At 43.1% G+C, this 288,358-nt stretch overlaps 2 protein-coding genes across 2 annotated transcripts; one reads left to right on the forward strand and one right to left on the reverse strand.

Annotated features, from left to right (window-relative positions):
* The first annotated feature begins 44,512 nt into the window (after positions 1 to 44,512).
* Positions 44,513 to 134,486, forward strand: LOC146350217 (parapinopsin-like). Its single transcript, XM_084841793.1, has 5 exons — positions 44,513 to 44,700; positions 51,658 to 52,377; positions 68,836 to 69,161; positions 101,668 to 101,901; positions 132,844 to 134,486. Exons 2-5 carry the CDS (start codon positions 52,044 to 52,046, stop codon positions 133,075 to 133,077), a joined length of 1,128 nt encoding a protein of 375 aa, XP_084697919.1. The 5' UTR covers positions 44,513 to 44,700; positions 51,658 to 52,043; the 3' UTR covers positions 133,078 to 134,486.
* ST6GAL2 (ST6 beta-galactoside alpha-2,6-sialyltransferase 2) lies at positions 129,978 to 206,029 on the reverse strand. The gene is made up of 6 exons (XM_084841791.1): positions 205,984 to 206,029; positions 165,280 to 166,275; positions 155,126 to 155,223; positions 151,651 to 151,752; positions 148,420 to 148,594; positions 129,978 to 130,246 (listed from the first exon to the last, which is right to left on the reverse strand). The coding sequence occupies exons 2-6, from the start codon at positions 166,223 to 166,225 to the stop codon at positions 129,978 to 129,980; spliced, it is 1,590 nt and encodes a 529-aa protein (XP_084697917.1). The 5' UTR covers positions 166,226 to 166,275; positions 205,984 to 206,029.
* Positions 206,030 to 288,358: the final 82,329 nt, after the last annotated feature.

Genomic DNA, 288,358 nt, shown 5'->3' on the forward strand with positions numbered 1-288,358 from the left:
TTTCAAGAAAATTGGAGATATCAAGGGAACGTTTTGTTAGGGATGGTGGAGAATTCCGCCACGGATTTCAGTGAGGCCGAATGCACTGGCATTTGGCCCCCCGAAATCTGTGGCGGGATCATCTGCCACCCCCCCACCCTCCCGCGGATCCTCCTCCGGACGAGACTTACCTGGGGCGGATGTTCTGGACGGCGGTGGTGGCTCCAGCGGCAGCGGCTGGTCTTCCAACCAGCTGCTGCCGCTGCCATTTGCAGTCTGGTCTTTTCTTGTTTTTTACCCAGATGTGATAGGCTACGTAAAGACTTACGTAGCCTATCACATCTGGGTAAAAAAAAAATGCGTACGCAAATGGCGACGGCTACGGCGGCCGCCATTTGCGTTCCTTATTTTTCGCCATTTTAGTCTACGTCAATATTTACGTAGACTATTACGGTGAAAATAAAGGGGAACGCAAATAGCGTAGGGGGCGCTATTTGCATTCCTTTTTGATTCGCTCTTTTAGCCTACGTAAATATTTACATAGGCTAAAATGGCGAATCAAAAAGGAATGCAAATAGCACCCCCTACGCTATTTGCGTTCCCCTATATCTTTGCCGTAATAGTCTATGTAAATATTTACATAGACTAAAACGGCGAAAAATAAGGAACGCAAATGGCGGCTGCCGTAGCCGCTGCCATTTGCGTATGTTTTTGGTTTGTTGTTTTTTTAACCCAGACGTGATAGGCTACGTAAGTATTTACGCAGCCTATCACGGTTGAATACAGGGATGCAAACAGCGGTGGCTATGGCAGCCGCCATTTGCATCCCTGCTACCCAGCGGCCGGATGTCCGGCTGCTGGCGAAGCTGGCCGGCGGCTCCGTGGAATCCCCGCGGAGCGGAGCCGGCTGCGCAGGACTTTCGTACATCCCTACGTTTTGTGCAAAGATGGACATGATAAAGCACAAAGAAGGCAGGGACCTAACAGAAGCAGATGAGACTAAGAAGAGATTGCAAGAATACACAGAAAAACTATACAGGAAAAATCTTAATGTCCCTGATAGCCATGATAGTGCAGTCACTGAACATGAGCCGGACATCCTAGAGAGTGAAGTCAAGTGGGCCTTAGGAAGCATTACTAACAACAAAACTAGCGGAGATGACAGTATTCCAGGTGAGCTGTTTAAGATCCTAAAAGATGATGCTGTTAAAGCGCTGCACTCAATATGCCAACACATTTGGAACACTCAACAGTGGCCACAAGACTGGAAAAGGTCAGTTTACATTCCAATTCCAAAGAAGGGCAATGCCAAAGAGTGTTCAAACTACCGTACAATTGCGCTCATTTCACATGCCAGCAAGGTTATGCTCAAAATCCTACAAGCTAGGCTTCAGCAGTATGTGAACCGAGAACTACCGGAAGTACAAGCTGGGTTTCGAAGAGGCAGAGGAACTAGAGATCAAATCACCAACATTCGCTGGATCATTGAGAAAGCAAGAGAATTCCAGAAAAATGTCTATTTCTGCTTCATTGACTACGCTAAAGCCTTTGATTGTGTGGATCACAACAAACTGTGGCAAATTCTTAAAGAGATGGGAGTACCAGACCACCTTACCTGTCTCCTGAGAAACCTGTACGAGGGTCAAGAAGCAACAGTAAGAACCGGACATGGAACAACCGATTGGTTCGAAATTGGGAAAGGCTGTATATAGTTGACCTGCTTATTTAACTTATATGCAGAGTACATCATGAGAAACGCCGGGTTGGATGAATCACAGGTCGGAATTAAGATTGCCAGGAGAATTATCAACAACCTCAGAAAGCAAAGAGGATCTAAACAGCCTCTTGTTGAGGGTGAAAGTGGAGAGTGCAAAAGCTGGTTTGAAACGCAACATTAAAAAAATGAAGATCATGGCATCTGGCCCCATCATTTCCTGGCATATAGAAGGGGAAGAAATGGAAGCAGTGACAGATGTTATTTTCTTGGGCTCCAAGATCACCGCAGATGGTGACTCTAGCCATGAAATTAAAAGACGCTTGCTCCTTGGGAGGAAAGCTATGGCAAACCTAGACAGCACAGTAAGAAGCAGAGACATCACCTTGCCGACAAAGGTCCATATAGTCAAAGCTATGGTTTTCCCAGTAGTAATGTATGGCTGTGAGAGCTGGACTATAAGGAAGGCTGAGCGCCGAAGAATTGATGCCTTCAAACTGTGGTGCTGGAGAAGACTCTTACGAGTCCCCTGGACTGCAAGGAGGTCAAATCAGTCCATCCTAAAGGAAATCAACCCTGAGTGCTCATTGGAAGGACAGATACTGAAGCTAAAGCTCCAATATTTTGGCCACCTAATGTGAAGAGAAAACTCCCTGGAAAAGACCCTGATGCTGGGAAAGACTGAAGGCAAAAGGAGAAGGGAGCGGCAGAGGATGAGATGGCTAGATAGCATCACCGATGCAATGAATATGAACTTGAGCACACTCTGGGAGAGAGCGGAGGACAGGAAGGCCTGGCATGCTATGGTCCATGGGGTCACGAAAAATCGGACACGACTTAACGACTGAACAGCAAGAACAAATGTGGGCTAGTAAACATTTTTGTGGGTAAGCAATTGTCATAGTCTTATTTGCAAGGCTGGGTTAAATTTATATTAGGTTGCTTCAGCTGAGTTCAGCTGAGGCATTGCTTTGCTGCAATTAGCTGAAATAGAATTAAAGTGGAAGTTCTACGCATCTCTTAATATAGTGCTATATTATCCAGCAGTGCCCTTCTCTATGGCCAATATCCTTCCTTAATATTTACTTATAGGTCCTGATTTATTGGTGCCTGTTTGGCATGGCTAGCAGATTAATTAGTTCCTGTTTCATATGTGTTAAATTATTCATTTCCTTTCATTATTTTTTTTAATAGTGAAACAGTGCTATTTTTCCATAAAAGAAAGAAATGGGAAAAACAGTGGAAGAAAACCACTAATTTAGCCCTCCCTCAGCAAGGAACAGGAGTTGATTAAGGGGCAATTAATATCTTAGACCTACCAATACTGTACAGTGTGGAAGAACTACACAGAACTTATGATGCTATGTGGTTAAAAGTAAAATAAAATAATAACTATTCATATGCAGAGTGAGCATTGCATCGTTTTTCATTAAGTTTAAGAAAAATATAATAATATGGGAAGGCCCTTAAGATTACATCTTGTCTTTAATTTGAGAGTTTAATCTAGATCTTAAGTAGCTTCAAGCAGGAATGTATATTTTTGCTTATATAACTCCAGAAAATGTCAATAATGCTCTATAAATCAATATAGCTTCTTATTTCTAGGCAGTGTTGGATGATACTAATTATTTAGATCCAGTTTCCAATGTAGATTCAGGCCTGGTTTAGAGATGGGAACAGTTTTTGTTGTCCTGGTTGATGACTTTTGACAGGTAATGGATGGGAGAAGTGCAACCCTACTGATTCTCCTGGACCTCTCAACAGCATTTGATCCTGGATGGCCTATTTAGGTTGGTCTTTGGAGGCATGGTGTTACAATGGTTCTGGTGCTTCACGGAGGAGTGGCCTTAGGGCCAAACTAAATGTTCATTTAATCTCCCCTATGTGGAACAGAAACCAATTAATCCCCTAGGTTTGTCTCCCCGACTCTCCTTCAAGCACGCACAGCACCGATTCAGATTGGGAGAGAAGGGTTCCCCCCCATTTTTGTCCCCAAATTCCATCCTCCACTGGGGGTTGCATTAAAAAAAGAAAAGAAGTCTTTATTGGAACCAAGGACCAATGTTTGGACAGTATAAGGCAATTTCGTGTATTTAGTTGTTGTTGTTGTTCAGTCGTTCAGTCGTGTCCGACTCTTCATGACTCCATGGACCATACCACGCCAGGCCTTCCTGTCCTCCGCTCTCTCCCGGAGTGTGCTCAAGTTCATATTCATTGCATCGGTGATGCTATCTAGCCATCTCATCCTCTGTCGTCCCCTTAGTACCACACATCATTTGTTTGCCTTCTTTCTTCTTAAGCAGAGAATGCAGGGAACTTTGCCAGCCTGTTACATCACTGGAAATATAACAATGATGTGGGACCATCTGATCTGGTACAGAACCCAAAATGTGAATACAAAAGAATGAGCAAACAAACTCATTTGAATAGTTTTGCCTCGTCTAACAGAGTTTGTCATGAAAGACAGCCGTGCTAAAAATTAGACTTTAATATCTGAACCATCAATGCACATTAAGGTAAATTGATTTTGATTACGTTGTGCTAAGAGAAAGTCTCTCATCAGGCTGTAGTTTGACATAATGTGATAGAGCATGACAAGCCCCACAGTGAATGATAAAGCACAATGTCTCTAAAGCACCACGGCTGAGATAAATATCTGCTGGGGACGATTTTCTTGTTTGCATATTTCTTTGATTGACGCATCTGCTGTAGGGGAACTAGCCTTGATATTGTTTTCCAAAACACCCAGGATATTTCTAAGTAGAAAATCCTCAACAATATTGCTCAGATAAACATACTTACATGTGCAAACAACATTTCCATTGACTATGAACGTGTGTGTGTGTGTGACAACATTGCCTACCCTAACATGCACTCATCCATGTTTCTACACTGAAGCCATGTGCATACAAGTGATATGTACATGGGATATGTCATATTCTCCAGCTCATTGTTCCTGTTTAAAGGTGGCAACCCTTTCCCTGGGGCCCAAGATAAGTTATCCCACCCCATGATAGCTTGCCCACTTGTATTGTCCTACCAAATGGTACGGAGGATTCTATGTGGCTTCCAGCCAAGATATGTAATAAAATGATCATTAGAACACAAGAAGAGCCCTGCTGGATCAGGCCAAGGGTCCATCTAGTCCAGCATTCTGTTCACACAGAGGCCAACCATCTGTTGACAGGAAACCCACAAGCAGGACACAAGTGCAACAACACCCTCCTGCCCATGTTCCCCAGGAACTGGTGTACATATCAGAATCTGTATGGATTCTATTACTCAAAATATTCTGTCAAAAGTACATGCAGGAGTACAATAGATAGATACATCTATGTATCTTTGCTTGCTGCCTGTAAACACCCCCCCCCCATCTCCTGGTATCCTGCCTTGCGTCGGCCTGCACTGATTGCAGAGTGAGTGGGAACACCTGCCAAAGTTTTCTCCAGCCAACCAGAGCAAAGTGCTATCTCTGAGCCTTGAGATCTCCAGGCATTGTGGAGACTTAAAATCTGCCCTGCTACAAGGTGGCGGGCCACCACCGAAGGGGGCACGCTGCTTTGGTTTGCCCCTTCGGTTTGCCATGAGGGTGAGGGTGTCTTCCATCTTCTCTTCCTTTTGGATCACTTACATCCTGGTCATCTATTGATTGCCTGTACTGTGTGAAGTGAGGTGTGTGAAGTGAGGTGTCCCTGAGTGAGAGCAGGGACCCTCTGCCAACAGCAGTTCTTCTTCTGTTATTGTTGCCCACCCTGGGTGAGAGACAGGGGATAGAGGCTTCATATCCCACAACTACTTCTCTGCCCAGGGTGGGAGCCTGTGGTAGCTTGAAGTGGAGCTTATCCTGGGTGAGAGCCAGGGGGTGCGGGGGAGAACTGCTTTGCTGCCTTCCAGGTGAGATAGAATGAGCATGAACCAATGGAAGATGGTTACATGGCTAGGAAATAGCACTGTACTTGTTCTCTGCTTTATTTGGTTGAGTAACAAGCCTGATGTCCTAACTGTGACCAGTGGCTGGTTACAACCACAATTACAAACTGTGACTGTGTTAGTTTGGTTGGGAGTGATTATTGGATGAGTGGAGTGTATGAGTTGACTGGTTGATTGTATATTTGAATGGTGGGTGGCTGTGGAGAGTGTGTGGGTATTTTACGGTGGTAAGGATGTGCCTAGGAGACTCTAATGTGGGGACCCATGGAGGAGGCACCACTATTCCAGTGACTTGGGGCAGAAGGAGATACAGTAGGAGGAGAGGCTTGGGACATCAAAGTAGAATGGGGCACAGGTGTTTATACACTGTTCCCCTTCTACCCCCCTCCTCTAGCTCTCATGTAGCTGGTAGCTCTTCCACTATGCCCTCCTGTCTTGGGGTGTTGCTATTTAATGCCGGATCGATCTGCAATAAGACTGCACTCATTCACGATTTAATCGTGGATGAAAGGGCCGACCTGGCACGTATCACTGAGACTTGGGTGGGTGAGCTGGGTGGAGTCAGCCTGACTCAGCTCTGCCTGCCTGGGTACTCAGGGCAGCACCAACATAGGCTGGAGGGCGGGGGGGGGGGAGTTGCCGTGGTTCATAGAACTTCCATCTCTATCACCAGGAGACCACTCCACCTTGCAATGGGCCTTGAGGGGTTGCGCCTGGTGTTGGGCCATGGAGACAGATCGGGGATGCTGCTGGTGTACAACCCACCCTGCTGCCCAGCATCCTCCCTGACTGAGCTGGCGGAGGCAGTTGCAAGTGTGTTGTTGGAGGAACCCAGGACGGTGGTTCTGGGTGACTTCAACTTCCATGCTGAAGTTGTCTCTGGAGTTCCAGCTCAGGACTTCATGGCTTCCATGACAACCATGGAGCTGTCTCAGTATGTCATAGGCCCAACACATGAAGCAGGGCACACCCTTGATTTGGTTTTTGCTCCAAGTTGTGAGATGGGTAGTCTGAAGATTGGGGGGCTCCAAGTAACCCCATTGTCATGGTCAGACCATGTCCTGGTGAGATTTGAACTTATGGCATTACTCTCCTCCCGTGGGGGTGGGGGCCTATTCGGATGGTCTGCCCTAGGAGACTGATGGAATCCAATGGATTTCTGAATGCTCTTGGGGATTTTCCAGTGGAGAGAGCTGGTGATCCAGCCGAGACCCTAGCCTCATTGTGGAACAGTGAGATGCGGAGGGCCATCGATATGATCACACCTGAGTGCCCTCTCTGTCACTGTGGAGCCCGTTCTGCTCCCTGGTATACTGGGGAGCTGCGGTCAGTGAAACAGGCTGGACGACGGCTGGAGCGCAAATGGCGCAAGACCCGAAGTGAAGACGACCGAGCACGCTCTAGAGTGCATAATCGTGCCTATTGTGTGGCAGTGCAGGCAGCAAAGAAGGTTTATTTTGCTGCCTCCATTGCGTCCTCAAGTAGCTGTCCAGCAGAGCTCTTCCGGGTGGTCCGGCGGTTGTTAACATCTTCCCCAGTAAATGGGGCCCTGGCCCCATTGAGGACCCGCTGTGACCTTTTTGTATCGCACTTTGAGGACAAAATTGCTTGTCTCTGCAGCAACCTTGATGCTGTTGTTAGTGCAGTACCAGTCGAGGTGTCTGATGCCACCATCTGCCCGATTTTGTGGGATCAGTTCCAGTTGTTATGGCCTGATGATGTGGACAAGATGCTTGCAATAATGTGACCGACCACGTGCCCTCTTGATCCCTGTCCCTCCTGGCTAATAAAAGCTAGCCGAAGGGGTATGACTGGGTGGGTCCAGGGAGTGATAAATGCTTCCCTACGGGAAGGGATGGTCCCTGCTGTCCTTAAGGAGGCAGTAGTGCAGCCACTCCTGAAGAATCCCACCCTGGACCCAACGGTATTAGGCAACTATTGCTCAGTCGCAAATACCCCTTTTCTAGGAAAGGTACTTGAGAGGGTTGTGGTGAACCAATTGCAGGCACTCTTGGAGGATACTGATTATCTAGACCCATTTCAGTCTGGGTTTCATTCTGGTTATGGGACTGAATCAGCCTTGGTCGCCCTGATGGATGACCTTCATCAAGAGAGGGACAGGGGGAGTGCAACCCTGTTAATTCTGCTCGATCTCTCATCAGCTTTTGATACCACTGACCATGATATCCTCCTAGTTCGACTCCGTGGGATGGGTATTGGAGGCACTGTGCTACAGTGGTTCCGTCCTACCTACAGGACCGATTTCAGAGAGTAACATTGGGTGACTATTCCTCGGCCCCTTGGCGATTGAGCTATGGGGTGTGCTGCAGGGTACCATCCTGTCCCCAATGTTGTTTAACATCTATATGAAGCTGCTGGGATCGGTCATTAGGGGATTTGGAGCTAAATGCCATCAGTATGCTGATGACAAGCAGCTCTATCTCCCTGTGACATCTGAATCAGGAGAGGCTGTGCAAGTCCTGAATCAGTGCCTAGACTCAGTGATGGGCTGGATGAGGGCCAATAAACTGAAGCTGAATCCTGGCAAGACGGAAGCCCTGTGGGTGAGTGGTTCTCAGGTCCGGGAGATAGGCTCATGGCCTGTTCTGGATGGGGTTGCACTCCCTCTGAAAGATCAGGTCCATAGTCTGGGGGTACTCCTAGATCCATCATTGTCGCTGGAGGCCCAAGTGGTTGCGGCAGCTCAGAGTGCCTTTTACCAGCTTCGGCTGGTTCGCCAGCTACGGCCTCTCCTGGACAGGTATAGCTTGACCACGGTGGTACAGGCATTAGTAACCTCAAGACTGGATTACTGCAATGCGCTCTATGTGGGGTTGCCCTTAAGGCTGGTCTGGAAGCTGGAGCTAGTGCAGAATACAGCAGCTCGGCTGTTGTCGGGAGCTGCCCCTTTTCAGCGTGTAACTCCTTTGCTGAGGGAACTGCACTGGCTGCCTATTCGCTACCGGGCCAGGTTTAAGGTATTAGTACTAGTGTACAAAGCCCTAAACAATTTGGGACCAGGATACCTGAGAGAGCGCCTCCTTCCCTACCGACCTGCCCGGTCACTGAGGTCATCAGAGGGCATGTTCCTGGTGGTTCCACATGGATCTATGGCCCGGTTGGAGTCCACCAGGAGAAGAGCCTTCAGTGTAGTGGCCCCCTTCCTGTGGAATTCCCTGCCTTTAGAGGTCAGGCAGGCGCCAACACTGTGTTCTTTCCGGAGCCTCCAGAAGACGTTGTTCTTTCAAGAGGCCTTCCTTGCATGACCAGCCGTGAATTGTTGAATTCCACTTCGTTGGGATTTATCTTTTAAAAAATGTTTTAACTTTTTTAACTCTTTTAAACATTGTTTTATTCTTATGTTGTTCACTGCTCCAAAATCTTCTGATGAGGAGTGGTATATAAATATTGTAAATAAATAAATAAAATAAAGTAAATAAAGTAAATAAACCATGCTCTTCCTTCTGCTTCCAAGATTTAGATTATTTTTAAGATTCCAAGAAATAAGGACCCATGATGATTAATTAGGGAATAAGGTAAGGGGGCAATAAGAACAGAAAGGGAAAGTGTTTTTCAATGCATGACCACTGGGAGTCCTGATAGGCCCTTCTCCAGTCTCAGAATACTTAAATGTGTTCCTGCTTACATGAGGACTAGAAGCTTGTTTTCAAAAAAGAGTGCTTCCAGATGGAGGACTCCTAACGCTACCAATTAAAAGGCACTGTATAGTTATTCTGTCATTTTATCCATAACATATTTTCTGCAGTAACAGAAAAGACAAAAGAAGCAGTGGAAAAACATGGGAGGGTTACGAGCAGAAGACAACATCTTTTGGACCCATCATAAAATTTGTGAATGAAAATTCTGTGATGGCGTGATAGAAGCCTTGTCTGGGAGCACTCTGACATGTGACATGTCCTGTGCAAACTGGTTTTAGGGGATGCTATCAATAAAAACATGGACACAGCCCTTACTAGTATACTACTATACTGTGTTACTCATAAGTGTTTTTTTCGAGGAATATTACCTTTTTAAACATAAAAAATAAAAGCCCATGCTGTATTTTACGGAATCAAAAATATGGTGGACAAGAATTTCAGCCTAGATTTTCAGACGCATAAACATACCTAAGACAGAGAGTTAAGACCAAAGATAGGTAGGTGAAGGAAAGCAGCACTCATGCTGGAACTCAAGTGAGACAGCTTAAGCACTGGTGGCTTTCCTTGAAAACACAAAGATGCCAAGTTAGAAGAGATATAATGCCTCTCCTCTTCTAGTTAAATCATAACTACACAGAAGGCTATTTTGCTCTCCCACACTGCACAGTGCTGATAGGTCTAAGCCTCAACTTGTCTGGATGAAAGAAATAAGTCTTTAGAAGAATGTCCAAGGTTTATTTCAATAGAGGGATTTGTTAGAAGAGGATCTGGTTTATGAGCTTCAAGTCCTTTTAGGCAATGGATCCTTGCATCATTAATGTCAGCATGCGCTAAAGAGAATCTGAGCATTCCCCAGCTGTGCCATCTGTGCCAGTGGTGTTTGTATTATGTCGCTTTATATTATCGCGGGCAACGTACAATGGGAACCAGATCAAGATGTGTCTTAGCAAAAGAATTCACAGCTAAGGAAGGGCTCCTGAACCCGTCCAACTGGAATGCTTTAAAGGGCAGTTAAAATTAAAATAACTTAACACCTCTTTATTCATCCGTTCATTCATTTGTTCATTCAGATCAATACTGGCAACGGATATTATTAAAGGATGTTTTAAAAAGCTGGACAATTGATGTTAGCCAATAATTTTCTTAATGACTAAAATGAATACAATATTTAAAACAAGTCATGCTTTTTTAAGAGGATGTTCAATGATGTTAAGAATCTTTTGATCATATTAATCAGCACTGCAGTCTTGCTCACATTTAGGCTTTTTAGAGGCTGGAATTTAAACAGTCTAACTGTGCTCTTCTCTAGTCTCTGAAACAGAATGCACAAATGTGCTCCTGCTTACATGAGAACTACAAGTCTGCTTTAAAAAGAAGAGGGCTTCCAGATTGAGGGCACCTAGCGCAGTGGGCTGCAGTCCATGAAAACTTATGCCAGAATAAATGTGTTAGTCTTTAAGGTGCCACAAGACTCTGTTGTTTCTGCACAAGATTACATCCCAGACGATTTGTGGTTTGAAAAAATAATTTTAAAGACATACTTAGATTTACAGCAAAAACATTAGCAGCTTTCCCCAACTTGGTGCCCTCTGGTTTTTTTGGACTTCAACTCCCATCAAGCCCATCCAGCATGGCCAATGGTTAGGAAAGCTGGGCATTGCAGTCCAAAACATCTGGAGAACACCAGGTTTGGGAAGGCTGTCATAACCTTTCGCACCTGACAAATACATTTCAATTAACCAATGTATTGGTAAGAAACTGATCGATTTTTATTTGGATCTGAAATTCTGGAGGGAAGATACTTGAAGATGTTTGATGTGTCACTAAAATAGTATGCCTTGATGGTGTTCAAATATTTCAAGACTGTAGTGCTATGAATTGTTCTTCCTCTACTTTTGGGGATAAAGTTCCCACACTTCAAAAGATTGGCTAAGCAACCAGCTTTTAAAGTTTGGATTTAAGCAACAGGCTTATTACAATTTCTAGAAGTCTAATTATTCCAAACTGAAAATGAAATGTTACATAATGTAATACTACTTTGTTGTTGTTGTTGTTCAGTCATTCAGTCGTGTCCGACTCTTCGTGACCCCATGGACCATAGCATGCCAGGCCTTCCTGTCCTGCGCTCTCTCTCAGAGCGTGCTCAAATCCATATTCATTGCATCGGTGATGCTATCTAGCCATCTCATCATCTGCCGTCCCCTTCTCCTTTTGCCTTCAGTCTTGCCCAGCATCAGGGTCTTTTCCAGGGAGTTTTCTCTTCGCATTAGGTGGCCAAAATATTGGAGCTTCAGCTTCAGTATCTGTCCTTCCAATGAGCACTCAGGGTTGATTTCCTTTAGGATGGACTGATTTGACCTCCTTGCAGTCCAGGGGACTCGTAAGCGTCTTCTCCAGCACCACAGTTCAAAAGCATCAATTCTTCAGCGCTCAGCCTTCCTTATAGTCCAGCTCTCACAGCTATTCGTTGCTATTGGGAAAACCATAGCTTTGATTATACAAACCTTTGTCAGCAAGGTGATGTCTCTGCTTCTTACTATGCTGTCTAGGTTTGCCATAGCTTTCCTCCCAAGGAGCAAGTGTCTTTTAATTTCATGGCTAGAGTCACTGTCTGCAGTGATCTTGGAGCCCAAGAAAATAACATCTGTCACTGCTTCCATTTCTTCCCCTTCTATATGCCAGGAAGTGATGGGGCCAGATGCCATGATCTTCGTTTTTTTAATGTTGAGTTTCAAACCAGCTTTTGCACTCTCCACTTTCACCCTCAACAAGAGGCTCTTTAGATCACTTTCTGCCATTAGGGTGGTATCGTCTGCGTATCTGAGGTTGTTGATAATTCTCCCAGCAATCTTAATTCCGACCTGTGATTCATCCAACCCGGCATTTCTCATGATGTACTCTGCATATAAGTTAAATAAGCAGGGCGACAATATGCAGCCTTGTCGTACTCCTTTCCCAATTTTGAACCACTCGGTTATTCCATGTCTGGTTCTTACTGTTGCTTCTTGACCCTCGTACAGGTTTCTCAGGAGACAGGTAAGGTGGTCTGGTACTCCCATCTCTTTCAGAATTTGCCACAGTTTGTTGTGATCCACACAATCAAAGGCTTTAGCGTAGTCAATGAAGCAGAAATAGACGTTTTTCTGGAATTCTCTTGCTTTCTCCATGATGCAGCGAATGTTGGCGATTTGATCTCTAGTTCCTCTGCCTCTTCTAAACCCAGCTTGTACTTCCGGTAGTTCTCGGTTCGCATACTGCTGAAGCCTAGCTTGTAGGATTTTGAGCATCACCTTGCTGGCATGTGAAATGAGCGCAATTGTACGGTAGTTTGAACACTCTTTGGCATTGCCCTTCTTTGGAATTGGAATGTAAACTGACCTTTTCCAGTCTTGTGGCCATTGTTGAGTGTTCCAAATGTGTTGGCATATTGAGTGCAGCACTTTAACAGCATCATCTTTTAGGATCTTAAATAGCTCAGCTGGAATACTGTCTTCTCCGCCAGCTTTGTTGTTACTAATGCTTCCTAAGGCCCACTTGACTTCACTCTCTAGGATGTCCGGCTCAAGTTCAGTGACCTCATTATCATGGCTATCAGGGACATTCAGATCTTTCCTGTATAGTTCTTCTGTGTATTCTTTCCACCTCTTCTTAATCTCATCTGCTTCTGTTAGGTCCCTGTCTTCTTTGTCCTTTATCATGCCCATCTTTGCACAAAACGTTCCCTTGAGATCTCTAGTCTTTCCCATTCTGTTGTTTTCCTCGATTTCTTTGCATTGTTCATTTAAGAAGGCCTTCTTGTCTCTGCTTGCTATTCTCTGGAAATCTGCATTCAGTTGGTTATATCTTCCCCTTTCTCTCTTGCTTTTCGCTTCCCTTCTTTCCTCAGCTACTTGTAAAGCCTCCTCAGACAGCCACTTTGCTTTCTTGCATTTCTTTTTCTTTGGGATGGATTTCGTTGCTGCCTCCTGAACAATATTACAGACCTCTGTCCATAGTTCCTCAGGCACTCTGTCTATCAGGTCTAATCCCTGAAATCTATTCCTCACCTCCACTGTATATTCATAAGGGATATGATTTAGGTCATACCTGAATGGTTTAGTGGTTTTCCCTACGTTCTTCAATTTAAGCCAAAATTTTGCAATAAGAAGCTCATGATCTGAGCCACAGTCAGGTCCAGGTCTTGTTTTGACTGACTGTATGGAGCTTCTCCATCTTTGGCTGCAAAGGACATAATCAATCTGATTTCGATATTGACCATCTAATGATGTCTATGTGTAGAGTCACCTCTTGTGCTGTTGGAAAAGAGTGTTTGCTATGATCAGCGTGTTCTCTTGGCAAAACTCTATTAGCCTTTGTCCTGCTTCATTTTGTACACCAAGGCCATGCTTGCTTGTTATCCCGGTGATTTCTTGACTTCCTGCTTTAGCACTCCAATCCCCTATGATGAAGAGGACATCTTTTTTTGTTGTTAGTTCTAGAAGGTGTTGTAGGTCTATCAACCGATCAACCTCAGCTTCTTCGTCCTCAGTGGTTGGGGCATAGACTTGAATTACTGTGATGTTGAATGGTTTGCCTTGGATTCGTACTGAGATCATTCTATCGTTTCTGAGATTGTACCCCAGTACTGCTTTTCCCACCCTTTTGTTGACTATGAGTGCTACTCCATTTCTTCTAAGGGATTCTTGCCCACAGTAGTAGATATGATGGTCACCTGAATTAAATTCGCCCATGCCTGTCCATTTTAGTTCGCTGATTCCCAAGATGTCGATGTTCAGTCTTGCCATCTCATGTTTTACCACCTCCAGCTTACCTTGAGTCATTGACCCTACATTCCAGGTTCCTAAACAATATTGTTCTTTACAGCATCGGACTTTCTTTTCACCGCCAGACACATCCACAGCTGAGTGTCCTCTCGGCTTTGGCCCAGCCACTTCACTTTTTCTGGCGCTACTTGGAAATTCCCTCTGCTCTTCCGCAGTAGTATATTGGACACCTTCCGACCTGAGGGTCTCATCTTCCGGCGTCATCTCTTTTAGCCTTGTGATACGTTCCATGGGGTTTTCTTGGCAAGAATACTGGAGTGGGTTGCCATTTCCTTTTTCAGTGGACCGCATTTTGTCAGAACTCTCTGCCATGACCTGTCCGTCTTGGGTGGCCCTGCATGGCATAGCTTATGGCTTCACTGAGTTACGCAAGCCCCTTCGCCACAACAAGGCAGTGATCCATGAAGGGGATATTACTTTAGTAATGGCCAATATATTATATCACCCTTCCTAATTTGGTGCCCTCCAGATTTGTTGGCCTACAGCTCCTAGTGTCTCCCAGCCAGCATTGCTGGAAGTTGCAGTCCTAACACATCTGGAGGGCAACAGGTTGGGGAAGGCTGTATTATAAGATGCCTACTCTGAGCCTCTATATCTTTGCACCCAGGCTAGGTGTTCCTATGCCCCTTCCCAATAAAGCAACAGCTTCTGGGGATCTCTCATCCAGGAACTGGCTAGGACAGGATCTACTTGGCTTCAGAAACAAGAGTTATTTCCAGTGCCTTCAGACCACCCTTAGTCTACCATATGAGAGACCAGGCCACTGATATTAAGAAATGAAATCTTTTTTTCTAATTAAAATGAGAGGAAATCCAAAGCTCACACCATTTACATGGGAAATATGGGCTAAGAGGGATGTCAAATTGGATTGGCAGTCTTTATACTAGCTTTCTCCAACCTGGTGCCTTCCAAATGCTTTGACTCTCATCAGCCCCAGTCAGCATGGCCAATGGTCAGGAATCCTGTGAGTAATAGCCCAAAACATCTGGAGGGCTCCAGTTGGGGAAGACTACTTTATACTAGGGATGGTGGAGAAATCAGCCATGGACTCCAATGAGGCCAGATTCTTTAGAATCCGGTCCCCCCAAAGTCCATGGCAGAATGGACTACACCTCCCACCCACCCCCAAAATCTCCCTGGGACAGACCCTACCTGGCGGTGGCTGGTCCGGGTCCATCGTTTTCGTTCCGCAGCCATCTGCTGCTGGGATGCGGAACAAAATGGCATCCAGCATAGGGGATGCCATTTGCGTCCCTGCCCTTGCCTGTGATAGGCTATGTAAATATTTACGTAGCCAATCACGGCAAAAGGCAGGGACGCAAATGGTGTCCCCTACGCTGGACGCCATTTGCAGCCGCAGCCTGGCAGTGGACAGAACTCCGGCTGCAGGTGGCCCCGGCTGGCAGCTCCGCGGACTCACCGTGGAGCGGAACTGGCTGGGAAGGATTCCTGGGGGAGGGATGGATCGCCTCCCCTCCCAGCGGACCCCGGAGCAGAATGATAAGTGGGGTTCGTACACCCCTACTTTATACTATAATATAATGAACAAAAAAATTATGTCTGATCATACTATAATTATCAAAAATTATATATCTGATAATTTCAATAATTATCCTAGCCCAGTGGGCTTGAATTCCATTTTGGAGAAGGTGTCAGGGGCTGCATTCCAATGGTGGGCCAAAGACAAAAGGGGCAGGGCCAAAAATACCAGCATATTTTAGCTTAAAGCTCTTACTGCAAGTAAGAGCTTTTATACGAGAGACATTTATTGTGCACTCGTGATTCCTTACTCATGGTCATTTATGGGTTCTTTAGATAACAACATGGTCCTCCAGTTTCTGTAGAGCACTTTCCTGGGGGGGGGGGTTAGAGCTGGAAAAATGGGCTATTATTTCTGAAAGTGAAAGAAAAGGAAGTTTCTTACTTATGAATTTGCACTATTCCTCTATAGCACAGCGCCACCTAGAGGTTATGTAGCAGAAAAGCAGAAAAGGAAAAGCGATTTGTGTAGAGCTTGGATCTCAATTCTGCAACGAAACTGAAAGTAGATACAGTGAATAACAGCCTTGTGTAGAAAAGAGTGCTTTAGGAAAGGCATTTCAACCTTTTAGAATGGGGTAAAAAAACTAGTGCTGTGACAGAACCCTACCCGCCCTTTTGCAACCTGTTCATTTCCCTGCAAAAGAGGCAGTTGTTTTTCTGCCTCTTTTGTTGGGATGTTGAGAATTTCAGAGAAATTTCCCTGGGTACAGGGCTTCAGCGCTTACCTCGCTGTAAGGAGGTGGCATAGCTGGTTCCTATGTGCTCTTTCTTTTACCACCTCTCCCACATCCTGGTTCTGTCCTCACATCCTCTCTGGCTGCTTGAGCGGCTGGGAAAGCCCCCCAGAGGACTTAGCCAGGACTCCTTCCCTTGGGCTTCCCTGTGCTGCTGTCTGCTCAGTGCCTGAAAGCTAAGAGAGAAGTTGTTGTTGTTGTTATTAAAAGGACTTTTAAGAACAAAGCAAAACCAAAATGCTTCTCTCAGCTTGCCGATGCCTCTGACACCTCCAGCAGCAGGAGCAGCCTTTCTAGCTGGGGTCAGGTTGGGGCCCTGTCCTCCCTGGCCAGGTAGAAAGAGCCATGTAGAGGAACAGGGTCCTCTGTGAGCCCTGCATGTCATGCAGGGCTCACAGCTGGATGGTCTCTGGCACCTAATTACTCTTCTTCCCTTCTTATGTATTGATTTTTTAAACTGGGATGAGAAAATTTACACAACATCATATTATGATCTTTGGATGATCTCAGTGAAGGTATTATTTTGCTGTCACTGAAAATGAACCTTCATGGCAATCTGATTTTGAATAAGTGTGGTATCAGAACACCCATTCATCATTTCAGTAGCAATTAAGAGGTTCCTGGTTCTAGATCTACATTCAGATCCTGAAGAAAAACAGCTAAAACAATGTTAAAAACCTAGTTTCCCCCCAAAATTATTTTTGTTGTATTTATTTATTTATTTATTACATTTCTATACTGCCCAACAGCTAAAGGTCTCTGTGTGGTTCACAAAAATTGAAACTCCAAAATACAACAGTATATGATAAAACATAATATAAACTTATAAAAGTTTAAAACAATAAAACCAGAATCAAAATATCAGCAGATGGGAAGATCTAAAAATTAGAGAAGTAATGTTTGTACACAGTACCTCGAAGGTATCATAGCCTTGGTATGATTCATTGCAATGTGGTGATACATAGAAAGATTCCAGATGAGCTTCGAAGTATGGCTTTTATTGTTGACCCAGCTTTGCCCTCTTAGTTTGTGTCAGAATTATAAAATAAGTCAAGGTTCCCAGGAAATATAAATGAGTGGTAAAGCTGCATGAACCATGTTGATCACTCCTGCTACATCCACTTCAGCTACTTTGTTGATAACAGAAGCAGAACGACATGACAGACTGGAAACATTGAAATCTTCTCTTACTATCCCCTGTGTAAGATTATATGTTATTATATTAATGCCACTCTTTTAACTAAAAATCTACCATGATGAGATTAGCAGCGCAATCCTATGTAAGCACTGACACTGGTTAGCATAAGTATTCACCAGGGTTATACAGAATGTGTACTCAGGATCAGAAATCCAGACTACAAAAGGGAAAAGCTCAAACTGATTAGAAATATAATGTATTGGCCCACAAAGCTACACATACACAAAAACAAAGGTGTCAACTGTTAAAAAAATTCCTAAATCCATATTAGTGTATTATAACACCAACCACAAGTCACCAAAATTTGATTTTTGAGGTCTCCAGATCTCTTCATCAGGCAAGATGTTACAAAAAGCGGGTTTGGCAGGAGCAGGGAGAGAATGGAGAGGAAAATGTATCTCTCTAAAATTATTTCTAGGCTGCCTTTAAGGGTGGACCCCTCTCAAGATGGCAGGAACCTGCTCATGGTAGCCTGAAAAATTGAGACGTGATACAAGGCAGCCTGAAAAACTGACCAGATGGTGAAGTCATGGAGAGAAAAACTGAGAAGGTGGCCTGAAAACCTGACCTGATGGTGAAACCATGGTGTCTGCATGTTCACGGTCCTAAGATGAAGTGGGGGAGGAGGGGTTAGGCTCTGCAGGTCATGTGATGGGTACAAGGTTGGAGCTGCCCCTGCCCCTAGGGTAGCTGGGAACAAGAAAGGGAAAATGTTGGGTTCCCCATTTTGGAAATATAAAATCCATCTGTTACTCAGATGTGTTTCTTCTTTACAATGCATTGGCCCACAAGGCTACCATGAAATACAATTCAATACATTTCTGAATACAATACCCAATACATTTTCCCCAAGGCCCTAAGCACAACCGTGGATAGTTCCCAAACAATGCTCAATGCAACCTAACTCACTGCAACCTAACTTAGCACAGGGGGATGGACAGTCCTCTGATTTTCATGTGGAATATCTTCCATTCAGTTGAAGGCAAGACTTCTCTGATGGAACAGGCAGGCTGTTCTGGAGTCAGTGGACCAAGGAAGCTTTCTTTCAAATCTGAATGCCACCTTGTCTTAAATCAACACATCCGAAGCTAATTGTGTTAGACAGTTCTTGCCTAGACATATCTGTTAGGTGTTCTTTTTTATACTATCTTCAGCAAAGCCAGAATACAGAATATAGCCATTATACAGAAATGCAAGCCACTGTCTATACTATGTTGCAATACTGAAGTCACCCAAATAATGTAGTGATGTCAGGAAACTAATCCATTGGTTTCAGCAAGCCAGTATAGTAAGCCCAGCTCAACAGTATATGAACCCTAATGAACAGGGCTGTGCATCACTTCCGTTCCGAATACCAAAGTAAATCAGGGGTGCCTTGATGAGATCCAAAGTGGAGCAGAACATCACCGAGGCAATCCAAAATGAAGTGGGTCACCACCGAAACACCTCAGTCTGCCTTGGAGATTTGGAGCTATTCTGATGCCTTCTGAAGCCCAGACAGCCTGTCTCCAAATGTATCAACTTGTGAAAGATCAGGAAGGGGGAGAAGAAGAGGAGGAGGTGGGGAAGGGGGGAAGAGGAGGAGGGAGTGAGCTTTGGCAAATGGCAACTCTAGTTGTCAAATTGGTCTGAACTTAACCCAGCAGTCTCCAATCAGTGACAGTGCTGGAGGAAGGGGGAAATACTGTATACAGTCAGGGCCAGAAATATTGGAACAAGGATAACTGTTTTGGCAGTTGGCCTCTGTACACCACCACATTGAAGTTGAAAGGAAACACACCCAGATGGGAGCGAAGTCAGGACTTTCAGCTGTAATTCAAGGGGTGTGACAAAAGTGGGGCACTAACCATTCAGGAAGTACAGCCAGTGGCAGACACACACCCTCATTATTGGTGGCTCATAAGTAATGGAACGAATGGCTGACAAGCAGCTGCATGGCCAGGTGTGGCCTGTTTCCTGGGTACCCCATGACCAATCAAGCAGATAAAAGGCCTGGAGGTGGTTCTGAGTGTTACATTTGCATTTGGTAGCTGTTCACTGGAACTCCCAACATGAGGTCCAAAGAGGTGTCCATGCAAGTGAAGGAGGCCATCATTAGGCTGAGGAAACAAAATAAACCCATCAGAGAGATAGCAAAAACATTGGGAGTGGCCAACACAACAGTTTGGAACATCCTGAAAAAGAAGGAATTAACTGGCAAGCTCAGCAACAGCAAAAGGCCTGGCAGACCACGGAAGACAACTAAAGTGGATGACTGCAGAATTCTGCTCAAGGTGAAGAGGAACCCTTTCATAACATCTAGCCAGGTAAAGAACGCTCTTGAGGAGGTAGGCATGTCACTGTCAACATCTACAGTCAAGAGACGGCTTTAAGAATGTAAATACAGAGGCTTCACAACAAGGTGCAAACCACTGGGAACGCTCAAGAACCAAAAGGCCAGATTAGCCTTTGCCAGAGCAAACACCTAAAAAAGCCTGCCCAGTTCTGGAATAAGATTCTTTGGACTGATGAAACCAAGATTACCTTGTACCAGAATGATGGGAAGAGAAAAGTATGGAGAAGGAAAGGAACAGCTCATAATCCAAAGCATACCACATCATCTGTCAAACATGGTGGAGGCAGTGTTATGGCATGGGCATGTATGGCTGCCAATGGAACCGGGTCACTGGTGTTTACTGATGACCTGAGTGCTGACAAAAGTGGCAGGATGAATTCTGAAGTGTATAGGGTTATACTTTCTGCTCAGATTCAGCCGAATGCTGCCAAACTGATAGGATGCCGCTTCATATTGCAGATGGATAATGATCCAAAACATACAGCAAAAGCTACCCAAGAGTTTCTCAAGGCAAAGAAGTGGGATGTTCTTCAATGGCCAAGTCAGTCACCTGTTCTCAACCCAATAGAGCATGCTTTTCACTTAATGAAGACAAGACTGAAGGCAGAAAGACCCACAAACAAGCAGCAGCTGAAGGCAGCTGCAGGAAAGGCCTGACAAAGCATCTCGAGGGAGGAAACTCTGCATTTGGTCATGTCCATGGGTTCCAGACTTCAGGCAGTCACTGAGTGCAAAGGATTTTCATCCAGGTATTAAAGGTGATCCTTCAGTTTGAAATGATGTTGGTTTGTTCCATTACTTATGAGCCCCCAACGATGGGTGTGTGTGTATGCCACTGGCAGTACTTATGAATGGTTAGTGCCCCACTTTTGTCAAACCCCTTGAATTACAGCTGAAAATCTTGACTTCGCTCTGAACTGGGTGTGTTTCCTTTCAACTTCAGTATGGTCGTGTACTAGGGATGTACGAAAATCACTTACCTTTCGGGGATTCGGGTGGGAACTTTTAAAAAAGGAAATTCTCAAGGCACAATCACAAACAATTCCAACAAGAAGAAAAGGTGGAAGACAACAGAAGAAGCCAATGTGGCTTCACAAAAAGCTTAGGGATGACCTGAAAACAAAAAAGGACACATATAGGAAGTGGAAAGAAGGCCAAGTAACAAAGGAAGAGTACAGGCAGGTAGCACAGAATTGCAGGGATGGCGTCAGGAAGGCTAAAGCGGAGAACGAGGTGAGGTTAGCGAGGGATGCTAAAAACAACAAAAAGGCTTTCTTCAGCTACGTGCATAGTAAAAGGCAGAGGAAAGAAATGGTTGTTCAGCTATTAAATAAGGAGGGCAAAATGATAACAGAGGACAAAGAAAAGGCAGAGGTGCTCAATTCCTACTTTGGCTCAGTCTTCTCCCAAAAGAGGGTTTATGACCCCCCTGGCAAAGGCGAAGTACAGGCTGAAGGGGCAGGATTGCAGCTTGAGATCGACAGGCATATGGTCAAGGAACACCTCATTACTTTGAATGAGTTCAAATCTCCAGGGCCAGATGAACTGCATCCTAGAGTCATAAAGGAACTGGCAGAAGAACTCTCAGAACCGCTGTCTATTCTCTTTGAGAAATCATGGAGGACCGGGGAAGTGCCAGATGACTGGAGGAGGGCTAACGTTGTCCCTATCTTCAAAAAGGGTAAAAAGGAGGAACCTGGGAACTACAGACCAGTCAGTCTGACATCAATCCCTGGGAAAATTCTGGAGCAGATCATAAAGCAATCCATCTGGAAGCACCTTGACAACAATGCCGTGATTACTCGAAGCCAACATGGATTTGTCAAAAACAAGTCCTGCCAGACAAATCTGATTTCATTTTTTGATCAAGTCACCTCCCTTGTAGACCGTGGGAATGCTGTAGACATCATATACCTCGACTTCAGCAAAGCTTTCGACAAAGTGCCCCATGATATCCTGATGAGCAAACTAGCTCGAAGTGGGCTAGATGAAACAACGATCCGGTGGATCCACAGTTGGCTACAGAATCGGACTCAAAGAGTGCTTATCAATGGGACCTTCTCAAGCTGGGGAGAGGTAACGAGTGGGGTACCGCAGGGCTCAGTCCTGGGCCCAGTGCTCTTCAATATTTTTATTAATGACTTGGAGGAGGAGGTGCAGGGAATGCTGATCAAATTTGCAGATGACACAAAATTGGGAGGGATAGCTAATACGTTGGAAGACAGAAACAAAATTCAAAGTGATCTGGATAGACTGGAGTGCTGGGCAGAAAACAACAGAATGGCATTTAATAGGGACAAATGCCAAGTTCTGCACCTAGGAAAAAGAAACCAAATGCACAGTTACAAGATGGGGGATACGTGGCTCAACCACACTACGAGCGAGAAGGATCTTGGAATTGTCATCGATCACAAGCTGAATATGAGCCAACAATGTGATGTGGCTGCAAAAAAGGCAAATGCTATTTTGGGCTGCATTCATAGAAGCATCGCTTCCAAATCCCGGGAAGTACTAGTTCCCCTCTACTCAGCACTGGTTAGGCCTCATCTGGAGTACTGTGTCCAGTTCTGGGCACCACACTTTAAGAAGGATGCAGACAAGCTGGAGAGGGTTCAAAGGAGGGCAACAAAGATGATCAGGGGACTGGAAACAAAGCCCTATGAAGAGAGACTGAAAGAACTGGGCATGTTTAGCCTTGAGAAGAGAAGACTGAGGGGAGATATGATAGCGCTCTTCAAGTACTTGAAAGGTTGTCACAGAGAAGAAGGCCAGGATCTCTTCTTGATCATCCCAGAGTGCAGGACACGGAATAATGGGCTCAAGTTACAGGAAGCCAGATTCCGACTGAACATCAGGAAAAACTTCCTGAGTGTCAGAGCAATACGGCAATGGAACCAATTACCTGGGGAGGTGGTGGGCTCTCCCACACTGGAGGCCTTCAAGACGAGGCTGGACAGCCATTTGTCAGGGATGCTCTGACTTGGATTCCTGCATTGAGCAGGGGGTTGGACTCGATGGCCTTGTAGGCCCCTTCCAACCCTACTATTCTATGATTCTATGATTCTATGATTCTATGATTATGCTGATGGTGGGAGGGAGGCGCTCCGTTCCTCCCCCCCCGGAATCCTGGCTGGCCAGCTGTGTTCCGCAGCGATTCTGCGGAGCTGCCGGCCGGCTCCGCCAGCAGCTGGACATCCGGCCTCTGGCTAGCAGGGATGCAAATGGCGGCAGCTGTAGCCACCGCCGTTTGCGTCCCTGCAGTCAGCCGTGATAGGCTACGTAAATGTGATCCATTCCTCCCCCCTGGAATCCTCCAGGGCTGCTCCACATCTGGAAGATTTCGTGGAGCTGCACTTCTTCTCCGCGATGCTGGCAATATGGTAATGGTGTCCGCCATAACCGTATTCCTTGGGTTAAGACAGCTGCAAATGGCATAGTGGATGCCACTTGCAGCTGTAAGGTGCTGGATTTTACGTAAATAGAGACGTAAATGGCTGCAGTGCAATTAGGGTAAACTCAGGGCTTTACAGCTGCAAGTGGCATCCAATACACCATTTGTGTCTGTGTTAAAAACATAGATGCAAATGGCATCTTGGACGCCACTTGTGGCCATAAAGCCCTGAGTTTACCCTAACTGCAGCCGTTTACGGCTCTATTTACGTAAAAAACCAGTGCTTTACAGCTGCAAGTGGCATCCACTATGCCATTTGTGGCTGCATTAACCCAAGGAATATGGTAATAGCAGATGCCATTACCATTTTGCAAATGCCGCAGAGCTGGAGTGCCGTTCCACAGGGAATCCTCTGGACTCGGAAGTAAGTGGGGCTATTCTGCCGTGGATTCCAAAGATTCCGGCCTCATTGTAGTCCGCGGTGGATTTCTTCAACATCCCTATACTTTAGTAGTTTAGTTTCCTCCTTTCCTTTCCTTGTTCTTTGGCTCCCTGCCCCCCACCCTTCTGAATATTCAACCATTCTTATTAGTTCTTTCTTTCTTTCTTTCTTTCTTTCTTTCTTTCTTTCTTTCCTTCTAGATTCTTTATAAAAAAATACAAGAACAAATTAAAAAGTAGTTTCCTTTCCTTTCCTTGTTCTTTGGCTCACTCTCCCCCTCCCCTGCCATTCTCAAGTCAACTCTTTATCTGTAGTTTTCCAGCCAGATCCATATATATGGATCTTTGCTTTGAGAGTTTTTGTTGAAAAAGCGCGCAGCCCTCCTGCCAGCCTGTTTAGATCCTGAGGTGAAGCTGAATAGGAAAGAGGAGATGGGTTATTTGCACTTCAAAGAAACCTAGAACAGAGATTAGGGATAGTGACTTCCTCCTAATCACTGCTTAAACACCTAACGTCTCTGATGGTTTTCCCTTTATGACCTTTGGTTTTGAGTTTCTGAGAACAGCACATTTTATCTGTGCCTAGCACAAAAACTACTGAGCCAACTGTCTGTCATTTGGCAGGTAGAATCCCCTCCATGGCGGCTAACAGTTCTCCAAATTTCACGCATTTATCGTGAAAACTGAAAAAGATATGGCCGTTTCTGTTTTCCAATGCAAGTCAATGGGAAAAGTCAAATCTGAATAATTCGGATATCTGAATCTCACTTCAGATCTGAAGAAAAGCAGATTGGGTCTGAATCGGTCCAAAGCGAAGTGGGGTTGCTTCAAAAGGTCTGAAGCAGCAAAGCAGGGGGTTCTGTGTGCAGCCCTACTAATGAATGAGTTCACAAAAGTTCAACAACATGTCCTGTGACAACAAGGATGTTTAGCTCTCAAGTAACATATTAAGCCACTTCTAGCCCCTTAGCAATGTCTTCTTCCACTTCCCCACTCATGACTATGGGTGTAATTATGATTAGCCTTAGAAAAGGTGCATTATCTTGCATTTGTCATCTGTGCATTATCTGTGGCCTAGTTAGAAGGAACTGAAAAGAAAACAACTTGTAAAAAATATAGTTGAAAAGCTGTAATAATGTTTTATTTATTTATTTATTAAATTTATTAATCGCCCATCTGACTGGTCACCCAGCCACTCTGGGCGATGTACAACACACCATAAAACAATTTAAAACAATAAAATTTTACCATAAAATACATTTTTTTTTTAAAATACCCTAACCCACCCCAAATGCCTGCCTGAACAACCACGTTTTTAATGCACGACAGAAGCTCATTAAAGAGGGACTCTTTAAATGTAACTCTTAATAATTAGCAGCAGGATTTTTAAAGGGAAATATTTTGCTTGAACTGTCATGTCATGGAAAGCTTTGGTTCCAGAATGTGTAAGGTCAAATAGAGGACTATCCTCTGTAAAACACACATGGCCAACCTATCACTGTGGTTGGAAGCAAAGACTTCAATAATTAAAAAGACTAGCAGCAAAATCCAGTGTAACCTCAGTAGCACCCTGGTTTTAAAAAGTGCTTTTGGAAGGAGGACACCTATGACATACATATTTCCATAATTTATATGTTTACAGGTTAATCCAATATAGGGGCTCGTCCACTGGTTTTAATGGGTTTGGGGTTGCCTAATTCTACATACGATTGGGGTGCTAATTTGCTTTTAGTTCTAGTAAGTCTGAAAAAAAAGTTGACCTTAAGTTTTATGTTAACTCCCCCCCGCCCCGCCCGCTTATTCTTTTGTTAACTCCCCAGGTGAAAGAGTAGAATTTGCCCTTCTGCTTCTTCCAGTCATTCGTTCCCCACTGGGCTAAGAGATTATAGTTGAACATTGCATTTAACAATAAATGTGTTAAATAAAAAGAGGCATAGTGGCTACTGTGAGAAATGCACTTATGCCACAATTGTACTTAATGCTAGTGCTTTTAGCAGCAATCCATAATCTGCAGCTTGCTTTTCACTTGGAATTCTGCAGTGATCTAGCCATGAAGCCATGTGCACAGCATATAATATAACGATTTATTGTGAATAATTGCAGTTTTATTATGATGTTAGGGGCCAATTTACAAATTGGAAGCCCATTTTTCTATTGTGTGGCCCTTGAGGATCTGCATAAAGATTAACTTCTGCTCTTGTTGCGTTAGTTCATCTCAAGTTGTATCCAAAATTATGAGAATCAGTTCTCATAATTTTGTGGAAGAACAATGCCACTTGACCCAGCGGTAAACATGGCCAGAGTTGCCAGGGGGTGGGCGGGGGGCTCCTTTGCCTTGAACAGCTTCATGAGTGGAACATATTGGTGGATATGACGTATATTATCTGTCAGCCACTCAACCAGACTGTCAGAACTGTTTTACCAATTGTTTTGCTGATAAGAAATGGTTCTTTTTGGATATTCGGAGGCAATGAACACACCAATGGGTGAAGGAAAGAAGTATATTTAGCTAAAATAGACTAGTAAAGCAAGAAAAAGCAAGACAATACATTCAAAGCATAAAGCATATATTCCTTCAGTCAGCAGGAACCCTGTACTCTTATCTTAAGAGCAGCAAATGAAACAAGAGCAGTGACGAACAACTCCAGTGGCCTGGGCCATAGGATCTGTTTGGCTTAGCCCATGGTGAAGTTCTGAATTGGGAAGGTCCCAGGGAATCATATATAATCTCCCTTTGATCCCTCCCAATCTGGACATGGTCCTATTACTTCATACATCCTGCAGGGGAAAAACACTTGCTCTGATAATGAGCAGGCTATCAGCCCAGCATTCTCAGCCACTCTAGTCAACAAGTAGCCAACCTTGAGGTCCTGTCAGAAGTTTATCTACGTTCTGTTGTATAGGGCATCTGGGAACTAATGAAGAAGCTTTTTACTCCATAAATAGGCCCAAATGGCACTCTAGATGTGGGCAAGAGAACTGGTGCACCACTAACTCCTTAAAATACAATGATCTTCTACATTTCCAGTACACAACCCCTCCAGCAATTCTAGCTAACAACTACAAAAACAGACTTTTGACCCCAGCACAATGTGATATAGGAGACAGAGTGCTCAACTTAGACCAGGCTACAAGTTCTGAATGCTCAACGAACTATGACGTTTGGTGGGTAACCTTGGAATGTCATCTTCTCTCAGCCAAAGCTACCACGTATGATTTTGTTCTGGAAATAAAATGGGATAAACCCAGGCATATTGCATTTGTTTTGACTGTCTATATTTTTAAAAAAAGTTTTCAGAATTCCTAGTTTCTCAAGGGCTACAGTGCTAAGCACACTCACTAGGAAGTAAGTTCCAACTTAGCAAGGTTTGCTTCTGAGTAGACATTCATAGGATCATGCTATTTCTCATCTCTCAATTTGGGCTAACATATGACCTTTACCGAAAAAACCCGAAACATTGGTAATCTATTCCCAGAGTTAACCCAACAATAAAATCCTTAGGGCTCCTTCACACCGAGCTTTTATCCTATGATTGAGATTGCTCCTCCACGGAAGTTTGCGTGCTCTTTACATGACGCAGTGACCCTGCCGTGACCCTCCTGCACTAAATGCCCTTTGTTCCATTTTTAAATAGATTACAGATAATGAGCTATCAAATTACCCCTTTGTGTTCCGCTTCAGTTTCCTCCATTAAAAGAATAAAAGCGGAAAGAAGAGGAGCGAGATCAATGAAAGATAATTGAAGACTCAGATATGGGGAGAAAGAGGGGGAAGGGGAGGAGGGGAGAAGGAGGGGGAAGGGGATGTGGGGAAAAGGAGTTCATGTAAAGGCAGTCAGTTGTGATCCTGCATTTAAAACGGGAGCAGAAAGGCCCATTTTAAATGTGGGATTTTAGGCTGGTGTAGAAATGCCCATAGTCATTACAACAAGATTCTATGCCCTAGGTTTTGATATCCACCCTAAAGAGAAGTTCTGTGAAATCTGAAGGCTTCCATACCACATTATGAACATTGGTTGGCCTAATAAAGGTGCTGTTTTACTGTCTCAGGCCGGATCTACACAACAATGGAATGAGAAGCGCATCAGGGTATGATCTGGGTTTTCATGAAATCAGCTTTGGTTCATCAGGGACACACGAAGCAAAAAAAGCAGAGTATACAGCACCAAAAAACACTTTCCCAGTCACACAGGGCTTGAAACTTTGGGGTTCAGTGGGTGGAGTCTGGGAGGAGAACTGAATATCATCAACCAGGGAAGTGCTGCTCAGCAAATGAGAGAGCCTTGTGCCCCACCCCTAGGTCCCCCAGCTCTTATGAATCAGAGAGCAAGTAAAACCAATTATGTAATGAGCCTGCCTTGCCCATTCATCAGACTGCTAGACCTCCCTGTCAAAATGGCGATTTACTTCAACGAGACTAACTAGCCTGCCTTGCTCATGCATAAAAGTGCCACAGCACTATTCCTCCCCGTCAGAATGGCAAATTACTTCAGTGGGACTTGCCACCCTTCTGTAGGTGGAAGGGGGATGGCATCTTCCTCCTCCCCCACCCAATTTATGAATGGAGCAAAGAATGGAGCTGCTACTTCAGTCCCCAACCCCACCAACCCTGTTGGCTCTCACTTTCTCCCTCCCTCCCTGGCTTGCATATTATTCCAGAAAGGCAGGCTGTTTGTTGTGAATGAGTGAAGAGGCTACAGCGGGAAGTGGGAAAGGAAGCTTCCAAAAGCCCCTAAAATGGGGAAAAAATGGGTGTGTGTGGAAGGGAATGGGGGGCAAGGGTGACCCCCCTTGACCATGTCACTGCCAAGTCAGAGAGGCACACTTAGGATTTAATACAGGGGGGGCACACAGCAGCAGGACCACTTGGGAACCACTTGAACTTAAAAGAACCAGAGTAAAGAGTTTCTGAAAATGCGGCTTTTCAGGATGGAAGGTGCGGGATGGCTGTGGATTGAAAATAACGTCATGTGACTTGAACCACCTCAAAGTGTTTCCACTCCACACTAAATTGACAGTGAAGATGGCCCCTCAGTGAATTATGCTCTTATGGGCCAACAAAACTACTGGGTATTTTTAAAAACAAAAACATTAGATGACATAAACCTGTGAAAATTGGTCTAGCTTCTTCAAATGAAAGAATTTTGAAACATAAATTTCTGTATACATAAGATCCGACCGTCCATTTAAGTTCCATTTCTTTTCAGTTTTGCTAATAAGCTGTTACAAAATACATAGAATTGCTCTGTTGGCTGGCAGACCTGGAGAAATAAGGCAAACAAACTAACTTATTTCCAGTTCAATAGATTCCAATATCAGCACAGTTGTAGTGTGGAAAAACTGTATGTTAATTTTGTTCATAGCTTCATGCTGATTACTGTGCTGGAGGCACAAAGCTAATGTGCTTGCTTGCCCCATGGTCATGGTGTTTCATTATCTGATATCCATCTAAAAGAGCTTCCATATCTTAATGTGGTATGGATATTCCCCAGAATCCAGTTCCATTATGCTTTATAATTAATGTTTTAGGATGCCAAAATAGCTAAAAGTCAAATAATTGGTGAAGAGGGCGATTGGGAATTCATGCCTATTGTCTTCATTGGAAAATCAATACCCTAGTTTTAAAAAAGAGGATATTTTATCTTCCTCTAGATTTTTCTGTTTATCATTGTATTGTATTAGGAATCACGTTTGTATATTTATTAGGATACCAGAGGAATGGGGTGGGGGGAAAGTATCACTTGCTGATGAGAACATAGTAGAAGAGAGCCTTCTCTCTCTCTTTCTCTCTCTCTCTCTCTCTCTCTGTGTTAGGGATATATTTTTGACTACAAAAAAGTAAGACAAACAAAGAAACACCACTTTATTTAACTTTTGAACATTTTATGCCAAAACTGATTTGAAGATGTAATTCCTAAGAATTAAAAATCATGCCAGATTTTGTTATGAATGGCCATGCAATTTTGGAGAGATGCAGTTGCTTTGCTTCTAATTGATCAGATTGATGTAAGTGTTCCAGGCCTCGGTATATTCAGAGATATCAACCTGGTTCACACAACATGGTAAGCCACCGTGGGTTAATTCCCATGGGCTGTTTTAGGGTTGTGAGTGGTTTGTTAACCATTCTAACAAAGCACCCTCGCCAGGTTCGCACGACAGGTTCACATGACTTGACAAGCTGCGGCACATGCCTGTTATAGCCTGAATATGCAAAATGGCGTCTGGCCTATGTTGCAGAGCCCTGCAGATGAATTAACCCATGGTGGCTTGTCATGTGGTATGAAGAGACTCATTCTGACTTTAAACAGATTAACAGCTATATTACAGCTAATAGACCATGATAGACCTATGCACCATCAAGAACCTTTCAAAAAAGGCACCTGAGAAAGCTATCACCATAAATCACTTGTTGTGGCAGTGAATAAGGACATTATTTGTTATGTGAAGAAGTTATTCTTTTGTCTTCTGGAGTCTTCTGCCAATCAGTTCTATTGGGTGATCTCAAATTCTAGCATTATGGGAGAGGGAGAAAAATTTCTTCTTTTCCACACCTCTCAGGGCCCAGCTGGGTCAGGCCACAAGAGAAGCAGGCTTCAGAGGGAGCCAGTAGACAGTGCAGTGGGCTGAACAGCATAAGCCAGAACAGCGAAAGTCAAGTTCTGTAAATAGCAACAGATGATCAGAAAGGCCAGCAGTGGGTAACATTGTCTAAGGCTGCAATCCTATGCACAATTATTCAGGAGTGTGTCCCATTAAACTCCATGGGACTTGCTTCCCAGTAGACATGTGTAGGATTGCACTGCAAGGCAGGTGAGTGAGAAGGAATACTTATGGGACACACCAGCATGGAAGCTAGATAAAGACCTAGTTCACACATAATGCTAACCCATGGTTTGTTGCTGTACCCAGGGTTTGTGTGGCAGATAATCGAACAAACCAGTCGATGCCTGGGTTTTCTCAATCCCTGGGTTGTGGGTTGTTTGTTTCCCTCCTACTTCACCCACTCCTTCCCTGAATCTCAAATGCCTTTGCAGCACTGTAGTACTGCATATAAAGTGCTGGGGTTTTAAAACCACTCTTGCCTGCTGCCTCTGTACCCTGGTGAAACAACCCATGAATAACCCACAGTTCTGGGTCCACAAGTAATGACAACCCATGGTTTAAACAGCAGAGTTCACAACCCAACAACAAACCATGGGTTCCCCTTCTGGGTTGTTTGTGGTAACAAATTTTATTTTATAAAATTTAAAGAAGATTTTATCATCTCTCTTCGGTCCAAACTACGTAGGGAGACATTTTTCTTTCATAATACTAGAACCTGGGGTCATCCCATGAAGCTGAATGGTGGGAGATTCAGGACAGATAAAACACAGCAGCACATAGTGAAATTACGGAATTCACTTCTGCAAGATATAGTGATGGCCACCAGTTTGGATGGCTTTAAAAGAGGGTTAGACAAATTCCTGGAGGAGAAGGCTATCAATAGTCATGATGGCTCTCTGCTACCTCCAGGATCAGAGGCAGTATGCCTATGTACACCAGTTACTGGGGAACATGAGCGGGAAGGTGCTGTTGCACTCATATCCTTCTTGTGGGCTTATCCTACTGTTTTGCCACTGTGTTAACAGAATGCTGGACTACATGGACCCTTGGTCTTATTTAGCGGGGGCTTCTTATAATCTTAAGTACCCTTATATAGCACTGCTGTGCTGCATCAGGCAATGGTCAGACAGGCTGGTGGCTGCTAATCCAATAGCTGGTGAAGCATCTGTGGCAGTAAATCACACAAGTGCCTCTCCCCCTCCTTAGCAGTAAAATACAATAATAATGTATTAAATACCTGACAATTTCCAGCCCTTTCATGTCACTTGAAAGTTGTTGCCTGGGGTGGCTGCTCCACTCTGCCTAATGGTAGGACTGACCCTGTTTGGAATTAAATTCTGGCACTAGCACAAGAACACAAGCTCTGTATTTAATCTAGTGCTGCCTCTTCCCACCAAAGCCCAACCCCAGGATCATAGGAAGGTGCCTCATACCAAGTCAGACCATTGTTCCATCTAACCCAGTATTGTTGACACTGACTGGCAGCAGTTCTTTGGGCTTTCAGGCAGGATTTTTTCCAGCCCTATCTGGAGATGCTGGGGATCGAACCTGGAACCTTCTGCTTGCAAAGCATATGCTCTACCACTGAGCCACAGCCTCCACAGCCAGCAGAGAACTCCATCACAGGATCAGGTTATAAAGATGCTACCAACAATATAATCAAGCCAACAATATTTTTAAGATATATAATTTGGAGCTCAAATGAATCACTAAACTGAAAACATAGCCTCTGCAACAAACTTAACTCCCTACAGGTGAAGATATAGTGTTATGGACCCCAATCTCATGCTTCTTACAGGCATAGTAGCTCCCCCATATACAATGTTTTATCCATCCATTTGAGCAGAGAAAGCAGATCCATGTGCACATTCTGTTACATGCAGAAATCGTCTCCCTCTGATGGAGGGGAAAGTTCCAAATGGAACAAATTGGAACCAAATGAGAGCAAATTGCAGGCATAGGGCGGGAGAAAGATTTAAATTGGGACTGTAGTTGGGCATACGGGGATGAAGTCCCCCTATGCCTATCTGCCATGTTGTGGGGGTCCTGACCAGTGGGGGCTGGTGGCTCTGATTTTGGTGAGGTTGTAAGTAAATCCATTCTGGGTTTCAGTCAGAACCAGCCAGAACTCTAAAGGAGCTATCCAAGGTTCTGAACCCTATCCCCAAAATAGGTTCAGCACCTTAGATAGCTCCTTTAGAGTTCTGGGTGGTTCTAACTGAAACCCAGAATGGATTCACAGTCCCACTAAAATCAGTGCTACCAGCCTCTACTGGGCCTGATCCAGATCAGGCAGCTCACACTGGCTATTTCTGAAACAACAATTGTGCACTCACATGTAATTTGACCTTTTCAAAGTGCATGCAAGTACCCTGGATTAGCATTCTATGTATTTAAAGCTGCAATCCTATACACACTTTCCTGAGAGTAAGTGCCATTGAACTCAATCGGTCTTCTTTCTTATTAGACAAGTATAGAATTGCACTGTTCAGTGCTAAGCAGTGGGGAAACATATGTGCATTGCTATATAACTTTCAACATCAGTTATTGTTACGTTATCCTTCTGCCTGATGCCAAACTGTATATACTGAAAATGTGTCCAGTAAAACACATTTTACATCTCTCATTTTCCATGACAACAACTAACTGTACTAAAACCCAAACATTAGCAGCCAGTACATTCCAGAGGTTATTGATCAAACATGAGCATTCCCTTTGTTCAGTGTAGACTACAATGGAATGTACATTTCTAGCTCTGATTAGAGATAAAAGCACCTTGGATTAAAAGCTAATATCTTCTCCAGGAATTAATGTTTCCTTCAAAGGGGGAAAAAATTGCTCTGGACTTTCTTCTAAGACTTGTTACATTTTTTGTTGTGACAGCAAGTGACTCACCATCTTCCTAAGACTGCTGCTTTTCCATGCCTATAGAAAGATAGATGTGTACTTCTGAATAATTTCAAGTTCAGTGTCACATAGGGACAACAAACAGTATGACTCTGTCAGTATGACTCTGTGAGAAGCATCTACTGATGCTGAAAATCAAGGGTGTAATGCTGCTATTACTGAAAGGTGGTTTCACACACAAGTTGCAATGTTGGTTAAACTCACCCAAACATCAACCATGACCAAAAAACCCAAACAAACTGACAAGTGCCTCAACCATTTTATGATATAAAGTTCAATAGGCTTGATAGTCAAACAGATAAAACAAATTATAGGCATTTACTTACAGTTTGTATACATTCACAGTTTTAATAAAATAAACTAGGGTTATAGGATTTTCTTGAATGATCAACCCCACCAGTAATTTAATTTGTCAGTTGTCAGTTGTATCTGTTCTCGTTTATAACTGGAAACTATCTATCTATCTATCTATCTATCTATCTATCTATCTATCTATCTATCTATCTATCTCTGATCAAGGCAGTCAGGGATTAGGACATGTTGTGTGTACCTGGCCATTGTGGGTTAATCAATGGTTAAACAAACCACACTTAACCCAACTACTAATCTAGGGTTAAGTGTGGGTTGTTTAACTTTCGATTAACTCATGATGGTGGGTTCGTGTGGCACACTGCAATCCTCGACCGCCTCAATCAAAGGCTACATATTTAAAACAGTGGCCTCAGGCACCCTGCACGTGCTGGGGCTAATTGTGGGTTAATTAGCCCATGATAACCTACCTTGTCATGTGAACCAGGTCTTTGAATTGTTTAACAGTAGCAACCAAGGGTCCCCTTCTTCTAAATTAGGCTATTAGAATCTCTGATATGTAGTAACTCAGTTGTAGATTTGTACTTATATATGGAAGTCAACCCTGTGTATGGCTCATGGGGTTCAGTAGGTAACCACTGCTGCCTTCTGAGCCTTCTTTTTACATCTTGCTTCACTCATCCCCCAGCCACTATTTTGGACCTGGCTCCAGTTGGTGGATCTTCAGCTTCTAGTAACCTCCCCACCCCAAAACATATCCTGGAAGTTTGAAGTCTGCCCACATATAGTCTAGATCAGGGGTGGACAACTCATGGCTCTCCAGATGTTTTGGCATATAACTCCCATCAGCCCTAGCCAGCATAGCCAATAGCGAAGGATCATGGGAACTGTAAGCCAAAAATCTGGAGGTCCTCAAGTTGCCCAGCCCTGTTCTAGATCTCTTCAGATGTGAAAGCAAGAGGCAGTGGGGTTGCACCTTTCAATGATAGCCATCTCACTCTTTTCCTCAGCATAGAGGCAAGCAGGTCAAAGCAAATACATACATACATACAATGTGTGTTAAGGTGCAATATAAAAAAAATAAACATTTGGAAACAAAGATGGTTCACCCATTGATTCTCAGAACTGGCACCAATTCCACAGACAAGTTTAAGGAAAAGAAGAAGAAATAACTACATTAAAAAATAGTGGGGAAGAAAAAATGGTGAGGTAAGTTGCTGGTGCTTTTTCTTTTGTTATCATTTTGTTATTTATTTCATTTATACAATTTTTTAGTCACCTTCTCTACTTGAAGTTACTCAAGCCCACAAATATCATTCAACCTGCAATCTAATTTACAGTAAAAACCATACAGAGACCAATCTTTTAGATAGTTTGGTATGTGTTTTGCTCCTGAGTGGCCAACCAGAGGAGTGCTTAGTCAGTATGTTAAATTCCTTAAAAATTATACTAAAAGTTCATGAAAATGGGTCTAGTGTGGTGGTGGTGGGGAGTTGTGTTTCTCTTTGACAAGGATATCATGGGTGCTAGAAAATTGGTGCCCACCATTCTTCTTCACCCACATTCTAGACCACAGTCATTATCACAGAGGTGGGGAACCATAGGCCCAAGGGCCAAATCCAGCCCTCCAGGGTGCCCCAGATGGCCACACCCCCTTCCCCTGGGCCTACCCCATGATAGCAGACCATTTGGTAGTTTCTTGACTTGAAATGCTTCTCCTAAGTCTTAGTTACTGGCAGTGAGAAATATAAGCTACAATATGCTGGGATTTTAAAAATATTTTTGGCTTCACTCTTTTTGCCTTTGGGTCTACGCACTTTGCCTTCAGCCCCTGCTCACCACAACAACAGCCCCCCACCTGCGCAACCTGCTCCAAAACTGAACTTGGCCCTCAGGCTGAAAGAGGTTTTCCACCCTGCACTATCATATTATCAGGCATGTTCATTCAGGGGAAATTTGATTTGTCCAGTAACAAAATATTGTAGCTTGGGTTCTGAGGAAATGGGATTTCCGCACAACAGGTGTGATGGCTCAGGTAAGGACATTTGGATCCTGAGTATACATCAATTTCTCCTATAATAAAATTGCATGACAAGGCCCTCAGAGTGTTGTACATGCTAACAGATGTATTTATCAAGCAGCTAAATTAATCACCAAAGCTCAATCTAACACCCTCCAACTGTTGTGCTAATCTTCACCCACAAAATACAAATCCAGAAATCAGATGCAATTAAACTTTTCAGCTCAGTTTTAAAATTGAACTGCAACATTTTCCTGTGGGACTTCCAAAATAACATAGCCAGAGGGAACGAAAGCAGCTGCTATTTTTTGCAAAGGAAATGTTTGCATTTCTGTCTTATAACTTACAGTTATATCTTCTATCCTAAATTTATAAGATACATTATATCAGTAACATAAAAACATGTTGTACACGGTGAGATTTAAAACTTGGGCCACTGTGAAAATGTATATTTAGATGAGATGAACACAGTGGGAGTTACTTTTGAACAGACATGTACAGAATTGCACTGCTACTTGGGAATAAGCCCCATTCAAGTCAGTGCGATTTACAAACAAGCATCCATAGGATTCAGTTGCATGCCTGCTTACTTATGTGTGTCTGTGATCCAAACTGGCTATGAGAATTTATTTTGAGGAGAGTGGATTGCTGTCTGGCATACCATCCCCCAACGTGCTGTGGAAAGCGTTATGGAAGCATATCACATGGGTATATCTATAATTAATAATCCGGATGACAATTCACTTAACATGACTCTTCTATCTGGGTTCAAAAACAAAGCAGCTCCCCTCCTCCCACTACACTGTCATGTCATTTTGTTTTGCTCTGTGCTACTTGCCTTATAAACAGTGTACATCAGGAATGGGAAGAAGATAGATGGGGATCTGCTGGTGTATCTCTGGGAAATTTGCAGCAGTAGATCAGCAAAGATCTCTCCAGCTCTCATAACAGCAGCAATTTTTTAAAGTCTAGACTAGATGGTTAGAATCTCTGATCTGTACTAACTGATACGCAGATTTGTATTTGGATATGTGGGTCATCCCAGAGTGGTCATTCTCATGGTGTTCAGTAGGTAATTGGCTCTACCCTCTGAAGTACTATTTTGCATCTGGCTCAAGTAGATAGACCTCAGGAATTGCTCTAGTAAAAAAACAACATAGATCCAGCAAGCCTAAAGTCTGACCTCCCCTAGTTGTAGTTCAGCACTAAACTCACTTGCCTCAGGTGATGCAGCATTTAGAACCATTCAGGTCATGTGAGGCAAGCAGATAACAACCTTACAAAGATTAAAAGATGGGATCCCAGAGAGTATACCAGAGGGGGCCAACTTATCGCCCCTAGACAGTGGCTGAAGAGCCATAGGATAGTTCGGATTCCTCAATCTGAGGTCGGAGAAAGTGCTCCGACCTTGGAGGGGGGAATAAGAGATCTGACCCTCTCCCAGCTGGCACAGAAAGAACTGTGTCACCTGGCCTCCAAGGTTGGGAACTTGACCTCAGAGAGGGGGGGCAAGGAGAGGAGGTGTCAGGATTCCCTTAGCCCCCACTTTACTTCAATGCCCAAACATACAGAGACGAGAGGCTTCAGTCTACAGCACTACTTCACAGGGTCATACAGATGCAAATCCTCAGAGGCTCTGTCTACAAAGGAATGCCTTCAGGGGATTCAAATGGAATTTACGGGAGTTGCCTGCCATTTGAAGAGGGAGGTGGTCTGGCTAGCCTAACTTAAGGTGGAGGCAGGTCCCTCTATTGTTGTGAGGCCTCTAAGCACAGCTTTTCATGTAAGGCCAATTGGGTAGACTGTCTAAGTTCTGCCCCTGCCTTCTCTCTCTTTGCTCTGCACCTGCGTCTGGCATCTATTAGCTCATCCTCCCCAAACCCCGCCTCCTCCTGTTCCCTGCCTCTCACAGGGGGCAGGGGGTGAGGAGGGACCCTCATGATCAGCCATCTGGACATTTGTAATCTGAGAAGCAGGCCTATTCATATCTGGACTGGACTGGGAAAACACCTCCCCCATGTCTGATGGTTCTCCTTCAGAATCTGAACTGCTATTCATTTGCTTGAGTGAAGCAAGATGCAAAATGAAGGCTCAGAAGGCAGCAATGATTACCTACTGAACTGAGCTCAGAAACACCGCTGACAGGAGGAGATTGGAGAGGCCAGGATATGAGCTATCCTGCAGCCTCTCCAGCCTCCTTCTCCCCCACCCCCTGAAATGCCTTTGCTAGATGGGCCAAAAAACCAGTCTAGCAAAAAATGCAAGGCAGGAGAACGGGGAGGCGAAGATCACACCCATCGTTCCTCCCACCCTGCATAGGATGATCACAAGTTTCCAAGTTCAGAGGCTTACAATCATTGAGGACACAACCTATAGGATTGTGTCCTTAATTCCTTTGATAATACTGTGGAAGACAGACACACATATACTGAGCACCTGTACCAGTATTTTGCTCTCTGTGAGATAAGAAGTTTTTACGTTGCAGAAGAATATGCTGTGGGAGGCAGGGATGAGACAATACACTGCCTTCTTCACTGTTTTTCATACCCAGAGGAGGCCTGCACCAAAACCTTAGCTGAAATGGTGCTTTCACGCTAGTTTTATAGTGTTCTATCCAATGTTAGTACCATGTAGAGCAGACCCATTGTTAGACTAAGTTAGACTGATGTTGGATACAACCCATCAAGTGCAATTGCCATCTATTTGTGTGTCTAAAGCCCTTGTTCTGATCAGTGAAAAATACACAGTGATAGCAACAAAGTGTAGAAAGTCTTTTTAGAAACATAACCAATCACTGTGTAAAGATTTTCAGAGGAGTAGCTGTGTTATCTGTTGCCTCAAAGCCTACAGAGAGTCTTGTGGCACCTTAAAGACTAACCAGTTTATTCTGGCAGTGTCCACAAAAGCGAATGTCAGAAGAAACTGGTTAGTCTTTAAGGTACCACAGGACTCTCTGTAGGTTTTGCTGCAACAGACTAACATAGCTACTCCTCTGAAAACCTTTTACACAGTGATTGGTTATGTTTCTAAAAAGAGGGGCATAGAAGCTCAAGTTTGCCCTATAGTCCTCACATTTCAGATGTCTACTCTGCTACAGGAACATTTGAACCCATTCCCCTGGAGACTGCCAAGCATTTTAGATTTCATAAATGGAAGGAAAGGGAGACTGTCATGGCATATGGAGCTGCACTCTAAAGATTGGTGGAAAGACATTGCAGTTTGGGAGACTTTTAAGAGGGCAGGACATACCCTGGACTGTTTTTTGCTGTTGGGTGGATGAGGGATGATCTGGTTTGGGGATGGGGGGGAGTCAACAACCCCCTTGTCATGGTCAGATCATTTCCTTGTGAAGTTTGGATTGGCAGTAGCAGATCCTCCCTGCAGGGGTGGGGAACCAATTAAGATGGTCCGCCCCCAGAGACTTATGGAATCCAATGGATTCCTGAATGCTCTGAGGGATTTTCAAGGTGATAGGGCTGGTGATCGGTCGAGGCTTTGGTCTCACTATGGAATGGTGAGATGGGAAGGGCCATCGATACAATCGCCTCCAAGTGCCCACTCCGGTGCTATGGAGCCCATAATTCACTTTGGTTTACAGAAGATCTACGGGCAATGAAACAGGCCGGACGACAGCTAGAGTGCAGGTGGCGCAGGTCTCAGAGCGAGTATGATCGACCATTAGCAAAGACTCTTCGTTGTGCCTATTATGCGGCAGAGAGGATGGCAAAAAAATCTTACTATACTTCTATTATTTCATCCTCGAAATGTCGCCCAGCAGAATTGTTAGTGGCGACAGTGTTGGACTGGGAGCCGGGAGATCCAGGTTCTAGTCCCCACTTGGCCATGGAAGCTCACTGGGTGACTTTGGGCCAGTCACAGACTCTCAGCCCAACCCACCTCACAGGGTTGTTGTTGTGAGGATAAAATGGAGGAGGAGGACTTTGTACGCCGCCTTGGGTTCCTTAAGGAGGAAAAAAGGTGGGATATAAATGTAATAAATAAATAAATAAATAAGTAGTGAAGAGCCTGTTGGGATCTTGCTCAGGCTCAGAGAAACTGGGATTGGAACCCTCGGTCATCTGCTGTGATAAGTTTGCTAGGCACTTTGAGGAGAAAGTCGCTCATATTCACTCAGAACTTGACTCAGAACTTGACAGTTATCACAGAGTCTGGGGAGGTGTCCAGTGTTCTGTCTGGTTGTGTTTCCTGGGATCGGTTTCAGCCTGATGATATGGACAAGATACTTGAATCAGTCTGGCCCACCACATGTAAGCTTGACCCTTGCCCATCTTGGCTTATATGATCTAGCAGGGGTGGATTGGCTGGGTGGGTCCAGGGAGTGGTAAATGCTTCGCTCTGTCAGGGGGTGGTTCCTGCTGCCTTGAAAGAGGCTGTAATGCGCCCCCTCCTGAAGAGGCCCTCCCTGGACCCAGAGGTGTGTGAAAACTATCGCCCCATTGCCAATATCCCCTTTTTGGGCAAGGTGCTTGATCGTGTGGTGGCTGGGCAGCTTCAGACGTTCTTGGAGGACACTGATTACCTGGACCCATTTCAGTCTGGTTTCAAGCCAGGTTACAGCACTGAAATAGGCTTGGTTGCTCTGACTGACGACCTACTCCTGGTAAAAGACAAGAGGAATGCTACCCTGTTGATCCTCCTGGATCTCTCAGCGACTTTTGACACCATTGGTCATGGAGCCTTACTGGATCGGCTCTGTGGGATGGGAGTTGGGGGCACTGTGCTACAGTGGTTCTGCTCCTACCTGCAGGGCCTATTCCAGAGAGTGGTATTGGGGGATTCCTGTTCTACCCCATGGCTGTTGGGTGCCACAGAGTTCTATTCTATCCCCCATGCTGTTCAACATTTATATGAAGCCATTCAGCTCTATTTTTTCTTGTCATCAGAGTCGGCTGAGGTGGTGAAGGTGCTGGACCAGTGCCTGGAAGCTATAATGGGCTGGATGAGGGTCAATAAACTGGAGCCAAATCCTGATAAGATGGAAGCTCTGTGGATTGGTGGTTCCCGAATCTGGGAATTGGGTAAGTGACCTGTCCTGGACGGGGTTGCACTTCACCTGAAGGAGCAGGTGCTTGGGAATACTCCTAGATCCATCGCTGTCACTGGAGCCCCAGGTGGACTCTGTGGCCCGGAGTACTTGGGGCCAGCTTTGGCTGATCTGCCAGCTACAGCCTTTCCTGGACAGGGATAACCTAGCCACAGTAGTACATGCGCTGGTAACTTCCCAATTAGGCTACTGCAGTGCAATTTATGTGGGGCTGCCCTTGAAGATGACTCGGAAGTTGCAGCTACTGCAAAATGTAGCAGCTAGACTGCTGACCGGAACACTTCATAAAAACCATATAACACCGGTTTTAAAGGAATTGCACTGGCTGCCGATACGCTTCTGGTCGGAATTCAAGGTTTTGGAGATGACATTTAAAGCCCTAAGTGGCTTGGGACCTCAATATTTGAGGGAGGGCCTCTCCCTATACATGCTTGCCTGAGAACTGAGATCTGTTGGGGGCCCCCTCCTCTGCATCCCACCAGAACAAGACATACACTATGGTGGGAAGTGGGAGAGGGCCTTCTCTGCTGTGGCACCCCAGTTGTGGAAAGCCTCCCCTTGGAGGCCTGATTGGTGCAGACATTGGTCTCATTTCGGCGCCAAGTAAAACATGGCTTTTTACTGAAGGCTTTGAGGGCTAAATGCATTCTCTAGCACATTGTTTTGACTGTTTTATTGTTTTATATTTTAACTGGTATTAGCTTGTTCAATAGTTTAATATGTTTTTAGGTGTTTAAATTATTTATTGTTTTATACTGTTTAAATTGATTTTATCTGTACGCTGCCCTGAGATCTTAATGATAATAGGGTGGATAGAAATGTTTTAATAAATAAAAATAAATGAAATAATTAAAATAAGATCATTTGTAGCAGTTACTTTTTTTGTACCTCATAATAGCAACAAATATTAGGTGCGTTTGAAGAATAATGATGTGTGATCTGAAATACAGGAAGGCACTAACCACGTTGTCATTCCTAAATGGCATTCCCTGATGCTGCATGAATACATTCACATGTGCACCAAAACAGTGCAAGAGAGGGTGTTTCCAAATGAACGGCTCCAAGCGTTAACAATCAAAAGACATTTGCTACAAAGCTATTCCACCTTTCCCTGCTTAATGAATTTTCTTTGGGTTTTTTTTAAAAAAGAAAAGACAGAAGAGGTAGTGGGAAAACTTGGATGGCTGCAAATGGAAAACAATATTGTTTAAAACCCCTGTAAAATTCCATGAACAATTGCATAATAAAAGCCATGTCTGGAAGCACCCAGACATGGGTTTGCACAACATGACCACTGATCATGGGTGGCAAACCGTGGTGGGTTGTTGTGTTGTGCAAACCTGGACCAATCCCCACAGGGTGGCTTGTGTGTGGACGACAAGCCACCCTAATAACCCAAGGCTTGTTTTTGGAACCACTTGGTAAGAATGGCAGAAACCCCTGCTGCTCTTGCCAAGTGATCTCACCCATGAGCAAATGACAGCCCCTCCAGTGGTGTCCAAGCAGTACTTTGGAGGGGCTCTTACTCATTCACTTATTGCTTTTTATAAGTTTTTCCCAGCGACATTTGTGCAAATGGGGGCCAAAGATTATTTTTAAATTATTTTTTCAATTCCAGGAATGTGAGCAAATGTCATTATTTTTTTAAAAAAATGGTCAGATTTTTGTGCAACTCTGTCCAAAATAGATAGGCTCACCTTGTCTGGTACCTTGCAAATTTCAGCTGTCAAATATACAAGGTAACTAACAGCATAACATTGTATATATGCTGAATAATAATATCTGGCCAGGAACATAGTGTGGAGGTGGGGTGGCAGCTCCCTCCCTGCCTTTCCTAAATGTCACTTTTTCTCCATTTACTCCTCATCCCCCCCCCAATCCCGACTTGCCCCCTTTTTCTGTTTCCTTTCTTTTTCCATCTTCCCCAGTATATCCCTTCAGCTCCGCGGCTGCTTGTCTGTCTGAACAGAGAAGAGGGCGAGGAGGATTTTTAGGCCAGAGAAATGCCCAAGCTTCTTTCTTTAGCCCCTGCCCGGGTGGGATTTTGGAAGGGAAGAAAGCGGCTGCGTGGGAAGGATTAACCCACCCACCCCCTACTTGTGAAAGGTGTCCCCGATCCCGATCGCCCGGCGCGCTTACATTAACAGCACAAAAACGAAAGTTAGGATCAGCGGCACGCCAGGCATTGAGCGTTCATTAGCCCACAGGAGGGGCGAGGCGAGGCTGCCCAAATCCGCCTTTCTCCATCTGTGGAGTAGTTGCGCTGGGCGAACGCCGCGGCTGCGGGACTCGAGTGCCGGCACTCGCCTTGCGGCTGCCTCTGCCAATCCTGTATCACGGGAAAGGGGTCTATTTCCAAGCAGGATTGCCTAGTTAATCGGCCGCCGTTGATGTCTGCCGCTAGAAACGGGCTGGCTACTCCGTGGGGTTTGCTTCCCCTGCCTCCCTTCCAGCGGCCGTTTTGGACAGAGCCGTTTAGCTAGTGCGCCCCTCTCCCCAGCCTCCGCATACAAGCACAGATCTACATCTGACATTACAGATCAGGAATCCCGACACCAATCTCTGAACCTGCAGAAAGGCAACAAACTAATACTCATAGTTAACAGGTGAGGGGCACGGAGGCTAATCGAACAAATACAGCCAGGCAGATCATTTTTTTATTTACTTAAAAATGCAGTTTTACTTTTATTTATTTTTTAAAGCATTGGGAGTTAAATCACTCACAGAGCTAGAGGTAGATCCCAATTTAACTTCTGCCTGCCCCTATGCTACTACATGCCGGGGGAGCCATCTTTTGGAGGATGCCAGATAAATTGCAAGATGCAAGCAAGAGAGGAGAGAGCCAGGGAAGGGGGCAGAAGTCTCTACTGGGGCCCTGGGGACTAGCAACAAGAGGCCTGCAGGCAAGATCTGGCCAGGGGAAGGGCACCAGTTGGCTCTTGGAAGCATCTGCCTGCCATTTAAAATTAAACGGTGGCGGCAGCATAATTCCCCACTTGCCCTCTGACCAAGGAACCTTTCCCGCATAACCCTTGATGGGTAAGAGAAACGGCTCTTGTGAAGGGGCAACAATTCTCATACATGTCCAGAGGCATAAACCGCTTTAAAAATGTGCACATCCTTGTTGTTCAGTCGTGTCCGACTCTTCGTGACCTCATGGGCCATAGCACGCCAGGCCTTCCTGTCCTCCGCTCTCTCCTGGAGTGTGCTCAAGTTCATATTCATTGCACCGGTGATGCTATCCAGCCATCTCATCCTCTGCCGTCCCCTTCTCCTTTTGGCCTCAGTCTTGCCCAGCATCAGGGTCTTTTCCAGGGAGTGCATATCCTATATACTAAAAGCAAATTCCTTCTCCGAGCACCTCTCATTTATGTAGCCGAAATGGCGCCGTCCTAACTCGAGAGGCAAGTATCAGAAGGCTCGGGAAACCCCCAAGGCTTGCAGACGTACTAAACACCTTTTTTGGGGGGGGACGGACGGGGACCCGAACAGCCTAATGAGAAGTGAGAACTGAGCATGTTCAGCGGGTGCGGAACGCTGCCTGTTGGAGGGGGCGGTGGTGGAGGAGGGGAGCAGGAGAACGGAACGTCCCGCAGCAGGGTACGGCTGGCAGGCTGGCGCCGTGGCGCGCGAAGGAGAGCTCCACGCGTTGCCCGCCGCCCTCGTACACAGCCGAGAGAAGCGCCTTCGCGCTTCAAACCAGTGCCGAGGTTCAGGCTTCCCGCCCTTCCGAGTCCCGCAGGGACCCCCCCGCGCAGGTTGCAACCACCCGCCTGCGAGCCCGCCTCGGCTGAGAGCGGCAGCGTCGCTTCGGGCAGCCAGGAGACCCCGCCTCCAAACGGCGTCCCCCAATCGGCGGAGAAGGGGGAGGCGGGGTGAAGCGCGCGGAGCTGAGTGGGCGCTGAGGAGGGGTCTGAAGGCGGGGTGGCGGCGCCTGGTCAGCAAAAGGGGGGACGCCTGGGAGGCCTTCTCGAGTCCCGAAATGTTCACCTCAGGAGGAGCAACCGGAGCCCAGCTAGGAGCGAGGCGGGGAGAAGCCCAAGGAAGCGGGTAAGAAAGAGAAAGACTTTCTGATAAGTTTGTCTTCAGAGCGACCTCACTCTCCTCTTCCTCCGTCTCTTGCACGCACCCGGCGGGAACCGTAGCGCGCCCTCGGGGCTTCTTCTGCAGCCCCACCAGGTGCTCTCCGAATGTTTTGGACTTCAGCTCCCGTCAGCCCTCTCTAGCGTGGCCAATTGTGGCCCAACGCATCTGGCGGGCACCCGGTTGGGGAAGGCTAACGCTACACAATTCACTGGCGTCCAGCTGTGGAGCGGGAGGGGCCCTTGTGCGCCACGCCCCAATCTGAGCGGGTCACGCGAGCGGTGCTGCCCCGGGTCGCTCTCTTTCTCTCTCTCTCGCTCTCTTTTAAAGAGGGAGGGAGACAAAAAGAGGCAGAGAGAACATCTGATTTCGGTGGGGCAGTCAACCAGCCAGAACTCTAAAGGATCTATCCAAGGTGCTGGACATATTTGGGGGTAGGGTTCAGCACCTTGGATAGCTCATTTAGAGTTCTGGCTCGTTCTGACTGAAGCCCAGATTGGATTTACAGCCCCACCGAATTCGGAGCCACCAGCCTCCACTGCTCTGGACACTTCTCAAGGGGAGACCACGTGCCAAATTATAAGCTTGAAAGGCACTCCTGGGCATGTGCAGAGGCCCTTCTGGAGGAGGAGATTCATGAATCTTCCCGCTCCGCTTTCTCTGGACAGGTGCAGAGTGGAAAAGTGGCTCTGGCAGATTGGAGAGCGAGTGAGGGCGCAAATATCCTACGGCTGCTGCTGAGAGCTCAGCTCCTTTCAAATGTTTAAGTGCCAGCCTCTCCTCTGGTGGAGGATTAGGCCTGGGATCTCCCCTGGCAGAAGCTTACAGCTTGCTCATCCAGTGCCTTGAATCTAATGCTAAAATCAGCAGTGAAGGGGGTGGGATGTAGCAACAGTTTCTTCCTGGATTCTCAGCATGGTGTGATGAATCTTTTTTCGCGTCCCCTGAGGAACATTGGTAAGATTTGGAGAATGTTCATGCTGGAAGAGGCACCGGAGGCAGCTAGTCTTAACTATGTGCAGAAGAGGATGTGTCGTTTTCCAGATGTGGCTAATCCACATGCTGTGTTTCACAGACACAGGTACAAAGTTATCTGTGTGAAGATGAAAAACAACAAAGAATCTTGTGGCACCTGAAAGGCTAACACATTTATTCTGGCATAAGTGTTTGTGGACACTGTCCACAAAAGTGTGTGCTAGAATTAATATGTTAGTCTTTCAGGTGCCACAAGACTGTTGTGTTTGCTGTGACAGAGTAACACAGCTACCGCTCTGGAACTTGTGAAGAAGATGCAACATGTTTGATGCTGCTGGTGGTATCAGGTTTGACAGAGAAAACCTTGACTAAAGTTCACAAGAGTATTGGGTAGCAAATGGAATGCACAAGCCACTTGTGTATGTATTTGCATGTGTGAGTGCCATTCCAGCCCTGAAACCAGAATGTGTGAATGAGGTCTAAGAATAGAGGACTGATTTAAAACAACAACAACAGACATTTCCCAATCCAACTGGATTAGAATTGCAAAAGGGTTGGGAAATGTCTGTTGTTGTTTTAAATCAGTTTGTTTCTCATGATTCTGATTAAATCATGAACCCACAAAAAATATAATTTTTAAGCACAAGAAACTTTAGAAGGGGACAAGTAGTCCTTCCCAAAGTTGCCTTTCTGTAGAAACAGTGGTTGTCTGGGATTTATTATATACATTTGTGTAGTTAGGCCCTTAACATTCTTGGGATTTCTCATAGAGTAGATTTGCTGTGCATTCAGATATGTCCCATTTATATGCATATGCATGTTTGAGGAGCTTAATGTAGAAGGTGTCTGTAAAGCTGAAAGATAGTTAATTTGTAGAAAAGCTCTTGATAAAAATGCAAGTGTTGTGCTAGGAACTACCTCAAATAATAAATGTGTTTTTCCTCATTGTTGCTCAGCGCTTGAACTTTGTTTTTGTGATTTGCACTCCAAGCTGCACTAAACTTGCCAGATTCACCTAGATTTGACCTGGAAACTTTGGGTTTTCTGCTGTTTTTTCCACTGTGAAAATTTCTAGAAGGGGAACACAGCTAAGGTTTGGGTTTCATGATACCTTGAAATTCTATCCTAGTTTTAATAGTTATTTGCCTTTTAAATCAAACAGGCAAAACCAAAACAATCCTTCTTCTCACACCTTCTTGGTACTGACTTTAACTTTTGAGATTGCTGCTCAAGGAACTATTCTGCAAGTTTGGCATATCCCATAATAATGTACCTTTGAATACCTCTAAAGAGCCATTTTAAAAATAAGATACTTAAAATTCAAATTTTAGAATGCTACTGGATAATTCAATATAGATAAATTTTACCTGAATTCGATGAGTAAATACAGAGGATGTTTAATAGTCTGCTAAATTGAAATATTCTAAATTGGAGGGTAGTATATGCTGATTCTATAGTTGTAACTGAATCTTGAGTACTTTTTTCCAATAAGGTTCTAGATGCAAAAATACGTAATTATCCATTGTTACTGCATAATTCACTGATAACTCAAACTTTCATTTATGTAGTGTGTACAATATTCATTATATAGAAGGAAAGCAATTTAGTTTTAAAAAGCTAAATCAACACATATAATTAAAAGTAATGTTAAAAAGTTTGTTTTACAAGATACCATTTCCACTTGAAGTTGTGGAAGTCTTGTTTGTGTTTTGCGATGCTAGAGCAGAGTGAACTGAGAAGCATATGGTATAAATTATCTAAGAGCAGTATCTCATGTTATGCAGCAAACATGATTGCTGTGTGTGGACTGCTATTATACTTATGGTTCCTGTATCAATACAGCTGACACGTATGTGTGTCTTGGAACCAATTGTCCTAAACTGAAGGGTTAATTACATAATTATCTGTTCCAATGAAATCAGTTTGAATGTAAAATTGCATAGCGTGGCTGGATTGTGGCTCAAAACAAACACATTCAGCTATGCCAGTACAATTGGTATTACAAAAGAAATAAAGTCAGTAAAGCCATTGTGATGGCTTACTGAGTGATGATGATATATTGGGCCAGTTTGCATGATCAAATAAGGCGCATGCAGGTGGCTATTTTGAATATTCAAGCCGTGACCACAGCTTGTTGTGTCTTCTGAACCTGGCAGGAGTAGCTTGGGTGAGGGTTAAACAATGCTTGCATAACCCATGACTTATTTTAAGGTTATGCGAGGGTTGTTTAACCCTTGCACTAGCCACCCCTGCTGGGTTCCAGTTCCATGACAAGCTGTGGTTGCAGCTTGAAATTCAAGAGCCAGATGGCACGCACTGCAACCTACCTGCAGTGATTGTGCGAACCAGGTCATCATCTTAACAATTAGAAACAATGGCCTGGTTTACATGCAACAGCCACCCAGGTTTTTAAAACCTGGGTTGTTATGAACAAGCCAGTGTGTTAGTAGTCCCTGCTGCTTGATAGCTCCTGCTTGGCTCCTCCTGCCAGCAGGAGCAGCTAAATAACCTGGGCATGGTCTGTGCTTGGGTTGTTTAGCATGATGTCTGAACCCAGAACTTTGAGATGTCTGTCCCCTGACAAGCCAGAGTTGGAGCATCCCTGCATTGTTTAGCCACTCCCACTGGCAGGAGGAGCCAGCAGAAGTGATCAAGCCATGGGGATTGAACCACAGGTTCTTGGGTGGGGGGTTGGTTTTTTTAAACCCTGGGTTGTTGTCTGTGAATCAGCCCATTAGGAATGTAGACAACTTAGAATGATGAGATGATTTCCTAATGTAAAGAGCAGCTATACAATACAATAGTATCACAAAGTACAAGAAAAATACACCATCTTAACAACCTTTTCAGTACAGTGCAAAATGCAACACTGCTTTGCAGAGTGGTTTTCAGTACAGTTTGTTCTGATGCCATACTCTTTTCAGGTAGTACTTTTCTGAGGATTACTAGTTAAGCACAGTGCAGGTGGTAAATAAATTTTTTATTATCCAGAAGGAAAAGTAGGACAAAAACGTTATCCTAGAAGCATATCATTTATAAAATGTCAAACTTTTTATTCCACTCTTTTTAGCTCAGTAATGGATTTCATAAATGGAAAAAGGAGAACTCTTTAAACTTCTAAAGGACCAAGAAGTTATATTTAGAATAAGACTGGAGGAAGTTAATTATATATGTTTAGAGTTACTATGTTTTATTAAGTGTTTGTTTTGCTTTGTTTCCACCCTTTGTGTTGATTACTCAGCAAATATAATTAAGATAAGGGGGATACAGAACAAGCTAGGTTCACTTAGGACCCATTGGAATTAGTGGGACTTGAAAAATTAGTCATGACTAAATTTTCACATTGATTTTAATGGTTTCTAAATGTAACTAATTTGCTCCGGATCCAGCTCAAGGGATGTATGTGTATGCCATATGAAAAACAAAGTATTGGGCAGTGCTTGTGTTGTTTATAATATCATCATGTTTATAATAAATGTCTTGTGACCTTATGACTAAGAGATGTCAAGCTGATGTCATGTTTGTATTCTACAAACATGACATTGTGTTTGTAGAATTTAATTTATAACTCTTCATCTAGAGCAGGGGTGGCTGAGCTTTTTGTCAAGTCAAGTCCAATGAATCATTTAGCGCCACTTTAGCAAGCATTGTAGTACATATGCAGTATCTCCCCCAGGCTCTGTGCCTTGGGGTGGTTTTGCCTTTGCTCTGCTGAACCCAAGTAGCAATGTAATATGGAGGACGCAGGCAGTAATATCTGTCTGACCCTTTCTACCATAGTTAATGCTCCCTGGCCTTCATGATCCTTTCCAAGAATGATTGTGGATACCTGCTGCTTGTAACAGCATGTGCTGTAGGTTGGCCACTCATGATGGCTATGTGCTACCTCCAGTACCAGAGGCAGTGAGCCTCTCTACACCAGTTGCTGGGGAACATGGGTGGGAGGGTGCTGTTGCACTTGTGTCCTGCTTGTGTGTTCCTGGTTGACAGCTGGTTGGCCACTGTGTGAACAGAATGCTGGACTAGATGGTCTGATCCAGCATGGCTCTTCTTATGGTCTTATGTACTACAGGAAGAGGAATGGACTCCTGGGTCCTGGCCCCATACTACTTATTGATTTTAGCTGAATTCATACCTAGCCCTAGCCTGATTTCTCAGGGCACCTTGTATCATTAATGTTTATGTTTTCTGTAGTAGTCATCTGAGGATGGCTTCAGTTGTGCCTTTATTCTCAGACAGGTCCTTTGGATTCTCACCATAGTGGGAACTAGACAAAAGTTGGGGAGCTATTTGTCTGAGGTCCCTCACAAGTAGCACCTATGCACCTGACCACATCATTCATGTTGGTGGTTGGTCCGTGGTACCTACCTGGTTATGCTATAATCCCACACAGTCCTGAATCCCCATCTCTCATGGGCTGGGGTAAAATTTCTTCATGAAGCTTAAAATGGTGGTAGGCAAGATTATGAGCATGCAGGGTCTGTGCAGAGTTCACCTAAGGAAAAACATATCTTGGCAGTTCCGTATTATCTCTCCAGTTGCTATTTCTTATGTCATGGAGTTAAGTGAAAAACCCATTGGCCTGGGTCACAAGGGTTTGTTTAAACCCTAGTAGTCATGAAAGAGTGGCAATGAGTGAGTGTGATGGCTCCTGGCTCCCCATCTGCTGCCACTGCACTAAACAATCCAGGGACACTCTGTCCTTAGGCTGTTTGTCCTGCTGTCCAAACTCAGAATTGTGGGTTGCTGAGGGAGGAACAACCCAGACTTGTAACCCAAGAACAAACCATGGGTTACAAGTCTGAGTTATTCCTTCCCCAACAACCTACAATTCTGGGTCTGGACATCACGATAAACAGCCCAGGGATGGAGTGTCCCTAAGTTGTTTAGCTCTGCCTTGCTGCAGCGGGAGTGATTAGGCAGTGAGAACTAGCATGCTCCTGCTTTGTTCACTTTGTTCCTGCTTGGTTTAACAAACCAAGAGTTGTTGGTTGCGACGTGTGAACTGGATCATTGTTTGCGTGTGATTACTTCTTTGATCTGATAAATCACTACTGAGGAATCCTATTAATTTGTCAAATGGTCCTGCATCACCTGGACAAATAGTGTCTCCACACCAGGGATAAGCAACCGGTGCCCTTCATATGTTCTGGACTACAACTCCCATAATCCCTTACCATTGGTCATTCTGGTTGGGCTGATGGGAGGATGCCAGGTTGCCTATCCCTGCTCTACACTAATAGATCCATTCTGCAAACTTCCTGCTTTATGAGCCCTTCATTTGCCCACCTTGCTCAGTGTTTTATAACCTTCCCCAATGTGGTGCCCTCAACATGTCTTGGACAATAACTCTCATCATTCCTGACTGTTGCCCATGCTGTCTTAAGCTGATGGGAATTGTAGTCCAAAACATCTGGAAGGCACCATGTTAGGGAATGCTCTCACTGACTGGCAGCAGATCTCTAGGGATTCAGGAAGGAAAGGGCCATTATCCATCCCTACCTGGAGATTCCAGGGACTGAACTTGGGCCCTTTGAGAAGCACGTGCTCTATCACTGAGCTACTGTCCTTTCCCAAGCTATGGCTCTCGTATCATGTACTCTTTCCCTTCCACAGTTCTGGAAGAGCAAGTGGTATCACAAGCTCGAGCTGAGTAAAATATTTCCAAAACATGTATCAAGATCTTTGACAATATGCATCTGCTTTAAATTATTGCTGCATGGTCTGATGCTCAACCAGTGAAGGCTATACATTGAACTATGTGACTGAATGAAAATAAGCTGACCAGAGTAACTTAAATGAATAGAAATGGCATCTTCCATGAAACTATTCACTCTGTGGAGAAATGAAGGGATGGTAGGAAAAATAGGCTGGTAGCAAATAATGTAATGCCTTTAGGTAAAATTATGGCCTTGACTTTAATACTTGTTTTTCACTCCTTATATGCAGGATGCAAGAAGCAGCATGAGAAGCAGCAGCAGTGCATTCAGAAAATGCGTTTTGGAGCGGGAAGAAAAAAAGACTCACCCACTGCTCTTCAGTACTGAAAAAAAAATATTTGGTCTACCAAGGGCATGCTGAAGTGATTCTTGTTTTAATTAAGTTGTGCTTCAGATTTCCAGGATCTTCTGTTCAATACAGATACTAGGTTGCAGGGACAAAAAAGCAATGTAGTGTGTTTTTGGACTGTGCAGCGCAAAACCTGCCATTAATAGTCCATATGTGAGGACTGGCATACTAAGGAAGCCAGCAAAACTTGGTAATGGGAAGATGGTGATCCTCAAAAGGGAGCAGATCTGGAAATAAGATTCTTCAATATTATCTCATCTTTTACGATGTCTGAAATTAATGCCAACTCGACATTCAACCTAAGCACATCTACAGATGAGCCAAGAACTGGGCTCTCTAGAACGGGGCACACCATTGTGGCAGTTTTTCTTGGACTTATATTACTTTTTGGGTTCCTGAATAACTTGATTGTCCTCATTCTGTTCTGCAAGTTTAAAATCCTGCGCAACCCTGTGAACATGCTGCTGCTGAACATCAGTGCCAGTGACATGCTGGTCTGCATCTCTGGTACCATATTCAGTTTTGTATCCAACATCTACGGCAAATGGATTGGAGGGGAGCATGGCTGCAGGTGGTATGGCTTCGTCAATTCCTGTTTTGGTAAGAATTCAAAAATTTAAATTTAGTTGCTTTAGGAATACTTATACTGGAATAAGCTTCATGAAATATCATTAAATATTATACTTTTCTAAGTTAGTTAGATGTTTATAGTTTGACCTCACCCAATAAGCTCTGAACTTTATCAGGCATAATTGTCCTGAGCATCGCTGTAGGGCTGAACTATGTGTTCCGTTGCAGACTTGGGTCTGGGAAATGTTATTCCTCCTGCTGGAGTGTACTTTTTTGTGCTGCAGGGGAAAGCAGCTGGGGTAGTGGGTAGGAGGAAGGGAGTTTTGGATGGAGAAAGGATTAAGCGCTTGCCTTCAGCCTGCCCAGCATAATTGCTGTGTTGTTGTGCAATCACAATCCAAGGCTGCTTTCAGGTGGCATAGATCAACCTAAGTTACTTCTGAGGCCTTGGATTGTTTCATTGAGATGCAAAGGGTTGCTCTCTGGCCAGTTTAATGTAAATAATGATATATCAAAATGGCAGCAGAAGGCAGATGCAGGGGAAAAAAATGTTCTGCAAAACTGTATTTCCTCATCTTCCTCTGCTGTCAAATCAGCACTTAGATTCTGCCCCTGAACATGAACAGCACCAAATCAGTCCTTTTGCAACCCTGTGGGGCCTCATATTAGGCCAGACTGAGCCTAATTAAATGCTGTAAATAGTCAAAGAATGAATCTAAATGTTTTGGGGTTTGTTAGCAGCTGGGTATTCATGAAAGCATCTCAAATGATTTTGATTTGTGGTGACGTCTCATGAAATGCATGCATACATTAATTCATTCCATTCAAAGACATTTGCTTGTCGAGAAGCATGGAGTGGTTGTTTGACCACCCCTGGTAAGTTGCCCAGTGAAACAAATACTTGGAACCAGTTGTAGCCATTTCACATTAATCAAAGAACAAGTGATGCTAAGCAAGAAACCTGGTCAACCGAAGTTTAGCTAGAATATTTCCAGTTATCACAAAATCAACCCAAGTAAGCAGTCCTTGTACTAAACATGGAAGTATTCTAGGCCAATTTCAACATGCCTGAAGGCAACTCTTGTTTGAACAAATAGTACAGCTCTTAAGTCAAGTTGGGTATTCACACCACTCTTTCCAAAGAGTTTGCGGATCTAAAGCATAAGCCTAATGCATCTTTAATTGGAACTCACATTTTCAGTGGGGCTTAACTTCATAGTAAATGTGTTTAGGTAGGATTTCCACCCTAATCCAGGACACTGTACCTATCAGATGTGCATATCACACTCACCTGCCTCTTGTGCACTTACATAAGCAAACAAGGCCACACACACAAGAGTCCTTTCCTGTCCTCCTTGGTGATTCTGCCCTTCTTACTGTGCAGACTACCAGTAAAAAACAAAGGCACTTTTGGGAATGTGATTTTTTCTTTCCCTATTAGTACAATAAAAGGAATGTTCAGATTCTAACATTGGGAGCTGGTTGAAATTATCCACCCATACCTGCTCTCAAATGATTCCACTAAAGCAGTCTCCTTAATTTATCTGGTTTCTTGTCTTACAGCATACATAGTCTAATGAGTCAGCCCTTTGCCCCTTGTTAATCAAACTGTATACTTAAAGAACTTTGCTTGAGTCTTAAGAGCATTTCTTCACATGAGACTAAAAGTGTCTCTCTCTTCATCTGCTTTGTAATGGAAGTGTAAAGTTTACATTGGTGAGAATGTTTATTTGCAATACAAGTACCTCTGCTGTATTTTCTTTTCCACAATCTGACATTGAGTCTCTCTTGGGCTATTTATCTCAATGGCAATTTAAGCCTTGTGTGTGAAAAGAATTTGAGATTAGCATGAGATAATTCTGTGACACCGGAGACTAACTTTTGCCAAGTGCTATTTAGCAAATACATTCAAAAACTGAATTAGTATTGGCATGCTCCAAACTTTTAAGAAATAAGTTTTGATTAATAAACTTGACAAATTTTGCTGATCATATATTGGCCAGCATATTTTCTCCTGCCTTCAGCACTTGTATAGTTTTACCTTTTTGCGTTAAGTAATACCACAGAAGTTATTCTGGGTTTAGGTAAAGCGAGGTAATTACAACTTTGCATATCTATCAACTGTTTCAATTTAAAGCACTGAACAACCTGTAATTCAATCCTTAATTTTCCTTTGAAACATTTATGAAAGTGACTCAGTACAGAAAAATATTCTTTCTGTAAGAAATGCTGAGGGAATTTGCTGTTATGATCTGTAATTAACAGCAGCAAACCAGTCTTGCTATGACTAAGGAAAACAAAAACAAAAAAACTAATATTGGACTGTTTATACATTGGCACATCAACATCGATATCAGGCAGCTGCAAATGAATACTCATTAATCTGCTTCTTGAATTAACTTTTTAACCACACATAGAATCATAGGGTTGGAAGGGGCCTACAAGACCATCGAGTCCAACCCCCTGCTCATTGCAGGAAGTCTGATTCCCAAGCAGTCTCCCATCCAGGTACTAACCAGGGCTGACCCTGCTTTGCTTACGAGATCAGACAAGATCAAGCACATCCAGCCCTTGTCTCAGTACATTTGCACTGTAAATAAAATAATTTTAATAGCGTATTCACTCCTTTGCATTATTACAGTATATTTTCATTGGTCTCCAATAGAAATAATACAACATGGAGAATCTTGTTCTTAGCTTTAGATTGCAATCCAAATAGCTTTTCTGGTTTCCTTTGATTTTTTTCTGATAAAAGTAGAGAAACAAAATGTAATTATTGCCTGAAAATGTATAACTTGTGACCTAGTAATGTACTAGCAATACAGCATGCTACAATGAATGGTCATTTACATGTAATAAGTAATGAAGGGCACAATGCTATGCATGTTTAGACAGAAAATTTAATGAGCTTCCGCCACACATTAAAAACGTGGTTGTTCAGGCAGGCATTTGGGGTGGATTAGGGTATTTTTAGAAATATGATGTTTTTAATGTAGAATTTTATTGTTTTAAACTGTTTTTATTATTGTACATCACCCAGAGTGGCTGAGTGACCAGCCAGATGGGCGATTAATAAATTTAATAAATTAAATAAATAAATGGCCTACAACTCCCAGCGTGCCCCAGCCAGGATTGCTGGCTGGGGCATGCTGGGAGTTGTAGGCCTTTTCTCTGTCTAAACATGCATAGAATTGCACCCTTCGACGACAAAAAGAAACAAAACAGAAAAAAAGGGTTGGGTTAATGAAGTGCTAGACACACATAAAATGATTGAGTATAGATGGGATAATTCTAATGTGCTTTTAATAAAGAGAAAACAAATCTAAACACAACTAATGTTACTTTAGTAGAGGAGAATTGATAAAAATCTATCTGGATGTTTGTATTTCCACTTCAGGAAGTCTTAATGCTGTAGGGCTTAAGTGGGGCTTAACTTGTCGCAGGTAGCAGACTTTGTGCACCTGCTAACAAAGTGATTTGGAACAACATGGACCATAAATATAACCTGAATGTTGTTCACTAAAATAATTGTAGATGAATACGTTTCAAGTACAAATCTACCCTTTCACTGTGAACTGGACTCTTATGTTGTCTATTTTTAATTTCAGACTCTTTGTGCCTGGCCTATTTAATCAGACATTGTGACATTATGACACATAAGACTTGCCTAAACCTGAGATGATAAAGGGCCTTGCGTCTATCCCTTCAACTCCAGAAACATATTCCTTCATTTGAAAGTAGGTCACCATAGTTTTAGTGAAATCTACTTCTTAGTGTTGTGCTACTTTAAAGGCTGAATATGTATACAGCTGTTTGCCTTAGATTTAAAATAAAAATCCAAGCACCTGTTCAGAGTCTTGGCAAGTATACAAAGATAATGTACAAAAATGTAATTCTGGAATTACAAAGAGGGACCAACCCCCCCAGTTTTTAAAACATAAGAAATGCAGGCACTGCTGTACCCAGGGGATATATCTACATCACAGACGTATACTGATTTTATAGTCATTCTCTCTTCCTGAGGAACCATGAGAACTATAGTTCTTTAAGGAAAGTTAGGAATCTTTCAGAATTCACAGCACCCTTACCAAATGACAAGGGTTCTTTGGAGAAGCCATGATAGCTAAACTGCTATATAACCAGTGTAAGTTTGTTGTGTGGGTATGGTCTTTATCACAATTTTTTGTGTTGTTTATCATCTTCACTTTAGGCCTGGTCATCTCTTTGCCTCTCACTACATCTCATTGCTCATCTTCACAAGTGTCAGGGGTGCCTCTGAGCATAGGCAGTGGCAGAGTAGCTCAGACTCTGAAGAGGAACTGCAAAACGTGGGGGAGGAATTTTCCCAGACTCTTCTAGACAGGGAGAGACAGACTCCTCAGATTTCAATAGTCCACCTGGACAGAGAGGGCCTCTCTTCACACACCCCTGTGAGAGATAGCGAATAGGGAGAGGTGGGGCTTGGAGAGCCTGAATTCTTGGATGCCAGGCACAGGCGCAGAGCCAAGAGAGGGATGGCAGGGGCGGAGCTTAGGCGATCTGCCCGATTGGCCCGGCGGGAACAGTTATGCGTAGAGACCTCACAAGATAGAGGGAGATTCCCCCCCCCCTTAAGTTAGGAAAACGTGCCCGCCTTTTCTCTAACGGTGGGCAAGCTGTCAGGTTTCCCTTTTGCCCTGCTGTAAACGTTTTCTGAAGCTTACAGCAGGGGCAGAAAGGGAAACCTGACAACAAGCGTGTTGTAGTTTCCTCATCTCTGTGCAAATTAATCTGCTATAATTCCCTTGCGTACTGATGAAATATTTTCTGGGGGCAGTGGAATACATTCCCCATTTAGCATTTCAGTTGCTCAAGCCTTTATCTTGGTCTGGCACGGTGTGAATTCTTTACACAAAATGGAGGCAGTAGGATCCTATCCTTGCCTTGTGGGAAAAACCATTTTGCTCCCTTTGCCCTATATAAATGTGTATGTGTTCAAGCACATATCCCGCAAAGACAGCAATTGAAAGTAAAGCTTCTTGAATGTTTAACTTGTGTCCTTTTAATATATCTAGTCCTAAATAACCTGAACCAGCATTTATGCCTGTGTGTATCATTTATAGTTAATGCTCTGAAGTAGGGCTAAACTTGTAGCAGGTAGGAGATGTCATGTACCTACTAGGAAGTGATTTAGATCACTATGTATATACACCGTAAATCATGTGACAGGGCATTGCTCTGGGGAAGCAGCAGCCTTTTTGTGTTTATAATTTTTAAAGTGAACATATGAAGCTGCCATAGTATTACTATTAATGTTTCCATAATTCTATCCCACCTTCCTAGAAACACTATCACCAAGATGGCTTACACATATTTAAGATACGTTTAGGCTGTGATTAGGGTCAGACCTTCACAGAACAGCTTCCAAAATATAAAAATACGATCAACGCTCAAAAATTTAACCACAAAACTCCATAAAACAATGGTGGAATTAACAATAAAATAACAATGAAATCAGCAGTATCAATAACAATAACATACAGTACAGCAGAATAACACAATATATAAACCCAATAAAATAGTTTTTTAAAACCTATTTTTAAAGCAAACCAGTGGTCAAGCAAACCAGCAGTGTCTTTTTTTTAAAGAAAAGGTGATTCTAAAACAAATAACAATTGAAGTACTTAAAACACAGTCATGACAATATATCCTAAAAAACAGTAATCAACAAAAGCCAATTATCTAAATCAATATAGATGAAGTAATACCATTTATACTGAGGCCTACCACATATTGCACATACTAGATACTCTGATTTGCAGTGGCTCTCGGGAGTCTTGGGCTGGAGGCCTCTTCCAGTTCTACTGCATTTAATTGGAAAAAGCCAATTAGAGGGATATTTAATTGGAAAAGCCAGGGATTGCTCCATATTCCTGGTCTTCCACAGTAGCAGTTACTGAATTATTTCCTTGTTTCCTTTTTAATGCACCTTTGGTTTAGCACACCTTTGGATGGTGTGTGCTTCCTTCTTTCACGCTAAAGAACATTTCTCTGCTGTTATTTAAAAATCAAAAAGGCCAGGTAAAGATGCTGTTCCTCGTATAGAGACCACTTCACCACCAAGGCCGTCAGTTCCCTGAGAGCCTTGTGCAGGAATGAAATATTGCAACACTTACTGATGTCTGTTAGTCATGTTTTAGTGCCAAGAGTAAAAACTGGTCTCTTTTTTTTTAATGATCTGGAAATCATCTGAACAATATATATTAATTGACGGTTGATTGAACCTGTCCCTGTTAAATTGATACTGATCATATTACGATTTTGAACGAGTTCATGAGTCATGACTATCCAGGTTTTTTTTTTAAACCCTCAGTAATCGTGATTCGTAAATGAGCAGGCGCAAGTGAGTAGGCGCAAGTGAGTATGCTGGCTCCTGGCTGCCCTGTTGCCCCTGCTGAGCTAATCTATGGGTGTAATCATGGGTTCCAACTTTGGGTTGTCTCTTCCCCCACCCCCAACCATGATTCTGTGTTCAGATGTCATGATAAACAACCCAGGCATGGAACATCCCAGGGTGGTTTAACTCCTTCTGTTTGCAGTGGGAGTGATCACGTGGCCAGGCATGCTTGCTTGCTGTTGCTTGCTCATGCCTACCCAGGTTCTTTTTTTTAAAACCCTGACTAGTGGTCATGACATGCAAACGGAGCCTTTATGTTTAAATGTCAGCTAGCAGCCCAGTGCTTTCAGGGCTTTGACACTCAGATCCTTCAGTGTGACTATGAACCACTAATCCCATTTTACTAAATAAGATTGTAAAAGTGTTTTACAGATGGGAAAATTAATTCTATAGTGGAAATTTGTAAGAAGAGATTAGTTCTCTTCTAACCTTTTCTTTGCCTTCTGCTAATTAATTTATTTCCTTAAAAGACAGTCAATGTAGGCCAAAGTCTTTTCCTTCCCTAATGGGAGTTTGTACTGCAGGACCCATGCCTATACTAGTTTTTGTTTGTCTGTTTATTTTTACTGCCAATGTTAAGGTATCTGCGGCTTTCTTCACATGGAGCTTTTATCCTGCGATTGAGATTGCTCCTTCACAGAAGTTTGTGGGCTCTTTACATGATGCCATTAACCTCCAAGGCATCTCCTGCACTAAATGCCCTTTGTTCCATTTTTAAATAGATCACAAATAATGAGCTATCAAATTACTCTGTTTGGTTCCACTTGAGTTGCCTCCATGAAAAGAGTAAAAGTGGCAAGAAGAGGAGCGAGGTCAATGAAAGATAATGGAAGACTCAGATATGGGGAGAAGGAGGGGAAAAGGGCTGGGGAGAAAGGAGTGATCCTGCATTTAAAATGGAAGCAGAAAGCCCCATTTTAAATGCAGGATTTTAGGCTGGTGTAGGGATGCCCTGTCAGTGATAAGGTCTTATTTGTACTCAAAACATCTAAGCTTGTTCAGTGTGATACCTCAGTATGCTGTCCAATAAAAAATACGTTCGGTTGGAAATTTTACAGAATGGAGGCTATGATTATATCATCACTTCTGAGTAGAATCAAGTGTGTCTTTGTTCCATCCATTATTGGTTGTTTCTTTTCTCTTGCCCTTTCCCACTTGGATGATATCAGAATACTGATATATTGATTGGGAGGGATGACTGAAAAACCAAACTGCTATATACTTTGAGAGTCTACTTTTATTATCAAAACCCAATATACGGGCACACAAAAAGAGATTTTTTCATTAGATACAAGAACACAGGAAGGAACAGGTGATGGAGGGGAAATGATATGTAAGCAACAACAGTGTAACACCACACAAAACACAATAGGGATTATTTCATTCAGCGTGAAAACCGGTCATATCTGGGTCATCACGACCTCACATGTTTGGATCCTGTAAGCGTCTTTAGCCCCCAGTAAAGCAAATGTAACAATGAACAAAATGTCCCTGGCTTTATAGGACATTGGGCTTTATTAAAGCAAAGGTTAGCCATCTGTAGTGTTTAAGAAGCTTTCATTCCCCGACTAGTTTAAGCTTCCATATTTCCAAAGTGACTGCTCTTGGCATTGTCCTTCTCCTGCACCTATATGTCTCTAGTCATCATTCTAATCTAAATTATCTTTTATGGCCAGTAGGTTTTCTCATTAACAAAGAATTATTTAAGACAGATGAAGACAACAACTGGTGGGAGTTCACTCACAGATTTTTACACTTCCATTTTTAATGAAAGAAAATATAAAAACCTTACAGGGAAAAGGTACCTTTTCATGCTTGAACTCATAACATTTAAGAAACCCAGATATTAAATAATAATGGGGCTTGACCTGCAGCATGTGCAGAAAATCTCCAACAGCTTTAGTTTGGCATTATTATGCATTTTACCATATGGCTGGGATGCATATTGAGTTCATACTTTTGAACTCAGACTCCAGTAATTTCATTTGGTTTATTTAGAAGGTGTTGCTAATGAATCTGTACATGGAAGAGGGGGAAAAGTGGTTGGTGCTGTTCAGGTAGGGTACATTTCAAGTATGAAAAGTATCTTTTGGAGAAGCTGCCATCACTGGGGAAAAGGCTTGCCTGCTGTTGCCGCCGCCGCCGCTTCAGCCGCCGCCACTACCACTACCACCACCAGGCCTTCCCTGGGGACTTCTGCCTGGCAGACCGCCAGTCCCTGCAGGACCAGGCCCCAAGGTACCGAGCCAGCTGTGCTGCTTCCACCTGCCCTTCCTGGAGGGGCTACATAAGCTGGCTGGCTGAGGTGGCCTGGGAGAGCCAGGGCCTGCAGGAGAAGCTGCCACCATTGGGGAAGAGGTGGGCCTGCTGCCGCCGCCGCACTGCTGCTGCCGCCACCACCACCACCACCACCACTATCACTATCACTACTGTGGACTCCTGCCTGGCATTATTTTTAAGTGGATTTTTTTATTGTTGTTGTTTTTTTGTTTTTGTTTTTTTTAATTTCTGGGGGATTCTGTTGTGTTTTTAGGGGTGGGCAGCCTGCCTGATAGGCGGGAGCAAGGGGGCATGTGTCCACCTGATGGAGGCAGTGGGGGGAGTGTTGGGGGCCAGAACATACTGAGGCTGGGCGGCAGGCGCTGGCGGAGCGCTAGGGGCAGGCCATGCCAGGTAAGGGGAACAAGGGAGAGATGTGTAGTATCTGTCCCCTGCTCCGGGCCTGTCCAGAGCCAAAGGATGGCTGGGGCGGACGTGACCACATCTTCTGGCCTTCGTTTGCTGCTCTGCAATGCCAGGTCTGTTACCCAGAAAACCTCCCTCATCCATGACATGATCCTGGGTGAGGGTGCAGACCTGGCATGTATTACGGAGACCTGGCTGGCTGAGGCTGTTGCTCCAACCCTTGCAGCCATGTGTCCAGCTGGATTTTCGTATGCACAGCATCCAAGGGCTGGGGATCGGGGAGGGGGCTGTTATCTACCGAGAGTCCTTGGTCTTCGCCAGACCCCCTCTCTGGGAGACCAAGGTTGCCGAGTGCATGTACTGGAGGTTGGGCCTGAAGGGCAGTCTGGGGATTCTGCTCATGTACCGTCCACCCCACTGCACGACTGACTCCCTGGCCGAGGTGCTTGAGGTGGTCTCTGATGTGTGTGTACAGTCCCCTAACTTATTGGTGTGGGGGACTTCAACATACATTCAGAGGCCATCCTCACAGGAGCACCTCGGGACTTCATGGAGACCATGGCTTCCTGCGAGCTGCACCATATTCTAACTGGGCCCACCCATGTAGCCGGTCATGCACTAGACCTTGTGTTTGTTTCTGGAGAAGCAGGGAGTGATCTGGAAGTCAGGGGTATATCCACCACCCCTTTGTCAGTGTCAGACAACTGACACTGACGTTATCTGGTGACGTTAGACTTCTCAGTTCCACAACCCCTCCACAGGGGTGGAGGACCCATTAAAATGGTCTGCCCCAGGCGTCTTATGGATCCGAATGGATTCCTGAATGCGCTTGGGGATTCTCTGGAGCATGCCAACGGCCACTCGGTCAAGACCCTGGTGGGTGGCTGGAATGCCGCAATCACTGGGGCATTAGATCAGGTGGCTCCGAAACGCCCTCTCCCCCTGAACAGGGCTCGGACTGCACCATGGTTCAATCCGCGGTTACGAGCTCTGAAACAGGAGGTGAGACGGCTAGAGCGCCAGTGGCGGAAGTCTCGCTCCAAAGACGATCAGACATGGGCTAGAGCTGTATCTTCAGCCTATCACATGGTGGTGAAGGCAGCAGAAAAGGAATATTATGCTGCCTCTATCGCGTTGGCAGAGTGCTGTCCCAGGAGGCTGTTCCAAGTGGTCCGGAGCCTGGTTGTTCCTGTGGCTCCGGAACCACTGGAGCATTCTAAGGCCTCCTGTGAGGCCTTGGCAAGGCACTTTGCAGATAAAATTGATCAGATTAGGAGTGTTACTCCGCACGCTGTGGATACAGTTAGTGAGCAAGAGGCGGCCTGTGGCAAACCTGTTTTGTGGGATCGGTTCCGGCTTCTTCCTTCTGATGAAGTGGACAAGGTGCTTTCATCTGTAAGGCCAACCACCTACTTACTTGATCCTTGCCCATCATGGCTCATTATGGGCTGCAGAGAGAGACTGGGTGAGGGGATCAGGGCGGTGGTGAACGCCTCCCTTGAGGAGGGAGTGATGCCATCAGCCCTCAAGGAGGCAGTGATAAGACCACTCTTAAAGAAGCCCTCCTTGGATCCCCAAGTTCTGAACAACTTTCTCCCAGTCTCAGATCTGCCATTTTTGAGCAAGGTGATTGAGCGGGTGGTAGCGATGCAGTTGAAGGCACACTTGGAAGAAACTGTCTAGACCCATTTCAGTCGGGCTGCAGGCTTAGGCATGGGACAGAAATGGCCTTGGTCGCCTTGGTGGATGATATGAGGAGGGCTATGGATAGGGGTGAATGCTCCTTCCTTGTTCTCCTCAACCTCTCAGCGGCTTTTGATACCGTTGACCACGGTATCCTTCTGGACTGCCTGGAGGGGTTGGGCATTGGAGACACCATATTGCGGTGGTTCCGGTCCTTCCTCTCCGGCAGGTACCAGAGGGTAGCACTGGGAGAGGAGGTTTCGGACCTGTGGCCACTCACTTGTGGGGTGCCACAGGGTTCCATCCTCTCCCCGATGCTATTTAACATCTATGTGAAGCTGCTGGGGGCTATCATCAGGAGGTTTGGGGTGCGGTGTCATCAATATGCGGATGACACGCAGCTCTACCTCTCATTCAAATCTTCACCAAGGTTGGCTGTAGAATCCCTGTCCAAATGTCTGGAGACGGTGAGTGGCTGGATGGGGAGGAATAAGCTGAAGCTGAACCCTTGCAAGACTGAGGTACTTTTGGTGGGAGACAAGAGGAGGCTGGGGGATGTTGACCTGGTGTTGAATGGGGTACAGCTACCCTTGAAAGACCAGGTCCGCAGCCTGGGGGTCATTTTGGACTCCCAGCTGTCCATGGAGGTTCAGGTGTCAGCTGTGAGCCGGACAGCATTGTATCAACTCCATCTGATATGGTGGCTGCACCCCTTCCTTCCCAACCATCTGCTCCCATTGGTAGTACATGCCCTGGTCTCCTCTTGTTTAGACTAGTGTAATGTGCTCTACGTGGGATTACCCTTGAAGAACGTTCGGAAGCTGCAGCTGGTACAGAATGCAGCGGCTCGCCTGATTAAAGGCAACCGCCGGTGAGATCACATCACTCCAGTGCTGAAGGAGTTGCACTGGTTACCAGTTGTTTTCCAGGCCAAATTCAAGGTGTTGGTTTTGACCTTTAAAACCCTATATGGTTCCGGCCCAGCCTGTCTTAAGGAGCACCTCCAGCAACACCAGACAGGCCGCTTAACAAGATCAGCCTCGGATGGCCTTCTCTCTGTCCCATCAGCCAGGACAGCTAGACTGGTGGGGATGAGGGAGAGGGCCTTTTCTGTGGTGGCCCCCACTCTGTGGAACTCCCTCCCTAGGGAACTCCGCCATGCCCGCTCTTTAATGAGCTTCCGCCATGCATTAAAAATGTGGTTGTTCAGGCAGGCATTTGGGGTGGGCTAGGGTATTTTAGAAAACGTTTTTATTGTAGAATTTTATTGTTTTAAACTGTTTTATTATATGCTGTACAGCCTTGAGCAAATTTTGTACAGCCTTGAGCAAAAGGTGCCTTGAGCAAATTTTGGAAGGGCTGGGTAAAATCTGTTTTGTTATTTAACTAAACTAAATTTGTTATTTAACAATAACTAAAATCGGTCATTTATTGCAGGCAACATTGGAGTCATTAAAAGAGAAGGCTACAAATACTAGGAAGTCCCCGGCTTGCCTCTTCCATGAACTTACTAGATAGCCTTAGACTTAAGCTACAGTGAGGGGCTAGCTCAGTGGTAGAACACATACCTTGCATGCAGAAGGTCCCAGGTTCCATCCCCGGTATCTCCAGGTAGATAAACACCAGCCTGAAACCCTGGAGAGGCAGTGCTGCCAGTCAGTATTGACAATACAGGGCAAGATGGACCCCTGGTCTGACTTTGGTATAAGGCTGTTTCTTATGTTCCATTCCCTTTCAGCCCCCCCCCCCCATTGTTGTTCAGCCGTTCAGTCGTGTCCGACTCTTCGTGACCCCATGGACCATAGCACGCCAGGCCTTCCTGTCCTGCGCTGTCTCCCGGAGCGTGTGCTGAAGTCCATCCCCGTCCCCCAGGGGATGATAATACTGACATTCCCTACAGGGTTATTGTAAGATGACAGCTAGAGCATGCATGTGAAGCACTTTGGATGCTTGAAAGCACTATACAAATATTAAATAGTATTGTTGCTTTTCTAGATGGAATTCATCATGTAACTCTAGCACCTGGATGAACTCACCACTGAATCAGGATGATATTCTTTCTCTCTGAAAGGGTTGGGCTATTAATTTATCAGCATACATTTTAGAAATGCTTTCCTTTGTTCGCTGCTGCTGCTGCTTCTTCTTCTTCTTCTTCTTCTTCTTCTTCACACAGAGAATTAGTTTCACTTGTTTACGTTACTGTTTTCCTAAATATCAAATGGGACAAATTGGAGTGGGATGAAAATGCCTTTGAAACTGGAGCACCGTTAAATGATCTGTGAATCAATAAATGAGCATTTATTGATTCACAACGCACAATTACATACTTAAATAATCCATCGCAAACCCTGCTAGCTATCAAGTGCTTCTTGTCTTTTCTGCCTTTAAAATAAATCTTTTCACTATGTACCACCAATTTTTTTTAAATTGATTTAATTGATTTTTCAATTCAATTGATTTAATTGGTTTTTTTATCAGCTGGGTAGAAATGCTGATGTTGCTATTTGTTTACCTATTTCAATACAATAAAGATTCCTTTTAATTTAGTGGATTAATAATTAGTTTCCTAGTAGACTGAAGCCCTCTTTAGTCATTCAGTACATGAGAATGAACTAGCTAGCTCCGCCTCTGACACACTCCTGCACACAGATTTATCTGTCCTTGTGGAGGGAGCCCTATGCATCTAATTGTGCATTGGCTGGGGCAAGACATGACTGGCGTGTGCATCGGTTTCAAACAGGTGGAGCTAGCTGGCTCATCCTCGGAAACCCCTTTATGAATTAATTACCAAATGCCTGAAGAGGGCTTTCACTTCAACTTCTTATTACTACATGCAGATTCAACCAAGATACTGCACCTGGAGGATGTTTAAAGCAAGCAAGAAACCGCCACAGACAAAGTAACACCTGCATGATAGAATATAGTCTCTGCCTCACATGTTGGATGAGTTATATTGCTGGGGTGGGAGATGAGGCATAGGAGCTTGACTAAGGCCACGTAGTGAGTTTGTGACACAGGCAAGATCTGAATGAGGGACCTCCCTGTATGTGTGAAGCTAGCATCTGGGAGAGAAGGCTAGGTTAGAACCTATTGCTTAACAACGCTAGTAGTGTATGTTCAGGGATTTTTTTTAATTTAGACATTTGATTCCTCACTGCAATCTGCAGTAGTACAGCCTAGCAACAACAACAACATAATAATAATTAAAGTATTACCCCAATTGCACATTTTTGAGGCACCATTTTTTTTAAAGCTGTGGAACAAGTGACGGTCCTTCCAAAGTGCCTTTTTGGCACCAGTGGAAGCACAGTCACTGGCGAGATTGTAAAGAGTGAGCGGCACCAGCCTTTTTTAGGAAGCAATCTGAAGGACACTTTCCTTGAAGTAAATCCTACTAAACACAATGGGACCTACTTCTGAGTAAACATGCTTAGGATTAAGCTGTTAGTGCTATATTCCAGACAGAGGGCTCCTAGCGTTGCCAGTCAAAATACCTTGTGCAGCTATTCTGCCTTTTCCTCCTTAATCGATTATTTGTGAAAATAAAAAAGATAGAGCAGTGAGAAAACATGGGAGGGTTCCAAGTGGAAGATGATGGCATCTGGGTCCCCCATAACATTCCTTGAATGAGGCAGGGCTCTTGCACAATAAAAGCCTCATCTGGATGCACCCTTAGCCACCTGAGATTTTTTAAAAATATTCTTAATATGAGATTTCATTTATGGGTTAATTATGTATTATGTAATTTGATTGAATATGGTTATGATTTAATATGAGATTTTAAAATATTCTTTTAATATTGTTAAGAGGTGCACATTCTAGAATCCTACTCTGACAGAGAACACAGTTGTTTTGGAATTATATGTATCCTAGATGGCATTGTGAAGGGAGAAGCATAATGAGCCATGCCAGTGAAACCCAGTAAGAAGGCACAAAGGTGAAAATGTTCCTTACCAAGAAGTAGACACAATGACATAATAAGAGTCTGCCATATACTGGTTTTACTAATTATTAGTTTTAGTATTATGGTTTTTGAAATGTATCATTATATTGTATATTTGTTGGAAACTGAGTTGGGAGGAGTTTTCATCCTAAAAGGCAGCCTACAAATATTTCAGATAAATAAATAAGAAAATAGACTTCTTATATCCTAAAGAATAAAGTTTATAGTCATAGGGTGTTCCACTAATATAGACTGAATAAAGGCTTAAACCCTATATAGTCTAATATAGCCTATAAAGCCTATATAGGCTAATATAGGCTAATATTAGCCTAATATAGGCTGAAACCCTATGTAGAATATAGGTTGTTCCACTAATGTCTATAGGAAGGAACCATCTGGGTTTGGTGAATGATATGATTCCTATCTTCCTCAGCATCACCCAACCCCCAGAGAAGGATGGTGCAGGCATGGGAAGGAACCATAACTTCTGTAGTCTATATTGTCCTGAAAACTTCAGGCACATTGGGGTTGGCATGGTTGGGCACCTGCTGAGGTCCACGGTCTTGCTGCCATGAGCCCCCTGGCACGTCCTCACAATTGCCACCTATGCACTCACCCGTCCGTTCTCTCTCGTTGAGAGGAGAGTGAGCCAATGATGGCGTTGAGAAGGGTGAGGAGCAACCGCTGCTGTCTGCTTGCTTGCTTCCTCACCTGCTAGCTTTTTCACTGGCAAGCAAGCAGGCAATGGTAGTGAAAGGAAGCAACAGGTTACCGCCCAGGATGTTCAGCTTTTAATACATACACTCAAGGCGTAGTGGTGTAGTCCAAAACATTTGGAGGGTTCCAGTTGGGGAAGGCTGCCTTCCTCCTACCACATCAATGGTGTAGTGGAGCCAGCGCTCACCAGGGCGGGGGGGGGGGCAGCACTGGCACTCTTTTATTAGTAGGGACACAGTTATCATCTGCCACCCCACCACCCCTCAGAATCCAATCTTCCCTCTGAGCTTAGCTGCAATTCTCAGGGTAGCTGGGGCAGAGATGAATTCTACCCACAACAATATAGTGCTCCCTGTTCCAATGCAAAGTATTTTGGGGCGTCTTCATTGGGCAATTACGACCCATCAGCTTTACAAAAGACCTGTTGCTGGTGGAGATAAAACTACTAAAACTGGTTTGTTGATGTGGATCAACACAACTGCCTGCAATTCTGGACTCTCCTTGGGGTTGTGGCTATGGAGAAGTGTCATGATGAACACCGGCACTTCAAGTTTTACCACTACTAAGCACTGGTATGACGGGGAGGGGTGGAATACAGTTTTCTCCTCCTGTTACTCATTTATAAGGGATTTTGTCCTTGGTCATGATGAAAGAAGAGATAATTGTTTCCAAGCAGTCATCATGACTTAACATGAATTAATTAAAATGCAACTTTGGGGACTTTACTGTCCCCAGAGTGAATGCATTTCCATTGAGACAGATTCTACAAGTTTTAAGGATTTGCTTTTAATGAGAATTCTGCTCAGATTGCTAAAAACCTTAAAAGCAGATCACTCAAAATAATAAATGAATGATACACTATTTGGTTCAAGTGGAGATTTCAAAGCAGAGACTGGCAGATAGCATTTTCCTTGACATTCTAATCATGCAGGCAATTGTATTTTCCTTCCTGCCCTTCAAGTCTTTTGCTTTGTGAAATAACACAGACCAACTCTCAAACTGTTTGCTTTTTTGCTTGTTGCAGGCATTGTATCCCTGATCTCGCTGGCCATTCTGTCTTATGAACGTTACAGCACCCTCAGCCTTGCAAAGAAACATGGCTCTGACTATCAGAAGGCTCTGCTAGGAGTTGGTGGCTCCTGGCTCTATTCTCTGATTTGGACAGTTCCACCGCTTATTGGCTGGAGCAGCTATGGGCTTGAGGGGGCAGGTACCAGCTGTTCAGTCCGATGGACCTCTGAATCACCAGAGTCAGTGTCCTATATCATCTGCCTCTTCATATTCTGCTTAGTCATCCCAGTAGTGGTCATGATATGCTGCTATGCACGCCTCTTTTATGCTGTCAAACAGGTAAGTGTATCTTAGGCTAAATCAGCTATTTATGCTATTGCTGGGAAAAGCTGGGTTTCAGATCCTTGTCCTCTGTTATGCATATGTTTAAAATGAATTATGGTGGGCTTTCAAAGAGGATAGTTTTCTCTCCTTTCATTCTAAGGTAGCCTTCCCCAGCTGGTACCCTCCAAATATTTTGGATTTCAATTCCCATCAGCCCCAGACAGCATAGCCAAATGTCAGTAATATTGGGTATTGTAGTCCAAAAGACCTGGAGGTATCACGTTGGGGAACACTGTTCTAAGGTCTTAATCCTGTGCACTTCTGACTTGAGAGTAAGTCCCACTCTACATAGTGACCTTTCCTTTTATTTCATGGGTGGGGAACCTGTGGCCCTCCTGATTTTGGACTACAGTTCCCATGATTTCTGACCATTTGCCATGTGGTCTAGGGCTGAGGGGAGTTGGAGTGCAACAGGTTCCCTATCCCCTGCATTATATATTTCTTACACTTATAGTCTTCCCTCTTCCAAAGAACAGAGTACTTTCCATATTGTTCTCTGGCAGTCTCTGATGCTGGAAGCATCCAGGGCCAGACCTGCTTCGTTTCAGCAGCACAGACTATTCTCTGGGTTTACTTTTTCTGAGTAAATATGCAGGGGGTCAAGCTATATATTTTAACTGAATATATCTAACTTTTCTAAGAAGAAGCACTGGATGATTTGATGTAATACCATATCTCCTTGGTATAGCCCATACAGTGAAATGAACCACTTGGCACCTTCATAAAGTTACAGAACCGGTATCTTTTTGAGAGTTCAATGACCTACTAATTATTTTTATTTATTACGTTTCTGTACCACCTGGAGCTGAAACTGTACTAAGAACTTATTGTTTAAAAAAAAATGCTTGGGAGTGAACATTCTATTGTTTTTCTTTTCTTTTCTGTACCAACAGCAACTAAATTTGAATGCATCAGATCATGCTATAGTAATAGTTCCTTCATACTATTACACTTTATTCCGATGGCAGACAGACACTGGTGGATTTCAGCCATTTGTTTGTATAATTACCATATTTACTTACCTTGTGAGTCAGGAGTGGGCAATTTGTTGCCCTCCAGCTTTTTTGATCTACAGTTCCTATCATACCTCAGTTGGCTACGCTGGCAAGGGCTGATGGGAGTTGTAGGCCAAAACACCCCGAGGGCCACAAGTTTCCCATGACTGTTGTAAGTAGGAGCACATTGTCTGAGTCTGTATAGAGACACCAGAAAATATTTCTTATTTACGTTATTTAAAACCCATGTAGAACAATTTTTCTAAATAGCTCAAACTATTTGTAAAAGGCCACACCAACTATTATAAACAAATAAAACAATACAAATAAAATCATAAAAATAAAATAAACTACAAATAATACAATATTACACAAAAAGGCCAAGATCAACCAAATGCCATCTGAAAAAGGAAAGACTTTGCCTTTCTGAAACTCTGTCAAGGATGGAGATTTCCTAACTTTTCAAGAAGGTATCAGAGTTCTTGAGTTAGGACCTTAAAGATCCTGCTTCTACTCATTACTATCCTAACCTGACCAGTGCCTGCTGACTAGAATTCCACACTGCTGGTGAGCTCATATGGGGAGAGGAAATCTTTAAGAGATGAAGGTCCCAAGCTGTGATGAACTGATAATGGAATCAGTCAAGTTTTGAGTATTTTTGTGGATCTGATGAATTGGCTTAATGTTTGTGCCTAATTTGTTTGTGGTAATTAATTTATTCTGTCAGTAGAAAGTGACTTTAGAGCTGAATTAAGGATTGTTTCACAAACTGAATGATAGACTTCCCTGAAAAACAAACTGATTTATTAGGATCATATTAGTCTCTATAGCCTAATAATTAATAATTGAAATGTATGTCTAACAGCAGAGTTAATTATAAAGGAACTGAATTATATTGAATGAAGAAGTTAATTAGTGACTTAATTGTTGATGTAATTTTGAATACCTTGAAACAGCATCTAACTGATATGTTTTAAGGAGAATTGAATTATGGATTTATTTTTACTAATTTTAGTATTAATTGCTGTATTAGATTCATAGAAACAAAAAACCAAATATATTAAGAGATACTGTGTGTATGGATGAGCAGCAAACTGGAAAAATAAGCTCGAAAAGAGATGAGAGACTTGATAAAGAGGAGTAATATTCAGGGAAAGGAATATGAATTGGAAAATTAGCTTCAGGAAAGAGACAAAGCAAAGCAATGAGTTGGTGGACACATTTGGAGTTTTGAGAGAGTGTCACCGGTGCTCTCACAAAATGGTTGTCATGTGGGGGGGACTTCCCATTCATAAAAAGGCTGCCATGATGGTTATGGCCAGTCACAAAATTACCATCTGCCAGAAGGCAAACTGGTGAGGCTAAAAGAAAAGTAACCTTTCCAAGAGCAAGGCAGAGGTGGGGGTCTGAGCTCCAAAACACAAAACTACTCTTTTGAACCCACAGTTTTCTGTTCTAATGCTCATTCAACAGAAGCCAAACTGGTGAGGCACAGGGCCAAACTAGAAATTCTTTAAATCATGCATAGCAGAGCTTTTAAGCTTTCTGCCCTCTTGTTTTCATGTTGAAATCTCCCCCCCCCCGGGGGGGGTGTTAAAAAAAGAGAAAAAATGTTTTCATAGATTCTAATGGGGATGGCTTTTCTTTCTTTAACACTGTGGGGGGTGAGTGTGTGTGGAATTTTGGCACAAAAAAGGAAGGGGGGAACGCTTAAGTGCCCCCCTCCTGAATCACCATGGTCCCAGTCTGAATCAGGCCCATGAGCATTTACTTAGAGGTAAGTAAGCCAGTCAGTAAACCATTCTGTGTGACTGGCAGAAAGTGTAGTTTGCTCCACCAAGACAAGTAGTCTGGCCAAAAAACTGAGTTCAAGGCCATGGTGGGATCTGAGCCACAAATGCCAAATCACACATTTGTCCCTCAAGGGACAGAACAAAAAATACATTTACAGGTTGCAAACTGGTGATGCTGAGAGGAACACAAACAGAGAGGTAAAACACCCACCCGCATCCACACCAAAAAACAAAACAAAGGCAAAGCACCCACATAAAAACAACACACATAAAACCTAGGGTAAACCACATCCAAACAAATCAGCCAGCTAACACACACACACAGAGGCAAAACACATCTGGCAGAGCACCCCGTCTCTCCACCCCCTAGGATGCTGTCTGCCCACCTTCTCTAGGCTGCTTCAGACACCCCCTACCACCCCAGCTTGCCTTTTTCTTTTGTTCTGGGCCATTTTTCTTTTCTGAGAATGCCTCAGAGGCATTTATCTTGGAAATAAAGATGGTGTTAGAAGGCTCCTTCACACCAAGCTTTTATCCTGCGATTGAGATTGCTCCTTCATGGAAGTTTGTGGGCTCTTTACATGACACCGTTAACCTCCAAGGCGTCTCCTACACTAAATGCCGTTTGTCTCATTTTTAAATAGATCACAGATAATGAGCTATCAAATTCACAGGTTCCTCTGTGAAAAGAGTAAAAGTGGCAAGAAGAGAAGCGAGGTCAATGGAAGTCTCAGATACGAAGGAGGGGGAAGGGGGTGGGGGAGAAGGAAGCATGTGAAAAAGGGAGTCGCTGTGATCCTGCATTTAAAACAGAAGCAGAAAGCCCCGTTTTAAATGTAGGATTTTAGGCTGGTGTAGAGATGCCCAGAGTCTGGTTCTTCACTTTGTAGTATGACAACCTCTTAGTTAAAAAATAAAATAAAATCTAATAATAATAATAATAATGATTAATGATGATGATACAGGTTAGGGGCCCAGTGGGCCCACAGACACAACATTGAAAATGCCAGCAATAAAGGGAAGGATTAGTTCACTAAGTTAGGGCACAATCCTATCCTGATGCTTGTAAGCTTCCAAACCTGGAGGCTTATGGCCATCCAATGCAAAGCAGGCGGAACAACAGAGGTGATCACCTCCGTGCTCCTCCCACTCTGTATTTTTTCTAGATGGGCTTTTTCATCTATCTAGCTGAGGTACTGTGGAGGGAGAGGGAAGGAGGCTGGAGAGGCCTGGAGATACTTTGTAAGCTTGTCTCTCCAGCCCCCTCCCCTCCCTTCCCACGGAAACGTCCCCTTTCCGAGGTTGCTTTTGAAACTTCGGAGAGGTGCTTGGTGCAATTCTTTTCATGCTGGCTGCAAGGGAGAGGGGGTGAGGAGTGCGGATTCCTGGATCCAAGTGCTGTCTCCAACCTCGGATGCAGGAATCCGAAATATCCTATGGCCCCCCAGATGCCTATGGGCCCATAGAATTGCTCCCTTAAATGATTAAAGGGTATGAAACATTACAACAGACAGAGTTCAAACTACAAGCTATAGACGAAAAGTGTGAAAAGTTGACAAAGGAGGAAAAAACACAAAACCAATGCCTGAAAGGATGATGGAATTGTGACATTAAGCGCAAGGATAAAGGAACTGGGTTATGAATAAGAAAATACTTATTAAATTGAGGGGACTACCAAAGGAAGCAGAAAAACAGAACTTGGATATTTTGAATATCTTCTTTAATTATTTTTGAACTTGAAGGAAGGTTGTGCAGTTGATATTGAGTTGGGAAATTAATAAAAGTGAAAGCTAGCAAGAGACATTTTTGTGAAGTTCATCAGTGTTTGAGTGAAGGAAGCAATTTTAAAGAAAAGTGAGAAATGGAACCCTTTAGTAATTACCAGGTTAACGGGTTTTAAAATCTGGCCTGCCTAGACCTTCCAGCTCTCTTCTCCTCACATGGTGAGAACATCATCTAAAATGAAATTAGATGTTTTGAGGGTATGAATGAAGGGACAGACTGCAGCTTCTGCAGTCAAAAAGAAAAGAGAAATAAGTATAATTCAGAATGAAAAATGTCATATTGCTGTGGAAAGTTGTAAGACAGAAATTGGATATATTTATACCAAATGTGGTCTGAAAAGAGTTTTAACATAAGATGTGGAAGCATACAGAAAATTTCAGTGATGTGGGTATAACTGTAGCAGGCAATTGTAGCAGGCAACTGGTAGATGTCTGATGACATTTTAATCCAGCAGTTAGGGGACTGTACATCTTATTCACAACCATGTGATACATGTTTAAGAATTATTACTTTGTTGTATCACTGTTTATTTCTAAGACCATAAAATGGACATATATTAAACCATACATTTATGTAGATGATGTCCTGGTCCATTAAAAAGTAACTGACTGGTTCACCTCAAAAATTTAGCTATTGGCATTTAAATGGTTTCTGCTGAAAGACTCAGTGTTGAAAGATTTATTTATTACATTTCTCTATTGCCCAACAGCTGAGGTTCCTTGTGTAGTTCACAACAATTAAACCCATAAAATTTTATCATGACAGTCATAAATATATTTCAGTCTAAACACCTGTGATATGTTCAAAGAATATATGGAAGGTACAAAAGGCAGTTGTGTGAGGGTATTTTTTGGAGCTTGACTCATATCTGAAGAAGCAAAGAAATATGTAGTGAGTTTAATTGTTGGTGTCTTATAAATTGAACAATTACACAATTTAACAGGGTGGCAAATAGTTTATAATAAACTGACAAATTTAAGACAATAACATATGATAAATATCGTTGAGATAGAAAGGTCATTCAGTAAGATGAAGTAGAGGAAGTTGAGTTATACTTGGAAATAAACCATGTAGATGTCTAGTTTGCTTGGGAAGGGGAATTGGGAGAAGAAGGCTTGATAAACCAGGAGATACCAAAATCCCTGGCCATTGGTAAGAGTTCTAGTTCAACAGCATCTGGAGATAGGAGAACCCAGGAAGGACGGATTGATAAATCAGAAGTTCTGTGCAAGGCTCTTAGCTGGTTCATTATCTAATCTTACACACACACACTTACTACTGGGTTGGATCAAGAGTTGCACAGAGTGGAATTCCATGAACTGGATGATCCCCTTGGAGAAAGGGGATGGGGAAGCTGCGTCCTGATTCCCTCCGCCAACAGGAGCTGCCCTGAGAACTCTGCATCCAACCTACTGTATTTGCTAATGAAGCTCATTCATTTCTTTTGTTAAACTTAAATAAGCTGGAGAAGGAGATCTGCTTCAATTCTTTTCCTCAAGAGATACTGAAGTTCCGTTCAAGCTTTAATTTTAAACTTTAATCCTTTCAAGCAAGGATTACCAGGAAAATCAGGCTTAAGAAATTAGGCAAAAGAATTACTCCTGGGTTAGTGTATTAAACACCTGAGTTAATTAATTATCCCAGGTGTTTCTTCTGAACAAACATGCATAGGATCAGGCTATTAGATTTCTTGGAACATGACAGTTTAAGGAAGGCTGTTCAGATATAAGCAACCTTTGAACATTGTGGTGCATATCCAATAACAGCAATGTTGCCAGACTGTGTTTATGTGCTGCTTTCAAGTCATTTGTTGGATCCAGCATTCAAACAGATTGTGAACCAGTGGCCCTAATTATTCAGATATAAATTTTTAATCTAACAATCTGTTTGTTTATATCTAAACTTTTATAAATATTTCAGTCAAACAGATATACATAACTATAATAATAAAAGTTGAAGTGTGTCTGTCTGTCTGTCTTGGTCATAGTGCCAAGACCATGAAAAAGTAATTTAAACATGTCAGTTAGGGATGTCTGAAAATTTCATTTCAGTCCACAAATCAGCTGAACCTGCCCCGTTCACAATCCTGAACGCAAACATGAATGGGAGCGTAGTTTTTGAAAAAATGTTTACAGATTCCTGAATTTGAAATTGTGTTAGAAAAATGTGCCTTTCTGGGAAAATGTGTACTTTGAAATGCACATTAAAAATGCATTTTTACACTTTATTCAATGGGGGGAGGGAGTGCACACTTCTGAAAAACACACAGAGAAATTAGCACTTCCCATTTGAAATGTGCACTCATCCTGCTCAAATGAACTGAAAACAGGTCACAAATGAAAACAAGACTGAGCTGAACTGAGCTTCGAAGTGAAGTTCAGAGAATTTTGGCAGGTTCAAACATCCTAGTAGGGAGTGTCAGTGTATTTGACACTACAATACCATATTCAGTCAGTAGATGGGAGATGCCCCTAACCAGTCCATAGCTTTGCAGACAGCTATGTAACTTTGCTTGAAGGCTTCATTATATCAAACTAAGGTTTATTCCAACCTATGCAAAGCCAGGTCCATTGGTTAGTAACAAAAAACTTCTAATTCTAAACTAATTGTTAGTTAGAGTGCACTCATATATAATGAACTCAGGTTCCTACAAACAGTAGGTGTAAATAGCTCTATATATTTGGGGAGGTCTTATAAGGAAACTTGTTCACTCGAGATTCAGTAAATACAGCCCATGTTGTAGTTAACTAATGAATGAAACTGAAAATTGCAATATCATCAATTACTTTGATTTGGTTCCTTAGCTGACAAGTAAGTCCCAGATTTTCCCCCCATAAACTTTAGGTGTAGTACCTTTGGAATCTTGCTTTATATACAGTTGAACTGGGTGAATTGAACATACTTAAAATTTTAGATTTAAATGCTGTCCTATCCTGAACATTCAGGACAAGGTAAATGTATTTAAATATAAAATATCTAACAATATTACTTAAAACAGAATTTTAGGGTAGTATTCTATTGTGCCCATTGTCAGAAAGGAACTCTGCTGACCTGTCCCGATCTGGAAATGAGCATTTCTGTTCATTCCTAGGATTATTTTTAAAAGCACAAAAATAGTTGCTTCTGTAAGCATAACAGAACCAGCAAAAGTGGAATGGCCCTGTTGGATACTGCCCTAGGTGTAAACAGACACTAAGACTGAGGCTCAAGATTTTTCTGAAATGGGTCTCAGGGTGCAGTCCTATTCACACTTACCTTGGATTAACCTTGCTGAACGAAATATAACTTACTTCTGAGTAGTCATGCAGAGGATAGCACTGTCAGACTTGCGTCAGACTACAATATATATTTAAGAATGTTGCTAGGGAAAACGTAATGCAGGAAATTGCCCTCTGATTTAGAGACATGTGTGAAAGCAAATTGCCATTCTGTTCTATTACATGATTGTTAACTTTTAATTGTAAAACATGTTCCAGCGTGAAGCTGACAAGATACATTCAAATCCATAGACACTTGGATTTATACCAGTGAAGACTGGAAGATTTTCAATTTAATGCTGGAAGTCACAGAAAATATTTTGCATAATCAAGCAAAGCAAACAAAACCTATAGACACTCATCTGTATTTTAGGCTATAATTATATCCAGACATCACCATAATATTTTGTAGCTTATTAATGTTTGCTCAGGGGTGTACACTAATAAGAAAAGTAGAAGCATCTCCAGCCATGCATGCTGTGGAGCCATTAAGCATGGCAGCTTACAGAGGCAGGGTATTTCCTTACCAAGGGAGGTCTGCCCCATGTCTGAATCTGAGAAGTGCATCTCAGAACCCTCCACAGTGCACGAGAGTACCTGTTGGCTATTCTACTACATTTACAGAAGCAGGAGGCTTCAAAGTTGTGTTAGAGCCAACACTTGAGGAATAGGACATGGCCCCTTTAAGCACGAACAATTCCTTAGAGGGGGCAGGACGTGAAATGCTAGCCTGACTGGAGAACTGTGTGAGCTGATTTCAGAGCATTGGTAGAGCAACATTCCAAGTTTGCTGCTCTAGGTTCCTTCTATCCAGCCATATGGTCTTTATCTCCAATGAACTAACCTGTACTCCTGTTGAATCTAGCCAGTTCCCAGCCTGGAAGAGGATGCTTACTCACCACCTATCTTGGAAATGCTCCAGTGGCCTTTGAAGAAAGAAAGTGATGAACAGCAAGAAGGACAATCCATTTACCTACCTCCACTCCCTGCAGTAATGCTGCCATATGTAGAAGGTTTTTTGTGCCATATGGAGAAAATTTTGCTGATTTTCTGAAGATCTGTTTACTTTGTTAAAAGTTGTGTGCTCCCAATGTTCAGTGGTAGAATCCAAATGCATTATAGTATTTCTCCTCCTCCTCCTCCTCTTCCTCTTCTTTTTAAAAAATTGATGAACAGCAGCTAAGCTTCCTTATGCAGGAAGCTCTCTCTCCCCTCCTCCCTCCCCCCAAATACACACACATCAACTCCGGGCTGGATATTGTTTTGTGTTTTTGGAATTGGAAGCTGGTGGACTATCATGCAAAGGATAAAATTTGGATTGGGCATGCATTTATTGATTGTCTGGATAAGCCTTCCATTTTTATACTGTAGTGGGATTGAAATCTCCTTGATTTCAATAAGACTTTTTCTCAGTCCAAGACCCAAGGGTCCAATCTTAGTAAGGTGCTAAGTACTTGAGCAATCAGGATCAGCCTTTGCATGAGAATTTTAAAATTAGGACTATGAGTCATGCTACAAGATAATGTATTGGATTCCAGGAGCTGACTCCTAGAAGATTCCTGTCACAGCAAAAGCTATTACCCGGATGGCTTCAAGGATTAAATATTTGCCCAGTAGAACCATACACTATTCATAAAGTACTTTAACATTTCAAAGATGAGATTGTAGGACATTAGGATCTGCTGCAATCAGACTGAACCTGCTTTTGTTCATGTAGTTTGCAACTTGCACATGTCTCTCTCTCGCTCTCGCTCTCTTTAAAAATCCATACAGTAAAGAGCATTTGTCTAAATGCTTCCAGGAGATTATAGCTTTTATGTCAAATCTTTCCTAAAGTGAAATCTTATCCATTTATTACAAGATCATGTATTACTTATGGAGTCCTGTCAACAATATCAACATTCTTAATAATCAGAGTTTGTGGTGGACTCAAGGAGGCTTGGACAGTTAATAAGGGGAAGTACAAAGTACTTCTGGGTCTGCCCAGCAGAGTATTTCATTAGGCCAGAGGCATAGAACCATTTGCCAGTACCATTCTGATCACAGTAAGTGAGAAGGTGGGGTGATACTCTAGGGTAAAGGTTTGGAATGGAATTTAAAAGAATAAAATAAACCAAATTTGCTTCATTTTACCTTTGTTTCAATTATATTTGTTTCATTTTATCTTCATTTTAATCACCTTAGGGCGCAGTCCTTTGAACTCGGAGGTGACCACCTATCCAATGCAGGGCAGGAGCAGCATGGAGGGGATCTCCCCCTCTGTGCTTCAGCCACCCTGCATTCGCAGCTAGACAGCTGATTTCAGCTGTCTTGCCATGGGAAGTCAGAGCGGGGTGGGGGCTGTTGCTGGATGATGCATAGGAAGCGTCAGAAAGGCACTTCCGCCCTCCCCACCCCGGCCTGCCCCCAGGAACCCCCCATGTTTGCTGCTCCGTGCTGCTCTTACGAGCATGGAGCATGGTCCTGATCCGTGCTGCCTATGAGGCAGCATGAGTGGAGTTCGGTTCTCAGGGAACCGACCTATCCTATGGCCGTCTAGCTGCTGACTAGCAGCCATGGGAGAGCGCCCTTACTTTTTCTTCTACCCTTGTTTTAATTTTTCTCTTGATTTCAGTGAACACCCACACTGTCTTCTACTGCCTGTAGCATGGCTGTTTTGTATCCAACAGCATCATCATGCCTGCCAAATTTCAGACTCATAGGACAAAATGCAGGTGAAACCAAAAATGAATCTAAAAAATGAAAACAAATGTGTCAACATTTGTCTTTCACATTCATTTTTCTGTGTTTTTTTTCATTTGTTCTACATTAAAAAGAATATAAAACAAATGAGGATGCATTCATTTTACTTTTCATTTGTTTTAAAACTAATGCACTCCCCTATGGGAAAGGAAATGAAGTAGCTCCATATTCTCTACAAGCTTGGTTTCCTTGTGTGAAGCAACATGCAATTCCACAAGAAATGAAAAGTGTCAGACAGCTTTCCCTGCTTCTTTTTTAGTTGGCTTGGAGGTTCTCATTGTTAAATTTGGGCCTGCTTCAGGGACTAGTCACATGGTCATTTCAGAACCTGCCTTTTGGAAAATCCTCACTAATATTGACTCCCAGGAAGAGAAAACATGCATGGGATATGGCTCTTGGCATAGAATTGATATTTTGCTTTTTGAGATTTGTAGAGGGTTTTCAAAAGCCAAATCTTGCATGTACAGGTTGATGTACACAACTAACTTGGTAAGCAAACCTGAAGAGGTGATGTGAGCAGCAGCGTTTATAATTTTGGGATAGCCATGAAATGTGGGTTGATTTGGAGTGTGTAGAACAGTAGACAGACAAGGCAGAGTCAGGATTGGAAACACCATACAGCAGTGATAGACAGAAGGTAGCTCTGGATCTACTGGTTTACCTCTGGGTGCTATGCAATAGATCAGGAAGGATTTCTGGCCTCTAAATGTTTAACAATAGCAGCAACAAAATGACACCACCCATCTGAAATTATACTACTGAAATTAAGAAAGCTTGGGATGGAGTGGCTTTTATGTGAAAAGATTGTGAGTTCAGTTCAGTTCTATTTATTTATTACAGCTATCTATATCCCACCATTCAGGATACAAATCCTTCCAAGGCAGCTTACAAATATGATAAAGTTACATTAATTTCATTCATTTATTTATTTTATTAGTAATACTTATATACCACTTACTATAATACAATCCCTGAGCAGTTTATAAAACCACATTTTTTTTTTTTTAAAGACAACTCATAAAGATCCCCCCTACAGGGCAGTTGATGGTTGAAGGCCTTGTGGGGAAAGGGAGGGAAGGTCCAGCTAGAGCAGGATCTGAGCTGGTCTTTTCCAGCTGGCCTTCCTCTCTTACCTGGAATCCTTCCCATGGGGCAATGGAGGGTAGAAGTCCCGGGAGGCAGGGCTGGCTCAAGATATTTTGCTGCCTGAGGCAAAGAACGAGGTGGTGCCCTGTCCCATTCCAAGCACAAAAGCAGACTGGAATGGCATTAAATCCTTCTTCAACACAGTGGTGGGACAATGTTCTCCAGTTTCCACTGCACCTGAAGGCATCAGGCTAGCTTAGGGGACAGAGGGCAGGCCTTGGTGGCCCACAGTTCTCTCCTCCATCACCTTGCTGCAGCCTCCCAGCAACTGCTGCCTGAAGTGATTGCCTCACTCTGCCTAATGGTTGGGCTGACCTTGCTGAGGGGTGGGAGGGTTCCTTCAGTAGAAGTAGATTCTGAGGTGGTCTTTGCTAGGCTCCCTCCCTCTCTGGTACTCCAAACAAATTCCTAGTCCAAGAAGTCTTTAGTTCGAAGTGTATGTCTTTTGCATTAGGCTCCGGTTGTTGGATCCCAGCATTCTAGTAGAAAATAAAGTAGATCCCACAAGATTGAAGTCTGCCCTCTGCTGACCTACAGGACCAAGGACAGCTCTTAGGTCTGTTAACAGATGTCATCTCTGGTCACATAGGGTCATCCACATTTAGAGCTAAATGTGGATGTGGTACCTTTTGACTTTGGTTGTAGCGCATCTTGTCAGATTTGCTGCAATGATGCAAATGCACACATCTGTTCCAGAAGGGGTTTATTTTATTGAGCACACAGGAATCAAAAATATACACAATAACTACTTTGGGAATCAGCTGTTTGGTAATAGGCACTATATGGACTCCAGTATGGATTTAATAAGGGCCGCAGTGGCTTAGTGGTTAAGACGCTGAACTGCAGACTGGAAGGTCGGCAGGTCAGCAGTTCGAGACCCGAATGCTGCGTGACGGAGTGAGCTCCCGTCTTCAGTCCCAGCTTGTGCCAACCTAGCAGTTCGAAAGCAAGAAATTGCAAGTAGATAAATAGGTACCGCTTTGGCGGGAAAGGTAACAGCGTTCCGTGCACCTCGGTGTTCAGTCATGCCGGCCACATGACCACGGAAGCATCTTCGGACAGCGCTGGCTCTTCGGCTTAGAAACGGGGATGAGCACCGCACCCTAGAGTCGGACACGACTGGTTGGGGACACTTTTACCTTTACCTTTTATGGATTTAATCCATTCATATATCACAAACAAACCTAACCATACTAAGCATACAAGACAGAAAACAAAATGAATACTGTAGGCGTTCTTGTACAGGGTTCGAATGGTTCAAAAATGAACACAAAGGCCTGCTTGGTGTCTAAACCAAGGGTGCTGTGCATAGAAGACATGCATGGTGTTCAATGTCTGAATGGGATGGACTATGGTTCTGGGGAAATCGTAGAAGCTTGGGCTAAGCAAATTGGGGTCCTTAAGCTTATGGGGAAGGGAGAGAACTTCAGACTTGAGAGAGAAGTTTTGCAGTGGTTTGTGTGAGGCACATGCGTAGCCCAGGGGCTTGCCAGCATACTGTGTGTAACTTCTCAACACACACAAGCACATGATAGAGCGCTAAACTAAACGTTCTTATACTTTACTCCACAGTCAGTGTGCATGGCCCCAATTTGGATTGGGATGATGGTTTTTAAAGCTTCCCCCGCAGCCATTTTAGTCCACCCATTTAATTTCAGGACAAAAACAGGTGGAGGGAAGCTTACCTCACCAACCACTTGGAGTGCTGTGGTCCTGATCTGAATCAGGGCCACACACACTTATTCTGGAATAAAGAAACCAATCACACATAGCTCAGTTCAGGTATGTGTGATTACAAGTACGTTTAGTTTGTCCCAGAGAAAGCAGGTGCAAGAGTGGAGGCTACAACTTCTGGAAAAGAACTCCAGAAGACAGAATAGGGCTTGAAATATACCTATCCGGGGATCCCAGTGGATCCATCCTGAAGATGGAGATAGGGAGTAGAGAAAGTTCTGAAATGGCTCTGAGCAAGGCTCCTAGCAGCTGTGTGCCAGGTTTTCCACTTCAGCAGAAGCAGTGTTCAGGCTACCAGAACTGGGTGTTCTGGGAGGAAAGGGTGGTGAAGCTTTCTGGCGAACCCTTAGGTTTTGTGGCTTGCTAGGCGATTTCAACAAAGTGAATTCAGCAAGGAGGTGAGGGTCCAAGATCAGGAAACATCATAACACTGAGACCTTGAAGTCCAGGCTTCTTATAGTGTTTCAGCAATGAGTACAGAGAGATGAAAGGTCTGCGTCTGACTTGGACCAAGCAGACAAAGGTGGGGGAGATGATGTTGGTCAGGGTGGACTCAGGATGGGCTAAATCTAATCAAGGCATTACCTTTCTGAGACTGCAGTGCTTCAGGATGGGGAACCTCCAGTGACCACCATGCTTATCACTAATTATGCAACACCTTGGAGGTGTGTGACTCTGCCTGGATTATATTCATGCCTAGTTTCTGATTACTGTGTCTAATTGAATCGTGAGGCACTTAGCTTGAAGTGGCTTAATTGAATCACATTACTAAATCTTGGCCTGAGTATGTGACTAGATGCCAATGATCTCATGGCACAATTGCTTGGCTTTGGCCTCTTTTCCTATTCCAACTGGAGAAGCCCCCTTCAGGCTTGCCTTTACTCTGGATGCTTGACTGTGCTTCTTAAAGTGACAGCACCATGTTATGCAAGATACTGGGGCAGAGTATCTTCCAGGTCTTCATGCCAAGCAGCCTGGTAACAGGTTGCAAATTGCCTCAGCAAGGTGCTGAGGCCTTCTGATGTCTAATAGAGGCCCATGATGGAATAAGTAGTCTGGGGTGTCCAGGATGCTCCCACTCAGGTGGTGGGAATCACTTATACAGAGTCCTTTTTCTCACAGCATTGTGTTTTCTTCATTGTGCTGAGGAATTTTGAGCAGAGGGGGCTTCAAAAGGCACACCTCTTTTTGAGCTAGCCCCAGACCCTCAGCCTGCCCTGGAGCAGCACTTACAGCTTAGAGCCAGACAGGTGCCTGTCTGTGAGGCCTCCTATCAAGTACTCCTCCTCTGTAAATTTAAGGGAACTTTTGATGGTGAAGGCAGGGATGGGAATGGCATGGGAGGAAGACTGAGGTAAAACCATTTGTGTTTTTCAGAGTGTTACTTTTAAACGCTCAAAACACCCTCATGGTTTTCAAGCATGCCAAAGGCACACTCAAAAAGCATAAGAGTGCAATTCCACAAGGCCCCTCTGTCCTTCCTGATCCCAGCAGGAGAAACAACAGATGCCTTTGTGCCTCCTGTGCCTCCCAAAAAAGCATTTAATGTTAGATAGGCCTCTGAGCCTATCTAATGCACATACTTACCTTGAGCAAGGATGGAAGCTGAAAGGTCTGTGGTTCCAGTGGATCCACGGCCTTTCCTCTCCCATCCTTACTTTGCCTCACGCTCCCTGTCCTCCCTTCATGTCCTCTGCTAAGGTTGCAACTCCAGCCTCAGGAGAGGAGCTGCTGCAGAGCTTTCTGCAGTGGTTGGGAGGGGCTGGGTGGGTAGGTGGGTGAAATACCCACTCAGTTCCCCCCACAATGTCATTGCTATGCTATGGGGGGGGAGGAGAATACCCAACATCCCATGGCTCCTCAGATGCTGCCTAGGGGCCAGAGGATTGACCTGACTGGTTTTAGCAGCAAGGGAGGGGCTGGATTTACAGAGATTCATAGAGTTGTAAATGACGTTGGAGGTTGCCTTATCCAACCCCCTGCTCAACACAGGATCTGCACTGCATCATGCATGGTGCAGCTACAGCATTCCTGAGAAATGGCCATCCAGCCTTTGCTTAAATACCTCCAGTGAAGGAGCCCACCACCTCCTGAGGCAGTCCGGTACACTGTTGAACAGCTCATACTGTTATAAAGTTTCCCCAAATATTTAGCCAAAATCTGCTTCCCTGTTGTTTCCACCCACTGGTTCTAGTTTGAAGCAACAGAAAACAAATCTGCTCCATCATCTGCAAGACAGCCCTTCAGATATTTGAGGACGGCTATCATGTCTCCACTTGAACCTTCTCTTCTTTAGACTTCAGACTAGGAAGGTTTCTAAGTGGTAGCTTATTATTCTCTGTGCAATGAAAAATCATCTTTAATGAGACTGTTAACTCCAGACTCAGCCATGAGGTTCACTATGGCCCATATAAAGTAACTAAGTCAAAGCAAATAAATCAAGATCTGCTTATCTGTCTAGTTTTTCTTCCGGACATACATCGATGTTGGGAGTTAAAGTAGATTATATAAAAAGGTTTGATCATGTTAAAGTACTTACGATAAATATGCTGGTAATAATCTTGGAAAACATAGAAGAAACCTGACCTGTATCATTTCCCCCTCAAATACTGAAACAATATTTATTTATAATTATTTATATCCACCTTTCCTCTTTGGAGTTCAAGGTGGCACATGTAGGGCTCTAAATCAGTCCCCACGCAGGCACTGCCAAGACCCAGACCTGGTTAGCTAATTAGCTTCAGTAAGCTTGATGTGTCATGTGCTTCCAGGCTTTGTGCTTTTGGAAGCTGTGCCTTGTTCCTGTGCCTGCCTTATCCATTCGCTTGGCCTGTCTGTCAAGAATTGATCCCTGCAACTTTGCTAGACCATGAGTTTGCCCAATCCCTCAGCCTCTTCCCATGGGACCTGTATCCCTTGGAGGTTCCAGTTCTTCAAGAATCAATACCTGTATCAATCAGTACATGACATGTGATGAAAGCTAATTTTTAATTACAGCAACTTTCCAAAAACATAGGCGGCCATCCACTCCTTTCATACATGGTACATAGAAAAATAGGACCTAGTTCCTTCCAGTTGTGTTGGACTGCAACTCCTACAATCCCCAGCCAACATGGTCATTGGCCATGCTGGCTGGGGATGATGGGTGTTGTAGTCTAAAACATCTGGAGGATTGGATTTATTCTTAATCCAGGACACAAGAAGAGAAATGAAAGCTCAGATATTTAAATGTGCTTCAGAAGGCTAAAAGCATCACATCCTACATAGAAAAACTCCCTCCAAAATTAGAGATAACGTGTAGTGAAAATAAGCTAGATTCCATCACTTACAATGCATCTCTTATGTGTTATACACAAGAGAGAGTCTAATATGCACTAAACATAATTTAGCAAATCTTTCAACTGAATGAATAAAACCATGGCTCTGAATATCCTGCCACTTTATTATTTCATCAGATTTTATCCAGACTTGAGACATGGTATACAAGATGAGGTCCTAATTTTGTAAAGTAGTACGGTGCCTTCAGAGTCCCTAAACTGAATGGGGAGTGATTGTAATGGGGGGATTCTTTGTGAACCCACAGAAAATCAATTTTCCATTTTGATAGAGGAATTTTACTTTGATAATTCCACTGGATGATAGCCATATCTTTTGGTAAATGACATGCTACTACTTAGAGCTTTGACTAGGGAGCCATCTGAGACGAGTTGCACAAACTTTTTTCTTCTTCCAATATACTTTCAAGAACTATTTCCAGGAAATTACCCTAGATCAGAGTAATTTTGGTGAGGTATCACCTTAAGTTCTAGCTGAGGCTAGCGAGGGATGCTAAAAGCAGCAAAAAGTCTTTCTTCAGCTACGTGCATAGTAAAAGACAGAGACAAGAAATGGTGGTTCAGCTATTAAATAAGGATGGCAAAATGATAACAGATGACAAAGAAAAGGCAGAGGTGCTCAATTCCTACTTTGGCTCAGTCTTCTCCCAAAAGTGGGTCTATGACCCCCCTGGCAAAGGTGAAGTACAGGCTGAAGGGGCAGGATTGCAGCTTGAGATCGATGGGCATATGGTCAAGGAACACCTAATTACTTTGAATGAGTTCAAATCTCCAGGGCCAGATGAACTGCATCCTAGAGTAATAAAGGAACTTGGCAGAAGAGCTGTCAGAACCACTGTCTATTATCTTTGAGAAACCTTGGAGGACGGGTGAAGTACCAGATGACTGGAGGAGGGCTCATGTTGTCCCTATCTTCAAAAAGGGTAGAAAGGAGGAACCTGGGAACTACAGACCTGTCAGTCCGACATCAATCCCTGGGAAAATTCTGGAGCAGATGATAAAGCAATTTCTCTGTAAGCACCATGAAAACAATGCAGTGATTACTCGAAGCCAACATGGATTTGTCAAGAACAAATCCTGCCAGACAAATTAGGTCTCAGTTTTTGATCAAGTCACCTCCCTTGTGGACTGTGGGAATGCTGTAGACATAGTATACCTCGACTTCAGCAAAGCTTTTGACAAAGTGCCCCATGATATCCTGATGAGCAAACTAGCTCAAAGTGGGCTAGATGAAACAACGATCTGGTGGATCCAAAGTTGGCTACAGAATTGGACTCAGAAGAGGGATCTTCTCAATGGGATCTTCTGAAACTGGGGAGAGGTAACGAGCAGGGTACCACAGGGCTCAGTCCTGGGCCCAGTGCTCTTCAACATTGTTATTAATGACTTGGAGGAGGAGGTGCAGGGAATGCTGATCAAATTTGCAGATGACACAAAATTGGGTGGGATAGCTAATACTTTGGAAGACAGAAACAAAATTCAAAGTGATCTTGATAGACTGGAGCGCTGGGCAGAAAACAAGAGAATGACATTTAATAGGGATAAATGCCAAGTTCTGCACCTAGGAAAAAGAAACCCAGTTACAAGATGGGGGTTACGTGGCTCAAGAACGCTACAAGTGAGAAGGATCTTGGACTTGTTGTAGATCACAAGCTGAATATGAGCCAACAATGTGATGTGGCTGCAAAAAAGGCCAATGCTCTTTTGGGCTGCATTAATAGAAGCATGGCTTCCAAATCCTGGGAAGTACTAGTTCCCCTCTACTCAGCACTGGTTAGAGCTCATCTGGAGTACTGTGTCCAGTTCTGGGCACCACGTTTTAAGAAGGATGCAGACAAGCTGGAGAGGGTTCAGAGGAAGGCAACGAAGATGATCAGGGACTGGAAACAAAACCCTATGAGGAGAGACTGAAAGAACTGGGCATGTTTAGCCTTGAGACAAGAAGACTGAGGGGAGATAGGATAGCACTGTTCAAGTATTTGAAAGGTTGTCACAGAGAGGAAGGCCAGGATCTCTTCTTTGTCTTCCCAGAGTGCAGGACATGGAATAATGGGCTCATGTTACAGGAAGCCAGATTCCGGCTGAACATCAGGAAAAACTTCCTGACTGTTAGAGCAATATGACAATGGAACCAATTCCCTAGGGAGGCAGTGGGCTCTCCCACACTGGAGGCATTCAAGACGAGGCCGGACAGCCATCTGTCAGGGATGCTCTGACTTGGATTCCTGCATTGAGCAGGGGGTTGGACTCGATGGCCTTCCAACCCTACTATTCTATGATACTCTACCCATTTCGAGTGACCACATGAACAGCAGTTGGTTTTATAACAGAAGGAGTAGATAGGCACCTGAGTTATGGGAAAGTTATTGTTTTCATCTTTGATTACTTCTTTAAATGTATAGAAGAAAGAGAAAGCATATCAGCTATCACCAAGTACAATATACTAGTTCATACGGGTGCCTCCTTAGCAGGATCAGAACCTCCAGGAGATACAGTTCCTGCATGAATAGGCCAGTGGGTTGGGCAATCTTATGGTCCAGCAAAGTTGCTGGCATCATTTCCTGACAGTCAGCTAAAACAAATGAGTAATGCAGGCACAGGAGGTATGCATAGAGGTGTCAAAGGCTTGGCAGGTAGCGTGATAGGAAGCTGGCATAGCTTGGCCACAGTGTAGGCTCCAGAAGCTTGGCCACAGTGTAGGCTCCAGAAGCAACTCATGGGGTGTGTTCTGTCCACAGTCAGAAGCTGTAGGCAGGAAGGAGAAGCTATAGGGATGGGGTGAATTGGGATGAATCATACAGAAAAGGAAGGAGCATGGTGAATGGTTATTGGGGGAAGGGGCAGTATTTGGGTCCAGCAGGCATACACACCATAAGAGTGAAGTGGTTACTAAAACTGCAACCCACTAATCTGGGAGTAGGTCCTATTGAGCTCAATAGAATTTAAATCTAAATAGACCTGTATAGGATTGTACTGTTAGGGAGCAAGGCTCTTTTCCAGGAGAACCCAGTTTTAAAGCTCCCTGCCACTCACCTTCCAGAGAGCCCAGAGAAAAATAATTCAAGCTGCTGACATGCAACTAGGCTGTCAAAAGCAAAACAGACTTGGTTCAAAAGAGTACTGTTTACCCTTCCATTCACAGCCCCTCCCTTATCTTTGAGCTATATCATATAGTCCTTCTGTACCACAAAACAAAATATGAATTTGTTTCATAAAGCTTGCTTGCAACAGGTTTTGAGGTGACAAGAATGTTGGGTAGGTGGATAGATGAATCGGTGGATGGAGTTGCTGAGTATGGGAAATAAAAGGTCGTAGTGCTGAATATGTATGGGTATAGTATTTTTTTTATACAGTCAGTAAAAACAAGACCTGGAGCTGACTGTGGCTGAGATCAGCTAGCGGAGATGACAGTCTTCCAGCTGAGCTATTTAAAATCCTAAAAGATGATGCTATTAAAGTGCTGCACTCAATATGCCAACAAATTTGGAACACTCAACAGTGGCCGCAAGACTGGAAAAGGTCAGTTTACATTCCAATTCCAAAGAAGGGCAATGCCAAAGAGTGTTCAAACTACCACACAATTGCGCTCATTTCACATGCCAACAAGGTGATGCTCAAAATCCTACAAGCTAGGCTTCAGCAGTATGCGAACCAAGAACTACCGGAAGTACAAGCTGGGTTTCGAAGAGGCAGAGGAACTAGAGATCAAATCACCAACTTTCGCTGGATCATGGAGAAAGCAAGAGAATTCCAGAAAAACGTCTATTTCTGCTTCATTGACTACACTAAAGCCTTTGATTGTGTGGATCACAACAAACTCTGGCAAATTCTTAAAGTGATGGGAGTACCAGACCACCTTACCTGTCTCCTGAGAAACCTGTACGAGGGTCAAGAAGCAACAGTAAGAACCAGACATGGAACAACCGATTGGTTCAAAATTGGGACAGGAGTACGACAAGGCTGCATATTGTCACCCTGCTTATTTAACTTATATGCAGAGTACATCATGAGAAACGCTGGGTTGGATGAATCACAGGTCGGAATTAAGATTGCCGGGAGAATTATCAACAACCTCCGATATGCAGACGATACCACCCTAATGGCAGAAAGCAAAGAGGATCTCAAGAGCCTCTTGCTGAGGGTGAAAGAGGAGAGTGCAAAAGCTGGTTTGAAACTCAACATTAAAAAAACGAAGATCATGGCATCTGGCCCCATCACTTCCTGGCTTATAGAAGGGGAAGAAATGGAAGCTGTGACAGATTTTACTTTCTTGGGCTCCAAGATCACCGCAGAGGGTGACTGTAGCCATGAAATTAAAAGACGCTTGCTCCTTGGGAGGAAAGCTATGGCAAACCTAGACAGCATAGTAAGAAGCAGAGACATCACCTTGCCGACAAAGGTCCGTCTAATCAAAGCTATGGTTTTCCCAGTAGTAATGTATGGCTGTGAGAGAAGGACTCTAAGGAAGGCTGAGCGCCGAAGAATTGATGCTTTCGAACTGTGGTGCTGGAGAAGACTCTTACGAGTCCCTTGGACTGCAGGGAGGTCAGATCAGTCCATCCTAAAGGAAATCAACCCTGAGTGCTCATTGGAAGGACAGATACTGAAGCTGAAGCTCAAATATTTTGGCCACCTAATGCGAAGAGAAAACTCTCTGGAAAAGACCCTGATGCTGGGAAGGACTGAAGGCAAAAGGAGAAGGGGACAGCAGAGAATGAAATGGCTAGATAGCATCACGGATGCAATGAATATGAACTTGAGCACGCTCCGGGAGAGAGCGCAGGACAGGAAGGCCTGGTGTGCTATGGTCCATGGGGTCACGAAGAGTCGGACATGACTGAACGACTGAACAACAACAACAATAGTATTTTTGTCAGGGAGCAGATGTGCTAGGCCAGCATGCTTATCTTCCCCCACCCACACAGAATGGCAATGTTGTTATTGATCACTGCATTGGTCTGCATTGATTGGTCCAGACTGGAGGCTGAGCAAATAAGGGTGCGATCCTATGCATGTTTAGACAGAAAAAAGTCCATACAATTCCCAGCATTCCCCAGCCAGCCATGCTGGCTGGGGCATGCTGGAAATTGTAGAACTTTTTTCTGTCTAAACATACGTAGGATTATGCCCTAAGACACTGTTCCCTGGGGGTGGGGGACTCTGCACTGGATCCTAGCTTTTTTTGTGTATTTCTTTCTTAACTTCTGGCCAAGTGTTAAAGGGACTGTGGCCACATATCCTGTGTGGTTATGTCCTAAGTGACCTGCTGATTAATCCCAGTTGATTAAAAAAAGAAGCCCAGATCCTTTCCTTAGCATTACGTTTGTGCTAGCTGCAATCTGGCACTAGAAACGCAATATCCTTTGTCCACATGGAGGGACTATATTAATATAACAATATAGTTCCATGGTGCTTTTAAAAAATAGGTTGGTATATGTGTGCTGTGGCACTGGAGGGGGAAACTGAACAGCTTTCAGGGAGCTACATTAAAAAGGAGGTGAAACATATTCACAATATGGCCACAGATTGCTGCAGGAAATGAGAGATTTGCTGATGTTTGCATATTAATTTTGTAAAGGGATACCTAAGCACTCCTGCACCTGAATGGTACACTAGGGCATGCTCAGCACTTCCATAGTTTTTTCTTAAATATTGAAGTGCTTTTACGTTTTTCACAAAATGTCACAGGCATGGGTGTGTGTGCCTATCAACAGATGTGTGTGCCACTTGTATGATCACATTCTACATGGTATTGAATTAAGCTGCTAGCTTAGAGGAAAACTGGCAGTGCAATATCTCTGCAAAAGAAGCATTGCATGAAGGAAGATGTAACAGTTGAATAGCCAGTGCAGTCCTCGTTTTGCACTAAACTCTGCTAATCTGGAAAGGGCCTTAAAGTCAATTTCACAAGATGCCAGTTTTATATACAAAGCCACTTTTCTTAGTGCTGCCAAATTAAGCCTGAAGCAGAGGTGGGAACTTTCCAGGGATTGAGGAGCCACAATGTCTCCCCAGAACCCACCAGGGGCCAGACTCTGCCCCCACTGCCACCAGATTTGTTGCCACAGCAGTGGCAGCAGCCAAAATTGTGGCGATTTTATGGTGAAACAAGGTGTGTGGGGAACACGATTCTGTTTGCAAAGAAGGCACATGCTCCTCACCATGATTTTTGCCGGCAATACTGCAAAACTGATGGGGGTCAGCAGGTAATGCAGCTGCTTTCTCTTTAGATGGTTGTTGTGGCAGCATGACACTGGTGGTGGTGGCAGGAGAAAACAGTGTGTGTGCAAAAATGGCCATGGGGGCTGCATGTGGCCCATAGGCTGCATGTTGCCAACCCTTAGCCTAAAGCGTGTTGGGGAGCCTTTATGGCTGAAACTGCCAATCTAGATCTGAGTTTATACACATTCATACTGTGTTTGGCTTATGGGAGTCCTTCCTTTATCTTCCCATTACTATAAAATGCGGAGGAACAGCTATTTAATCTGTGTTCACATGATGTATATAGTTTCAGTTTGTGCTCTAGTCATGGTCTCATTAGATATACAGGGACATTTGATATATCTTGTTTTTGTAATTGCTTAATATGAAGTGAAGAGCTCAGGTTTCAGCTTGGTCCCATGTGTAGCATGTTTAGTATGTTCAGTCACACTTTGTGTCAAGTTCAGAGAATTCAGCCTCTCCAATAATCTTGCTATCACAGTTATTTTTTGCTGCAAAGTACTCTGTAAGGGGAATGTATAAGCTACATGTCCAGGGCTTTAAAACCTGCAGACCCTTGACATGTTGGGATCCTGCATCCTTACTGCTGCTGACTTTCAAGTGAAAGCTGAAAACAATTCACAGTTTTGATGGGAACCTTTTTGGCAGTGCCAAACAGCTCCCATTTCTGGTGATTCTTCAGCACTCCTTGCAAAAATGTTCAGTTATTTGTTTACTTTTCCTTCACTTACCTTCTGTGACACCATCGTGTTGTCAATTGACTGGCTACATAGCATAGTGCCGCCATCCATTGATTGCATGATCTGTGATTGTGGGGTGGGGATCATCCATGTGACACTAATCCATGAATGAAGCAGCAACAGCTAGAGTAAACAGTGGTGCTGAATTGGATTGGGAGAAGGTGGATATTGGCACTGGAGAATAATAGTTATGCAGCTCTGCTTTCAACCGTTACACTTCCTAAAAAGTTGCCCTAAAATGCACATGTGGCCTTTATGCAGGCCTCAACATAGTCTATGAAAGTGGAGATGATCTGCAAAATTTGGTAATGGGCAATGCATTCAGGACCCTGAAAACTGAAAAGCAGAGCTAGACATGACAGCCAGACACCTTCAAATGCAGATTGTATGACCATATAAAACAGCGCCCAGGGGTGTGTGTGTGTGTGTGTTTGCAAGTGGAATAACAACAGGCAGGAGGAGGATGCTGAGCTCTTACTTTTCCTGCTGCTTTCATCCCTATGAGCATCCCCCCCCCCCAACAATGCTTCTCCTAGCTGGATTTTGAGACTAGAAATAAGTCTGGGAAGACTATCGTCTTGAAAGGTGACTACGAAATGGATTAAACAACAACAACTAGGGAAAATGGCCCCTTCTCTCATTTTTCAGATGTTTGGCAATGACCCCCATCTTAAACTTCCATGTTTCTAGATCTTATTGTTGTAACGATAGGCTTCAGCATGAATGGGGAAAGCCTGCTGAATATTCCAGAGAAGCAACTGAATGGGGGTTATAGCAGTAACAGGGGATGTGGCATTGGTGCTCTGCATAGGTTCTTGCCCCTTCCTGTGATTAGCTGAAGCAGAGCATTTTTCTAATTTATATAAGACAAAGAATTAAGCTTTTCTTGCACAGAATTGTGGGTTTTAATTTTTTTTTTTTTTTTAGCTTGGAGTACATATAGCACATAGGAGCTATTTGGGCCATTTATTCATCATCTGTTCATCATTGATACATCATTGATAGTACACTTCTCTAAGAAGTAATTCATATTTTTTTAAAAATGGTGTGGTAGCCAGATGTACTGGGCAGGTTGAATAGCTTCCAGAAGTCTAAAAGGGTTTCCAGAGGGGTAGCTGTGTTAGAAAAGAAAAACTACCTTCTTGGCGTTACTCATTTTATGTTCCTTGGAAACTCGTAGTAGTTTCTCCATCTGTCAAAAAGAATCTAGGGATGCCTTGCTGGAGGCACATGCTTCGATGCATCTGGGAAGCCTTTGGTTTCCTTAGAGGGAAAAGTTGAATCCAGATATTGAAGGAAACACCACAGAACTGCATCAGTTTAAATGTGAAGTATCTGGCATGCTCTACCTTGGCAACCAGTCCTTGCTGGAATGAGAGACTTGTAAAGAATGCCAGTGTTTCCTGAGGTGGATGGATGAATGTGTTGTGACAGGATCCTCAGCCCTGGGACATTCTGATAGTTTGTGTCTCCCTGAGGATGTGTGCATATAGTTTATTTGGGGGTTAAATGGATTTTTGTTTTGCTTCAGGCAAATTAAATATTCTGGGTGGGTCTAATGGGAATTGTGCCTTAGCAATGAACTCTTGCAAGTTCTGGGTCTGAAGGAGTAAGCTGCACTGCTTGTAACTTCACTGCTGATTCTTGAACATGCACAAGTGGCTCAGCTGTTGAACTGAGGCCAAATATAAAGACTCATTTCTTCTCTGCTCCTAGCTCCTAGGATTTGTCAAGCACAACTGGCTGGATGGACCCACGGCTTGACTCAGTATAAGGTGGCTTCCTATGTTCCATCATATATTCTAAAAGCACACTCAGGTGCTGAGTGATGAGGGCTATGAGGCCAAAACAGAGCCACAGAAAAATCAAAGGGAAGCCCAAGGTTTCCAGAAGTAGTAAAAATATTTCAGAAAATAAATCCAGGGAAGGGCGGGGGGGGGGGGGGGGCAAAAGACAACAACCTCAAAACACCCCAGTGGGGACTGAGCATACTCAATTGCCTGAATGTTCAGTGGGGAAAAGACAGGAAACCATGGGAGAGCAGACGGCATTGCTGGCTGCCTGGCTGGAACCCTGAACAGGAGCACGCCATCTTGTTGTAAGTCCCACTTGCTCATCATCTTTTTGGAAGATTATGGTCCATTCTGAAAGTCACATAGAGGCATCCTTTGTGCCCACAAACATGAACAGAAGTTGTCTGATAAGGAAGTTTTGATTGCTCTGGGCAACAGGCATTGCAGCATTCCAAGCAATAGAGAATACATTTCGGAAATAAAACAACGAACACCATACTAGCCAAATATATTGATCAAATGAGAGGGTCACCACGACAAATGAAAACATTGCCATGGCAGTTTTTGTTCAGATTCTTGAAGCTTCCAAGATGTGAAGGGAAACTCTGTGGATTGCATAAGCATCTGTATCAGACAGTAGATAGTTTAACGTTTTTGAAACCGAACTTGACTGTAAGTGGGCTAAAATGTCGCCAGCGAATTGAGAATGTACTACTGAATAAAAAGAGCAGAATAGCATACAGTATGAAAGGTCTTCCTTCTCAGAAGCTCCACAAATATAAATTTGCTGTGCCAATGGGATCTGGATATCTGCTATTGATCGTAGCATTTGACATGGTTTGAAAATGAATAGCTATCTTATACATACATTAATTCTGAGATGGTCCAAGATTCTGTGTTCATCCCTTCTTCCCTCTTCCCCTTTTGATACTGGCATACATGCCCCAGTCAGCCCAACACAAGAGCTTTCTGGGCCGTCTGTGTGACATGTGAAAGTGCTTGCCTTGTGATAATTAGGGGTGAATAGTATGTTGGGAAAGACTGCAGGAGGGGCCATAGCTTAGTATTAGAGCACATGCTTTGCATGCAGAAGGTTCCAGGTTCAATCTCTGGTGTCTCTAGCCAGGGCTGGAAAAATTCCTGCGTGAAACCCTGGAGAGCCGCTGCCAGTCAGTGTCATCAATACTGGGCTAGATGAACCTATCTATTTATTATTAGCATGTATATTCTGTCTTATCTGCTAAGAAACCAGAAGTATAAGGCAGCTTCCTATGTTCCTATGTGGAGAGCTCAGGAGATGCCAGGCATGAAACCTAAAACCAGGAATGTGTGATGCTGTAAGCCACCAGGCCGGAGTGTTTCCTGGCTGGTGGAGTGTTTCTAGGTTCTGGGTTGACTTTATCCATCAGAACCTGCCATAGGCTCCTCCTGACTTAGAAGAACTATTAAGCAGTGGTGCAATAGGGCAGGGTCAAGCTGAAATGCAGCTTTGGGCCTTTTATTTTTTCAGAGCAGGAGTGGTGATGTTATCTGTCAGAGCTGGGCCATCCTTGCTCTGGCAAGGGAATGAAGTGATAAAGAGGGCATCAAGTTTTATTGTTGGTTGTGGCAGGTTAGCGTAGAGCAGGCATGTAGAACTACTTTTGGGTGGGGAGGTGGATGACCCACCAGGTAGGGCTAGGAAAGAATCCTACTTGAAACCCTGGAGAGACATGCCAGTCAGTGTTGACAATACTGGGCTAGGTGGACCAACGGTCTGACTCAGAGGGCCTGTTTGCATGATCAAATAAGTCACCATGGCTTATTTAAGCCATGGTGGACTGCAGTGCATGCCAGCATATGCAGGCAGCCATTATGAATATTCAAGCTGTGGCCATGGTGTGTCATCTGAACCCAGGTAGCTGGGGTTGTGCAAGGCCTGTTCTAGGGTTATCTGAGGGTTGTTTAGCCCTCATACACCCCCCCCCCCCACACACACACATCTGGGTTTGGACAACACAACAAGCCACAGCTTGAATATTCAAAAGGCACCCAGCATGCACCAGACATGCTGCAGCTCACCGTGGCTTAAACAAATCACAGTGGATCACCATGATTGTACAAACCAGGGCATTATAAGGCAACTTCCTGTGTTCCTGTGCTCTTGGCATGCATGTTTTTGGGGAAACTATTACTTCCAGCTATTCAAAATCCAGTCACAGTGCTTAGTGAGAAACAATTGCAACTGTTCAGAAGCCTCCACAGTTGTCTGACTCCATGTGTGAAGAATTGAAAGTTCATCTGTGTCTTACACCTAGAGTTAAATTGTTTGTTAAATTGTTTGAATGAGAGAGCTCTACCTCTCATTCAAATCTTCACCAAGGTTGGCCATAGAATCCCTGTCCAAATGTCTGGAGACGGTGAGTGGCTGGATGGGGAGGAATAAGCTGAAGCTGAACCCTGACAAGACCGAGGTACTTTTGGTGGGAGACAAGAGGAGTCTGGGGGATGTTGACCTGGTGCTGAATGGGGTACGGCTACCCTTGAAAGACCAAGTCCGCAGCCTGGGGGTCATTTTGGACTCACAGCTGTCCATGGAGGCTCAGGTATCAGCTGTGAGCCGGACAGCGCTGTATCAACTCCATCTGATACAGCGGCTGCGCCGCTTCCTTCCCGACCATCTGCTCCCATCGGTAGTACATGCCCTGGTCTCCTCTCGTTTAGACTACTGTAATGCTCTCTACGTGGGGTTACCCTTGAAGAACGTTCGGAAGCTGCAGCTGGTACAGAACGCGGCGGCTCACCTGATTAAAGGCAACTGCCGGCGAGATCACATCACTCCAGTGCTGAAGGAGTTGCACTGGTTACCAGTTGTTTTCCGGGCCAAATTCAAGGTGTTGGTTTTGACCTTTAAAACCCTATATGGTTCCGGCCCAGCCTATCTTAAGGAGCGCCTCCAGCGCACCAGACAGGCCGCTTAACAAGATCAGCCTCAGATGGCCTTCTCTCTGTCACATCAGCCAGGACAGCTAGACTGATGGGGACGAGGGAGAGGGCCTTTTCTGTGGTGGCCCCCACTCTGTGGAACTCCCTCCTTAGGGAACTCCGTCATGCCCCCTCTTTAATGAGCTTCCATTGTGCATTAAAAATGTGGGTGTTCAGGCAGGCATTTGGGATGGGTTAGGGTATTTTAGAAAATGTTTTTATTGTAGAATTTTATTGTTTTAAACTGTTTTATTGTATGTTGTACATCGCCCAGAGTGGCTGGGTGACCATCCAGATGGGCGATTAATAAATTTAATAATAAATAGAAAATAAATTTGTGCATGCACATATGATTTCAACACTATAGCTCTGCTGTTCATTATGTTGCATGCAAATGTGCTCCCAACATTCCTGGACTACCTGACCTGTAACTGCTTCATCAGCAGAGAGCTCTGCGGGGAAATCTAAAATGTTCAGTATTTAGTTTGGGCTCTGCTCTCTCTCTCTCTCTCTCTCTCTCTCTCTCTTTTTTTCCTTTTTACTTGGAAGTAAGTCCCTCTATAGGCCAGTTTCATGGGACTTTCTTTCACATAAGTCTAAGGTTATGACCTTACAGACTATCCTGAGATCAATGGGGCTTCCTGTCCCTGTACATAGGATTGCTGAAGCCTGTTTAGCACATGGCAGCAAATCACTGTGGCTGGGTAAGAGATGGAGTCTTGGAGCTTCATGCCCTATTGCTTTCTGAAAGTGATGTCCCAGAGTTACAGACTAGACTCTAGTTTAGACTCAGTTTGATAACCTGCCTGGCTTGATATAAAGTGTGCATGTATGGGTTGTCCTACCACATGTGAACACAGTAAAGTATAGCTGCCTTGATTATTTTACAGAAAGCAGTATATAAATATCAGAAATAAATAAATAAATAAATATTGAGAACAGCAGTACTAAATATCTGTTCTGTGAAAACAAAAGCATGCGCACTGTGCTACCATGTAGTGATCCACTCTTTAGTAAGAGGCACATGGTGGTACAATTGGTGCAATTGGCAAGACTGCACACATGTACTTTAGCCTCCATCAGCCTCTACCTGGGTGGGCTGAACAGAACTCTGCACATGTTTAGAAGCATTATGACTGAGGTGTTAGAATTTTGGAAACTTGGATTTGGTAGTCCTGTGGAATGGATATTGGTTCTAAGCATGGACAGAGTGCCTTTTGTTGACCAAATAATCATGAGGACTAGGGATCTGGGTGTTCGGATTAGAAGACTTAACCTTCTACAATGCTTTGAGTTCCAGAGCCCTTTATTGTAAGCACTTCCCATACATCAGCCCATTTTTTCAGTTTCTAACTCTCACATCTACACTGTGGTGGGAACTTTGTAATGCCTTATCCACCTTGTTTATTACATCTCAGGCATTTCAAATGGGTAAGCTCATTATGACAGCATTCATGTTTTGCATTATTCAGGTCTGTCCGCAAACTGAAATATACATTACGTTGAAGGATTATAATAGGAATTTTTCCATAGGCAAATACAGTGTAGTGTTTTAAAGTGACCTAGTGATGTATGCTATATTAAATTGCCAAGCAGTTTAAAAATATTTTTATAAAGACTAAGACAAAAGGACATATACAGTATCCACTTGTTAAATCAATAGAAAATGCAGATTTGTCTCCTTTCTTTTTCACAATGAATACCTGGAAGAAAATTTGAAGAATTTGTTTATGTGATCCAGAGGTTCTGATTCCTATCTCATTTTGAAATGACTCGCCCAATACCTTTTCACATAATAATGTGCTCATCAGTGTGATTGTAACAAGCATCTTGATAGCCAACCATTTTTTTTTTCACTAACGAGCTGTGAAGTCCAGTCATAGCATGATACCGCATCAACAATAATATATAAGCATTGATCAACATAGGGTTTGGAAAAGCTACTCTGGGGCTTATTTTTAATTGGAATCCATTATGAAACCTGTTTTTTTATATAGAAGGTCTTTCATGTATGGCCCTCAGAATGGTGATTTGTTTCCTCTTCCTGCAGGCTCCATGAAAAATTATATGATACAAATAATACTAACACAAGTAGGTACCTCATTACTCTAAATGTCTAATGAAAAAAAATCTACAGTTAGGCAAGTTGCAGAACCAACTTACATAGATTGCCAACCAACTTTGCTAACGGTTCCATAATTCCAAAAGGTTTAATGAATAAATGGAGTAAAAATTTCTGTTTGAAACGGAGAGAAAAGATGCTGAATTCCAATTGGAACCACCTTAATTCTTTTATTCATGTGTGTCCATTTTTCTCCCTTTTTTTCTTTATTTCCCCCCTCTTTCTCCTTTCTTCTCTTAAATGAATAAAATGGTGCTGTGGTGCCTCTGGTATGACCCTACTTAGGTTGGAGTGTGACCCAATTAAAAGGTAAAGCAGATGGAAAATTACAGGAGCTTTGGAAGACAGTAGGTTACGTTTTTGTAGTATTTCATCTGTGGCAAATTGATTGCCATCTATCCTTATACTGTAGTAAAGGGATACTATGGTTTCAACCTGCGAAATTAGTGCTTCTATGCACTACCACTGTCAGAGCTGAAAATCATACATTTAGGTAATTCAGATTTTAAAAGTACACACAATATGCTATTAGTACATATTTTAAAACTGGAATAAAATGTTTTAACTGAGGACCATATCAAATACAGAATGCAGATGTATTTCCAAAGTAAAATACCAAGTATATTTATTCAATAAAGTGTCAGTAATTCTGGAACTTGCATGGTGTAATTTAAATGGTCCTGGGCAACTTAAAAGTACAAGTACCTTGGGTTACATGGTGGCATACTAGATTCAGAAGACTCTGCTTAAGTTTAAGAAACCATCGTATATGGCCATTTTCCCCCCTGAATTTCCAACCATCTCTTGGTATGATTTAAAATTCAAGACCTGTCTATATTATTGTTAATCACTTGAAGGCAGGAGTGGGGGGAGAGAATGCCAAAATCAAGATCACATCTTTTCTTTCATCAATTCTGGTGGTGGATGCAGGCTAACCGGTGGCAGATCTTTAAAGGGATATAAGTCCTAGACTCTCTCTCTGTGTTGGGAGTCCTACCAATGCATCAGGAGGCAAATTTCAAAAGTTGAAGCTGCAATCCTGCATACAGGCTGCCTGCATCCTATTGAAGTCAGTGGCATTTAAGCAACACAAAAATGTGCAGGATTGATGTTTTGCCTTAACTGACTAACCATAATAATTGTCTAAACACTTTAGCAACCAGGTTTAAAATATATGCTTGAAACATATAATAATGTTTAATCTTTTATGTATATTTTTGAGACATTGACAGCTTTCTTCAACAAATGGTCTATGAATACTCCATGAAAGCAATACTTGATTTGAAAGAACATTGACCTGCAATGTTCCTGCATTGAGCAGGGGGTTGGACTCGATGGCCTTGCAGGCCCCTTCCAACCCTACTATTCTATGATTCTATGGGGGCCGCGGTGGCTTAGTGGTTAAGACGCTGAACTGCAGACTGGAAGGTCGGCAGGTCAGCAGTTCGAGACCCGAGCGCCGTGTGACGGAGTGAGCTCCCGTCTTCAGTCCCAGCTTTTGCCAACCTAGCAGTTCGAAAGCAAGAAATTGTAAGTAGATAAATAGGTACCGCCTCGGCGGGAAAGGTAACAGCGTTCCGTGCACCTCGGTGTTCAGTCATGCCGGCCACATGACCACGGAAGCGTCTTCGGACAGCGCTGGCTCTTCGGCTTAGAAACGGGGATGAGCACCGCACCCTAGAGTCGGACATGACTGGTTGGGGACACCTTTACCTTATGATTCTATGACCTGACCATTTAAACTGCTATTGAGTACATACAGTTCTTTTCTTAAAAAAAAAAACACAAGCATTTTAATTTCTTAATAATAAGATGTTATGTAATGTTTACCAGGTTGGGAAAATCCGGAAGACTTCTGCCCGTAAACGAGAATTCCATGTACTCTTCATGGTGATCACAACTGTCATCTGTTATCTGATTTGTTGGATGCCCTATGGCGTTATAGCACTCCTTGAAACATTTGGTAGGCCAGGCTTGGTGTCTCCAGTAGCAAGTGTCATACCATCCATCCTGGCAAAAAGCAGTACCGTATACAATCCAATCATCTATATACTTATGAATAAGCAGGTGAGAACTTCAATTAAAATGAACTGTTCACTACTGTTTTATATGAACTGAAAATGACTTATATGCTGTCACAACAACCTTCCACCCAAATGAATCACATGCCTTTGTTGGATAACTAATCTGTTTTGTTTCCTGCAGAATGGACAACTGGATGGATTTATTTAAAGGGAGAAAAAACAAAACCTTTTTATTGTTTTCCTAGATGTATGGATGCAAGATGTATGAGGGATGAGAGTGTGGGAGCATATCCTGGCCAACATAAGGTTTGCAATCTCAGTTTGACCCTGTGGGGCTGTTTGCATGACACGAAAGTCCATCAGGGGTTAAATGAGGGTGCAGTGCATGTGCGTCATGCCATTTTGAATATCCAACTCTTGTTCGAGGGTTGTTGTGTTGTGTGAACCCAGTGAGTGTAAGTTATGCAAGGATTAAATATACACTTTAGTCTGTTTTAGGGTTCTTTAAGTCTTGCACAACCCTTGCTTGCCAAGTTCTCATGATAACCCTCGAATAGGGGTTGGATATGCAATGTGGTCCCTGTGGGCACCACGGCTTGTGGTGGGGTAAATAACCCATGACAAGCCATGGCATCTAGTCCAAACCTGGCCACTGTGTTTAGGAGAAGCAGTGGTGTTTGTTCAAGTGTTCTATTCCCTTCACTTCTCAATAGATATCCCCTTGGGCATAGTAGAGGAGGATTCTTGGAATTGATGTGAGGGGCCTGTGCAGGGCAGGGTACCCACTAAGTTTGGCATGGCAGCTAACAGTTTTGGAATCATGGGATAGAAAGCCAAACTTGAACCATGGGTCTCTAGCCCATTTTAAATAGGGACAATTTGCCTCAATCTTTGTTGATGTGCTACAATAGTTCTCATATATTTCAGCGCTTGGTGGCTGAAGAGTTACAAATTCAAATAATTAACAAAGCAGGAAATTAAAAAACAAAAAAAAAAGATCATGTGTTGACGTAAATCAATAGGCGTTAACACTGATTTGGAAAGATCATGTCCATTGATTTAAATGGCATGTTCTTAGGATCACAGGTTTACGCTATGACTGCAGTCACCTAAAGTTACTTAATTGGAAGTAAATCCTATTAAAATAAATTTAAAATGGAATGTGAAAGCTCACTTCAAGAAGACAAAGTTCTTCAAAGATATTCTCTATGGTCTTACCCAGCTTTATGAATAGATTTATGATCTGTGATCCTTGATGGGAGAAAAGGGTCATCATAAATCATGTCATTAAAGAACCCAAGGGAAAACATAGACAGTGTCTGGGTTCACACAACACAATAACCCACACTCAGGGGTTGTGTATATGTTGAATGTGGGTTGTCATTGAACCGTAGGTTATCATGTTGTCTGAACCCAGCTGCACTAATAAACCATGGTTTGTTAACCACAAACAACCCACAGTTGTTTAATAACAATAAACCAACAATCAACCATGGGTTCTCTTTGTGGATTGTTCGTGGTTAACAAACCATGGTTTGTTAGCGCAGCTGGGTTCAGACAAGTAGATAACTCATGTTTCAGCAACAACCCATGGTTCAATGACAACCCACACTTAACCCATACTCAACCCTTGCGTGTGGGTTATCTATCATGTTGTGTGAACCCAGAGCCTGGCTTACTCTTCCATTTCTTTGTAAACAGAAACTTCTTCCTGTTGAGTTTCAGACCTACTGACTGAGCAAAAACTCCCATAAGGTGAAGTTGTAGCTTCTCACACTAATACATTAAGATATCACAAAAATGTCAGACTCTGAATCAGATTTGTAGTGTATGTTGTGCTGGTTCTCTGAATCACTTGTTTTCACAGCACAGGGGATTCTACAATGCGAAATTCATCTTTGCAGTTGCTGCCTGCACTGAATTTGAGAAACTTTGAATAATGCCTTTCAGAGACTCAGGCTTGTTTCACAGAATAACACAGAGGTCTCTCATGTCGATTTCTCTGCCCAAGATAAGTCAGGTGTGACATGAGCTGATGCCTCCACAATATGCCAGTAATACCTGGCTCAGAATTTTCTTTTATCAGACTCTGATATTCTTGTGAAGCACAGAGCAGCAGAGCAACCTAGAGCAAAAGGCTTCAGTCTAATTTATTATTTACACAGTATGCAACGTATACATGCTTTTAAACAAGGAAAATTAGGTGCTCCAGCATGTCCTGTTGTTAAACAGGCAACGTGGCAAAGTTGTCAGTGGAAAAGTGAAGTCCCCTGGATGGTGTCGTCTTGTGTCAAACCGTTAACTTCCTTATGTGAATGCCCCTTCAAAGCACTTAATGGATTTCAGTTGCATTAAGCTACTGACCAGAAAAGGGATCTTGGAGTTGTGGTGGATAGCTTAACGAAAATGTTGACCTAGTGTGAAAAAAGGCATATTCCATATTGGGGATCATTAGGAAAGGAACTGAAAATAAAACTGTCAATTTCATAATGCCAGTATGTAAATCTATGGTGCAGCTACATTTGGAATACTGTGTGCAATTCTGGCCACTGCACCTCAAAAAGGATATTGGAGAACTGGAAAAGGTGCAGAAAAGGGAAACCAAGGGGCTGCAGGAACTCTCCTGTGAAGACAGGCTGCAATGTTTGGGGCTATTTATCCAAAAGGCAAGTAAGGGAAGATGTGATAAATGTGTATAGAATTATGCATGGTGTAGAGAGAATGATTGCTCCGTTACTGCTGGTGCGCAAATTTCCCCTCCATTTAGTTCCCAGCTGTTAAATTTGTGTATATTTCCTTTCCATTTACTTCCCAGCCCTAAAATTTTCACAGATATTCCTGACAATTACAAAACCTCCAACCTTAGATGATGGCAGAATGGGATGGAGCAAATGGGCCACCAGCACCACCAGCACTTATACCTGACTCCCCCACAGTGGGGCCCCATTTACTCTGTCCCATGGAGCTGCCCGCTCCGTTTTTAAAAGAACTCTCAGGAACTGCAGGGACCGCAGCAGTAACTGCTCTGACAAGGTGATGCAAAAATGGGCGGGAGGTAATATTTCCCTTTTATGGAATAGCTGGCAAGTCGGGAAAGTGTTGAAAAGGTGGAAGACACTGAGAAGTGTCAGTTCGACACTTAAAAGTGAGAGGATCACAGTGCGCCTAAAGGATATTGTCCCTCCTCCTTTTGGTGCACTTACTCCTTTGGCTCTCCCCCACAACACACACACATTTTTGGTGCTTCTGAACTGAGCTACTGGGTCCCAGCTTTTTCTTACTATTATTTCTTCCCTGGTTCTTCACAACTGTGTGCAAATTAGCCTATATACAACCTTGTCTTGACAATTTCCTTGTATGTTACCTACTCCGCTTCACTTCTCCCCTTGACAGCTGAAATATACAAGGACATTAATCAGGCAAGATTTCACAGATCAGACAGCTGTAAGTGCTCACTTGCGCAAGACTGACGACGACCACGACAACAACAACAATTATCAAATTACCACCCGAATTGAACAATTTTGAGGCACTGTTTGTTTTTTAAAATCGGAGAATGGAAAAGGGGTAACGGTTGGAGCTGGGAGGAGGCCAGGGCAAGGAGACAAGATGGGTTCTGCTGCAAAGGTCCCTGAAATATGTGCTGGAACCAGGGGACTTAGGGGAAGGGAGGGGGAGAACAAACGACAGCAAGCCCGATCATCTATCAGGTGCACTGTGGATTGTTCCACGAACAACCAACCCACCGTGGCTTGTTTTCAGGGTGGCATATCATGACAACGCCCTGCCCCAGTATGTAGTGATGGCCACCAACTTGGATGGCTTTACAAAGTGATCTGGCCGGTTGGGTAGCTGGGCCTGAGGAGCTGTCTGTCAAGAGGGAACCCTCACCTCTATCAGGGAGAGGAGGGGAGGAAGCACTGCCTCACTTGACAGTTGTGGCTTGTCAGAGACAGAGAAGGTGATGGATTTGATCTAGGCCTGTCATTGCTCCACATATATGTAGTTGTACTACTCTCTAAATGAACATAGAGTTAGGGAAGCTAGGGATTGTAGCAGGTTTGTTTCTTTTTTTCCTGAGTATATCTTCTCTATGTTGATCCTTGGTTTCCATCTGTCAACCCTGACTTTTTCTTATGAATAAATAAGCCTATTCAGTAAATCCTGTGGTGTGGTTTTAGAAATACCCTTCCTCACAGGCCTCCTAACAATGCCTTATCTGTGACCCTGCTTACTGTGTCCAGATCTATAGACTGAGGATGCTCCTGGCCTGGCACACATGAAGTCATGGCAGTGATACTATCTGAGCAGATCTTGGGTATAATTAGTTATTTATTAATATTGGAGAGCCTTCTAAGGCATAGGGAGATGGTACGTGTCACAAGGTGAGTAGACAAATTCATGGAGGAAAAGACTATCAATGACTACTACTTGGGATGGCTATATATTACCTCTAGTATCAGAGGTACTATGCCTCTCAATACCAGTTGCTGGGGAACATGAACAGGAGGGTGCTATTGCCCTGGTATCCTTCTTGTGGGCTTCCCATAGGCATTTGGTTAGCCAGCATGGGAATAGATTACTGGGCTAGCTGGGTCTTTGATCAGATCCAGCACAGCTTTTTTTTAGGTCCTTAAGCTGCTCATGTTGGAATCCAGAATCCTAGAGAAGACAGCTATAGGACAAAACAGTCAATTCTAAGAGTAGACCAGTTGGCAGCAAAACACTTACATAAGAGTGGTGGGAAATTGCTGGGCATAGTGGCCACCTGAAAGGAAAGTGGACTGTACTCATGACCTTTCACAACCTGAACACAGCCCTCAAGGCATGTATGGTTGTCCACTATAAATCTTCTGTTTTTGCTTTATTCCTTGGATTGGAGAAGCGGGCGCGAATGTGTGTATGTCTAGCACTTGGAGGGTCTGCGTATGCACAAAGATGCTGGGATGCGTTCAGGGTGAAATGCTGATCCTTTATTTTTTTCAAAATTCCATAACTTCATTTCTAAAATACAAATGTTAACATGTAATGAGAGTCTGTGGGACTCCTATAACAACATGCTGCCTCCTGCCTCACAGCTGATTTGGAATTTGAGAGGGAGGGAAATAACTGCTGCATTGTTGAGAGGAGGAGGAGGAGGAGGAGGAGGAGGAGAGTCTGTGGGAGCTGAAGTCATGATCTGTTGTGAGTGGGGAGGCAGGGCCTTGCAGCCCCCTCCCTCCATTCCTCCACCTGATGCCACCTGGTTTGCCATTTCAGTGCCGCTCCTGCCCCAATCCTATGCATGTTTAGATAGAAAAGACTTGAAGCACCCATCCGTCCAGTCATATTAGCCCAGGGCATGCTGGGAGTTGTAGGACTTTTTCCTGTCTAAACATAGGATTGCTCCCTAAGTGCCTTTTCTTTGGATAGAGTCCAGTACATTGGGGATGTATTTCCTTTTCCTCTAGCAATACAGAAAGACTGAGATGCTTCATAAGACAATGCCTTATCAGGGCAATGTGGGGCATCTTTTCTGGTCCCAGGCACTCCATCCTTCCCATCTGGATTTGCGCCTGAAAGACCAAGGGCTCCTTCACACTGGGCTTTTATCTTGTGATTGAGATTGCTCCTTCACAGAAGTTTGCAAGCTCTTTACATGACACAGCGATCATCCCTGGCATCTCCTGCACTAAATGCCCTTTGTTCTGTTTTTAAATAGATCGCAGATAATGAGCTATCAAATCTGTTGTGTTTCACTTGAGTTCGCTCAGTCAAAAGAGTTAAAATGGCAAGAAGAGAAGCGAGATCAGTGAAAGATAATGGAAGACTCAGCTACAGGATAGAAGGAGGGGTAAAGGGGTGGGGGGAAAGCATTTAAAATGGAAGCAGAAAGCCCTGTTTTAAATGCAGGATTTTAGGCTGGTGTAGAGATGCCCTAAGAAGAAGTGTGAGTGCATGAGGGTTAAATTATAAGCAAGCACAATTTGTGACATTGCACAACAACATCACTGATCATGAGGCACATCTGTTAAGGTATCAGCCTTAGCTTCCAGTTTCCTGGCTTTTTAGAATTTGGACTGACATCAGATAGCTTTAACTCTAGCCTTTTAAGCCAACAAGTTTTTTTTGATAACTGAATATTACACCTGTATTAAAAGAACAGCACTGATTGCCTATTAGTTACTGACCCATGTTCAAGGTTTTGTTGTTGACATACAAAGCCCTAAATGACTTGGGACCAGAATATGTAGCTGACCATCTTCCCTTATATATACGGGGTCATACGAACCAGTTGACCCCTGAGGCCTTCTGAGGAGGCCTCACTGGTCGTTCTGGCCAGTGGAATGTTGCCAGGTAATGGTGCGTAACTGGGTCTTCTCAGTAGTGGCATCACCCTTTGGAACACGCTCCCACATGTGGTCAAGAGGCCAAAAACCATGGCAAGTTTTAAATGCCTCTTGAAAACACACCTGATCTGGTGTGGAGAGAAGAGAGCTGGTCAGCTGAGCAACCTGTGTGGGGGATGGGTTAACTCTTTCCTCCCACCAGCCTGATAGAAGTTCATTCTTCCTCCACGCTTAGGAAAGCAGCAAAGCGAAGTGATCTTCATCAGGACTGCTGAGGGAGAGGGAAGAAAGGAAGGCTTCAACTTGTGAGTGTGTGAGTGGGGGAAGTGAATGGATGTTTGTGTGTGTGGCAGTGTGTGTGTGTGGGGGGAAATGAGTGGGTCTCTACCCCTGGGGGTAGAGAGATTGTATGTAAGCGGGAAGGCAGATGGACCTGCCCTCACCTTGCTGGGCCTGCCCATATGGCCCCTGACAGATTACAACTGGGGGAATGTGGCCCTTACTGTTACCCATTCCTGTCTTCAAGCAGTGTAATCTGGAAATCTGGAGGTGGTGGAAGGGAGGGGTTTACACATTTTTAGCAATGCGGGTCTGGACAGAGACAGGCTAAAAGTAAAGCCTGTAACGTAAAGGTGGCAATCCAGGCAGTGTCCTCAGTGTTCTCAGTTAAACACATTAGAGGGAGTTAAACATTAGGGTCACAGGGCTAGAATTCCAAAATGTGGGGAAAGAATTCCTGAAAGTTACATATAGCTATTATTGATGCTTGCACAGGTTGATCTGCATTTTCGTTGGTGACAAAAAGAAAGATGGGTCTTGCTAAGAAGTATTCTTGAGCCAAACAGGAAAGCTGTGTGACACCATGAAATGTCAAATTTGAGAATGTACTGTTTTTTTACTGTTAATGCAGGCAGAATCTAACATAGCAATAGTAGTCTGCAGTCTTATTTAATGGCAGGATGGAGAGAAATTATCCAGGTTATTCATTGTTTTCAAATTCAGAAAAGCTCTAAATTTAGATGAAAAGATCAAGTAGAATGTTTGTTTTTGTTTTTCCTACTTTAGCTTGCAAATATATTTCAAAAATAGGATATAGTCTTTCAGTAGGTGTCAGTAATAGTAATGCCATATACACATCCATTGTTCTGTCTGAGTGAGTAAATCAAAGAAAATAATGTTTCAGTACCTTATATATTATTTACAGAAATGTCTACTGTGATCTCATCTCTTTTTATTATTTAATACTAACGTAGTCTTTGTGTGCACAATAATTTACAATAATAAGCAGAGACAATCTTCCACCAAGAGGAAGACAACTGGTAAGGGTTGGTGGGGAAAAGTTAGAGTAAGGACACAGTAGAAGTTGGTTACCTAATTTAACTCCTCTCTTTTTTTCTGCTTCTGTCTGTTTTAGCTACAGGGTTCCCCATTTTTAATGTAAAGGGGCTATATGTATTTATATACAGGTATGGATGAACACATTTGCTCCAGTCCATCCAGGCAGCTAGGTACTATGTGTGGGCTCCCTTGCTGGACTGGGCATACTGGTTGTACATAACTGACATGAATCATCTGACACTAGGACCCAGTTCTTGTGATTGCAGTTCTCCCGATGAGCTGTGGTGTGTGCCCGGTGACATTTTGTATATGCAACCCCGCTTGGAGATTGCCATGTCGTGCGAACTCAGACCCCAAGGGTTCTTTGAGGGTTAAACAACCTTCAAATTGAAGGTTACGTGAGGGTTGTTTAACCCTCAAATAACCCTCAGTGTTTGGGTCTGCATGACACGGCAACCCCCAAGTGGGGATTGCATATTCAAAATGTCACCTGCATACACCATAGCATGTCACACGAACCAGCCGGAGGGATGTGCATTGATGTTAAAAATGAATGAAAAATTAGCCAAATATGCCCAGTTCATTTTACATTCATTTTAGTGTAAAACAAATGTAAACGTAACAGTAATGTGAGAAACAAATATGTGTACATTCTTTTTCACATTCCACATTTGTTTTTTGTTATTCGTCTTTGTTTTGTCCCATTTGCCAGGATGATGCTTTGAGGGAGTACTAGAACGCCTGCAGTTTTTATGCCATTTGGACAGTAAAAAAATGATCAAAATCAAATGCTATAGAAGACAGGATGGTTATTCTTTGAAATCAATGGAAACATTAAAACAGAGGTAAAATGAAATAAAATATAATTAAAATGAAGGTAAAATGAAACAAATTCAGTTAAAACCAAGGTAAAATGAAATGATAGTGGCTTTAAAAATGAAACATTTTTCCCTATTGCACACATGTACAGTTCTTCTATGTGCTGCAGAGTGTACAGGGAGTATACTTTTCCATTAGTATTTCCATACTTGTCAGATTGAACATACCAGACCATTCTCTTGGGCTGCTCATGCATGGTTGAATGCAACTATATGTGGACCACAGACAACTAGTCCTATTCGGTCTTAAGATCATCAGCGGATGAATTAACAACTGTGGATCACAGTAAGATGACTGTAGCAGGGACTGAGGTTGACTGATGATGTCGGTATTGACAGTACAAAGAAAATGCTGAATGAGAGTGTTTTATTTACACCTTGGGCATCTCTACACCAGCCTAAAATCCTGCATTTAAAACGCGGCTTTCTGCTTCCATTTTAAATGCAGGATCACAACTGACTGCCTTTACATGGACTTCCTTTCCCCCCTCCCCTTCCTCCCTCCTTCCCTCTTTTGACAGAGGGAACTGAAGCAGAACACAACGGGGTAATCTGATAGCTCATTATCTGTGATCTATTTAAAAACAGAACAAAGGGCATTTAGCGCAGGAGGGTCATCATGGCAGGGTTATGGCATCATGTAAAGAGCCTGCAAACTTCCGTGAAGGAGCAATCTCAGGATAAAAGCCTGGTGTGAAGGAGTCCCTTATGACTGGAAGCAGTGCACAAGGAAAGATTTCATGCTGCCACCTGGTGTTTAAAATGTTGGGGACATACTGCCAAAACAATTGATACAGGCAGAATGTAGGTGACCTAATTCAAATTGAATAGAAGGACTGTAAATATGATACTGGGCAAAATGAATAAAAGAAAGTCTTTGTGCAGTGCTCCTAAAGGAGGTGGTGGAAGGGAGGGGTTTACACATTTTTAGCAATGCGGGTCTGGACAGAGACAGGCTAAAAGTAAAGCCTGTAACGTAAAGGTGGCAATCCAGGCAGTGTCCTCAGTGTTCTCAGTTAAACACATTAGAGGGAGTTAAACATTAGGGTCACAGGGCTAGAATTCCAAAATGTGGGGAAAGAATTCCTGAAAGTTACATATAGCTATTATTGATGCTTGCACAGGTTGATCTGCATTTTCGTTGGTGACAAAAAGAAAGATGGGTCTTGCTAAGAAGTATTCTTGAGCCAAACAGGAAAGCTGTGTGACACCATGAAATGTCAAATTTGAGAATGTTCTGTTGATAAGGTTGAAGATATGTTTCCGCATTACCAGCGTATAAAACCATCTTCATACAAATTCATTCATTCATTCATTCATAAATCATCTATTTTTTTCCTGCCAAAGTCTTGGGGCCAAACTAATATTACATAATTCACAAAAGAAAAAGCATACTTAAACTGGCCATTTTTATTTGGAAGAAAAGCAGCTGTGGGACTCCAGTCCTGAAGGTTAGGGGCAAATAGAAGTTGAGGACAGGGTATGATTTTCAGCAGGAAACCTGAGGGAGGGGTCCTGATCCAGGTCGTAAGCATGTTCCAGATTGGCACCTCACAGCTTCTTTCCCTTCAAAATGAAAGTGGCCAGTTTAAGCATAAGCATAATAATACGTTTCTCTAGCTAGCATAATAATGACATGTGGGGGGAGCAAAGATAACCTACATTAGATGGACCATCAAAATTAAAAGGTGGAAACAATGCAAGATGTTTCCAAAAGTAAATATAGCCCTGAAGGAGCTGATGCTACCAATTTGCTGCTCCAGTTCCATCATTAGATAATTCCTAATGCCTCAGTAATGAGTTGGTAGAAAACTAAATCTGTGTCAGGAGCACCCCTGCTGCCTTCTGAAATCCTCAAGTAGCCAGAACCAACATGCAGACAAAAGGGCTCTTTTCCAAGGCTTTATTTCCATTCAACCTAATGATGCTTACAGATGCTAATTGCCTGAGACTAAGTGGAAAACTCAAAGAAGCAGCCTACCAGGGGATTCTAAGCATTAGGAAGTCAGTTGGTCTCCATTTGGAGAAAAGCACGGCAACTCTCTGAACTTAAGGAGTAGGAGGGGAGAGTCCCCCCCTTTCCCATGGGGCATCGGGGTGCAGCTGTTGTTGTTGCGCCAAGTGGGCTGAGCGCCTCCTCTCGGTGCCCACAACCTCTTGCTTGTCTCTGCGCCTGCGCCTCATGTCTAGAAGCTCAAGTTGTCCCTCCCTCTCCATGCCAGGGTCACTGTCGCTCCCAGGAATGTGAGCGGGGGGAGCCCTCTCCCTCCAGCTGCGCCTCTGAAAAACAAGCGGGTTCCTCTCCCACGGATTGTATCTGTTTCTCAGAATCAGAGCTGCTTTGGGACTCTATGGGCTCAGATCCAACCCTGACAATCTGAGGGACTATGTATTTATACTCTTTACCTGTCAGAATGCTTTTGTGGTGGCACAGTGGCCTAAAAAATATACCTAAAGGCATTTTGGCCACTATAGAGCCAGTTGCCTCAGTGCATCCCTACGTGAACAATATTATAGCGGGACTAGTTGCATATTACAGTAGGACCAGTGGGCTCCCATGAACATCACCAAGGGGAAGAGCCTCTCTTTTCTCCCTCTGCCCACTTCATCCTTACACTTTGTTCCTTGAGGGGTTTGGGAAGGCAAGGGAGAAGCAAAGGGAAAGGAGAACCTGCCTCCATGCTCAGCCAGGAATGTCTCAAGCGGAGAGTGTTTGTGGTGGGCTCCTCTGTGTGTGCGGTCTCCATGAAGGGAGCACAGAGTGAGCCACCAAAACCTGTTACTACTGCCATTTGCCCCGGGAAGTCCCCAGACTATATTGGGTTGATTGTGGTGATGTAGGTGGCTGCAGCACTTGCCTTCTGTTTGGGTGGCATGGTTGGCTGTTCTTATTGTAGCTGTCCATGAGTCCCAAGGAATATAAGTGTGGGGAGAAGGGGAGTGGGAGACAGGCTGCTGCTCTTGCTCTTTCCCAGCAATCCAAATAATCCCTCCATTCCCAGGTAGCCAAAGGCCACATTGACATGATACATGCCCCATGGCCATGGGTCACATGTGAATTTCTCTAACTTGGGTATTCCTAACTAATTTGATTGCTTGTGTCAGGAGACTGAGGAGCAGACGTATTTTTTTCCTGTAAAGTAACTGTTAGTTTTTAAAACATTTAGGTAAATTCCGTAGACATGATAGATGGAGCCATTGACCTGCCAAAACTGGCACAGCTGCTCTTATTGTGCTACACAAGTATAAACTCATGACCATCCCACACTCCATCTTGTTCAGTACCCTTGCTGTTTAATGTGGAAAGACAATGTGCATAACCAACTCATTTGGAACTTGCTAAATGGTAGCAAGCCTCTGAGTACTTTTGCAATGATTCTAATAAAAGAATACACTTGAAAATGGTGACATCAGAACTGAAAATGTAAGAGGATTTTACAAGGAAATGTCTGTGGTCAGGACCCAAAAGGATTCTAGTCTTTTGTTCCTCCAAGAAAATCAAAGTGGAAATCTTTCAAAAGCACTTTCTGGGGAGTAAAATATTATGTCAGAAACAATGCTCAGAAATTTCATCTGCTCAACGCTTTATGGAACTAGATGGAAATGACACATTATTCATACTGGGCTCTAATAGAAGTTTCAATTACTCTAATTGTGGCTATTTTTAGATACCCAGTAAAGTTGTAAATGTGATGGGTTTTAATTGTCTGTAGAATTAACTCTTTAAAAAGTTGGACATTTCACATTTAAATGTTGCTATTCTCATTGATGCCTGTCTTTGTAATTTAAAATTATGTTATTTTCATTTTTTTGTGTAAAGTGACAGCCTGTGGCTAAGTTACTATTTAATAACCCAATTAACTGCTTTCTACAGCCTAGAGGCTTTATGCCTCTTTTCTCACACACTTATAATTTTATCCATTTCCCATCTCCAAGAATGTGTAAAACATCTTTGGAAAGTACTGTAAGTGCCATAAAAACACTCAGCTGTGTATAACAACTAAAAAGCACATACAGGATGGTTGAACTTGTTACATCTCTCCTACACATACTTTTATTTTGGATTACACAGTTAAGGAGAGTCACATTCTAGCAGTTCAAATTGAATCTCAAGGTAAGAGCTAAGCTAAAAAGCATGAAGGCTTTACAGACTTTTAGGAGTTTGTGCCTGTTTATCTTCCAAAGTCATGCTAACTTGATATCAACTGAAAATATATATATTTCTAGCCAAACATGGCCTCTGAAGCAGCTCACTATCACTGATAAAGCAAAAAAATAAATAGAATATATCTCCAGAGGTTAACAGTGTTAGTATGTTGCAGCAAAAACAACACAAGAGTCTTGTGGCACCTTAAATACTAAAACATTTAGTATGGCATACAGCTTATTCCATAATACATGTGTTCAACTTTAAGGTGTCACAAGGCTCTTTGTTGTTTTAAAATATATATCTATAAATATGACATCTGTATCTTTAGAAGTATAACACTTTTAACACAATAAGAATCCACTAATCAAGCAGTCAGTAAAATAGGAAGAACAAAGCAAACACAAAAAGGCCACAGTATAAAAATAAGAAGGAAGCTTTGCGAGGTTGTGTCATGGGGTAGCATTCCACAGACCAAGGTGGGCAAGGCTACGCAGAGACCAATTCCTTACTCTCTCCCTCTCCCTCCGGACCTCTCCCCTGTTGTCTCACTCTGCTACTCATGGGAAGAGAGGCTCAGTGGTGCAGCTAGGGCTGAGCCTCAGTGCTGAAATCCGGGGCCCTGCACACCAGCCCCCCCCATAACCACGCAGAGAGTGGCAGGTGAGGGGGAGCAGTGGAAAACAGGCCCAGTGCCAGGACCTGTGCCAGCCAGAGCATTCCAGGAGCCCACTAGGATGGACACTGAGCACATCACCCTTTGTTCTTATTTTTAAAAACATGTTATAGTTAGGGCATGGCCAGCCAGGCATGTACATGATGTTCATTTCATTCTTTTTTACTTTTAAAATATTTTTAGTTTTCTTTAACAAAATGGTGCTTATTCCCAGGTAAATGTGCAGAAGCAAACTCCATTTTATACCTGTAGTCATGGTTATATGTGTTATGGTATAAGGGATCTTAAAATGTAAAAGTCCACGTTCTCAGAGCCACTCTGGGAGATGTACAACAATACAACAATCAAAAACAGTAAAATTAAGCATTAAAACATCATGTTCTAAAAATACCCTAACCCACCCCAAATACCTGCCTGAACAAGTTTTCAGTGCATGGCTGAAGCTCATTAAAGAGGGGCATGGCAGGGTTCTCTAGGGAGGGAGTTCCACAGAGTGGGGGCCACCACAGAGAAGACCCTCTCCCTCATCCTCACCAGCCTAGCTGTACTGGCTGATGGGACAGAGAGAAGGCCATCCGAAGCTGATCTTGTTAAGCGGCCTGTCTGGTGCTGCTGGAGGTGCTTATTGAGATAGGCTGGGCTGGAACCGTGTGTGTGTGTGTGTGTGTGTGTGTGTGTGTGTGTGTGTCTGTCTCTCTATCTCTCTATCTATCTATCTGGGTTGGCATCCAGGTGTTTGTTTTTTTGGCTTGAACATATCAGGAATGTAGGCCATTTGTAAAGCGTGGGACAGTGATGTGTAGGGGGAAGAGAAATGTTAGTTGTGTGCTTTACAACTGAAGTAATATGTGTGGCTGTGTAAAATGCCCCCCCCCCCCATTAATTCCAGGATCTAACATCACCTAGCTGCACCACTGGTGGGAACATTGCACCAGGTTTTTATGATAGGACAAGTGGAAGCTGCACCAAACGTTGCAGTGCGTCTCCACCTCCTAACAGTTGCTGTTCAGGGTTCGAGCCAGCCATGCCATTTCCAGCATACTGCATTCCATCTCCTCCTCTTACACAGCCCCCAGACAAATGGTTCCTAGCACTAGCAATCAAGGGACAGTATGAAGCTAGTCTGTCTTTCCCTCCTGAATGGATTTTTTGCTGCAGTAAGAAAAAAAACCATGAAAGTGGCGGGAAAACAGGGGAGGGTTACAAATGGAAGATGATGCCCTCTGGGCCCTTGGTAAAAGTCCATGAACGAGGCAGGGCAGTTCCCCGACAAAAGCATCATCTAGAAGCAACCTAAAACAAACCAACAGTAAAAACAGCAGATCTTTGCTGAGATTCAGTGACATCATAGAAAAGTCATAACCCTTCCAGCTTATGCAGAAGTTAAAATGTTCTCACACAGGCTGCCTTCTGAAAAAAAGATGAAAGGTCGGGGAGAAACCTGTCACAAAGTCAAGAGAGAGCAGCATGGTCAGACAGGGAGTCTGAGTACTGGAGAGCTGCATGGGAGAGCAACCAGGATGTAGACCATCTAAAGATCCCATAGGCAGGTAGCTAAATGAAGGCAGGAAAGTACACAATGAATGAAGAAACAGGAAACCAATAGACTAAAAATGAATGAGGTATGAATGAGGTGGATATGGCTTTTATGGGATTATAATATTTATAATGGGTAGTTTTAATCTAGTGATTCAACCTGAGAGTTGATAAGAATCTATTGTGCTATTACTGCATTATGTGATTTGCATGTATTAATGTTTGTATTTTGTGTATACTTTTTCTTGTTTGGTAATGCATTTTTGTGGGAAGAGCAATCCTAAGAAGGTGAGGGGAGAATCCATGGTGAACACCATTGCTGGCGCAATGCAGCCAGGAAGTATGGGATGGGTATTTTAAAAATTCTGCATGCAAATTTTGGGGGTTTTGTTTCCCTCCTACTGACAGCAGTGGAAGGGAAGTGAACTACAGCAGCTTTGGGGCTGGTAAAGTTCTTGGGTCTTTTGCAGTGTGCGTGTAAGGGTAATGAGTGGGCTTTGGAGCCTGCAAATCCAAGGCCACTCCTGACACTTCCATGGAATGCCCCATTTTTATATTTTGAGAAATAAGGGATCAACCATTTTTGTTCCTAGGGGACTGCTTGCAACCTGAAATCTGCATAGCACCTAGTAGAGCCTAATCTAATAATCTGCTACTTCCTCAAATATTCCATTTTAAGACTGTGATTAAATGCAACATCAGCCAGCTGCTTTCTAGACCGTTAAAGAGTTCTGGAGAACCTGAAAGCTTGCTCATTATTTTGTGACATTTTGGTTGGCCTAATAAAGGTGTTGCCATACTATGTATTTCAGAATTTTTTTTTCATGAATCTAGACTTTCCCAGTCTACCTATGGACTCTCCACATTCCATTTGAAGTCTGTGAAAGGTTTACTGCATTCTTTTCAGGAAAGATGTCAACTCCACTCAGGAATCTCTTGGCCATTTGTTATGGAGAGCTATGAGCTACTAAAAGTGCTATCCTGTACACATCTACTCAGAAGTAAGTGCCATTGATTTCAGTGGGGTTTACTCACAGGTAAGTGGGTATAGTATTGCAGCGTTAGGAACTCCATTCTCCCACTGGTTTTAAATATGCTGAGATCTGCTTCCTTCTAAAAGGAATCCTTGCCCTTTATCACCTAGTTTCTAAGCGGCCCATTTTTTTGAGAGTCTCAAGATAGTTGTTTAGGAGAAAGCATTTTTTAAAAAAAGATTGGAAACTCTACTTCTCTACTTTCTCTTCTGGAAACAATGGAATTAATGAATTTTTCTGAAATTGTTCATCAAATGCTGTTGTTAATAAATGTGCCTCCATTTGAAGTTGAATGTCGAAATGATGACTTATAGATTGGCATGTCAGTCTATATCTATTAATCACATTTCATTTGACTAAGTGATTCTGACATACTGATGTTGGAAAAGGAGCAAGGTAAAGTGTTCACTTTCAAGCTGTATATAATTCTGAGTTTCATAAGTCTTTGCGTCTGCCAGCCATTACTTATAGACATTTTTCAGGAAAACTTTGCTTTAGTTAGGATGACCTTCTGCTCTTGTTGTCTGTGCTTTTATGCACAGTTATTTTCAAAATTACTTTGAGGTACTATGTGTTGTATACACAGTGTATACAAATGGGGTGAACATTAGGCCTAGCTGAAGGGGTAGGATTATCTAGTTAACAACTGATATATTCACTGTTACGGTGCTTGTAGTTTTGTAAGCCACCTTGAGTGTATCTCAGTATAGAAGGGCAGGTTACACATTATAGAAACAAATAGAAATACTACTTTTATAGCCCATTTCTGAAGTTATCCTTGACTATATAGAAAATTGTGTTGCTCTAAAACAGACTTCCTCAACCTGGTGCTCTCCAGATGTGTGAACTACAACTCTCATCTGGGAGCTGCAGTCCAACCTTTTTGGACAGCACCAGGTTGAGGAACAGAGTGCAAATACAACATTGCTGTGAGACGGCTGTCATGTCCTCTCTACAACATCAGAAGTAAAAATTCAGTACATTTCTTTTGGTAAGAACCTATTCTGATAAAGTTGTTTCAAATCATACAGGATCATGAAAAGATTCAACCAGTGATTCATTTCTAAACTGAGACATGTTGGGCTCAAGTCTGTGTGCAAGTCGCATCTTCTGACATAGGAAACATTTCCCCTTAATGTACAATTGCTACAAGAGTAACGGCTAAGCCATGTCCAGATGGAAAGATCTGATCATTCCATCAGTTGGCAAGACAGATAGCTGTCTATCCCTGTGACCAGTGATGTAGTCAGGTCATTTTAGGGAGCAATCCTATGGCCACTAGACACTGTCTAGAGGGCCATAGGATATGCTGTTTTCCGGGAACCAACCTCGGAGCCCATGCTGTGAGGTCGGTTCCCGGAAATCTGACTTCCCTGCTTATCCGCGCTGCATTGGAGGCAGCACGGAGAAGTCCCATCCTCTGTGCTCGGAAGATGAGTGCGGAGCGACTGAAAAGGGGCAGGGCTGGGGGGGCGTTCTGGGGCGGGGAGAGCGGAGCTGCACTTACGACACATCCTGTGTTGTACGGCAGCTTCCTGTCCTGGTCAGGCCCCCGACTGCTAGACAGCAGAAAACGGCTGTCTAGTGAAAAAGAGCAAGGCAGGAGAGGCACGGAGGGAACGATTCCCCCGTGCTTCTCCTGCCTTGCTTAGGATAGGCGGTCTCCTCCAAGTTCAGAGGCGGCCACCTATCTAGCTAGGATTGCACCCTTAGACTCTGGAGTTAAAGGAACTAGTGGGCGGGGGAGGAGCTCTTTACATAGTAATGTGTATTAGTTCAGTTACTTCAAAATATGATAAGCTAGCCCTGCTGCGTTTGCTCTCCCAACCCCACCCCACCCCACCGCTCATTCTGCTGAGTCATTCTGCAAAACCATACTATGGTTTTGAAAGGTCAAGGAATGCAGGTAATCAGAGTCTAATTATTACCTTTCAGCCAAGAAACCTATATTATGTATATATGTGGGACATGTCATGTCATGCCATGATTGCTTGATGGTTGCTCATAATGTTCTTCTCAAAAATTATGTTCTTCTCTTTAAAAACTAAATATCATGGATTAGCAACTATTCACTCTGGGAAATATCTATATTATTATATCTGTTTCCAAAGGTCTAGCCTTGTTGCAGCAAAAACAATGAAGAGTCTTGTGGCATCTTAAAAACTAACAAAGGGCAATATTTTGAAACCACCTTCCAGTGTGATATATGCCTTCATCTACTAACAGTGCCCTTCTGCATAGAAACAGACCAGTCTCTGTGCAAAACAATTAATGGACACAAATCAGACGTCAGAAAGGGCAATATGTAGAAACCAGGGGGAGAACATTTCAACCTCACAGGACACTCTACTGCTTAAAGTAGTCATTCTCAAACAAAGGGACTTCAAAGGAAACTCCAGCGTGAAAACATTGAATTACAATTTACAGGGAATGCAGCTCTTTTGCCTGTGGTTTGAATCAAGATTGTGGGTTTTTATCCTACTACATGTGTTAATTAGCTCACCAGTGCCAGGGTGTTTGTGTTATCACCAACACTTCTTTGTTAGTGGTCACTATAACTCTTTTGCTTTTGTCATTGTTATTTTTGTATTTCATTTCCCTGTGACCTCACTCCTCTCTGTCCTCACCCCCAAGCCCTGTGTATGTGCGTGCCAATGTAGGATTACACTTCGTGCGTCTGTTGAAGTGGACTCTAGTCCACGAAAGCTTACACCACAATAAATGTGTTAGTACTTAAGGTACCGCAAAAGCCCTTATGCAGTGATATGACTCTTTTCAACGGCTTTGACTGTAGAGTTCTTGACATGTAGAATTGCTTCCACATCATTGCTTGTGTTTTATCGTGGACCTCTATGCGTCATATGGCTCAGATATGCTTTTAAGACACACTCTGACCATGGCAGGTGCCAGTGATTTGGTTGGCAGAGCTGGCTACTTGATTGGTCCCTGACTGATCAAGAGCTGGTACAGCTGTCTGTGTTCTCACTTTGCACACTGCATCTCACATTGCCGGGCCCCATGCTGCACAAGAGTGTGTCCTAGAATTTTTTTCCCACTCCATTTGTGCACCTCCTCTTCTCTGCCCCTCACTGGGCACATATTGTCACCCATCAAGTCACTTAAGGGGGCCTATCCTAAAGTCACCCCACAAAACCCTGGCTCCAACTCTGTTAGAATACCTCCATGTACATGTATCCTCTTCCAAAAATAACTGAGCTCTTCTTCCCATTTTTGAGGATTAGATGCTGAAATGTCTTCAGAAAAGGAATGAGAAGCATTTGCTTCTAAAAGTAAAGAGGCATTCTGAAGGAGGATATTGATGAAGGTAATGGCTGAGGTCTGCATATAGCAAATTTTTAAAGCAAGCATTTAATCCAAAACAGGAACAGCTGAGTTATTATGGGAGGGTCAGAAAGGCAAAGAAAATGAAATACACAGAATATTTAGATTTTAATATGCAGATACTCTGATGGATCTGGATTTCTGTAATCAAAATTGTGAAGGGAAACAACAAAGGGACCTTAAATCTTTTAATACTGAGAATATTCCTTAATATTTATTAAATCAGAAAGCCAACATTAAGTCTTCTGGTACTGTGAATCAAGCTGAAAATCGCTCAGGTGCCCAAATCTGTAGGAACATGCAAAGAAAAGCAAAAGGAAAGAAAGGGTAATAACCACTGGCAAAAACAAACATTCATTGTTTTTGATACACTATTCTAATTCTGTACTTTGGGGAGGGGTTGACAGGGGGGTCACATTTTTAGCATTTAATAGGATCTTTTTCTTCCCTCCTTCAGACTCTTGGTATTTTCTACCTTTCAGTTACTCTGTGGCCTGGTACAGTCATAATGACTCTTGATTTGAGCTCTCCCTTTCCTATGCAAATCCCCCCTCCCTATGGGCAGTTTTTTCCACCCTGAAGTGAACACTTAGGATGGGCTGTAGTTAAGGAGAGGCTGCAGCTGAGTAGTAGAGCACCTACTTTGCATTCAGAAGGCTCCATTTTCAGTATCTGGCACATCCAGGTAGGGCTGGAAAAATTCCTTCCTGAAACCCTGGAAAGCTGCTGCCAGTCGGTGTTGAGAGTACAGGGCTAGATGGACAAATAGTTTGACTCAGTGGGCCTGTTCTCATGATCACAGAAGGGGAAATAAAGTATAGTGGCTTATTTCCCCTGCTGCATGTGCCAGGGGATTAGCGTAATTAACCCTAGCAGCATGCTTTCCCATGTCATGGGAACCTGGCCAGGGTGGCTTCGTGCTGTGGCTAACAAGCCACCCCAGAATCCTAAAACAGCCCATGGGTTCTGGCGGCTTGTTAACCATGGCAACAGGCTACCTTTGGCAGGTTCTCATGGCATGGCAAGCTGCACTGGTGAGGGTAATTATGCAAATCCCCCCAGCACACAGGTCGTGTGCTGGGGAAAATGAGCCACTGTGGCTTATTTCCCCGTCTATGATCGTGTGAACTTGGGCACTATAAGGCAGGTTACTACGTTCTGAACCATGTTTCTAAGGTTTGCCTCAGTTTTCAGTTTATCTTTTTTTCCCTTTCTCCTTTTTTTTTTTTACAGGTTACCAATGGGCACCAGTGCATATGCACATCGATTAAATCAGTGCAGAAAAGAATCTTGATGTCATCACATGATTTTGTCTGTGCGCACATGCTGTGCCTTAATGCACTTATGCACTGGTGCACATCAGTAACCTATACAGAGTTTGGGGGGGGGCGGGTAGGATGGGACTGAAAACTGCAGCAAATTGTGCATCTGTTATGGTCTACAGATGGTTCAATAGGGCCTGGACCACTGTGATATGGATACACAGCTGCATCAGCTATGCTGTTTGGAAGCCTCCTCAACTCACTCTCTCTCTCTCTCTCTCACACACACACACACACACACACCTTCCTTGCTGGTTCTGTGCCCTACCGGTGGATTTTTTAAAAACCTGAGTATGTCTTAGGAGCTGCAAATCTTTTGCCCCCCGTTTTTACTTTCATACAATTAGATCCGAGTGAGAAATCGTGGATCACTTCTCGTGGGGTCACTGACCAAATGTAATGAACTCATGGTTTGGAGACCTGTTTTTAAAGTATACCAGTGCTTCCATTCAGGGTGCAAACTCAAACTCAGAGGCTTATGATTATCCTAGGCAGAGAGGGAGGCACCTCGTACCTCCTGTGCTGCATTTTAGCTAGACGGGCGATTTCGCCGGTCTAGCAGAGGCTTCAGGGAGGGAAGTGATAGGAAAAGGCATAAGCCAGCTGCCCCCACCTCTTTGCCCCCACCTCCTTTCCTCTGTCTCTGTGCTCTGTTTACTGAGTGTGGCGGGACAGCAGGCGTGGTTCTCTCCACACTGACTACACACGGGAGGGAGCGGGGAGCGTGGCTTCCTTGCTCTGAGCTCATAGCCTTGTCTTTGAGTGCGAAGCCAGGAATCTGAAAAATCCCATGTCCCCCAGACGCTACCTAGGGGACATAGGATTGTTTGACTTAATTGCATGACTTAATTGCAATACCTGTTTTGTGACATATGCAACTTTACCCCTGCAAGGAAATAATGAGAACAGATCAGGGCTTTTAATCAAATAAAAAAAAAACTTTATTTACAAGAAAAATCTGTACACTGTGCATACATAAAAATATATAAAACCAAAATAGAAAATACAAAAGTGTTAAAATGTATACAAACACTGTTTAAAAATGTGACTCCTGGAAAATCTCAAGCTTTCATTTCTTGTAGAGTGCACATTCACTTAAAAAATCATCATACAAAATAATTCTCAAGGCTATTAAAAAGTACACAGTCTTCTATTTGAATAGCTCAGCAACTACGGATTGAGATGATATGTATGAATATACAGTGTGTGCACAGATGATCATTCAAGAACAATGATTCAAACTTTGGGTTGCATCCAGTGTTGCGCAAGGCAGATTCATGCAACCAGTTTTCCTTTTCCCTCCTTCCCTTCCCCCCAAAGGCTTTCAGGGTGTGCAGGGAGGCTACTGAACATAGTGGGCACTATCTTATAGGGCTACAGTGGGAGAAGGAAATCTCAGAAAATTGGATAGAGGAATCTTGCACTACTCACACAAAGTTCCCAATTTGGGTGATTACTCCCTCCCACTGCAGCCCCATAAGAGACAGCCCACAATGTTTAGTAGGAGGGAAAGTCTGGTTGCACAAAGCTGCCTTCTACTCACACAATGTTGGATACAATCCCATGCCATCATGTTAAAGAGCAGAAATCTATGATATTAATAATGCATTTTACTTAAATAAGCCTTCAAAAGATATGAGGTACTTAAAATCTAAGCAGTTAAATCAGGTGTCCTCTTTGCACAGAAGGTAGCAGTATTGTGGAAATATCTACCTCTCTGTGGACATTTTAAAAAATGGTTGAAATTTTCACATAATGTGCTGTAGCCAATGCTGTCACAGTGATAGCACTAATAACGTTACACTAGCAAAAACCACTGGTAGTGCAACCTCATTAGCACTTGCCAGGCAAAGGGAAAAAGTGGAGATTTGCCACCAGCAAAATTGGTGGCAAACCTCACTGCAGAAATTCGGTGGCAAATCACTGCTTCCCCCTTTGCCTGGCAAGCGCTAATGATGATGCGCTAGTGTTGGTTTATGTGAATGCACCATCATTAGCTCTAATCTTGTGACAGCATAAAACCAACCTATTTTATCTCCAGATTGCAGAGTACAAGGAAGAGAAAAACAGAACGTGGCTTATTTTTTAAAAAAGACAATGCACTTGATATTCAGTTCAGTTTTATATTAAGTTGCCAAAGTGGCTTTGAAATCCACAAGAGAAAAAAAAGTGAAACTCCATTCATAACCTTTTCTGTGCTCAGTTTAAGCTCAAGTAAAACAACAATGTTACACATACATGTGCGTGCGTGCGTGCATGTGTGTGTTTGAACTGGTTAAAAATTATGGGTTGCAGTCAACTCAAAACAAGGAACTCGTGAATTAGCAAATTTAACATTCAGTTTGTGGATAGAAAAGCCTTGTTGAACAGAATTCATTCAAAGTATCTCCTAGCCAGTTTTTTTTCTCAAGTGCTAAGAATCATTTAAAGCCTGAATAATATTTTTAAAAACATCCATTTATATTTTAATGAGTGTTTTTTTTTAGCAAGTGTGGAGCTTTCTGCAGCTTTATTACTAACACTTCAGATATTTTGCATGATGTGCGCAACACCAATAAGTGTTTCCTCTCTGACTTAAGGATCACATAATCTTAGGGCTGACTTGACAACACTAGCATGGCACAATTTAACTATGTTGCTGAGCGAGGAGGACAAGTATGTCCCTTCTTGGCTGCTGGCTTCCACAAAAAAGAAAATGTAGCAACTTTAATCCTGTTTACTACTGATGCCCTTAAAAACTCGACCAGCTTGCTTTGTCCCCTTTCATTATTTCCTCCATCACTAGACTAGAACAGAGTGAGCAAGAATTACAATCCTCACTTCATAGACTTCATATCTCAGTCCTAAACCTGGTAATAAGTGACACTGATTTCAACAGAGTCCAGATAAGTGTGCAGGGGTAGGCAAACTTTTTGGGCCATGGGCCCCTTTGGCAATTTGAGAAACTATCCTGGACACCACCACAAAATGGCTGCCATGGGAGGCATGGCAAAGGATGAGTAACCTGCCCAAAATACTTAAGTACAAGGCAGAAGTGGGGGTCTAGCTCCAACACACTAAACAACTTCTTTGAACCCACAGTTTTCTGCACCAACAGAAACCTGTTTTACAGCAATCCCAGCTGTTGATTAAAATGTGTTAATTATAGAAAAGTGGGAGGGGTAGGGCACCTTGGTGGGTGCCCAGAAAGGTGCCCATGGATTCATTTATTTATTTGATTTATACCCTGCCTTTCTACCAAAAAATGGCACTCAAGGTGGGCACACACCATGTTGCGTACCCCTGCTCTAGGGTGTATATTCAATCACTTGGTAGAAATTATTTCTTTCTAAACCCTTTTAACTACCTCTTTATATTCACAGTTAGAATGATTAAAAAACCAGGTCAGATGTAATGATAAAACCAGCCTCCCCCAACCTGGCATCCTCCAGATATGTTGGACTACATTGCACATCATCCCCAGCAAATAAGTCCACGAGCTGGGGATAATGGGGCTGCTTCTGCAGATTCAGAGCATACACACAACCTTGTGTACGAACTCGCCGTAGGTGGGAAAGAAAACCAGAGATGACTATCAATGCCTCCAAGTCACAGATGAAAACAGAAGGGATACAAGAGAGGAATGTTTTGTTTTTGTGTAGGAACAAAAATATTTGTGCAACAGTTTAGAGAAATTCCCTGTAACAAACATAAGAACACCTCAACCATCTGAAGGCATTATGCATAAAAACTGAGAGCACCACGTAAAAAAAATTCACAGTGAAAAGCATAGAACATAATAGATAATAGTAACAGAAACCAAGTATGTTTATGCAAGCTGTTGAGTGCAACGTTTCATCTGTACAGCCATCAGTGCAGAGAAAGTGTGAGGCTTTAAACATCTTTATGCCAATCAAAAGTCACCTCTTCCACCAACCCTTGCTTTTTTATGTAGCTTGGTTTTTAACTAGCAAATAAAGCAAAGGCTTAGACAGGCTTCATACTTTTTTAAAAAGTGAGATTTCTCACTGACTTCAAGTAGGGGTTACAGACATTTATACAATATTTATAATTAGATTGATTGACTTAGGCTGAAAATGCAATATAATAGGATGGACTAAAAACATACAAAATTCTATTTAGCATGTAATACACTCATTTATTGTCTTAAACGGAATAGTTTGAACTTTCAGTATGCTATCATTGATTCTGCTAATGCTTTCTTTTACTTGTGACATCTCTCTTTTTAAATTTTTTTTCTAACAAAAGGAGTAACCAGAGAAAATGGTAGAAGAATAGGGTAGCATAGGTAGTAGCCCTCTGCTGTTTTTCCCTCTTCTCCTCCCCTCCCCATTTTACATTGGAGTAAAATGCACTGGAGTTTTTCATCTGTTGATTTTTACAAACCAATACTGTCAGAAAAAGAACCAAGAATAATTTTTTTAAGTTTATAGTCCAAAACCTGCTGAAGTCAGTGGAATAAACCAACAGCCACAGCTTAAATTGCTGAGGTGCTTGTGCTGCAACACTTAAAGAGAAGGGAAGGCAGGCTTTGATAAAGGATGACTCAGGTTCTGTGGCATCCACAGTTTGTGCTAGTCCATGTTTTGGAGAAGTGTAGCTCTACTAAGGATCAAAACAGATGTGACTTTAAAGATGTAGCAAGCATCTTTTTAACTCTAGAGTAAGTAGTACAGGGCCCCCAATCTGGATTTGGACCCTAGCATAGGGGGATTGAATGTTCCACCCCCAATAAGGTCCCAATCCATATTGTCTCCCCCATGCCTGCAATTTCATTGCCAAATAGCGATCCATAAAACCAAATGATTTGGGTCTAAGTCACCATGAGTAAAGTGCCTTATTCATGGTGTGCTGCCACATAAGAAACAATATCTGTTAAAATGTATTTATGTTTCAGCTAATTACTGTTAAGAACACAGCAGACGGGTATACAGATATGCATGGATGCAAACTCTCTAAAGCAAGTTAGTGAAAATATTCGGGGGCTCACCTAAACAATCAGATATGCATATTGCCGTTTCCTTCCCTAGAATACAACGGGGTGCAAGTTTATATATCTCTGTTAATGCATAGCGCTTTTCCCAAGAGAAAGAAGAGTTTGCATTTGGCACTGGCCAATCTTATTCACCTTGACCTAAGTTAAATTCCAGGATTTTTAATCATGGGGAAATGATTGGATTTGTAATAATGAGAGATTGGAAATGAACATCAGCTGAGATGGCTTTAAAAACAGATTAGGTAAGTCCACAGATAATAGATCTGCACAGTTAGACACAGTAGCACAGTGGAGCTGCCATGTCCAGAGGTAGCATATGTCCAATGTCTAGATGGCTGGGGACAAACAGAGAGAGGCCATCACCTTTGTGTCCTGCTTGCAAACTTCCCAAAGCCATCTAGTTGGCCACTATTTGAATCAGGATGCAGGAGTAGATGGACCTTCGGTTTGATCCAGCAAGACAACTGACATCCAGAAGTAGAATCAGGATCCTTGATCTCCTGCTAGGATTTTGAGGAACAGATAGGAATGCTTATATGGAGAAGCAGCACTTGAATATTCCTGGATTAATGTACAGGAATATTATCTGCTCATCAACAAGAAACCTTGGGCAGGAATGATGGGAGTTGTAGTCCAAAACATCTGGATGGCCATAGGTTGCCCAGTCCTGCTATAAATACTGTCATGGCAATAGCTATTCAGAAGACTGCAAGTCCCAATAGCCACTACAGCATCCTGACGCTTTCACTGAACAGTGCTGGATCTGGTCCCTGTGGCAGTCTGGGCAAAATAAAACAGTGGCTGAAGAAAGAGGTCTGTGAGCTCTGCTTCTGCACCACCATAAGTGGCGGTGGTGGGGTGGATAAGAAATGACCTTCAGGTGGTCACCGCCTGAAGTTAATCTGTGAAGTGCTTCCCCTGCTTGGAAACTTGATTACTTCCCCTTTGATCCAGTTAAGAGTATCGCAGTGCCCAAGAACAGGGGTGGGCTTGACAGAGACATTGCAGGCATGCATGGGCCCTTCTGTTCCCTGTGACAGCCTGAGGGGGGGCCCTGTGTGCACATCTGTGTGCATGCACCAAGGGGCGCAAGGAAGGAACCGTTATGCCCTTTGCTGATTCCCCTGGGCACTGCACTCATGGAGGACCAGATAGAACCCAAAGGCAAGACACATATTAATTTAAAAGCTTGCTCTTTGTTTTTGGTTTTAAAAAAGCAACAAGAAGAGTCCTTGCGTCTGTGACAGAGACGAGTCAGAATGGGTTCCAATGATACATCCAGGGAACGGCTTGAGGGGAAAAACAACCACCCCTAATGAGAACAGTATTCACATGCATTTTTGGAGCTGAAAATCCTTGCAAGATCATAGCTCTCTTTCCTTGGAAAAGACAAAACTGCAACGTGCAGTTGCTTGAAATGTTCACAGGAACCAAGACCTTGCATGAGTTCATGACTCCCACATAGCACTGCTCATGACAGAGGACTGTTCACATGAGCAGTTTATTTAGGACCAAGTTGGTCCTGGCTGATCGTTGGAAATAACTCTCAGACAATCAGTGTTCTTCACTTGAGGATTGCAATTATCCCATGATAACCTGATAACTTGAAGCTTTCATGACATGGTGGGCTTAACACCAGGTAGGGTTTCTTTCATCCCTAACAGCAGCAGCTGTCACTCTGGGGGAAGTCTGCCATTTAGTAAATTTATCATGATATGAGTTAGTAAAAGGCCAGAATCAACCCACAAGCCTGCATACATGAATGTCTGGCTCAATATGTCTGGCCAGCATAAATCTTCCAACCTCCCTAGACACTGGTGCCAACATGCTGCACAAAGACAAATTTTAATATGCTATTTTCTGAAGCAGCCAAGGAAATTGTCTTCTCCTCATCCTTGCCTGTACATAATATCAATTTATGTATCAAACCAAATATGCACAGTCTTTATGCACATTAAAACAGACTAGCACAAACATTTTAAGTTTAGGATGCCAAGCTCTGCCACCAGGATAGCTTAAATAAAATGATGTTAAATTAAAAGAATATGGCTCATTATATTCAGTAAACATTCAGTACTGATATATACTGTTTACATGAGGGAAGGGAGAGAAATCTTAAGATGCTGTGAACTTTTCCATTGTTTGTTTTTATGTTGCTGTAAGGATTCCTTCACTAGGTCAGACTTAGCTATTAAAATGCTTTGTCTAAGGGACCGCAATCCGGCACATGTGGTATAAACATTTGATGTTTTCTGGCAGACCCCACATACATCTACTCACTATAGTTTGCCTTCAATGTATTTTGCATCTTTCAAAAGCTAAGCCTTAAAAAAACCCACTATCTGCAAAGCAACAATAAATACTCAGGCCTCAGAAGCAACAACTTCCCTCATGCCTGCTACTTAGTTACAGTTTATAGACTCAAGACTAGGTTGGTCTAGGATCCACATTTCAAGTATTTCTGTTGTTTATTAGTACGACAGTAGCACCTTATTGCACATTGTTCTAGAAAGATTCTCTCTTATGTATATGGGAATCGATGCTGTCCAGGGCATTTCACTGACCTGAACCCTGGCAAAATCACTTTTCCTTTTCTGTACAAATCATCCTGGAAGCCTTTGTTCATTCGCTGCACCAACAATTTCTCATAAAGCAGTGGGTGGTAAGCCCCCAAGGTACAAGCTGCATCATAGTAGAGTTCATGATAATGGCAAAGATCAGTTTGTCGGACTGAAGGAATGTATTCATAGACGTGCACTTCGCTGCACATTGACATCATGATGAGGATTCCTAAAAATGGAAGCATAGATAGTATGCAAATGCAAATGCAGTATCAGAATCAAATACTTTTTTCCTTTTAACTGTTTCATGTACAAAAGTCATGTCAAGCTTTATTTGCTAAAAAAATAATTGGTCATCTCAAACATGTGGGGGAAAAATAATTTTATACACAGATCTGGTGACCATATACAAAAAAGAAAAGAAGGTAACATTACAGTATATCATAGCCAATCACCAGCACACATACTACATGTCGAGGTACAAGTTTAAGCCTAATCCTTCTGGCGGCCAGGACAAACATAGCAATTTTGTGTGTTAAATATTTATCCCATCAGATTCCAAATAAATGAATTTCTTGTCACAATTTAAGAATAAAATACTTAGAAAACTTTTCAGTCAACTGTTTAACTTCCTGGAAGGGTATAGTGCTCTCCTTTTGTACTACATTGCTTATAACCTATAGTAGACAAAGCACCGCTTATAATAAACTTATAGTAAACAAAGTATAGGTTATCGCAAGTGTAGGTAACCTGGTGCTCTCAAGATGTTTAGGACTACAGTTCTTCTTATCTCTAATCATTGGCCATGCTGGCTGGGACTTAAGGGAGTTGTAGTCCAAAACATCTGGATACTAACCAGGTTGCCCATCCCTGAGTTATAGTAACTGATAGTAGACAAAACTTGGCTATAATTTATCGGAGAGAATGGATACATATCTGCTTATGTTCCTCCTCTCTTATATACTTTTTAAGATGAGTGTACCTGTATTATACCCATAAACACTATTACTGTCAAATGATTTTCTGCTCATGAAGTCCCAGAACATTAAATGGCACTTACTCAAGTATGTCTGTATAGAGTTGACAAAAAGCACTCTTCAAACAAATCTGTATTGAATTCATGGAACTAGTTGACCATACTTGTATTCCCTGACCATCTCCTGTACACGAGGTGTTAGACGAATTCTTGGGAGGATAATTCAAATTCCTGGAGGATAACACTATCAATGGTCACTAGTCTTGATGGATATATGCTACCTCTAGTATCAGAGCCCATATGCTGGGGAACATGAACAGGAGGGTGCTGTTGCACTCCTGTCTTACTTGTGGGCTGTATCTGGTTGGCCACTGTGTGAACGGAATGCAGGATGGGTTGGACCCTTGGTTTGATCCAGCAGGGCTCTTCTTATGTTCTTATAGTGTATGGGGGGCCTGGTTTTGCAGATGGCTGAGGAAGGAAGAGACAAATTGGTGAGTTGTAGCTCCCCGTGAACATTGACTCAGTACTGCCTGGGAGGCAGGTTTGGGATTGACTATTAAAGCTCAAAGGCCAGGGGAAGCCCCACTTGGAACACTTCACTCTCAGAGTGGCACCAATCCACCTTGTTGATTCTGCAGTGGATGAATAGCTGGTTGCCATTAAGGCCAATTATTATTTTTTCCCCTTGGCAAAGAACAAACAATTTTTCACCTACTCTGTGCTGCTTTGCCAAAGGCAATCCATTGTGTAACTGTTACTTTTTGGTCACAGCAGAAAGAGACACTGCAGGTTAGAGGAGATAAAGGGGCATAAAGAACACTAGTGAGCAGCCTGAGGTATCATTTGTAGGGTTAAAAAGGTACTGGCCTGGAGACAAGGACAGGAACTTCCTTGCCTACCCAGGAGGTTCCTTGACTAAATTAGAGCTAGCTGGCTGAGTATTACAAAAGCAGTGCTTCTGAGAGAGGTATGTAGAACAAAAAGGATACCATAACAGGTTCCCAGGTGGTGCTTTAACTGGCTGATCTATCTTGGGGTGACAATGCTTCAGAACCAGGCCATATTTCCCACCAAGGCTATAGATTGGCTAATGTGAAGATGACTTCATAAGTTGCGTGACTAGGGTGCAACTTGGTAGTCAGGAAGGCATTTGATGTATTTGGAGTTCCCAAGCATTGCACATTGCAGAAGATCAACTCCTTTGGTTAAGTTACAGTAGAGGACACTCAGGTTAATGAACTTCAGTTACAGCAAAGGCAGATAGCCTAGCACACTGTCATCAAGATCCTCTTGCTCCTAGCTGCCAAGAGCTTCCTGACCATGCAGGCTTCCCTTATGTTGGGCAAGGTGATAGGGTCATGCCAACACAAATCCAAAATGCACCTGTAGAAAAGCCATAATGGCTGGGCTTCTACCCAAGACACGTTTGTAGCTTTTAAAGCTTCTGGTGCTCTGTGGGACTCAGTCTCCTCCACTTCTGGAGTGCCTGGATCTCATCACATGGGAAAGTCCTAAGCTTCACATTCACAAACCAGCTCTGTGGCGGACGTTTGCATTTACACTCTTTTACATTCAAGTTGACCTGTCATTCATAGATTTAAAAAAGTAAGAAACTGAAGGGAAAATGTTTAACATGTAATGTACTAGCTCATTCCAAGAGAATAATAACACGGATTTTCTAATAATAAATGGGGTGGCGGTAGTTATGAAAGTAGCAAGATTTTTGCAAAATATCTGAATCCTAGATAACGTTCATAGATGCATTAAACTTTATTTGTTAGCCATTCATATCTGGAAAACTATTGTTTAGCAAAATGAAACTGGTTATTTTTTGTTTTGTTTTTCAGTTCTATAAATGCTTTCTTGTGCTTTTCCACTGCCAACCTCCTTCAGCTGCTGATGGAGAAACGATATGCCAGTCAAAGGTCATGGCTATCCAGCTAAACCAGAAAGCAGAAAGTGGAGTTATCTGCAACAGTCAAGTACTTCCACAAACGGATGAAAGAATGGTCTGCCTTCTGAGCATAGATCCAGTTTCAAAGAGCACACCACAGCTGTCCAAGGAGAATTCTCTCTTGTGAATGAGTACAAGCTGATGCCTATACAATTATATCATGTACGTTATGGTTTTATTACCAATTTCCTTTCCCTAAGGAATTGGTTGTGTGCTGAACAGAAACAAAACAAAATGTGTTGCTATTACTATTATGTTATAATAGCACTGGGGGGGAAACCTAGAAGCAGCTTGTCTTCTAAATACATAAGGGAATAACAGAGGGCTGCTTCCAGTTTAACAGTAGATACCTTTATAACCATTCTACCAAAGTTAGCAAGATATTAGCCCCCCTGACTGCATTAAACCAGGATTTCCTCCTAGATTGTTGTAACTTGATCTGTGCAGATTACTAGAATAATTTTCAGGTTTGTACTGAGTCACAAGTTTCTGCTGTTTTAATAGGAGAGTTATAAACATTCCCTGGCTCACACATCCTCTGGTTCAGCATGTGGACTAGTAATAAACATTTTCAGACAGCAATTCAGTTTCTCAAAAGTCACAACAGAAAATTAGTTGTATACTCCCCTCTCAAGTATAGGTGACAGTTGCATCTTTTCAGACAGAGATGCTGTTCTGCCCCAAAATCTATTTGTGGGTTGTAGCACAGCTATCTAACGATGGGGCTGTTTTCTTCCCTGGGGCAGCTGACTATCAGTTTTGCAGCCCTGCCCTTGAGCAGACCTGCACAACATACTGGCTAGCTTTGTGAATTCAGTCCATTAGCTACCTATTGTTACTTCATCTAAAATATTTTATTTGCTGCTTGTCCATCAAAATCTTCAAAGTGGTTTACAATAAAAATGGTTGCCTATAACCAGGCAGGCAATGCAGTTGGTTCATAAAGCTGCTCAGAAACCACCATACATGGCTGTCAGGCTGCATTTGGTAGGGCACATGTACAGGCTTACACTAGAGAATCCACACAATGTCCATGTTCAGACAATCATATCTCGGCTTAAAAATAAAGGAGCTTTTTTACTATCTTGCCTGGTTCTTGTGAAGAACTTGAAAGCTGGCACAGAAACTTGTGACTGTTAGTTGGCCTTAAATTAATGTGGTCCTTGGCGTGAACTGTCTGTACTAAATTCAGAGCATCTATCTCCCTGTTGTACAGAGCTAACAAAAGACCATTCCAAGGTTTATATTTGCTGTTGTCTTTTTTGTTTCATCCGATACCTGAGCATCCTAACCCTTTACAAAAAGACTGCAAGAGCTTTGAATGCCTTTTGTCACAACCAATGAAACTTTTTACAGATATGTAATGTGACCTCCTAGAATACAAATCTATCTCCCTTTTCACAGGTATTACAACTCCAGGAATATTCCAAACTCACACTGTAGAGGTGCTTTCATATATGGTGCTACAAAGTGCTTTTGAGCTTCTCTCTTGCTTTTGGTGTCAGATATGAATGTTGTTAATAAAGGACAGAATCCGGAAGAAAAAACAAATGTACATCCCAGCCAATTCAGGTTTCATATCAATGTTAGGAGCTTATTTAAGACAATCCAATTTAAGCCCCACCCATGAAAACCAGCTAATTATGTAATTGTAATTCTCTGTAACAGGATACTCTGAAAATTCATCACCCATGGTTCATATTGTAAAAACTCAACATATGACATGAGACACAAATTACTGTGGACATTCTCTACTGCAAACACAAACACACATACACTTATCTATCATCTATGAAACGTATTAATTCAGAAATCCAAGAGTCATGTGGAAATGTTGCCACCCGTTTCACTGCTGTTTTATTGTTTACTAAAAATTACAAATCCATCCAGAATGTTTTGGATTAACTTCATTGCATGTAAAGGCTATGCATGATGAAGGCGTAAGTTCTGCCTTCCCGCCCATTAGGGTCACCTGTCCCTTCTGGGTCTGATGAATGTCTCTGTGTGTGGACATTTGCATAGGGACTGCAGGAGTAAAATTTAACACATGTACATGGATTGGATTTTCCATGTGTAGCCCCTATGCAAAAGCTACATCTATGGGTGATTGTCCAGTAAGACCAGAGGTGAAGCAAGCGTTCCTGGTGGGTAAGCAAGGAAGATGCTATCTTGCACCTCCACCGTGCATAACGTCTGTTCCATGAAGCTTGTTCAAGCTGCCCTCCAGGGTTTTAACTGAATGTTACCCTAGGCAGCATTTAATATCTGTGTTCATAAAGTGAGATTTATATTTATTTATGAAAACAGGACAGAATCTGGGATGTTGGTGTAATCAGCATTCTGCTTTTCTGAGAACTGGTCTCGGCATTATGCCAAATGTTGCAGGGATAGTGGTTTGGGCCCAAGCTAAGTTAGTCCTGCATTAGTAGTCCCACTGAAATTAGTCATGACTAACTTAAGTCCCATTTATTTCAACAGGACTAAAGTGTGACTAGCTTAGTTGGGATCCAAACCATTGTCTTCAGTTTAACATACTTAACTCCTTCATGCACATTAGCTCCTGTTGTCTTCACACAGAAAGGAGTTTATAAAGTGCAGAGGGCACCTCTCTTTAAAGAATACCAACAAGTAAGATGGGACCGTTTTATTAATGCTTGAAGCATCAGGTTGCATCTCATGAAATGCTTAAAACAAAATATAGCTGCTTAAAGCAGGACATGAGCACAATAGCCCTCTCCCCGAAACCACCTGTGTTCAGAGGCCTGCTGCCTCTGATACTGGAGGGTAATATATGGGAGCCATTGACAGCCTTATCTTTCATGCCTGCTACTGTTTTGTAAAGTTCAACAAATGCCTAAGATGCCACTGTTTCATGACTTTAAAGACATAGCTAGCAGCTATGGCATTTTTCTTTTACTACTGGGGGTGTTCTCATTTCTTATTGGGACACCCCTACCTACACACACACACACACACACACACATAGCTTTAATCCTTCCCTCTGCAGTTGATAATCCCACCCACTCACGGCTATTGGGCTGAGTGAAAAAAAACCCACTGGTACTAATTGGGTCTTTTTTTTTTTTTTTTTGGTAAACCCTGTAGCTGCGGGGCGGGGGGGAGGAATTGGTAAAATTGTAGTGGAGGGCAAGATTAAACTTTCCATCTTCAATTGTCATACTTGGGGCAATAAAAATCAATAGTAAAAAAAAAAAAAGTGGAGAGGAGATGGAATTGCTACGTCTGTGGGCTTCATAGCATGGTGCTTTTATCCTGCAATAGAGATTGCTCCTTCACGGAAGTTTGCAGGCTCTTTACTTGATGCCGTGACCCTCCTGCACTACATGCTCTTTGTTCTGTTTTTAAATTGATCACGGATAATGAGCTATCAAACTACCCCATTATGTTCCGCTCCAGTTTCCTCTGTGAAAAAATTTAAAGCGGCAAAAAGAGGAGCGAGATCAATGAAAGATAATGGAAGACCCAGATATGGGGAGAAGGAGGGGGAAGGGGAAAGGAAGCGCGTGTAAAGGGAATCAGTGTGCCAGTGTGGTGAGAGCCAGTGTGGTGTAGTGGCAAGAGTGTTGGACTAGGAGCTGGGAGATCTGGGTTCTAGTCCCCACTCGGCCATGGAAGCTCACTGGGTGACTTTGGGCCAGTCACACACTCTCAGCCTAACCCACCTCACAGGGTTGTTGTTGTGAGGATAAAATGGAGAGGAGGATGATAATGTAAGCCGCCTTGGGTTCCTTGCAAGAGGAAAAAAGGCGGGGTATAAATGCAATAAATAAATAAATAAATAAATCAGTTGTGATCCTGCATTTAAAACAGAAGCAGAAAGCCCTGTTTTAAACGCAGGATTTTAGGCTGGTGTAGAAATGCCCTGCAAAGCAACATGTAGTTTGACTCTGACTTTTAAGAGCTGGCAATGCTACTGACATCACAGATAGTGTGCACACCATTGGATGAACACATTTTACACATCCTAGGTGCTGGATGCAAGGGTTTCTCCGACAGCAGCCTTTTATGGTAGTTGTGAAGCATATCCTAATTGGCTTCTCTAGGTCAGTGTGACTGGCCCTAACATAGACTCTCACACACTGCGATGATTGGTCACACATTACAGAAGGATTTTCTCCACCAAAAAAATTGGATGTCAGCCAGGGCTGCACCAAAAACAATGAAATGTTTAGCCACGCTTACTGATTCAAGACATCCCATCATGCATTTTCCCATCCTTCCACATCATTGGCTGCTATGGGCAGAGGTGTGCGTAATGTTGCAACATAGGCAAGTGTGTCAAAATGGTATAAACTGAGGGAGGAGAACGTGACACAGGGCTATCATGAGGTCTAGTCCCATTCTTTGATTGACTGCATTGATTACTTTGGGGGAGTGAGCACCTAGGATCAGTCCCCTATGTTTCAAAGAGGCAACTTGCAAAGCTGTGAACTTGTGGTGCAAAAACAGTAGACATCCATCTCAGATGCTGACAGCATCTCACAGAGGAGAGGCCAGTGTGGGCATGGAAATGGAAATGAACCTTCTGCACAAGAAGTACTTTTCTAGACTGGTCCAGACTATTTTTTTTCTATAGAAGCTTTTGCATTCTCTACCATAGATAAAAATACACGAAGTCATAACACAACAAATTAAATTTACCTCCTTTTTGGAACTCAGCTATGAATTTAGGAATTCTCAGGTATGGTTCAAAATCAGCTTAATTGGCACAGATCAAACTCCTGGAATGTTGCAATATGTGTTGGAAACATTTTATCAGTATTTAAAAGATGTTACAATTCTTGCATGAACTTATATTAAGGATTTGTTAAAAAAAAAGAAGATATACATTTAATTTGTCCTTGGCAATTTTTAATTGCTCAAGAGCTTTTCAACTTCCAGCATGCATCTTTGTGCAGTGCAATTACGCTTTGTAATTGGCAAACTAATTTAAAAGTCATTTTTGGAAGCCTGGAAGTACACAAAATGTAATTTTGTTTACCTTATTGTTACAATTATTCAGTATTAATTCAGCTGAATCAAATAATACATTTCAAGAACTGATCAGGATTCAAGATCAGTGTCTAATTTAGTTAAAACTCCATAGTAAAAAGTTATTTAAAGTTCAGAATGACACATTTTCCAGAAGTGAAGAGCACTCACCATTACTAACTTTAGTTCAAAAATATGAAGTAGCCATACCATGTCAAAACAAACAGGTACCTAGCATTTGCTTTCAATGTGCCATAATAAAAGTGAAGCGGCTGGGCTAAAGCCGAAAGGACACTCAGCTGTGGATGTGTCTGGTGGTGAAAAGAAAATCCGATGCTGTAAAGAACAATATTGTTTAGGAACCTGGAATGTCAGATCAATGAATCAAGGTAAGCTAGAGGTGGTCAAACATGAGATGGCAAGATTGAACATTGACATCTTGGGAATCAGCGAACTAAAATGGACAAGCATGGGTGAATTTAATTCAGGTGACCATCATATCTACTACTGTGGGCAAGAATCCCTTAGAAGAAATGGAGTAGCACTCATAGTCAACAAAAGGGTGGGAAAAGCAGTACTGGGGTACAATCTTAAAAACGATAGAATGATCTCAGTACGAATCCAAGGCAAACCATTCAACATCACAGTAATTCAAGTCTATGCCCCAACCACTGATGCCGAAGAAGCTGAGATTGATTGGTTCTATGAAGACCTACAACACCTTCTAGAACTAACACCAAAAAAAGATGTCTTTTTCATCATAGGGGATTGGAATGCTAAGTCAAGGAAGTCAAGAAATCACCGGGATAACAGGCAGGCATGGCCTTGGTGCACAAAATGAAGCAGGACAAAAGCTAATAGAGTTTTGCCAGGGGAACACGCTGATCATAGCAAACACTCTTTTCCAACAGCACAAGAGGCGACTCTACACATGGACATCACCAGATGGTCAATATCGAAATCAGATTGATTATGTCCTTTGCAGTCAAAGATGGAGAAGCTCTATACAGTCAGTCAAAACAAGACCTGGAGCTGACTGTGGCTCAGATCATGAGCTTCTTGTTGCAAAATTTCAGCTTAAATTGAAGAACGTAGGGAAAACCACTAAACCATTCAGGTATGACCTAAATCATATCCCTTATGAATATACAGTGGAGGTGAAGAATAGATTTAAGGGATTAGACCTGATAGACAGGAGTGCCTGAGGAACTATGGACGGAGGCCCTTAACATTGTTCAGGAGGCAGCAACTCAATCCATCCCAAAGAAAAAGAAATGCAAGAAAGCCAAGTGGCTGTCTGATGAGGCTTTACAAGTAGCTGAAGAAAGAAGGGAAGTGAAAAGCAAGGGAGAAAGAGGAAGATATATCCAACTGAATGCAGAGTTCCAGAGAATAGCAAGGAGAGACAAGAAGGCCTTCTTAAATGAACAATGCAAAGAAATCGAGGAAAACAACAGAATGGGAAAGACTAGAGATCTCTTCAAGAAAATTGGAGATCTCAAGGGAACGTTTTGTGCATGATAAAGGACAAAGGCAGGGACCTAACAGAAGCAGATGAGATTAAGAAGAGGTGGCAAGAATACACAGAAGAACTATACAGGAAAGATCTTAATGTCCCTGATAGCCATGATAGTGCAGCCACTGAACTTGAGCCGGACATCCTAGAGAGTGAAGTCAAGTGGGCCTTAGGAAGCATTACTAACAACAAAGCTAGCGGAGATGACAGTATTCCAGCTGAGCTATTAAAATCCTAAAAAATGATGCTGTTAAAGTGCTGCATTCAACATGCCAACAAATTTGGAACACTCAACAGTGGCCACAAGACTGGAAAACGTCAGTTTACATTCCAATTCCAAAGAAGGGCAAAGCCAAAGAGTGTTCAAACTACCGCACAATTGAGCTCATTTCACATGCCAGCAAGGTTATGCTCAAAATCCTACAAGCTAGGCTTCAGCAGTATGTGAACCGAGAACTACCGGAAGTACAAGCTGGGTTTCGAAGAGGCAGAGGAACTAGAGATCAAATCGCCAACATTCGCTGCATCATGGAGAAAGCAAGAGAATTCCAGAAAAATGTCTATTTCTGCTTCATTGACTACGCTAAAGCCTTTGATTGTGTGGATCACAACAAACTGTGGCAAATTCTTAAAGTGATGGGAGTACCAGACCACCTTACCTGTCTCCTGAGAAACCTGTACGAGGGTCAAGAAGCAACAGTAAGAACCAGACATGGAACAACCGATTGGTTCAAAATTGGGAAAGGAGTACGACAAGGCTGCATATTGTCACCCTGCTTATTTAACTTATATGCAGAGTACATCATGAGAAACGCCAGGTTGGATGAATCAGAGGTCGGAATTAAGATTGCCGGGAGAATTATCAACAACCTCCAATATGCGGACGATACCACCCTAATGGCAGAAAGCGAAGAGGATCTAAAGAGCCTCTTGTTGAGGGTGAAAGAGGAGAGTGCAAAAGCTGGTTTGAAACTCAACAGTAAAAAAACGAAGATCATGGCATCTGGCCCCATCACTTCCTGGCATATAGAAGGGGAAGAAATGGAAGCAGTGACAGATTTTACTTTCTTAGGCTCCAAGATCACCACAGACGATGACTGTAGCCATGAAATTAAAAGACGCTTGCTCCTTGGGAGGAAAGCTATGGCCAACCTAGACAGCATAGTAAGAAGCAGAGACATCACCTTGCCGACAAAGGTCCGTCTAATCAAAGCTATGGTTTTCCCAGTAGTAATGTATGGCTGTGAGAGCTGGAAGGCTGAGCACCAAAGAATTGATGCTTTCGAACTGTGGTGCTGGAGAAGACTCTTACGAGTCCCCTGGACTGCAAGGAGGTCAAATCAGTCAGTTCTAAAGGAAATCAACCCTGAGTGCTCATTGGAAGGACAGATACTGAAGCTGAAGCTCAAATATTTTGGCCACCTAATGCAAAGAGAAAACTCTCTGGAAAAGACCCTGATGCTGGGAAAGACTGAAGGCAAAAGGAGAAGGGTACGACAGAGGATGAGATGGCTAGATAGCATCACCGATGCAACGAATATGAACTTGAGCACACTCTGGGAGACAGTGCAGGACAGGAAGGCCTGGCGTGCTATGGTCCATGGGGTCACGAAGAGTCGGACACGACTGAACGACTGAACAACAACAACAACAATATAGAAATCCTGTAACTTGACATTGATAGTGCCAGTGTTTCACATCAAGCTCACATAACTTTTTCAAAAATGCTGTTTAGCCCCAAGAGCTAGACATTCTGGCTGCACTCCAGGGGGTTGCATGCTCACCAGAAGGCGCTCTGTCCTGTGCTGAGCTCACAGAGTCACCTCTTCCCCCCAGTTTTGACCTGCCGTGTTTTAGCTGATCTCCACCTTCTGAAATGAACACCTGGGACCAAGGGCAGCAGCTCCGCCTACCCCTACCTAACAATGACTGGTACAGTCAAGAACATTGTTGATGCAATTCTGGGTGCTAGATTTGAGGCTGACCTCTCCCTCTGCAGTAGTCTGATTTACTGGTGGAAGATCTAATCGATACGCAGAAATTTGATTTCATTTATGGATTGGTTTCTGTGTTGAGTAGATAGTTTCCATGACAGACAAAATAATTATAAGTGAAGGATTATTCCCATACTTTGATCTCCTTAGTCCAAAGCATAGTGGCCCATGGAAAATAGAATCTGCTAAGGCAGCCTTGATAAGACATGCCTAGTAGGCTTGTGCACCTTATGAAAGATTGCCACATTTTTGCTTTCCTATAAATTAAGGAGTTCATCCCCATTCTGAGGGGGAATAACCCTCGAACAAGTGATACATGCCCATGTATGGCCATTAGCTGGAACAGCTGTAGCATAAGTCTGCCTTACCTGGAACAGATGGCTGGATTTAAAGGATCAGGATATCACATGAGAAACCAAAAGCATTATTCTGTTCTGAGCACCATGTAGCAGCCTGATCAGAGAAGCTCCCCAATATGGAATAGTTTCTCATTTACTTAAATGGAGGAAACCGATCCACGTGCACAGCCTTCTGTATGGACAGATCTGCTTTCTCCATTGAAATATAAGGGTCAGTCCAGAAGCTGTGGACTGAACCTTTATAGTGAAGTAAAAGAAGTGCCCACGGTCTCAAAACATTTACTAATCCTCAGTCTAAGACTGGCATGTTTTATTTCAATGAATGTTAATGTTTTGATTCTATACCAGATTTCCAGATGTTTTTGACTCTAACTCCCATCAGCCACAGCCAGCATAGCCAATGGTCAGGGATAATGGAATTGGGAGCCCAAAGCACCCAGAGAGCACCAGGTGGGGGGTGGCTCTTCTATATAGTGGTTGCAGGTCAAAAGCATCCTTTCGGTGATGCTTGGTACAGATATGTGCTGGTAACATGTTTATACTATAAACAGAGGTTTTAAATGTGTTGGTAACATATGCAAAGGTCTCTGAAACAAGATAAGTAAAAATAAGCCCATTATACAGGTGCTCCAATGCACAGAACAGTACTTGGATGCAAACATGATATTCTAAACATGCTGTGGCTGTGTCTTCCTCTGCTTTCAGCCAAGAATACTTCCTTGGATTTCATTACCTAACTGATGGAAGCAGTTAGGTAATGAAGCACTGAACTTCCATTGGTAGCTTTTTCAGATCTCAATAGTTTTGGAGCTTATTTGGAGCATCTCTATAGGTTTCCAGCTGAAGACAACCACGAAATATGTATGTATATATGCGTGTTCATGTGTATGGGTGTATACAAGCTTATTATCACCATCTGTAGTTTGGTTCCCATTACACTGATGGAAACAGTTTGCAATTTAAGTCCATTATATGCATAGTAGATTAATGTTTATACACCTAACTAAATATGCCACTTGACTTCAACTCTATTTCCAGCATGGCTTGTTATTCTGAAGATACTGCCTACACCTGCGCCTCATCAACAAGTGTTTGAATCTATTTTTATATCTCTCTTTCGGGAAAAATATACAGTAGTTTGACGACACAGCACTTTTGTCATCACCTTGCTTGTTCTGTCATGCTGATTTATGTATACAAATATATATATATATATATATATATATATATATATCGCGCTATTGAGAAGCCCAGCTGTATTTTTGCTATGTCATGTTACCTCTGGAACCCTGAAATAGGAATCTTCATATTCAATAAAGTATTTAGAGGTTAGTTTGTAACTATTCTGTTTTCCTAAATTGCCTTCAAATCCTGGTAAGGCTAATTGTCCATCACCTCTTGCAAGTGCTGGCAAGTATTACAGTAATTTACGAGGACTGACATTGGGTCTAATCAGCTACTGGCATACTATAAATCAAATAGAGAGTTTAATATTTGGGGCTTGATGGAAATGTGAGCCTGGAAGATTTTTCTATGGATGTGAGAAGGGCCCATAATGAAAAGTTCTTGAAATGAGATGCAGGTTCCTCCCTCATGCTTAAGCAAACCTGATATTTATTTTAAAAAGCACCCTGCAGGGAATCAGAGGTAAGGTAGCTAATGATAGAAAGGATGATAAACAGCAAAAGATACAAGACTGAAAAAGTGACATCACTACAACATTTATTAGCTAGTGTGTTTGGCACACAACACACACAACCTAGTGACATGAAAGCAAGTTCGCACATTTATGTGTTCACCACTCACTGACTCATCATGATGACTTGGAATGAGCCTTCACAAATCAACCACAACAGACAGAACTTTTGTATCACTCTTATGTCAAAAACCAAAACTTTTAAGTTATGAGGAATCAAAGGATGGTTGTACAATTCTCAATGGTCAGTGAGTAAAAAGATGCTGATAAAAAATATTTGGGCTTTGCACTTGCATTAACAACAAAACTGAAAAATGGGAAATGTAGACTTCTTTCAAACACACAAAAATATGCACACCTGAGCAAATTTGGATAAATAAGCATGAGGGTGAAAGAGGAAAACCACCTATGAACAGTGTTGCTGCATGACGAGCCACTGGCAGTGCCTTTCAGAATGAAAAATTAGACGGTACGGTAGAATTATTTTGGAGGGTTTCACAGAGTAAGGCTGTGCTAAGAACCTCTGTGGCTATATTAGGATGCATCTGTGCATGATGTTGTTTGGAAATCCGATAACACATCAGTTCTTCACAGTCTGCACTGCAGCTGCTCAGTGTCTACCCATGTGCACTGGGAAGCGAGGAGTGTACAGAGACAAGAGTTCTTACACCACATTGCTCCTCATTCCTACCTCCTTAGCCATCTGAAAAGACTACCTTCAAAATGTATCACTTTTGGATTATGCACATTCTCCAAGGAGATGAGAGTGACATATATGGACTTATCTCATTTTATCTTCACAAATAGCCTGTGAGATAGCATGGCTGAATGGGAATTTGAACCCAGGTTTCCACATCCAAATACTTTAGCACTTTACCACACAATGGAATCATAAACTTTTAAAGGGGGAATCATCTGGCTGTGAGAGCTGGACTATAAGGAAGGCTGAGCGCTGAAGAATTGATGCTTTCGAACTGTGGTGCTGAAGAAGACTCTTACGAGTCCCCTGGACTGCAAGGAGGTCAAATCAATCCATCCTAAAGGAAATCAACCCTGAGTGCTCATTGAAAGGACAGATACTGAAGCTGAAGCACAAATATTTTGGCCACCTAATGTGAAGAGAAAACTCCCTGGAAAAGACCCTGATGCTGGGAAAGACTGAAGGCAAAAGGAGAAGGGGACGGCAGAGGATGAGATGGCTAGATAGCATCACTGATGCAATGGATATGAACTTGAGCACACTCCGGGAGAGAGCGGAGGACAGGAAGGCCTGGCATGCTATGGTCCATGGGGTCACGAAGAGTCGGACATGACTGAACGACTGAACAACAACAACAACAACAACATCTCCTAAAAGTTACAAATGAGCACTAACCTTCTGTCTTATTACTCCCTACCTTCCCTGCTGAAGAGGAAGGAAGAGGAGTCAGAAAGCTCTGCACTGCATCTGGTGCTTTTTAACATGTTTGTAAATTATCTGGAGTTAGGGGAGAGGCAGTGGGGTGGCCATGTTTGTGGATGACACCAAATTGCTCAGGGTGGTAAAAACAAAAACGGGTTTGTGAAGAGAAAAGGAATAAAAAATAAAACTGCCAATATCGTGATGCCTTTATGCAAATATATACTGCAACCACTCTTGGAATACTGTGTCCAGTTCTGATCACTGCACCTCAAAAGTGGAAAAAGTGGAGAAGAGGGCAACTGAACCAACTCCTCATGAGTTGCTCCCTATGAGGAAAGTTTACAACATTTGGGGCTTTCTAGGTTAGACAAAAAGCACGTAAAGGGGGAACAACGGACATGATAGAGGTATATAAAATTATATATGATGCTTTCTCTAAAACCTAAATTCAAGTTTTTTAATGGCCCCTGGGACTCTGCCTAGGGAGCATAGAACTGTTCTCTTAGACAGCTTTAAAGGGGACTGGACAAATCCATGGAGAATAAATGTCTATCAATTGCTACAAGTCATATGTGCTTCCAGGTTCAGAGGCAGCCTGCCTCAAATACCAGTTTTTGGGGAACAACAGCATGAGAGAGCTATTGCTCTCATGTCCTGCTTGTGGGCTTACTAGAGGCATCTGGTTGGCCGCTATTTTTTATTTAAAATTATTTTTAGGCTGCTCTTAAGGGTAAAACCCACTATTGTAAATAGAATGCTGGACTGGAAAGGCCTTTGGTCTGATCCAGCAGGACTCTTCTTGTGTTCTTAAACCCAGATGTTGCTTTACTGGGGGGCTGGAGAAAGAGAATGGGTATGTGGCCACCTGCCAATATCCAAATATCTTTGGTTTTGGCCTTGGGAGCTATTCACCTCTAATAAGTTAGAAACACTAAAAATATAGGACAGTTTCACCCAAATCCTAAAGATATTAGTAGGACCTGCTTTCAATTACTGAGTGCAGGAACTGGATGTTAGCATTTCTGGTCCTGACTAGAGAAGAACAGGCTTAATGCTCACAAAGCTTTGCACTCTAAATCATAGTTGTGAGTGAACCTATATACTATCCAGTGAATCAGGATGAAGACTTTGAATGTGGATATTTATTTGGTAAAAACAGCACCCACGAGTACTATGATTTTTTTTATACAATAGGTCAATTTTAAGCTGATTTGAGGTCAATTTTAATATCTTTTTCCATATGTATCCTTGAAAATAAATGTCCATCACGTTATGACAGTCCTCATTTACTTTATTAATGCTGAATTTTGCAACTGACAATATTTAATCCATAAATGCAAGATTTTAGTATTGCAAATAACCCAGCAGTATCTTCCAATTTATATCCCTTGACATTCACAACATCTATTCTTCTAGGCTGTCAGCATTGGCTCAAATCAGCTGTCTTCTATAAGACTGGATGATGGATAACCACTCTGAAAAACCCATCTCATAAACATTTATGTTGACTGATTGCACCATATGCTCATTTATTTTTTGCCCTCTGTACCCATCTCTCAAACAAACAGTTATACAATTTCCAGTTTTGAGTACATTACATGGCTATCTGGTTGTTGATTTGGTATATGTTTCACATTCGGTAGTGACATGTGCATAAGATGTGAGTTGTGTGTGCTTTCATTTTATTTTTGCTACATCCAATTCTTGCATTGATTTCCTTTTTATATTCAAGTGGAATATAAAACTCCCCATCTAGCTAGGGGACCATGTACTCACAGATGGGGAATTAGGCATGAAACAGCAATTGGATGCTCATCTCCTTGTCTAATACAGCAGCCTAAGGAGAACCAGTGTGGTGTAGTGGCTAGAGTGCTGGACTGGGAATCAGGAGAGCCGGGTTCTAGTCCCCACTCAGCCATGGAGGCTCACTGGATGACTTTGGGCCAGTCACAGACTCTCAGCCCAGCCCCCCTCACAGGGTTGCTGTTGTGAGGATAAAATGGAGAGGAGAATTATGTATGTCACCTTGGGTTCCTTGAGGAAGAAAAAAAAGCAGGATATAAATGTAATAAATAAATAAATAAGTAAGTAAGTAAGTAAGTTAGAAATTCTAAATACTATCACTCAGCTGTTCACAATAGTGAGTGGAGACAACAGGATCTAGTCCACCCATTCATCTGTTCAGCTGCTCTTTGCTGAACAGGTGATGAACAGGATTCAGCATGTCCATTTGGTGTTATGTATGCTCAGCTCTGGTTGCTGCAAGTATGTAGATTTGGATCAGGACCAGAGAATATAAAGAGCAATTCGCAGTTCAGCCCTGAGTACTATGAAAGTGAAAATGGAGGTAAAATACTACACTGGCCACAGTTGGATGTAAAAATAATGAACCTAATCTCTCCCCAACTCATGCAGTCCATCCCTCCCCTCTCCTCTGGTGCAGCAGCAAGAAGGATATCAGAAACGTACACTTTTGTTTTGGATTAACTGCAGTTTAGCATGTTGTCTGAACTCTAAACTATGGTTTGACTATGGTTTGTTAAAATAAACCAGCTTCATAACCCATGGTTTGAAGCTGGCTTCTTTCAAACAAATTGTTAAGATTAACCATAATTTATTGGGTTCAGGCAACAAGACAAACCATGGTTAATCAAAAATGGAAGCGAAAGCTTCTGAACTACTTGTAGTCATACTAGAAAAAGGGAGATGGGTCACTCATGAGCCTGTGGCTTGCACAGGCTTGTTCCCATCACAATAAGCAATAGTTTATAATGATGTCCGAACACAGCCATTATGTGCTCTCATTATAATTTGCATATGAACTTTTTGTTCTTCTGGATTGTGACCTACATATTTAAAATGCCCTGTGTGCATAATGTGTTGCCCAATGGTATTATATTGCACACAACACCATTCAAAATGTCATCTTGGTGTACTGACACATTCCACCTAACCTTGAGTTCCGGTGTAGGTAACTAGGCCCCTAGTTGAGTAATGTAGGATAATGCACATGCCCCTGTAATTAGTGCTTTGCATTCTGGACTTAGACTAAGAAATGGGGGGGGGAGAGAGAGAGTTTTTGAGGCAGCAGTAAAACACACATAGTGCAATGAAATTTGTTTTATAACTACATGGAGTTTGGGCTCAGCTTTAAAAAGAACACATTCGTGTAATATTGGTCACAGTGGTAACCATGGATGTGACTTGGGTAAAATAATGGCTTCTTGTCTACCATTTATATAGTTTCTGGAATACCCTTCAGTGATTACCTGTTTTATACCTAGCTTTATTTCCCACAAATCCTATGCTATACTATCCTGGAAAGTTAATAAAATTTGTGCATTTGGTAACAAATACAGCATCTACCTTTTGAAAGCATGCTTTCCATCAATTTCCTCTAAATTAATTGTATTATCAGCACAGTTAAGTAACACATGCTAGACTTTGACATAGGTAGTGAAATAATTACTCTTCAGACACCTCTAATGATCTACTAATAGACACACCTACCAATGAAACCTGAAGAAGGAGGGTTGGGTTGTATCTTTTCCTTAGTGTTCTCCTGAATGATATCCCAGAGTTGCCATATAAACTTTGGATGGAGAATGTAAAATGGCTGTTTTGGATTCTTCCTGCGATGCTGTACATAGGGAGTAAACAAGTTGTAGTCTGGCTTCTTATACCACTGGTAGGGGAAATAAAAACAGACCTTTTTGTGGAGTGCTCAACACATACCAAATTAAATCAAACGCATCACATTGGCATATCTCTGTGGACATAAATACACACTGTCATGGCATGGAAGCAAGGAGAACTTGATTTCTGAAACTTTTATTTGAAAATGAATCTCTCCATTAGGATGCACTGATGTCAGACACAGTAGAATAACTGGCAGACATTTTTAAATACCTACTAAATAAACGTAATATACATCATTGTATAATCTTCAAAAAGTATTTAAATGCTGAAGAACTGATCTACAAATCCTGTGTGAAACTGTCCAGGATAAATAGGCTGGGAGAATAGTCAGTTCTCAGAATGACACAAACTTGTCATTCTGTATGTCTACACTATACGGCATTTTGGGATGGAGGAATCTGTCCATTTTCATTTCACTCAGTTTCTCATTTTTCCAATCTTAAGTTCATTTTGTCCATTTCACATCCGTTTGAGACCTGTTTTTAAAATGTCGGCATTAAAATGTGTATGCATTTCCATGTGCATGTGTTCTAATATCAGGACTTTTGTCTAATATATGCATTTCTGCAAGCAATTTTCTCTAATACAATCCATGTTTGTGCATTATTTTCACTAATATACACATTTGTGTGCACTTTCCCCTAATATATAAATTCTGTATGCATTTTTTGATGGGAGAATTGCATTGCAAAATTCAGAAAAGTGCAAATACTGAATATACCCATGTTGGGGAAGTGCAAATTAGCTCCCCATCAGAATGCAAACAGAACAAATGTCTCCCCCATCAATAATGGAGCATGAAACGAATTATGTCAGATGGTGAGAATGCTGGCAATTAACTCCCTAGAGTGGGATTGTACCTACTGTGGACAGAACTATACTATGCGTAATCCACGCTCCAGGTACAGGATTTACTGTTAGCTATCAACTAAGCTATGCTGTGTACATCAGACTGAAGACTATACTAGGCTTGCAAGCGGAGTGGTGACTAGGAATGGGTGAAAAATTTCTTTGGTTTGCATTCAAAGCCAACTTCTCAAATTCACACTGCCCAAACATGAACCAAAATGCAGTTTGCCATCTGTACATTTTCAAAGTTTGCAATGCAGTTTGCAATAATAATAATAATAATAATAATAATAATAATAAACATACATTTGAAACAGCATGAACAAAAATGTGTATATTTCAAAAACTGTTTACAAAAATGCTTATATTAGGAAAAATGCAAAAAATGCTTGGAAAGTGCATACATTCTGAAAGGTGTGAATAAAAATGTGTACATTTTGAAAATGTGTATTTTTAAAAGATGCACAAGAAAATATGTACACATTTATATGCAAACTAAAAAACAATTGCAATTCAATTCAGAATCGGGACAGAATAAACTTGGTTTTGGAAAAAGGAGAACCTGAGCAAAATCAGGCTTGACTGATTTGTCCATTCCTAGTACTGAAGCGTTCAGGGATTGCAGTACAAGTTAGTAGTACAGCAGTAATATGATATTTTACTCCCTGGTGGTGCAGGAACCCTACCTCCTTCTATAAAAGCATTCTATGTAGGGGTGGGTCCAAAAGTACAAGAAAACTACTCCAAATTTATTTGCATATTTACAAGTCCTGCAATTATTTGTAGTTTGCCAAATGTTCATAAATTACACTTGTTGCAGTATGTGGGCTGATTAAATGAACTTGTAATGTTTGAGTTGTAGAGGGCAAAGTAGGGAGAGAATCACAAATGGGGAGGCGTTTAGATCAGGATGATGGAGTTAGCAAAGACCTGTGGGGATAAGAAGACAGAAAGACCCCCAAAAGTGCAAGACTAAGAAACAAAGAAAAAATATTGGCTGCTGGAAATGTGACCAGTTCCTGCTCTTCAATTTCTGTTCAACTTTACATTAACCCAAACATTTTTATCTGTAATCATGAGGGCTAGAATTTCTTAGTGCCAGACTTCCATTTATTGTTAAACTGGCCACAGCAACATGTAAAACCATCTGCTAATGTATGATAGAAGTGCCCTCTAGTGCCAAGAGATGAACATACATTTAATAATGCTGGCCAATGATATTTTTAAATTTCTGCTTTCCCCATGTTTTAGCACTTGAGAGAGCTCCAAAAAATTGTAACCTGAATTCAACAGTGTAGAAAATCCACGATTTTCCATAAAAACCCACCATGCAAATCTACCATTTCCAGCTCTGGGAGTACCTTTACGTGAGACACATGGGGGAGAAATACTGCTTTTCAATACTTTTAAAAATTGGTTCTAAGCTACAAAATGCTTTAACTCTTAAAGTGCTTCTAGAATCCTTCCCTTCCCACAGGAACATAGGAAGCTGCCTTATACTGAGTCAGACCTTTGGTCCATCTAGCTCAGTATTGTCAACACTGACTGGCAGCGGCTCTCTAGGGTTTCAGAAAAACTTCTTTCCTTGGCCCAACTGGAGATACTGGGGATTGAACCTGGGACCTTCTGCATGCAAAGCAGGTGCTCTATGACTGAGCTATGGCCCCTCCTCACTGTACTGCTGCTTCAGCACCACCATGCCAACTGCTGCCAGGCTGCTGGGAGGGCTTAGCATCCTCCACCACCCAACAACCCCAACCAGTATTGCTGCTTTCACAGCACCATTAGGAGTGCGGAAGCATCTGTGGTGTGTGTGTGGAATTCGGTGGCAGTCTGGGAGTGAATGGGGGTCACGCAACACATGTCCAGGGGCCGCATGTCACCCATGGTCCAGGTTGTGCACCACTGTTCTAGATGTAGAGTTTACAAGTGTCAGGCATGCTGAAATTACATGAGGACTGAGCCAATTCATGTGTTAACTGTTGCTGGTCTAAACCAGCCAGAGCAGTGCCAAACCAATGTACTGGCAGGGCTGGCTTCTCCTATATGGAACTTCCTGGCTTATGCTAAATGGCTGGGGAAACTTTGGCTTGGAAGAACTTTCAGTTTGGAAAGAAGGCACGAAGAGGATATTGAACCTACTTTGTTTTAAATAATGAGTGGTGTTAAAACATATCCTGGGCGGTGACTTACCACATTCAAATTTGCAGAATAGGGAGCAGGATCCCAAGCGACTAGAATAACATCTTTATATAAGGAGTTCTCAATGAAGTGATGGCTAGGATTGGTAAGTATCTGTGAAATACAAAAAAAAAAAAAAAACCAATAACCCCACACCCCTGTAAGATTTTTAAAAAGGTGAAAAAGCAGTATTGCATCTAAAAATACTTTTTTATTTTAAAATGAAAAATCAAGATATGCATGGAGTTCTAAGATGTCCTGGCAAAGGTTTAAGTTGCTAGGTCAACCTGTTGGAAAAAACAGCATCTTCTCAGCAGCCAAACTGCAATATTAAGAGAGCAATCCTATGCATGTTCACATAGAAACAAGTCCTACAATGCCCAGCATTCTCCAGCCAGGGAATGCTAGAGATGGTAGGATTTTTTTTCTGTCTAAAGGTGTACAGTTTTGTATCCTTAGTCAGAAGCAAAGCAGTTAAGCTGGTGTCACGGATGCCTCTTAAGTGGTATGTGTGATGGTATTGTGATCACTACATATCCCATAACTGGTGCCACATTGGAATTTCTATTGCCCCACCACTATACCAAGCCTTTCCCCATCTTTTCCCCATAGAGGCTCTCCCACTGCAAGCAATGGAACTTAAAGCCCAATCCAAACACATTAGGCATTAAGCACCACTGAATTCACTAGAACCAGTTGGTTACCCACGAACACAGTTTGCAAAGAAAAATCAAACCTAACTAAAGGTTTAACTTAACAAATTGGGTGTATTGAAACATTCAAAGTGTTATATCTTTTATCTTTACTAAATGTCCTTAAATACAATGTTCTTGGTGTAAACTCCAGGGCGGCCACTGTAAGATCCTCGCTGTGGTCCATTGAGAACTTGAATCTTGAGACTTGCCACTGAGAGCATATGACTCATAGAACTCTTCATGATTTGTTTACAGGCTGAATGTTACTGGCATATCATTGTACTTTGGCTTGCACCTCTGTTTATAAAGGTATACAGAGACTTTTTTGTGTTGATATTTCATTTAGGTCAAATTTGCAATTAATTATGTTTGTCTAATTATATTTGACACTTCTTTGATATTAAAAATAAAATGTTATAGTACATTGTTATAGAAGATAGCCTAATTCTTAAAAAAAAAAGCTATGTGGACATAAACTCTTGCCTTTGAATTACACTGAAAACCATTGTTATTCATGGAATCTGTGTGTCAAGAGCTTTCCAATGAAGTATGTTTCATGAGAATCAGTCAATAGGAAGGCAGTCAAAACGGGATGACCAAGTAATGCCCAACTTTGAATTATACATATAAGATTGTTATAGAAAATAGCTTAATTCTTTTTAAAAAAAAGCTTTCTAGACATAAATAAACAGCTGACTTTGAATCATAGTGAAAACCGTTGTTATTTGTGGAATCAGCATGTCAAGAGCTTTCCAATGACGTGTATTTCATGAGAATTGGTCAACGGGATGGCAGTCAAAAAGGGATGACCAACTAACTCCCGACTTTGGATTATATATATAAGTTAAGAAGATTTAGTTTTGAGTCAGACTTCTCAAAATGCTTAATTTTGGCTGCATCATGCTATCAGTTTTGTTCTACTGAAGTTAATCTGCATTAGATGAATGAACAAGCCAAAAAGTCAATGTAGATTATGTTACTTTTTAAAGGATCGTATTACATTTTTATATTACCTCCCCTTAGGTACAAATCAGTGGTACATTATTTTGCATATTGCCCATGAAACATTTTTGGTATAATGGTAGTGTTATGCCTTAATTTTATAAAATCTGCTTCCAACAGTACTGGAAGAATGAGTTTTCCTGCCGACAAACACAAACATCTCTTTTAACAAGGCAAGCTGTATAGGGAAGGAGTTACATTGTTTTACAGTTGATTGAATGCCTCACTCCATTACACCATAGTAGAAGTAGGCACCTGGAAGCTTGGGAACTCAGCCCAGCCTGCCTCAAAGGCTTTTAATCTGTTCTGCCAACCTGCACAGGATTCATTTGGTACCCTAATTCAGAGAAATCCCATGCAGGCTTCCATGTGTGTAAAGCAAAGCAGCTGCATGCATTTCCACATGCACAGGGATCCTGTAGGGCAGGGTTGGGGAACCCATGGTTCCCCAGATGTTGTTCAATTGCAACTACCATCCAGGGGGGCTGGGGCTGATGGGAACTGGAATCCAGCAACATCTGGGCAGCTGCAGGTTCTCTAGCCCTGTTACAGAGATTGGCATTCATGAAATATCTACTCTATTGAGCATCACATCCCCCCCCCCCACACACACACACATATCCAGAAGAAAATTATTGGACTGACAGACTGTGAGACACAGGTTGATTTATTATTAGCTGCAATTCACAGATAGGGAAACTGAAAAACAAAATGCCAACAAACAAGCTTTCCTTTTGAAGAGAAGCCATAATATGATCACCACAAGAGGGCACTGCTGATTTACAAAAAGTGTTCATCCAGTTTAGTTCGTTCATGGAACTTTTAGGTAGACTATACCACCTATATTTGCTCCAGTCTCCACACCTTGATTTGTTTGCATTAGCATTTAACATGTTTATCTTGGTTGTTTTCCCCACTGTGTAACAGAACTGTACAGTTTAAGATACATTTTTTAAAGGATGAGGAATGCCATAGGCCAATGAAGGCAGTGTGGAAAGGGAGAGAAACAGAAGACATAGGGACAGGCATACCTGTTCCATCTCCCACAAGCCCCCTTTGTATGTAATCCCTGGGAAACACTGTCCAGACATTCTAGCCACAATGTCACAAGGGCTAGAATTGTTAATTAAAATGAAGAGTTCAGAGAAAACCAAATGTTTTGCCAGTAGCTGCATGGGATGGCTGATGCTTACTGGCGAGCCAGAAGCAAGCAGCCATTTTGGGTTAATAAATAAAATCTGGATTTCTCTGAAGTTAACAGGAGCTGGCCAATAGCTACTGAGTCAAATGTTTGGTTTTAAGTTAATGTTACGTATCGTAAAATAAAAATAATAAAATAGAGTTCAGTAAGTTCCTTAGCGAAGACTCTTACAAGTCCCCTGGACTGCAAAGAGGTCAAATCAGTCAATCCTAAAGGAAATCCACACTGAGTGCTCATTGCACTCAGATACTGAGTGGAAGGACAGATACTGAAGCTGAAGCTCAAATATTTTGGCCACCTGATGCGAACAGAAAAGTCACTGGAAAAGACCCTGATGCTGGGAAAGATTGAGGGCAAAAGGAGAAGGGGACGGCAGAGGATGAGATGGCTAGATAGCATCACCGATGCAATGGATATGAACTTGAGCACACTCCGGGAGAGAGTGGAGGATAGGAAGGCCTGGCATGCTATGGTCCATGGGGTCACAAAGAGCTGGACACAACTTAACGACTGAACAACAACAACAAGTTCCTTAGCATTAACAGAAACATCACAATCGACTAGAAAATAATACATTCAAGTGACTTACTTGGGAATTAATGATGCGCATGGTGGTTTTATTTCCAACGTCTTTTTCATACCCTCGTGTTGGAGCAGAATTGAATCGCAGAACTGCATCATGGGAATCTGAAGCCAGAGAAGAGCTACATTTAATTGTGTTTCTGTGCAGTGTGCAATCATGTGCATGTTAACTTGGATGTAAGTCTCACTGTTTTCAATGAGGATTATTCTCTAGTAAGTGTGTTTACAATTGCAGCCTTAATCTTGTTACTTGAATGGTGGTAACATACCCAGTCATTAATACAATATAAATATTCTCTGTCCATTGTGTGCTACTGCACTGTTCAGACAGTCGGAGAATGAGTTCAGCTGGGGGAGGCAAACATATGCCCTCCATATGTTTTAGATTAAAACTCCAAGAATCCTTGACAATTGGCCATGCTGGCTGTGGCTTATGGGAGTTGTAGTTCAAAACATTTGGAAGGCACCAGTTTGCCTACCCCTAATTTAAGCAGAGGCCTGTGTAAAGGAAGTTTGATAAGCTTTCAGAATTAAGGTCAGCAGTTCATGCAAACAGAGCATTGTTCTACTGTGATTTAGAACAGTCCCATGTATGCAAAGATTATAAATGGCAACTATTGAAGAATGATCATCATTCTGCCTTGCTTCCTTATTTGATGGTTTTAAGAGTATCTCTCTTAACTGCTGGTAGCCTTTACATCTCCAGTAAAAATAAAAATAAAAATTACACACACCTTTTTAAATGGCTTTGGCATTAATTTTAGCTTTAGTATTATATTCAGCTTCAGATTTATGATGTGAACATTTGAGAAATGATACTATAAAATGACTACATATTCCTCATATTATGAACAAAGCATGACCTAAAATAGTCTTATAAAAATGCTATGTTGGTTGAAGTAGTTCACTTTTATATTCAGTATCTGGGTCCTCATGAAAGTATCCAAAGTTTCCACATGTATCCTTTTTAAAGATCTCTATAAACCTTAAAACGTCAAAAACAAACAGCATTTCTAGCAGAGAAACAGAAGGGGGCACCCAAAGTCTACCAATACAATTGAAAATCAATCATATAACCAGTGAGTTTTTCTTCACTTCCATAGTCAACCTGCTCACCAGGCCATGTTCTTTTGCAGAATTACACACATGAGCTGACCTTGCCTAGAGCGGCCATTTACGCAATAGCAAAAATGATGACACTAATTTGCATATGCTAATTTATATGCATAGATGCTATTTAGAAATACTTACTGTGATTTATATATAAATACAATCCATCTCACCACAGTGAGGAAGACTGTGACCTGGTGACCTGTGTCCCTGCTCAGTCTGCTGTCCAGGTGCTGTTGATGGGCAGCTTCAAGGCCCGGCTCGCCTTTCTGATGGTTCTTTCATTTTAAACTGGACTTGGACTGGACAGCCCTTCAAAAAGAGGATTGTCCTCTGACAATCCTTCAAATAGAGGACTGTGATCTGCAAAGTAGGACACATGGCCACTCTAGCCTTGCAACATGATGTAGAACTTCATACTAAAACTATGACTGTCATCCCCATGAGGTTTTATATACGATATAAAGCAGGATGGCTGAAGTGGGCAATAAACAGAAAAAGAAGATGAGCAGAATTAAAGTAAGCATGTGTGCAGGCAGGCAAAAAAAAATTTAAGCTGCCCTTTTTCTTCTGCCAGTTTCCCTCTCTCAGTGACCAAGGGATGGAGTGGTGGAAGGAGTGCAGTGTCCCCAAGTAGGAATCCCCGTGGGATCATAGCCTGGGCCAGCAAAGGAAGGAAAAGAGTAGTTTCTTTTGTCTATGAAAGAACAATAAGCATGGCAGAAGCGAATCCAGGTAGCTGCAAGGGTGGGAGAAGCAGCAGGCATTATGATTATCTCAGAAGAAGAAATCAAAGCCAGACATTTTAGCTATAATTTGGGATTGCTGAGATAAGTGTACAAGATAAGTTCATTGAACACTTGGAATGTGCCATATAAAAGCTCTATTATCATTATCATTAATATTAAAAATATTATTGCTGCTGCTATCATCACCATCACCATCAACCTAGAGACACGAAGGGAAACACTTTAGAGCAATTCTTCCCTATAAGAGTGGGAAACAATGAGTGAAACATTGGGCTCTGACATTTTAGAACTTTAAAAAAGAAGCTGCAGCAGGAGAAAGCAAGGCTCTTGCTTTCTACTGCTGAATGAAAGCCAAGGCTCTGCCAAAACAGAACAAGTGAGCAGAACAGATCAGGCTGCCATGAGGTGAATGCGAGGGAGTGCATTCTCATACTGCCCTATAAATTGTTTGCAAAGTCGCGATGGCTTCACATTTACACCCATTTTGCTTCTTGTGAAGGCAGCCATTTGACTGCTGGCAGCTCTCCTTCCATCCAGAACCCTCCCCGCCCCCCCCAGCTATATGGAGAGAGAGGAAATTCATTGGGAAGGGATGCATTTGCTATAAGAGGATGGCTTGGGATAGAACGTCACTCGTGAGTGGGAGTTAGTCAGTTAGGAGCAGTAAGACACAAGGAAAAACCTGGGATACGCACTTCCAATCATGCCTTTTTATTCTGGATTAAATCAATGCTAGGAACTTTTCTACATGAGGAATTTATTGCGAGCCCATAATTTCCTATTCATAGTTGTTTATGGGTTCTTCAGAAGATATCATGACCTTCTAGTTTCACATGTTTGTAAACAGCACTTTTGGTGAAGTTTTTTAGAGTGGGCAAAATGCAGTATTTATTTGTAAAAGCGAAAGAAACCACTTTTTCCACTTGTGTATTTGCACTACACTACTATACCACAGTGCCACCTAGAGGTCATGTAGTGGAAAAGCAGGAAAGGAAATGCTCTGCATATAGTGCTCAATTCTGTGATGAAACTGAAAGTAGATGCAGCTGATTGACAGCCTCATGTAGGAAAGCTCTAGGCATCACCCCCATGCTCTCCCCTCTCAGTCAACAGAGCAGTTATGTCTGACTATTGAACATGTGAACTTGCACTGAAAAGGTGTGGAAGGGGTGGGGTAAAGTAAGAGAGTCTGTGGTTGTGTATACAAGTAGGTGCTTAAAGCTATTTTGTTGGTGGGGGAAACTAAGTTGCTAGGGGGGAAAGGGGGGCAGTCTGAGGAGCTGAAATTGTGGGATGGATAGGGTGTCTCAACTACAGTATGATGAACAGACTGAGAAAGAAGGTAAGAGTGAGCCATTCGAAGCCTGGGTCAGGCAGGGGAAGGCAGCCAGAACATCCAACAGAGGCAGGTGGGCCAACTTACCACCTTCTTGGCCCTGCCTGGGACTGTGTAGCTGCCCATGAGAAGCTACCCCCCTGGCTGGAGCTGAAGAGGGAAAGGAAAAACTCCCCTGGGCTGATTATGGCTGATTCAAGCCGGCTGGGCTCAAGCTCCCTGGGAAGACTCTTATCTGCCCAGCTCTGATGGCGGCAGCGACACCGAAGACGGGGGAGCCCCTTTGGGTGGAGATGGTTCAGGGGGAGCCGCAAGGGCAAGGGCCACCCCCTAACACTGGGTTGACTGGTTCTTGTAGCTTCTATGTCTGGGTGTTGGTTGTTGTTTCGTGTCTGTTTTGCTAGGATCCTGTGATGTGCCTGGGTGAGAGGACATATGGCCAAGTCGGAGTACTTGAGGAGGCCCCAATTAGTGTGGCTATGGGTCAAGGGAGATATGGCGTTGGGAGGAGGGCTAGCCAGGTTAGGGGAAGACGGCCCAGGCAGTTAATGGCTGTGCCATGTTCCAGCCCTTCCCCCAACCGCAGGCATGGGGGTTGCCCTATCAGCCTGCCCTCAGGTCTCCGGATGCTGCTTTTAAATGCCAGAGCGGTTCAAAGTAAGACATCCCTCATCTGTGACTTAATAGTGGATGGGGAGGCCGCTCTGGCATATATAACCGAGACCTGGGTGGGTGAGCAGGGAAGAGTTAGTCTCTCCCAGCTCTGCCCACCAGGGTACTTGGTTCAGCATCAGGGAAGACCTGAGGGCTGGGAAGGTGGTCTATAAGAATTCCTATGGGAAGGAATTTCTATAGGAAGGTGGTCTATAGGAACTCCATTGCCCTCTGCAGGCTCCCTGTCCATGTGACTACTGGTCTGGAGTGTTTGCACCTTGTGTTAGGCCAGGGGGACAGATTGGGGACTCTGTTGGCATACTGCCCACCCCACTACTCAACAGACTCCCTATCTGAGCTGATGGAAGTGATCTCTGGTGCACTGTTGCGATCCCTCAGACTGTTGGTTCTGGGAATATCAACATTCACACTGAGGGCACCTTGTCTGGGGTGGCTCAGGATTTCATGGCCTGTATGATGACCATGGGACTGTCCCAACAAGTCATCAGCCTAACACATGTAGCGGGACATACTCTAGACTTGGTTTTCGCAACTGGACATGGAGATGGTGGTCTGAAGGTGGGGGACTTTGCATCAGTCCCCTTGTCATGGTCAGATCATTACCTGCTGAGGTTTAGACTTACAGCAGCTTTTCCCCTTCGCAAGGGTGGGGGACCTATTAAGATGGTCCACTCCCGGAGGCTAATGGATCTGGATGGTTTCCAGAGGACTCTGGGGAGGTTTCTGGCTGATATGGCAGGCTCTCCTGTCGAAACTCTAGTTGATCTGTGAAATGCAGAAATGACCTGGGCGGTTGACATGATAGCTCCTGAGAGCCCTCTCCTGAGTGGAGCTCAAACTGCTCCGTGGTATACCCTGGAGCGGAGAGCGATGCAACAAAATAGGAGACAGCTTGAGTACAGATGGAGAAGAACTCCTAGTGGATGCAATCGAATGCTGGTATGTGCCTATGGTAAAGTATATTCAGGGGCAGTGAGGGTGGTGAAAAAATATATAACATCTTTCTGTCTCTATTGAATCTTCTATCTGCCACCCAGAGGAGCTTTTCAGAGTCATCCCGGGGCTATTACATGTCAGCCCTAAGGACACTGTAGATCCCCAAGGCCCACTGTAATGCATTTGCTAGGCACTTCCAGGATAAGATCTCTTGCATCCGCTGGGACTTAGACTCCAGTGTTATAGCAGGTGAATCTGGTGAGGTATCCAGAGCACAGCTAGGGATGTACGTATCCCCTTACCTGGGGTCCCTGGGGGGGGGGTCCACAGGCAGGGGGAGGCAATCTGGTCCTCCCCCTGGAATCCTGCCCAGCTGGCTCTGCTCTGTGGGCAGTCAGCAGAACCGCTGGACGGCTCCAGCCACTGCCAGACTTCTGGCCGCAGCTGATCTGCGGACGCAAATCGCGTCCAGAGTAGGGGATGCCATTTACATCCCTGCCGTTGGCCGTGATTGGCTATGTAAATATTTACGTAGCCAATCATGGCCAATGGCAGGGACGTAAATGGTGTCTCCTATGCCGGATGCCATTTTGTTCCGCAGACTGGCAGCGGATGGCTGTGGAACGGAGGTGGCGACCTGGACCAGCCGCTGTCAGGTAGGTTCTGTCCTGGGGGGATTTCAGGGAGTGGTGGTGGGTAGTCCGTTCCACCACAGACTCCGGGGGGCCAGATTCCAAAGAATCCAGTCTCACTGGAGTCCGTGGCAGATTTCTCCGCCATCCCTAAGCACAGTCTTGTCCTGTTCTCCTGGATGAGTTTGTTGGTACAGCTCAAGGACATTGACAAGGTGCTTGGACAGGTTTGTGCAACCACTTCCATACTGAATCCTTGCCCCTCTTGGCTGACAAAAACTGGCAGGGAAGGAACAGCTGGCTGGGCCAGGGAGGTGATTAATGCCTCTTTGCGAGAGGGGGTGGTCCCGGGCTACCTCAAAGAGGTGATAGTGAGACCACCTAAAGAAATCCTCTGTAGCCCCGGAAAATCTTAGTAATTTTAGGCCAGCAGCAAATGTTCCTTTCCTGGCAAGGTTCTTGAGCGGGTGGTTGCCAACCAGTTTCAGACGCTCTTGGATGAGACCGATTATCTAGATCCATTTCAGTTGGGGTTCAGGCCAGGTTTTAGCATGGAAACAGCTTTGGTTGCCCTGTATGATGACCTATGTTGGGAGAGAGACAGGGGAGTGTGACCTTGTTGATTCTCCTTGATCTCTCAGTGGCTTTCGATGCCATCAACCAGGGTATCCTTCTGGGGCGATTGTCTGAGTTGGAAGTGGGAGGCACTGCATTCCAGTGGTTTCGCTCCTACTTGGATCGTCGGCTCCAGAAGGTGGTGCTCGGGTAATATTGCTCGGCCCTGTGGATTCTCCAGTATGGAGTGCAACAGGGGTCAGTTCTGTCCCCCATGCTATTTAACATCTATATGAAATGGTTGACTGTGGTCATCCAGAGTTTGGGGCTGCGTTCTCATCAGAATGCTAATGACAAGCAGCTCTATTTCTCCCCTTTATCTTTTTCAGGTGAGGCTGTGGATGTGCTAAATCAATGCCTGGCTGCAACAATGGATTTGATGAGGGCTAATAAACTGAAACTCAATCCAGACAAGACTAAGATGCTGTTGGTGGGTGGTTCTGCTGACTGGATGGAGGGTGCTCAACCTGTTCTGGATGGGGTTAAGGCTCCCCCTGAAGGAACAGGTTTGTAGCTTGGGGGTTCTCCTTGAGCCATCTTTGTCACTTGAGGCTCAGGTGGCCTCAGTGGCACCGAGTGCCTTCCACCAACTTCGGTTGGTGTCCCAGCTATGCCCCTATCTGGGCAGGGAGAACCTGGCAACCTCCAGGTTAGATTACTGCAATGCACTCTACGTGGGGCTGCCTTTGAAGACAGTTTGGAAACTTCAGCTCATGCAAAATGCAGTGGCCAATTGCTAATGGGAACCAGAAGGTCTGAACATAAATGACCGACTGTGGCCTGCTTGCACTGGTTGCCTGTATGTTTCTGAGCCCGATTCAAGGTGCTGGTTTTAACCTATAAAGCCTTACATGGCTTGGGACCACAATACTTGACAGAGCGCCTCTCCCAAAACGAACCTACTTGTACTCTACGCTCAACATCTAAGGCCCTCCTCTGGCTGCCTACACCGAGGGAATCTTGGAAGATGGTGTGACAAGGGAGAGGGCCTTCTCAGTCGTGGCCCCCAAATTATGCAATGATCTCCCCGATGAGGCCCGCCTGGTGCCAACATTGTTATCTTTTCGGTGCCAGGTTAAGACCTTTCTCTTCTCCCAGGCATTCGACAATATATGTTAAGTGTTTAATCGATCCTGGGATGTCTTAGGGTTATGGTTGTTTGTTTTTGAGATTGTTTGTTTGAAGTTGTTTTAGATACGTTTCTTTTGTGTATATTGTCTGTTCATGTGTTTTTTATCTAAATGGTTTTCAATCTCTGTATATTGTATTTTTAATGTTTTTAATCTTTGTAAACTGCCCAGAGCGCTCTGGCTATTGGGCGGTATAGTAATGTAAATAATAATGATGATAATGATAAGGATGAGCCCTGCAGCACAGTATGTTGGAGACAAAAATACTTGCTCTTCGTCATAGGACTTTGGCATGGTAAGGGTAAACGTGCCCTCCCAGCCCTTAAAAACAATTTTTCTGCGAAATGGAGGCCTACTGGGATCTTCAACATACCTACTGCCCCCTTTCTGGGTTAACTACACATCTTTTTTATTTAAAGTATTTCCAGAAATGGAAATATTTTGCTTTATTATTAGTGACAGCACACAGTGGGAAGGGGAGAAGCTATGGCTACTTCACCTCAGAGCTTTTCAAGCCAGTGGGATGTGTCTTAAAAGTGGAGGCTACCCTGTTTTGATTTTCAGTGCCAGGACAGCACGGTACTTGTGGTGAGCAGGACGCCTATCAAAGTAGCTGGATAATGACAGCAGTTCTAATGCATCACAAAGATTTAAAGGGAAACCTATCTAAGCAAAAAAAAAACCAAAACAAAAAAAGTAATAAAATGAAACTGTATGAAAATATGAACTTTACCAGTGCACATTTTAAAGCATCTGGAGAGCAAATTTCATTGGTGTTATAGATCTAATGCCATTTGATTTGTCCATTCTGCTTAACCTTTACATCAGGGGTCGGCTGTCCAGATGTTTTGGCTTACAAATCCCATCAGTCCTAGTGAGCATAGGCAACAGTGAAGGATCATGGGAGCTGTAGGCCAAAACATCTGGAGTGTCACAAGCTGTTCATCCCTGCTTTCCATGAAAGGAAAATCAGGAAAGCATTAATACAGTTAACTTACTGTTAAAACTTTTCTAGTCTCAACATGAAATTTGGACTTATTGTACCTATATTTTCCTCTCTATGGTTAATAGTAGCTTTGGTGTGTGTGTGTGTGTGTGTGTGTGTGTGTGTGAGAGAGAGAGAGAGAGAGAGAGAGAGATTGATTTCCACCAGGGGATCAATGTGAAGGAAAGTGTTAACACTACATCCATCTAAGGGTGATCAAATCTGTCATGCTCTATTTTGCTCAGGTTCTCATTTTTCTACTGCTAAGTTCATTCTATCCCATTTTAATTCCGATTGCAAAGATTTGTCGTCCACACAAAATTTGTAGACATTTTCATGTGCAGTTTTCAAAATATACGAATTTTTGTACACACTTCTTCAAATGTATTTTTTGCAAACAGTTTTTCTAGCGAGTGAAGCATTTTGTGCACATTTCCCCAAGTATATGTATTTTTATATGCGGTCTCAAATGTATGCATTTTGTGTGCTTTTTTTGGGTGAACTGCATCAACAATTTGGGAAAAATTTGCTTTAGACATCAACTGCATTTCGGTTTGTGTTTAGGTTCAGGAGATGTGAACTGGGCAAGTCTGCAATGAAATGCAAACCAAATGGATTTCTCACCTATCTCTACACCCACCCATTCCTGATTTTTGATAAAATATTTTCCCCCCCAAATAACCCAATCACAGATTTTCCCATAATTACTATCTTGGTCCCAAATGAATAACTCTAGAAAAGCAAGAAGTGCACATGCGCATGCACGCACACACACACGCTCACAGGCGGTTGTGCCATTTTTCTCCACAAGCCATGAGCACTAGGACATAATCTCCCATTTGGCCATGGCTGGGAAGGGCTAGACATTCTGCCTCCTGGCCCAATATAAACATTTACAAAATTGCTCACATATAATCCAAGTGAGTACATTCTTACACAGGGAGAACTGTGGATGAACACAGCCTTTTGTCCAGAGATAAAGTGGAGTGGAGCCAGTTACCTCTATTTATCTAGGATTATCTCTTTTCCTCATTTTCTATTTGCATCAGGCTCTGACAGCACCTTTGACCATGCAAACAAGTCTGAGGCTAGACCAATAGAAGGGCTGATAACTGAACCTGGAAACAAGCTCTAAAATTATCAGAGATATATACTGTACTAACACTTCTAAAACAGAAATAATGCCATTGACATTTACTATACTCTATTGAAAATAGGAGGGGTGGCATGAGAGGTCAGTCAGTGAAGTACACTCCATTTTTATTGTCACAGCATTCCTGCCAATTTACTCTTCCAACGGCAGATCCTTGTTCTGCATTGGAACAGGCTCCAAGAGGGTTTCCCAACTCTCAAGATCACTGTGTGTGTGTGTGTGTGTGTGTGTGTGTGTGTGTGAGAGAGAGAGAGAGAGAGAGGGAGGGAGGGAGGGAGGGGTGGGGTGGGGAGAAGACTCATGTGAGAAGTGGGAATGGGTGCTGAAGAGGAGGGGGAAGATTTTTTCTTTCTCTCCCTTTCTCATAACACTAGAATCTGGAGTAATCCAGTGAAACTGATTAGCAGGAAATTTAGGACACACAAAAGTTGCACATAGTTAACTTATGGAATTCACTGCCAGATGAAGTGGTGAGGGCCACTAGTTAAGATGGCTTTAAAAGGGAGTTGAACAAATACATGGAAGAGAATTCCATCAGTGACTACTAGTCATGATGACTGTATGCAACCTCCAGGTTCAGAGACCATATGCTTCCAAATACTCATTTCTGGGGAGCAATAGCGGCAGAGGGCTATTGCCTCCTGGCCCTGCTTGTAGACTTCTCAAGAGGCATATGGTTGGCCATTGTGGGAAATGGAATGCTGGACTCGGTAGGGCTTTGGTCTGATCAAACAGGGCTCCTCTTTCATTCCTATGGAAAGCCCGGATGCACATGAATAGGCATGAATGGCCATTTGGATCCCAACCATGGAGCCAGTGTAGTGGAACACCTTCACCCACCTATTTCATCCCCTAGAGAAGAGTTCAGTATGGCACCAGCAGACATAACGACAGCACAGCTTCCAAACCCATGTGGATATAGTTTACTCAGAGAAATTTGGGGGACATGCTTTTCCCATCCAAGAACAGAAAAGGGGGCTTCTTTGCCATCGATGGTTCTGATGTTCACACGTGCCTTGAGCTCACAGAAGAGCTGTTCTGAAGTCAGTTTGGAGTTTCGCTTCCCTCTGAATCGTACCCCATGCTTATTGGTATTCAGATAATCTTTCATTGCTTTCTGAAGGCGAGGGTTCAGCATCTTGGAGGAGACGTCCCCTTTCCAAAGCCTATATAGGAAAGATTTTGACATTGTGGAATATATTCCATCCCATTCATCAGATCCGTCAAACATCTGACTTCTCCTATGCCTTGCATGTCTTTTCTTTGCCTTCCTTTGAGGAAGCCAATTATTCTGCAAAGCATTCCTCTTCTGATCCTTCCCCTCTGCAGAGATTAATTTCACTATTCGCTGAACACTGCTCTGTGACCGAGGCTGACCAGCAGCAAATAAATAGTCACCATCCCTTTGATAGAAAGCCCTTTTTGATTTTTCTCTTAATTGGGAAGGAAAAAATTCCTCTTCGCTTTCAAAGCCATCCTCTAGGTCAGTCCACTTTTTAATGCTCCCAGTCCCTGATTTAAATGAATCTAAGACATCTTTGTTGAGAAGCACCTCATTCCCATCAAAGGTTTCAGAGAAGGAAGGGTCATGTATTGCTCCCATGATAACTCTCTGTTTGCCCTGAATGGGCAAAAGCCTTTTAGTCTCAATGTAAGAGAAGGAACTTGGAACTGCGTCGGTGGTGTTACTGTCTGTGAAATAGATGAAGATAACCAGGAATAGGAGGCCCCATGCAAATATTCCAAACAGCATTAGTTGTTTCCATTGCTTCAAGTTAGGTTTCATGGCAATGTCTGTACCAATTCCTCTAATGGACTGCTGAAGGAAAATCAAACCTGGAAAAAAAAAGTTAATATCAGTGAAGTTCTCAAGGTAGCACAATGACAAGATATTTAGTATGAAATGAAAGAACAATAAAGACAAAGATAATTAATCTGAAACATCTGTGATATGCTAGTCTATAGGAACACTCATTGGCAGGTAGATCTTTTTCTCACTGTTTTCTTCCAAATAAATATTAGTGGTGTAACATTGTCAGTTTTTCAGCTCTTTTGCATGTTATATAAACTCAGTGAACTATTGTCTTATCAACTCTAGCTGAACTAAAATCTGTCTTGTACAGGGAAAAGCACCTGCAAACTTTCAATCAAGGGGAAAAACACACACACAAGCACATCAAAAGAAATGTAAGGGTCATGTCAATCTTTATTATTCCATGTAAGACATATGCCCACTATGGACTCTCATATGAATGTAATACTTTACAACACAATCCTATGCATGTTTACACAAAAGCAAATCCCATTTAATTCAATGGTGTTCCCAGATATACAATTGCAGCCTTAAAATCCCATTGCACTAAAAACATTTCTAAAAGTTACACTAAACACAGGATGAATGGGTTAGAATAGGTCTGAAGCGAATCTAGTCCAACTTGATATATCAAGACAGGATCTGCCGCATACCTAAAAGATTAGCACAGACATTATACAGAATCTTTACTGAACCTTTACAGATTCAAGACAAGGGTGGGGGCATCCTGTTGGCTAATACACAGAGCTATGAATCAGGAAATTCCCAGTCCAGATTCCAGCTCTACAATCTACCCCCCCCCCCTTAGCATCAGCCCTCCTTGCAATTTGGGGATAACATTGGCCTATCTTGCAAGGATATTGAAAAGATGAAAAATAAATGTATATACAAACCACAGTGTGGAATACCTAAAAGTGCTCTAGAAATACTATTATTAGGTAGGATTTTTATTTTATTTTTTAAATAGCAATACTCGCATTTATATTAATTGCAGTGAGGAAAAGTCCCAACTGATCATAGGATTCTCAGCTTACATTAGAATGCAGAATAATCTCTAGTGAAAATATTGCGCTGAAGGAACTTTAGTTTTCCTTTGATCCCATTCAAGTAGCTGACTGCAGCCCCTGTGCCACAACCCCCATTGTTTTGTAACAGAAGGCACTTCTAATGTCTCTAAATTAGGCCTCTTTCTATTTTATTACAGGAGGAGAGCTGAGTGGAAGAAGAGTCTTTTATTCCTTTCAAACTTTTCTCTTTCAATACATTCTATTGTTAGGGCTTCCATTGCTTTTAAAAAAAAGTATATAAAGACAAGCAGCTATAAGGTCAGGATGGTTCAAGTTGATGTTCTACATTAGGCACTGTTATGTTAAGTAGGTCATTTTCTCCTCCTAAAAGAAGAGAAGGGGGTATATTGCAGCTTTTCAACTAGAAGTTCGTCCCAGGGTTAGTAGGGGTTGTGAATTTTGTGGCCAGACATTCCCAGGCTTTTGGGAGCTCAGACTTGATGGGAAGACCATGCAGCTTGAGTAGAAAATGTTTCAGTGGTATTAGCTGGCAAAAGGAATTAAGAATCCTCTCCAGCACAAAGCAAATGACAGTTTCTCTTCAAAGCATCGACACACAAAAACATACACACACAACCTGCGTTGCAGCTGCTACATGGCCTTTAATATTTTCCATTGTATAATTATAACCCTTTCTTTGAACTAGAGACTGTCAGGAATTTTGTTGCCACTGCTTTTTTCACCAATTTTGTAGAAAAATGCAATTAACCTGATACAGATACATATTTGAGAAACAATTTCAATTAGCAGTCCATGTCCTCTATGGAAACCTCTGCAAAAGCTAAGAAAGGAAGGGCTGCATGACACTGATGAGTTCATGCAGGAACTTGTAATAAAGGGCAATTCTGCAACCTTTTTGGGGGGGCGGTGTGCACATGAACACACACACAGTGCTGCATGATGCAGCAAGCAATTGCCTCCAACGCAATTTGCATCTAAGTCATTTTCTTGCCTTACTTCTAAACACATAGCCGTAGAACAGCAAATCTGCATTTATTGTTCTCATACAGATGCGTATATTATCTAAAAATAATTGATTTGGGAAACTGATAGAAACAGAAAGCTAAAAAAGCTGAAAACAGAATACTGAGAGAATAGAGGGGGAAAAAGATCAAAAGAAATGATGGAACTAACAAGAAATCTACACAGTAAGCTTCAGGTTTACACAGACGTAGAGTGCCGGTGCTACCAAACATAAGGGATTGTGCAGCTATTCCATATTTTCTTCCTTAATGCATTTCCCATGATAAGAAAAATGATGGAAGAAATGGTGGGAAAAGACAAGAAGGTCTGGACCACCTGTAAAATTCTGTGAATGAGGCAGAGCAATGGCATGATAAAAGCCTTGCCTGGGCGCGTCCCAAGTGTTACAATAGCCATGCAAACTGACAATTTGCAGCCCGCGCTTATATGTGAAGCTGTGTTGCTAGCTCTGTGCAGTTAAGACACTGTATTTTGTATTCAACCTTTGCCTTTCTATAGTATTCCTTTACTTTTTTTAATGTCATCGTCCTTTGAGCTGATTTTTAGCAGTCATTATGGATACCAGAAATTTACAAACTAGAATCTGGTTTATAAAGGATGATGCAAAAATAGTGGAGCCTTTCCCACAAAATCTAACACAACAGAATGTAGAATACCTCAAGCACTGCAAAATTCAGTTTCTGCACAAAGTAAAGCTTAAGCTATGCATTTTAAAAAGAATGAAAATGATTCAAATATTCTATTCACAGTATCTGAATTTATTAAAGAGTTTGATAGATATAATAGATGAAAAGAGAAAAAAAGCTATGGGTGTTGTCTAAGTCAATTTCATGTAGGATGGCCACTTACATGTCACCCCAAAAGAGGAAATTCGTCACCAAAAGGAGGATATGCTCATTTAAGTGTATAGATGAAAATTTAGAAATAATTACTATACTTGAAATAGAAATACAATACATTGCTCTGGTGGGGAAGATTGTGACCAGGTGACCTGTGCACCTGCTCATTCTGCTGGGAAGGACCAGGTGCTGACTGTCATTGGGCATCTCCAAGGCCCCTGCTGCTCTCCCTTCTTATGAAGTCTTTAAACTGGACTTGGACCGGATATCTCTTCAAACAGAGGACACCTTCAAATAGAGGTGTGTCCCCTGTAAAGGAGAACACATGGCCACCCTAAATTCATACACTATTCAAGTGACATGACACTTGTAGTGGGAAGATCACCCACTGCACTTTAAACACAGCCACATCAGAGCAGCTCCCATGCAATTCTGGTGTCATATGAATTGGTCCTAAGTGAGGGCCAGAGAATAGGAGCATTGAGTACAGACAGAGAACTACACTTTTTCCAAAAAACTCTTGATTTTTTAACACCCTGTTCACATGGGCATATTCATTGCTTATAGAATCATAGAATAGTAGGATTAGAAGGGGACTACAAGGCCATGGAGTCCAACCCCCTGCTCAATGCAGGAATCCAAGTCAGAGCATCCCTGACAAATGGCTGTCCGGCCTCGTCTTGAAGGCCTCCAGTGTGGGAGAGCCCACCACCTCCCTAGGTAATTGGTGCCATTGTCGTATTGCTCTAACAGTCAGGAATTTTTCCTGATGTTTAGCCGGAATCTGGCTTCCTGTAAATTGAGCCCATTATTCCGTGTCCTGCACTCTGGGATAATCAAGAAGAAATCCTGGCCTTCCTCTCTGTGACAACCTTTCAAGTACTTGAAGAGCGCTATCATATCTCCCCTCAGTCTTCTCTTCTCAAGGCTAAACATGCCCAGTTCTTTCAGTCTCTCTTCATAGGGCTTTGTTTCCAGTCCCCTGATCATCTTTGCCAGTTTGTCTGCATCCTTCTTAAAGTGCGGTGCCCAGAACTGGACACAGTACTCCAGATGAGGCCTAACCAGTGCTGACTAGAGGGGAACTAGTACTTCCCAGGATTTGGAAGCTATGCTTCTATTAATGCAGCCCAAAAGAGCATTGGCCTTTTTTGCAGCCACATCACATTGTTGGCTCATATTCAGTGTGTGATCGACAACAAGTCCAAGATCCTTCTCGCTTGTAGTGTTGTTGAGCCACGTATCCCCCATCTTGTAACTGTGCATTTGGTTTCTTTTTCCTAAGTGCAGAACTTGGCATTTATCCCTATTAAATGTCATTCTGTTGTTTTCTGCCCAGTGCTCCAGTCTATCCAGATCACTTTGAATTTTGTTTCTGTCTTCCAAAGTATTAGCTATCCTGCCCAATTTTGTGTCATCTGAAAATTTGATCAGCATTCCCTGCACCTCCTCCTCCAAGTCATTAATAACAATGTTGAAGAGCACTGGGCTCAGGACTGAGCCCTGCAGTACCCCACACGTTACCTCTCCCCAGTTTGAGAAGGTCCCATTGATAAGCACTCTTTGAGTCCGATTCTGTAGCCAACTGTGGATCCACCGGATCATTGTTTCATCTAGCCCACTTTGAGCTAGTTTGCTCATCAGGATATCATGGGGCACTTTGTCGAAAGCTTTGCTGAAGGCAAGGTATATGATGTCTACAGCATTCCCACAGTCCACAAGGGAGGTTACTAGATCAAAAAATGAGATCAGATTCGTCTGGCAGGACTGGTTTTTGACAAATCCATGTTGGCTTCGAGTAATCACGGCATTGTTTTCAAGGTGCTTCCAGATGGATTGCTTTATCATCTGCTCCAGAATTTTCCCAGGGATTGATGTCAGACTGACTGGTCTGTAGTTCCCAGGTTCCTCCTTTTTAGTACCCTTTTTGAAGATAGGGACAACATGAGCCCTCCTCCAGTCATCTGGCACTTTCCCCATCCTCCATGATTTCTCAAAGGTAATGGACAGCGGTTCTGACTCTAGGATGCAATTCATCTGGCCCTGGAGATTTGAACTCATTCAAAGTAATTAGGTGTTCCTTGACCATATGCCTATCCATCTCAAGCTGCAATCCTGCCCCTTCAGCCTGCACTTCGCCTTTGCCAGGGGGATCATAGACCCTCTTCTGGGAGAAGACTGAGCCAAAGTAGGAATTGAGCACCTCTGCCTTTTCTTTGTCATCTGTTATCATTTTGCCATCCTTATTTAATAGCTGAACCACCATTTCTTTCCTCTGCCTTTTACTATGCACGTAGTTGAAGAAAGCCTTTTTGTTGTTTTTAGCATCCCTCACTAACCTCAGCTCGTTCTCAGCTTTAGCCTTCCTGCCCTGACACCATCCCTGCAATTCTGCGCTACCTGCCTGTACTCTTCCTTTGTTACTTGGCCTTCTTTCCACTTCCTATATGTGTCCTTTTTTGTTTTCAGGTTATCTCTTAAGCTTTTTGTGAAGCCACATTGGCTTCTTCTGTTGTCTTCCACCTATTCTTCTTGTTGGAATTGTTTGTGATTGTGCCTTGAGAATTTCCTTTTTTAAAAGCTCCGACCCATCTTGGACTCCTTTTCTTGTTAGCATCGCTTGCCATGGGACTGTACTGATCATTGTTCTGAGTTTATGAAAATCAGCTTTCCTAAAATCCAGGGTATGCGTTTGACTACACTCAGCTTTTCCTTCCCTTAGAACCAAGAACTCAAGTACAACATAGTCGCTTTCCCCCAGAGTTCCTGTAACTTCTACTTTATCCACTAAGTAATCTCTGTTGGTTAGGATCAAGTCAAGGATAGCCAATCCTCTAGTTCCTACCTCTACTTTCTGTAGGAGGAAGTTATCCGACACACAAGTCAGGAATTTCCTGGAGGGGCCATGTTTTGGAGAATTTGTCTCCCAACAAATATCAGGGAAATTGAAGTCCCCCATTACTACTACATCATGCTTCCTTAAAACATTGGCTATTTGCTTTTCAAAAGTTTCATCCTCGTCTTCTCCTTGGTTGGGTGGCCAGTAGTAGACTCCAACCACCAGGTCCCTTTTATTCTTTGCTCCATTTATTTTGATCCAGATGCTCTCGATGGGGCTACCAAGCTCATCCTCCTGTATTTCTGTGCAGAGATATGTATTTTTCACATACAGTGCAATTCCACCTCCTTTTCTGTTCCTCCTGTTCTTTTTGAACAAGTTATATCCTTCAATTGCTGTATTCCAGTCATGAGAGTCATCCCACCAAGTCTCAGTTATACCTATCAAGTCATAATTTCCATCCTGTATTAAGAGTTCAAGTTCGTTCTGTTTGTTTCCCATACTCTGGGCATTAGTATATAGACATCGAAGACCATGTGCTTCATAGTCTGGCTTTCTTCCTACATGTGTCTGAAGACTATTATTGGGCACTATCAGAGCTGTTCTCTCCATTGCAGTGCATGCGCCTACATCCATTGTTACCCCCAACATTACATCTCCCTTGCCCGCAGGATTCAGTTTAAAGCCCTCCTGATGAAGTTCTTCATGCTGTGGCCAAACACATTCTTCCCATCCTTTGTGAGGTGAAACCCATCCCTTGCCAACAGCCCATCTTCCAGGAAGTATAGCCCATGGTCCCAGAATCCAAATCTCTCTCGTCGGCACCACCTTCGTAGCCAGTCATTCGCCTGGAGTATTTTTTGTTCCCTTTCTATCCCTCTTCTAACTACTGGAAGGATGGATGAGAAAACTATCTAGGCCCCAAAGTTCTTGAGTTTCGTTCCCAAAGCTTCAAAGTCTGATGCGATCTCTTCGTAGCTCCGCTTGGCGGTATCATTTGTTCCCACATGGATGAGAAGAAAGGGATACCTGTCAGTGGGCTTTATGAGTGCAGGCAACCTTTCAGTCACATCTCTAATCCGTCCTCCCAGGAGACAACATACCTGGCGAGTCCACGGGTCTTCGCGACATACTTGGGTCATGATCCCATGCAGCAAGGAGTCTCCCACTACTACCACTCTTCTCTTCTTCTTGTTGTAGGCCTGGGTTTCATTGCCTCTGTTTGACTGACCTTCAGCCTTTTGCTCACTCTCATGTTGGTTCCCCTGTGATTCTTCCTCTGCAGGCTGTTCTCCAGTCTCATCTGCAAGTACCTGGAATCGGTTCTATAGCTCCACTGCTTCCACTGGTGCAGAATGGCGTCTAGTTCTTCTTCTCCTGTCACCCTTTTCCAAGGAGTATCCTCTACTCCATTTTTCTTCACCTCAACATTTCCCACTGCCTCATCTTGCTGTTCCTCTTCAAGCTTCTGGTCTTCCCTTTGCTGCTGTAGTTCCCCCATTCTGTCCAAGAACTCTTCGTGTTCTCTTATTCCCTGGAGGGTCGACAGTCACCGCTCCAGTCCACTTACTTTTTCTTCCAGCAGCATGATCAGCTTGCACTTGTTGCAGGTGTAGGCCATGTTGTTCTCAGGCAAGAAAACAAACATTGCACACACCTTGCAGGTCACCACCACTGGAGAGTCCTGTCCTTCCATTGCCTTTTTCCCCTTTTTGTGTCTAGCTTTGTGATTGTTCTAGACTAGCCTGTGCCTGCTCTTCTACTCAGTAGAGGTTAAAAGCAGAGTCCCACTGGTGTGGAAGTGTGTGTTACAAGACAAATAAATGAAAAAAGTTAGTTAAAAATAAAATGAAAAAAAATAAAAGAAAATGTTAGGGGCCTCCCCCTTGACCTCCCCTGCCGAACTCCCCTGGCCAACTCCTGTTTGCTCCCCCTGTCCGCTCGCTCTGGTCGCTCGCTCTCTGGGAGCTTGCTTGCTTCTGTAGTCCCTGGACCAGCTGGAGCAGCTTCCTCTGCTCTGCTCTGCTCAGCTCTGCTCAGCTGTGAGGCAGGAAACAGACTGAAGCTTCCCGCCCACTCAGCTGCTGGGAGTACTCAGGCCACACACCCCGAATTCAGTTGGAGCTCTCAGAAGCACCTGGTGAGCTCACAGCCACTCAGAAGGATAAAGGGCAGCCCCCTTAGTCTTTGTCTCCTTTGTCTCTTCTACCACTGCAACTCCCCTGGCCAACTCCTGTTTGCTCCCCCTGTTCGCTCGCTCTGGTCGCTTATCACCAACTTCATCATCACACGGTGACTTGCATGCATGAATATGTTGCAGATCAAAATCCATGGATATAGGTTTCTCAAACATTTTTCATTGGAGTATTTCCCGGTATTTCCCAAAAATAAACCATGAGTCAACTGCTGAGTTGTTTCATCCCTAAACAACCCAGCATACTCAGTAACCTACAAAGGAGCTAATCATGGGTTACTGAGTAAAGGAGAAGAGGCAAGCATGCTGAAGACAGTACACCCACTCTCTCTCACTCATGCATGAAAACCCATAGTTTTTTAAATGGATGGGTTGCCATTACATGTGAACAAGGTCTCTCAAGTCTGTGCCCAGTAATCAAGGGATGAGATATCAAACAATTTAGATGCATGTGTGAATCCACCCTCCTTTGGGAAGCAGTACACATATGGTTGCCATAAGTCCAAGATGACAAAACTTGTAATCATCTATTCATTTAAATCTATGAAAAATTAAAATCCATCTGTTCGTGGCCTTGAAGCCATGATTAAAGCAAAAATAAGGGGAGGCAATAACCAAATGCAAAAACAAAGGAACAGTCAACAGAGTAGACAAAGCTTCGTTAGCCAAGGACGTAGGTTAGAATTTTTTTAAAAAAAAATTATAAGACCAATCTACTATATATTACTTTGCACAAGTGCCACTGAAGTGAATGGGAGTAGTGCAAAAACATAGTAATATAGCTAGAAGTTCACTGAATTCCCTTTCAACTAATACTTGAGCAGGGAAATTTCTCTGTGGGATTTTGGGATACATGTCTACTTCTGAATTCTGTAATACAGATTTCTCTGTCCAATATTTCATTGACATATGAATCTATGAAATGCAAAATCTTGGCCCCATAGTAAATACTAAGTTTTAGGACCTGGAAACATAACTAGATTCCAGTGGTGACCACAAGTTGTACTGACCAAATGGTCTCTGGAGATTTGCCATATTTCGAAGTCTGGTGAAGATCCTTTGCAGCTCTAGCTGAAGCAGACAGCCAACTAGATAGCAAATAATCTCCATTTTTAAAATGGGAAGACCCCATCATACTATCAACAAAGAGCTATAAGGGTCAGGAGTGGGTGTGAATTATGGCCTATATCATCTGGGCTTTTTCCTGCTGCCGCTACCACCATCTGCCCTCAAGCCTCCTGGATAATTATGTCTGCTGGGGAGGAAGTACAGGCTCCTTTACTCTAACTTCTCTATAGAAAACACACAACTAAACTCTATCACAGCCTGCCATGTAGTTGTTCATGTGCATTTGAAATATTAACAGTGGTGTTATTACGCAGTCTTGTGGTTGAGAGAAATGAAATACAAGTGAATTGGCACAGTGTGACTATTAATTTGGAGTACAAGCAAGAAACTGCTCTCCTTTTTCAACCCACTCTGATCTCCTATGGAAGCGATTTCTCTCTGCCCACTCCATTCAATTTAAAAGAGTGGATGAACTGAAAAACCGCAGTTCTAAGCAGCACGTTCCCCTGCTCTGACATCATGTGTAACTGTGCATGACTGCAGAAATATTCTATGGTATATTACAACCAGAAATGGCTGCTGGGAGAAGGAGTTATAGGTAATGAATGAACCATTCAGTGCCAGGAAGGCCTATAGCAGTACTTTTATGAACTGCATTAATCACACCTACACAACTGGGTACATATAGCTGGGATGGACTTTAAGCCTGACTCCAGACATTATACTTAAAGAAGCATAATAAATAGCTGATCTAAGGAGTTTTAAAACATTTTTGACAGGATAAATAAATTTGCAGTCTCAGAAAGTCATGTGCACCTCTCCAACTGACTATGACATTATAGGTCTTCACAGAGTTTCACACTGTGTATGCAATAATTAATTTTATATATGCTCTCAGCAAGGTTAGAATAAAAGTTTCTTTTCTTATATACACACATTTGCTATTGCTATATTATTCTACATTAATGCAACAAAACATGCAGCCAAGAACAAGCTAAATTGCTTTCGAAGAGATAGGTCCTTCAGCTTGCAGCCACAAGAACACAGTAATCATCGTTGCAAAAAGTTACTTTCTCTCAGTTACAAAGGTTTAGTCACAATTCTAACCAGCTTGAAGTGATAACAGTCTTCCAATTAGAAAACAAAATGTTATGCATACATAATACTTGAGTGCTACCGTAATCCAGTGGTGGAGATTTGGATCTTGATCACACTTCTACCATGGATTCATTACTCAGTGTTGCGCAAGTCACTGTCAACCTCAGTTTCCCATCTGTAAAATAGGAATATTAATAACCCTTCTCACAGAGTTGTTGTGAAGTCAAAATGAGAGGACTGTACATCAAGTTTGCAATCCTATGCATGTTTACTCAGAAAATAGTCCATCAGTTCCCAGCATGCCCCATCCAGACATCTAGGACTGGAGCATGCTGGGAATTGTAGGACCTTTTTCTGCCTAAACATGCATAGGACTGTTCACTAAGAGTGCTATAAAAATTATATAGAATATTCTGAACATGAAATTTACAGATGAAAAAGTTATCTTCTAACATTTTGAACTCCAAACTACAAATACGTAATAAGATCCAAACTTTCCAGGATGTTTTCTTGCTTTCCCAAGGGCCACTTTACCCATTACATGGAAATGCCACTTTTTGGCCAATGTAAAGGAGTGTGTCAGGAACAGATACTGGGCATGCAACAAGGTGACAGTTTTTCTTCCTATAACTTCGAGCAGTTGCATGAAATAATCACAATGTGGAGGTAATATTACAGATCTTTTTATTTTTCATTATTACTTATACAGAACCATCTATGTATATGGCACTTTACAAACAGGTATGACATATCCCTATCTTAATTGTCTTAGGGTGTAATCCTATTGAGATAGGCGGCTGCCTCCGAACTCGGAGGCGACTGCCTATCCAAAGCAGGGCAGGATTTTCCCTGCCATGCTTCAGCCGCCATGCATTCAGCTGTCTAGCCATGGGAAGTCGGAGGGGGGGGGATGCCGGAAGATACATAGGAAGTATCGAAAAGGCACTTGCGCCTTCCCCATCCTGCCCCCAGGAACACCCTGTTTTTGCTGCTCTGCGCTGCTCATACGAGTGTGGGGCCGATCCATGCGGCCTACAAGGCAGTGCGGGAGCGGGTGGAGGTTGGCTTTCATGGAGCACAGGCTCCGAGGTTGGTTCCCAGGACCTGACCTATCCTATGGCCATCTAGCTGCTGACTAGCAGCCATAGGATTGCACCCTTACAATCTAAAATAGACACAGGGAAACAGAAGAAGGGGGAAACAGAGGCACTGGTAAGCAGGGGAAGAATATGTGATTACTTCTATTACATGTACTTTGGCTTAGCTGCAATAGAGGGTAGGGGAATGATCCAAAGGCTTCCTGGAAAAGGTGAGTTCTGAAAAGAGACTTCAGGGAAATGAATGAGATGGCAGCATTCCCTCGATGCATAGCATTTAAAACAGACATTACTACTCTTCTGAAGTCTCAAATCAAAGGCACTGTCCAAGGCCTAAATTAGAACAGAGCTCAGCCCTGGGATTTGTTTTCAATGACAGGAAGCAGAAATTACCCCTGAGCATGAGTGGAGTGACCTGACTTCACCACTGAGCAAGCTCTCTCTGTCCCCACATACCTATTAAGAAACAAGGCTTCGGGGTCAGATGCCCCACAAAATCTCTCTTTTTAGAAATTTAGGTTGCAATGCTAAACACACTTAGTAGGGAGGGAGTAAACTCTGCTGAACATAGTGAGACTTGCTTCCAAAGACACATACATAGGAGTGCTGCCAGTGGTGGTGGTATCCATGGGGGGAAATGATGAGAATTCACAAATTGTATCAAAAACCTTAAATGTGATTCCAGTGCTTTTTGCTTTTTTCCTTTTATTACATCTTCCCTTCAATATATTACAGGCAGCTCATAATATGAGATTAATCAGACACTTGCTTTGAATTAATTCTGGAACGTATTATCTCAAAGTGTAATATTCTGCTCTAAATCTTCTTTGCCTTATTCATATTAGTATGACTTCAGAGGGGATATTTGCAGATACATTATAAGAATTGCTTCAATGCCTTAATTACATTAGCAAAAGATGTAGAATACTCACCAATACCAAATATTGATTCTTATGTCAGTTGATTTGTTATATTAAGGTTTTAGACCTTACTACTCTAGTGAATGTTCATGATAACGAAGTATATTACAGAATTTTATTTTATTTTGTTTATTTATTAAGTTTATTAATCACCCATCTGGCTGGTCACCCAGCCACTCTGGGCAATGTACAGAGTGTATAATAGAACAGTTTAAAACAATAAAATTCTATAGTAAAATCATATTTCTAAAAATACCCTAACCCACCCCAAATGCCTGCCTGAACAATATAATTGAAAAATAGATGTTTATTACCATAGCCTTGGTTATATATCCATCCATTTTGGGGCTGCCATGATAATGCAAACTGCAGAGGTCCATGAACAGACATCATGTAGGGACAGTGTTTATTCATAGACCACCTCCACATTATTATGGTCAGGTCATGATTCCACTGCCACTGATAATCCTGCACCCCTCCTCCTCCCAATGCCATTTGTATGGGGACCACTGGAAGTATGATCAGTGACTTTGAATTTTGATTTAAATTTATACTAAAATTAAAGGTTCATCCGCTCCCACCTTTATTTATGAGAAAGCTTGCCAAATTGAAAGATAAAAATCAGTTTAGTTGCTTAACCAAGTATAAGCATCACCAAAGTATAAGCATCTCTGGAGTTCCTAGAGTTAGCACTATTTTTCTTTTGTATAACTTAATAAATAAAAAGAGCAAGTAATAAAGCTAAACTGCTGATGACAAGCCAATGAACACTAACTGGGATATTTTATTTGGCTTTCTCAAAGAAACTAAAGTAGTATTAATGCTTACATTCTTTCTTTTTTGGCAGAGTTTCATGTGTGGCTGGGTGATTTACTTCTTTAAGCCAAGATTTGATCAAGAGAGCTTTCTTCTACATATGACACAGTTGTACATGTAACCTAATGCTAGCCACTAGGATTAGTCGCTGTTCTTACCTGGTTAGAAAACTGTGCAGCTATGTAGTATGGCTACAAATCATTATCACAAAAACAGTGTAAAGAAGAGGCCCATTTATTCTATTCTTACAATGGTTTTAGTCAAGAGTTATTCCACTAGTCATTTCTCTAGTATATATCATTTTTCAGTCCTTAAAAAAATCCTATGTAAAGGAAGCAGTTTTCTAGTGGGATCTTTATAACTCTATTATGCACATAGACATTCATTAAGCAAATGGTGCAAAAGAGCGTGTTTAATAAAGACTACTGAAAGCAAAAGGATTAAATGGGCAGGGGTGGGGTGGGGACAGGGGAAATGATGTGCAAAGCAATTAGTTTAATTTGAAGTAGGGATGTTGGAGAAATCCGCAACAGCCAAATGAGTTCACCAGATTTTTATGAATCTGACCCACTGATTCCACAGTGGACCATCTCCCCTGATCCCGGTTGGGTGGATTCCATAGATTTACAGACCGTTTTTCTAACCTTTGGGAATTTTGTGTATATTTCACCATAGAAAAAATATGCAAAAATAAAAAACTGGGCAAAAATGCATATTTTCCACATAGGCATGGAAATGAGCATTTTGGGAGACTTTGCACATTCTGGGGAAATCTGGCTATTTTGGGAGAATGTGCGCAAATTCGGAAAGAAAAAAAACCCTGATTCTGCCGATGGGCCGACAATGGAATGAAAGGCACCTGACAATCCGTGAAATACAGATGGAATGGGTTTTACACAAACCATACATCTGTAGTTTGAAGTTAGTTTCAGGCTATTTTGGATGGTAATTTTATCTGTCTTTCATATCCAAAAAAATAAATCCTATTTCTGCACTTATGGACATCAAGTTTATATTTTCTTATTGCACTGTCCAATCAGAAGTGATTAAGATGTATCCTTCTCATTTTATCTTCCCAAAAAATCTAAAGAGGGAGACTAAGCAAAAAAAGCAACACCCAAAGCTCAGCCAGTAAGCTTCATTGTTACAGAAAGGACATTTGACACTGGATCTCCCATGTCCATAGCTAATGCTTGGCCCAGTACATTGGACTATCTGTTGCTCTTATGCTACAGTTTTGCTTTCTTAGGGAGAGACCACAAGGCTTTCAAAACAAAGTGCAGGCAAAGCTGTTAATATTGTCTTTCTGAAACTTATCTGTCTATAAAACAACTTCACTCCTGGAAGAATTTTTTTTTTTCCTGCCACCACCAATATGCAATATTAATTATTTTACACACATAATATAAAGTCTGTCTCTGATGCAATTATGCTACAGGTAACTTTCTTCAAATTTCAAATGCTTTGTGTTCAGACTTTTTTTAAACTGAAAGTTTGTTCAGTTCAAATACATTCAGGATGGGTCTTCCATTTGTCTGATCCAGGACCTAGGGAAGAAATGCCCCCCCTGACACACCACGGAACCCCCCAGCCTCTTACCTCGCCACTGCCTCCTTCTCCTCCATCACTGCCGCCTCCTCCTCCTCCATCCTGCTGCCGCCACCTCCTCCACCACCTTCTCTTCTGCCGCCGCTGCCTCCATGGCTGCCTTCTCCTCACCGCCACCTTCTCCTTCCAGGAAGTTGCCATTTTAAAAATAGCAACTCCCTGTAATAAGAACCAGCGCATATCCAGGACTCAGGAGCTGGCGATGGCGGTGGTGGTGGAGGAGGAAAAGGCGGCAGCGGAGAAGGCAGCGGTGACGGTGACAGGGGAGGAGGTGGTAGCAGTGGAGGTGGTGGTGGAGCCGGCGGCAGCAGCAGCAGCGATGACAGCAGTGGAGGAGGCAGCGACAGAGGCGGCGACAGCAGAGGTGGGCAGCTCAGGTAAGGACCTGGAGGCACCGGGGTGGCTGGGCCGGGGGTGCTGAAGCTCCAAAGTGCACCGAGTGCTTTGGGGAGCCCCTGACCCACTCTACAATATCAGTCTGTTCTAGCACATTTGATAAAATGAACTTTTAGCTGACAATACTTGTTTTTGAGCTCCATTGTTTCTTACATTCCAATTCACTGTGCCAGACTAAACTCCAGTTAGATTAAGATTTAAACAGGTGAAGAGCCCTTTTAACTTCATTGTAAGAGCAAAATCATAGCTCTGTTTCTGTTTATTTGTTATGCACCTTAATAAAACTGGACTGAGTTACCAAACGTTATTCAACTTTCATCTTCATTAGTAAAATAAATTTCCGTCAGATACTTAAGCACTGCCTTAAAATTTTGATCCTCAACAGGGCTATTTGGCAATGGATAAAATTTACTTTCAAGTCAACGTTTTTATGACTGGGGTAATGATTAAGGCCATTGAACTGGACACTAAAAGAACATTTAAAATTATACTGCCTTATCTAGTTATCCTTTTCTTATTATTTTGTAGAAGAGTGTTGCATACAGAATTCATGCCCTGACTAAGCGCAAAGTGTTGGATCCAAATTAAAGTTATACTTACAGTAGACCCACTGAAATCAGTTGGACTTCACTCATGATTTTAATTGGTCTACCTCAAGTATGCCTATGTGTGGGTCCAACCCAAAGAAAATAGTGAGAACTAGTAATAGTATTCTTTTTAGAAGAACATTTCTGCTCCCTGATTTAGGAATATTTACAGTCAATTTAAAGATGTATTAATAACTATATCAGTGGGCCAACTGAAGTGGGTTTTTACAAACTCCTGGTTCTGTCTGAAGGATCGGTAAGCTTTCACTCAGATTGAAGCATCATATTGTTATAATTCACAATGGACCATGTTTCTCCATATTATTTACTAATATATGGTTGGTTATAAGTGCATGTAATTAAAAAAAAGTCTCAGGAAATAACAGACTTATGTTAAAATCAAACAAAACCAAAAGGGGGAGGGGAAGGATTATACATATAGGCTAAGCAAATATTGGCAACATTTCAGAAGACTTTCTAAAGTTTATTGTTAGAAACAGAGGTGCATGTCAAACCATTAGGCATTCATTCCTAGGTTTGAAATTTTGGAAATGAGCAGTGATTGATAACCATTAAAAAGGTAGGTCACAGGAAACACTCCAGCTTGCAGGTACAGTAAATGTCACTGTTCCATACAGATATGGAAGTATAATGACATATTTTCAGACCATTTGAAACAAAACATGCCTAAGGGTATGCTTTTGAGGAGACAGCATTTTTCATCAGCATGTAATGACGGCTGCCTTTCCAGAAGTCTCAGGCACAAACTTTGCAGATATACTCATTTTCTGCCACTTATACAGTTAGCATAGTGATGCTGCATTAATCTGCCAGGTTCAGTATGCAGCATAGTGTAGCTAGTGTAGCTCCACTGGTACAGTCAAATATCCCAAATTCCTTTTGTCTGATTCTATCCAATTTGGTTTCCATTGGGGAGTGGGCTTAATTGACAGCTGGATGCACTAACTTTTTCACATGATACTCAGAGATTATATATCCTCCTCTGAGCCTTCTCCTTGTGATGTCATCTGATGGAGTAGGTGATCCATTCCAAGAGGAGTATCCTCTTAATCAGGTTTTCCTCCCAGATTCATTCTGAATCAGAGTGAAAAGAGTTTACCCATCTCTACCATATGAGAACTATTAAAGCTGAAGCTCGGATAAGGATCAACGGCAGAGAAAATGCTTTGCACGTAGAAGGTCCCAGGTAAATCTCTGGCATTTCCAGTAATGACTGGGAAAGACCCATCTGAAATAATTGACTGCTGGCAGCTGTCTATGTAGACACAGATGGAATGATGACTCAGTATAAGGCAGTCTTCTATGTTCCTAAGCCTGCAAGGAAATCATGCCTTCAATCCTGTAAACCCACACATGCCTGCAGTCTATTTGTAGTGGTGGAAAAGTCACAGTGTACATGCTCAAAAGCAGCATTTTCTTTAATTATTACTTCACTAGTTCCAGGATTAAATTATAACACCAGAATAGTTTCCAGGGCTAATAGGCCTAGCTAAATTTATTCAAATTATACTTTTAAAATAGGGGCTCAGGAAGCAGGTGCTGTGGTTGTTAAACCTTAACCCAAACCCAATCAGTCCTGAAGTGTTATTGGTTGTTTCAGAAGTACTTTCAATGGTTTACTCCCTTCACATCCTCTGTATTATTTTTTTCCTCTTGTCTCTCAGCCAGAGATAAAAAATGGTGAACATGTCTTTTGATTAGGACAATAATTGCATTTCAAAGAGAAAAGGGTGGGGGAAGACATAATTACAATGGCAGACAAGATTCAAAAACTATCAACATCTACATTGAAGGCACCAGCATGCGTAGGTGACAAGTGTGCCATTGTGGATTGCTAAGGATGTTTTATAAGAGAAATCACATATGATCTATTCCAGGAGCAGTAGTTGTACATTTATTGAACATGGCCTGATCTTTCTTGCTTTTGATCAGTGGAAGATACAGTGCCTATCTCCCTACCCTGGAAGAGGTTTCGATCTTGTTAACTCCCAAGAAAAGATCAGCACGCTCAAGTGCTGTTGAATGTATATTATGTCTAGCCCTTGCATATGGTGTCATTAAGGAAAATTATATTTACCTACTTATGTTTTAGTAAGATCTACTGTGGGTGACATGACACAATTTGGATATAACTGGATCGGCTGACAGAATCCCCAGATCCTGCAAACTGCCCTTTCTGGCCTGGTCATTGGTGAGGCTGTTGCATCTCCATTACCTAGCATAATGCTGGAAGACATTTCTCCACATTTCTATCCAGGTCCTTGTTTTGAGCATGTCTAGCTTGATTTTAATTTGTAACACAGGAAGATGCTGAAGGAAGTTGTTTTCTCCTTAAGGGCAAAGTGTGATCTAGTTTGCTTGTTTGTTGTTAATTCTGATAGCATAGCCCAGGGGTAGGCAGCTTGCTGCCCTCCAGATGTTTTGGACTACAGCTCCCACAATTCCTGGCCATGGGCTTTGCTGGCTGTGGCTTATAGGAATTGCAGTGCAAGACACCTGGAGAGCATCAGGTTACTTACCCCTGAGATAACCCTATGCATATCTACTCAGAAGTAAGCTTTGTGTTGCTTTTTGAAATTGAGACATATTGGATTGGGCATTCTGAAGATAAAAGAGTTCCAAAAATGAGGTGTTCTTTAGCTCTTGGACATTTTCCTAATTTTCTTTGGCTCATAATTTTAAAATGGCTTGGCTCAGAAAATTAAAATTTGCTTTAATGCTATCTTGGCAAAGTCTAGTGCCTCTGACTAATTTAAGAGTGCTTTGTTATTGAAATTGAATTATGTGTGCAATACCATCACTACCTGAATGCCAACACCACTTGCTGGCATTACACACTGGAAAAACCAATACCAGTACTGTAAAAGCTGCTTGTGCAACTTATCAGTTCCGTGAGTATTTAGGATTGTGGTTCTTGGGTCATTTAGACTGAACTCTTCTGCCTCTTTTCTCTCCACTCACTATCACTTTACTGGCATATTTCAAGCCCAACATCTTTACTTCCACCACATAATCACTATTCAATCATCCACAGCAGTCTTCTCCAATCTAGTGCCCCCAGACGCTTTTTAGCCACATCTCCCAGCATCCCTGACCATTGGCCATGCTGCCAGGGATTGATGAGAATTGTAGTCCAAAACATCTGGAGGGCTCCAGGTTGGGGAAGGCTGCTCTATGGCACCCAATCATTAAGGAGCAGGAGAAATGCTCCATTGCATGAGCGTGGGATCTTACCACGGTCAAAGCTAAGTGAAATGAACTGGAGCCATCAGCTCATAATATTAGGAACGTAGTTCTGGGAAGCATCAGTTAGTCTTGAAATAATGAAATAACACCCGAGGTTTTATTAGACTTTAGACCACAACCTAGAGTCAATTTTTCCATCCTGCTCCTCCTGTCCCACAGATGTAAGCTTCAAGAAAGCCGCAGCTGGCAAGGTTTTTGTAACTGGGAGTCTGTGGCCCTTGTCTCGACAAATAGGCTTTGAAATTCAATTTTAAAAACCCCACAGCAGTCTAGTGGAGCTTAGGATTTCTTTATAGTAAAACTAACAGAATTTGAGGAAGCCAAGCTAACAGAATTCGTGTGATACTTAAATACAAGAAATGCCATGGAATCTTGACTGGCTGCCATACCACTCCTGCAGATCACATTTTTCTTGTCCATTCTGCTGTTTCTCCATCTCTTTTTAGATTTTCCAGTTTCCGTTCTAAACATATCTATCTGCCACGGGCTGCCAAACCAAGCCCAAAGCAACCTGAGTAACCTGAATTCTTGGCCATACATCCTGCACTTAAAGAACCATAAGACTACCACTAAACAGCCACTTGCAAGCTCTTGTGAAGGAATATTGCAGGATCAAATAGTCATTTTAAAATGGTGAATCTTATGGCCTAGAAGAGAAGGCTTCTAATCAGAAATTATATTCCAAACTTCCGATAACATAAGCCTTTTTACTGAATTAAAATGGGAGACACACTCCAGATAGTGTTGGACTCCAGCTTCCATCACCCCCAGCCAGCATAGGCAATGATCAGGGATGATGGGCCCTGTTTGGAGGGCCAGGACCAACACTCCTGATTTAGTGGATTTTCCATTCCAGGTAAAGCAATCAAAGGTTAATTCTTTATAGTAAAAAATTACTTTTCACTTTAGAGTGAAAAGTTATAAAGAATTACCTCAGAAGAGTCTAGCCATGTGTTCCCGTGTGACTCACTGTTCCCAGCCTGCATCTTTATTGGGAAAAGGCAAATCACAGCAGTGGCTTGTGTAGAGATGAAATGAGCAGCCTCTTCTAAAGACAGGTAGTTCTGCTGCATCTGTGCATTGTGATAGGATTTTGTGAATGATACAATCACACCCAAGATGTAGGATTACCTGCTCTTAGCTGAGGCTGATTGGAAAAGAAGTATGCTAGAGCTATGAATCATACAGAGATAGAGCAGGTAATCTGCTTTGATGATGAGTGTTTTGATTTAGAGGAGGTTTTAATTTCATTCATGTTCTCATGGTGCAGTAATGTGCCACCTTGCAGAGTTTGGGAATTCCTGCCCTAGACAGACCAGAATGAAAAACAAAACTAAAAGACTCTAGAAGGAACCATAATTGGAAAAGAAACTAGTGGGACCTGCAGCAAAATGTTGCAGTGTATCTGCCCTCCCCTTAAAGGACTGTTCCAATTCAGAGTTCCAGCTACCTGTTTTCTCCCCGTAGGGCATTTCTCTCCCCCCACAGTCCATTTTTCTTTTCCAACTGCCACTCTATATTCTATGGCTACCAAGTATTCTCAGTCCTCATTGGGTTGGGGGGGGGGAATGTCCCCTTAGGTTGGTGTGTGTTTTTAAAATGATCTTTTTGTACTTTTTCAGACATTGAGGCTCCCTTGACTATGCTGATACCTCCCCTTTTGTTTTTCATTGGCCCTGTTTTGGATACAATCCTCTTGGCATTCACTACCTAAGGCCACTAATAGAAGGATCAAAATATAAGTGTGGCATGCTCCTGTTCAAGGTTCCAGGCCCTTTCCAGGATACGCCATTCCCCCTCCCTTCTGGTTTTCTGTTTCAACCCCACCCAGACACTCAGTGTTTTGTGGCCACCAAACATGATCAGTCCTCAATGGGCTGTTTTGTAGTCTGTCCGTCCCCCTGCCTTAGGGTTTCTTTGTGGTTGTTCTGCAAATCTTTGGGTTCCCCCAAGCCTGCTTATACATCCCACATGTGCATGGGTGGAGAATGAGTTTGCAAATAGGATGATAAAACCAAACTCATAAATGTTTGAAATGGAAATTACCAGGCAAAATTAGCAATTATTGTAAGCATAGTGGGTTGATTCCATTGCCTAAGAGCACAGCAATAGCCCATGTTACTGGAACACTAGTAGAAGGCAGGTGTTACTGCCATGCATGGACAATTTTACATTAATATATGTAACTTAGGGCCAATTCATATTATCACTCCAGCTCAACAGGATAGTCACTTGAAACTCCTTCAGTGTGTTAGCTCTGTGATCTATGGTCACCTGGTATAATGTGCAGTTTTGTGATTTTCATACTACATGGAATTCTACAAAAATCTATTTTGTGGCACAAGGGTGAACAAATTGCTTTACCTTGCATGTGGTGGGAAACAGATATATAGGATCAGCCAGTGGCAGTATTCAGATGTGTAAAAATTTCAAGCAGCTACCATAGGCCAGATAGCTATGTGAATCAACACTTCCTTTAAAAAATAAATAAAAAGCATACCATTCCCCAATTATGACCAGATAGAATGGCCCATTTTATTGGGCCATCCCAAGCCCCAAGGAAATGAATGAAGATTGTATGGCAGACATACTTGGTTTTGTTTACACAACCATCAAAATGGGTACCTATTAATTCTCTCTCATCCACATCAGACAGAAGGCCAAAACAGACCTTGCTTTAAAGCTGTGTCTAGGAGCTACATCTTTTTTCATTTTTACTCTAGAGTTGGTGCAGGAGGCCCAATCCAGATTGGGATTATAGTGTGGAAAGTAGGGGGCTTTTGAGATTGGGCCCCCTTTCCCTACTCTAGAGCAAAAATAAAAAAGACATAGCTGCTAGACAGAGATTTAAAATAATGTTTGTTTTGCCCCAGAGTTCAACAGATATGAAGGGAAAATAGTTTACTTAAAAAATGGACTTTCCCTTCATATCTGTTGTTCTTGCAGACAATGGGCTTTGACTCATCTAGAATCTATATGCAGAATCACCTGATAGAAAATCCAGGACTCAATTTTAATTTGGATTCCCCACCCCATTTTCTGCAGATACAGATCTGCAATGAAAAATTTCTCAGCTACAAAGGAGTCTATTCTTTTCAGATTCATGCATGCCTGCCTGCCTGCCTGCCTGCCACTGATGGAAGTTACAAGAGTGCATCAAAAGGAGAATAGGCCTCCAAGTGCCTGCAATTACCCGCTGCATCTTCAAAATCAATATGCTATTATAGCTGACCACACTCAAGAAATCCTTACATTTAAATAACATTAAAGTTATGACTCAAACCTACAAAACCCATAAAATTCAGATTATTCACTCAAGAGAAAAAACTACACAAAGCCCTTTCCTCATCTCTTGGTTTAGCTAATCATGCATTTGTCAGATATGTTTTATTTGTAGGGCTTTAAATACTGTGTATATATTTTCTGCATTTAAAGCACACCACTACAGTGGGACTAGGAACAGAACTATTTCCTTGTCTTTGCGGTTAGTCATCCACTACCCACACAGCACTGTATGACAGTAGTTCACAAACGTCGCCATGCTGAAATAAATTCTTGCCCCATCCTATAGCTCCTGGGAGAGCACACCTATTACTAAGAGACAATATGCAGAATGGTATTTTTAGGCTGCAAAGGGCTGGATGCGCCCGATCTCCTCTGATCTCAGAAGCTAAGCAGGGCCAGCCCTGGCTTGTACTTGGATGGGAGACTGCCTGTGAATCAGGCTTCCTGCACTGAGCAGGGGGTTGGACTCGATAGTCTTGTAGGCCCCTTCAAACCCTATGATTCTATGATACTTTCTATGAAATATCCTGTTGTTTGGTTGCCCCAGGAAAAACACCACTTATCATCAGAAACAACAAAGAATCTTGTGGCACCTTAAAGACTCACAAATTAATTATGGAAAATGCTTTTGTAGACCATCACATGCATGTTAGACTGTAGTCTATGAAAGTTTATGCCATAATACCTATGTTAGTCTTTAAGGTGCCACAAGATTTTTGTTGTCGCTTTTGCTGCAACAGACTAACATAGTTACCTCTCCGGCCAGTTATCAGGATGGTTTAGCATGACCCAATGAAATGCCAGTTTGTTGGCAGGGAAACTCAACTCCTTTGTAGGCTGGTGGTCAGGGCTGGTCTCTCTATTACAGTAAATATTTACATGAATGTGAGGGAGAAAATAATGGGATGGAGGGGCAGAGAAGCTGGTACTCATCCAAGTCCTCCAGCAACCTTGGAGAATCACACATGAGGCTGAGGGAGCAGACCCTTTGTGCTTAGTTCTCAAGTGCAGTTTGTGGCTGATTTTGCCTCTTCTAAATAAAGGATTCCAGCACTTAATATTTCACAACAAAATCCCGAGAGCATTCTTGCATTATTTACGATGCCGTATTTTGCAAATGCAGACCGTTTAGTGGCAAGAAGCCACAAGGGGGCACTCCAGGAGCTACAGCACTCTGAAAAGCACGCACCTGAAAGTCAGAACTCCTCCACTTTGTCCTAGCCACAGATGGTAAATGGCTACCTGAAACTGCTGGAAGAGAGTGTATGCTAAGAACTAAAAGAGTATAAGACATAAGACTTTGGAATTCAGAGGAAGGATTTAAGTTTCATATCAGAGTGGCATGGCGGACAGGAGCTAAGAGTTGGATTCACATCATATTTGAACTAGGAAGAGAATACACATTTCAATCTGTTTTGCAAAGTTGCTTTGGAATTTGGGATACTTCATATGTTATGGTTGCTGTCAAACTGCTTCTTTGGGTAAGGGCTCTATGTGTGTGCTGTAATGCAAGTAGAACTCTGACCACATGAATCAGTGTTTTCACATGGGAAGTCTCCCTGCCAATGCTACACCACGTGCAGGCTGCCAATGCTGACATGAACACTTTCTCTGTGATATGTAGCTGACTATAAGGATCAGCACTGCCTATGGGCTTTTCTACATGAGGCTGTTAATCCTTTGCATCTACTTTTGGTTTTGTCGCAGAATTGAGATCCGAGCACTACACGAGGTTTGTTTCATTTCCTGCATTTCCCCTACATAACCTCTAGGTGGCACTGTGATATAGTGGATAGCGCCAATACCCGGTTTCTCTGCTCTGGAAAAAAAAGACATGACAAAAGTGCTGTTTACGAACACAAGAAAAACTGGAATGTTGTGACATCATCTAAAGAACCCGTAAACAACCATGAGAAGGGAATGACAAGCACATAACAAATGCCCCTTGTAGAAAAGCTCTTAGTTACAGCAGCTGCACAGAACCCCTGACTTGGGCAAGATCTTTTCAGCTGCCATTGCCTTAACATGTCAAGTGGTTCTGTGAAAGATTCAAAGAGAAATAACACTCAAGTGTATTGACAGGCTCCTTGTTAGTACTTCTGCCTCTAGAAAGCAACCAATAAAACACTGCTACAGACTAACTCCTATTTAGGTATGGACATTGACCAGATGTCTTATAAAAGGCATGTTTCATTCCACATTATATGTTGTACAAATGTATGTCCACAAGGAAAACAATCTTGATGTTTCTGGATTATTATCAATCGATGAGCAGAAAAACTATATATATATATATATATAGAGAGAGAGAGAGAGAGAGAGAGAGATATTTGTATCCAAGCAATAAATAAATGTATTCAATACTTGTGGTTTCAAATGGCATTTTTTTTTAATCCAAGGAATTTTAAGGGTGAACATAAGACAATGAAACCCTGCCCTTGGTTAACTTACAATTTTTGCATTCAGAAAAAGTGTTAATGCTCTGTAAGAAATCTTGCAGCACAGCTTACACTTTTACAGATAATTTACAAGGCAATCCTGTGATGCAGGTGACTACTACTTCACGAGAGCTTCCACTGGGGTAACAAGCAGGGATCCTATGCTTTTCCAAGCAGCAATGCCAAAATCACAGCCTATCTCAAGGAGCACCTCCAACAACACCAGACAGGCCACTCAACAAGACCAGCCTCGGATGGCCTTCTCTCTGTCCCATTAGCCAGGACAGCTTAGGCTGGTGACGACAAGGGAGAGGGCCTTCTCTGTGGTGGCCCCCACTCTGTGGAACTCCCTTCCTAGGGAACTCCGCCATGCCCTCTTTAATGAGCTTCCACCATGCATTAAAAATGTGGTTGTTCAGGCAAGCATTTGGGGTGGGTTAGGCTATTTGTAGAATTATGATGTTTTTAATGTAGAATGTTATTGTTTTAAACTGTTTCTATTATTGTACATCGCCCAGAGTGGCTGGGCGACCAATAAATAAATAAATAAATAAATAAATAGCAGTAGCAAAAGAAGCAATATAGCAACAACAGTGGCTACTGCCACAGAAAGCATTGTTGTCCACCAGTCATGGCATTCTCCACATTATCCATACATGGAAGCTACCAATTAACATGCAGTGGCAGCATAAACATTATGACAACATTTACTTAACCCATCCCATACCTCTTTCATGCACAGGACACAAGAGAACCTACAGCACCACTTCCAGCAAGCAAATACCATTGTTTAGTGGCTGGAAAGGCAGTAGACCATGTCTAAAGCCACACATTCCAGGGCTGCTGCAAGCAGTGGCTCAAATCTTCTGTTACCCAAGACACAGAGAGCAGCACAACTCTTTTTGCAAAGAAGGAAAGTAATTGCAGTCACAATGGTCAACCAGTTTCATAGCTCAGTGGCTGAAATTAAACCTGCATGTAGAACACATGGGTGACAGGTCCCCTTGGTGAAAGGCTTGTGTTCGCCTGTAGAACTAAGGATTCCACACAGACAATGCCAACACACTGTATTCAGCATAGCTATATTGGTGTCTGTGCTTTTTGCAATGGAGAGGGAAAGCAGCTACCTAGTCATGGAAAAAGCTACAACAACAAGCTGATGAGAAGTAGCCTCAGTACCTGCACAATATCTCAGTGGGAAAGAACACTGTGAGAAATAGGATGTGGCTATGCAACCTCCTCAGACCAAAGCCCATCTTGGGAAGCAGTGTTTGGGCGGCAAGAATAACTGCAGATAGAAAAGGGTGAGGCAGCAAGAGTAGAAACCACAACTCTCACTCCATAGAAAAAATACTCTAACAACACAGGCACGGCAAGGTAAACTTTTGAAGCCATCCCTTTATAATCTTCTAAGAACCTAACCCATGACACAACCCCTTCCCAGCCCTTGGCCATATAGTCTGCTACCAAAGGGAGCTTATGGGCAGATGCAGATCGGTGGGAAGCACAGACACAGCAGACAAGAACCCCTAGGTTGAATTGGCCATAGACTTCTTGGAGAAAGGGCTGAGAAGAGCACTTGCACATATTTGAATTAGCGGCTGTAGCCAATCCAAGTGAAAAATGCAAGGGTCAATTGCCTCATTAAGCTGTGTGCCTTAGTTGAGCCCCAGGATGCACTTTGATCCATCCAGCAACACCCTCCAGATATCCCATTGGTGAATGACCAGCAGATACTGGCAATTTCACTGCAGCATTCACCACAATAGGAGTAACCAATGTGAGCAGGGATGAGTCAGGAGGGTAGCGAACTGTTAAGAACCCACTCCCTCATCCTTGCTGCTCCTCCGCCTGTCACAACACTGTGGACAAGATGCAAATTCTTAGTCCCTTGGACCCTCCTCCCATTTTTTGCCCCCTCCAGCAGATTTCTGAGGGGCTGTAATAATCACAGTGGCAACTAACCCAAGAATGGATACACAGCTGAAACAGTCAACGCTTTTATTAAACAGCATCAGTCATAGACTGACTCTTAAAAGCAACACAGAGACCTAGGATATCCAAAGCTTGGGTAGAAGGGTTCCCATACCTGGGACAGCTGCATGACAAACAGCTCTCTCCACATCATCATCTCCTCTTCATGCTGGGTACTGCTGCAACTGTTACACTACTGTGTGTCAAGCACTCTGGGAAGGTACAGAAGCCCTTCTAGAACAAAAAAAAAGAACAACCCCACAGAGAAATAACTGGCTTTCTGTTGATATCTGCTGCTTGTGACCTGCATGAGACAGGCAGTGAGGAACATCATTTGCTTTGCATGTATTGGATGGCTCCCTGGTTGCCTGTGGAGAAACACAAGAAACATAGTCATGATCATGCATAATGGGTAGCAGCTGCAACAGATAGGTCTTACGATGATGGGTTGGTGACCATCAGAAAGTGGGGGCACCACCGAGGTTCTCTTCCATTATGCATGTTGCAGTCTAGCTCCCAGTTCCATTGTTAGTCATCTCTGATGTCTACATTTGGAGACTGACCTGGCGAGGGAGATGATGCAGTCATTAAGACAACTCTCGCCCACCCCGTATGCATATCCAATTGCACTGGAACTCTTCTCTGATTTGTTTGTTCTGCTCTACATGCTCCAGCTGTAAACCTGCAACAAAAAAGAAAGAAGAAAAAAGATGCATCATGAATGTTTGGCCAGCAACAAGAAGAGGTAGAATGAAATGTTTGGTGTTCATCAACTAAGGTGGCTGTGCTTCCCATTGCCTTCAGCAGTGCATGGGAGGATCATACCTGAATGTGAGGGTTTGTGGCTAACAGACCCCTGCCCTTATTGCAAACTGCATACTTTCTTTGTGCTGGGCACACTGTTCCTAGTTACTGAGTAGGGGAAGTGTTTTAAGCAAGTACACAGCTTCCTTATATTTCAGAGGGGTGTGTAAGAGACACTGGCCCATAGGTGAGTATCTTGCACACCCTGACATGGCTTATCTGGGAGGGGATGAAGGATATTCTCAGGAGGTTTCCCCACTTTGCTTACCTGGGTGGAGTAACTTGTCCTTGCAGTTGCCACAGTTGTCTTTGAGGTTCCTGGTGGGTGTTTCTATCTAGAATCCTGAAGCAGTAAGCTTGTAATGGTTTTGAGAGAAGACAAGTGTTATTCATCTGTCCTCCTAACTTTGTTAACCTTAGATGTTCATTTTTGTGTAAAGTTCTCCCTCTCATTAATGTTCTCCATCACCAAGTTCCTATATGTGCACACATACTCTCTGTTCTGCAGACATGGGGGCAGGGTGGCATAGCCCCATGCAGCTTGCCATGATAAATGGAATAGCCTGCTATTTATTTATTTTTGTACCATACCTTTCCACCAAGAAAATGGCATTCAAGGGGGCTTACATTCATAGATAAATAAAAACTCAATTAAAACAATAATAAATTACATTGTTCTCTTGCTTGGTCTTATATGCCCCTGGTACTGTATTGTGAATTACTACTGGGGTAGCAGGAATCTTATCTGCTATAAGGACAGAGGGAATAATAATCTGTGGCTGTCTTCACTTTTATTCTTTTAACTTACTCTACCTCTTTTGCAGGCATAATGTTAAGCCTTTGCACAAACGAGCTGCTACTGGGCATAGGATTCTGACTTAGCTCTGAACCTTTATCATGCCTCTGCCCCGTCCTTTTTCTTCTTTTTCTGGCCCTTGTTCTGGCTATGCTCTGACAGCACATGGTTCCACAAATGGTGGGTATCACTGGGACTATGATAGTGCTACTTTGGCACAGATTCCCTCTTCAGGCTGTTCTTACCCCAGCCCACTAGGCATATGTCAACAATAGAATTATTCTCTTAGAGGTTCTAACACTAGAATCAACATAATGACATAATCACAGAAATCACAAACTCATAACAATTTTTAAAAATTATGTGTTCTTGTTCATACTTCACTTTTTCAACAAACTGACATTAACAACACTTCACAAATACAGAAAACAGTTTGGTGCAATATGGTCTTGACATATCACGTTAGGTGCTAGAAGACCTGTGCTTGACATGAAACCTGGCAGAATCACTGTACCTGTTACATTCTAGACCTACTTGCTTCTTACTCTCCATATGTAAACAATGAGCCCAAGGGAAGAGAAATAGATTAACTGTCGATAACATAAGTATCTCATGAATAAGATATATTGTTAATATGCATTGTAACTATAGCATTTAATATTGAACCTTTATTAACATTTAGATATCTGTACTGCAGTATCTTTTAGAACTTGATAAAAACTTGTAATTCTATGAAAGTTCATTAAATGGTCTGGCATCTGGGTATCTAAAAGACTGCTGCTATATCATCCGGCCTGCTAATTAAGAGCTTTTCTATATGAGGCATTTATTGTGTGCTCATCATTCTCTACTCACAGTTGTTTACAGGTTCTTTATACAGTGTAATAATCCTTCAGTTTCACACCTGTTTTTAAACAGCACTTTCAGTGAGGTTTCTTTTCTTTTTTTTTGAGCAGGGAAAATGTAGCATTATTTGTGAAAGCAAAAGAAACACATTTCCAGTTGTGTAGTAGTGCTACTCAACTATACTATAGTGCCACCTAGAGATCATGTGTGGAAAAGCAGGAAACACTCTTTGTGCAGTGTTTGGATGTCAACCATGTGATGAAACCGAAAGTATATGATGAAACAGTGGATTCAGAAACAGTGCAGAAAAGCTCTAAGCCTTTTGCCTGACCCCCAACCTTCAAAAGGTTGATGGATGGCTACCCAACAGAACGATTGGTAAGCATGCCACCAATCAGTGGTAGAACCCCAATTGTGTAATTTCCTCCCAGACAAGTTTGCCTGGCATTATCATTACTATTTCTAAGATACCAGGTAAAGTGTGTCCTATTTTACCTGTACCTTGAACAATATTTATAGCTGTCTGCTAGTAATCTTTTTATTTTATGTTTTCCCCTTTTTACTGTGTTTTTCTTCCTTCCTTTATGATTTAACCTTTAGTTTTGTCATTTGTTTTAAAACTGCATTTGCAAACCACCTTTGAGGCTACTCTTAGCAGAACGGTGGAATAAAGATATTCAGGTGTCTAAAATTATTTGTAACAAACAATGCCATTCAGCTTGAAGACTACAATTTCTTCAAAGTCTTATTGTACTTCAGCCTGGATTATTTGTGTGGGAACAAGGTCCTTCTCATGAATTTCACCTTGAAGGGAGATTATAAATACAGTGTGTGTTTTGTGGAGGGTGGGGAGGCAGGCGAAGAATCTTCATAAACCAAAAATACCTTTGCAAAGACATAAAAAAATATAACCCCCTGTTAAACTGATGGCATCCTAGGAAACTAGAAAAATATTTCTATACTTAAGTTTGCAACTGCTGCAACCATTATTCTGTACTTTAGCATGCAGAGGTATTAAGACCTGAACAAGCCCATATTTGGATAGCCACATACCATCACCTGCTCTGAGTTCCATTTGATGGAACTTTTAAGAACTGGCTTTTATATCTGAATACTAGTAAAATACCCAGCATTGCAATAGGTGGTTTGAACAAGGGCCCATGCGTGTCTGTGCATCTCTGTGCACAGGCCCACATTACATATACTTGTGGTGACCCTTTCACTGGAGACTCCATATCAAGAGGCAGAGGGGCATAATTGCACACACTGTAACATTACCTCCAAGCAAAGAAATTTACTTTGGGATGAATAACGTAATTCACTTATTAAAGAGAGTGAAATAATATGGAATAGAGTGCAGGTGACACCATTGACGAAGGGACTGACTGTGCTGATGGTAACCCCAGTTTCTTGGAATGTGCAAATAAGTTTGTTTGTTTGTTTTTTACATCCCACAGCAATGTTGCTGATTGTAGCCTGTTTATTTTGTAGCATACAACTCAATACATGTCACTGGCAACTAGCTCTGCTCATACCTATATAGTGTCATCCTGGTTACACTTTATTACAGCCTGAGCCTATTCATGTCAACTCAGAAGTCCCACTGAGTTCAATAGAAAGTACTCCCACATGTCTAAATAGGAATGCAACCTACGTCATGCTAGACTGTGACAAAGAGATCAAATAATGATACCTGACTTTTTAATATATCCATTAGATGGGAAATTCACTTCAAAAATCTAATTTTAAGTACATATTCTAGTACATCATTCTGTAGTTCCTAAATACGTAATATAGTATATAATTAACTACAGAATATTTAAATACAGCATTCATTGGCATTTATCTTCTTTTTCCTTTTTAATTGTACACCCCCCAATTTAAATTAAAAATGAGAAGGCTGTAAACTTTAGGGTAGGATACATACATACTTGCTCCTATACAAATAATGTTCATATTTTAGGAACTGAACATAATTATTTTAGCTAAATAGTTAACATAGACTGCTGTGCTAATCATCAATAATTAAAGAAGACAACGATCCAATGATACCCAATAAGCCATTTACTATACAAATTAACCAAATTCTGGGAAATTTTAACATTTCATAGAATAATAAGTTACATTTTATTTAAATCCCTTGTCAGTATTTTACACTGACTTAGGAAAGAAAACCTTTTGAAGGTAATAGCTGTTCCCATCTTCTTTACAATTTTTTGCCAAAGCAATTGTAAAGGGAGATTGTGTGATTTAAAAAAAACCCACCTCACATTTTCAGGATTTATACCATCACTCATCAAAGCACAGACCTTTGGTGGTGGTGATGTTTATTTGTTCTAAATTAGGGGTTCTCAAACATTTTCCTCACAAATCACTTAAAACTGAAGGGAGAGGGGACTCAGTAGACCATGCAATAATCCCCCCCCACACACACACACATCAAAAAACATATATAACAAATTTTAATAACAGTACCCTTGCCTTTCTAATACGATGGATGTTACTGTCTTTGTGAAAAAAGTTTTGTGAAGTCGGGTGTAATGTTTGTCAGCTTTAGCCTCAGTTCAGCTCACTACTCATCTTGCTTCTGTATGAGGGACTGGAGGGTGATAAGTGATGAAAATCCCATGTCACGCAAGTATGTGCCCTGGTCAAAACAGCCTCAATCACATTGTCAGAAAAAAAGAGCTCAAGTCCAGGTATTCTAGATTATTCTGTAACCTTTCTGCAGACTACCTGAATTGAGTTTGTGGACTACAGTTTGAGAACCTCTGTTCTAAATAATACTGACAGATTCCATAATATCCATTGCCACCAATATTCATGGTCAAGAGTATCTCCTTCACTGTTTATTTTTGTCACTGTGCATCCCCCCACTCCACCATGCAAATCTAATGATGCCTATGGAAAATTGCCCAAGATGCAAATATAGCACAATGTTAATTATAAGCAGATGCTTGAGGTGAGCTGCTGCTTCCAGAAACAAAGCAAGGCAAGAGTTTTTCCCAGGGTATCAAGTAGCATTGCCAATTTATGACATGAAGTCCCCATGTCTTTAAAATCTGTGCAGCAGAGAACAGTTGAGCAGGTGTGCTACATCACTGTGACTGCAGAAATGGTCACACCTTCCAAATTACACCCTGCCATTCAGTTAGCTAGTAAACAACACCTTTTTGAAATTGGAATCCACAACCATATTTATTTATCAGGTGCTGGTCTTGAAACCTAGCACCTAAGTACTTTAAATATCTTCCTACTTTGGTCTTCCCTTTGTGTTTACAGTTGCGTACCTCTGTCAATATCTTATTAGAAGGACAAGTTTCTAAAGTAATTAATAGGAAGATTTTCTTTCCGTGATCAGGAGCAAGTAGAGGGAAGGAATAGCTAGTAAATGATTTCATTATCCAAAAACAGACATACATCTTAGCTTCATAGAGTAGGTGGTCTGTGTGCTCTGCATTAATTTAGTCTCACTGCCAAGTCATGAGACAGGCTATTTAGGAAGCTCAAAGGATCAGAAATCAGCAATGTAATAACTTTGGAAGATTTTACAAGCAAGATAAGAGGAGCTGCCAGCACGAGTCAGAAAGAAAAGTGGTGGACTTCTCATTTTAAAAGGTATTTCCTTTTAAAAGTTTCACTTCACAGTTATAAACACAGCACTGTCATCTGTTACTTTTGAAATACATAATTGATAAACGTACTCAAAGCTCAAGAACTACCTAAGCCAGAGGCAATCACTACCATTCAGCACAGTAAAGCAATTATCAGTTCTTTGAAAATACTAGTGCAGCAAAATCTTTTTCTAAAAATTGGGGTATGGTGTGGGCTTGGCAGAGTTCTGGCCCACCCCAGCAATATTTAGCACTATGTCAAGGCAAGAGAAAGATGACCATGTATGATTATTTTCATTAGCAAGTACACAGGGTGTATTCTTTAAAAAAGCAAAGCGAAGACCTCATTCTTCTCCTATAATGTGCATGACTTGCAAAAACAGGTGAAGTAAGGCTATGCCAGTAGCGAAGTGCTGTCCCAGCACTGTTCCATGCCTAGAGGTCATGCAACTGTCCAAACTATTTTATCATGACAATCTGTTACATGATTTTCAAGACCCTATTCTTCATGTCAAAATAAAATATAAAACCTTTGTTCTTCAAACCAGTTCAAATACACATTAGTAGCATGAGAAGGGACAATAGTATTGCCACAGTAAGAGTGTGTGCCACAGACTTCTTAAGAAAACTAGCAGGGATAAGGAGTGTTCAGGTAGTAGCCATCTACCGAAAATGCGACTAGCCTTCTTTACTGTAACCAAGATCTCCCACATTCTCTTTATATTCTATTCTATTCTATTCTATTCTATTCTATTCTATTCACTCCAATTCCATTGACTAGACTGTACCATGCCACGCTTGTCTCTCTCCTTTCTGCCAAGCTTAGCAAGCGGCTTCTCATCGTCCTCTTTTAATTAGGGGTTAATACTATTTATCAGTGGAGTCAATCATGCCATTCACAGTGACATACCTGTTGTTCCCTATACAGCTCACCCTGGCGTAGACTGCTACAAATGTATTTGTTTCAACAGTAATTTGGAACAAAGTTGGCAGTCTAGCATCACATGTCCATCTAGTTCATTGCAATCCATCCACAAACACAGAGGGCCCCAGACCACAGTTCATGCATTAGAACAATTAGATAAACATTTGACTTTCATACTATAACTAAGAACTCCACTCCACGTCACTGAGATGAGGGTCATATGTACATTCAATATTTGTTAACTTTTATTTTATTTATTTAAAACATTGATATCCCGCCCTATATAATTAAGCTCTCAGCGTGGTGTACAGATCAAATCAGTTTAAACAGTATAAAACAATAATTTAAACAGCTAAAACATATTAAACAAGTTAATACCAATTAAAACTTAAAACAATAAAACAGTTAAAACAGTGTGCTACTTTTGTTGTTGTTGTTGTTCCCACTTTAGGGAATGCATTTAGCCCTCAAAGGCTTTGGTAAACAGCTATGTTTTTACTTGGCACCGAAATGAAACCAATGTCTGTGCCAATCGGGCCTCCAAGGGGAGGGTTTGCCACAACCAAGGTGCCACAGGAGAGAAGGCCCTGCTGAGCACAGAAGGCCCCCATTAACTTGTGAATTCTCTCCATGAAAAATGTACTGCATATGAATTTACATCTGGTGAGTAACCTGTGATAGCTCATTCTCACCTGTGGTGGCTCATTCACATATGGAAGTCATCATGATGCTACAATAAATGAGTAAATATTCATGTCTGAACCAGCTCTAAGGTATATACATACAAATCTGTAGTATTCTACAGAACACCTGTGCAAAAGGAGAACCTGGTGTCTTCAATACATATTCTGTACTTGCTAACTGAAAATTAAGTATTGATTCCTCAAAATCAGAAAACAGAGTGTGCATGCATGGGGAAGCCCTCAGAATCTGAAAGGTTACGTAAATTTATGTTTGAAACACCAGTCCCATGGGAATATGCATAGAAATATATGCATGTATATGCAGTGTCTATTCTATGAGAAGCAAACGTGTATTCACACAAATGCATAAAAATGACGTTATTGGTAAACAGCATTCACAGAATGAAAATTGATATGTGACGTTCAGTAGTTTATTGTGCAGCCTTAATATTCTCCTCTTTGTAATTCTGTAGGCTCCAAGAGTAGATGTACTGAGGGGATAGGAGAAGTGTGATAAGGGATTGTAAAGTCTGCTGCCTCAAGGCACATCAGTATTAACTTGTTTACAGAAATTCTTAGATGAAGAATCTGCAGTTCACATATCTCTAGAAGTTTACTTCAAATACACAGGTAGCTGTTGGCAAAAACTCAAATATTAGGGACTGTGTAGGATCAAAGGGTTCATAACAAGGGTGTTCTCTTGCAAAAGGTATTAAATGCAGATCCTGATGCCTTGATTCAAACATTTACACTAAGATTTTACTGTCGGTCCCAGCAACCATCTTTTATGCCCAGGAATGCGCAGTGGTCCACCCATGTGCATTTATAGTCCCAGCAAAAAGTTCAACTGCAATGGCAAAAGCAGTTTTGTTCTTTGAAAGAATCATACACAGAGGAAGTTAAAGGTGTGACATATATCCCTCTATCCCTTTCACTGGAACTAGGTCCCAGTGCATTTGATATACAGGTTAAGTTCGATCTGCCAAAAAAAAGGGGAACCTCTGTCCTATGCAGAGGTCTAGAGAAGAACTGACCTAATCACACTGCCTTTTTATTAATACCTGTAACTATGTTACTTTCTTAGCCAAACTCACATCGGGCAGGCAACAAAGTACCCATTCACTCCTTTTGACTCCTTTGTAGAAGCTGATATTACTTTGAATAAAGTTACTTTATCAGAAGCTGCTATTACTTCTGATATCATGGGTTTATAGACTTCCAAAATGCCACTACTGGGAGACAATTCATACTGTGTACAGGCATAGGAGAGCAACTTGGGTGAGTCTTAGGAAGACAATAATTCGCAGTGTATCTGAAACTGTTCTGCATCTTTCTAAATCAACACTAATATCAAGGAAGCACAATAAAACATTCTCAATAGGTTGTATATTAATAATACAGAATGTATACTGCAAGGCTTCACCCAATACATTCAAATTATAGTGAATATCGCTGGAAGGGGTGCGGTTAGATTCATTCATAATTTCATTTTTGCTAGGAATGGTGGGGTATTTTGGAACTTATTTGCTGATTGCTGTCAGCAATGTCACCATATTAGACCACCTGTAATTCCTAAAACTATGCTTCTATATGAGTTTGAACCTAATAACCCTAGAGTCATGCATAAAAATCTTCTTAAGCAATTGTATAGATGGCAAAGTCATGGACAGCATGTAATCAGAAGACTTCAATGCATCCAATTAAACAGCAGTGGATTGATAAAACGGAGGAGAGTATGACTTTGTACAACAGCCTTACCCAACTTGGTGCCTCCAGATGTTTGAGACTATACCTCCCAGCTAAGGATGGCACAGGTGCCTGATTCCACCCAGGAATCCAGCAGAACCCCCCCCAACACTCTCGAGCCCCACTTGCTGAGTCCTTGTCCCCTGCTCAGCGAGCAGCCCGCACTCACCCCGGCAGCCTCGCCGAGCTTCACAGTTGCCATTTTTTGAAAAGTAAAATAGTGATCGCAAAAATGCACATTTTTGTGGATGCACACATTTGCGTATTCACAATACGTGCATTTTTGTGATTACCATTTTATTTTTCAAAAAATGGCAACTGTGGAGCTCGGCGAGGCTGCCGGGGTGAGTGCGGGTCACTCGCTGAGCCCGGCTCCAGTGCAGTCTGGGGACCACCAAGCAGGGCTAGGGGCTGGGCGTGCCCTGGAGAACCTGGACAGGGGTGGGTTCTTACTGTCAGGGTTGTATCTGAGCCCATAGAGTCCCAAAGCAGCTCTGATTCTGAGGAGGAGAGACAATTCGTGGGGGAGGAACTCTCTCAGACTTCAAGGGGGAGCCCCCCCCCTCACATCCCTGGGAGCACCAGTGAATCGGGCGTGGAAAGGGAGGGACAACCCAAACTTTTAGCTGCGAGGTGTAGATGCAGGCACAAGTGAGAGATCACAGTGGCCAAGCTTTGGCGCTCAGCCTGATTGGCTCGACGTCAACAGCTGCGCCCAGAAGCATCACGGGAGAGGGGGAGATCTACCCCTTCCACCCCTTAAGTTCAGAGAATTGCCGCTTTTTTCCCAAATGGAGATCAGCTGACGTCCTAACCCTTAGAAACCCCTAGATAGCTGTTCCTTTGTAGTTTCTCGGAGCCTCAAGCAATTAGCATAAATGGAATTAAAGCCTTGGAAAGTAGCCCTTTTGTCTGAGTGTTGATTTTGGCTATTGAAGTATTCAGTAGGCAACAGAGGCATCCTGATACTCACATCCCTACTCCCAGCATTCCAGACCATTAGCCACGCTGGCTTCGACTGATGGAAGTTGAAGTCCAAAACATCTGGAGAACACCAGATTGGGGAATGCCAATGTACAAACTTATTCAGTATTAGATGGTGGCTACTAGCCAAAGTCTACTGGTCATGATGGCTATATATTACCTCCAGTATCAGAGGAACGATGCCTCTGAGTACCAGTTCCTTGGAAAATGAGCAGGAGGTGCTTTGGACTCATGTCCTGCTTGTGGGCTTCTCATCGGCATCTGGTTGGCCACTGTGGGAACAGAATTCTGGACTACAAAGGCCTTTGGTCTGATCCAGCTGTGCTCTTCTTATGTTCTCCTTAGGTTGTTTTACTCCAACTGTCACAAATCCACAAAATACTGAATTATAATCAGAGAGGTTTTTTTCATTTCATTAGTGATCTTGTTCATTGTTGTTGTGTGTTCCTTTTGGGAGGTTGCCTCTAATTTTTACTTTATTTCCAAATAAAAGAAAATTCCAAAAAGGGGAAGAGCGTGTGTGGGGGGGAAGAAGACTGAAATTAACATATATAAAATGGGAGCCCTTTGTCCTGTCTATCTGTGTTTGGCAGGCCTGATCCTTTGAAGGGGTAGTAGAATGCCTCAATGGTTCCTGCCAACAAGATGGAAAAGACTCGCAGAAGATCAGCTGGGTCTCCCATTTAAAGCAATGAGAAGATTATATAATGTGTGCCTATTTAATTGCCTCTAATACTGGGTCCTTTTTACTAATTGTCTGAAATTTGACAGGGCTGATGCCTTAAAGGAGTGGCAGAAGGCCTGAAAATGTCATGTCATTTGGATGATAAACACAAAAATTATAAGAAAGAGAAATCCAGCTGGGTCTTCTACTGAAATCAATTCAAAATTAATAAATTTTATCATTAAAAAGGAAAGGAAAAGTTTTCAAAGAGCATGGGTTAAAGTGTAAGTATCCATATATCACAATACATGTATACTACACAATGAAATTTAACCATTCATACATACATCACAGTTTCCTTTAGTTTCATTTTATCATCTTTGAGGGAAACCCTCTTGTAAAGTGTTCTACACATTTATAGCATGTGAATTTTCAACAGATTTAGCTCAATACAATCATATCAAATTTTCTCTGAAAATTCAAAGCACTTCTCCTGAGTACATGCTATTTCCATGGCCAATTTCACCTTTAAACTCCCAGGTATTTTAGTGCAGTGATTGGTGTCTTATTTGAAAAGAAAAATTTTGGTTTAAAAAATGAAAGATTGTTTTCTCCTGTCACCCAAAATGATTTCTCAAAAGCTGAACTGTTTTCTTCAACCTTTAAAAAGCACAATACAAGGATTCTCCTTGGAAGAAATCCAGCTTTCATTCTACACACAGAGAGAGACAACATTTTACTGACACGTTGAACCTACATCATTTTACTTGCAACTAAACCCCATTCACGTCAGTGAAGCATCAGTGTATTTTGAATGGAACAACTATCCCAACAGGAATTGCTTCCAAGTAAATGTGTTTAAGGACTGGGGTTCAAACACTCCAAATAGAAAACTAACCCATGACTGAATAGTGCAATCCTATACATGTCTACTCAGAAGTAAGCCCCATTGAGCTTAGTTCCAGGTAAGTGAAAATAAGTGCAGCTTAAGTCACTTCTGTCTTATTCTGTTCTCATATACCATTCTGACAGTGTACTCCTATATGTGTCTACCCAGAATATAAGTCCCACTGAATTTAGCATGACTTACGAGTGCATGTAAGACTGTAGCCCAAAACACATAAAAATAAACGAATAAACATAAAACTGCAGAAGGTGCTAACACAATAAGAGGACATCTATCTGTAAATCTGATTGTTAAATACTAATATTTCTCAGGATGGCTATCAGGGCAAAAATATTTCCAGTTGCACACAGGGGACTTAAGGATGCACAACAAAATAGGCTCACGAACACGGACTTATCTCTTAAGATTCAACACAGTTGTCTAACTACCAAAAGGTCAACCTGAGAAAACAAAGAGCTAATTTAAAAAAGTCCTGGAAAGCCATTTTTAAAGACCTCATTTAAATTCTTGGAAAGCACTGCTTCTCTAAAAATATCTATTCAACTCTTTGAACTGCCCAAGTCTTACTAAATAAATAAATAAATAAACGAATGCACACCACCTACTGTAAGTTGAAGAACTCAGGAAACAAAACGATTCAGTCATCCCACTAAAATGAGTAAAAATGAAAAGTTTCCTCGTTGCAATTACTACCAAAAGCTTGCAGGGGGCGGGGGGGAGGTCTCAGAACACCCAAATGGCATTTTTGTTTGAGTGCTGAAAGTCGAAGCAATCTCGATTCTCTCCAATTTTTTTTTTTTAATTTTTATGTCCGCGATTCCTCTGGGAGACCTGTTAAAATAACCTAACTAGCCCAGCTTTGTTTTTTGTTAATCACAATCGTTGTTTTCCTGCCCACAAAAAGGGTTAGGTTGTTAAATTTAAAACAAAAACAACAATAACGGGGCGTGTGGTGGTGGGGGGGGGGGCGCGCGCGGAGACTGGAGAGAAACCGCGGCACTTCTCTTGTAAGAGCCAGAGGGCAAAATACTTCTGATCTCCCACGCACTTTGCAGCTGCCACAATCTCGCTGTGTGTGCTTGCGCCGGGGGCACTTCGCTCGCTTTAGTACTGCTGCCAAGCCCAGCCAGCGAGGGATGTTACATGGGGGGGGGGGGGGGAGAGGCAGCATCTCCCTCATTTCCGGGGGGGGGGGAAGAGAGAGAGAAAACCTTTTCTTCTGTAAGCCTCTCAGTTACACACACACACCCCACCACCAACACATACACATCACCCAACAACATACCACATTCTAGGAATTCCTCAAAATCGCCGCACGAGCTCTTGCCCCGGCTCCTTGAGGGACCTGGAGGAAGGTCCCTTTAATGCACGCGCCAACCAGCTCCCCCCGCACATCAAGGCAGCCCCCCTCCCCCAGCTCCTCCTGCCGCCATCCAACTGTCAGCGCCCCCCCGCCCCGGCCTTCGAGACCGCATTAGTTCTCCCCCACGCCTGTCTGGACTGCTCCCGCCCTCTCTCCCTCAGGGCTGCGCTTTTGACCCCGGCTCCGCTCCCTCACATTGCACATGGCCGTGAAGGTTGCACGCTGTGGCGAACCGAGCGCGCGCGCGCCTGCCTGCCTGCCTCTTTCTCCGGGCAAAGCCAAGCCCCGGGTTGGTTCGGGGTTTGGAACTGTGTCGACTTCGCCTCCTCCCGGGACAGGGAAGGAAGGCGCAGCTCCCGCCTCCACACCGCTCCTTACCGGGGAGGGAGGGGAGCAGGCGGGGCGCCACTGCTGCAGCCGCGCGGCTTAGTTCATCTTCGTCGCCCCAGGAGAAAGGAGGCGGCGGCGCGGAGGAGGAAGCGGGGCGTTAAAGACCCGGGAAGCTCAGCTGCTGCTGCTGCCGGGCGGCGGCGGTTCGGCGAGCTGCAAACACCGGCCGCTGCTGCTGCTGCTGCTGAGGGGTGGACATGCTGAGGCGACCCCGGCGCTTGTGCTGCCGCTGCTGCTGCTGCCTTGCCGGTGTCTCTATGGCTTCTGAGAGGCGAGCGGCGGCTGCTTCCGTCGACTCAAAGTCCCGGGCTGCGAGGGCGGGAGAAAAGGAGCGAGCGCGGAGGGAGGGGTGCGCGCGCGGCTCCGCGCCGCTGCCCCTGCTCATTGTTCGGGGAAGGGCGGCGAAGACGCTCCGGCGGCCCGCGCGCAAAGGGGGAGCGCGCCGAAGAGCGGCTCCTCCTCCCCCCCCTCCCTCGAATGGAGGGGGAAATGGTGGTCCCTCGTGTGCGCTGAGGTGGGCAGCCGCCTTTTGCCGCTGCTTCCGCGCCGCGCCCGTACGGGGACCGCGCGCGCACCCCGCGCCCTCTCCCCGTGCCCAAAGCCCAGCGGCAGCTCCGCGAACTCCTGCGCAAGTTAGGGTGGGGAGAGGTGAAGGGCCTCGGCTCAGACGGCCGAGTCGCACTTTTGCGCGCGGCCGTCGCGTTTGCTTGGCAACACGTGTGCCCTCGTGAGCTCTGCGCAGACATTCGGGGCCCGTGGCTAATACAATCCATGAGGGAAAGGGCAGACCGGCATCGGGTCTGCTGTCCCCGCCCCTGACCTCCGTAGGTTGATTGGAAGATCTAAAAACAGAAAAGCCTTGATATATACAAATTGTAGCCGCAGCATAGGCGCCCTCGGGACGATCGTCCAGACCTTCAGGTGAACGCTTAGAGGGCGAGAACGGAGACAGCAGGTGCGGTCTCCTTCCGGTCTCCGCGCTGGATTGTTCACGAATTCCGATCTTCTGGACGGGGCTAACGTGTAAAAGGCGTGCTATGACCTAACCCTACGACGTGCCAGGGTTAGGCTATGACTACGTTCCGGGGAGCCATGATTGGCACGTTTGGATCCAGGTCTCTCCTACCAACTTCGTGTTGTTGCTCAGGGTGGTGAACACCAGTAGTGTGTATATGTAGCAAACACGAGGGCCACATCCATTGTGAATGGACCTTAACACACTTTGGATCCCTAGTGCCTGGAACATGATTATATATGTAGCTTGGAAACAAGGGTCTACTATGCTATATGAGATAAGTGTATAAGGGCCATTTACACAAGCAAATTAGTAGTATATGATATAAATCTAGGCTGAGTGTTGATCCTTCCAGCATTCAGCATGGAATGGATTGGCCCTTTGAAATGGTTCATTGTATACAAAATCTGCAATTTCTAGAGGGGTAGCCCTGTTAGTCTGTGGCAGCCAAAAAAAAAAGAGGAATAAAAAGAGTCCTGTAACACTTAAAAGACTGACAAATTTCTTATGGCCTAAACTTTTGTAGACTGCCATATTCTAGTTTCCACTCAGCCATGTAAGCGCACTGGATGATTTTGGGCCAGTCACAGACTCTCAGCCCAACCCACCTCACAGGGATATTGTTGTGAGGATAAAATGGAGAGGAGGAGGAGTATGTATGCTGCCTTGGTTTCCTTACAGAGGAAAAAAGGCAGGATATAAATGTAATAATAAATAAATAAATAAATAAAATACCATACCATTAAGATTCTGTTAGTCTTTAAATTGATATTACAGGACTGTTGTTGTTTTTCCAATCTGCAAGTCAACATACATTTAGGACAGAACCTATTTTGAAATCTGCTTTGTGGTGTGGCTTAGTGGTTAAGACGCTGAACTGCAGACCGGAAGGGCGGCAGGACAGCAGTTCGAGACCCGAGTGCCGCGTGAGGGAGTGAGCTCCCGTCTGCAGTCCCAGCTCCTGCCAACCTAGCAGTTCGAAAGCAAGAAATTGCAAGTAGATAAAAAGGTACCGCCTCGGCGGGAAAGGTAACAGCGTTCCGTGCACCTCGGTGTTCAGTCATGCCGGCCACATGACCACGGAAGCGTCTTCGGACAGCGCTGGCTCTTCGGCTTAGAAATGGGGATGAGCACCGCACCCTAGAGTCGGACACGACTGGTTGGGGACACCTTTACCTTTACCTTTTTTAAAAATGAAGTTTATGTTGCATATTAGGCATACATGAATATTGGTCATGTCATTTGTAGCAGAATTGATGCCTTCTATTTCCACAAAGCATAAAGAATATAATGGATGTTCCTTATTTTAGTTGTCCTAGATCCAGAGCATCCCTAAAGTATGAGATTCAGATTATGAGATAAAAACATCCAGAAACCAGTAGGAGAGCAGGGAAGTTATATTCTACATTCCTGTATAACCTCACAGAAATGGTGACGAAGTTTGAGAAAAGTACTCTTAGGAGCTGGGAGAGTCCCCTTTTTTGCTGGAATGTATGGATATACAGATCAAGCCGTATCCATCGTTATCAAATATTTAGGAGCTGAGCCTGGGCACTGAAAAAAGAAGAAATCTGATACATTAAGCACTCTACTAAACAAATTATTCTGGCATTTCTTTTGTATGTGCATGCCCCTATAACAAATTCATTTCTTCAGACCTGTATTTCTTCAGACCTGTATTCCAAGTAGTCTTATGAGGACTTTCTTTCTCCCATCACTGAGGCTGTCAGGGGAACAGAAGAATTCTATATATACTAATATATATAGTCCCAAGGCATGGTCTGAAGGCACATGAGACAGCCACCTTGCTGAAGCTAAGCAGGTCTGGGTCTGGTCCATGCTTGGAGAGGAGATCACTTGGGAACCACATGTAGAACCACCTTGAGTTCTACAATGGAAAAAAGGTGGGATATACAGTAAATGTAATAAATAAATAATAGTGAACTCATTCTCTGAGTGTGGATCCTTATGTAGCCAAAACAGCACCACCCACACACAAGAAGAAGCATCCACAAGCTTGGGGAAACCCAAGATTTGCAGAAATACAAGAAAGATTTGGAGGGAGGGAAATTAAGGGGGAACCCCTTAAAAACAGCCCAATGAAGTCTGTTCCTACTCTGTGGCCACAGAATGCTAGATGTTGAGAGGGGAGAAACAGAAAAAGGATGATGGTGGAATAGAGTATCCTGGAAGAACCCTAAACAAAAACACTTCACACTGGAACCCTACACAAGAACACTCCACACTGCAACATTTCGTTGCAGTTCCATGTATGCCGAAGACTCTGTCTGGGAGCCAATTTTTGCCTGAAAAGATAGTGTTACAATTAATTAATTAATTGAGCAATCTTGTGTCATCCCAGATAGCATCTGGGGGGACATAGGATTGTTTGGTTTTGGAGGTCTGAGGTTGGAAACAGGGCCTCGGAGCCCAGAAATGGTGTTCCCCGTCCCCTCATAGCCAGCTTGGTCCCTGTGCTCAGAAATGGTTACGGAGCACAGAGACAGGAAAAGCAGTATTCCTGGAGGGTAGGAGACTGGGGTGGTGGACATACAATGTTTCCTATGGCCACCACAGCCTCCTTCCCTCCCCTCTGCCTGTCTAGCGGAAATGCAGGGTGGCTGGAGTGCAGACATGAAGATTGCCTCCACGCTCCAGTCATCCTGCACTTGATGCTTGGCAGCTTCTGAGTTCAAAGGCTGCTGACTATCTTCATTGGATTACACCCTAAGTAATTTTTAAAATATCAAATTAATTTTAAAAGAATAAATTTTAAAAGATTATTCAAGCACACCAAAGGGCCAGTTCACAGAAACATTAGGAAAAGGATGATCCATCTGTCATCTATGTTGCTTCTGCTGCTGGCTGAAACAAATATCTGTATCTCTATTGAGATCACAGATTCACACCTAACTAGCAGGTCATAAAGACGATCAAGGATTTTGTTTGGTCTATATGTTTAAGCAAACTTACCTGGTTTGCACTCCCTGGACAGGAATGTGGATCCTTTAGTTTTTGCCCTTCTCTGAATTTTGTGATACAATTCACTGCTCAAAAAATCTTCCAAAATACATATACAATGGACATGGATATGTATACATGTATAAGTACATTTTGTGGTGGTGGTGAAATATTCAAAGATAATGTGGATTTTCATGCTTCTTGAAATCACAGATTGATGAATGAATAAATGCAAAACTGATACCGACCAGAAATAGACTGATCCATCCATCCCTATACACTCATTGAGAATGGGTGTATTTGAGAGTACATTAACTGAGAATGGATGAACCCATTACTAGCTGCAGCATCAGCAATACAGAACTAATTCACACATGCACTTGATGTATCATCGTTTGATGACTTATCACTAGACAATTTGCCTCTGAACTGCCTGCATGTAAAAGTATTGTGTTTGAGATGATCTAAGGTGACATGGAGAGAGCTCCCTGTCTGCAGTACTTCACCCATGATGGATGTTCCACTCATACAAGTTATCACACCATGCACTTATCAAATGTCCAACATGCACACGTGAAATCACCCTTAGACACTTGCATGCTCTTCGTACATAAGAGTGTACTTGGTATTTTTTTCCTACATATTTTGTGCATGCAAAGTGGTTCTTTCTAATTGGTTCTTTGCAATGTGGGAGTGCACATGCAAAGGACATCCATCTGAACACAGATCGATATCTGTATTAGAACTTGTGTCTTTCTCTCATGGCCTCTTGAAGCCTTTAAGTATAGATTCTGGTTTTAATTAATCACCATCATAATCTTCATCAGCAAAATCTGAGACAGTGCAGCAGGGCAGGCCACAATGTTTTTTCTGTCTGATTCAAGATCCCTCCCTCAGCCCTCCCCAATTCCATCTACAAAAGCTGACCAGGCAGGTAGTTGAATCTCCCTTCAGTGCTGGCTGCCTCCGGTGTTCTTGAAGGTGGCAGTGTAGCTTAGGGGGCATAGGGCAGGCTGTGTGGTGCACATACAGCTCTGTCCTCCAAGACTTCACCACCCCATAGCATCTGCAGCCTGAGGCAGCCACCACGCTGCCTGAGGGTAGAGCCAGCCCTGTACAGGAATATTTGTATAGTTACAATTATACAGTTATACTTGCTATACATTTCTATGTGTAAGTATTTACACAGAAGTATGAGTGTGTTGCCAGGTGAATATTACACTCACCCCATGCTGTTCCATATCTTTATTTGTGCAATTTATTTCCTCCCACCTTTATTTGTGTCTTTTCCACTTCTTTTGTGCCTTTATAACATAGGATGATCTTTCACCTTCAGGCACTCAAGAGTGCTGCATCTCTGAAGCACTAAAGAAGGGACTGCAAGCTAGACTATTAGAAATGAGACCCATTCTGAAGAAGTTGCTTTGTTGTGATGATTACTTTTTTGCTACATTTCTAAATGGGAAGATTATAAAGAAGCAATTGCTGTTAACTTAAAAGAGGCGTCCTCAGATAACCTCCGGTAAGATAATTCTCTGCATTAACATTCTGTGAATATAGGCTAAATCTAACAGTGCATTGACTAGAGGATGGAAAAAATAAGCTTATCTAAGGATATATTTAACTCCCACATTCCCAGTGTCAAGAATGCAATATACAGTAAAGTTTTGTTAGCCATGCTAGAGAATCAGAGGTGACTGGAAACACAACTATGTTTGCAAGAAGCAGCAAGTTGTCTTGTGACCTTCATGTAACTGTAGCAGGTCAGGAAAACTGTCCTTTGTTTACTGTACTCTCATTTATCCTACAGCACAGTATGTTTTTAGTAGCACTTCCCAGACATATAATTGTCCTAGTCTATCAACAGTCTAGGCTAGTTTTCTACTAAATGCAGCAAGCAGAGCAGAAATCAACCAGTGAGCCACAAAGTCAAATTGGGGACTTTGTTACGGTGTAATTAAATAAGAGCATGTGTGTGTGTGTGTGTGTGTGTGCACGTGCATGTGTGTGTATGTGGGGGGGCATTATGTTTATTTGGCTCCAAATTCTGGGCTCTGTTAAAATTCTGCACAGCTGAGATACCTTTTTGACACTTTTGTCAAACGTCACCCAGTGTGAGTCACAATTACAGTTATATAGTTATGATTTCTACAATTTTATCTGTATAGGTATTTATACAGAAGTATAAGTGTATTGCATTGAAACCCCCACTGTTTTTTACCAGAAAATATCCAGATATGAATTAGTAACACTGGGTGTGTTCATACAACAACACACCCTGGTCAGTAAGCCACGCAGTGTGGGTTGTCCATGGAACAACCCATGGTGAGCCCAACAGGCTTACCATGAGTTTTTCTCCCCCTCCTTCCCCCTTGGTCATCCGGCTGGCTCCAGCAGGTATTATAGGGGACTTGGTAGCAGAACACCTCTTGTCTCTGCCAACTCCCCCTCCACTCTGGCCACCTTAATTTTTTTTCAGGCCCCAACATTTGTGTAGATGGGGCCAAAGAATATATTTTTAATTTTTTTCTGCCCTCGGAATGTGTGAAAATGTCTTCCTGATTTTAAAAAAAAATCTGAGGGGGGGGGGTGTTTCCCAGTTGCAAAAGTGTGCACTTATGGCTGTCAACCTATATATAGCCTTGCACTGTCTATTGCGTTGTATGTTTCAGCTGTCAAAGGGAAAAAGGTTAACTAGGAAACATACAAGGTAACTGTGTGCAAATTACCCACTCATAGCTCAGGAAAAGAGGACCAGATGGCCCCCTTAGAAAGGCGATCCCCAGGGTTTTAAGTGTTTCACTGACCCTTGGGAATCCCCCTTCCATTTCTCTGAGTCTCCAGCAAGTGGTCTTAAGGGTGATCCAGGGTCCACCCCATTGTTGCAGCTCCCATTTGCAGTAACAGGAGAGCTGCAAAAATGGGATGGACACTAGATCACCCTTAAAATGACTTCCTGGAGACTTGGGGAGGTGTGCAATGGACGGGGAACCCTCAAGGATCAGTTCCACACTTCAAAACCTGAGGATAACTTTGCTAAGGGGACATCTGGTCCCCACCCTCCCCATATCCCAACCTGCCAAAGGATATCAAAACACCCTATATGCAGTCCTGTCTTGTCAATTACCTTGTAAGTTTCCTAGTACACTTTTTTTTACCTTTGACAGCTAAAACATGCAAGGCAATAGAAAAGGCAAGGCTATAGATAGTTGGACAGCTGTAAGTGCACACTTTTGCAACTGTGAAAAACCAGGGAAGAAGAAGAAGAAGAAGAAGAAGAAGAAGAAGAAGAAGAAGAAGAAGAAGAAGAAGAAGAAGAATTTTTAAAAAGCATGAATACATTTGTGCACTTTCCCTGGGCTGAGAAAAAAATATTGGGGCAAATGTCAGGGCCTGATTTTTTTTTAAGGGGGTGGTGATTGAATGACTGCCCACTCTTTGGGCATGGTTGCAGGGGCAGTCACTGGTGAGGGAGGCTGAGGTGGCACAGGTGAGCTCAATCGCCAAGAGCAGGAGGGAGTTTAAGAACACAGGAAGCCGCCTTATACTGAGTCAGACCCTTGGTCCATCTAGCCCAGTATTGTCAGCACTGACTGGCTTATGTCCATTGCCTCATCTGCATCCTGTTGTGTATAGAAATGTGGTCTAGGAATTGGAAACTGTTGGAAAATGGGTTTTCAAGGTCTATCTGGTGACATGCAGTGGTTGGTATTGGCAAAAGCGTCAGAAAGTTATCTCAACTGTGCAGAATTTTAACAAATCCCCCCAAATGAGCCAGATAAACAAATCTTAGTACGTATGTTTCTTATTTCCCAATCCTGCCCTGTCATTTAGTTGTATTTCCATTGAAAATTGTACTCACACATTTGATTGCCCACATATTTTCTTGCCACTTTCTTCAAGGCCTATAGAGTAAGATAGTCTTTGCTCCTTTACTTATTTTATGATATGTAGATTGCTAGGCATGAAAATAGATCTGAGAGGAGGGTGCGTATTGGTGTAATGGCTCTGATATCACTGATAACTTCCTAAAGCAGGCAAGCAATTATATTCTCCAATACAGTTCTTGGGGAAGGGAGAACCTGGGAGGTCACTCACAGATGAAAGGTTGCAGGTTCCTCAGTCATGGTCCATTACTCTCCTCTCTTTCAATTTTCTGCTGTTACCTTTGCCATGTAGACCAGCATAGTGATTTAGAAGAACACAGATATGCGGGGGAATTATTATACCAGATTCCACATCCCACAGCAGTATCTTTGATAGTAGAAATAGCAATAATAGGTAAGTGAAGAAGGACAGTGTTACATTAGCTCAAACAAATACTATATGTGATGCAGGAGATCTCTGATTTGGATTTCCTGATTTGTTTCTCTTTACTCACCTCTTTCATAGAGGCTGCTAATTTGATTTCTTTTTTAAAGTGGCACTGGGAGAGGATGGATTTTACCTTTAACCCTACCACTGTTTTCTCAATTGAAATTGTCTCTATCTCCTCCCCCGCCCCATTTACTATTAGTCCCACTGGGGTAAATATAGAGTTAGGGTACCTATACTGTATCTAACCCTTTTCCCAGTAGGGCTAATACTGGGAAATTATTGGGGAGGGGATTTGGATTGGAGAAATTGGATGGGGAGAAGGGGTTAATCCAGCATCCTCCCAGTAGCACTTTCCCAATCAAATTAGCAGCCTCCTACAGCTGCACCTGCTTTGAAGTAAAGGAAAAGATGTCAGCAGATCCAGTCACATGTAGTTTTGGCCTAAAGTTCCACTTGGAACAGATTAAATGAGACCTGATTTGACATAGCTCCAGCAAAAATGCATTACAAGAGCTGCAGTCAGGAGGTATTCAAAAGGAAGTTGGCCTTTTAAGAGTAAGCTCTTTGAATCTGCAAGACACCTTAAGCTTGCAGTTCTTCAGTTTAATTAATTATTTGCAATGACCACTGAGAGGAAGCAATTAACTTGGGAACAAATGACTTAGTAAAACAGTGCTGTGTATCTATGTAAAATCAGCAAGGATGAAGGAAATTCCATATAAGGAAAATAAAATAAATACACACTTGGCATCACCAAGTTCAAAACACATTTAATTGTGAATGAGAATTCAGACAACAGACTTTTAGGTTAAGTTTAGGACTGATGTGCCACAATGGGATCCATGCTTTGGTATGATTAAGAGCACAGACTATGAACTGAGATATTCATGATTCAAATTTATGTTCAGTCATGAACTCACTGAGATTTAGGCAAGTCACTAATACTCAGCCTAAGGTCCCCATCTGTAATGATGGGAACATTGGCACCTTTTACAGGTTTGTTCTGAGGATTACTGAAATAATGTGAAACATTTCAAGCACTTGGGAAAAGCACTATATATGAATATTATATTATTAAAACCTATTCATTCAGGAATAGTCTCATTAAAGTGAATGGGTCTACTCTAGACCAAGTGGTTGGTGGCCTTATAACTCTGAACATCTACATAACTTGCCCAGAGAATGGTCTGGTGCAACCTTTGTGGGCTGTAGGGAAATTTGGCAATTTGAGAAACTGTCCTGGGCACCACCACAAAATGGCTGCCATGGGAGGCATGGCAAAGGACAAATAACCTGCCCAAAAGTCAGAGTACAAGGCAGAGGTGGGTCTGAACCTCAACATGCTAAACAACTCTTTTGAATTTACAGTTTTCAGCACCAACAGAAACCTATTTCATAGCAATCCTAACTGCCAATAAGAAAATGGGTTAATTGAAAGAAAAGTGGGAGGGTAGAGCACCTTGGTGAGCACCAAGAAAGGTATATTGGGGTGCATTGGTGCCTGTAGGCACCACATTCCCTACCTCTGATAGTTGCCCACTCCTGCTCTATGTGGGACTTGCCATAATCTCTCAACGGTGGCCGATCCTTTCTGGTAATAGCAGTTAGAAGCATTCATGCATGGAGCGTAGTTATTGTATTGTAAATCTCCTTTGTGGAAACTTGACTGGGGAATGCTGGGAGTTGTAGGATGTTTTTCTGTCTAAATATGTATAGGTTTGCATCCTTAAAGTTTTTTGGGTTACACCACTTCCATTGGATCCATTACGGAGCAATATGCAAATAACCTTTATTATATGCACTTTACGTATCGAAATAAGAGGTGGTCCTCTGATTAATGACATATCAAATGCTCTTCAACCCTGAAGAAATGTGTTGTAATCCAACATAGCCAATTCATACACAAAAGTACTAGGAAGGTAGGATCGCATATGCATATCCCCTTCTGAATGAGGACCTGTACTTCTGAGCAGGTGCTGCATGAGGTCCCTCTGGTTACATTCCTGCATCCAGCAGCTGAGGCCTTTTGCACATAGCTACCAGTGTTGACTTGGGACTGTGCATACAGCATTGAACAGATGGCTGTTGCTGTTGTTAGCTTTGACCCTCTCTGCATCTCTTTCCCCCAAACAGGTGGTTAGCACTGTCAAAGCTGATGGCACCAATTATTTGATCATTGCAGCATATATGAGTCTAACCCAGCAATGGGACTCCCGTGCAAAATTCATGGAGCTAGATGCAGAGATGCTAACTGCTGCATGTACTTACCTCTGGATCAGGGCTTTTGGCTATTGGCCATGTTAATTTGGAAGAATTCTATAGGATGGCTTTATTTCACTGTTATTAATTCTGGTAATCTGAGGTTTGGGGATACCTTGATAAAGAGGCTGCACGTTAAGCTAAGCAATTCTTTAGGAAGTCAAATGCTTCTTGTGTTTTATTTGTTAAGAAGTATTTCTTCTAATCATACTGGGTGATAACCATTCTCTCTCTCTTATTGACTTGTTCTCATTTTTTTAAAAAAAATATAATTTGACTCTTTGCTCACATGTTACACTTAGATAGGATCACACTGACACTTAACTTGAGTTTGTTTTATCATAATGTGAAAAAAATTAAGACAACGTTTATGCAGAAGTCATTTTATTGAATGTTCAAACAATACGGAATACTGCAGTGTGAATATTCCAATGAGGAAGGAGACTATGTTCTAAAAAGGTAAGAACATCAGAAAAGCCATGCTGAATCAGACCAGGTGTCCATCTAGTCCAGCATTCTGTTCTGACTGTGGCCAACAAGCTGATGACCAGGAACCCACAAGCAGGGCATGAGCACCCTCCCACCCATGTTCCCCAGCAACTCATGTACACAGGCTCACTGCCTGTGGTACTGGAGGTAGCACAAAGCCATCAAGACTAGTAGTCACTGATAGCCTTATCCTCCTGGAATTTGTTCAACCCCCTTTGCTTAAGAAGGGATTTGTGATCTTTGTTTCCTTTATGTACAGTGCTTTCTTGCAACAATTGAACTCTTTCATTTAACCCATTTCTTTATGGTCATATTTTTGATACACGTTTTGTTTTATTTCATTTAAGCCATCCAAATTGGTGGTCATCACTCCATCTTGAGGTGTACCTCACTACTTGAGGTAGTGAATTCCATAGTTTAACTATGCGCTGTGTGAAGAAGTCCTTCCTTTTATCTGTCCTGAATCTCCCACCAATCAGCTTCATGGGATGGCCTCGGGTTCTGGTATTTTGAGAGAGCAAGAAAAATGTCTCCCCATCCACATTCTTCACACCATGCATAATTTTGTACAACTCTATCATGTCTCCCCTTATCATCCTTTTTTCCAAGCTAAACAATCCCAGCTGTTGTAACCTTCTCTCACAGGGGAGATGATCCAGCCCCTTGCCCTTTTGTGCACTTTTTCCAGCTCTACAATATCTTTTTTTAGGTGTGGTGACCAGAACTGTACACAGTATTCCAAGTGTGGCCGCACCATAGATTTGTATAGGGGCAGTATGATATTGGCAGTTTTATTCTCAATTCCTTTTCTAATAATGCCTAACATGGAGTCTGCCTTCTTTACAGTGGCCGCACATTAGGGTGACAACTTCATTGAGCTGTCCACCACAACTCCAAGATATTTATAGATTCCAAAATGAAATAAAACAAAACGTGTATCAAAAATATGACCATAAAGAAATGGGTTAAATGAAAGAGTTCAATTGTTGCAAGAAAGCACTGTACATAAAGGAAACAAAGATCACAAATCCCTTCTTAAGCACTTTATCTACTTAACTTATTTACTGCATTTTGCTGACAAAAGAGGAAATTTGTGAAGGATCAGTTTGACACAAAGTACCAACTAAATTTCCCCCAAAGCTTGTGCACTATGAAAGAGGCTTTCAAAAAGGAGCTTATTTTTTTTTTTCATAAAAAGTTATAGAAGATTTTGGCATGCAGTGTAAAGAAGGCGGCAAGCAGTCTGCTTTCTGTATGTATCTCAGATGAATGCAGTCTGAAAGCAAGTTCTAATAACAGCACAGATCAATAATTGTAAAGTCATTATGGCAAAAAATACAAGAGATCTAAGGCAGGCCTGTAGGGAGGACGTTGGGGAAAATGAAGATCTGAATCAGATGAGAGGATCAGCATGCTTGCTGGAAAGCACAGATTTATAAAGGGGACACAAATCTACATGCAAATGCTAAGGTTTTGGAGAGACTGCATGTCTTTTGTTAACTACAAGCACCTTATTTATTTTGCCTTTCTTTTTTAATATATACACCTTGTTTCTGTTACTTTATTATAATGTTATTGAGGTTCAACTGTGTATGTTATATGGTCACTGTCACAATCCTTCAATTATTTTATTTATTCATTTATTTATTACATTTCTATACCACCCAGTCACTGCAACTAAGTTACCTAAGTAAGACATAGCTTGGGGAAAACCAATTGTTTGCATTGTACACAGAATGAAAAATACTAAAAACTTGTTTAAATCCTTGAAGCAAGTGGTTTTAAAAATGCACATAAGTGTGATTAGTGATGCTGTGTATTTTAAAAGTCAATTAATAATAAAAAATCTGGAAATTTGAGCTAGATTTATCCCTCCCCTCCCCAAGGTGTAGCATGCAACCATGTGGAAATGTTATATCACTACAAAATACCCTCTGATTTCAATGGGACTATTAGAGCAGTGAAGATAGCAACAAGCAATAATTTTAGCAGAGAATTTCATAATTTTAACAAACAAAACAGAAAGGGAGTGCAGGCAAGATTATAGCCTAGGTCTCCTTTCTGCAAAGCAGCACCCTAACTGAACAGCTAAAGAAAAAGACAGAAGAGTAACTTATATTGAGGCAAGGTGTAGGCCAAGGGGTGGGGAACCTCAGACCTGGAGGCCTGATCTGGGAAATCTGGATCTACACCCCCTCCCCCTCCCATCCCTTCTCTGACCACTGATTGTTGGGTGGATTCTTGGCTTTGTTCAGGTTTTCCCCAATTCTAAAAGGTAGAAATTCCTCTCCTAAGGCTTAGTTACTGGTAATACAAACTTTAGAATCATAGAATAGTAGGGTTGGAAGGGGCCTATAAGACCATCGAGTCCAACCCCCTGCTAAATGCAGGAATCGAAGTCAAAGCATCCCTGACAGATGGCTGTCCAGCCTCATCTTGAATGCCTCCAGCGTGGGAGAGCCCACCACCTCCCTAGGTAATGGGTTCCATTGTCGTATTGCTCTAACAGTCAGGAAGTTTTTCCTGATGTTCAGCTGGAATCTAGCTTCCTGTAACTGGAGCCAATTATTTCGTGTCCTGCATTCTGAGATGATCAAGAAGAGATTCTGCAATATGCTGCAATATGCTGGTGATTTTTGAAATTGTTTAGCCCTACCCCTTTTGCCCATCCCCTTTGCCTTCAACCCCACCCACCACTGGAATGTGGCCCCTGAGAGCTTCTACGAAATTGAATTTCTCCTTCAGGCTGAAAGAAGTTCCTCACCCCTGGCCTAGACCATGTCATGCCCCTTTCACAGCCCCTTTGCTGGCTCATAGCCATATAATCCAGTACAAAGGTCTCTGTGTGGAACCATAGCTTAATGAGACAGTACATGACTTAGCATAAAAGAGGAACCAGGTTCATGATCTGGCTACAGACTCTAATGAGAAAGGCTAGGAATCAACCATACAGACCTGTGACAGTACAGTATGATAGACAACCAGAGTGACAGGCACATGGGTCAGTGGCCTCATTCAGGTAATGGTGGCCATGCTCATTTTTCCAGCCTCCTTCATTCCATCATGCCATGTTGCTCCAGAGGGTAGGAAATGAACCAAAGGGTTCAAATTAGAAGAGGATTTTGATTAAACTTTAAGAAGAATTTCCTGATGGTACAAGCTGTCTGATAATGGAACAGACTGCCTTGGAAGGTAGTGAAGTCTCTGTTAGGTGGTCATCCGGCCTTGCTTAAAAATCTATCAGGGATGCTGTAGCAGTAGATTTCCTATATCCATAGGGGGTTGGACTAGATAACTTTTAAGGACCCTGCCAACTTCATGATTCTATGTTTTGTTGATGATTGCTGTTTGCTTGTTGTTGTTGTTTTCCCCAGCAGACATCATTACCCTCCATTCTACGGCAGCAACACTGCTTGGTTTATCATACTACCGATGGGGAGTCAAGGGGACATTGAGCTGTCAGGACCTCCCTCCACACAGATTTGCTCTAGTTCCAGAGTTAAGGACATGGGCCAGACCCACAGCCCTGGTGGATCATTGTGGTAGAAAACCCACTGCTCAAAAGGTGCATCAAAAGGGTGCACGGACCTTCTCTGTTGCCATCATGAAAACAGACAGCACTGAAACACATGGAATAGAACCACTTGTACGGTTCCTTCTGACAGTATGACAGAAGAATGGGCTTGTCAACCCCTTTATTCTTGCATGACTCCTGTGACTTGAAAGCTGCACAACAGACAGCAGAATAACAGGTGCAGCTTTTCCCATTACTGCATCTCCATAATGTACCTCTTACTTTTATCTGTCATGCACTTTTGAAAGACACAAAAGCCCTGGCATGAAAAAGTTGGCAACCCTACCTGGGAACATTGGGGTTCCTACTAGTCACTGCTTCTGCTAGAGAGTTCCCTTGTGGTCTGCACTACATGAAAGATATATCCTTTCCTGTGCAAGTTTTGGATGGTTGCCTGTGGAGAGATAAGACAAACATGATAAAAGCAAAATGGGTAACAGCTGTACCAACAACCAGGTGGTCAGTGAGAAACACTGTCTCCATTTGGTGCTTTTCCATTCACCATGCTGCCCAGTCTCCAAGTGAATATGCAGTCACCTAGTAGTCCCTATGGATGGTGTCTATGTTTGGTGAAACACCTGCTGGTGAAGATAATGTTAACATAATGGAAATGCTCACTCCTTCATTGAAGGGAGCTGCATGGGATGGAACTCCATTTCCAGTGACAATTTGCTGCAATTGGCTCTGATCTTGTAAAGAAGACAGAAGGGTGTGGCCAACATTAGCAAGAAGTTGAGCAGTGTGCTTGTAAATAGTAACAAAGGTGTTCCTTTTACAGGGTTGCAAAGATTGCTTTCTCTAGTGTATGGCAGGAATTTACTGTATGCGAACAATCTCCCTTCTACACATTTATTTATTCATTATTTCTAAAATGTATTTAGTTGCCCTATTGCTCTCAGGGTGACATACAATACAAAAACAATTAACTCTATATAAGTCAAAGCAAAACAGCATATTAAAACAACCAATTAAAACAACCAATTAAAACAGCAATTAGAAACACTAGAGACTAAAACAAGCACTGCAAAAATAACGTCTCTAAAAATATCGCAGAGATAAAGCTACTTACAAGCATAATATATCAGCAGAAATACAATAGAATTAAAAGGCCTGAGAGGAATAAAATGTCTTTGCCTGGTGCTGAAAAGGTAACAAAATAGGTGCCCAGTGGACTTCTCTGGGGAGGGTATTCCCAAACATTTGTGTGTGTGTGTGTGTGTGTGTGGCGCCATGCTCATGCGTAGTCAGCTGTTGAATCCCAATATGCAGGAGCACTTGGAACAGAGCCACTGATGATGGCCTTAGGACTCAGTTAGGAATATATGGGAAGAGGCTGCCCATCAGATACTGTGAACCTAAGCTATGAAGAAACACATTACAGTAATCTAGGGCCAAAATAGACATTTTAAATCTGTATGTAGCAGATATGTACTTTTTAAAATTTTTACTCTAGAGTAAGCGCAGGACCCCGGATCTGGATCAGAACCCTAGCATGGGGGTAGGGGTTTTTCTAAATTCTAGGTTGGGTCCCCTGTACTCTAGAGTAAAACTGTAGAGTAAAAATGAAAAAAGACGTAGCCGCTAGATACGAATTTAAAGTAATTTCTAATTTGGTTGCTAAATGGGAGGTTACTAGGGCACATGGATCACTGAAGCCAGGCTATTTCTATCTGAGTAGGGCCATAGCTAGTATACCAGTTTCAAATGGTAAAAGGTGCTCCAAGCCATGGACTATGCTTGTGCCTCTAATGACAAAGATGAATCTACAAGGACCCCAAAGCTCTGAACTTGAGCTTTTAGGGCAGGGATGCCGAACTTCCAGTCCGTAATGATATGTGTTTGTATTTGGTTGTGATGTATTGGGGAGGCAGGGGGACTCATTTGAGTGTTACACTTATTAGTATAAAAGGACTCACCTGATAGTGTAAGAGGGGAATGTAAGTTTGTTTTGTGACTCACTCAATAAAAGCTATCTTTGCAACCTTGTATTTGGAGTGTTCTGTTTATGCCTAAGAACACCAAACATTACATGGTGGCAGAAGTGCAAGGAAATGGATCAACTGAAGTCTCCAGAAAAGCTGTTATCTGAAGGTAATGTGGCTGAAAATTGGAGAAAATTGAGGCAAGGGTTTGAATTATATTGTATAGCAAGTGGAGCTGACAAGAAAAGTGAGAAGTTTCAAGCTGCATGTGGCAGGAGAGGAAGCCAGAAAAATGTGGGAGGGCAGAGCGGGGGAGAAGGCTGCCATATGACACATAGGATGTGTCAGAACACCCCCTGAAATGCCCCATTTTGGCCGCTCCATGCTCTTCTTGGGAGCATGGAGCACGGGGTTTCTCCGTGCTGCCTGCAAGGAAGTGCAGAAGGGGGAAAGGTTGATTCCAGGAACCAACCTCAGAGCGCGGGCTCTGAGGTTGGTTCCCGGAACACCAGATATGATATCCTATGGCCGTCTAGCTACTGTCTAGCAGCCATAGGATTGCTCCCTCCAGCAATTAAAAGGAATGGGATCAGCTGAGAAACAAATGGATATTTTGAAAAGTAAAGACAGTGTAAAAAAAACCCCCTCAGCTACATAATGAGAAGACTGTGAAACCTGTTTCAAGTTTTGCTTCAAGCTCAAAGTTTTGTTCTAGTTATGGTAACAACCATAAGATAAGACAATGTCCTGCGTATGGAAAATATTGTGTCGGAGGAGGTGGTGGCGGCAAGGTAACGAGCTGGGGGGTTGTGTTGGGGTGTTGGGGGGGGACCTGAAGTGGAGTTTAGCATCCGAATCCCACTTTGGAGCCGAGTTGGGTCAGCCCCCCCCCCCCCGAATCAGCCTGAGCCAAATTGGGCCAGCCTGCGAAGCGGCTTCTGAGTTGGATTGGGGGTTCCCTGCACAGCCCTATTTTCCAGGTCAGTATGTAATTGAAATGGATCCACAGATAGCACCAGTAGTGCATGCTTTTCTTCAATTACAGTTATGTTAAGGGAGAAGGGAGAAATAGAACTTAGAAGAATGGAGCAAATAGATGTGGTTGTTAAGGTGGAAGAACCTATGGAATGGGTGAATTCAAAAGTGATTGTGGATAAACATGGTAAAGATCAAATAATTTGTCTGGATGCAAGGGATATGAATAAAGCCATTTGTAGAGAGTTCTTTCAGTTACCAACAGTAGATGAAATCACTAGCAGGTTGGCAGGTGCAAAATTGTTTTCTGTGTTGGATGCTAGTTATGGATTTTGGCAGGTACAGCTGGATGAGAAGAGCTCCAGATTATGTACTTTTAATACAGCTTTTGGTAGATATAGATTTACTAGAATGCTTTTTGGTATTTCATCTGCTTCTGAAGTATATCAAAGAACAATACAGCAAGTGTCTGAAGGATTAGGAGTTATGTGTTATATTGATGATATCCTGGTATCGGAAATGACACAAGATCATAATGGAAGAATTATACAGGTTTTAGAAAGGTGTAGAGCAAGGAATTTAAAGCTGAATAGAGAGAAATGCAAATTTTCTATGTCTGAAATAAATTATTTGGGACATATCTTAACTGCAGAAGGAATAAAACCTGATAAAAATAAAACTGAAGCAATAGTTGAACCTATTTCTGATTTGAAAAATAAAGAATTTAAATTAACAACATTGGAAGATAGCATTTTGCAAGGATTAAAGGCAATTATTTTAACAGGATGGCCAGGGAAGAGAACACAAATTTCTGAAGAACTTAAACCATATTGGAATTATAGAGAGGCATTACGTGTGTATGCTAGTTTAATATTTAAGAATGATAGACTAATTGTACCCCAAAAGTTGAGGGAAAAAATGTTGGAATTAATTCATGAGAGTCATTTGGGAATTGAACTGAGTAAAAGAGCTCGAGATGTGATGTTTTAGCTGAGTATGTGTATGCAAATTGAAGCATTAATATAATCTTGTAAGGTATGCTAAACTTTCAGAAATAATAATCAAAAGGAACGAATGCTACCTCATGAAGTACCAGAAAGACCATGGCAGGAATTGGCAATGGATTTATTTGAGTTCCAAGGGAAGGGATATCTTTTGATAGTAGATTACTACTCAAAGTTTTTGGAAGTTAACCAGTAAATGTGTGATTTTGCATTGTAAATCTGTATTTGCTAGACATGGGATACCTGAAGTTGAAATAACTGATAATGGTCCTCAATTTAATTCTAGGGAGTTTAGATTGTTTGTGAGAGAATGGGATTTTGTACATGTCACGTCTAGTCCATATTACACAAGATCAAATGGAATGGCTGAAAGAGCTATCCAAACAGTTAAGAACATCTTTAAGAAGAGCAGTTTTGGATAATACAGATCCATGTCTTTGTTTGTTAAATCTTAGAAAGACATGTTTTTTAGATAAGCAGTCTCCAGCACAGTTACTAATGGGAAAATGTTCAAGAACAAGGTTACTTATAACAAAATCATTGTTGCAACCAGAAAGCGTCTCATGTAGTAGTGTGCAAGAACAATTAAGAAAGAGACAGGAAAGGCAGAAATGTTGTTATGATCGAGGGACTAAACTTTTGCCACCATTGAAGCTGGGGGGGGGGAGTTACTATTCAAAAAGAGGGAGTGTGGCAACCTGCAAAAGTAACTGAATGTCATCAAATTCCCAGATCATATGTGGTGGAAACCCAGGATGCAAGGTTGTATAGGTGAAGCAGAAAGGATTTGCGTAGGACTGAAAAGATGCCTGAGGAAAGTCATGACAGGGAGACTGGGAAGGAAGATAGCAGAAGTGTGAATATAGAACAGAATGATTTTAGAAAGATGGAGCTGGAGGAGAAACCAGTAATTACATCTAGAGGAAGAATAGTCAGAAAACCTCTAAGGGATTTATAGGACTTCTTTTCTGTCTAAACAGGCATAGCATTGCACCCTAAGATATGGATATGGAGAATGAAAAAGGAAAAAAGAAAGAAAAAAAGGGAGATGTAATGATAACTTCACAAAGTTCACTAATAGTTCACTATTATGGGCATTACATGGGGGCAAAGTAATGTAGCCCCATGCTGCTCATCTGATATAGGTTTACTTATGCCACATTTTTGTTGGTTAATGCTAAGCCTTCACCAGAGGTGGGAACAGTTCTTCACAGAATATTATTGGGGTATCAGCCAAAAGTGCAGGTAGCACCCAGGAAAAGCCCTGGAACCTTTCCTCTGCAACACCCAGCACCCACACTGGGCAGCAAGCTGGGTGAACCATGAAGCTTGCATTTGTCCCTGTCCACTCCATGGACTGATAGGGAATGTATGGAAGGCCAAGGGAACTTAATCATGTGTACTACTGGGATCATGAACTTGAGCACGCTCCGGGAGAGAGCGGAGACAGGAAGGCCTGGTGTGCTATGGTCCATGGGGTCACGAAGAGTCAGACACAACTTAATGACTGAACAACAACAACTACTGGGATCATATGTACTATGGCGATGATGATATGTATTACTGGGATCATAACTTGATTATATGTACACTGGGATCAGCTGAATTCAGCCACCAAATGAAACCTATCTGAACATGTTTTTTCAGCTGATCTAAGTGTACGGATATGGCATTCAGTACCTTCCTGACTATGCCCTTTCAGACAGCAGGTTGTGAGTTGCATGACTGAATGCTATCCCCAAGTCAAAAGTCCCCAGTAGCTGGCTAGTAGAATGTGCTCAGAGGTCAAAATCAAGTTGAATTTTGTCACTGTTACTTAGAGTTGGACTGGAAACGTGGTCAGGATACAACCAAATATCCCCTCAGTCTTCCTCTTCTCGCACCTCTGGCATCCTCAAAGTGGCTTGCTGCTGAAACTAGGGGTCTGGGGCAGTGCAGATACTTAGTCCAAGAAAAAAAGAGAGAGGTGTCCTATGTGTTTCTAACTAACCTAGCACAGCATGGACTTTCATAGGAAAGATCCTATTTCACCAGAGGCAAGAAATGGACAAATATCCATACATCAATCCTGTATTTGAGTCTGTGGGGTGGGAAGCTGTTTGACAAGGTAAACTTAACAAATGAATGCACCCTGATAGCAAAAACACAATAGGTTAAATATGATTCAGAAACTTGAGGTCAATGAGTCCATTGATATGGATGCGGTCTTGCAGATTAGCATACAACTCACTCTACATAGCATCACAGGTAGGATAATTACTATTTGCAGTAATGATCAATTACAGGACAAAGCAGGTGTAGATAAAACTCTTGGTATACTAGGTATGTAATTGTTTATGTCTGGAAGTAAATTTGCTTACAAGGGATTAATATCCTGTTTTTAGGAAAGGGTGTAAACCAATTTTCTTTTTCATATCCTTTCCTGAAAGCTGATATGTGGGATAGCTTTATCTTTGAAGGAAGCATTTTCTCTGCCCTTTAAACATGCCATGATGAAATATGTTTGCTAGCAGGAAGATAGAACAAGATTCAGATACACAAGTAAGTTGATGTCATCTCAGTGTGTCCCATGCTAATATCTGACTAAAAGGAAATTGAACAGCAATTGTTTGGACATAAATTTATTTGAAGTGGGGAAATCGAGTCATAATCTGGTGCAAAGAGGAAAAATTTGCAAATCTCCAGATGATTTCAGAATAGGATTCATTCATATGAAATGATTAGCCAAAGATAACCTTGTCAATACCAACACAGTCTTGATTGTAGAATAGCCTCTAGCTTGTGTTCAGAAGACTAACAGAAAAATACAAGGAAAAAAGTTAATACCCTGAAAGTTTGACTGTGGCTCTATGCCATCTGTAAAATGCCAGCAAAAGTGTGGTTAGTTAATTTAGGAAAATGTTCATATAAAATAAATTGGATGGCACCAGGATAAATATCTTAAACTCATTAAGATGGAAATCCCTACACTCTCAGTTTCGTCCGTTAATTATTTAAAAACAATTATTTTGATTTTTTTTCAGGTAATCAGAGTAAAACAAGACATAACATTTCAAGAACGTGTCTCTGTTAATTTCAGACTTTCTTTACATACACGAACATTATTTAAGTTACTTGGTTTTATTGGGTAAAATGCAGATTTGCTTTCAGTATAGCAAGTTATGAAAGTCCTACATGCCATATCTGGCTCAGGAGTATTTTTCAAGACAGGAACCAGCAGAGAAAATACTTCCCTCTTTCCCAAACATCAGTACATAAGCAACTCAAACCTAAGTCCCAGGATAAGATTACCTAACAGTGCAATCCTATATATGTTTACTCTGAAGTAAGCCCCATTAAAGGGGCTTATTTTCAAGTAAGTGGGGTATAGGACTGCAATCTTAAAGGCCCTCAAAACTTTCATTTTAAGGAGAGCTGCAGCTGTGTCTCATATTGAAGCATCTATCATGTGTCTCCATGTGTAATCTGAGTCCCAAATCTGGCTTCTTGAACATGCCCTTCTGAGAGATGAATATTGGTAAAAATATTTTATATGAAAATATTGTACAAAATTTAATTTTGCTCTGTGCTTCCCATGGAAGGGTGTATAACAGAACTAATTACTGATGAACCATGGCTCTTAATTTCTTTTGCTGAAAAGGTTAACTGAAATAATCACATTTTCCAAATCAGGCTGGTGTCCAAGAAAAGAAAGTAGTATCTCAGCTGAATAATTAAGGAACAGTGAGCACAAGTAGAAATGCCATGTTTCTGTATAACATTCTCTACCAAGTTAAACAGTCTGCATCAGTCAGCAAATGAAACAGACTGTAACTGTATAGGCAAATAAAAGTTGATATCTTCATCCTTGAGCTTGAGTGTGGCTAACAGTGGTCATGTAATCCTTCCATTCCCTTTCTCAAGGACTGAGCATTGGACCTAAGCACTGAGGCGCCAGAGGTCTTTCGGATGTTGCACAATGCCTATGGGATATCTTTATACATTTAGTATAGTTCTCACATCTAAACGAAACAGGAAATGTATCCCAACCCTAAACTGAATGGTGATAAACCAATTCAGAGCAGATCAAGCGACACAGGAAATGGATCCCAATCCTAAACTAAATAGTGATAGTGGTTTATCACTATTTAGTTGAGGGTTGGGATACATCCAATGGAAGCTGGTGGCTCTGATTTCAGTGGTGCTGTGCTTCCACTCTGGGTTTTAGTCAGAACCAGTCAAAACTCCAAGGAGCTATCCAAGTTGGTGAACCTATTTTGAGGGTAGGAATTCTGGTTGGTTCTAACTAAAACCCAGAATGGATTCACAGCCCCATCGAAATCGGAGCCATCAGACTCCACTGGATATATTTCCTGTTTTGTTTGGTCTGCTCTGGATTAGTTCTCACATTCAACTTCATCATGTAAGCCCTGCTCATAAGTTGTCTACACAAACATCTTAAACACACAGAGGGGTAGGGGTAGGGGAGTGCATTGCTGGCCTCACTCCCACCACCACCTTCCCTCTAAGCCCCTCCTCTGAGATCTGCATACACAGGACAGCATTTGAAAAGGAAGCATGCATACATGCAGCTGGATATGTGTAGGCATCCAGTACAACTGGGAAAGCAGGGTAATCAGGGTTCCCACTCATGTGGAAGCCTGTGCAAGTACAGCTGTATGCACATAGCTAGGGATGGGGGAGAATTTGTTCTGTTCACATTTTAATGCAGCCTATCTTAAGGAGCACCTCCAGCAACACCAGACAGGCCGCTTAACGAGATCAGCCTCGGATGGCTTTCTCTCTGTCCCATCAGCCAGGACAGCTAGACTGGTGGGGACGAGGGAGAGGGCCTTTTCTGTGGTGGCCCCCACTCTGTGGAACTCCCTCCCTAGGGAACTCCGCCACGCCCCCTCTTTAATGAGCTTCCGTCGTGCATTAAAAACGTGGTTGTTCAGGCAGGCATTTGGGGTGGGTTAGGGTATTTTAGAAAATGTTTTTACTGTAGAATTTTATTGTTTTAAACTGTTTTATTGTACGCTGTACATCGCCCAGAGTGGCTGGGTGACCAGCCAGATGGGCGATTAATAAATTTAATAATAAATAAATAAATAAAGCAAACACATCTAATTTTGCACTTTCAGGGAGCAGTCCCATTGAGATAGCCTCCTACTGAGATCTCAGAGGCTACTGACTGTCCAACTCAGGGTGGACAGAGGAGATCCTCACCTCCGCACCTCGCCTGCCCTGCATTTGAAGCTACACACATGTTTTTGCACGTCTAGCAGTGGCTTCGGGGAGGGGGAGGGAAGGGGCCTGGAGTCTGGATAGGAAACTGTCTAAAACAGCTTCCATGGGCTCCTTCCCTCCATGCTCCTGAGACAGCACCTCATTTCACCCTCTCCGTGCTCTGTTTATGAGCGCACAGACAGCAGTGGCATGGAAAGAACCACACCAGCTACAAGGGGAAGAGGCGAGGAGTGAGGTTTCTGGGAACCGAGGTTGGACAGCCTTGGTTCCCAGAAACTGAAAAATCCTGTGGCCCTCCAGACAGTCTTTAGTGGGTCATAGGGTTACTTTTCCAAATCACTATGTGAACCAAAACTCAGTTATAGTTCAAAACTTGCACTTTTCCAAATTTTGCAATGGAGTTCTTCAATAAAAAAATGCATCCAAAAATACATATATTAGGGAAAATAATGTTTAAGGAAATACATCATATTAGGAAGATTTCTTGTAAACAATGTGTACATCAGGCAAAAATGCATACAACAATGCATGTATTTGGGGAAATGTGCATAAGAATGCTTATGAAGTTTAAAAGTGAACTTTTTTTTTAAAAAAATCAACATTTGGGATGAACTGAAAATAAGACTAGAGATTCTCAAAGTTTGAGATGAATCGAACTTAGGAAAAATGAGAAACAGAAACTGAAATTGACAGATTTGTCCATCCCTACACCTAGGGCAGTATCCAATGGAGCCCTTCTGTGGGCGGCCCAAACCCTCTGGCCCCTACTGCCGACAGTAGCAATATAGCGCTTTGGAGGGGGAAGTACCACCATGAGCAGAAATGCTTCTTCCTGGAAGCGGCACATCCTGCCCCTTCCAGGAAGGAGCATTTCCGCTTTTTAGAGTTGTCATGCTGAATGTGTGGGGTCTTCAGAGAGTGTGACATCAAAAAGAGGGGCTGGCAGGCATGGTCCCGCTTCCATCTGTTTAGCCTGTACATGGTGACATGGTGAATAGGGCTTAATGTCTGCCACATCAAGGGGCAATGAAGATTTAGTTTTCTCTGAGATGGTAAACCTGTGTTTGGGTTGTATCAACTCAGACTGCAGGTTGGGCTGGATGGGTAGGAGTGTCAGATGAAATGCTTTTCTATACAAAAGGAAACACCCTTTCTGCATAGAAAAGTGATGTTAGTCAGAAGGGCCGAATTCTAGCCTTCTCTCCATCATCTAATTTTCTATGACTAGGGAAAATGTTGTATGGAGCCAGGTAGGTAAGCCTCCACCTTCAGTCTGAAATGATCATATGGGCCCAGACAGAGTTCACCATCTGAGTAAGGCCTAAGGCATAGATGTGTGATGACTCATTCGTACATGCAACACCTTTGACGGAGAACCTCCATTGCACTTAATATTACTATGATCAGGGCCAAACAGACATTACTTTAAAGACGTAGCTGCTAATATTTTTATTCTAGAGTAGTACAAGGCCTCATTTCACATGCCAGCAAGGTGATGCTCAAAATCCTACAAGCTAGGCTTCAGCAGTATGCGAACCGAGAACTACCGGAAGTACAAGCTGGGTTTCGAAGAGGCAGAGGAACTAGAGATCAAATCACCAACATTCGCTGCATCATGAAGAAAGCAAGAGAATTCCAGAAAAACGTCTATTTCTGCTTCATTGACTACGCTAAAGCCTTTGATTGTGTGGATCACAACAAACTCTGGCAAATTCTTAAAGGGATGGGAGTACCAGACCACCTTACCTGTCTCCTGAGAAACCTGTACGAGGGTCAAAAAGCAACAGTAAGAACCAGAGATGGAACAACCTATTGGTTCAAAACTGGGAAAGGAGTACGACAAGGCTGCATATTGTCGCCCTGCTTATTTAACTTATATGCAGAGTACATCATGAGAAATGCCGGGTTGGATGAATCAGAGGTCGGAATTAAGATTGCCGGGAGAATTATCAACAACCTCCGATATGCAGACGATACCACCCTAATGGCAGAAAGCGAAGAGGATCTCAAGAGCCTCTTGTTGAGGGTGAAAGTGGAGAGTGCAAAAGCTGGTTTGAAACTCAACATTAAAAAAACTAAGATCATGGCATCTGGCCCTATCACTTCCTGGCATATAGAAGGGGAAGAAATGGAAGCAGTGACAGATTTTACTTTCTTGGGCTCCAAGATCACCGCAGACGGTGACTGTAGCCATGAAATTAAAAGACGCTTGCTCCTTGGGAGGAAAGCTATGGCCAACCTAGACAGCATAGTAAGAAGCAGAGACATCACCTTGCCGACAAAGGTCCGTCTAATCAAAGCTATGGTTTTCCCAGGAGTAATGTATGGCTGTGAGAGCTGGACTATAAGGAAGGCTGAGCGCCGAAGAATTGATGCTTTCGAACTGTGGTGCTGGAGAAGACTCTTACGAGTCCCCTGGACTGCAAGGAGGTCAAATCAGTCCATCCTAAAGGAAATCAACCCTGACTGCTCATTGGAAGGACAGATAATGAAGCTGAAGCTCCAATATTTTGGCCACCTAATGCGAAGAGAAAACTCTCTGGAAAAGACCCTGATGCTGGGAAAGACTGAAGGCAAAAGGAGAAGGGGACGGCAGAGGATGAGATGGCTAGATAGCATCACAGATGCAATGAATATGAACTTGAGCACGCTCTGGGAGAGAGCGCAGGACAGGAAGGCCTGGCGTGCTATGGTCCATGGGGTCACGAAGAGTCGGACACGACTGAACGACTGAACAACAAGTACAAGGCCCCTGATCTGCTTCTGGGATCATAGTGTGAAGGATGGGGGGGGGGGCTTTAACCCTTCCCCCACTATGGGCCCAATCTCGAAACCAAATGCAAGAGAAATTGCAGGCATGTGTGGAAACCTGCCTGCATTACTTCTCTTGCAAAATAGTGATCCATTTGCTTTCTGAATCCCTATTTTGCAATAGAAATTGCAGGTTAAGGGCCCCAAATCTGGATCTGGCCCTTACAAGGGGTGGAAGGATTAAAGTCCCCCCGCCAATCCCCCACTCTAGGGTCCTGATCTGGATGAGGGCTCCTGTGCCTACTCTAAAATGAAAAAAAAAAGATGTAGTTCCTACCTACATGTTTAAAGTAATGTCTGTTTTGGCCCTCAGAATACTCTTCAATGAAATTAATTTGTACATTCACCTGCCAGTCAACATGCTGCGAATTCAAGCAAGGTACACCTATGTATGAACCAGCTCTTTCATCTACATCTAATGTAATTCATTGCTTTGCAGAGAAGTTTTATTAACATTTTTAAAAAACCTTGTTTGAAATTAATTTCAGTAACCTTGAATACTCCACACATACTCTGTGAACTGTCATGAAAAACCCTTAAAATAAAAAGTTTCTTAAAAACATTTTGAGGTTGTACCCCCAGTGTTTAGGAATTTCAGTCTTTTCCTAATTATATTCACTGAACTTGACTCTCCTATGTGAATATTTACTGAATTGCAAGAATTTTCTCAAAGAGGCAGGGAGAGAGCAGGGCATCTGACTCCCTCAGAATTAAACATTCTGTGGAAGTTGGACTTTCCCCACTACAATCTGTAAATGAACTATAGCCTACACCATATTTCATCTTTTTTATCTGTCTGAAAGTTGTAAAATGATATACAATTTAGCAATACACTTTTTTTTTCTCTGTAAGAAGCAGCTATTTCTATAATGAAATAATTTGATCTTCAAAAGAGTACTCTGCACTTTATTACCAGTGAGGAGAATGGGAACTGGGGAAAGAGGACTGATTAATTTCTCTAGCAACTGCCTACCCCTTGTTTTGTAATCCTCACTGTTTGTTTTATTGACACCATCTGCTGAGTAATAACACCTGCCAGAGAACTCTAGGCAGAAGCAGCAGCACTGATCTCTGGGCCATTTGGGAAGTTCCAACCCCTTAAAGATATAAGCAGCCCCACTGTGGGATGGTGGGCACTTTTTTGGGTTTCCCCTTTAGGATGCCACGAAGGTGAGGACATTAACTCTTTTTAGCTGGATAACTGTGCATGGGAAGATGGAAGCCCTGTGGATGAGTGGTCCCTGAGTCTGGGAGATAGCCTTATTGCCTGTTCTGGATGGAGTTGCACTCCCTCTGAATGAACAGGTCCATAGCCTGGGGGTACTCCTGGATCCAACTCTGTTGCTGGAAACCAAAATGGCCACAGTGGCTCGGTGTGCCTTCTACCAGCTTCGGCTAGTATGCCAGCTACGGCCTCTTTGGACATGGATTATTTGGCCACAGTGGTAGAGGTGCCAGTAACCTCAAGACTGGATTACTGCAACACTCAGTGTGGGATTACCTTTAAGGCTGGTCAAGTGCAGAATGCAGCAGCTCATCTGTTGTCGTGAGCTGCACGTTTTCAGCAAGCAACTCCTTTGCTGAGGGGACTGCACTGGTTGCCTATTTGCTACCAGGCCAGGTTTAAGATTTTGGTACTAGTGTACCAAGCCCTAAACAACTCGGGACGAGGATACTTGAGAGTGTGCCTTCTCCCATCAACCTGCCCAGACATTGAGGTCTTTGGATTAGGCAGTCCTGGTGGTTCTTCATGGACCTGAGATCTGTTTAGAGTCTACTCGGAGTGGAGCATTTAATGTATTGGCTCCCTCTCTGACGAATTCCCTGCCAGTTCATATCAGGCAGGTGCCAACATTGCTTTGTTTTTGGCATCTGCTAAAGGCATTTTATATTTAGGGTGCAATCCTATGGGGATAGGCCACCGCCTCTGAACTCAGAGGCAACCACCTATCCGATGAAGGGCAGGAGAAGCATGGAGGGGATCGTTCCCTCTGCGCCTTTGCCCTGCATTTGCGGCTAGGCAGCCGATTTCAGCTGTGTAGCCATGGGAAGGCGGTGTGGGGGAGGAGGCTGCCAGATGACACATAGGATGTGTTGTACCAGCATTTCCGCCTTCCCCACCCCAGAATGTCCCATTTTGGCCACTCTGTGCTCCTCTCTCAAGCATGGAGCATGGGGCTGTTCCACTCTGCCTGTGAGGCAACATGGAAAGGGGGGAAAGTCGGTTCTCTGGGAACCGACCTCAGAGTGTGGGCTCCGAGGTCAGTTCCCAGAAAACTACATATCCTATGGCCATCTAGCTGCTGACTAGTGGCCATAGGAATGCTCCCTTAGACAAGCATTTCCTGAATGACTGGTCATGGTTTTATTGGCATAACTTGATTTGAAATATTTATAGTCTTTTGTATTTTGATTCTTTTTCTTCCTTCATTATTCACCACTCAGGAATATTTTTTGGATGTAGAGCAGCTTATACATTTTATAAATAAATAAATAAATAAATAAATAAATAAATATCAGTGCATATTTATTGAAGTGGTTCATTTGGCCATGGTCTGCAAGCAAATGTGAAAATATAGAAGCAGTGAGTGTCCACAAACAAGAAGTGGAAAAAGTTCTGAAAAATTTGTTTCTACTGTTACAGTGTAAACATTCCATACTTTGTTTAAAGAATTCATGGCAAAAAATATCCTATCATCAAATAAAAAAATCAAATAATCATTTAACCATTTATTTCTTCTATCAGCCGCACAATAATTATAAAAAATGGGCACTGTTGACCCAAGATATTTGGCTTCCCCAAATAGAACCCAAATGGCACTCTGCCACTGTCCCCCCACCCCCACTAGGGCTGACACTTGAAAACTCTTGCTGTACTATTCAGACCACAATTTCTGCTTTCACCTTCTACCTCCCTTAATGGTGCCACTTGAGGTGGGTCGCTTAGCAGAGCTAGCCCTGCGAATGGGTGGTGAATGCTTTCTAAACGTAAGTGTTGCTTTCAAAACCACTTCAATTTCAAACAGTGTTTTTGCAAGTCATACTAATCATATTCATACTTTTTTTCTGAATTGCATCACTTGTGAATGTTTCTAATGTGGCATAGAAACTATAATAGAAACCTTTGTACAATTAACGCCAAGGTAATTTCTTGTTTCACTTTTCAGATGCAAGAAATGAAAATTGGATTTACAGAGCCATCTAATGCACGTTTACTTTAAAGTACTGTGTTCAGTGGGGCTTACTCCCAGGGAAGTGTACATAGAAAGCAGCCTTAAGTATCCATTGTGAAAAAGCCCAAGAGGCACAAATGAAACAGAGGTTTATGTAGGGGGGTGGGCATTATGGATAGGCTGACCATATTTCCTTGAGACAAAAACGGGATATTGGGATGACAAAAACGGGACTGGGTTATGTAATATTCCGTATTCATGAAAAACCACAATAAAACAAAACATCTGCAGCTCCCTTTGTGGTCTCTCAGGCTATTGTTGTTGTTGTTGTTCAGTCGTTCAGTCATGTCTGACTCTTTGTGACCCCATGGACCATAGCACACCAGGCCTTCCTGTCCTCCGCTCTCTCCCGGAGTGTGCTCAAGTCCATATTCATTGCATCAGTGATGCTATCTAGCCATCTCATCCTCTGCCGTCCCCTTCTCTTTTTGCCTTCAGTCTTTCCCACATCAGGGTCTTTTCCAGGGAGTTTTCTCTTCACATTAGGTGGCCAAAATATTTGAGCTTCAGCTTCAGTATCTGTCCTTCCAATGAGCACTCAGGGTTGATTTCCTTTAGGATGGACTGATTTGACCTCCTTGCAGTCCAGGGGACTCGTAAGAGTCTTCTCCAGCACCACAGTTCGAAAGCATCAATTCTTCGGTGCTCAGCCTTCCTTATAGTCCAGCTCTCACAGCCATACATTGCTAATGGGAAAACCATAGCTTTGATTATACGAACCTTTGTCGGCAAGGTGATGTCTCTGCTTCTTACTATGCTGTCTAGGTTTGCCATAGCTTTCCTCCCAAGGAGCAAGCATCTTTTAATTTCATGGCTACAGTCACCGTCTGTGGTGATCTTGGAGCCCAAGAAAATAAAATCTGTCACTGCTTCCATTTCTTCCCCTTCTAGATGCCAGGAAGTGATGGGGCCAGATGCCATGATCTGAGTTTTTTTAATGTTGAGTTTCAAACCAGCTTTTGCACTCTCCACTTTCACCCTCAACAAGAGGCTCTTGAGATCCTCTTCACTTTCTGTCATTAGGATGGTATCGTCTGCGTATCTGAGGTTGTTGATAATTCTCCCAGCAATCTTAATTCCAACCTGTGATTCATCCAACCCGGCGTTTCTCATGATCTCAGGCTATAAGAGACCTAAAACCCCCCCAACCTAAACTCACTGCAAAAGAACATGGAAAAGGACGCAAATGAATAACACTAATTTATTGCATACACACACACACACACACACACACACACACCCCACTCATAAATATACATATATAAAATACTTATAAAATATCACATGAGCAGTAAACAAATCTGTATGGCATACCACACTGAACTCTCTAATGCAGGACTGCAGTGGGCAGACTGCAAAAAATCATAAACATACACCAAAAAGAAAAAAAGAAAAAGGAATGAACACCCTGACTGCTATCACAAGCCGGTATATGCTAATGTCCCACCAGAGAGTTCCACTGTAATAAAAAAATAGTTAGCCTGTTGAACCAAAATATGAGTCTGAAAAGTCCGAATCAAACTGAATGTAGGGCAGAAAGAATCTCTATGGGCGGAATTATGGTAGAAATAACAGTAAGACTCACCCTCCTGGCTCCCACACGCTGAATGGGGCTTAGCAACCGCCTCTTGAATTCCCGCCACTGCAGACAAGCCAGGGGACGGCGTCTGATTGTCGCTAGCTAAAGAAGCCTGGCCCTGGCTGGATAACGTAAATTGAACTACCTCTTTCGTCACATGAGTAGTTTTACTGCACGCATTGCTTAGCATAAAGCCTCATGATAACACGTTCAGTTTTTTTTACAAAAAATTAAAAATGGGACAAAATTGACATTTATATTAAAACGACGGGATGGTCGGGAAATATGAAAAAAATGGTACTGTGCTGTTACATATGTACAACGGTACATATGGTCAGCCTAATGGAAGCCCCTGCATTGTTTTCTTCACTGTTCCACCAGCAACGGCCACAAAGAGCCCGAAATTCATTGTCCCTTACAAACCTCCTTCCAGTCCCTGTAGTGATGCAGTGGACAGAGCAGCCTTCTGCAATCTGTCGCCCTCCAGATCATTTGGACTTCAATGCATATCAGCCCCCACCAGAATAGCCAATGGGCAGGAATGATGGAATTTGTAGCCCCAAATATCTGGAGGACACCGGACTGTGGAAGGCTGGGATAGAGCGTTGAACTTTGGCTGGGGAAACCTGGATTCAAATTCTCACTTAGTCATGTAGCTCACTGAGAGACTTTTGACCAGCTGTCACCTTGTAGGCTAAGTTCCTCATTGAGTTATAGTGAAGATCAAATGAGAGAGACATCATGTACACCAGGCGTGGACAACCAGTGGGAGTGAAGACCATGGGGGCTAATTGGGCGTTAATGGGGGGAAGGGCAAAAATGGCCCCAGACACCCTGAAGTTGCCCACCCCTGATGTCCTCATTTGCAGATTTGCTTGGGAAAACCGTGAGATGCAAATGGGATAAAAAACATTTGACTTCTCAGTGGTGGTGCCAAAATTGTGGAATGCCTTCCCTTTGGAGGTCTGCTGGGCTCCCTCTCTTGGTTTTTAGGTCTCTTTTAAACACCTTCTTGCTTCAACGGGCTTTTAGTGTGTGGTTTTAAATCTGCTTTTAAGGTTGTATAGATCAGCTGCCTTGGATTTATTAGTTTTTTTATGCTGCTATCTGTGTGTGGTTTCTCCTCATTCTTTTCTGTTGTAATTTTTATCTTATTGATTGTCTTGTTTTTCATTTGTATTAATCTAGTAAACTGCTTTTAAGGATCCCCAGAAAAGGAATGCATGGATGGATGGATGGATGGATCGATAGGTAGATCCACTATTTCTCCCCCTCTGCCTATAGAGATGGCACCCTCTCCCCTGAATAATGTCTCTGGCCTATTATCCTGAGGAATTCCTTACTCCGGGGGCCTGTCACTTGTGCTTGCCTGCCCATCCACCCTAATTCTGCATGTTTGAACAGGAATTTATCTATCAGGCATGTATGCGTCAATTCACAGGGTTAGTTTTTTTCCCAACAGAGCAACCCTACTTACCATGGGGCTGGTCCTGGGAGATCCACAAGGAGTGTCCACTGCATCCAAAGCCCAGCCAACTCGTAGCAGTTAGAGCAGAAAGGTGTGTGTACTTGTTTTGTTTCCTGGGTTTTGAGCTGGATTTTTTTTTTTTAAAAAAAAACACCTTTCCCTCCCATTGAAACAAATGGGAGGGAATTAATGGTGCCAGTGTCAGGGTTGGTACAGTTATGGGGCCTGTGTGTGGGGGATGTTGGGGGAACAAGGGGACCTAGGATCCTGCAGATCCACTGTCTTCCCTGACATGTCCCACACACGTCCCTGGAATGCCCCACTACTCGGAATATTCCAGGGAAAGCCGAAACAGCAGTAAAGCTTTCTGCCACCACCCTGGGGAGCATTCTGCCCATGGACCTCCCTCTCTGTCCACAGATACACACCACCCCTCAGCAACCTCACCAGGAGTTTAGGAGTGCACATAACAATAATTTTTTTTTAAAGACCATTTACAAATGTAAAGCAAAGAGACAGCTTTAGGGAACAGAAAGAACACTGTATAGAACAGTTCTATTAGAACCTTATCATTCCACTATCTAAAGAATCATGATATTATTATTATTAATAATAATAATAATAATAATAATAATAATAATATAGTACATGGTATTTTGCAGAGTAATAATAAAAAGGCAGGTTCCTGTCACAAGAAATGTACAAAGTGACATAGAGAGGAAACTGAGGGAGGGGAAGAAGATGTGGGGAGGCTAAACATATTTATTGTTACGCATATTTATTGCATAAACATTTTTATGCAAAAGGCTGTTTTAATGGTTCCCCCTCCAATTGTGCTTTGGATCATAGAATCATAGGGTTGGAAGGGGCCTACAAGACCATCGAGTCCAACTCCCTGCTCAATGCAGGAAGCCTGATTCCCAGGCGGTCTCCATGGTGGGGAGTCTGTTTATTCATGGTTCTTAAAATCAAGTGTTGTTAAACCATTTAAGGTGCAAACCTATGCAGGTTTGGATGGAAAAAGTCTTACAACTCCCAGCATGGAAGATGTAGGACTTTTTTTCCGTCTGAGCATGCAGAGGATTGTGCCCTTGTTTTGTTTCCTGCTTTTTAGCATGTGTGATCCTACCTACAATCAGTGAAAGCTGACTAGTTCTTCCTACTGTTTTCCCTTGATATTTTCACTGGTATGTCCTAATCAGAATAGCATAGGAGTGGCATGGATTTCATAATTACTAATAATAACAACATATTTCACTAATTCTAACAGTTTCTGCACAATACTCGTATCTTTATACGAATTCCACCCCATGTGTCTGAGATTTGCATTTTCCTTAAAATGCTGCCAGTTTTGTATGAGCAAGAGGGTTACTTCAAAATTATTTGATGAAAAAAAAACCATTAGTATTAATAGATTACATAGGCCTATAAGACTGACACACGTATATTGTTTGTTTGTTCTTGTGCTGTTTAAATATTTCTCCAAGTTAATTTATCATTGATCATTTGGTCACCACAAAATGACTCCTCGCAGCGTTGATTCATGCAAAATCTAACACCTCCGAAGAGCTGTTAATTAATGTATTTCCACTGGCTGAAACTGATTTCAGACCAGCCCTAAAGAAGGGCCATCACAGGTCTAGTTAATTCATGCACATTTTATTTAGTAAACACCCAGAAGGAAGGTGACCAGCAGGTGATGAAATTAGCTCTGGATTTTGGCAGAGCAAACCTAAATTTCAATTTGTTTTTACAACACACATGCTGCATGAAATACCCCATGATGGTTCCAAGCTAAGCAGACCTTGGTCTAATTCAAGTTATTTAAAAATAATATCCGTAATGGATAATGAAAACCCTCTTAGGCATGTGGGTGGAATGAATACATAATTCAATGTATTATGATGACTTCACCACAGTTCTGGTCTTAAGAAGCTCCGGTCAACTGAGCTAAGATAATATACAGAAAATTTTAAACACACTGGCCCTGTTCACACGTAAGGCAAAGCCATGATGGTTAGGGAATTTCCACTAACCATGGTGGCTTTGCATGTCATGTGAGGGGAGAAAACCATATTCCCCATGGTTAGTAAGCCACCCTCACTAACCATCTCCCTGCAGAATGGTTAAGGTGACTTACCGTATCATCTGGTGGGCTCCCTGGTTGTTAAAATGGGCTCCAGAGGACTTCCAGGCTGTGACCATAGAGTCTGCCAGCTAGAGCATCCAGCATTGCAGGTAACACTCTAGCCACTGTGGACTTTCTCTATGGTTGTGTGGCCATTTTGGACACTGGAGTTGACATCGAGAAACTGTTTGTGATGTGGAGGATAAAAGGATGCATGGTAACCATGCCAGGAAGATCACCAGGTAGCTATGGAGAGGGTGGTGGTTAGCAGAACCATATGGAGACGCATGGTTCTCATTCATGTGGCAGGTGCGCACATCGTTGTTTCATTGACTCCACCACTCCATAGTTACCTTAACCACTCTTCCCCCATGCGTGTCTCAACAGGCCCCCCACACACACCCTGAATGTGATACACTATGGCCCCCATCAGTGAAAGCAGAGGTCATACGTATGGGGAGTGGAGAGAGGAATAACAGTGGTGCAGCTGGGGATGGACCTTGGGACCAAAGTCCAGGACCCTGCAGCTCAGTGGCCCCCAAATCAATGAGATTGTTTAGTAAAGATGCCTCTTGTTAGAAAGGCAGTTAGCAGAGAAAAAACAAAAGGCAAAACAGAATGAGAGTTTACCAGGCTCACATGCACACAGGCTATCTTAGAATAACAGAAGGAGACCACACCTTTCTTCAGTGAAAAGTTTTAAGCACAAATATTCTTGCTCCTGCTGCTCATTGCCTATATCTAAGAACTTTGGCTGCACGTGGTTTTCAACTTTTAAATATAAATTGCTCTAATTTACTCTGCCAAATTCACAATGTCTTATATTGAAGTTCTAGAGGTAATACATTAAAAAAAAAGTTAACTTAGGAAGGTCTGTCATCTTAATAGTTGCTATTCAACTAAAAAGGGAAAGGATAAGTTTCTCCCATTTACTTATATCCTTCAAAATATTTTACCATAGCCGCCCATAATTTATTTTAAAGCATTTTTGTATATTCCTAGGTAGATAAATCCCTAAATAGCGAAAATAGTTATTTACTAATGGGATCCCCAGTCTTTGTGAGACTCTGAATTGCTCACCTGGAGGAAAATGTAAACAAAACAGTTCCGATTTCTTGAAATTAACCCTAAGGCCCACTGTTTCCTTAAATTTATCTAATTCTACTTGTAGAGTCTGCATTGAATATGATGGATAACTCAATGTCAGTAACATGTTGTTGGCATACAATCTAATCAATGTTCCATACTACCCACTGTAATTCCACTTATTTGTGGGTGAGCTCGAAATCAATTTGCCAAAGATTTGATTACTAGGGTAAACAAGATAGATGGCAGCGGGCAGCCTTGTTTGGTACCACTATACAAATTTATATTATGGGAATCTAAATTATTAACACGAATCTGTCCCCAAGTTGGAGAGTAAATAGCTTGGACTGCATTCAAAAATTTAGGGCCAGATTGATAATGTCGTACAACATTTTTCAGAAAACTCCAATTTATGCAGTCAAAGGCCTTAAACAAATCCAAGGCCAAAATTGCCATTGGAGATTTATGCTCCTTACAAAAATGTATCAAACCAAATAACCTCTGAACAGAATCTGCTATAAATCTTCGTGGAAGAAAACCATGGTGGACTGCATGAACAAGTTTCTCCACATGCCCTTTCAGTTGGTTGGTTAATACCAAAGTAAAAAGTTGGTAGTCATTATTTAATAATGAAATTGGTCTGTAAGAATCCATCTTCAGTGAGTTCTTTCCTGGTTTTAATAATACTACAATTTTGGAGTGTGTCCACGTCTCAGGAAGTTGGGCACCCACCAAAATTCCATTGAAGATGGAAGTAATATTAAGGACGTAATATTAAGGAAGTAATAGTTCCTTAAAGTGTTTATAAAATTCCCTAATCCAGGCCTGGGGATTTATTTGACTTAAGACAAGAAAGCGCCTCCTCTATCTCTTCTCAGATAAAGGATGTATCAATCCATGTCCTCACTTGATCCATGTCATCTTCGCTGTAACCTGATATTCCTTTATAATTCTAGATCACCATCTGTGTTTGCATAAATTTGTTCAAAATATTCAGCAAATAGATTAACAATTTTTTTCAGAATCTAAATACTTAACCCGGTCAATTGCAATGATTTTGTTTCTTGCCCTATGCTGCTTCAATCTGTTAGCTAATAACTGTGACCCTTTACCATCAAATTCATAAAATCGCTGTCTAGTATACAGCACCCCCACCATTGTTTTATTAATATATAGGTTCTGTAGTTCTACATGTTTGTTATCCAATAGTTGCCTAATCCTAGTTGTTCCTGTACTCCTATATTATTCTGTTAAGGATCTAATTTCCCTCTCTAATAATGAAGCCTGTGCTCTTTCCCCCTCTTCATTGTACTTAATTCTTCAATACATACTCCCTGTATTACAGCCTTCATGGTTTCCCATCTCAAAGTGGAGCTTATTGTATCCATAGAATTTTCCACAAAATAGTGCTCTGAACTTTCTTGGTTTTTTTGCTTACTCTGACTAGCTGCTAACAATAGCGGATTAAATATCCATATGGGAGCACCTTTTATCCTGGGTGTGAGGGTCAAATGTAATGAAAGGACTGCAATGGTCTGTAACTTTTATAATCCCTAAGTCCGCTCCCTGCAACCCTTGTAAAAGCTCATCTGACAATGAAGCTGTATCGATCCTAGAAAATGATCCATGTGGGCGTGAATAAAATGAAAAACTAAAATCTCGAGGATATAACTCCGCCCATGCATCCCGTAACTGTTAGGTTTTGAAGACTTCAATCATTTTACTTGCCTGTTGATATTTTCTGAGAGAGGCTTTATTACCATCTCCTAAAACCGTGGTTCTTCAAGATCATCCAGAACCACCCCCTGAAGTTTCCAATTAAAGTCACCACATAAAATTACTGGGCTAGTCCCAAACTTTTAACGTTTTTTAAATGCTCTATGAATGAGCCCTATTTGTCCCTCATTTGGGGCATATATAGTAGCTACAGTTAACAATTGTGACTGATTGCAGACTTGTCTAAAAAAAGAAAACGGCCTTGCAGGTCTCTCAAAAACTTTTGTGTAATGAAATGTACATCATCATGAAACATTATTGCTACCCCCCCTTGCTTTATTAGATCCAGGAGCCACATATTTACAAGATCATTCTCTACTTGGTATCAGAACATCATTTCCAGTGATTTTATGAGTTTCTTGGAGTAATAAAACAGAGTACTGCAATTCCTTCATCAAATTTTGAAGTCTGGCTCTCTTGATGGGTCTCCCCACTCCTTTTATTTTCAGAGAAGTGGTTTTTAACAGAACAGTCACCATTTAGAAAAAAAATTAAAGCTAATAAAATAAATACTGTGCCCTAATGCTCTATGAGCTCTCTCAAAGTCTTCCACCAATACTGGGAAATCCAGAAGTAACGTTGCAAACCATTGAGTCAGAAATGCTTTAAAATCTCCTCTTTCTGCATCTTCAAAAATTCCACGTAAGTGAATATTCTGGCATCTGGAGTGGTTCTCCTCCTCCTCCAACTTATATTTAATATGCAAAGTCTCTCTCCTTAACCTATTAATACTTTCTTTATTTCCGCCTCCATATCAAAAGTCCCAGAGGGTATGGTTTCAGTTGCTTTTATTTGGCATCCCAGCTCCAACAGTTTCTTGTCTAATAAATCAGCCACCTCCACCATCAACAATTTCTTTAATATCTGTGGTTGTTTTGCTAAGTCCCCTCTTGTCTGACCTGCCTCCTCCATTTTTAAATCTTTCTGTAATATCTGAATCATGCCCGCCATCTTATCTGTACTCATAGTGTCTGGAGCTGGAGAGATGGCCGCCTTCTCCAAAGGCTTAAAAAGTCTGGTATGTTGGTATTTTTGCTTCTGAGGGTTCTTGCCAATTTGCTGTGCTTGTCCAGCTCATTATTTTATAATTTATGCTATAAAAATGAGGTTTTAGGACCAGAGTGTTACTATGAGTGGAGGAGCATCCTACATCGACTGCGGTCAAGCCACGCCTCCCTCTCTATCACTGATTGTAAAAGACAAGATTTAGTGTCCATCGTAAAATTGACTGGAAGCAGTACTTGATCTTTGGCTTACTGAGATAATTGTTTTTGTTGTTGCTTTCCTCCTTAGCGACATCTTTCACTCTGCAGAAAATGGCTTCACTTTTAGTGTGTTGATGGTTGCACAGTACTCTCTTTGCTGTCCATAGTGTAAGTAGCTTAATTACAGCAGCAGCAACAACGAATCTAACCAAAATAATAACAACAACACCCTTCATACACCTTTCACAACTCAGTCTTCTGAAGATTCTAGAAAGCTGGTTTACTGTAAAATGTAAATGCAAAGTCAAGTTAATTTCGCACTCCATGTACCTCAGACTGATTAAGGTAATTAGATCTTTGGCTAGTAATAAGACTCTGCATGTGCCCACAGAGTGGAAATCCCTGGGTTGCCACCACTGATTGCAAAGGAAATGAGTTCACACTTCTTGAGCAACATGGATGAGCAGGATGGGGGGAAAATGTAATCATCACAATAAATAGGAACTTTACAGTACATTTTGAAGCCTATGGCAGTATCTAAAAATACAAAACAAAACTACAAATACAAAATAGCACCCTTTCAGAACTGTAGGTTGACTACTATCTGTACTAATACAAATTTATATTTTAATATAGGGCAATACGCCTTGGCATATCATCACCTTGATCCAGTGAGTGATCCCTTATAGAGGTACCCACAGAGCTTCCCCATCTACCAAGTCTTTCCTGTTAGATAATTTCGGGAGCTGCTGCCTCACTCCACTAAAGTTCATGCAATATATCTCAATCATCGCTCACACAGGATCTCTTTGTGTACATCAGAGCTCAGTCAGAGCCTCAGGTTCTGAGGCAACTTGTGGGGTTTTCTCAGAAAAGTAATCAGCAGTTAAAATGAAACTGCACTCAGCTGAAGGCAAACACATTTATCGCCCGAGTTCAGAGTTCGAGTTCATAGTTTACACTGTAAACTTTGCAGGATATTCTAGAGTCTTCAGCAGTGTGTATATCTGCTAAACTGATTCATATAGGTTAAAAATAAATAAACCTCCCAAGTTCAGATTGCACAATATCCTTTTGCCTACAACATCCCTGAAACTCTGTTGTGTATTTAAGCCCACCCCCTGCCCTCTTAGTGGCTTGTGAGCTTATGCACAAACCCCAACCATTATAGGCATGGACAGTGAACCTTCCCAGTGATGGTCGTGTAGATGGGCCACTTACACAAAGAGGAAATGCATCACCAAAAAAGAGGACGATGTGCAGATTTGCACACAGGTTTGCATACAATTGCATATGCTAGTTTATATGAACAGCTACAAATTTAGAAATAATCTCTATCATTTAAATAGAAATACAACACATCTGACAATAGTAGGGAAGACTGTGACCAGGTGACCTGTGTGCCTGCTCAGTCTGCTCTCCAGACTGGCATGTGGTGTTGAAGGGCACCTTCAAGGCCCTTGCTCTCCCTTCTTAATATGTTTTTTTTTAAAAACATCTTTAAACCAGACCTGGATTAGACAGCTCCGAACAGAGGATGCTATCAAACAGAGGACTGTCCTCTGTAAAGTGGGACACGTGGCCAGCCTACAGTTGGGTTGCAAAACAACCAGAACAAAACTGGCCTGGCAGTGTTTTGAAAGAACAACAACAGGCACAGGAGCGGTGAAGGAGCAGTCCTTATGCCGCTCCTGTGCCCTTATTGGCCGTAGCCCCACAAAGGCAATGTCAGATTGGTTCAGCTCACTGCTACTCAAATGTTAATCCACCCAAATCATGTAAAATGGTGTATGGCTGGGCTGTACCCCCTCCCAGCTGGCTGCCACAGTACTTTCTTTGGCCAGCGAGCTAGGAGGAGGAGCTGCTGTTGCCACCACCGCCTGTCAGGAGGTTGCTTTTACCTCACTCTGAGGTAAAAAAGAAGGCAAGGATCAGCTGAACGCTATGTCTTTAACATAGTGTGGAGTTTAGCCCTGAGAGTCAGGTAATCCAGGAGAGCCAATCCTTTGCCACTGCCTATTATATATCCTCAAGACCTGCCACGTTCTTTCCCTCTGGACAACTTGTCACTTAAAAGGAGTGTCTAGACTGGCCATCTGTTTTTTAAGACAATACCTTTGTCTTTTCCCGATGGGTTATGTCTTTGTACATCTGCCTCATATTTGGTTCCCCACCTAGCCTTTCCTCTGCCTTGTTGCATCTAGTTGGAGCCAAAGGGCAATATCCTATATTGCTGTGGTGCTGCCACTGTTTCTGTTGCACCAGTGGGGCCTGCCATTAGTGCTATAGGAAGCTAGTGCTTCCTCAAGCAACCACAGTAATGAGCAGAAATGCTACTTTCTGGAATGGGCCAAATTGGTGGAGCTCCCTTCTGCGAGCTCTTCTGACCTACCCCACTCCAGAAATGAGTGTTTCTGGTTGTTTCCATTTGCTTAAGGATCTGCTGGCTTCCTGTTGCACAAGCGGTGGGTCTCACTAGTGCTGGGGTAGCAATGCGTACTGCTCACAGTATCCAGTGGAGGGATACTACCTCTAGGGATGGTGTGGGCATCCAGTTGGGACTCAAAGCTAAGCAATTTGTCACTGGCTTGGCCCCGCCAGACGCCAGTCCACAGATCTGTGAGCTTGCCTGATTCGGTGCATGCCAAGTCAGGCAAGCTGACGGTTTTCTACCACCTGCCCAACCCCTTGTGCTCTCCTTCCTTGCAAGGAGAGAATCAGGGGTTGGAGGGCAGCATGGGCAGGAGTCCCACATCACCCGCCAACCCCTGGTTCCTTCCTTGCAAGGAAGGAACCAGGGTTGGCAGGTGATGACGGGGAGTCTGGTGGCCACCATTTTGCGCAAAATGGTGGTTAAGCTTTCTGCAAATCTCCATTTTGCAAAAAAGGCCTAGCTGTGATTTTGCACAAAATGGTGCCACACACCGCTCACCTTGAGCCCACGGACTGTCTGGCAGCTTGCACCCAGGGGTGGGTGGCTGGCAAGCAGCATGTGAGGCGGCAGTGGGTGAGTTCAGCCATCCTTAACTGCCCCATCTCTGCTGTCTGTGTCCACCTGCAGCTTTCCTGACCCACTTGACACCAAGTGACTGACATCTTGTCATCCATAAATTGCAAGGGACACTGGGAGCATCCCTCCATTGTTCTCTTAAATGTTTTGATCTGGTTGTCTAGTGAACATATAAGGATTAGATATTTAGGAAGGGGGGGATTTTATCAGTCATAGAATGAAAAAAAAATCTGCTGAACTACTGTGAACACTTGACATAAATGGCTTTATCAAAGGTTGCATAATTTGTACCTGTCTGATATTATTCTAAATCACTGAGTCAGTGAGGGAAGTGAGAAAACTGTCAATTTCACAACACTGAGTTACCCAAGGAGGATTAATATTATAATTAATGCTAGTTGACATTTTACCCTCCTTGACACATACGTGTGCGGTTTACTGGTTCTTTATCCTTTGGCATTTGAATCAGATAAAAGACAGTCAACTGCTACTGAATTATAATTGTTACCATCTCTGGTTAGTGATCACTTAGCCCAGAAGGGGGTTTAAGGACTGCAACAGGAGTTATTCTGGCCTTGCTGTATTCTCATTAATGCTTCTGTGGGTATATCCATTGGATGAAAGCCATGCAGATATCGAATCATCATCACCATCATCATCAAACAACTAAAATTACAAGGTGCCATGCCGTCATTAAAACTTATGGGAGTGGATGGGAAAGAGAGGGAAGAGAAGAAGATAGCATTGTTTGACATAATTGGAATGGTTAGTTTCATGGGAAGAAAGAACTTCCCCATCACTACCTACCTGTGAGCATTTCTCTATTGCAATGGTTCCTAAATAGAGGCCATTTGTCCCTTGCAAATATGATATTCTGGTTTCCCACACATATGTATGCACATGCCAGCCATTTTCTTGCTGCTACCTTGTGACAGTGGAGAAGGTCAATACAAATGGGGTAGGAGAAAGGATTGTCACAGCAGACATTTAGAATTTTTTTTCTTGCGGATCCATGGTGTATGCCTGAAGATTTCTGGAACTTGGTGCAAGAGGCTGTGAGACCTAAGAGGATGTGAGACCTATCACAGGGAACCAGGGAATCCAGTTCTGATTTGTTGAGGATGTATGGAGATTTAGCAGGGACCCACGCTTGGTTATTTTGAAGGATGAGTCATGAAAAAGCAGTGGGGCTGTTGTGTTATTTCATAATAACTGTTATTAACACAGGGCAAACAATCATCCCCCAACCCCCACCCCTTCTTAGGTAAGAGATCCGTGCAGTTGGCATGCATGTAGAGTAAACAGGCCTGTTGAACTGTTTAGCTAGTTAATTTTGTTGCAAACTGCAAGAAAAAAAAATAACGAGATACAAAGCTAGGATTTTTTTAAAAAAATCTCTTTCTCTTTAAAGTAGAAGTTCTGGAAATATTATTTTAAGAGTAGAGTTGGATCCTATTCTGACAGTAAACAACTTAGGCTGAAGAAGAACACTTTGAAAGGAAAATATAGACACTGTCAGTTAGCAATCTTTTTTTTACCAATATCAGGCCAGGCAGCAAGGCATGATCTAACTTGCTTGGTTGAATATGCACACCCAATAGTCACATCGTGATTAGGACCCAATTCTACATGGTCCTTGGATATCATCTCATGCTGTCTGAAACACCTCCCTCCCTCCCCCCCTCTCTCTCTCTGTGTGTGTGTGTGTGTGTGTGTGTGTGTAAGGCCCCCCCCCCCCGTAAATGGAATCCTTAGAGTATGTTGGGATCAGTGCTTGTGTACCCGTTGCACAATAACAGTGCTGAAGGCACACAGTAGTAGAGTACATGCCTTTCATATGGAAGGCACCCTGCCCAATCCTTGGCATTTCAGTTTAAAGGGTGTCAGGGATCAGGGCACAGAGAGACAGTTTAGAGTCGGGGTCAGTCAGAGGAGTCACTACTGGCCAGTAGTGGTCTGACTCCAGGTAAGGCAGCTCTTTATATGAGCTTGGGGTGTGGAGACATAGTAAAAAGCCGCAAGTGGGACTGCCTCAGGGCCAGAGTAACAAGACATGGCAGATCTACGATCAGGTCTCCCACCATGTTGATTTTTACTTAAAAACAGTCATTTCGACTGGAGCAGTTCTGCAGAGAGAAGCAGGGTTAACCTGTTTCCCTTGTGCTGTTTCCCTGATCTAAATCACCCCTAATCCTGCACTCCAGCTCTGATCAAATCTGGGCCCCTGACAGCTGCATTTAGGAAACAATGAGGATATTGGGAGATCCAGTCACAGCTCTCTTGTTATTGTATTTAGCCTGCAGATTCTTTAGTGACCCATTAGCTGGGTTCACAGAGCCAGCATGGGTCAATAATATGAAGACAGGCAGTAACTCGCTTGAGCTATCAGTTGCTTGGCAGATGACCAGAGTAGCAGTAGGGATGTCAGAGAATTCCGCCACAGATCTCAGTGAGGCCGAATGCCAGTGCATCCGTGGCAGAACGAAGCCCCCCGCCCCCCCCACGAAATGGGCCCAGAACAGAACACCTACCTGCTGCCATCTGCGCTGCATTGCGAATGGCCATTCGCTTCTTCCATATAGCCGTGATAGGTTACATACATACTTATGTAGCCTATCACGGCTAACACAATTTGCGTCCCTTTTTTTTTTTTTTGCCATGTGATAGGCTATGTAAATATTTACGTAGCCTATTACGACAAAAGAGAGGGGGGCAAATGGTGTAGTGGCCACCATTTGTGTTCCCCCCCCTTTTTTTTTTTTGCTGTAATAGGCTACATAAATATTTACGTAGCCTATCATGGCAAAAAAAAAAGGAACGCAAATCGCCATTTGCGTTCGCTGTTTTTTGTGTTTTTTTGCCGTGATAGGCTACGTAAATATTTACGTAGCCTATCACGGCAAAGTACAGGGATGCAAATGGCAGCTATGACAGCCGCCATTTGCATCCCTGTGCAGGCTGCCCAGCGGCTGGATGTCTGGCTGTGGGTGGCCCCGGCCGGCGGCTCTGTGGAATCTCCGTGGAACGGAGCCGGCTGGAGAGAATTTCGGGGGAGGGACGGAATGCCTCCCCCCCACCGTGAATGTTACCCTTTGAAAAGGTAAGTGACTTTCGTACATCCCTAAGTAGCAGTCAAAGAACCCATGGCTGCAGGTGCTTAAAGCAAATGACGCCCAGGAACAAACATGATGAAGGTTGCCCTTTATTACTAGATATACTGATGGAAGCCGGGCCTTGAGCCAGGATAGTGAGCTTAGTGCAAGTGTATCTGTTGCAGTTCCTCCATACTGTTACTTCTGGGAGATGGTTACCCCAGGAGACTTGTACCTCCCTAGGGGGACGAGAACTCTTATAGCTCAGTGCCTTTCCATTCTATCAGATATTAAATTTTGCAGATGGAGAAAAAGGCAAGTTATTAGGTTGGTGCACTGTTTTTAGTATCATGAATGTTGGCAAATAATGCTGTGTCTGTAATTATACGACCTCTTGGTTCCAATTAACTTTATGATCCTGCTTTCCAAGAAAGGAAAACACCCTAACTTAAAAAAAGAAGAAAATAAGAGGCTTCAGACAGAATATTTCAGTATGCAGAATATTTCAGCAACTTACCTTTAAGGAACATTGTTACCAACCTACACTTTTACTTGCCACACATATTTATGCATTCAGTCTCTCAGGTTGCTCCATTGCATAGCTGGTGTGGATGAAGAAGACACACACACACATCCCACACACATTTTGATGGAAGACCTCACAGCAGAATACAAATGCATGACACATCCCTTTTATCTGCATATTGGTTAGTCGGGGGAGGGACCTGGTTTCTTTCTCATCACCCTTCCTGCTGTAATATTGTCTAAAAAAGCATTGCTTGGAAACATCGAGAGGAAGTTCTATGTACTTGAGGCACAGGATGGCAATGTGTATGCACTGACAATTAGCTGTTTTGTTTACATGAAGCTGGATTCTAGCCAGTACCTCAATGAAATCCAGTCTTTAGAGAAATGTGGTGCTGGCTCCTGCAGCTTTTGGAGGCTGGGTTATTAAACGGATGAGTTGAAGTTGCCCTCTTCAGTATACTTAGCAGTGAAAGTAGCTCTCAAACAGAGCCATAAGAAGATAAGATTCTATAAATCAAGAAAAGAGTGAGGACTAGCAGGATCTGTATGGGATGCCTTTTGTCAAACAAAGCTACATAACCTTCCAAAGCACATACATAACTCTCCTCCCTCCTTATAATGGGAAAGACTGAAGGCAAAAGGAGAAGGGGACGGCAGAGGATGAGATGGCTAGATAGCATCACTGATTCAATGAATATGAACTTCAGCATGCTCTGGGAGAAAATGGAGGACAGGAAGGCCTGGCGTGCTATGGTCCATGGGGTCATGAAGAGTCGGACACGACTTAACAACTGAACAAAAGTTGTAACTTAATATTCTACTATAGCTGTGACTGAAGTGGGACAGCTTTTTCAGTATTTTTGAGAGACACCATATTGTATTTCCATAATTTATCTCCATTTATAATTTTCCAAGGGATTCTGTTGCAGTGAAAACAACCAAGAGTCACGTGGCACCTTAAAGACTAACACATTTATTATGGCATGAGATTTCATGGACTACACTCCACTTCATCAGATCCATGAAATGCTATCCTGAATTCTGTGTGTGTGAGTGAGTGTGTGTGTGTGTGTGTGGTCGGCCTGAGGCTGGACCTTGGGGCCAAAGTCCAGGGCCCCCCAGAACCCCCTCCAGGACAACACAGAGAGCAGCAGGTACAGAAGAAAACTCCTTTTTCCCCTTTAGTCATTGTGGTGCTATTATTTAAGGGAATTTAAAAGGCAAAGCTGCACATGCTCAGTGGTTTTAAAAACAAAAATCAGAGCTGGCAAACAGTTTTATTGTTGTTCTAACATATCAGGAATGTCAAAGCAGTTTTGAAGCATGGAATGGCAGTGGTGGTTTGGGATGTGGGAGAAGAAAACTGTGACTTGTGTGCTTCACAACAGAAGTAATACTTCTGTTCACATAGCCATCTAAAGGGGGGCCCTCATTGGACCATTCAGTCCAGTGTGTAAAATTACCTAACTGCACCACTGGCTGACAGGGAGCTGAAAAGCAGAAAGTACAGACAGTGATAGTTACCTTATTTACAGTGGCTATACAGTCACAGTTATAGTAAAATATTAAGTGCACCCATGATTGCTTTATAAGGAAGAGAGGAGAGTTATGTGTCTGTTTTGGAAGCTTATGTGGCTTTGTTTGACAAAGGGCATGACGTCACGGGTATAGCCAGAAGTGCAGCACTGCAGCTCCTTCAATGCATGCATCACCTTCATGTGAGTAATGTTTTGTGTGGAAGAGGCTGCATTTTCAAAGGGTTCTCAGTGCTGACTTAGTACATTTCACTTTTTTCGCATGAAGGTTCACCACATGGAACAGGTGTCACAATCCCCTTGTGAGGACTATACTATATCAGAACAAATGTCAACAGTGACCCACATACATCGAACGGTTTCCCCCTATTGTAACCATGGTGAAAGTCTGAATCAATACACCTTTCTTCATCAATGCTATTTTGAGTTGATTGGGATTGTTCTAAGTAGTTCTTAAATTGTTTAAATTTAATTGTTCAAACCTGGTATTAGGATTTGGGTGGAGAGACTTATAAAATCTCTCTGCTCTTCCTCTGATGTCTTTTTCTATCTCCTGCATAAAATGTTCACTTTCAACTCTTCCTGAGATATTGTGGGTCCTTTAGAATATGCTTACTATGTTATCCTAGGTCCCTGCTCTTCTTGAGAAGGATCAGTCCTTTCTTCTGAAAGGTATTAATGGATGCCATATTGCTGTACAGCACGTGCCATTCTTAGCCTCAGTGTCAGGGGTGTTTTTTCTGAGCACAGGGAGTGGGATAGCAGTTCAGATTCTGAAGGAGAACTGACAGACATGGGGGAGGTGTTTTCCCAGGCTAGTCCAGACATGACTAGACTGGCTTCTCAGGTTACAAACGTCCAGCTGGCCGAGGATGAGGGTCCCTCTTCACCCACCCGCCCCAGTGAGAGGCAGCAAACAGGAGGAGGCAGGGTTGTTTGGGGAGTCTGACCTAATAGACGTGAGATGCAGGTGCAGAGCAAAGAGAGAGAAGGCAGGGGCAGAACTTAGATGGTCTACCAGATTGGCCATGCATGAAAAGCTGCGCTTAGAGGCCTCACGAGAGAGAGGGACCTCCCCCCCATAAGTTAGGCTAGTGAGACTGTCTCCCTCTCCAAACGGGGGGGGGGGGGCAACTCTTGTAACTACCCTTTGAATCCCCTGAAGGCATTCCTTTGTAGACTGAGAGTCACTGAGAATTTGCATCTGTATGACCCTGTGAAGTAATGGATTAAAAGCTGTAGACTGAAACCTCTCATCTGTGTTTGTTTTGGGCATTGAAGTAAAGTGGGGGCTAAAGGAAACCTGATACTCAGTCTATACGTAAAGGGTTCTGTTACAATGTGCCATTTCATACTATTAGGGTGCAATCCTATGCATGTTTAGACAGACAAAACTCCTACAACTGCCAGCATGCCCCAGCCAGCATGCTGGGAGTTGTAGGACTTAGGGCACAATCCTATGGCCACTAGATAGCAGCTAGATGGACATAGGATTTTTCATTTTCTAGGAACCAACCTTGGAGCCAGTGCTCCGAGGACAGTTCCCAGAAAACTGCCTCCCCATCCCCTCCCCGGCTGCCTTGTCAGTGGCGTGGTTCGTCCCTGGCTCCATGCTTGTAAGAGCAGTGCAGACCAGCTGAAAAGGGGGTGTTCCTGGGGCAGAGCAGGGGCAGCAGAAGCGCTGTTCCAATGCTTCCTATGCACCCTCACTCTGAGGCACCCTGGCTAGACAGCTGAAATCAGCTGTCTAGCTGCAAATGCAGGGTGGCCAGAGTGTGGAGGCGAAGATCTCCTTCACTCTCCGCCTGCCCTGCATTGGATAGTTGGTCACCTCTGAGTTCAGAGGCTGCCAACTATCCCCATAGGATCGCACCCTTAATGAAATTGTGGTTAATTCTATATCTGCCCCAGGTACCCACTGTGCATATGATATGATTCAGACAGAGAGCCAAAAGCAGGAATTATTTTGCTTGTGATGAGAAAGAGAGAGAGAGGGAGGGAGGGAGGGAGGGAGAACAGAAGAAAATCCACACAAGTAATAAAACACTCTGAAGTTATCTGCAGGAGACCTATGCCATAATTTTTACCCAAAGAAATCTGTTGCCACTTCTAAACAAATATTAGAAAAGTAATGATAGTTGGCAAGGTTGGGGGAGGAGGAGGAGTGGCCAAGAAGATTGTTCACGAACTTAATCCAGTTCCAGCTACTTACTTTGTATCTTTGAGGCTACGCTATTGTAATAGACCACTGTGCACCAGTCTCCCTGCTGGTGGAAAAGCAAATTGGGAGGGAGTGGATAAGGAGACATTTTTGTCCCTCTCTCATAATACTAAAACCCAGAATCATCCCATGAAGCTGATTGGTGGGAGATTCAGGACAGATAAAAGGAAGTACTTCTTTGCACAGCGCATAATTAAACTATGGAATTCACTTCCACAAGATGTAGTGTCTGCTACCACTTTGGATGGCTTTAAAAGGGGATTGGGCAAATTCCTGGAGGATAAGACTATCAGTGGCTACTAGTCCTGAGGGCTATATGCTACTTCCAGTATCAGAAGCAGTATGCCTCTGTATACCAGTTGATGGGGAACATGGGCCAGAGGGTGTTGTTGCGCTCATGTCCTGTTTGTGGGTTTGCCATGGGCAGCTGATTAGCCATTGTGTGAACAGGATGCTAGACCAGATGGAGCCTTGGTCTGATCCAGCAGGGCTCTTCCTATGTTCTTATGAGGTAGAGTTTGAACATACAAATGGGTCAAGCACCTTCTCCTCCTATAGCAGTTCTCCGCTCAAGGTCACAGCCTCCTGTAGCTGCTTTTAATTTTTTTTAGATGGGGGGGGGGGAGAAAGTTCTGTGGAATTCCATGTAATATGTAGTTTGGCCCAGAGTTATGTGATCTAATCATATGGGCAACTCATTTTTGACAATGCAGTTTCTTACTAATGATCATGATGCATGTATGCTTTTAAGCATATGAAAATCAACTTTAATGTATCATCTTTTGAAATGATGGAGCAGGGTCTGCAGATGACAATGCTGAGGCATTGGGTTTCACGTCTGCTCCTATCAGAACCATTTCAGATAGAACCCAGACTCTCACCAGAGTACGGACCAATATGAGGGCCAAACTAACATTCTCCTAATCACGCATAGCTCCAGTGTGTGTGATTGTTTTCCCTACTCTCCTGCAAGCATGTGCAGCCCTAGTTCAGACTGGGACCATGTCACTTTGGGACAGAAAGGTTTAAGCTTCCTCCTGGCCTGTTTTCATTCCCAAATCCCACCCCCCCACACACATAATGGGAGGGAAGTTAAAAAAGTGGGGGGGGGAGCCTCAATTGATTCCACTGGAGACATTTTCCTTTTTTAACCCCACTGTGTGGGTGGGTGGAATTTCAGGGGAAAAATGGGTGAGAGGGGAAGCTTAAACCTTCTTCTCCCAAACTGCCATGGTGCCAATCTGAACTGGGGCCATGCACGCTTACAGGGGAATAGGGAAAACATTGCTCCGCTATGCGTGATTAAGAGAATGTTTAGTTTGGCCCCCAAAGGGATATGTATTCGATGTGGCTATGTGTGGTTCCTGTGGACCTCTAATGCCTCCCCATTTACTGAGGAGTGGAGGATCAAGACAGCTCCAGCGAATGCCACTGGTAGGTGATCTTAGGCTTGAAGCCCTGGATGCTGCTATGGGCATGTGCAGTAGAGTTCAGCATGGCTGCCAGGAACCATTGGAATGCATTTCTCATGGTTCACCATGGATATTGCTGTGCTCTTAAGCCAACCTGCGCTGACTGATTTTCTTTTCATGGATAACATTCTCTCTGTCACTTCCTCTTTCTGGTAAGTAGCACACAATGGGAGGTTGCAGAGAATATCCCATTCATTCCAGGAGAGGTGCAGGGAAGCTTGTAGGTAATGTTGTGCTGCCAATGACGTCACAGGAGCACAAGAGGGAGCCCCCTCCAATTCAGAATGGCTCCTGTTTAAAACTGGATTAATTTCAATCATCTGGCAGATGTCCTCCAAATTAATCTGATTTAACAAGACTCTTTCCACTCTTCCCATTATTAATCTTTAAAGGATCTCTTCCTCCAAGTTTTCATATTCTTCAGACCTCAGACCTCATTGCCATGCAAAAAAACTTGAAATCAGTTTTATATACAAGGTGAATGTTGTCTTTGGTATTTTTATGTCTGTGTTTTTATGTCTCAAACTCCTCATAAACTTTGATTATAAATCTCTTCTAACCTTTTCTTACACTGTCTGGGTGAGCATTTATGAACAGTTTGATGGCTAAGGTAAAACGTATGGTGCAATATCCTACTCTCTCATATGAATGAGTCCAACCGATTATAATAAGCCTGTTTATTTTATGTATAAGCAAAGAAAAAATCAGCTTGTGAACTAGTCAGGTATTCCTCCAGCCTTTCACATATACAGTCTCTTTCTATGCCAGCAGTGGGGAACGTATAGCCCTCCAGACATTGGACCACAACTTCCACCAGCTCTTGCCAATATGGCTAATAGTAAGGGATGATGGGAGTTGCAGTCCAGCAACATCTGGAAGTCCACACATTCTACCCCTCTTCTATGCATTAATTTATACACTACTTTCCTAACAAAGGAGCATGTCTTTGAATATCCTTCCACATGTTCTGGAAACTAGCAGAGCTCCATAAGATAAGTGCACTGGATAGGCTCTGACTAGACTGGCAGCAGGCCTGGTTTATCCCCATATTCCTAGGGAGGAGTGACTTCCTCCAGTTCACAATGACATGACTACAATCCTGGTGGTGGTGGCAGCAGCCACAGCGTTTTTGCTTATTCTTTTGCTGCCTGCCACTGATCAGGCAAAGGCAGCTGCTGCCAATAAGAGGATAGGTCAGTGGGAAGCAGGGGCATTGTTAGAGGAGGGCCCACCTGGGCACAGGCCCTGGATGTTTTTGAGCTGTCCTAATTGCCTTTTTTTTTTTTTTTACATTTTCCCATAGACTTGCATTGGAAAACAAAACAGCCATAACTTTTTTAGTGTGCATGACAAATACATGAAACCTGGAGGCTTCATAGCCCCCATGGAGCTAATTGAAAATGCCAGTTTTCAGGCAGGTAGATCTAGGGATGTACAAAAGTCACTTACAGTTCACGGATCTGCTTCGCGGTGGGGGGGGGAGGTGCTCCGTCCCTCGCCCCGGAGTCCTGCCCAGCTGGCTCCACTCCACGGGGATTCCGCGGAGCCTCCAGCCAGCTCTGCCTGCAGCCAGACATCCAGCCACTGGGCAGCAGGGACACAAATGGCGGCGGCCATAGCCGCCACCGCTTGCATCCCTGTACTTAACCGTGATAGGCTACGTAAATATTTATGTAGCCTATAATGGCAAAGTAAAAAAAAACGTTTACGCAAATGGCGGCAGCTACAGCAGCTGCCATTTGCGTTCGCTATTTTTTGCCGTTCTAGCCTACGTAAATATTTACGTAGGCTAGAACGGTGAAAAATAGCGAATGCAAATGGCGGCCGCCGTAGCCACCACCATTTGTTTACGCTGCGCCCGGCTGCGGCCGGCCAGGAAACCAGCTGCCGCTGCCACACCCACCACCACCACACCCACCGCCAAATCCGCTGCCGCCACACCTGCCACCACTGCCGCTGCATCTGCCGCACCCGCTGCTGCCGCACCCGCTGCCGCCGCACCCGCCGCCGCCGCCCCCGCCGCCGAATCCGCCGCCACCGGAGCTGCCATCGCCGCTACTGAATCTGCCGCATCTGCCCCAGGTAAGTGCCATCCCGGGGGATTCCATGGGGGGGGGGCAGGAGGCTGTTCCACCACGGATTCCGGGGGGCCAGATTCTACAGAATCCAGCCTCACTGGAATCCGCGGCAGAATTCTCCGCCATCCCTAGGTAGATCCACTGGCTTTTGTGCTAGTCACAGGTAAATTTTGCTATTTTCAAGAAAATCTGTCAGAGCAAAGAGCTATAATTTTTTTGTGCTTCCACATATGTGCATGGAATTTGGCAAACTGTCAGCCCCCATAGAGCTGACTGAGCCTGCCAAAGTTCAGACAGTTGGGTGCAATGACTTTTGTGCTAGCCAGAGGTAAAATTTGCTTTTTCCAAGAAAATCTGTCAAAGTAAACAGCTGTTTCCACATAAATTCATGAAATTTGGGGACCTGGCAGGCCCTATGAAGCTGACTGAACATACCAAATTTCAGACAGTTAGACCTAGTGGCTTTTGTGCTAGCCGCAGGTAAAATTTGCTTTTTTCAAGAAAATGTATCAAAGCAAAGAGCTATAATTTCTTTGTTCTTCCACATAAGTGTACGGAATTTGGAAATCTGGTAGCCCCCATAGAGCTGATTGAACTTGCCCAATTTCAGGCAGTTAGGTCCAGTGGTTTTTGTGCTAGTCACAGGTAAAAAGTGCTATTTTCAAGAAAATCTGTCAAAGAGCTATAGTGTGTGTGTGTGTGTTCCACATACGTGCATGGAATTTGGGAACCTGGCAGCCCCTATGGAGCTGACTGAGCCTGAAAAAGTTCAGACAGTTAGGTCCAGTGGCTTTTGTGCTGTCCACAGGTAAAAATTTATTTTTTCAAGAAAATCTGACAAAGTAAAGAGCTATAATTTTTTTGTGCTTCCACATAAATTAATGGAATTTGGGGACCTGGCAGCCCCTATGGAGCTGACTGAACCTGCTTAATTTCAGGCAGTTAGGTCCAGTGGCTTTTGTGCTAGCCATGCATAAAGTTTCCTTTTCTCAAAGTCTAAAACAAAAAAGTAAAAACTGTCAAGCCACCCAGGGGATTAGGGATCCTAATCAGAAGTTGTTTAAGGTGACCATTAGGAGATCACTATCCCTAATCTCTGGTGTAGGTTTTTTGAGGTGCAAAAAACCTCTTTCCTCCTACTTTCCTGCTCTTACATGCCTACTGCTGTGAGCTTGCCTGCAATGAAATTTTGAAGAGGGAGAAGGAAGGGAAGAAAGAGCTCCATGTGAACTACTGGTATTTCACACAGCATCTGATTTTACTGCCCCAAACTGGAACCTTTGAATTCTGTAGAAGTTTAGTAACTTCAGTACAGCAAAGGATTCAAAAACTTCTTTCTCCCCCTCCACTTTAATTTCTCCTAAATAGCTATAGGACTATGCTGTACTCCCAAAGGGAGGGTTAGGACTATGTGGCGTCATGATCGAGAAACTGCTGGGGCTTTTAAATAGGTTCTACAGTTTTAAAAAAGCTCACCTCATAAAGTTCATTTAAGTACATGCAATCCTTACAAACCCTCCACAGCCTCCTAAATTCCTCTGAAGTACTACCTCTCTGAAAGGAGCCACTTGGCTTAGGGAATTCTCTGTACCCCCCAACCCCACGCACATTTCCAATCGCCATTCTTCTTTTCTTCTTCCCTCTCCTGTCCTGTCTTTTCCCTCCCTCCCTCCCTTCCTTCCTTCCTTCCTTCCTTCCTTCCTTCCTTCCCTCCTTTCTTTCTGTTCTTTAGTCCATCCAGAGCATATCTTGGGGAATTCTTAAACTTCTCTTCAGTGGGCAAGAGAAGTTCTGAACTGTATTTGACTTTATACAAACAGGCAAGAGGGTTGGTTTTTCTCCTGCTCCTCACTCAAGTCTTTGAGAAGAGTGGGTTCACATGGTCTCAGATAAACAAATCTGGGGCTGTTTTGTTTGTCAGTTGCCATTATCCAGCAATAGGAAGGGCTGTAGCTCAGTGGTAGAGCACATGCTTGGCATGCAGAAGGTCCCAGGTTCAATCCCCAACATCTCCAGGTAGGGCTACAAAAGAATCCTGCCTGAAACCCTGGAGAGCTGCTGCTGCCAGTCAGTGTCAACAATTCTGCGCTAGATGGACCCAGGGTCTGGCTCAGTACAAGGCAGCTTCCTATGTTCTGCTGAACAGAAAGCTTTAACTAAAATATAGGCGTTTGGGGTTTCTTTTTTAAGTGGAAGGGAGATAAATATTGCTAATTTATGCAATCCTATGTATGCCTACTAAGAAGTCCCATTATGTTTAATGAGGCTTACCCTCAGGAAAGTGTGCATAGGATTCCAGCACAAGTTACTTTTGCAGGGAAGTTTGCACCTTGATGTTCTGCATGGTTACTCAGAAATAAGTCCTGAGTTGTAAGCATGGTAGCGCAAGCTTAACACAGTGTCTACCCAATTCCATCTAATGAATTGACTACCCTTTCATCTCAGTCCTATGCATACTTTGTCATTCGGGCTTTGGGTTTTTGGGGTTTTTTTGCATGAACTCTAGCTTCATTGGCACTTAGTACATGCTCAGAGTTTCTCCATAACTTAGGCCTAGTTTTGAAAACAGAGTCATTGGCTGAATCCTGGTGAAGTCTTGGCACAAATGAAGTTATGAGGAAGAAGATACAATGAGAGCTTGTGCATTACAAGGAGGAGGTAGAGAGAAGTTGCATGAAACAAGACATCTGTTTTTATGAGGAGTTGCTGGAGGGTGGTAGGTAGGGATGGCGGAGAATTTCTCCCCGAAACTTCGGGGGGCCGAGCGCCAACGTTTTTGGCCCCCCGAACAAGTTTCGGGGAGAAATTCTCCGCACCCCCCCGCACCCCACACCCCACCCCCCCCCCCGGGACGGGACTTACCTTTGGCGAATGTCCCTCCCGGCGGTGGGTCCGGCCGGCGGTTCGTTGGGTCTTCGTCCGGGGCGGGAGCGGCAGCCGGTCTTTTGACCGGCTGCCGCCGCCGCCATTCCAATAAAAGAAAAAAAAAAAACGCCCCCGTGATAGGCTACGTGACGATTAACGTAGCCTATCACGGCTAGATTTGCAAAGTCAGCCGTGATAGGCTACGTAAATCGTCACATAGCCTATCACGGGTGACTTAAAAAAAAAAAAAAGCGCGTTTGGATAATGGCGGCCCCCATAGGGAGCCGCCATTCCCGTTCCTTATTTGGTCGCTGTAGTCTACGTAAAGATTACGTAGACTACGGCGAAAATAAGGGCAACGCTATTTGCGTTGCCCTTATTTTCGCTGTAGTCTACGTAAAGATTTACGTAGACTACGGCGACCAAATAAGGAACGCGAATGGCGGGTCCCTATGGGGGCCGCCATTTGCGTACGCGCTTTTTTTTTTTTAAAGTCACCCATGATAGGCTACGTGACGATTTACGTAGCCTATCACGGCTGACTTTGCAGATCTAGCCGTGATAGGCTACGTTAATCGTCACGTAGCCTATCATGGGGGTGTTTTTTTTTTTACTTTTAATTTTGCGGCCGGGTGAGGCGAGGTGCCTCCTCCCCGGCCTGAATTTCGGCCGGGCGAAGCGGGAAGCCTCCCCCCCGGCCTGAATTTTGGCCAGGCGAGGCGGGAAGCCTCCCCCCCCGGCCTGAACTTCGCGGGGGGAGCAGCGAAGCGCCTCCCCCCCACCGCGAAAAGCTGCGAGACCAAGTAAGTGACTTTCGTGCACCCCTAGTGGTAGGATGAGGAGGGATGGTTGCATGGAGGGGAATAGAATTGGTAGGGGGAGAATCTAAGTGCCCAGTGGTGAAAGAAAAACATTCTGCACATGCTCAGAGGCACTCTATATTTAAGAACATAAGAGCCATGCTGCATCGGACCAAGGTCCATCTAGTCCAGCATTCTGTTCACACAGTGGCCAACCAGATGCCCACAGGGAAACCCACAAGCAGGACATGAGTGCAATAGCACTTTCCCACCCATGTTCCCCTGTTGCTAAGTTTGGTTAAATGTAAATAAAGTTTAGTCATTCTAAATTTGCATGCATGTATATCCTTCAGAAACTTCACAGGTTTCTTGCCTGGGGGACACCTCTACTGACCTGTGCATTTTCATACAAAATTTACCCGAAACTATTGGGGAAGAGGTGAATGGAAGGGAAAGCAAATCACTCCCTCCCCCAAATTGGAGAACTCCCCTGACACATGAACTGCTGCACCTATCCTTCTGAAGCTTTGCTGGTTTCTTACTTAGGGACACCTCTATGCTGTCTGTAATTTTCAGAATGGTCCACAAGGAATATGGGGAGATAAGAATGTCCTCTTTTGGAGGCTTCAAAATGTCAAGGCCACCCTTGCACAAAAATCCTTGTGGCTGTAGGATGTACGAAAATCACTTACCTTTCGGGGATTATGCTGATGGTTGGGGGGGAGGCGTTCCGTCCCTCCCCCTGGAATCCTCGCCGGGGGGGGAGGCGCTCCGTTCCTCCCCCCCTGGAATCCTGGCCGGCTGGCTGTGCTCTGCAGCGATTCTGCAGAGCCGCTGGCCAGCTCCGCCCGCAGCTGGACATCCGGCTGCTGGCTAGCAGGGACACAAATGGCGGCGGCCATAGCCGCCGCCATTTGCGTCCCTGCAATCAGCCGTGATAGGCTACGTAAATGTTTATGTAGCCTATCATGGCTGATTTAAAAGCAAAAAACAAAACGCGCGTACGCAAATGGCGGCGGCCATGGCCACCGCCATTTGCGTTCCTTATTTTGGCACGTCTTAGTCTATGTAAACATTTACGTAGACTAAGACGTTGGAAATAAGGGGAACACAAATAGTGTAGATGCTACGCTATTTGCGTTCCCCTTATTTTGGCACGTCTTAGTCTACATAAACATTTACGTAGACTAAGACGGCAAAAATAAGGGGAACGCAAATAGCGTAGCATCTACGCTATTTGCGTTCCCCTTATTTTCAACGTCTTAGTCTACGTAAATGTTTACATAGACTAAGACGTGCCAAAATAAGGAACGCAAATGGCGGCGGCCATGGCCGCCGCCATTTGCATACGCGCGTTTTTTTGTTTTTTGTTTAAGTCAGCCATGATAGGCTACGTAAACATTTACGTAGCCTATCACGGTGTTTTTTTTAAAATCTAGCCATGATAGGCTACGTAAATCTTTACGTAGCCTATCACTTTTTTTTTTTAACCTGGAAATGGCGGTGGAGGCAGCCGGTCGGAAGACCGGCTGCCGCCGCCGCACCACTGCTGGAGCCGCCGCCGGAGCCGCCGCTGCCAGGAAGATCCTCCCAAGGTAAGTCCTGTCCTGGGGGGGCGGGCCGTTCCACCACTGATTTCAGGGGGCTGAATGCGCTGGCATTCGGCCTCCCTGAGATCCGTGGCGGAACTTTCGTACATCCCTATGTGGCTGTCAATCTGAAATTTGACAGACATGATCTTTTCTGATAGAGCAATGAACCCTGAAATTTTTATCTAATTCTTCCAAGGAATTAAAATGTTATTGGCAGCTCCCTTTAAAAGAAAAGCAAAATATAAACCCTGCACCTATTTTTCTGGCATTGGGCAGGTGTAATCCCCTTCTAGGGGGTAACTATGCCTGAAATTATCATCCAGTTCTGACCAAGAGAAAAAAGTTAGTTTTTTTTTCTAATTTCCCATAGTAGTCAACAGGTAGCATAAAGATTCATTTTTTCAAACATTGACTCAGGTTTGGTGCTGAGCTGAAGTGGTCTGAGTACAAATTGGCCAGAGCAGAAGTGGGATGTTTTCCAAAATGCTGAATCGGGGTCTGAGTTGAAGTGCGGGGGGGGGGGAGTCAGTGCACATTTCTTATGCATGTATGTGTGTAATCCATGCACACTTCATGCACACACCACACACACACACACACACACATTAGACATGTGCTTAGACTCGTGTGTGTGTGTGTGCGCGCACGCGCGCACGCAAATTTGTGTTATGGGCCTGGGCTCCAGAACTTTTAAGAACCTAGCAATGCCCCTGGTGGGAAGTGACTCTTGTTCTTCTCTGGGAACTTGGGGAAAGGTGACGCTTAAGCCAGCCTTGCAAGTCTCTCCTGTTCCTAAGATCTGGTAATGGGATTGGCTTGCACCAGGCTTGCACCTCTATTGTTCCTTGCACTACTGTTCCTGAACAGCAGAAAGTTATGCATTAATTATCCCAGCACTTGTGCAAACACATTCCACACCAGCAGTATAGGGGATAGACTTGTTCTGGCCAGGGCGGTTATGTTTTCCCTAGTGCGCCCACTTACACATTGCCAAGGAAGAGGAATGGCATCTCCCCAAAAGAGGAAAAAGGACACTAATTTGCATAAATGTGCATATGCTAATATATATGTGTAGATGCACATTTAGCCATGGTTATTAAAAGTTAAATATAAATACAGTACATCTCACCATAATGTGACAGACCAGGGGACCTGTGTGCCTTGCTCAGTCTGCTGTCCAGGTGCTGACTGTTAGTGGGCAACTTCAAGGTTCCTTCTGTTCTCCCTCCTGATGGTTCTTTGACTTTCTACCAGACTTGGACTCGACAGCCCATCAAATAGAGGATACCTTCTTTAAAGTAGGACACCTGGCTACCTTAATTTCCCCAGGAACAAAATTTGGCTACTTCAGTAGTGGGAAGGTTTGATTTTCCATTCATTCGTTCATTCATTCATTCATTCATTATATTTCTATACTGCCTCATAGCTGAAGCTCCCTGGGTGGTTAACACAAATTAAAAACCATTAAAATACATTATATAAAGTATAAAACCATTCACGTTAGGAGACAAAACAGATAGCACACACAGCAACAACATATATCTAAAACAATTTAAAACTATCAGAGACCACCTGATCAAAAGACTCATTATATGCTCCAAATGCCTGAGAGAAGAGGGCAGTTTTAACCTGGTGCTGAAAAGATGACAATGTTGGCACCAGGCGGGCCTCATCAGGGAGATCATTTCATAAATGGGGAGCCACCACCAAGAAGGCTCTCTCCCTTGTTGCCACCCTCCAAACCTCCCTCAGAGGAGGCTCCCAGAGCAGGGCCTTGTCAGGAACGCCTTGGTGGCCTCTCTCAGTAGATTCCAATAGCCAACTCAAGACACAGACGAAAGGGAATTCTTTTCAAAGCTTTAATCCCATTACAGCTTAATGACTCTTTCAGATGCTAATCACCAGCGGCTAAAGCAAAGAACAGCAGCGTGGACTAAGATTCAGGCAGGCAGTTGATCCCCATTTGAAAGAGAGTCACTTGAAGACCCAGAACTTATGGGCTAGGGAGAGATCCTCCCTCTTTCCCTTGGGTCCATGGGAGGCAGCCATTGCTTGCGCGCCAAACGGGCGCTACGCCTTTCCATGCCCTCCATCGCTCGTCGCTCTTTGCGTCTGCGTCGAGCATCTAAGAAGCCCCCCTCCTGCACTCCCTCACTACCTGGGTCACTAACTATCTCTGGAATGCCAGCAGGAGGAATCTCTGCCAGGTGCTGAGCCTGTGAGGGATGAGCTGGCTCCACTCACATGGATGGCTGTTCCTCCTCAGAATCAGAACTGCTCTGGGGCTCTCTGGGCTCAGTTTCCACCCTGACAGTCCTTGGATGCAGAGCATAGTGTACAGGTCAGTTCATGCTGGGAGAGGTGTTCCATCAGGTACTATAGTTCCAAGCCATGTGAGGCTTTATAGGTCAAAACTCAAAACTAGCACCTTGAGCTGGGCTTGGAAATGTACAGGCAGGCAGTGCAAGCGGGCCAGAATTGGTGGTATATGGTTGGACTGTCTTGTCCTTGTCTGGCCACCGCATTTTGCACAAGCTTAATTAATGGGTTTAGATTCCTTGCAACAATGGAATGACAGCATTTACTGTGATGCTGATGATGACAACAGTGCCGAAAGGCATCTAAGTGCAGAGATATGCCTCTCTTTTTCTTGACTAAATTTCTGGTCCGCAGCCTACTCTGTATAAAAGCTGAGAATAATACTTCCCAGTCTCGCCAATGCACTGTAGAGATAATGACTGCAGTCTAAGTGATTCCCGTCAATGGGCCTTTACCCACTGATTTCAGTAGAGTCAGGATTGCAGCTGAAGTCATCACTAGTGATGAGGAACTCAGCCCACTAGGGTGATAACAGCCCTATTAGTAGATATTACTTGCTTATTCCTTCAAATCCTTCCTCCTGGACTTTATATCAGTTTAAATTAAAATAGAAATTGCTTCTAAAGGAACGTTGTGCTCGCTGCTAGGGGCTCCCCCTCCTCACACACACGTGCGCTGCACATTAAATGGTGGCAGCCTTCCCCAAAGACTGTAATGCTGCCTCGGGCAACTGAGTTCCAATGCCAAGAAGTAACCGAGGCACCCTTCAAAGCACAAGCTGTAAAAGGGGACGCATTGCCCGAGTGAGTTTGAGCTGACTGGGAAGGGAGCGTGACAAGAATGTGGAAACTTGCAGAAGCAGCAGCCACTGACTGAAAGCCCACAGAACCCCACACATACAGAGGTTCCTGTGAGAGTGGCAGAAACGTATGTTATTTACCCATTTATGCTTCCCTTCTGCGAGCAGGGATACATTCCTGGTTGCCACAGAAACCTCTCCAATGTATTTATTTGAAATATTTATATACAGCTTTTCATTAAAAATGTCCTCAGTGGTTTACAAAAATTAAAACAACATCAGCCAAAAGGACCATTAAATTGTTCCATTTTCAGACTTAAATTGCCACCGCAAACCCCCCATGTTCCCAATTTGGGGGTGCTTCAAATATAACCAAAGCAGAATTCCCATAGCATTCTGGCTGTGGTGTAGTGGTTAGGGTGTTGGATTGGGACTCAGGATCCAGGTTTTAGTGCCCACTCGATGATGAAGCTCACTGGGAGACTGTGGTCCAGTCACTGACTCTCAGCCTAACCTACCTCACAGGGCTGTTATGAGGATCAAATGGAGAGGAGGAGGATCATGTAAGCTACCTGGGGTTCCTTGCAAGAGGAAAAAAGATGGGACAGAAACGTAATAATAAATAAATAAATAAATACAATAATTTATTTATTAATAAAATCCAACATTGCACTTGCAGAAATTTGCTAGCGGTATGGGACTTTCTCCCTCCCTCCTCCCCCTTGCAGTCCTCTGCACCACTGGGAAATCTGCTCCAGAGGGTTTCCCAGCCCTCCAGAGAAGATCTTGAGGACATGCAGGAGGAGGGGGATGTCATCCCTCCTGGCTCCATTGATGGAACTGCTTCTGTTTGTAGAACACCATAATTGGATTCAACCCCCTGCCTCATCTTTTCCTCGGCTTTCCCTTGGCCACTGTTATGAATCAGACCTCATGTCCCAGGTCAGGGTGACTGCTGAGGTGGCCATGTTTTGTGGACAACACTAAATTATTCAGGATAGTGAACCCCTAGTGGACTTCAAAGAGCTCCTGTAATGGCATGAGTTGTTGCCTACTCCATGGGAAGGAGGGAAGGCAAGCATACAATTAACCCAGCCCCGTGTTTTCTCTTCTTCTCCTGTGTTCCTAACTGCTGCCATCAAAGTATTTATTTTTCCTGGCTGCTTTCACCAAAACAGCCTTTTATTTCTTTGTCATTTTGATGTCTCCTTTGAACTACCTTATTGATCCAGCCAATTCATTGTATTGGGTAGAGACAGAAGGCATTTAGGCATGGGGTGAAAATCAAGGCAACTGACCAAGGTTAAACCACAAACAATTTTAGAAATTATGGTAATTATATAGGGAGTAGGGAGAACAGATTTTAAACATTTTTATTTTAAGTTTTTCAACATACATAACAACAAAATCATGAGTACAGAATGATTGACATGAAAGGTACATTGCTGTAGAAGAAAAGACATTACAGAATGGAGCAGGGGACCACAGCAGTTTACCCCAATAGATCTTTCCACAAGCCTCCATGAGTGGATGGAGGAATTAGGTCCAATTTATTGCGTGCTGCATATTAAATGAATAGAAACCAGACTGTATGAAAGTTATCTGTTTGTGCTGAATGCTGGGCCTGAATGTGCTTTGTAAGCCTTTCCATTAAAGCAAGGTCTCAGAGTCGCAACAACCAGCAACTTAGCGATGGTTCTTGGTCAGCGTTTCATTTCGCTGCCAGTTCTATGCGTAGAGCTACCAACATAAAAACTAGCAATTCCCTTTGCCTGAGACGGGCATTCTGTCCTTCATTAGCTGTGAGCAAGCCAAGTGCTGAGGAAACCTCTATTCTCTGCTTTTATGATTTCCCCTGCCTTCCGAAAGACCACATTCCAGAAAGCCTGTGAGGTCCTACAAACCCACAGCATATGAAAAAGGTGCCCCTCTCACTGCAGTGCCTCCAACACAATGGGCTAGCATCTTTGGAAATATAACCAATTCTTTGGGGTGTCAAATAGCATCTGTTTAACAGTTTTAGGTTATTCTCTCGTATTCATGCTGAAGTTGATTTTAATGGTGCCCAGGACCACAAGATCCTCCATGACTCTTTTGAAATGTCAGTTTTAAAGAAGTTAAACATAAAAACAATTAGGCTATGAAAATAATATGGAAAACACACACACACACATGCTTTGTGTAGACTGTTTTTTTATTTCAGCCAAGTCCTAGTAACAACAAAGCCATTCATTTCAGCTCATCCTAGCCTTTTGGCAATGCAGCTTCCAGACGTCTTGCTTTCAGCTCAACTTCTCTTGACCCTGGAATCTGAATCCTGAGCCATTCTTGGTTCTGGCTATTTCTTTTTCTTTTCCTGATTTCTACCTCATGAACTGCCCCCCTGCTTGCTTTCCATCTTCACTTATATACACTATTCCAGTTCTCCGCCTAAACCTCATAGGACCAAAGCACTGCCTTGATGGCTTTTTAGCAGATAAGATGGTTTAAAAATGTTAATAATAAACAATAAACATTTATGGTGCAATCCTATGTATGTCTACTCAGACATAAGCCCCACTGATCTTAATGGGGCTTACTCCCAGGTAAATGTGTAAAGGACTGCAGCCTTAAATCTTAATTTAAAGACATAACTAGCAGCTGTTGTTGTTGTTCAGTCGTTCAGTTGTGTCCGACTCTTCGTGACCCCATGGACCATAGCACGCCAGGCCTTCCTGTCCTGCGCTCTCTCCCGGAGCGTGCTCAAGTTCATATTCATTGCATCCGTGATGCTATCTAGCCATCTCATCCTCTGCCTTCCCCTTCTCCTTTTGCCTTCAGTCTTTCCCAGCATCAGGGTCTTTTCCAGGGAGTTTTCTCTTCGCATTAGGTGGCCAAAATATTGGAGCTTCAGCTTCAGTATCTGTCCTTCCAATGAGCACTCAGGGTTGATTTCCTTTAGGATGGACTGATTTGACCTCCTTGCAGTCCAGGGGACTCGTAAGAGTCTTCTCCAGCACCACAGTTCGAAAGCATCAATTCTTCGGCGCTCAGCCTTCCTTATAGTCCAGCTCTCACAGCCATACATTACTACTGGGAAAACCATAGCTTTGATTAGACGGACCTTTGTCGGCAAGGTGATGTCTCTGCTTCTTACTATGCTGTCTAGGTTTGCCATAGCTTTCCTCCCAAGGAGCAAGCGTCTTTTAATTTCATGGCTACAGTCACCGTCTGCGGTGATCTTGGAGCCCAAGAAAGTAAAATCTGTCACTGCTTCCATTTCTTCCCCTTCTATATGCCAGGAAGTGATGGGGCCAGATGCCATGATCTTAGTTTCTTTAATGTTGAGTTTCAAACCAGCTTTTGCACTCTCCTCTTTCACCCTCAACAAGAGGCTCTTGAGATCCTCTTCGCTTTCTGCCATTAGTGTGGTATTGTCTGCATATCGGAGGTTATTGATAATTCTCCCAGCAATCTTAATTCTGACCTCTGATTCATCCAACCCGGCATTTCTCATGATGTACTCTGCATATAAGTTAAATAAGCAGGGTGACAATATGCAGCCTTGTCGTACTCCTTTCCCAATTTTGAACCAATCGGTTGTTCCATCTCTGGTTCTTACTGTTGCTTCTTGACCCTCGTACAGGTTTCTCAGGAGACAGGTAAGGTGGTCTGGTACTCCCATCACTTTAAGAATTTGCCACAGTTTGTTGTGATCCACACAATCAAAGGCTTTAGCGTAGTCAATGAAGCAGAAATAGACGTTTTTCTGGAATTCTCTTGCTTTCTCCATGATGCAGCGAATGTTGGCGATTTGATCTCTAGTTCCTCTGCCTCTTCTAAACCCAGCTTGTACTTCCGGTAGTTCTCGGTTCGCATACTGCTGAAGCCTAGCTTGTAGGATTTTGAGCATCACCTTGCTGGCATGTGAAATGAGCGCAATGGTGTGGTAGTTTGAACACTCTTTGGCATTGCCCTTCTTTGGAATTGGAATGTAAACTGACCTTTTCCAGTCTTGTGGCCACTGTTGAGTGTTCCAGATTTGTTGGCATATTGAATGCAGCACTTTAACAGCATCATCTTTTAGGATTTTAAATAGCTCGGCTGGAATACTGTCATCTCCGCTAGCTTTGTTGTTACTAATGCTTCCTAAGGCCCACTTGACTTCACTCTCTAGGATGTCCGGCTCAAGTTCAGTGACCGCACTATCATGGCTATCGGGGACATTCAGATCTTTCCTGTATATTTCTTCTGTGTATTCTTGCCACCTCTTCTTAATCTCATCTGCTTCTGTTAGGTCCCTGCCTTCTTTGTCCTTTATCATGCCCGTCTTTGTAAAAAACGTTCCCTTGAGATCTCCAATTTTCTTGAAGAGATCTCTAGTCTTTCCCATTCTGTTGTTTTCCTCAATTTCTTTGCATTGTTCATTTAAGAAGGCCTTCTTGTCTCTCCTTGCTATTCTCTGGAACTCTGCATTCAGTTGGGTATATCTTCCCCTTTCTCCCTTGCTTTTCGCTTCCCTTCTTTCGTGAGCTACTTGTAAAGCCTCATCAGACAGCCACTTGGCTTTCTTGCATTTCTTTTTCTTTGGGATGGATTTCGTTGCTGCCTCCTGAACAATGTTACGGACCTCCGTCCATAGTTCCTCAGGCACTCTGTCTATCAGGTCTAATCCCTGAAATCTATTCCTCACCTCCACTGTATATTCATCAGGGATATGATTTAGGTCATACCTGAACGGTTTAGTGGTTTTCCCGACGTTCTTCAATTTAAGCCGAAATTTTGCAAGAAGCAGCTCATGATCTGAGCCACAGTCAGCTCCAGGTCTTGTTTTGACTGACTGTATGGAGCTTCTCCATCTTTTGCTGCAAAGTACATAATCAATCTGATTTCGATATTGACCATCTGGTGACGTCCATGTGTAGAGTCGCCTCTTCTGCTGTTGGAAAAGAGTGTTTGCTATGATCAGCATGTTCTCTTGGCAAAACTCTATTAGCTTTTGTCCTGCTTCATTTTGTACACCAAGGCCATGCCTGCCTGTTATCCCGGTGATTTCTTGACTTCCTACTTTAGCATTCCAATCCCCTATGATGAAGAGGACATCTTTTTTTGGTGTTAGTTCTAGAAGGTGTTGTAGGTCTTCATAGAACCGATCAACCTCAGCTTCTTCGGCCTCAGTGGTTGGGGCATAGACTTGAATTACTGTGATGTTGAATGGTTTGCCTTGGATTCGTACTGAGATCATTCTATCATTTTTAAGATTGTACCCCAGTACTGCTTTTCCCACCCTTTTGTTGACTATGAGTGCTACTCCATTTCTTCTAAGGGATTCTTGCCCACAATAGTAGATATGATGGTCACCTGAATTAAATTCGCCCATGCCTGTCCATTTGAGTTCGCTGATTCCCAAGATGTCGATGTTCAATCTTGCCATCTCATGTTTGACCACCTCCAGCTTACCTTGATTCATTGATCTGACATTCCAGGTTCCTAAACAATATTGTTCTTTACAGCATCGGATTTTCTTTTCACCACCAGACACATCCACAGCTGAGTGTCCTTTCGGGTTTGGCCCAGCCGCTTCACTCTTTCTGGCGCTACTTGGAAATACCCTCTGCTCTTCCCCAGTAGCATATTGGACACCTTCCGACCTGAGGGGCTCATCTTCCGGTGTCATATCTTTTAGCCCTGTGATACGTTCCATGGGGTTTTCTTGGCAAGAATACTGGAGTGGGTTGCCATTTCCTTCTCCAGTGGACCACATTTTGTCAGAACTCTCCGCCATGACCTGTCTGTTTTGGGTGGCCCTGCACGGCATAGCTTATGGCTTCACTGAGTTACGCAAGCCCCTTCGCCACAACAAGGCAGTGATCCATGAAGGGGCTAGCAGCTACCTCTTTTCTTTTTTTGTAAAAAACAAAACAAAAAACTTTTTATGCAAACCCTAGTGTGAGAGGGTGGTTAGGAGGGCATTAACTCTTTCCCCGCCACTTTGGTCCCCATCCAGGTCATCTCCTGGCATGCCTGCAATTTATATTGCCAAGTAGTGATCCATTAAAGCAAATGGATCACTATTGGGCAATATACGTTGCAGGTGCAGGGGGCTCTGATCTGGACTGGGATCACTGTGTGAGTGTTTGGGAGTATGTGAAGGATTAAAGTCCCATATCATCCATGCTAAGGTCCTGATCTGGGATCCCTTCACTTACTCTAGAGTAAAAAAAAAGTGTAAAGCAATACATATTAGAAGAAAAAACATCACAACTTCACATATAAACAGATGGGAATATGAAGTGGCAATGAGTAATCTGCCACTTCAGGGAAAGAGATCTTGGGGTTGTGATAGATGGCTCAATGAACAAATGCCAACTCAGTTCATAGCAGCTTTGAAAAAGGCAAAGTTCATGCTGGGGATTGTAAGGAAAGGGACTGAAATGAAAACAGCCAATAATACCCTTATATAGATGCAAGTGGCCAGATCTGGAATATTCTACGTGGTTCTGTTTGCATCATCTCAAAAAAGACATCATAAAGCAGGAAAGGTTGCAGAAAAGGATGTCTAAACCAATCAAAGGGTTGGAGCATCTTCGTGATGAGGAGAAGCTAACATGTTTGAGCCTTTTTTGCTTAGAGAAAAGATGACTGACAGTGCAATCCTATAATGTCTACTTAGAAGTATCCTTCATTCATTTTTTATTTGGCAACCAAGTACAGGTTATAGCCAAGGAGAGCAACAACACATACCTATCAATACAATGCAGGTTATTAACAATTAAATTTCTACTTAGAAGTAAATCCCATAGGTTTCAGTGGAACGTACCCCCAGGTAAGTGAATATAGGATTGCAGCCTAAGGTGGTTTATAACTAATAGATCAGATGTGGGCAACTTGTGGCCTCCAGATGTTTTGGCCAACAAATCCCATCATCCCTCACCACTGACTATGCTGGCTAGGACTCATGGGAGTTGTAGGCCAAAACATCTGGAGAGCCACAAGTTGCCCACCCCTTTTGTAGAGGTTCCTAAAATTATGCATCATGTTGAGAATATGGATGGAGAGAAAATTCACTTAGGGCAGTTTCATCAGTGGGTGTTAACCATCATGGCTAAATGGAAGCCCAGATTCAGAAAGAGTATGTCATATCTTGGGGCTTTCCTAAAAATGAAGGTGAAAAATATGTCTGTACCATGTTTCAGCTTTCTGTGAGTTGTGGAAGTACCTTAACAATTTGGAAACTTCCCCAATGAGTGAAGACTCCATGAAGCCCAACTCTGTTTCTATTTCAAGATTTGAATTTTTAGCCTTGCTTTATTCCATTGGCTTTAGGGCAAAGTGCATGAATATGTGTGTTCACCAAATGCACCGTTCTCATCTACAATATGCATAGATACCAACTACTAAAAAAACGATAGTGCATTAGTCATATAAAAGAGGCTGAGGTGCTTACTCGGTCCACACCTATTTCCTTGATTGCTATGAACCTCACACCACATGTCAGTAAGAGTAAAGTTTCTAAACCAGGGTCGGGTAACATGCAGCCACGGCCTAATAAACCCTCTGAAAGCTATCACTTCAGACCTCTTGCAAGAGTGATCTGTCCTTCCTCTGTCAGCCTACTTGAGGGGCGGGGGCGGGGGAGAGACAGAGACAGACAGAGAAAAGGGGATGTCAGCAACAGAGAAAGAAAAGGGGGTGGCAGAAAGACAGAAAAGATAGCCCCACCCACTATTTGAACTGGCCACTTTGGCTCTGGCCCCACCAGCTGTCAGTATGTGCCCCTTTGACAGATTACCCCTGTGGAAATGAGACCCTTGACTAAGAAAAAGCTTCCTGGCCCATTCTAACATTTACTGTGGACTTTTGTGAGGTACATGCAACTATCTACATCAGAGATGAGCAGAAAGTAAATCTCCAGATGTTTTGGACTTCAACTCCCAGCCTTCCTCACTATTGGCCATGCTGGCAGGGGCTTCTTGGAGCTGAAGTCCAAAACGTCTGGAGATCTATCTCCTACCTGCCCCTGATCTCAATGATGTTCCTTCTTTATTCCTTAATGAATAATGTCTAATACAGTGATGCCCAACTCCTTGCCCTACTGAATTCTATCACTCTATATGACTCCTCTTCAGGCTCTTTGCATTTCTTTTGCTTTTAGAGTAGATCCACCTTCTCTTCTTGGTTTAGAAATCCCTTTCCTTCCTACTTAATGTACTTTTTTCTTTTGCTAGATTTGGACAATTGGAAGAAAGCGTGTGAGGCTTTGAGAGATTGTGGATGTTCCTTGCAGTGAAGGCGTCCTGAGACATATGCTCCTTTGTCTGCCTCAAGTTCCTTTTCCCAATACAGCAGATCACCTTGAGAGGATAAAACTATTGCTGCCTGCTTTTTGAGCAAAAGAATATGCCAGGCTTGGCTGCTGCCAGTGGATGTATCTGTATACCCACTTGTAAAATATGGGGGTGTTTGATAAAGAAACTAACTGACCTATTTAGTGGTTAGGCAGATCCCAATCCTGTATGTCACCGAATAACAGTGAGAATTCCAGACTGCTGGTAGGCTGCATGGCTCCAGCATAAACCCCCTACCAAGAAGTTATTTATTGTAGAATTGTAGTCTAAGGAAATAATGAACATCGTATACATTTATGGCACTGTAGTTCCTGTGGAATCCAAGCCAGGTGAGGCTACAGAGAAACAAGCAAGCAGGCACTCATGAGGATCTTCTGTCCTGTGTAAACCAAGGCTTCTCACAACGGGGACTGCTTTGCCATCTCAAAAGTCACCATGACCCACAAGCAGGTTCCCTGTGTTAAAAGGTTGCCCGCAGCTTTCTACTGCTTATCACCCATTTTGGTTCATCATGAACACTCTGGGCAATTTGCAGGACTGGTTTAACATCCAGAAGATAAACAGGCTGCAGGGAGAGTCCATCAGGCTCTGAGAAGCACCTAAACATTTCTCCATAAGTAAACTTCTAGGGGATTTCTACACCAGCCTAAAATCCTGCATTTAAAATGGGGCTTTCCACTTCCATTTTAAATGGAGGATCACAACTGATTCCCTTTACACGTGCTTCCTTCTCTGTAGATGGCCGTTCCCATAGTGTTATGTTTCCATGAAGAGGCTTTACACACGCTCCAGGTTCAGCAATACTTGCTCCTGGGTTCCTGCCCCTTTCCCTCTCCTTGCACATTAGTGGTGGATGGGGACTGACACACTGACAGCCCCCCCCCCCCGATCTCCCTGGGCCCACCTCCCTCTTCCGTGCTTTTGGCCAGTCCCTGCGGCTCATTTCCTCCGCTGCTCCTCCGCTCTGCCCCCCCCCCCGCTGCTGCCCTGTTTTGAACAGGCAGGCTGAAAATGGCGAGGAGCCAAAATGGTGCAGGAGCGGGAAGGCTGAATGCCCATCAGACCTTCGTCACCACCTTCGACATCATGACCACGCCCCCAACAGCCACACTCAGCGCTTCATTCATGCTAGGGGAGAAATACATGGGGAGGACATGGCACTCCATTCGCGCATATCTGGAAAAAAAATACTCCATTTTTCTGTTTGAGGAAAACATGGGATAGGTGGGAGGAAATGTGGAATAATGACTGGACATCATGTAATGGACCCCCACAATACAGTGAATGAGCAACCATGAATGCGCAATAAACTAGAGGTGTAGAAATCCCCTTAGACTGAAAGCAGCACCAGAACTTGAGGTTTATATAGGAGAAAATGGGCAGTGGCTGGTTTCTTCTAATCATTTCTCTCCCTGTCTAGGTCAAGGAGCTTGCTGTCCAGAGGTTTCCTCCTGCTGGTCTGAAGAGCCCCCCCCCCCAGTACACACACAGAGGGCCAAAGCAGACATTACTTAAATGTATGTCCAGCAGCTACAACTTGTTTTCATTTTTTACTCTGATCTGTGCAGGCAGATCAGGACCCTTGCACGGGGTGGGGGGAGGATCTGGATTGGGGGCCCTGGGCCTACTCTAGAGTAAAAATGAGGGGGGAGATAGTTGCTAGGCACACATTTAAAGTAATATCTGAATATGGAGCTCATGCTGTATTCCCCTACCTCTTGATTTGTGTCCCCACAGAGCCTGACAACAAAGTATCTACAAGCCTACACAGAACAGCAGCACTTGAAACACTGATGACAGAGTCTGGGAGAAACACTGCATTTAAAAGGAATGAGAAAATATTTAAAAGTCAGCTATTAAAACTATATGGCAATTGTAGTACCATTGCTTTCTAGCAGGTTTTTCGAACTATTTGGCACAAAAATCCTGGAAGCTCTGTTATCACAGTAGACCTCTGCACATTCAAACAATCTGCCTGTCATTTGGGTGTTACCATAGTAACAACCTAGTTCCAGCTGGAAGGAACTGGTTCACTTGTGCCTGCATCCCCTGCACTTAGCAGCTTGCTTTCTCCCACTGTATGGCAGTACACAGACATGTATAATTGGGGTGTGTACAGTAATACCTGAAAAATACAGATGCCCCACTCTTAAGTGTTTTCTCATTTCGAAGCACCTCGTTTGCTTGTTCTAACTTCTATTATGCAATCTGAGTGAGCAGATAACTTGCACTTATTTCAGCTGTTTCTGCATGTGAATCAAAGACAGATGCAGAAAAGCAATTTTACAGCATTTTAACCAACCAGGCTTTCTTTTAGCATTTCTTAATAAATAGATTGTTTCAATGATATTTATTGGCTCCCCTGCTGTTTGGGGAAGAGTATGCGCAAGCATGTCTACAGCACTTACAAATGGCCTCCAGATGGTACATTGATGGTATTTTGTAGAAATGTTCTGAAGTTCAGATTTGCTAATGAGGAAACCTGCCTAATGGGTCTTAGGATGCCTCAGGAGTATCTTTCTCATTTCTCTGTTTGAATTCATGTTAAGGAAAGATTGGATACAGTGATGTTGTTCAGATGTCTTCTTTAGGTCAAAGTGATCTTGATAGACTGGAGCGCTGGGCAGAAAACAACAGAATGACATTTAATAGAGATAAATGCCAAGTTCTGCACCTAGGAAAAAGAAACCAAATGCACAGTTACAAGATGGGGGATACATGGCTCAACAACACTACAAGCGAGAAGGATGTTGGAATTGTTGTCGATTACAAGCTGAATATGAGCCAACAATGTGATGTGGCTGCAAAAAAGACAAATGCTATTTTGGGCTGCATTCATAGAAGCATAGCTTCCAAATCCTGGGAAGTACTAGTTCCCCTCTACTCAGCACTGGTTAGGCCTCGTCTGGAGTACTGTGTCCAGTTCTGGGCAACACACTTTAAGAAGGATGCAGACAAGCTGGAGAGGGTTCAGAGGAGGGCAACAAAGATGATCAGGGGACTGGAAACAAAGCCCTATGAAGAGAGACTGAAAGAACTGGGCATGTTTAGCCTTGAGAAGAGAAGACTGAGAGGAGATATGATAGCGCTCTTCAAGTACTTGAAAGGTTGTCACAGAGAGGAAGGCCAGGATCTCTTCTTGATTATCCCAGAGTGCAGGACACGGAATAATGGGCTCAAGCTACAGGAAGCTAGATTCCAGCTGAACATCAGGAAAAACTTCCTGACTGTTAAAGCAATACGACAATGGAACCAATTCCCTAGGGAGGTGGTGGGCTCTCCCACACTGGAGGCGTTCAAGACGAGGCTGGGCAGCCATCTGTCAGGGATGCTCTGACTTGGATTCCTGCATTGAGCAGGGGGTTGGACTCGATGGCCTTGTAGGCCCCTTCCAACCCTACTATTCTATAATTCTATGATTCTATGTTTTCAAATTGTGAGCAAGCTGCTGGAGAATATTTGAGCTGCTGATGTAGACAATTTGTGGTCTTCCAGGTGTTTTGGGCTACAATTCCCATCAGCCCTACCCAGCAAAGCCAATGGTGAGGGATGAGGGGAGTTGCAGGTCAAAAGATCTGGAGGACCACAAGTTGCCCACCACTGATGTAGATGATAAAGACAGAAAAAGAGAAAAGAGTTGGGGGAGGGGGAATGAGATACAGGGATGGTTTACACAGGCATGCATGTTTGTTTCTTGATGACTGGTACATCAGGTGATCACACGCATGTAATGATGACTGAACATCCCCATGGCTCAGTTTGGATTGAAAGCAACCATTATGACTGAATGTGGAGAATGCTTGAGGAAAAAGGTCAACATTCTATTCTACATATAGAGGTGACAACCTGAAACATTGATTGGATATCTAATTGGGTCAATCTACATTGAGATGATCATAAATGGCAGGGAGAAAGGAAAGGTTGGAACAAAACTGTTCCAACAGTCCCAGTTGCGCAGTCCCATCAATTATGCCTAAAATTGCATATTGCATATGCAATTTTATCCTTGGTGGTTTGGCATGGCAAAATAGGGTTCCAGCAATATTTATATATCCCGTGCCATCTTTGCATTCTGCCAACAAAGCCACCTGTACAACCTCTAATGAACATGTACTGGGTAGCACATTTCATTTTGGAAATGGTTCTATCAATGGTGCAGAACAAAGATGAGAATACTGTCCAGCTACCGCATTAGGATTTTTTTTTTAAAAGTTCTTGTTTGGCTCTGAACTCAACAGATATAACCCTAGGTACCTGAGAAACAGACCTGCTGACTTACAGGATGCCATTTTATATATTCACATTTGCAGAAGAAACATACTGTGGGTCCAACAAAAACATTAATTCAGCTGCACTGCAGATCCTATATCTTTCCTGCACATATTTTACCTCAGCTAGTAACAATATATGGAGCTAAAATGTTAAGAAAAAAAACATAGGAATTGCAAATAATCACAAAGGAAATCTGTAGCTCATTTTGCATTTAACATTTTTTACTTGGCTAATGTGTGCGTGTGTCTCAAAGCTCACCCAGAATATTAGCATTTAAATTATTTTTCCTCAAACATCTAAAATTGTGCTGTATTGATTGAATAAAATGGGGAAAAGTTGTCTTCTGTGGCTGGAGACCCTCTTCAGGGCAGGGATACACCTGCGGATCTTGTGATGGCTGCAATTTCCACAGCAGAAAAAGGAAGAAGAATGACTAGGTTACAAAAAACTCTGCGTTTTTAGACTTGTGTGGTATACACAAAGTGGCTTTAGATGGCAATACGAAGCATGCAGGCCAAAGACTGGGAAAAGGTGACATGGTGTCCTCTGAAATAGAATAGATGGTTGCCCAACTGGGTAGGACTCAGTCATAGGAACATAGGAAGCTGCCTTATACCGAGTCAGACCATTGGCCCATGTAGCCCAGTATTGTCAACACTGACTGGCAGCAGCTCTCCAGGGTTTCAGGCAGGGATTTGATTTCCAGGCCTACCTGGGGATGCCGGGGATTGAACCTTCTGCATGCAAAGCAGGTGCTCTTCCACTGACCCTTGGCTTCCCAGTTCAGTGAGAGAATATAATGTGTGTAGGCTCAGTGGGATTTACTTTCCAAGTAATTGTGTTGAGGTTCAGTACTGTTACCTTAGTTACAGAGTGCTCATTTCATTCTCAATAGTACAATCATTTGAAAGAACCATTCTTTAGCCCTGTTTTCACCTTCGGCTGCATGTGTTGAGTAACCACATGGAGGGGGAGCAGGGCCAGACTGGTAGGTCCTGCTCTGATTTCTGTGTCCAGGCAATGACAAGAATAGGCTCTACAACTGTATGCACATGTGGTTCGTACGTACTCACAGTAAGGAACCTGATTGTGCCAGGGTTCCTGATTGTGCGTACAGACCCTACAAATATACAGTAGAATGGGAACAGAACTCATGCTTACCTTTGGCTGAATGCACAGATGAGGGGGTCAGGGGACTGGGAGAGCAGGGTGAATCTGCGGGATTCTTCTTCCTCTTTAAACGTTCACCAGTGTGTGGAGCCAAAGATAAAAACAGGGCTTTTGTAAGTACAGCTTCCTTCATCATTTTCTTCTATAGTTCTTTTAATATAGTATATGAAGCACTTCTTACTAGCTGATGCTGCTGATAAAAGCCGTGAAATGACAAGTGCAAGAGAGTCTACCCGAGAAATGTTTGCACTATGGTCAACATCAACATCCCTTTGCAAAAACATGTATTTACATAATTATATTTACCTCAACTACCCTGTTCCTACATGCAACCTTGCCAAGACTGTCATGATCATCACTGCCAATCCAATCCAATAATGACTAGTTAAGGAATGAATTTCCCATAAAGTGCCAAATGGCATGTTATGGATTATATAAACAACTAAGTGACTTGTGCCTTTGCCTAGAAGGCAGTACAATTAATGTGATCTACAGAGAAAAACACCCTTTTTGTTATTGTTTTTCTTTTAAAAGTGAACTAATAAGCCAGGATTTTGCAAAAACAAACAACAACAAAAACGTATATATTTTTGGAAGCATATATTTTCCAAGTGTGAGTTCTTTGGGTGTTTATTTTCACAAATCCCAAAATAAAAATGTTCACGAGGAAGTCAGTGGAATTGCACAGCAGTCTATAGAATCACACACATTTATTCCTTGATTAATAATATCCTTTCCCCTCTTTTCCTCTTTCTGCTGAAAATATTAAAACACAAGTGTTGTGATCAAAACAGACCCTTGTACACTAGCAAAATGTTGGCTTCTCCCAATGTGTTTTTCTCTGAGGCTTTTTATGATATACTGAAGGCCACTGCCAAAATTTCCCTGACTTTGGGGAGCAGCTTGTCAGATGGCATGTGGTTGTATCAGGAAGTGCCATGGCTAGAACCAGGAAACCTTGGTTCCATATTCAGTGGCCCCTTATCAAAATTTCAGCTTGGAACATCTTCCTGGCAGTGAGCTATTCTCAGACTTTGGACTACCCCTGCTTACACAGGCTGACCATTGAACCCTCCTGGACAGGAAGGGCTATAAAAGGCTTTCTGTTTGGGCTGAGGCCTTGCCTAATTGGGTGACCAATTAGGAATTGCCAAAAAAGAGGAACTGTGTCACCAAAAAAGAGTAGAATCATAGAATCATAGAATAGTAGGGTTGGAAGGGGCCTACAAGGCCATCGAGTCCAACCCCCAAATTTGAAGCACTTGCGTTGGCCGGGAATCGAAGCCGGGTCAACTGCTTGGAAGTTGACCTGGGTCAACTGCTTGGAAGGCAGCTATGCTCACCACTATACTATATAGTGTATAGTTTTTACTTTCTTGGGCTCCAAGATCACCGCAGACGGTGACTGTAGCCATGAAATTAAAAGAAAAAATTAAAAATTAAATTTTAAAAATTAAAAGCAGAGACATCACCTTGCTGACAAAGGTTCATATAATCAAAGGTATGGTTTTCCCAGTAGTAATGTATGGCTGTGAGAGCTGGACTATAAGGAAGGCTGAGCGCCGAAGAATTGATGCTTTCGAACTGTGGTGGCTCTGCTGTTTTTCTTCCTGGCTCTGCTGTTTTTCTGGGTGTTCTTTGGCCCTGGCTCAACTCCTGGCTCACCTCTGACAGCTGCCTATGACTCAGTCTTGAGAAGCTGGGAACTTCATTGAACACTTGGGGTTCAATGATGGTCTTACAGGCCCCTTCCAACCCTACTATTCTATAATTCCTCTGTGGCCCTTTGGATCCATGTCAAAGGCAAAACTGAAGGTGGCAGATGCGATTTTTCTTGAGATGCTATATCTATTTTTTTCGGTATGTCCATTAATATATGTTTCCTATAGGGACTATAATGTAATGAGGAGGCAGAACTGCTGAAATCTATTTCTTGGCAAAGTGCATCTGATTTTACAGTGCGGCAGAAAGTGAAGGCTTGTTTGTACAATATAGTGTGAGGTACCTCTTTATCCCACAACATTCCTTGCGTGTGAAATCTGAGAAAAGTGAGTGATGTGTATGAAAAGTAGACCTGTACTCCTATTAACAATACAGTATTTTAGCAATATTGTGGACAGCACTATCATGATTTGCTATGTGATTCCAAAGTGTTTCAGGATACCTATATTAAGTCACAAAGTCATCAATAGAAAGGGTCAAAGGATATCCGCCCTACACAAATGATTCTGTTAAAACCATTGTTAGAATTATTATCACCTTGCTGACAAAGGTCCGTCTAATCAAAGCTATGGTTTTCCCAGTAGTAGTGTATGGCTGTGAGAGCTGGACTATAAGGAAGGCTGAGCGCCAAAGAATTGATGCTTTCGAACTGTGGTGCTGGAGAAGACTCTTACAAGTTCCCTGGACTGCAAGGAGGTCAAATCAATTCATCCTAAAGGAAATCAACCCTGAGTGCTCATTGGAAGGACAGATACTGAAGCTGAAGCTCAAATATTTTGGCCACCTAATGCGAAGAGAAAACTCCCTGGAAAAGACCCTGATGCTGGGAAAGATTGAAGGCAAAAGGAGAAGGGGACGGCAGAGGATGAGATGGCTAGACAGCATCACCGATGCAATAAATAGGAATTGAGCACACTCCGGGAGAGAGCGGAGGACAGGAAGGCCTGGCGTGCTACGACCCATGGGGTCACGAAGGGTCGGACACGACTGAATGACTGAACAAAACAAAACATAAAGAAGTAACCACAAAAAGTCCTTAAAATACACTGCTTTTTTGCAATTATATTTTATTTATGTAAATATTGTAAAAAAAATAAAAATCTTGCCCTTTTCCTCACCCAGTGTCTTTTTATTTATTTATTTATTAATTAAATTTATTAATCGCCCATCTGGCTGGTCACCCAGCCACTCTGGGCGATGTACAACACACCATAAAACAATTTAAAACAATAAAATTCTACCATAAAATTTTTTTAAAAATACCCTAACCCACCCCAAATGCCTGCCTGAACAGCCACGTTTTTAATGCACGACGGAAGCTCATTAAAGAGGGGGCATGACAGAGTTCCCTAGGGAGGGAGTTCCACAGAGTGGGGGCCACCACAGAAAAGGCCCTCTCCCTCGTCCCCACCAGTCTAGCTGTCCTGGCTGATGGGACAGAGAGAAGGCCATCCGAGGCTGATCTTGTTAAGTGGCCTGTCTGGTGTTGCTGGAGGCGCTCCTTAAGATAGGCTGGGCCGGAACCATATAGGGTTTTAAAGGTCAAAACCAACACCTTGAATTTGGCCCGGAAAACAACTGGTAACCAGTGCAACTCCTTCAGCACTGGAGTGATGTGATCTCGCCGGCGGCTGCCTTTAATCAGGCGAGCCGCCGCGTTCTGTACCAGCTGCAGCTTCTGAACCGTCTTCAAGGGTAACCCCACGTAGAGCGCATTACAGTAGTCTAAACGAGAGGAGACCAGGGCATGTACTACCGATGGGAGCAGATGGTCGGGAAGGAAGGGGCGCACCCGCTGTATCAGATGGAGTTGATACAGCGCTGTCCGGCTCACAGCTGACACCTGAGCCTCCATGGACAGCTGGGAGTCCAAAATGACCCCCAGGCTGCGGACCTGGTCTTTCAAGGGTAGCCGTACCCCATTCAACACCAGGTCAACATCCCCCAGCCTCTTCTTGTCTCCCACCAAAAGTACCTCAGTCTTGTCAGGGTTCAGCTTCAGCTTATTCCTCCCCATCCAGCCACTCACCGTCTCCAGACATTGGGACAGGGATTCTATGGCCAACCTTGGTGAAGATTTGAATGAGAGGTAGAGCTGCGTGTCATCTGCATATTGATGACACTGCACCCCAAACCTCCTGATGATAGCCCCCAGTGGCTTCACATAGATGTTAAATAGCATCGGGGAGAGGATGGAACCCTGTGGCACCCCACAAGTAAGTGGCCACGGGTCCGAAACCTCCTCTCCCAGTGCTACCCTCTGGTACCTGCCGGAGAGGAAGGACCGGAACCACCGCAATACCGTGTCTCCAATGCCCAACCCCTCCAGGCGGTCCAGGAGGATACCGTGGTCAACGGTATCAAAAGCCGCTGAGAGGTCGAGGAGAACAAGGAAGGAGCATTCACCCCTATCCAGAGCCCTCCTCATATCATCCACCAAGGCGACCAAGGCCGTTTCTGTCCCATGCCCAGGCCTGAAGCCCGACTGAAATGGGTCTAGATAATCAGTTTCTTCCAAGTGTGCCTTCAACTGCACCGCCACTACCCGCTCAATCACCTTGCCCAAAAATGGCAGATTTGAGAATGGGCGAAAGTTGTTCAGAACTTGAGGATCCAAGGAGGGCTTCTTTAAGAGCGGTCTTATCACTGCCTCCTTGAGGGCTGATGGCATCACTCCCTCCTCAAGGCAGGCGTTCACCACCACCTTGATCCCCTCACCCAGTCTCTCTCTGCAGCTCATAATGAGCCTAGGTGGGCAAGGATCAAGTAAGCAGGTGGTCGGCCTTACAAATGAAAGCACCTTGTCCACTTCGTCAGGAGGAAGAAGCTGGAACCGATCCCACAAAACCGGTTTGCCACAGGCCGCCTCTTGCTCACTAACTGTATCCACAGCGTGCAGAGAAACACACCTAATCTGATCAATTTTATCTGCAAAGTGCCTTGCCAAAGCCTCACAGGAGGCCTTAGAATGCTCCAGTGGTTCCGGAGCCACAGGACCGACCAGGCTCCGGACCACTTGGAACAGCCTCCTGGGGCAGCACTCTGCAGACGCGATGGAGGCAGCATAATATTCCTTTTTTGCTGCCTTCACCGCCACGTGATAGGCTGAAGATACAGCTCTAGCCCGTGTCTGATCGTCTTTGGAGCGAGACTTCCGCCACTGACGCTCTAGCCGTCTCACCTCCTGTTTCAGAGCTCGTAACCGTGGATTGAACCATGGTGCAGTCCGAGCCCTGTTCAGGGGGAGAGGGCGTTTCGGAGCCACCCGATCTAATGCCCCAGTGATTGCGGCATTCCACCCACCCACCAGGGTCTCGACCGAGTGGCCGTTGGCATGCCCCAGAGAATCCCCAAGCGCGTTCAGGAATCCATTTGGATCCATAAGACGCCTGGGGTGGACCATTTTAATGGGTCCTCCACCCCTGCGGTAGGTATTATCTATTTCCTCAGTTCAGGAATGCTTAGAGCTAGAAAGGAACTATTGCTTCAACAGTGATTGATCTCACACTGAGCATGATAAGCATGATAAGATCAGTGTGAGGAGCTGGAAGCTCCACCCCTTTCTGGCTTTCAGCCAGACCCCAATCAGGGCAGGTACTTACATGTGCTTTCATTTTCTCCTGAGTAGTGTTACATGCTGCTAGTGGGGCACTTCACCAGCAGGCTTGAAGCTCCTGTCTAGCTCACTGTGGGCCTATTCACACATGCATGGGGGGAGGTGGTTAGGGTAACTACGGAGGGTGTGTGTGAGCAAAACAATGACATGCGGGCCTATCAGACAACTGGGAACCATGCGCGCCAGATGGTTCCACTAACCCCCCTCCATGGTTACCTGGCCATCTTAATGGAGTGTTTAGGGGGCATCCTGATGTCCTCCATGGCGTGAATGGGCTCCCAGCAGCCGCTCCAGCATCCCGAATGGCTACGCGACCATAGAGAAAGTCTGTGGCGCCTAGAGCATTTCCCGCAATGGAGGATGCTCTCACCAGCAGACTCTATGGTCACAGCCTGGAAGTCCTCTGGAGCCCATTTAAGCCACCCAGGAGACCGCCAGATGACACGGTAAGCCACCCCTTAACCCTTTTGCAGGGAATGCTTGGCCAGGTGGCTTATCAACCATGTGAAACATAGTTTTCTCCCCCTACACAACATGCAAAGCCACTGTGGTTAGCAAAAAAAAGCCTAACCACCATGGCTTAGTGTGACATCTGAACAGGGCCTGTCTCTTGTAGCCCTGAGGGTGATGAGGGGAGCTTCAAGAGCCAGTGAAGAACCCAGGCAACTGGGCAATGTGGGGCTCTGCTGGGGGACCCTGCTGTCCCTTTCTGTCTTTAAAGGAGACCCGAGGTTCTAGGTCTGGGCAGGGCTGAACCCTGACAAGTACCAAGATGTGATTGTTCCAGATTAATTAACACAGTACGTGTGGATGTGTCAGAATCTTCCTTTCCATGTCTCTGTGCAGTTTAAAAAGGAGGATCAATTAAATATAGATAGCAGAAAAAAACAGGACATATATGCAAGACCAGTAGCAAATGGGCAGTATGAGTGTTTTTTGTTGCAAAAACAGCTCATTAGAGCTTGTTAGCACCACATTATCTTCCTGCTTTTATTTTTTGGTATTATATTTAGGGCGCAATACACAAAAGTACTGCAAATTAAAGACAGTATGTAACCCATTCTTAAATTACTCACATTATTCCTTTGAAATATACCATGCAATTGTCACCAACCAAAACACAATATCCTTTATCCTCAAATCCCCAACCCCAAATTATTGGTAAATAATGTAACAGAAAGCAACTTTAACAGTGGATTTGGGACTTGTTTTCTTGCAGAGTTTTCGCATAGCACAAATGATTAAAGAAGAACAATTATTGGATGACACACATTCTCTCTGTGAATTTATGGGAGGCAGAAACACACCTGTGTATCTTCACTCCAGTTCTTTGACATGGACAGACTTTGGTTCTCGTCTCAGTTACAGCAGATTTGCACAGATATAACCCCGAGATTAACCTCACTGAAGTCATTGATGTATTCAGAGTTGAGCCAAATGTACTCTGAAATTCCATTT

This window comes from Heloderma suspectum, chromosome 3 (genome assembly GCF_057233095.1).
Source record: "Heloderma suspectum isolate Gila_16-S chromosome 3, 16-S_ref, whole genome shotgun sequence".
Classification (NCBI taxonomy): Eukaryota; Metazoa; Chordata; class Lepidosauria; order Squamata; family Helodermatidae; genus Heloderma; species Heloderma suspectum.

Coding starts and splice junctions, on each gene's coding strand:
- LOC146350217 (XM_084841793.1), top strand. CDS start 52,044: ATGTCTGAAATTAATGCCAACTCGACATTCAACCTAAGCACATCTACA. Junction 52,378..68,835: donor CTTCGTCAATTCCTGTTTTG/GTAAGAATTCAA, acceptor TGCTTGTTGCAG/GCATTGTATCCCTGATCTCG. Junction 101,902..132,843: donor ATATACTTATGAATAAGCAG/GTGAGAACTTCA, acceptor TTTGTTTTTCAG/TTCTATAAATGCTTTCTTGT.
- ST6GAL2 (XM_084841791.1), bottom strand. CDS start 166,225: ATGAAACCTAACTTGAAGCAATGGAAACAACTAATGCTGTTTGGAATA. Junction 151,753..155,125: donor TGCGCATCATTAATTCCCAA/GTAAGTCACTTG, acceptor TGTATTTCACAG/ATACTTACCAATCCTAGCCA. Junction 148,595..151,650: donor ATTCTGCAAATTTGAATGTG/GTAAGTCACCGC, acceptor TTCCCCTACCAG/TGGTATAAGAAGCCAGACTA.